The following is a 286,972-nucleotide window of genomic DNA, read 5'->3' as shown; positions in this document are numbered from 1 at the left end:
AGAGAGAGGGGGAAGCAGGCTCCCTTTTGAGCAGAGAGCCCCATGCGGGGCCGATCCCATGACCCTGAGATCATGACCTGAGCCGAAGCAGAGGCTTAACCCATTGAGCCACCCAGGCGCCCCAAGGGTCCTTCTCTCTTAAGTCCTCAGGGACGATTGTAAACGTCGTGTGTTGGCAATTCTCATAGCCTTTCCTGGCCCTAAGACAGACCTACCCAGGGCCGAATCAAGTCTGCCCCACTTGGTGCCAGTCACTTTATTGTTAAACCATAATCCTCCAACTTCTCCCATGAGGTAGGTAACCCTCGGGTCCCATTTTACAGATAACTGGAGAGATTACGATTACAGAGCTACAAAGAAGTGGATTCAGGCCCCAAACCCAGGTGGTTGGACACTAGAACCGGTCTTAATGACAACTCTAATGGACCAGAGAAACACCAGCTTCTCATGAAAAAATTCATTGTAGGATCAGTCTGCCAGACTGGCATGGCTATGGGATATTAGTACCATCATACTGTCTGTCAGAAAGATCATATGACTGTCATTTTATTAATTCCTAAGAATTATTCCATAGTTCCACAGAGCAAGGACAGGCTGGGAGCCACGGTATTTCTAGTTGGTATAAATTTGCTGTCCCTGTATGTGTGTTTTATGATTGCTTTATTTTTTTAAAGATTCTATTTATTTGAGAGAGAGAGAGAGAGAGACGGTAGAAGTAGAAAGGAAAGCAGACTCTCCATTGAACAGGGAGCCCAATGCGGGGCTCCATCCCAGGACCCTGGGATCATAACCTGAGCTGAAGGCTGACACTTAACTGATTGAGCCAGCCAGGTGTCCCTTACAATTGCTTTCATAGAAGAGAAACATTTCATAGCCCAATGCAGGTCCAAGTAGAGCACCTGGTCATAATATGGAAAATATCCCCATTTAAAAAGTAGCAATTCTCGGAGTTAAGGAGAAATGGTACAACTCTTAGAATTTTTTTTTTGAACTGTTAAGTAACTTTTATTTTCTTTCTCAAAAGGCCTCCAAAGTTCTCATCTATGGGAATTTGTGCGAGACCTGCTTCTCTCTCCTGAAGAAAACTGCGGTATTCTGGAATGGGAAGATAGGGAACAAGGTATTTTTCGGGTAGTAAAGTCAGAAGCCCTGGCAAAGATGTGGGGACAAAGGAAGAAAAATGACAGAATGACGTATGAAAAGTTGAGCCGAGCTCTGAGGTGAGTTAATAGCGTGAAACACCACGAGCCTTCGGGCAGAGTTATACAAAACTGCCAGCCATAGAAAATTAAACTGTTTTTGCAGCTTTTTCCTTGATAATCGAAAGGTCATGAGACAACACTCTGGTTCTTAGTTACAGGTGGGATTATAGTTTGTAAACGGACACGCCGTCCTTCTCATTCTTGGCAGTGGCCCTGGGGATCACTCTGAATGCCGGCCGTCCCACACATACACACACAAAATGCGTTTTGATCTGAGTGTGGTGAGGCTTAGCCTCAAGGTGTCTGGGAAAGGTTTAAGTGTAAGCTGATAACAGGGTGTGGAAATACCAGGGTTACCAAAAACCAGCCTGGTCACCCAAGAGGAATGAGGAGAGTGTTTCTGTTCTGTTGTCTTCCCGGGGTGCGGGTCTCCCCACATTTCTCTTCTGCTGACTTTCTCAGGTACTACTACAAAACGGGAATTTTGGAACGGGTCGACCGAAGGCTAGTGTACAAGTTTGGAAAAAATGCACACGGGTGGCAGGAAGACAAGCTATGATCTGCTCCATCATCGAGCTCCTTCTACGGATTTCTTGTCTTCTCAAACAATCGCATCGCAATAGACATTTGAAAGTCTCGTTGTTGTTGTTTGTTGTTGTTGTGTCGTTGTGTTAACCTGCAAATGTGCTAACATTTCTCCACCTCTCAGCTTCCATTCGGATTCAGAGTTATTGTTGTCTGCTCCCACGGTGAAGCCACCCTTTAAGGAATTCTGTGTTTTCTTATCCAAGGGAAGGAAGGAACGTCTTTTGTGGTTCCCTGATCAAACATTCCTTCCCTAATCGAGAGTTGCAGAAACACGATAGCCCGTGCAGTTGGTGCTACTCTGAGAAAAAGGACCCACTTCTGCCATTTGAGACTCAACCAGGGCCTCCCCTTCCAAAGGCTCAAAAGTTTTCTCATATTTAACTGTGGCAGCTCGCAAAGGAAAAACAGGAAAAGTGACTCTCTGGTAGTTAGTTTGGTAGGAGGGAGTGAGATATGGGTAAGACAGACCTACTGTAGATTTTAAATCATTAAAGCCAAATGCCATAGAAAAGTTTCTTAATTAATAAAAGAAAAGGGGACATGCTTTGTTGATTTTGTTTTTGTTTTTTTTTTTTTTTTGGACCCCATTCTGGAGGGCATGATTGGATTTAGCATAGGGAAATAATAAGCTTCTGAACCACGGTATCTTTGGGGGCATTCAGCCAACTCCCATGGCTATCTTTCTAGGGCCACACACTTAAAATTAGGCACATTATTAATTCCTACTGAGTTTGTTTCCCCTCTTCTCCTGGTGGTGGTGGGAAGGGAGGGTAGCTGAGTTAGTCCACAGATCCTCGCACCAATTTCCAAATCACTACTGTTTCTGATCCAAGCCGTCAACACCACAAAACTGTAGCTGGTTCATTCTGTCTGCAGCCCAGACGTTCAACCTTTATAGAATGGGCCAGGTCCTGATAACTCTGTAATGGCTGATTACGTGAAAAGTCTCCTTTGTTTTGTCTTCCTGGCATGTACTCAAGCTCTAAAACTAGTTCCTTGACAAAAGAAGGAACGGTGAATTGCTATCAGTAAATGTTCACGGGTTAAAGTGTGCACTGACATCTCCTCATCGCTCACTGGTAGGGAAGCCACTGGTGACGTGCAATGAGGCTGTCTGCCCTGAGGACTGCTACCCCAGTAGAGCTGGGGGGCTCTGTGCAACCAGGCACTGAACCACGAGACAGGCTGAGGACCTCCGTGCTTAGAGCTTCACTTCGTAGCAATTTGTTTTTAAAAAAATGTGAATTACTGTAAAATAATCTATTTTTGGACTCATGTGTTTTCCAGGTGGATATAGTTTGTAAACAATGTGAATAAAATATTTAACATGTTCAAGTGTCCCCGTGTTGTTAATTTCGGCAAGGCAGGCTCAGGAAAGCGATAGCGACCTATAAAACCTTTGAGGACACTTCTGTTGCTTAGCATTTTGGAGATGGAGATTTTTAAAAAGCCCCAAAAGATGCAAGAAATATATGCAATGATCCTACCCACCACCTCTACATCCTAAGACAGAGGGTCCCCTTGCAAAATGGAATATATGGGCCAGTAGGACCTTAGAGATATATTTTTGTTTGGTACACACATACAAAATTATACACACATGCACTTTTTTTTTTTTTGCTAACTGTTTTGAGGTTTGGTTTTGTTTCTTACTATGAATAGTTACCTTATCTAAAAATCAGGGGATTTACAGAAAAATCCAGATTTCCAGCTTCTTTTAAAAAATCAAATCTGTCAACACTAGTTCCTCAATACATTGTGGCAATAATTTCCTGGAGCTAAGTAGAAACAGCCCCTTGAGGCACAGCATTTGGTCACCAGTCATACCTCTTTCCAGACATTCAGCTTTGTTCTTGCATCATTATGGTTGGTTTTGGTTTTGGTTTTCATACATCCAGAATGCTTGTACATTTTGAATTTGGGACCCCTGTCCTGGCCATCTAAAGAGGTTAAGTACCATGTCAATGGAAATCAAAACCCACAGTCCCACTATAAGAAGAGATTGTCCAGAAAATTGGAAATATTCTAACAGGAAGTAACGAGGAACTTCTGGACAGAGCTTGGAAGGAGCAGAACCAAGAAGCTGAGGCAAGGGGACGGAGGGAAATGAAGTGGGGGCAGAGCAGCTGGGGTGGGGGAGTAACAGGGGCCTCAAGCAATTCACAGAACAAAAGCATTTCTCCCTCAGCCACTCAAGAAGTGTTCCCTTTACAAAACCATGAATCAGCATCCTCTTTCTAATTAGGTTCCTAGTACTGCCCGTGACAAATTAATGGAAGGCTTAAAATTTGGAGGCTTACAACAAGAGGAATTCATTCTCTCCCAGTTCTGGAGGCTGGAAGTCTGAAATCAAGGTGTTGGCATGGCCATGCCCTTCCCTAGGCTCTAGGACAGAATCCTTCCTTCTCTCCTTCAGCTTCTGGTGGCTCCAGGCCTCCTTTGCTTATGGCTACAAGATTCCAATCTCTGCCTCCATCTGCATGTGACCTGCCCCTCCTTCTCCCCTTTGGTCTCTTAGAAGAATACTCATCACCGGATTTAGAAACCATCTGAATAATCCAGGAGGATCCTATCCTGAGACCCTCCACTTAATGACACCTGTAAACTCTTCTCCAAATAAGGTCACCTTCACAGGTTCCAGAGGCTGGGACATGGGCCACCCTACTGGAGGACATCATTCAGCCCACTATACTCTTTAAACTGTGAACTTTACTTAAACATATAGCTTCATGACACAATTCACTGAAGAATGGAAAATACAAAGAGCTGCTTAAAATACCCCACTTTCAGCAAACAATACTGAAGCAAAACAAAAACCTACAACAACAAGGTAAAATTCACTTCTCAAGCAGCCAAATGAGGGACTAAGATCCTTTATAAAAAAGATCACAATATAGCTTTCCACAGAAAACTTTCAGTATATTCCTATGTGTTTTAAATTGTCCAAAATTCAAAAGTATACAGAACTTTTTGAGTTCACCTCTACCAACCTTTCACATCTTTAAAAGTTCTGGTAAGGATTTTAAAGCCTTCAATTTGTCTTATCAGCTCATTTAAAGTGAAATTCGGCCACTTGATTTGCAGTCACATGAACTAAGAGCCTAAGAAATGGCCAAGCAGCTTGGCCATGTTCCTCTCAGAAAAGCACGTGCTAAGTTCTTAAAACTCATTTCCTTAGTAGATCAGTTAAAAGGATACTCCTTTATCAGGGAAACACAAAATTAACATATTTTTTAAAGGTTTTATTTATTTATTTGACAGAGAGAGAGAGTGATCACAAGTAGGCAGAGAGGCAGGCAGAGAGAGAGTGGGAAGCAGGCTCCCTGCTTAGCAGAGAGCCCGATGTAGGGCTCGATCCTAGGACCCCAAGATCATGACCTGAGCCAAAGGCAGAGGCCTAACCCACTGAGCCACCCAGGTGCCCCCAAATTAACATATTTTTAAACCAAAATTCCAACATTGATTTCGAAAAGAACAAGATCCTTCCCAGAGCTTAAAAGCCCAGACCTAGTCCTCTTCTCAGAAGAGCAAGCAATCAATTTTAAAATACCAGGAGTTGAGGGGCACCTGGGGGGCATGGTTAATTGAGAGTCTGACTCATGGTTTCAGCTCAGGTCATGATCTCAGGGTTGTGAGATTGAGCCCTGCATTGGCTCCACACTCAGCACGGAGTCGGCTTGAGTTTCTCTGTTCCTCTTCCTCTGCCTCTCCCACTCGTGCACAGACTCTCTCTCAAATAAATAAATCTTAAAAATAAGTAATATAACATAATGTAACGTAACATAACGTAACATAACATAATGCCAGGAGCTGATCTTTAGACAGTGGTGTGCCAGAGGTTAAGTGAAAATGCCTTTAAAAGGATATGAGAGATGAAAACATGTGTCCCCACAAAAGCACGCATGTGAACATTTTCAGCTGCATTATTCATATCATAGTGGCCAACAGGTGGAGACACCCACAAGTCTATCGACTGACGAACGGGCAAATAAGACACAGCATATCTATACAATGCAACATTATTTGGCAATAAAAGGAAATGAAGTACTAACACATGCTACAACATGTAAGAACCTTGGAAACATTACAGTAAGTGAAAGAAGCCAGTCGAAAAGACCATACACTGTAGGACTCCATGTAAGTGAAATGTGCAGAGGAGGCCAATCTCACACAGCAGCTGGATGGGTGATGGCCAAGGGCTGGGGCAGGATTCAGGTGGGGGGAACGGTGAGTGATTGCTAATTGTATAAGGTTTCTAGGGGGCAGGGGGAGTGCCAAAAATGTCCTAAAATCAATTGTGATGACTACACAACTCTCTGTATACACTAAAAACCCCTGAATTATATACTTTGTTTGGATTTTATGGTATGTAAATTATATCTCAAAAAAGTTCTTATGCAAAAAAAAAAAAAAGAGAGAGAGAGAGAGACAGAGAGAGAGTGAGTTTCCAGTGACCCACTGGTCAAACACTGCTAAGAGACCACATGAGTGAAGAATGAGAATGGACCATTGGATTGTTTTTGTTGTGCTAAAATATATATATACAAAATTTAATATCTTAACCTTTTTAAAAATATGTATTTATTTGAGAGTGAGAACAGAGGGGAGAGCAGAAACAGAGGGAGAGTCTTAAGCAGACTTCATGCTAAGTGTGGAACCAGACATGGGGTTCAATCTCATGACCCTGAGACCATGACCTGAGCTGAAACCAAGAGTCACTTTCTTAACCAACTATGCCACCCAAGCACCCCTATTTTAACCATTGTTAAGTATACAATTCAGTGGCATTAAATACATTCACATTGTTGTGCAATCATTACCACACTATCCATCTCCAGAACTTTTTCCTGTTGCCAAACTAAAACACTGTAACTATTAAACACTAAAGGTGTTTCCTCCTCCCCACCATAGAAACCTCATGTAAGTGGAATGATACTATATTAGCCCATCTGCATCTGGCTTATTTCCCTTGTGTCATGTCTTCAAGGGTCATCCATATTCTATTCTGTGTTAGAACTTCCTTCCTTTTTAAGCCTGAATATTTCATCGTCTGGATATACCAAATTTTGTTTATTCATTCATCCATCAATGGACACTTATGTTTTTTTCCACCTTTTGGACATTGTGAGTAATGTAGCTATGAACACTGGGTGCAAATCTCTTCAAGTCACTGCTTTCACTCCTTTGGGGTATATATACCCAGAAATGGCACTACTGCATGAGAGTATTGGATTTTAGTGGCATGGAAGCCACTGGTGACCTTGGCGAGGGCAGCATGATTGTAGTAGTTTCAAGGGAGGACAGAAGACAGGAAGTATAGCAAGTAAGTAAAGGAAATTCTTTTAAAGTATTTTTCAACAAAGGAGGCAATAACAGGAGAGCCCTATGAGGACAAGAGAGGATTTGATGAGATTTGGAAGAGCAGGTTTGCAAGCTAACAGGGATGAGGTAGGAGAGGAAGGGGGATCCAAGAGCAGGAGGGAAGGCATGGGGTCAGTGCACACATGAGGTCTGGCCTTCAGCAGGAACAGAGTTCATCTCTGTCAACAGGAAGGAAAGGAGAGCATGGTGATGTCGATGCTGGCAAGTTGGAAGACTCTGGTGGAGGAAAAGATAAGGAAGCTATTCTATCCTTGGCAAAATAAGGAGCTGAAGGGAGAGGGGGAGCCAAGAAGAAGGGTTTACCAAAGAGAGAAAAACAGATTTCCAGGCAGCACTGGGGGCCCACTTGAGGTTTGTGGTCAAATGTTTAAAAGCCCAGTCAAAAGGGCTGTGGTTTGCTTCAGTCATGGTCATTTCCAGTGCAGAAATTGAGTCATTGAGAGGCATCCTTGACCAAGGCTGGGTTCTGGAGTAGTTATTATTTAGAACTAGATCAAATGTAAACAAAGTAAGAAGGGAAATAAGGACACAAAGAGGGTGATGACCATTGAGAATTGATTAGAAATCCCAATAGGATGGAAGACCTAATGGGAGGGGAAGTCTATGGTAGATTAATGTTCAGATAGAGTCACACACACACACACACACACACACACACACACACAGGGGAAGTCTATGGTAGATTAATGTTCAGATAGACACACACACACACACACACACACACACACACACACAGAGTCACCTCCATGGATGGAGTACAATTTCTCACACTTGGATTTTGGGTTTAGCCACATGACCTGCTTTGGCCCGTGAAGTATTAGTGGCTATAACACAAACAAAGAAAACACTTGTGCAACTGGGATTTCACTCGTGCAATCTCAATTTCCCAAGAAAGAAAAAAGAGTAGGTTTCCCTTTCTTGCATTCTTGCACTTCTGCCATCACTAGGAACTAGCCATCACTATGCGTCTCAGAAGGATGAGAGATGTGTGACACAGAGCCACATCAACAAGCTGCCACAGCTGAGCCCAGCCTAGATCAGCCAACCCCTAGCTGACTTGGAGACATGAGTGATATATGATTATTGTTTCAAGTCACTGAGTTGTGAAGTGCTTTGTTACAAGGCAGAAGCTGACCAAGATGAGGCCCTGGGGTATTGAGCTGGAAAGAAGGGGTGTTCAAAGTCAGTATTTTGAAAAATGACCATACAATCCTATGGAGATAGAACAATTAATGGTCCCACTTAGCGATGAGGGAACTAATACTGAGAGGTGAGGCAACTTGCTCAAATACCACAGGTGGAAAACAGCAGAGCGCTAATCTGAATCTTGGTCTCTTGTGGTTCTAAAGCCTTTGTAACATACTACCTCTTACTAATTTTATTCTCCTTATGAATTTGGTTCAGAAACTCTCAGGATATATTTTAATGTCACCTAAAAGGAATATAATTAGGTACTGCTGCCCAGAAGCAAAACCTGAGGAAGTTAACCTCATCAATATTTATCTTTGAAAATTACTAAAAGAGGTCTCCAGGGGACAAAAGTGGAGACACTTATAGGTGTCAGATTGTCACATACCAGAAACATGTTAGATATATGTGATTTTTAACTACTAACTTATTTCTAGAGGACAGAATAGACCAAAGCAGAAAATTATCTCAAAAACCCATTTTTGTGTTTATAACCAATTTTCAAATAAACTCCTTCCCCCATGTCAAATTACATTAATTTTTATGAGTTTATCTTATATATTTAATCATATAAAAAGCCAGAACTACAGTAAAGTCACTAAATTGAAAGTATTCACCAGTAGGCACAAATGGACAATTTTCCTCTCTATGTTGGCAAACAGAACAGTTTCCAATCACACTCAAATATAGGAAGGATTTAGGCAGGAGAATTTGGCGGGGGGGTAAAAAAAAGTTTGAGCTGAAGGACTGCAAATTTGTATCTATTAGGGGTCCAACAGTTACCTGTAGCCCAAGATCTCCGGCAATTTCTGAGAGTGAGTAAAACTGGTTTTGAAGAGCTGAGGTGACGGGAATAAGGATTTTCAAAGAAAAAGGTTTCATTCAGTACTCAAGAGCTCAAGTCTAGAGTATTCCATTTAAGCATGATAGGCAAAGATGATAGGCAAGAAAAAAAGAAAAGAACCAGAGGTTCTTATTTTAAAAATTCATAGACAGATAAGGAAGTGAACCAATGGACAAGAGATCTAAGTAACTTTCAAAGTTGGAAAATTTGCTATTTTCCCAGTAGGATGAAAAGTTCTGGTCCAGAGTGTCTTAGAAAACTGTGTGTAAAGGTTACTGGTTTAAACAAATAATATGGTATCCCTGTAATATTGGTATTCTCAGTTTTAAGGGTAAGCATCTGAAAATACATGATATTCAGACTAAGAGTCCAAGTTATATATGGAGCCCAAAGAAATCAAATGCCATTCTTCTTATGTGCAGATTATTTTATTGTAAAAATGTAGCAATTACAAATCAGTCTGTTGCAAAATCAATGCTATATGAGCATAGATGTAATTCCAAGTTCAGTTCCAGGTAGGAGTAAGCATTAAGCTATTATGTCAGTGAAATTATTTTCAAAAGACATCAATGCATTAAACGTGTTTTTCCTATACAGAACTGAGAGAAATGAAAATTACTGAGTAGGTGATCTTTTCTTCTTATACAATTACAGCCATATTTTTATACAATAAGGCCATGAGATGATATGTAAACATACTAATTTCACCAAGATTTTCTTCTCATCAAATAAAATCATATTTCTGCCAGAAACTGTCATTCTAGTCATTTTAAGTGAATAATCCAATCAACTGTCAAAAGCAAGTACGTTTTCTTTTTTACCACTATTAAGCCCTACCCTTATTCCCCCCCAGGGAAATAGCGCTAAACGCCATTACTACGTTATTTGCGATAGAAACCTGGATTATTATTTGAAAGACATGGCTTGCGATTGTGCAACTAGCCCAGGAGAATCTTCTATCTGGCAAAGAGTGGGTAGGTGTGTGAACACCATGGTTTGCTTCTCAGATGGAGAGCAACTTGGGGCAGGCCCGGGGCCCCGACTCACAGGTTGGCTTTCTCCCTTGCCGCCAGGTGGGACCCATGCTGCATAAAGGTGTGAATCGCATTCTGTTTTAAAAGAACAAGACCAGCAGGTTAATTAACTCGCTCAGCAGCAGCAGCCTGGTGTTCTTCTTGGCTTTAATTTGTGCTCACATCAAGATAATAACCATTGGGAACTGCATTTACCTACATGACCTTATGTGGTCTGGAGCTAAAGCAAAGAGGGTGTGCTGTGCAGGTGAGTTCTTTACATGGCAAGGGAGTGTCTGAACACCTTGGAAAATCTAACAGTTGTCCCTGGGAAGAATCATCACTAAGGAAACCAAACTTTCTAACCCAGTCTGATCCAGGACACCCTTCCTTTACCCCCGCCGGGCTGCTCTGGGCTCACCTTGGGTTTCTGAGCATTGTATTCGTCCAAAAGAGCCTGGATGCGTGCTCCATAGTCAGGATGGACATCACTGAAGTTCTTGACCTAAAACCAAACGACAAAAATGTAAACTACCCCTAGCCCCCTCTTAGGCTGGCCTCCAGCACGTGTGGCACAGTGTTTACCCTGTAGGGGAGGAAGGAAGACACAGCAACGCAGCGTATGACACCACAGAGTAAGACTGAGAGGATTCGGGGAAACCCTGGCACAGACCGGCTGAGCAACCTTGGAGAAGTCATTCCTGAGGGTCAGTGTCCACTCCCCACAAAACGAGTGACATAATGAAACCTACCTCAGAGAACGAGGTGAGTGGCACTTGCTGCCTATAAGGAGCTGGCCTCAGGGTGACTCAACAAGTCACAGTGATTTGTAGAACGAGATGGGCCCAGACACCGCCTGACTTTAAAGTGAGGTGTACAAAGATGGTGGCCCGTGCTGGGCAACTCCACATACTTCGAGCAGGAGTTCCCAACCACGGGCTGATCCTGAGCGGACAGCAGGAGGGCGGCACTGTGAACCCCCAGGAAGCCTTACAGTTTCAGCACAGGCAAGAGAAGAAGACCAAGGGTTCAAGGCCAGTTCTGCTACTTACACACTGTCCCACTCGTTCTCAACAGTGAGATAAAACCCACCCCCGCCTACCTCAGAGAACAAGCGTCCAGCTCTTGGCTGCAGAGGGAAACACGTAAATAGTATCTCCGCAGTTTAAAAGGTTATTTTTAGACACGCACTTGTGAGAGACAGTTAAAGACACAGAACGTTGCCTACAGAGAAAGTGCCCAGCCTGCTGGTACTTGTCTCCAGGCCTTTGAACACATCCCAGAGAGATGCCGGTCCAGCTGTCCCTTTGAACAGAGAAGCAGCGACCAAGACAGAAGGCAACTGCAGGGTTGTCTCAACTTCCAAGAAGCTTACTCCTGTGGCAGGCCCCAAAAACTGTGAGCAGGAAGGCTCCATGCAGCACAGTGAGCTGCCATCAGAAATACCCTGGCCCCTCTGCTCAGGAGTTCAGCCTGATGTGGCAGCGGCTCAGTGCTCCCCAGAGACAGTCCAAGTTTCTAGCTGCTTCTGAAGGAAGGTCAGGTGTCATGATATCAAGTGGTTAGATAGGCTTCGCAACACACACACAAAAAAGCAATCTGTATTTCTTATCATCTAAAGTTGAAGCAAAATTGGGGCAGGACCCACATTTTTATATTGCACCTGACTCTGGCACAGAACTTGGTGGCAGTCGATGAAGAGCGTAGGACAGAATTCACCCTGAATTCAACTCAATTATTACACACTGGACAAAAAACTGAAGGATCAGAGGCTATGCCACATTCCCTGAAGAAAAAAACATGCAGAGCAAAAAATCGGAGGTGGGCTGGAGATTAGTGCTAATTTTTTTTTAAGTCCAATTAGCTCAAGCAGAACAGAAGCAACATTCACTTAAGGGTTCTCTCACACAGCTGCACTCTCTCCGCTGGCCAGCAGATGTCACCCGCCGGCTGAAGTATCACTCACCGCTTTCTTCTGGATGAAAAGCTGTGCATCCTTCAGGTGGCCCGCAATGTTCTTGCACAGGCGTTTCCTCTCCTCCTCATTCAGCACCTTCGTGTAGAACGTCCGCACCTGTGCAGGGAAAATGCACGATGCAGAGACTCAAATAACCAGTCTGTTGTGAACAAAACTCACCCAATGTGCCACCTTTGAAATGAAAAAATAACTTCTCATTGGTGTAATAAGAAAGTGTTTAGAATTGAAGGATAAGTTATAATTCTAGCGAAAACTGTCATTTGTATGGAGTTCCTCACTTTTTGTTTTGTGGAACGGGGAGAATTCAGTTGACAACAGCTCTCATAACTGTTTCTTGGAGTAATGTCCTTTGCAGTCAGTGTTTAGATGTCTCTTACAAGCTAAAGACACAGTAGAGCCTACAATTAAGAATCCCACCACGTCTCGCTACAGACATGTCCAGAGCCGGCAAGCCGTCATCAATGGAAACTTAGCATGATACAACCTTTGTTCAATTTATCCAGAACCATAGAGGAAGAAACCCGAATTCATTAATATATACCTTAGTTTTTCAGAAGCCAAACTTTCTTGGAGAAGGCACATGTGAATAGTGAAACTCTGTACAATTAAGCTTGACTCTAACGTGAATATCAATCGATTAAAATTAGAAATAGCAAATTAGAAGTAAGGTAGATGAGTCCTAAGGGCTTTGCTCACTTCTGAAATCAACCATTTCTAAGTAACAGCTATGAGTTTTATTCTAACATGTCATTCATTCATTCATTCATTCAACCACTATTTTTTTTTAAAGATTTTATTTATTTATTTGACAGACAGAGATCAAAAGTAGGCAGAGAGGCAGGCAGAGAGAGAGAGAGGAGGAAGCAGGCTTTCTGCGGAGCAGACAGCCCGATGCGGGGCTCGATCCCAGGACACTGGGATTCTGACCTGAGCCGAAGGCAGAGGCCTTACCCCACCGAGCCACACAGGCGCCCCTCATTCAACCACTATTTATTTATAAAGTCCCTATAATATACCAGGCACCATCCTATATCCTGTTCTACTAATGTTTATAAAGTCCAAAAATACCCAGTTATCCAAAGTATCAAATTCATACAATGTCAAAATGTTCATAGCTTTTCTAAGTGTGTTATCAAATACAAAGCCATAAAAACATTTTTTAAAAATGTGAACAAAGTTTACACTTGAAACCAAGGTTTAAAAAATCAAACTTTGGGGGTGCCTGGGTGGCTGAGTGGGTTGGGCCTCTGCCTTCAGCTAGGGTCATGATCTCAGGGTCCTGGGATCAAGCCCTGCATTGGGCTGGCTCTCTGCTCAGTGGGGAGCCTGCTTCCCCCTCTCTCTGTCTGCTGCTCTGCCTACTTGTGATCTCTCTCTGTGTCAAATAAGTAAAATCTTAAAAAAATAAAAATAAAAAAATAAAAAAATCAAACTTCGGACATGACCACAATCCAATCACAGTACTGCATTATGGGGATTTTCTCAGCTCTATCCCCCAATTCACTAATTCTCTCTTCAGCTGTATCTAATACACTGCTTAACCATCCACTGAGATACTTTAGTCCATTAAATTTTTATTCAAAAGATTGTACTTTTTGTTTCTAAAAACATCTATTTGGTTCTTTCTTAAATCTATTCATTTTTGTTTTTCCATATCTTATTTTTATCTTGTGGATCATATCCCAGTCTCTATCTCCTTGAATACAGTATACATGCTTATTTTAAAGCCCTTTTATATTATTCTATCATGTACATGATTCTTCCACCTATGGTACGTGCAATCTCTCAGGGCACTGGATTTCCCCACTTGTATTATAATTCTTCCCTGGGACTCATCTCCAACAGGAGTTATCTTCTACAAAACCATCACCTGCGTCCAAATTGTTAAGGGGTCTTGTGATTTTTTTCACCATTTCTGCAAAGGGGCCTAAAGGGTTCGCTGACTCATTGCTTTTCAGGTCAGGACTTCTAGGTGGTTCTAAGTGGAACAACACTGCAGAGACCTCACCTAAGAGGAGGAGAGTAGAGGAAGGGATGCCCAGTTTCTCAGGAAGTCTAGAGCCCACAGGCTGGCAAGCTGTAGCCTCAGTCTTGTGGGTAGTTTTTCCCATGGAGTGCCGGTTCCTGACTCTCATCATTATGTCACAGGTCAAGAGGCCAGTTCTAGCTTTCTGCCACACAGGGAGTCTGCAGCCTAAACTCCAAGCTCCTTGGAGTCATAAAATCTTGATAAAGATGTAAATCAAATCGGTTACCCACCATGATATATATACCTTTGATGTTCATGCACTATTATGATTCCTTTTTCATTTCTAGAACCCAGAGATTTAATTTTGTTTGTTAGCTCAACTACTTTTCTTTTTATTTTTTAATCTAGCATGTCCATGTATGACAAACAGAAGTGTGGCCTCCTATGTTCCATCAATCTATCATCAAACTAAAAGGAAATTGGTCCTGCAGTTTCAGTGGTGTGCTGGAGCCCACCTGCTTATGAGAGCAGATTGTTATCTTTTTAAGAATTTTGTGAGTTGTTAAAACACAGTTGTTATTAAAAACTCAATTATATGTATATGTATAATTTACATACTTACAGTTAAACTACATTATAAACAAAAATAATAAACCTTCAAAATGTATGCTCTCCCAACTAATACACTATTACCTATGTTCCTGAGATTATTTGTGTCTACTGTATTACTACGGTAGAAATAGAACAAAATAGTGTGATACTGAACCACATGTCCCAATGCCACAGATATAGTGATGCCATGTTCCTAGCTTGGAATCAGCTCTAGGGAATATTGTCACCAAGAAGACTGACAAACACTGTAGGGTATCTGGGTGGCTCAGTTCGTTAAGCCGCTGCCTTTAGCTCAGGTTATGATCTCAAGGGTTCTGGGACAGAGGCTTTGCCAGGCTCCTTGCTCAGCAAGGAGTCTGCTTCTGCCTCTCCCTCTGCCCCTCTCCCTGCTTGTGCACGCTCTCTCTCTCTCTCTCTCAGATAAATTAAATCTTAAAAAAAAAAAAAGGAAAACTGACAAACACTATAAACCAGGGCTTTGCCCCCTGTACACAACTGTTAATATTTATCAACACACCACTCAATAAAACTCACATAAAATACTTGCTCTCCCAGAGATCTGGTTAATCTAGCTCCAAGAGAGTAATAAAAAAGCACATGTACACACACAGAGAGAAAGAGGGCCCCTCCCTCAGCAGGTGGACAGCTCAGCCGGTGGCTGCAACAGAAGTAGTACGTTCTCCTTACCCATCTGAGCCTGGCTTCCGCAGTCACGCTGCTCGGGCAAAAGGCAGGCGGGACTTGGAAGTCGAACTGGGGAAGTCTCCAGGGAGCTCTGATCTGCACAGCCTTACACCTGGCTAGCAACCACCATCTGTACACACAGCTCAGCAGCTCAATGCAGAGGAGCATGGACTCCACACACAGGACAGCTGTTCAATTTCATTGACCCGATAAAGATTCTAAACGGTTTTATCAGCTCCAACACCTAACCATAGAACTTTGATCGCAGGACCAAATTCTTTTCAAAGGAAACATGATATTTTTACTAGCATACGCAAATTGAGAGAATGATTTTTCTTCTTCTGTAAGCTTTTTAATTTAAGTGTTACAGCCCTACAGTAAAGGGCACCAACCCTAAGTGCAGGTTCAATGATTTCCCAGTGAACATACTACGCAACCACCACCCAGATAAAGAAGGAACATCACTTACACCTCAGAAATCTCCCCACCAGACCCTCCTCCCGATCATTATCCCCCTTTCTCCAACTGCATCCCCAAATGCAATTCTTTTGACTTCTCATATTTTCAATGTGTTCTGGCAAATGTGCTTATCTAAGCTCTCGCTGAACATCTGCGTAACAGGAACAGTCTTGCACATGTGTTCCGGTGCTCACATGTCTACATCTCTATTGGGTTCCTACATAACAGTGTACTTTACCAGGGTCAAAAGACACACACGTGTTTAGCTTGATTGGATACTGAGACACAGCTTCCCAAAACAACTAAACTAATTTGCACTCACAGGAAAGAGAGCGTTGTTTCTCATTCTCTCAACACTTGGCGTGGCCAGTCCTAATTCTAGCCACTCTGGTGCCTAGGTAGTGCTATCTCTTTGTGGTTTCATTTTGTACATCCCTGCTAACTATAGAGATAAACCACTTTCTTGTATGTTTTTCAGTCATTTGGATATTGTCTTCTGTGAAGTGCCTATTCAAGTCTCTGCCTATCTTCTATTCCTTGGTCTTTTTCTCATTGCTCTGTAGGAGTTCATTACATATTCTGGACATGGGTCGTTAGTTAGATAAACTGCATATATTTTCTCTCACTCTTTAAGCCATATATTATCTAAATTAATTTTTTCACAGGTAGTATTAGCTAGTTTAACACCAGAGCAGGCCTCATGCAGGCAAAAGGTAGGGACTGTAGTACAATATATTGGTATCATCAGCATCACTAAAAATAATGCAGTAACTACAAAAGGCTTTTAGAAGATGCTTCATTTCATCTAAATCTGGTTTATATCCTACTATGCAAGCATCCCTTTCAAATAAAGACGTCTTCAAGGTGAATTAATTCATGTATTTAAATATCTTTTACTTAGAACCCACATTTATAAATTGAAAAAGTAGATACAGTTCCTATTCTAATTTAAATAATAAGTTTAACACCAACCACCCAAACCGAGCTCTAGGACAACAGGACTTTTAAATCTCCTTTTTCTCTTGTGTGGGGTCTAAGTTGTACTGGACACATTAATGAGGAGGCTCCTCTTTAAAGTGACAGGGTCTCTTTCAGTGCACCCACGGAGAGAACCTCACTGGGACAGCTATTGGTGATCAGAAAGAGGGTGGGCACTTGACCTGGGCGGGAAGCCACAGGCTGGTCAAAGGTCAATGATGCAGCCTAGAGTGAAAACATCAGTGAAATCAATTCGACTCCCTCTCTCTAGAATCTAACAAGGAAGTACTGAGAGAGAGAGAGACAGTGAAAAAAGGTCCCCCGAAAAAGTAATATATGGAAAAAGAAGCCATAGAGAAGAGTTAGGCCAAGGTCCCAGCAAAGCAACAGCAATGTTAAAACAGACGCTATGAGGAAGCGAGGAGGAAGTCAGGAGGACACAGTAAGAATAAGCAACTGGTACTGAAAAATAGAAGCCGACAGGTGGAGAGTGGTTCCGTCCCCAGAACAGTGCTGGTGACCAGTGCGCCCTCCAGTGGACACAGCCACACTCTTGCTATGGAGGCTCCTAGTGCTACTGTGAATCCTGTTCTAGTCCCTTAAATCTGGGCTGTCCTGCCTGGCTTCTCAGAAGCGGTTTTACTTAAGCTTTATTTACACATTTCTTACATTTCCATGCATCATCACTGCTTTCCCAGTGGCCCCACCTATAATACCTTCAACAAAATTTGGGGGAACCGAAAGAAGTCTCCATACCTTATACTGAAAGAGCACAGAAACACAACACTTCAACTCCATCTAATAAAGGCACTGACTTATGATTAGAGATGTCTTCTGTGAATTCAATTTAAGACATATTAGACACCTTAAGAGGGGAAAATTGGGGCAGCCTGGGTGGCTCAATCAGTTAAACGTCTGCCTCTGGATTTCGGCTCAGGTCATGATCTCAGGGTTGTGAGATCAAGCCCCACATCGGGCTCTGTGCTCAGTGTGGAGTCTGCTTGCGATTCTCTCTTACCTGAGTGACGTTATCTTCGTTGGCACTGTTGAAGCGCTGCACGTCTGGAGAGCACTGGCTGCTATGTTCCAGGGCAGAAGGCTGCTGTTCTGGAGCACTAAAACTATTGGGGTAGTAATTTGGAGCACCACCTTCAAAAGAAAAGCATACAGATTCACTTGGGGAGGTGAAGAATGAATTAAGTCTACAAGCAGTCAATGTAGTAAGATATAATTCAAGTGGCGATCACATCTACATGTATATCATATCCCGACATACATGCATGCGTTTACACATACAATCCATATGCACGCACATGCCATTTTTAACATCTCCTATTTAGCTATAGGCAGGACTCAGATTCCTAGAGAATAATGCCACCTTCCAAATGCTCTCATGGGCAGTCTCACTCTGAGTTTTAATGAAGAGATCTTAAGTTTTCTTGAATACTTCAAGTGATCTGATCTTGAAAATCTTTCGCTGCTTACTGGTACAAATACATTTATACAGGTTTGATTTGGCCCCCACAGAAGATGAGACCCAAAGATACATTTCAAATCTGAGCATTTCATTTGGGATTGGGCTCAATTCAAACACTGAATCACAGAATCTTGGGGAGCAACTGAAAGTTCTAGCTCTGCTCCTTCAATATACAGACACGGATAAACCGAGCCCTGAGATGCTAACTGCCTGGGCATGGTCATGTGGTGGTTAGTGCTAGAGCTGGGATCTGGGATCTGTCTGCTCTCTTCCATTCCAGCACAGACTATACTCCTATTACAGAACTCTATTTCACTATTTCTTCAAGGTTATTAAGATTCTCAGAATATCTTTCCTTTATTGACTACGACTTTATTCAATTCTAGCTTCACTTTCACGTCCTTCCACAAGTAAATAAAAAAGGACTTTAGTCCTTTAATTTGATATTTCTAGTATGGCTGCACTCATTTATCTGGACTTACAGAAGAAGTTACGACAAATGCAATCAAAACATATTTTCTGACTTCTGGAATAAATTAAAAGGCCTTTTTTTTTTTTTTAATTCTGGCATATTTATTTTCCTAACTGCTTCAGCTGATGTTGGCTGAAGGTTGAATTGCCTGAGCACATGCTGCCTAAGCAGGAGTGGCCTAGAAACCTCTTGAGTGTTTTGAACAAACCAGTCTGAGGTTGGAATTTTAACCAGCTCACTGCCAGGACAGATTATGCAGAGTGGATAATCAAGGTGCCTACAGATCACACCCATCAAGGCATCAAGGGCATGTAGGAAGAAGGAAGGCCCCATACTATTATGGGGCCTGATCATTAGCCCTGGAGATTCATTCCAGGTCAGCGTTACCTATCTGGAAGGCAAAGTGCTCCAACAACCAGCCACCACAATGGTCTTCCACACTAAGAATTAACTTTTTGAAATGTGCCAATTTGAGTAATTTTAAAATTCTACCTCCAAATGAGTTCTGACCTTTCCTCAAAGTGGGAGTTGTCTTCAAGTCACTGACTACTGGGAACAATTAAGCTCTGTCATTAAACTTCAAGAGCACAACCCAAATGGTTGGCTTTTAAAAGTAGGCAAAGGGTGTGTCACAATGTATCTCTGAATAGTTTTTTTCACACATATGCCACCATAATGGTGAACAAGAAGGATAAACGTGAAGCAAGTACTTATTAATGAAGTTCCAGAATATACATGAACCTCTCCAATACAGCCAATCTCGGGAATGAAAGGACTGCAGAATATGAAAGGAAGAAATCACTTTAGAGTAAAACTGTGGAAGACCGACACAGGAAATATCAGTTACTTTGGGCAACAGCACATCCCCTGAGCTCTGCAAACCTCAGGGAGAAGTACTGCAAATTCCTGATGTAATCAGTTAGTGAACAAGTAAACTCATTAAATACATAAAAAGGCTTAGTCAAAATGGTAACAAAAGCAAAGCACAAAATCATATAAACAAAATAATCTTAAGTCTCTGAAAAATAGTCCCAGAGAAAACTGGCAGGAAATAAAGCAAAAGGCAACAGTTATGGCCTCTGAGTGTTGGGGCTGTAAGTGGGTTTATTCTCCCCTTCTCTTCTCCAAATTTTCTCTAGGGCACAATGTATTATTTGTATCAGAGAAAAGCAAACATTGTTTGAATACAGACATCTATGGCTATAAATATAAATCATTAGTACATTTTCTGAAGGGATCACTGTAAGCAGGCTATTACTAAAACAAATGTGCCCTAAATGGGGGGGGGGAGAAAATTAAGATCGATATTAAACTAGAGAGCATTAAAAGGAAAAAACATTAATCAAACATTCTCTAATTAGAACAAGTAATAAAAAATAGAGGCTGTTTGTACATGGGCACCAAAGAGAGTAGTTAACAGAAAAAAATCATAAATTTTATGAATGGGCTCCAAAGAACAAAATGCAGTAACATCTCATCTCACCATTTGATTTACATGAATTCAACTATATCCACTTTGAAAAAAAGAAAAAAGTGAGGGAGAATTCCTTGATTTACTCTGTCTCCTTTATTCTAACCTGCCCCATGCCCTCAAAACCCCACCTACGTTTCTTCCTCTTTGGCCCCAGCCAATTACAACGGAAAACAAGAAACAGGATCTCTTGCCTTTGCACTTCCAAAAGTCTTAAGTCCTAGTGATCCAAGAGTGATAAGGAACTGTCCACTTTGTGAAAAGTCTTTGAAACCTAACCCCTAAAGCTGAATGCTACTCTTCAACAGCCATGAAAGACCTTTCTCCCACCATCCATGATCTGATGGACGGCAAGGAAAATCTGAGATGGGAACTCTTGATTAAACATATCAAACAGGTAAAAAATAGTCTTCGGGCAGTTTAAACCATCCTTGCTTCAGGGAGTAGAAGGTTCCCTTGGTCGTCTTTGCAGAGGAGGAGCCCGAAGACCATGGGCCTGGCAGGGCCTCCCCCACCCTCTGCTCAGCGGCACCTTCAGGCTCCCCACCCCGTCTCCCAGACATCTGAGGCCTACCCTGATTGTCCAGCATGCACATGGGGCCGTCACGCTGGTAGTTGGCCACTCGAGCACGGAAAGGACAGTTCACAGGTATCTGAAGATAGTTGGGTCCCAGGCGGTGGCGGTGAGTATCAGGATAGGCAAAAAGGCGGCCCTACAGTTAAAAATGAAACAGGCGCTGTGTGCGGTAACATACACAACAGAATGGTCTTCACACTTGCTTCTCAAACATCAAGCACGAAGCACTCTCTAGAGTGTTACCACCAAACCCTGCGGAGCCCCGCAAAAGAGCAAAGTTTCAATCTCCTGAGTTCTCCCGAACTGAACAGTCCTTAATCTTCCCCATCACACATCCAAACAGCCACGAATCTTCACACCTGTTCCAGAAGAGAACTCTTTTTTTTCTCCTCAAATAACAAATTGGTGCCCTGCCTTATATTATTTCCCATTCTTAAGGATATATTCATATTGTAAAATATATTTGCTAGCACTCCACTGATTGGAATCCATGTCCTTTCCACTGCGATCTGGCTTACCACTTTGGGTAACACTTTAAAGTTTAATAACATGATCTTGTTGAAAGGTAATGGAGACCATTGTTCATGACCATACAGCCACTGTCACCCTCAGATGCTCTTTAGTTCCCATCAGAGTGATTTCAAAGTCCCCCACCTGGCTTCCCACTTTCAGCTCAGTAAGACCAGCAGTCCTTCCGCGCTGTACGTATGGCTTCTCACATCCTCCCTGGCGTCGGAACTCACAGCTAAATGACGTATGTTCTAAAACAACTGAGCCAGGGACTGATATCTTGACCACACCTACTAAATAAAGCCCTTTCACTTTTTAAACACACTTAAAAAAAAAAAAACCAACAAGAAGACAGCACATAAATTTAAAATATGTTTGCCACAGCCAAGTTAATACTGACAGAAATTATAGGATTCATTCATACAATTCAATTCACTAATAGAATTGCATGATTTCAGTTTATCATCTTTTCTCAGGACCCTCTTCCCAACAGTTTCAAATGAAATGTCTCAGACGCTTGGTTTTTGTTGTTGCAGAGAACATGGATATGATCTGTGGTCCTTTGCCCTGGGCCAAGGCCTCCACCCAATGCTTCTCAGGTCTTCTAACTGTATGACTCAGTGTTGTTAACTGTCTCCATGTCTCACTGTGGCCCCAGAGAGCCATGGTGACCTGGATCATGAAGAGAATTTGGATAATATTTGTTCTTCAACCTATTCCCTCAATACCAGGGTTATATAGGCTTAGCTTTACCCTGACAAGTTCTACCCTGACAAGCTCTACCATGACAAGTTCATGCCTTGGCAAATCCCAGTAACCTCCTTCAGGTTCAGCTCCCTTCCAACCCCAAGGCAGGGCAAGTTGGATGCCCAGGGTCCCAGGGCTTGGCCTCCTTTACTCCTTTCATACCAGCGCTCCTTCCTGTGCTCTGTGAGCTGCTTGGCTCTCCTTCTCTATGCCCTGACCTCCCGTTCACCAACTGGACTGATTCTACTTGATATGCACACATCACATTTCTCAAAACCGAAAGGGACAATTGTACAAACTTCTACTCAAGCACTGAAGTCCCCTCTGACTGATGCTCAATGCACCCAATCTTACTTCTTCCACTCTAGGAAAAAGTGACTGTTTACAGTTGAAACACACTCAACATGGTCCACCTGTACTCAGGCCTCTCTCCTGCCCCATTTTATCTCTGCTGAAAACTGAAATCCTACTCATTCTTTAAAAGCCATCTCAAATGCTACCTCATTCTTGAAACTTTGTCATCCTCCTCCTAACAGACAAGATTTCTCCTAACTCACATGACATTCTGCTTTATATTATAGTTATCTTATGTTTTTATATGTTATCGCAGCCACAGCAGTCTATCATATGCAGACAGGTATTCAATTTCTTTTAGTTAAGGGGCACCTGCGTGGCTCAGTTAAGCATCCAACTCTTGATTCTGGCTCACGTCATGATCTCGAGGTTGTGAGATCGAGCCCCACATCAGGCTCCACTCTGGGAAATGGAGCCTGCTGAAGATTCTCGCTCCCTCACCCTCTGCTCCTTCCCCTCACATGTGAGTTATCTCTCTCTCCTTCTCTAAAACAAATAAATAAATAGATAAATAAATAAATAAAAATGTGTGTGTGTGTGTATGTGTATATATATGTGTGTGTGATACAGATCTATACGTTAGTTAAACTGAACTAAAAGCTAATGAGAAGCTTATTTTCTTTAAAAGCCTTAGATGTTCCTAATGTCAAAGCAGAAAAGTTACTATTAAAAAAAAATAATACTGTAAAGTTTGTAAGCCTGACGATTCACAGGCCTGTACCCCTGAGGCTAATCCTATATTATATGTTAATAAAAATTTAAAAAATAATAATAATAAAAACGGAGGGGCACCTGGGTGGCTCGGGTTGGTTAGGCAACAGTCTTCGGCTCAGGTCATGATCCCAGGGTCCTGGGATCCAGCCCCCCATATCCAGCTCCCTGCTTAGCAGGAAGCCTGTTTCTCCCTCTGCCTGCCACTCCCCCTGCTTGTGATCTCTCTCTGTCAAATAAATAAAAACAAAATCTTAAAAAAATAATGGAATATTAGCTTGTCTCCATGGAGAGTGACACCTGAACCAGAGTCAGATGCTTACATAAGAAGTAGCCATCAGCCACTGTGGCCTGATCTTGGGTAATAATCCTTCACCTCTGCTTCATGGTCAGAGTCCAAAAACACAAGAGATTGATTTACTCAATAATTATTAAGCCAATTATTTTCCTACTGATTTCTGGTCCAAAAAAAGTATTTTTCACTCTTTCTACTCTTGAAGAGCCTAATGGAGAATGATGGAAAAAAGAGTGAATGCGTAGAAACATGACTGAGACAAACAGCTAAATTAACCCACTGCCTTCAATCACTGGTGACATACGTTCAGTTCATAAAAACCATCTCCAGTCTCTTTTTACAGATGGAAAAATTCAAGCATCACCATAGGAGAGGAAATAAATCGAGTTATACTAACCCGTTAATGATATTTCCTCCCATCAATGACAGACTGAATGAAGAGTGCTTTACTCTACAAATATCTGAGGCATTTCTCTTCTTTTAAATTAAAAGACTAAATATCAAAGTCTTAGCATACTATGAAATTTGCTTTATTCTGTAATACTGTAACATCAGGATGCTTCCATCAGACTCACAGGAACTAAGGACCCAGACTGAATAACATTTAAGTGATGTTCTAGTTAATTCTTTATATATAGGTCATGCCAAATTAGAGCGTATGTATGTGCGTGTGCACACGCATCCGCACAATCACCCATGCACACACCTGCACGCCTGTCTCAGAAGATCTCACTCCACCAAGCTTACCTGAAGCATTTTGTCAGGACTGGGCTCAATGCCAGGTGGCATGTTGCTTGGGTCAAATGCCAACTGTTCAACCTCAGCAAAGTAATTAACTGGATTCCGGTTTAAGACCAGTTTACCAACTGGGATAAGAGGATAGTCCTGGTGAGGCCAAATCTAAAAATAAATGTCATATTCACAATTACCAAACAACCAACTAAATGAAATTAACATACTTATTAAAAAATACCAGTTTTTGAGGTGCCTGGGTGGCTCAAGTTGGTTAAGCATCTGCCTTTGGCTCAGGTCATGATCCCGGGATCCTGGGATTGAGCCCCACCCACATCAAGCTCCCTACTCAGCAGGGAGTCAACTTCTCCCTCTCTCTATGTCCTTACCCTCACCCGTCTTATGCGCACTTGCTTACTCACTCTCAAATAAATAAATAAAATCTTAACAACAACAAAAAACAACTTTCTAATATAATGAAGCCAACAATAATAAGTGAAAATAATTTTTAATCTAGTAAAGTGAAAAGAACTTCAGGTGAGTGCACTGGTTACATCTTTCACAACCGTAAACAGTAAACATGGACATCTTCCCAGGCAAAAGGACATCAGCTTTTCCAGCTCTATTCCCTGCTGATAATGAGAGATCAATCCACTTCAAGGAACTCAATGAACTCAGCAAAAAGGAATTAGAAGTGAGATGCACAGGCCAGGAAACTGCAAAGCGGCTGCACTGTATTTCGTACATAACTTCTCTATTGTTACAAATACTTGACTGGGATTTGTAAAATTAGGTACAAAGAGAGTTAAAAAAGAAAACAATTGAGGGGCGTCTGGGTGGCTCAGTGTATAAGCCTCTGCCTTCACCTCAGGTCATGACCTCAGGGTCCTGGGATCTAGCCCTGCATCCGGCTCTCTGCTCAGCAGGGAGCTTGCTTCCCCCTCTCTCTCTGCCTGCCTTTCTGCCTACTTGTGATCTCTCTTTCTCTGTCAAATAAATAAATAAAATATTTTTTAAAAAAAGAAAGAAAGAAAACAATTTAGTTGTTAACATACTCACCTTGGTAAGATCAAATGGATTAAATGGAAAGGTTTCTGCCTGATTAAAAGTCATGACCTGGATGTAAAATGTCCAGGAGGGGTAGTTGCCCGTGGCAATGGCATTGAAAAGATCCCGCAGGCTGTAGTCAGGATCTTCCTGAGAAAGTCTTGCAGCGTCTTCCACAGAAAGGTTTTTGATGCCCTGGTCAGTCTACAGAATGAAAGAAAGCAGCTCAAACTGAAATGTCCTGGCAAACTTATAGAACTTTCATCAGTTATGCACTGAAGGATGACGAGGAACACAACTCAGAATGGATTTTCCTTGTTCAAATCTGATACAAATGGGAATTCACCAATAAGAAATTCCATTTGGTTATCCTGACTCTTTTAAATGCCCAGGGAATCTGTATATACATTTCACATTTAAAATTAGTCCTATCTTTCCCTTTCTGTATCCTGTATCATTTGAATTTTTTTAACTATTAACATTTAATTTATTTTCAATTTCTCACCCATATAAGGAATGTTATACTACTGTCTTCAGAAAAGCCAAGAAATTTTTGGCATAAAATATACACAACATAAAATGTACCACTTTAACCATTTTAAAGTGTCCAGTTCAGTGGATTTTTTTAGTATTTATCTCAAAATACAGTGGCCGGGTCACATGGTAATTCTACATTTAATTTCTTGAGAAATTTCAAAACTGTTTTCCAGAGTGGTTATTTGAATTTTTACACTCATGTTACTTTTCAAATCAGAAAAAAATAAAATAAAAAAATATTTTTAAAATAAGCAAATATTTTGCAGGAAGTAATTTTTTAATTCCTGTTTTGTAATAGCTCAGATCAATTATTGAGATTGTGCTAGCCAGCAACCCTCCATCCCTACTCTCTTCCTTTTATTTTTTTCAGAAATCATAGGATCATAGTTCACAGAGCTGAAAAGAACTTCAATAGAGCCACTCTGAACCAGTTCTCTACCTACGAGCAGACAAAATTAGTATTCTGACTTCCCAAGCAAGCCATGAAGAGCCAACTAACTTAGTCACTTTCACTAACGCTCCTACTATCACACCATACTGCCTTTTCAACAGATTCTCTCCTGTATCTTATTCTGAGAGATCCCCACAAGCCAAGCATGGAAAGATTTCCTCAGCAAAGTCAACTCTGAATCTCTACCACAGAAATCTTGAGTCTCTCTAGCTGGTGGTAAGATTGGAACCCTTCTTTCTACAGGAGGACCAGAAGTACAGTCACCTTCCAGATTTAAAAATGGAGGTCACCATCTGCAGATCATCCAGAGAGCTAATACATTAAATTGAGCAATAATATTGCAATACCTTTCTGATTTTAACTGAATCCCTTGGGCTTAGAAAAGACTAGTCATAGGTCAGAATAATCCAGATTGAACTATCCAAGTAGGTCTTGGGCTACCCCAGGGCCCTCTGCTCAACAGGCCCATAAGCAATCCAATCCTTCCAGGGTCATGGATAGGTACTATTATTATCCCAATTTCCCAGTGATAAAGCTGGAGCACAGAGACCTTTTAATAATATGACCAGGTCAGCATTACCTAGAAAAGGGAAGATCTGAATTCACAACTGGTCTGCCTGCAAAGCTACCACCACATAGGTGCCCCAGACATAGTCATTTAGCCCTTGCTCTCAGTGACACAACACTGCTCCTTTTGGCAGCTACAAGCCAAGGGGACAACTGTTGCTTAAAACTGTCACCTGCCAAAGCTTATATATCCAAGTTATAAGTATAAAGAAGGGAGACAGTTTTCCTGTTTCATATACCTATATAAGTTGTTCAGATAAAGATTAAGACAAGACAGAAGGAAACAGGTCTTGGGATAGATACCATTAAGGAGACTATATTTGTCCCAAGTCCATGACTGCTCTGTGCTTATTTTAGCAGTAGTATTTGGAAACATGTTCTTAGGCAACCAGATACTTTTTAAAATACCTTCTAGAGTTCTCTGAGACTATTACTTATTGTAACAAATGCCAAGATCATTATGAGAGAGCTCTTTAAAATACTTCAATTAATTAAAATGTTCTCAAAACTTCCCCCAAAGGTAACTTATTTGATATGATTATATGAAAGGAAATGAAAAAAACAATTTTTATTATTTTACATTTGTAACTGATTTTACTTTTTTTTTGCCCTGTTCATAATACACCCTCAATAAATGCTAAATAAATGGATGGATAAGTTAAAAAAAAGTTAGGAGAAATGTTTCTGGAAAGAGAGCATCAGACTGAAAGTGATGGTGAGGTTGATACTAGAGAAAGGAAGGCCCCATTTCTGCCATAGTCCCCTCCGGGACCACAGAAGATGTCTATGTTCAGCACAATGACTCAGGGCTAGGAAACACAAAGCACAGAAATCTCGAGTCTCTCTAGCTAGCAGCAAGATTTGCTTTACTCTGCTAAGGCTTGATTCTAAATGCCCACAAAGAAGTCTAGAAAGCTAGGCTAAACCTGGTAGAAATCTTTCACATAGCCTGGAGGCCTATACTATTTCCTCTCATTTGAGGAGCCAAAACCTTAGGTCTTTCCTCTTCAGGGAGAGTGGATATTCACCTGCCAGCACCAGAACATTAAGCCAGAGAACCAGCATTAAAGGAGCATTTTCCCAAATATTTACGCATTGCTCCTGGGGTCCTGAAGGAGAAGAAAGCTTAACCATTGGTAGTAGCTGAGTACTCCTACCCTCCGGCCACATGGAAAAAGGAGACCAAAGAGAGCCCACATGGTTCCCTTAACTGGGCAGCGGGCATCTGTTCACTTGGGCAGAGCCAACATTGGAGTCCTGGTCCAAGTCACCTAGACCAGTACCTCTCGGTCTTCAGAGTGGAGGTAAGGGAAAGGCGAGAAGGGGCCTTGTTCTTCGCCCAATCCTCAGGAGTAAAGAAACATGGGTGGCAGAAGCCTTGTACCGTCTCCCCCAAAGGCAACATGTACCTTATAATGGAATTTGCAATAAACTGCCTCTCCCTTCGCATTGATCAGCTTAAAAGTATGCGATCCGTATCCGTTCATGTGCCTGTGTCCATCTGGAATCCCTCGATCACTGAACAGGAAGGAAACCTAAAGGAACAGGAAAATAAAGCCTAACATTTCTCAGTTTCAATCAAAACATCCTAGATTTTTTTAAAGATATTCCTAAGTTTTCCAAGAATCTCTAGATGCCATGGAACTCATTAAGCAAGTTCCCATAGGAAAGGTTATCATTAGTATCATTTACACAAAATAACAAGAATTTTAAAGCAGAATGACATGTCAATCATTAACCTCATGGCTCAGAATTCAGTGAAGACAAGGAAAAACAAATCTGGAAAAGTAGCCTAACTTATTATTCAAAATCTGTTTTCACAGTAAATACGTTTGGTAACACTCTTCCCTTCTTTCACTACTATAAGAGCTTTACTTCGTACTAGAGACTTTAATCCTTAATATTGCTAAATATCAACTGATAATGTTTCTAGCATAACTTAAGGTCTATGAACGGGGGAAGATTAACAAAATCAGTCATCATAAAACTCTTCGGGGCCAAGAAATCCGAGAAAGCCTCCCAAAGAGAAAGTCAGAAATCAAGTCCAATGAGAGAGCCAACACTGGAGAACCACATGTTCAGGTGAAACATTACAGCAGAGTGAAAAAGAAGAGTTCCCACCTGATGGAGAGACTCGGGGCGCAGGCTCCAGAAGTCCCAGACCATGTCGGGATCCTTCAGGTGTGTTTGAGGGTTTCTCTTTTGACTATGGACAAAGGATGGAAACTAAACAGAAAAAGAGAAAAAAGTCCCAAAACTAAGTTTATAGGAATTACGGTATCTTACATTACACATTGCCTATGACTAGGTCCGCAGATTGTAACTCAGAACAAGATAATCCTAGAACTTTACACTGCCAAACCCTAAAATGAAATTTACCCTCTACATGTTTCCATGGCAAAGTGCCTCTTTTTCTTAATCTTCCAGGCTCTACAAAGAAAACTGGACTATTCCCATGAAGTCAGTGAATCTTGAAATGCCAAACTGAAGACCAAAGGTAACCATTATTAGATTTTATAAAAAGTTATTAAATACAGAAAAATGTGCTTAAAAAGGCAATCCAGCCAACCCAAATTCTCCTCCTGCTTTTCCTAGGGCTTCTCTTTAAATGCCAGTCAATACAGAGTGTTTGAAATCAATTTAAATCAAACATTTGTGGAGTACAATATAGTTTATCACCTACCAATATGGCATCCCTGATGAAGAAAATGGGGGTGTTATTTCCAACAAGATCCCAATTACCATCCTCTGTGTAAAATTTCACAGCAAACCCACGAGGGTCCCGAACTGTGTCCGCTGAGCCTGACTCTCCAGCTAGAAAATTCAAATGGGAAAAATGAAGGATAAGCCAGAGTACTTGCCATCCAAGAAACCTAAAGTAATGAAGAAACACTGGGATCTATCCTCTCCAATCTACTTCTAAAAAGGGAAATCAGGGGCACCTGGGTGGCTCAGTGGGTTAAGCCTCTGCCCTCAGCTCAGGTCATGATCTCAGGGTCCTGGGATCGAGCCCCACATCAGGCTCTCTGCTCGGCGGGGAGCCTGCTTCCCCCACCCCCCTCTGCCTGCCTCTCTGCCTACTTATGATCTCTCTCTCTCTTTCTCTGTCAAATAAATAAATAAAATCTTTTAATAAATAAATAAATAAAAATTAAAAAATATTAAAAGGGAAATCATGTAGTTAAGTGCCTAGGTTATTATTTCTACCACTTACTAGCTAATCCAAGTCTACCAATTAAACAAAAGAATTCATTGAGAGTAATAAAAGAGTACATAACTGTAAAAGCTAAAAGGATTATCCATTTAACATTAGATAGGTTTGTTTAAAAGGTAATTAAATTTTAGATGAAAATAAAGAAAATACTTATAAAGATTAAGTTAGCAAACAAGGAGAATCAGTGAGTAGTGGAAATTGTGAGGTTAAGGTTAAGAAAATGAGTGAAAATATAGATTCTTATTCTTAATGTCATTTACTTTTGAATCCATAGCATTTTAAAAATGCACAGACGGAAGAGAAACAGCATTAACTGTGCATTGTCAGGTGTTGAGAGGTGGCATGATAGATCTAACTCATACTAGCACTACTGAAAAAATCACTGCACTTCTGAAATAGAATAAACCCCACCTTGCAAAGTAGATCCACAGATGAGATTACAGCTAATGTCTATAAAGCACTTAATCACAGATGGCACAGAGTTAATTCCTGATAAAGGGCAGCTATTGCGGTTGCTGAGTAAGTGCCCCACTCCACGTTTCCATCTGAGGCAACCACTTGTAGGAAAATTCTTTCCAAATGTCACAGAACTGCAGTGCTGGCCTGTGCCTGGTGTGATTTCCTAAGACCTCAAACAAACAGAATTTAAAGGAACTTTCGGCATGTCTCAGATTTTATTTTTCTACTGTAAAACCTGGCTATCATTTGGAGAAGTGTTTTTTTTCTATCTTCTAATATGCCTTCCATGCAATGTAGTTCTAAATGCCCTGAAGAGGGTACACGGTTGAGTGATCACAATGCCAGTCACACAGACAGACAGACTTACCGACAGTGGAGAATCGAACAGCAATGGGAGTCCTCTTTCCAATATGCTCAAACACCTTCGCTTTGGAGTATCTGGTAATGTCATGAGTGACCTCGAAGTAGCCAAAAGCCCCTAATGAGAAAGACACAGAAATCCTCATCATGAGACCATTGCAGACCACTCGATAGGCCCTCATTGGGCATCTGGGAGATGAGAAATGGATGGTGCAGCACTGGCCTTCTGGGAGCTTCCAAGATGACCGGAGAAAGGAGAGATAGATGTCCAAACACAAAATGATGGAGGCAAAATGCAAAGCCCTCAGTGCTACACTGAGTGCTATGCAGCTGGAACCAAGAAGGAGAGATGAGTGGGGCTAGAAGTAGTGGGTCAAGGCTGGCCAAAGACACAGGGCCTGAGGTGGTCTGGAATCACAGAGAGGAGCCAGGAGGGAAAGAGAAGAACAGGGGGAAGAAGAGAAAACACAGGGAATGAAAAGAACAATAAAAGACTCAGGAAGACACCACAGGCCAAACTACAAACTGAACAGCATACCAAAGCCTTGATAGAAAAGCCACACAGAAAAAGCTGGAGAAGATGGAAGGAAAAAATAAAGAAACTAGAAAGTTCTAACTGGGAGTCAGAGCAAGGAGCTAGGAGACAAACGTGTTCTTTCTTTCTATCAAGCTTTCTTGTCCAACTGAGTTTTCAGCTTTCTTTTAAACATTACTCTATGTTGCGTTTCTGCAATAAAAGCAAGATAAAAAGTTTTACACAACTTTTGGACAAAAAAGGAAAAATCACCACAAACCCACCCCCTAACACAATTATCCTCAACTTTGCACTGTTCACTCCAGTATGTATCCCGCCAGTGCACCATCTAAATCTAGCTATGATTTCAGCATGCCGTGTTCTGCATTTTCATATTTTTATTTCTTCACAAAAGTGCACATGGAAAAAAAAAAGCGCAGGAGGGAAGGAAAGGAAGATCACTGTCATTTTTACTAAAATATTTAATATCTCATGTTCAATCCAGAGAAATAATCATCATTTAATTACGAGCTCCTCTCCCGATGGACATTTTTTTTTTCCCTTTCTTCCAGGAATGGAGATTTGCCACTTCTATTAAAGGAGCTCCAAGCCTGTGAGAAGGAATTTTTAACCCAGGTGTTGTGCAACAATCCTTTCACGACAAACAAACATGGCTCTCACCTGCTCCTTTGGCGTGCACGACTCTCTCAGGGATTCTTTCCCGGTCAAAGTGAGCCATTTCATCGGTGAACACCACATCCTGAACGAGAAGGGGACCCCGGGGCCCTGATGTCATAACATTGAGTTTGTCTCCGACTGGATTACCGGCACCAGTGGTTAGGACATCGGGTTTCTAAGTGAGTAAACAGAAAAGGACAAAGAGAGCAGGAGAGTTGGTACAATAAACCCATTATTCATGCTGTCAGAGAACACACTGTTTCCCAATTTTTAGACCTTCTGCTCAAAGTCTTTTTAAATTTCCTGGGTCCGAAATGCTGAAATGCTGCAAGATATGCCACTGCCTGAAGTGCAGAGTCGGGTCTCGGAAATGCTTGAAAAATCTCATCAACACCAATCTGGCGGTATGCTCTGCAGAGCAGAAAGAGGGCTAAGGAAGCTGCCAGCCCTCTTGGCCCCTGCTCTTGACATAGCCCTCGAGCCCCACACAGGAAAGCCCCGGAAAGGAAGCTCCCCACACGGAATGTCTGAGCTGATCGTGAGAAGACGGTCTCCGGAGGAGCCATGCTGGTCATCGGTCAACTTTCAGCTGCTTTCTGAGCGCTACCACTGTTCACGTGGGTCATCCCAGAGAGCACTCCCATCTCTTGAGCAGCAGATGCCAGCTTCCTGTAATATCGCTTTTCAATTCCAAAACAAAAAAGCCAAAAAAAGTCACAGCTTTTATTGTCACTGAAAATAAACTGTTGCTGCTAAGATAGGTCGTAGTATTAATTGTCTAAAGATGTCAAATGTCCCCGAAATGGGACAGGTTATTTTACCATAACAAAGAATTCTTTTTTTAATCCACCCAATTCTCCAATATCAGTAAATACATCGGAAGCTCCTGGCTGTCCCTTCTCTAGGATGGAAGCCCCAGCATTTTTTAATAAATGATCCTAAGCAGCTCTTGGAATCATCTTGACCCCTACCCTGTACTCCTGACCAGGGACAATTGCCTCTCCAATGTCCTCCCGGGCCACTGGGAAACCAGAGGAGATGTGTGGGGGAAGCAAAGCCCAGCCATGTCCATCGAGAACAACTCAAAAAAGTCTAGTGATGGAAGTCCATGGTACCAACTTCATGCGCCTAGAATTTTCACAAACCTGGAATGGAGTGTATAACTTTTCCTCTGCAGGTACACCTGCTCTGAATATTAAAAGAAGGTCAATACCTGTCTTTTCCCTAGAAGGGGATATTGGGGGGGGGGTCTCTTTAAAAGCCTATAAAAAATACCATGAGCTCTTTGGGAAAATGCACTACACAAGAGAGATCTTGGAATCTCCAGAATTAATAAAGAAGACTCCAAATAATAAAGAAAACTCCCACTAGAGTTCTCCTCGCATTGAAAGGCGAAGAAGCCAACATGGAACCTTAGAAAAACCGTAAGTGTTGGCGTCAGAGTCTGGGTCCAACCTCCAGCTCTGCCAGTCATCAGATGTCTATGTGCTGGCATGTTACTTACCATTTCTGAGTCCCAACTTTGCATGTGCAAAATGGGCAAGAAACAATGATCTCCCAGAGTTAATATGGGGATTGAAAGCACTAAATTCATGCAAAATGAGGGCGCCACACTAGGCACACACATACTACCGTTTTACTGGTCATGTGGAGTGATCTGATAGTAGAAGCAAAGCATTTTAGGTTTTCTTTTCTAACCACCATGACATGTGTGTGGCATCCATTCAGACTCTGTCTGAGCAAAAATCTGCCCACACCATACCATGCTCTTCTCCTTCTCAACACATAAACACAGCACTAAAGGAAATCTAAAAAAAAATAATAATAATCAGTCAAGGGGATATGGCATAAAGGAGAGAAGTATGACAGAGGATACCAAGAGGCTCAGGAAAGGGAAAGGTAAACAGGTCCGAGTTGTCATTTATATCACTCATGAAACCAGTAAAAGCACATCACACACCCCCTCTGGACCACTAGGTAGGAGCGATATGGTCAAGAATAAAAACCAGGACCAGAGAAGGCATATGCATAGCAAGGCGGATAAATGGACGGCTGAATGAAGAACTAAAAACTGAGATGGTCTCACCTGATGGCCCAGACTCATGCAAATGAGGAGTGATAATGCAGGAATTTTGCACCAAGGGGCTTCCCTCTCACCCAATGCAGGAATGTCCTCTGCAATACCAATCCACTAAGAAGTGAACCTGGGTTTCTCCACCACAAATGTAGCATCCAGACTCTCTTCCTTGCTCTAATAGATCATCAGTCCTAATTTTTAACAGCTTTCCTCACACATGCTCGTGTGTACGTAATCTGCCTTCCAAAAAAGTGTGCCAGAAAAAGCTTCAACCGGGTCGCAATGCAGAAGGGAGTCCAAAGGGAGGGCAAAGACTAGAAGAAAAAGATCCCTGACTTCAGGGGCTGTTTAGGGCAACACTCGATGAGAGAAACTGACCTGAACTAAAGAGAAGAGAGTGTATCTTAGAAGGTGAGAAGGATGCCATATATTTGCTGAGAAGAAAAGACCTAAGGAAATGAAGCTGTATTAAATAAAATGAGAGTGGGGCAGGGGAATGGACCATGGAAAACGAGTTTTTAAACATGATTTATGAAAATAATAAGTGCAAGGCTTTAGAGAGATTTCTAGAAGATAACAGTAGCTTGGTGTGAGCAGCAGTCTTGCCTCAAAATACCCTCTTTTCTCATCTCTATGTTATGAGGAAGCGACAATGGACACTCCGAGGTTAAAGGTTCCTCCTTACAGAACCCAAGACAAAAAAGAATGAAAAGCAGTTACTAAATGCATCTGCTTGCATTGAGGGACACTATATTCCAAATACATCTCCCAAAATACTACAAAATAAGCAATTAAATCATCTCCCTAGCTTCCCTTTTCTACTCCCTAGGTATATTCAGAGTCAGGAAGAATGTGTGCAATAAGATTTATAGTAAATTTACCCAACAGCATTCCAAAAGTGTGTAGGGGGTGCCTATGGTATGTTAGTGTTTGGGACCACAGCAGCAAACATCAACATTCCTGCTCTCATGGAACTTACAGTCTACAGGAGTTGTTCAGTGTCATATTACCTACAGCAGCAAAAGCTGACATGTAACTTAAATATCCAAAAATAGAGGCACAGTTAATGAAATACTATGCCACCATTAAGAATCTCATCCACAGGGGCGCCAGGGTGGCTCAGTGGGTTAAAGCCTCTGCCTTCGGCTCAGGTCATGGTCTCAGAGTCCTGGGATCGACCCCACATCAGGCTCTCTGCTCAGCAGGGAGCCTGCTTCCTTCTCTCTCTCTCTCTCTCTCTCTCTCTACCTGCCTCTCTGACTACTTGTAATCTCTATCAAATAAATAAATAAAATCTTTAAAAAAAAAAAAAGAATCCCATCCACAAAAATTTTAAGTAACAATAAAACTATCATAACATTTAGGTGATATCATTATAGGTCATTTTAATTTTCTTTAGACTTCTATTTTTTTTCCTAAAATAATTTTTAAGTCAGAAAGTCTACCTACATCTAATCAAATATCAGAAGTTTTTCCAAATTATCTGTATTTTGTATTGACTTAATGAAGGCAATGTATATATCCTCATGTCATACAGTTCCTAAAAACATGTTTTAAGATCCTATTTTATTTATTTCAGAGAGAGAGAGAGTGCAGATGACTGGGAGGGACAGAGGAAGAAGGGAGAAACAGACTTCCCACTGAGCAGGGACTCTGACTCAGGGCTCCATCCCAGGATCTTGGGATCATGACCTGAGCGGGACATAGACGCCTAACCAACAGAGTCACACGGGTGCTCCCTTAAAAACATTTTTTGTTTTTTTTTTTTTAATTATTATTAACATATAATGTAGTATTTGCTTCAGGGGTACAGGTCTGTGAATCCTTAAAAACATTTTTAATGAAGACACCACAAGTGTCCACTTCTAATCACCTAATTACTTTCTAAAATAACTCCCTAAATTATGCTTTATTTTCACTTGCCCATGTAAATCTAAAAACCTGAAATCTCCATTTGGAGTTACATCTTCAGCTTAAAATGACTGCAAAGAGAACAAAGAAGCATACGATAGATATGTAATCATTTTTATGAGGAAAGACCCTAAATAAGTTCTTTCTTTCTTCAGAGAAATAATTACAACGTAGAGAGAAAATTCTTCAGAGAAGGGGCCGCTGCTGAGCACAGGCTCTTAAACAAATGTTACCTATCATAGTTCATTGATGGTAACATACACAATTTTTTAATAGTTTAAGATCTTTAAAGCTGGGTAAGTCCTACCATCTGTGGCATCTTAGCAATGTGTCCTGGTTTGGCCAGGCAGGGTTTTCTCCTGAGTAGTGTATAGGGCGCTAGTACATTTCACAGTACCCATCTGAGACTCAATGAAATAGGACGTTCGCTCGAGGCTGGGAAAGCACAGTCTTAAAATCCGACTCAAAAGCAGCTATATTTAGTGTGTAAATTCCTTTGTCAATATTGATATACCGAAACTATAGCCACTAAATGCTGACAGAAGAGAGGCAGCGGCAAAAGAATCTGTGTGTGCCCGTGACCATGAGGGAGCCAGACATGGAAGAGGGGGCAGGGTGAGACAGAAGAGAACAGGACAGAGCACTGAGGGACAGCACCATCCCCTCACAAGGAAGGGAAGAGGCAGCAAAGGAGAAAGAATGCATGGAAGCTTGTCACAGACTCCAAACTCCGGGACAGAGAATTTCAGGACAGAAGCCAACAGAGGCACTTGCTGCACAAAGACCAATGGAATTGAGGACTGAAAAGGGGATTCTGGTCTTGGAAACCTGGGGCCTCTGGTGACCAGTCCCATGACAGTTTCAAGGGTAAATAAAATAAAACGAGAGAGAGCCAGCCACTGACTACTATTGATGGTGTGACTTGAGCCAAGGAAAAATGACTCTGACGGGGTGCATCTGAAGTCCTGTAATAAAGGATTGTGACCATTGTCTTTGACTTTAAATCAGTGACCCTGGAGGTGTAAGTTTCAGCGGGCCGGCCCAGGAATGCAGAGGAGGGAAGGAAGCAGAGACGATGAATGCAGTGTCTAGAACGGCAGTGACAAAAGGAAGAGGGGAGAGGTGGTGGCTCAGAAGGCAGTGAGCGCCCCGTGTCCAATTCCAGGGTCAGCACCATGCACGGAGCACTGCAATCAACCCCAGTCTAAATACAATTTGTTTTTGTTCTGGTTTAGGGCAAACTTGCAGCAATCTCCAGCATTTCAAATATTTCTGAACAAGTAAGCGGAGAGCAATGAAAACCAGCCCTTCAGGGCTAAAAACAACCACAAAAATAGCCAGGAACGGGACACTTAGAAGAGGTTGCCTGGTTAGGGAGCCCAGTCAGGTGAAGCCAAGCCACTCTCTGCACCAGCTGAGAAGGGCAGAGTCGGGTCAGGAGTGGATGAAAGGAGAGAAGGGGGAACAAAAAGCCTACAAATGGCAGAGCCAGCAGCCTCAGGACGAGGCTAAGGGCAACAAAGGGGTGGCAGGCTTTATACAGATGCTAGGGCAGAAACGGCTGGAGGAGAAAACAAGTCTGAGCCTGTCTGCAGGTCAAGGTCATAAAAAGCAGCCATAGGGCACCTGGGTCACATGAGAAGCTCAACCATCCCAACATGGACTCATGGTACCATCCAGAGGGTGCGGCATTGAGAACAAGGGCCTCTCAGGCACACCCAGTTCAACCCTCACTCATTCATTCCACTGGCCTTGCCCCTGTCCCTTCCCTTCCCCACCCCCCCCATCCCCACAGACCACAGAGGTTGCGAGGCAAGAGGAATCTCTATGTTCTGCACAAACAACAGGACAGGCTGCAGTCTTGGAGGAGGGAGGGCAGGGGGCCCCTGCAGGACAGTGTGTTTGATAAACCAGACCACAGACATGCCCCACAGCCTGTGCCCCCTGGTTCTTGCCAGCTACAGACCAAAGAAACAACACCCCAGAATGCCAGCTCTGGGCCTTCTCTGGTAAGAGGATGGAGGACAGCCATTTCTGGTCCAACGCTAACCAGGAAGGACAGAGGATCAATGCAACTGACAGAACTGTACAGAATTTCTCTTCCTAACAACCATTTCTGAGCCACCTGCCATATGCGAGACTTTATCGAACCTACCCTTACATAAATCATCTCCCTTAAGCCACCAATAATCTAGTGAGAGACGGGTTATTTCCGTTTAATGAGTAATACTGTATGATTGGAGAATTTCAGTGATTTTACACAGATTTCAATGTTGGGGCACAGGTCTACCTGTTCTATATAACAAGTATGATGGGCAAAGGAGATTTCTTCCAACTTGCTGACTAGTATGTTGCTGTTGTTATTGTTGTTTTAAACTCAGATCACTGAGTTTAAAAACTCTTTAAAGTTTTTAGGATTATAATTTTAGGATTCTCTTTAGGATTAGAATTTTTTAATGAGAGAAAAGCTTTTCATTGGTGGGGAATTCTAGGAGCTCGCTCTCTCTCAGGGAAAGCAGCATTTGTATTTGTTAAGGTATTTATGTCTTTCTGGCTGACAACTGTCCATGACATTCATCTATGCTTCTCCTGAACCGGCCCTTCCTGCCCCCACCCCATGCCATCCCTCAAGGTAGGCCAAGGGCATCTGCTTGTTCCCCACAGAACAAAATATTTATAATTCCCTATTTGCTTCACTGTTTTTCCTCTCTAGACAATATACTCATTTTACATCTATATCCCTGACCCCTGACACGATGCCGTTATCAAGTATACAAAGAAAGGCTTGTGTGGGACTCCTGCGTGGCTTCATCAGTTAAGCATCTGACTTTTGATTTTGGCTCAGGTCATGGTCTCGGGGTCATGGGATTGAGCCCTGCTTCAGCCTCCATGCTCAGCGCAGAGTCTGCTTATCCTTCTCCCTCTGCTCCTCTCCTTGCTCTCTCTCTCTCTCTCAAATAAATAAATAAAATTTTTTTAGGGGCGCCTGGGTGGCTCAGTGGGTTAAAGCCTCTGCCTTTGGCTCAGGTCATGATCCCAGGGCCGTAGGATCGAGCCCCGCATCGGGCTCTCTGCTTGGCGGGGAGCCTGCCTCCCCCCCACACACTCCCCTCCCACTCCCACCCCCACCCCCCCGTCTGCCTCTCTGCATACTTGTGATCTCTGTCTGTCGAATAAACAAAAATCTTTAAAAAAAAAATCTTTTTAAAAAGGCTTGTGGAGTGGTTGGCCAGTTAGCTCAGTTGGTTAGAGCGTGGTGCTGATAAAAAGGCTTGTGGATTCAACATGTGAATAAATTAAGCTATGGACCAACACAAAATGGCCAAGAAAGATTATTTCTAAGTAGAAGAAAGAAGCAACAAAAGTCTCTCTCTCTCTCCCCCTGCATCTCCCCTCTCAAAAATAAATGGGAAATGTTTGAATTTATAACTTCAAATTCAATCAAACACCTTTAGACAAAAGTTATGAAAACTGCTGCAGAAATTGGCAAAGAAGGACTTTGACTTTTCTAAAAACTGACACCATGATCAAAAGTAAGGACTCAAAGTAAAATTCCATTTTGGCTTTGCTCTTTCTTATTTTTGGCTGGAGTTAAGACACGAATGAAGAAATTTTCCTGGGAGGAGTAAGGTTGGCTTTCTCTGATAAAATATTCTATCAACAGTTTCCATTTATTAGTGCCCTCTGCTTACAGAAGTTCCAAGAACTTACTAAACATCATTCTTCCATGTTTTAATTGACAAAGAATGGTAATACAGCCCATCCCTAACTTTCAGTCTCAAAGGAGTCATAAGGACATCTTGTCATTCTCAGAGATCAACACAGAATATATGGTATTTTTTAGTAAATTATAATATTCTACATTTATTCAACAAAGATTCATCAAATATGCACAATGTACACACCCATGTACAGAAACCCAAAGACTGTCTTGGCCCTCAAATTTCGTTGGGGGGAAGGGGAGAGACCAGAGTGCTCCAAGCCTCCCGACCCATTCCAAGGGACTAGGCAATTTGGGAAAAGAACTCAGGCCTCACAAGGTCCCCACCCTTCTCCCCTTTGGAAGCCAGTGACCACAGGCAGCACACATCCTGCTCTCCCAGGGGCTGCTCTGGTAATCTCCACTGCCTAAATGCAAGGGGTAAATTCAACACAGGGGTTATTTCAGCAAGTCCTCTTGGCCAAAACGCCTAAGCCACATTCTCCAACGAAGCCTCTACCAGTAATGAAAATAACACTTGGAACTCACTCATCCTGCTGATTATTGCTTCAGCTTGGGTATGGAATTTGTGTGAGAGGTCTCACCTACAGGACTTTCTCAAACCTCATAATAACAAAAACAGCTTAGTATATAGGCATTATTCTAAACTCTACTTGGGTTATCACATTTAATCCAGCTGTGTGAAGTATGAGTATACCTTCGTTATAAAGAAGAGGAAACCGAGGCACAGAGAAGTTATGCAATTTACTCCAGGTCACCCACACAGAAAAGGTCAGAATCAGAATCTGAACCCAAGCAAACTGGCTCAAGAATGCAAACTCTTGGGGCACCTGGGTGGCTCAGTGGGTTAAGCCTCTGCCTTCAGCTCAGGTCATGATCCCAGAGTCCTGGGATCGAGCCCCACATTAGGCTCAGCAGGAAGCTTGCTTCCCTCTCTCTCTGCCTGCCTCTCTGCCTACTTGTGATCTCTGTCTGTCATATAAGTAAATAAAAAATAAAATAAAATCTTTAAAAAAAAAAAAAAGAATGCAAACTCTTAACCACAATACTATAGCATTTCTTAAAACAACAGAGCTACCATGTCCTGTATGCATTCTATGTGCTGGGTAATTGACATATATTAATTTACACGCATGTATTACATAAATGAGTCCTCAATAATCCTTTAAGGTAAGGAGGATTATTAGCCCAAATTTAATATGGAGAAACCATGGGGGAGGGAGGTGAAGCAACCTGCCCAGGAGTCAAGTGACAATCTGACTCCTATCTGACTGTAAAGCCTGACTCTTCACTGCTTCACAAAACCACTAAGAACTGTGTTTATAACTACCAGAAGAAGGGCTTAAAAGACATATCAACCGATGCAACATGTGAACCTTATTCAGACTGCATTTAAACAAAGCATTAAAAAGCAGACAGAGAGACAGACAGACGTGCCAAGAGTCCCCAAGACCATCTACCTCCAGGTGATTCCCTAGGAGGAGTCATGGGACCCAGCACTGAGTCATACTCAGGCTGTAATTTATTATAGCATTTTAATACAAAGCAAAACCCCAGCAAGGAGAAAGCCATGTGGAGTGAAGTCTGGAAGAAAAGAGCACAAGCTTTCAGAGTCCTCTCCCGGGATGGGGGGGGGGGGGTGGTCACACAGGACACACTCAACCCTCCAGCAAGATGTGGCAACACCTGTGAAATGTTGTCTAGCAGGGAAGCTCATTAGAGACTCAGCACACGAAGTTTATATAAGGAGCTAATGGTGGAGGTGCCCTCTGGCTCCCAGCAGGAAAGCAGGGACTCAGTAAACACTACATTGTTTGCACAGCTCTGGGAGTCAGTCGCTCTTACCAGCCCAGGTAGGGGAGCCTTCCTGAAATCCAACTTCCAGACACCAGCCAGGGGCCACTCTTGCAAGTAGGCCTTTCTACAGTCAACTTTGGTCTGTAGGTGAATGCTTTTCTGCACAATCAGGGAAAGTGAACACACTGACTGGCTGAGAAAGGTAAGCGATTACTGCTCAGGTTCTAGATGTCACAGTGGTATTCTTACAGAGTTATTATCTTTTGAGATAAAGGCACTTATGAGGTTCATTATATGATCCTCTCTACTTCAGTTCTGGTTTCAAATTTTCCACAATATAAAGTCTCAGGGTGTTTTTTTGTTTTTTCGGGCTTTTTTTTTTTTTTTACATCAAGAATCAAGGAGAAATGTCTAATAAAAGAAACGGGGAAGGTGAAGGGAGAGAAAGGGCAGGCTGCATCAGTAACTCTAACAAGTGAGTGCTCATTGTGACCCCACTCCATACTGAATTCTTTCCCTACAGACACCTAGAGTCACGACAAAGAGCTGAATTCAGCTCTGCACACAAAATACACACTAGGCAATCGACCAGATGGTTAATGCCAGCTCCTGCCCAGAGAGCACTTACCATCACGAGAAAATGTGAAAACCCTAACTTCCAAGGCCATTTAATACTAAATCCCAAATGTAGTTGGTTGGGCTTTATTATTATTTTTATTATTGTTATTGTTATTATTAACCTTAGACATTCTAAGCATCAGAAGGTGCCCGACCTTAATTAAGGGCCCATCACACCAGGGCGATTCACAAGATCAAAATACATGAAGTGGTAACACTGGGAAAAGTTTCTGATTGCCTTCATGACCAAAAAGGATGCCTCCTGGGCTACACGCAGAGACTTCTCACTGGAATGCACTTTGTCCTGTAAGCAAACTTCATCATGGTTAAGCCACCAGGTGCCTTGTATAGGTCAATGCCAACAGGTCATTCTAAGCTTGAGAAGCAAGACTGATTTTCATTCTACTTTACTCATTGTCTAAGTTATCCTGTTCCCTCCACCTAGGGTATGGTCACTCAAAAAAAAAAAAAAAAAAAACTAAATAACATATCATGGAAAATGTCAAATCTTTTCAAAAAGGGTAAAAAAAAAATCAAGTCTTTTTAAAAAATTTTAATTAACATACTCATACAACATACTGATTTCACAATTCTATATTCAGTGTTCATCATAATAAGTGTAGTCACCATCTGTCACCATACTATTTTCCTATAATATTCAAACTGTGTTCTTAATAAAGAACACAAATGGGGGCACCTGAGTGGCTCAGTCATTCACTAAGTGTCTGTCTTCAGCTCAGGTCATGATCCCAGGGTCCTGGGATTGAGTCCTGCAGCGGGCTCCTTGCTTAGCGAGAAGCCTGCTTCTCCCTCTCCCACTTCCCCTGCTTGTGTTCCCTTTCTTACTGTGTCTCTCTCTGTCAAATAAATAAAATCTTTAAAAAAAAAAAAAAAGATCCTATTGGTACTAAATAGGGTATATTGAAAGCTTCTAAACAGGCCTTTTCAGCATAGTAACTGCTACCAGAACTGCAACGTTTATGGCCTTAGACCAACAACAGTGCCCTAAGCAAGAACAAGAAGTGCTATCAGGCACGGAGAGAATTGCCTGTCCATGCTGTTGCACTGAGTGGGGGAAGGGAGAAGGAGCAAATGACACAAGAAAGTAAGAAAGATGCCAGAAACAGAACTAGTGGGTGTTTTAATCCAGAAAAAAATAAAATAAAAGTTTCATTTTACAAGGAAAATAAATGTCAGACTTAAAGGTCATATCACTGTATCTCTGAGCACACACAGACTGAAAACACCCCCTCCTTCACCCAAATAGGAAAAGTTTGTTTTTCAAGCCAGGCTGTTTTATATTAGTACCTGTAATAATCAAAGTGTCACAACAGTTGTTAATGGTTTTTTTTTTTTTTCCTCTTCTTGATGAGTTATCAAGGCTTCCAGCAAAAAATGGTCAAAACATTGCTATGGGTTTTTAATCATTAGCAAATATTTAAAATAATCTTATCAAGAATGAAACCTTAAAATAAAAATAAAAATAAAAACTGAAAGGGCACCTGGTGGCTCAGTTGGTTGAGTATCTAACTCCTGATCTCAGGGTCGTGATTTCGGGCCCTCTGTTGGGCTCTACGCTGGGTGTGGAGCCTACTCACAAAAAAAAAAAAAAAAAAAGAGAGAGAGAGAGAGAGAGAAAGAATAGAAAAAGAAAAAAAACAGAGAGTGGGAGGGAGGATGTTGATAAAAAGCTGCCCACTTACACAGAAAAATGACATAACATTTTAAAAAAAAAAAGGGTTACACCTGCCTATCACTATATCACAGGAAATGACTACATAGATTTTCACATGGAATGTATGGTTTGGATAACACAGTAAGTCGGTTACCTGGATTGGGATAGACTACATTTCCCAGCTGCCCTCTCTATTAGGTGTGGTCATGTAACAGGCCATTGGAGCCAATGTAGCCAATGGAAAATGAGTAGAAATGACCTATACCACTTTTATCCTGGTCCCTAAACCCCCCACATACCCTTCTCCATGTTCTTAACCTTCTACAGATGGGCAGTGATGCCCAGGGCAACCTTGAAAGCTAAGCCTGGAACCCTCCCTCCATAACTATAGGCCATAGGGTACTCATCCCAAACCACTTTGGCCCATCATGTAAGAAATAAATTTCTATTATGTTTATGCCATAATACATTTCGGAATTACTACAGCCCTTAGCCCACGTATCACTTCAAAGATGAGCTATGGATCAATAATAAAAAGACAATCTAGTTTTCTAAAGGACATAGTTGAACAGCTATGTCAGAAGAACATAAACCAATGGTTAATAAGCACATGGAAAGATTCTTCATTCACACTGATCATGAGAATAGTGCAAATTACAACCACAGTGAGACACCACTTTGTACCCACAAGAATGGCTAAAATTAAAAGACTGACAACACCAAAGCTGACAGAATATGGAGCAACTGGCACTCTCATACACAGCTGACAGAAGTGTTAAATGGTATAAATGCTTTGGAAAAAGTCTTAGCATTTCTTATAAAATACTCACTTACCCTATGACCCAACAATTCTACTGCAGGCATTTCCTAAGAGAAATGAAAGCATATGTGCACAAAACATCTGTTTAAGACTTTTCATTGCAGCTCTATTCTAACAGCCAAACAGTGGAAATAGCCCACATGCCCAGCAACAGTGTATACAAATGGTGCTGTATTCATGCAATGGAATACTAGTCCACAATAAAAATAACAAAGTGCTGGGGCACCTGGGCGGCTCAGAGGGTTAAGCCTCTGCCTTCGGCTCAGGTAAGGATCTCAGGGTCCTGGGATCGAGCCCGGTATCGGGCTCTCTGCTCAGCAGGGAGCATGCTTCGCCTCCTCTCTCTGCCTGCCTCTCTGCCTGCTTGTGATCTCTGTCAAATAAATAATTAAAATAAATAAATAAATAAATAAATAATAACAAAGTGCTGATACAAACACCATCATGAATGAATCTTAAAACACTTTTTTCTTGTTTTAATCTCAAAAAATTTTTGCTGAATTAAGGAAGTGTTAACACAAAAAAAGCACATAAGCCAAAGGCTAAAAAGAAATCAAAAAGGAAGCCTGCCTGGGGCAAGACTGCAAAGGTTGCAGTAAATCACTGGGAAACAGCATGAGAGAACTTTCCAGGGTGACAATAATTGTCTCTGTACCTTGAGGACGGAATAGGATTCACTGGTATATATGTATCAAAATATCACTGAGGGATGCCTGGGTGGCTCAGCCACTAAGCATCTGCCTTCAGCCCTGGTAATGAGCCCAGGGTCAAGGGTCCTGGGAATCCCCGCTTCCTGCTCAGCGGGAAGCCTGCTTCTCCCTCTCACACTCCCTTTGCTGTGTTCCCTCTCTCTGTCAAATAAATAAATAAAATCTTTTTTAAAAAATCATGGAATGGTACACTGAATATTTGTATATTTCACTGTACATATTAACTTAAACACACAAACAAATACTGAATTCTGTTTTGCATGTTTAGTGTTTAGGGGTGAAGTCTACTGATGGCTATAACCTACTCTGGGATATACAAAGGAATGGACAGTTACAATAACATGTAATTAAAAAAACATGTAATAAAGGATACATAGCAAAATGTGGTGAATATATGTAAGTATACACAGCAGGATTCCTTCAACTTTTCGGAATGTATGAAATTTTCCAAAAAAGCACTGGAGAATAAGAAAGGCTATGGGACATATGCAAAATTCCCTTTGGAGGATCCGGAGGAGGAGGTCATCTCAAAGAAATAAGGGATTTTCACCAAGAGCAGCTAAAAATGAAGAACAAGACATTAAAGTGACTGCCAATCAGGACCGTCCACACAGCGCACAGACATGCCATTGGCAGAGAAGACAACAGTATTTCAACTATAAGCCCCCCATTATAGATGTGTTCTTGTAAGCCCAATGTTTCACACATGGGCAACCACATAGGGTAAATCGCCATTAGTGCTGTAATGATTTAACAACAGTTAATGATTCTCAAAATATAGAGGTAAGCTAATTTCAGAACAAAATTTAAAGGGGTCCTTTAAAAATGAATAAATTGTGCTTTATGAAACACTCACTACATTGTCCATATTGCTCTCAATATGGACAATCTCAATATGGACAATCCTGTGAATCAGGATTTAGCGACCACTAGATACAGAAAGAATCCTGGCCCCCAGCAGGTAAGTTCTAATCCTGACTCTGCCCCTAATTGGCTGCCCATCCTTGATTAAGACTCCAAGTCTCTCTGGTTCTCTTTAGGAACTCATGAAAAACTGAATTACCCTCCTGGCATATAATAAAGGACAATACAAGGAGAGAGAAGTGCTAGGCCCTAAGAGGGGCACGAAAACCTTCTCAAGAGCAGGGAATTATAAAGCGATCCACAGGACAGTTAGCATTAACACTCCAGTTCATGAATAACTAACTCAATTTTGAGAAAGAGCATTAAGATGAGAAGAAGCATGGCTCTGGCCCTCTCTCTGCCATGGGAACTGGGCAAGTCCCTCAAGACTCTCTGGTCCAATAGGACAAGAGAAGACTGAGATCAGAAGCACTCCCAACTAACCCAACCTGCTCAAAGATGCTCTTTGAGACTCTGCGCCCCTGGATACAGGCCAGGAACGCCTCACCCACCACCACGGAGCTGAACTCCTTTCTCATCTTTAAAGTTCTTGTTCAGATGTCACGTGCTTTGGGAAGCTTTCCAGCCAAGTCCAGTCACTCCCTTCACACTCACAGATAACCTATAATAGAGCCCTCACCACGCTGTATGGTAATCACCTGTTTATCTGTGCAGTCTCCCTGACTAGACTTTGAGCTCCCCTACGCTCTAGTTCTTGCCTCACTGGCATCTGTACACCCCGTCTCGGCACGGTGACTAGCACAGACCGGCACTCCAAGAATACGTGTGAATAAACGCATTAACCAAGCCCTGATGTCGCTTCTAGCTCCAAAATGCTAGGCATGGAGTTTTTAAAATGCAAATGGAATGACGGCCCTAAAATTCTTTATTTCGTCGTTGACTGCCATGCATACGGAGTACTTGTGACTGCTGTTGGGGCTACCGAGATGATAAAAACGGGATCCCTGCCCACATGGCACCCCGCAAATATGGAACCTTGGAGTAAGTGCTTGAGCAAGGTCAAGGCTGGAGCCCCGTTCCCATTTCCTCCCTCACTTCCTTTCTTGCAGCTGTAGCTCTCTGCCTCTTTCCCCCGTGAGGCTTCATTCCTCCCTCAAGCTGCGACCTCTGTCCCAGCTGGCAAAACTGCAAAACTTGGAGCCAATCACCCACGCTCTGCGGCCCACGACAAAACCAGCAGCAGCCTTTCCCCCTAACCCAGAACCCTCTCCCCCTCCTCCCGAGAATGGACCAGTCCACCGGGGCTGAAAAGCGGCGCCCACCCCGGCCCGCGATCAGTGGTGCAGCCCCCCGCACGGCCGCTACGTAGGAGAAGCCTGGGCCGTTACTCGCCGACGCCCAGCTTCCTGCGCAAACCTTCTGGCCCGCTCGGGGGACGCGGGCTGTACCTGCGCGGCCCGCTGCTCCTTCCAGAACTTCATCTGGTCGCTGGCTGGATCCCGGCTGTCCGCCATCGTGTGTGACTGGCTTTGCAGAACGTTGCAGGTGGCCTCGGCTCTCACGTCTCCACCCTCAGCGGACGACGCCGACTACCGCCGCGCGACATAAAGTAGGCTACTTCTGCCTCCGCCTGTCACTCCGCCCCTCAGCTCCGCCCCTTGTCCCGCCCCTGCAAGGAGACTGTCTCCTGATTGGTCGCTCCAGCGCCAAGCAGGATGGGATTGGAAGCCAAATACGGGCGGGAGGAGATGGACACGGCGCTGTGTCCCCTCTGCGGGGGAGACGAAACCTCGGGACTGAGAGAGGCCAGAAAGGTGGGTGAAAAGGTTGGGAAGCCCGGCCCCTCCGACCCCGCCAGGCTGGGGTTTATGAACCCAGAGCTGGGCCCTACCTCTGAGGCTCTGACTCTCGCCTCGGGTTACCAGCATCCCTCACGCTGCCCCGCGACGCGCCGGCGGCTGGCCGGCTGGTTTTGAGGAGGGAACGTTGAGGCGCTGCAGGGTAGGGCTTTGCACTTTAAACGCGATCTCAGCTCCTAGTAAGTCAGAAATCCTGGGTTGAATTCCTCTGTGCAAAACGAATTTTTGACTTAACCTAGTGTTCGAATCGTCTGCCACTGAGGGACGGATGGGAATTTGGAATAAATGCAAACGCTGCTTCCGCAGTTAAGTTTGAACCACTTATCTTACTCTCAAATGTCGCGTCAGTTTTCCTGGACCCAGACTCTATCCATAATAGTCAAACCGGAAAAATGAAACTCTGACAGGTTCTTAATACTCTTAATACTCAAGCCGGAAAAATGAGACACTGACAGGTTCTTAATACTCCTAATAGTCAAACTGGAAAAATGAAACACGGGCAGGTTCTTAATACTCGTCATAGTCTCAAATGCATTAAGAAGGAAGTTCATTCAGCCTTTTAGGTTCCCTTTTGGCTGAGCAGGCTGCCCTTTTTGGAGTGTCTACCATGTGCTAGATGCAGCTCGATGTTTGCCAGACTGTGTCATTTAATCCTTACAACAACCTCGTGATGAAAATCTCGTTACCCTCCCCCCCTTTAAATATGAAGGCTCCGAGGCTGAAGAGAGGTGGTGGAACTTGGCCAAAGCTTAAATACTCACAGAATGTCAGAGCCTAGATCCTGAGTCTTCCGCTTTCAAAGCCTGTGCCCTGAACCCCTGGGCTATCCCGCCTTCCTAAGAATAAGAATTTTGAAAAATTCCAGGAACTTTGGCTCTGTGTTTTTAAAGAGCCGTGTTGGAAAATTAAATGCTTAGTAAGTTATTGACTCGTCTGTCATTGTAATCAAATGGACTGAATTATTCTCCCCTTCAGGTGCTAGGATTTCTCTTTAAACACCTTAATACATATAAACCTGCCATAATCTTCAGATCAAGAGTGCTCAACTTTTTTTTTTTTTTTAAAGATTTTATTTACTTATTTGACACAGAGAGAGAGATCCCAAGTAGGCAGAAAGGCAGGCAGAGAGAAAGGGGGAAGCAGGCTCCCTGATGAGCAGAGAGCCCGATGCGGGGCTCGATCCCAGGACCCTGGGATCATGACCTGAGCCGAAGGCAGAGGCTTTAACCCACTAAGCCACCCAGGTGCCCCAAGAGTGCTCAACTTTTAAGTTTGACTTTTTTCAATAAAGCTACAAATAATGGGTGGGCATGTGACTATGGAAATTTCAGAAGATCATGATTTTACAAAAGCGTGGTATCAAGAATCTGTCATAAAAGTTTAACTTTTGCAGTTCTTTGAAAAGCAGCCCCCAGGGACGCCTGGGTGGCTCAGTTGGTTGGACGACTGCCTTCAGCTCAGGTCATGATCCTGGAGTCCTGGGATCGAGTCCCGCATCCGTCTCCCAGCTCCATGGGGAGTCTGCTTCTCCCTCTGACCTTCTCCTCACTCATGCTCTCTCTCACTGTCTCTCTCTCAAATAAATAAATAAAATTAAAAAAAAAAAAAAAGAGCAGCCCCCAAATCAATCTTCAGTTCCCTGTATTTTTCCTTCATTACACTTAACTGTGAAGATGCTCTTCACTGTGTGATTTGTGTGATGTCTTTCGCTACCCACAACTCAGGAATCTGAGGCATAGAGAGGTTAAAATAAGTAACTTGTCCAAGATTACACTGTTACTAAGACAGAGAGTCAGGATTCTAGCCCTGATCATCTCCTGAGCTAATGGCTTATTGAGTAAATAAATGTTGAAAAAATAAATTAATCATTTTCTTCAGTGACCAAATTTCAACAAAGTAAATAAAAAGAGACCTCATGTGTTAACCTTTGTTCTTTACGTGAACATTGCTCTGTTTATTTTATTTTTTTTCCCTCTGTTTCCTTTAGTGTTGGTTTGGATTCCTAAGGAATTTCTAGAGAAAAAGAAATGGAGAAACAAGACACTTTCAGATCATGTCATATCTTGTACATTAAAATAAGGTACGTGCTTTCAAGTAATGACAATGAATTTATTTTGGTTACATGCCTAGTATTATATTTATTGACCTCACAACTATAATCTTAATACAGTTTAAGTGAAAATACTTCTAAAAATCAGCCCTAGTTAAAAAATACATTACATCTATGTGATTCCTAAAGGTAATTCCAAGTGATTGGCTCTGTAAACAAACCAGATTTGTATATTTTATTAACATAAACATAGGAGTATTTTCGTGGGTATTAAATACAATTGTTATTTAGAAAATGCTGTTCTCTGATTATTCAGAACCCAATGAAAAAAAATGTCCTGGCACAAAACAGAATGTTGTGAATCCTTAGATAATCAAATCTAAAACCAAGCTTACAAAGTAGGCCATACAATAAACGCTGAAATGAAATGGCTGACCATGCAGCTAGGCACCTTTATTAATCAATTTTCTTTCATCACTTACTTGAAAGGAGAGAATGGAGAGGATGAATTCTGTTTTCTTGGCTGACAGACAGGTACACAGGGCAGCATGAACAGTAACACACACCAAGGTTGTTATTTCTGTTCTGATTCCAGCTTCCCTCCTAGGAGCTGAGAATGTTCCACATATTTTTATTTCATTCTTTTCACAATGGTCTTATGGAGTAACTTGGGGATAGAGGAGGAGGCAGAAGGAACAGAGTGTAAAAGAAAAGAGGTGTTTTGCAATCCAGAGTGCCCTGGGAGGGAAGGATGGTGAACTCTACCACAGCTGCGTGTTTCTAGCCCACTGTGGGCTAGGCCTGAGCAAACAGGACGGGCAAGCCGAATCTGCAAAAAGTGCCAGTGGTTTTATATGTGGCAGTGACATGCACCCTCTACTCTGCCTATTTTGCTTTACCACACCTGACTCCTGCTTTAATAAGAATAATTATTTTGGAGGACGTAGCCCCTCTGTCCTTTGGCGTCTGGTAGTGGCCATAGTTGGAACTATCCTGAGGGAAAAAAATCCATGTGCTCTTTCTCCCCCAGGCCACGTGTTCCATGTATTGATCTGGGTGTTTGAGCAAAAGGAAACACAGAAATAAGAATTTGGAATTTATTATTACCCTAACTTCTTTTTTTTCTGATTTTAAAAGTAACAACTGCCTACTAATGGGGGCTTGGAAATATAATGTGTAAAATAAACACTTTTCTACGGGTGGTAATAAATAGATATCTTTTTTACTTATATTTTCTCTCGTGTATGTAATGTGTGTGTGTAAGAGAGAGAGTGAGAAAGAGAGAAAGACTAATAATGGATCATACAAAGAGAGAAAGACTAATAATGGATCATACTAATAATAGAGCATTTGTGTGCTTTTTTTTTCAACCATTAAAATCTGTTTGGTAAGGACAATTTCATTCATACCAAACAACAACAGCTTACAACAGTCTGAGTGCTGGATACACCATCAGAGACAGGGAGGCCCTACGGGCACTTGGAGCCCTTCCCCCACATCCAAAGACCCTGGGTCCTCCTCCACCCCCTTGCCCCTCAGGGAGATGAGAGCTGAAGTATTACTGCCACCCTCTGCCCAAAAAGACTGTAGCACAGAGCACTTCTCATGTTGCTCATTAGTACTGGGGAAGGGCCCTCCCCTCAACTGGCTGAGACACAAGAAGCTGAATTATTGGGGGAGGGGGGGTCATTAAAGTGGCAAATGGACAAGAAGCAGAGTGGAGACATGTTTGGTGTGAAGACCCCCACCTACCCACCCACCTAGGCCACAGTGGAAATTTGCAGGACCACAAAAGTGGCACTGCCTTTGCCCACAAGCTGCCCTTTTTCAAAACTTTCAAAACGTTTCATTTCCCCTGAATTTCACATGATACAAAAGTATTACAGGCTTAAACCTATCATCGAAATAGAAGGCTCTTTCTGTTCTTCAAGCCAGCTTTCTTCAGAGGCAAATAAATAAGAAACAAATTGTGTTCTATAGATCATATGTGGAAGATTTTCGTTTACAAGAAGAAAAATATCTAAGCACATGATATTTAGTATAGCTTAGCATCCCAGTGTATATTGATAAATTTAATTAATTGTTAGGCAGTACATTAAATACATAAAAAAAACTCAATAGACAGCAGAAAGCTTAATTCTTGATTAAGGACAAAGCATCTGACAGTTTTTTTATAGTTTTTTTCTTAAAAGATAATGCCATTTGTAAATTCGGGTTTGGCCCTTTTTAGTCTTTTTGCTCAGTCTTTTGAACACTTGCATTGTTTTCATTTTGTAGAGCTTTTGAACTTTGTCTCTCTCATTTTCTCCTCTCATATTCTTGTTTCTTAGCAGCACACTTAGCTTGTACTTGTTCACGTTTTCCTTGTGCCTTTTCTTTTTTTTTTTTTTAAAGATTTTATTTATTTATTTGACAGAGAGAAATCACAAGTAGATGGAGAGGCAGGCAGAGAGAGAGAGAGAGAGGGAAGTGGGCTCCCCGCTGAGCAGAGAGCCCGATGCGGGACTCAATCCCAGGACCCTGAGATTATGACCTGAGCCGAAGGCAGCAGCTTAACCCACTGAGCCACCCAGGCGCCCCTCCTTGTGCCTTTTCATTTGATGATTTTTTTTTGTTTGTTTGGAATGGTAATGAAGTCTACGCTTTTGCTACACTCTCATGGCTGAGGCTGGTCAACCCTGCGTTGTTCTTCATACAAAATCTGGTCCGTGCACCCGGCAGTGGACAAACACCTTGTTCTGCTGATAGAGGCTGCTTAACTTTTCTAAATCACTTCCTGAGCCTACCTTCTTCAGCTAATTAGAGATGTTCCAGGTTGTCAGGGCATCTCTCCTGCGACCAGGAATTCTTATGAGCTTTGAACCTTCTTCCATAGCAACCTCTTGTAATTTTGCTGAATCTTCCTTTTTTCTTCAAATGCAAAGCCTGTCCGTCGGGAACGCTCCTCCTGGAATTGTTAGGTCACCACAACTGTGGTTTAAATTTCTCATTCCTGAATCTGATGAGAAACCCCCTTGCCATGTATCCCCAAACTCTCTGTCCACCACGTTCCTGCCAGCCTCTCCAGCACCATGACAGAGCAACCATGTCCTATGTCCTGCTTTTTTTTTGCTTAACCTTATGTGATTAAATTCTCCCTGAATTAAATATTCATTAAAAATTAATTATTCTCTGAAAGTGTGTGTATTTGTTTTTTTTAGTTGCACAATGTGCAATCAAAACACTGATCCCTTATTTACACATTCCTTTACTGGAAACATTTAATTTTTTTCTGGTATAAATAATAGTACAGTGAACATCCTTCTTCTGTATTTGTATTTACTTCCTGAGGACGTGTTTCTAGAAGTAACTTTGGTTCAAATCATATGAACATTTGAAGTCCCCTGACATATGGTCTATTGTGTTCTGCAAAACTGAGCCGGTTGACACTCATCAACACTGAGAGTAAGGACTGGAAATTAAATTTTAGGATAGGTAAGTAGTTAGATTGCAGATGCCTATACAGTGCATATCTTCTTAGATTGTTGAGAAAGAACACCTCTTGTATTCTGTTCAGCCATTACCACCACCCCCATGGGATTTAGTCTAGGGAACGTCTGCAGTGTCCTTTGTGCTCTGCATGCTTGACTTTGAGAACGTAGCACTAAAGGAGATAGGCATGGGCAAAGAAAGAAACAAACAAACAAACAATAAAACCATGAGGAGGGGCGCCTGGGTGGCTCTGGGATTGAGCCCTGCGTCGGGCTCCTGGCTCAACAGAAAGCCTGCTTCTCTCTCCCTCTCCTGCTCCCCCTACTTGTGTGCTCACTCTCGCTCTCTCTCTGTCAAATAAATAAATAATCTTTTTCAAAAAACTGCCAGGAAATAACACTATGCGAAGAGTGTTCTGAGAAAGGAAATAGAGCTGCTGCGTTGGTACCAAAGAAGGTCACCTAACCTGAACTTGAGAGATCATGGGAGGCTTCCTTGAGGAAATAATGGCCAAATGAATCTTGAAGGATCAACGGGCATTAGGAATAGTGCCAAGAATAAGCATTCTGTTAGCCCCGCTGTGGCCACAGAAATCTAAAGAGATCTCTTCTGTTCTTTCTTAAAAGCTTGACTTCATCAGTGATGGTGTTGTGACACCTTGTCTAATATGAGAAGAGCAAGCAAACATTTGCACCTGCGGTTCAGCCTTTCTCAAGTTTGCCCAAGCACGCCAGCTGCTGTATCTGACTCAGACTGGCTTTGGCTCCTGCTGTTTATCCACTCTGCTTCCTCATCTTTCCCTCCCTTGCAAGGGCTGTGCAAGTCCATCATGTTAACTACTGGGATTATTTTGTCTGGCTTGAGTTATTTTCCAGGGCTGCTGTTCCTGAGGTATTTTAATGGTCTCCTTGGTGTAAACTATGAAGTGTTGCATTTGTGCGTTACTCTGATCTTAAATCTGTATGCAGAAACCAGACTTGGTTAAGCTTTGACAATTTGAAAAATGACAAAAACCTCATAGATAAATCAGCACAATCAGTATGGTTGAGACCACACAATTATGTATCTGTGAAGAAAAAAATAGTTATAAATTGTACACGTTGCGTGTACCTATGGGATGTAGACCAGGAGGACTGGGACTGGTGTCTCTCTCCCCCTATTTCTCCCATGAGCCCAGATCATAGACCAGTAGGGCTCCAAGGGGCAAAACAACATGGTATAGTTAAAAGTCTCAGCTCTAACATCAGAGCACTTGGGTTTGAATCCCACTACAGCTTCTTACAAACTGGGTCACTTAATCTTTCTAAGCTTCCACTTCTCACTTTTGAGATGGAGGTAGTCACACCTTCTGTATTAGGTTTAACCTAGGCTGCTAAATGAAAAGAAACCCCCCAAAATACCATGGTTTGTTTGTTTGTTTTCAAAATACCATGGTTTAAACAATGTAAAAATGTATTTCTCTCACACAAAACATCTCAGACCTAGATGGCATGGCTGGTTAGGCAGTTCAGCCATCCTCAATGTGCAGCTTTTTTCTCTGAGTCCCCCTCTTTCAGCCATAGCTGTATGCCAACCAATGAGAAGGGAACAGAGGAACAAAAGGAGTATATGCCTGTTCCTTTTGAAGGCACGACCTAGAAATGGCACACTTGATTTCCGCTCACAGTCCCTTGGCTGGAATTTGGTCACATGGCCATGCTTAGCCATTCAGGAAGCTGGGGAATATAGACACCAGCTGTGCAACAATGTGCTTGGCAAAACTCAGGCCTTCTGTGATAATAGAAGAAAGGGAAGATTGAGATTGGTGGTCAACCGACAGGATCTGCCTCACTGATGTCATTGGATTGTTGCGAGGATCAAGAGAGATAGAGCACACAGTGGGCCTTAGTGCCTCGCATTTCCCAGTATTGCTCTTGAGCCACACATGGTTCTTTCATGGATGGCTACAGCTGTTGAGGAAATACAGCAAACTTGGCATTAAGGTATTATATCACAGCCCACCCCTATAGAGTGTGGTGGAGTGAAGAGACTGCCTCTGGCCACTGCAAGTGTAGCTCCTGGTCCACATGGTGATGGACAAGAACCAGCCACTGCCCTAAACCAAACCTTCCTGTTCCAACAACCGTCATTTCAAACCTGTTTTATGTATTTATTTAATAGGCAGGTATATGATTCCTACAATGTCCTATGTTCTACTCTAAAAGCATCTCCCGATATTAACCCACAGAATCTTTACAACAACCCCATAAAGTATGAACTCTTATTATCTTCACTCTACATATGAGGACACTGAGATACAGAAAGGTAAAGTAACCTCCCAAAGTCACATAGCTAGTTAGTGGCAGGGCCAGGATTCAAACCAGGCCGGAGGCCATATCCCAACTCTGACATGATCCTGCCTGCCACAAAACAAGTAGGAATACAGAAAGATCTGGGGTGAGTGTCCCACATTCTTAGAACACAACTGAAGCAACATACCACCTCCCACCTACCTGCAGACCTGGCTTTTTGGGAAGGACATATCAAACCACTTGTGAAGCCCACATAATTGAGAAAGACCACAAGAAAATGACATTCCATTCGAGAGCATCTTTGAAAGGAAGAATGGGAAATAGTTCAAATACATTATACCCTCTCATTTCCTTTTTAAATATATTTTCCTTCAGGATATGAAAGCTTTCTCATGTTCAAGAGTGCTCTTTTAAAAAAGAAATGTGTTCTACCCATCCTGAGCCTTCTGATATGCTGTACCAAAAGGAACACATCACTTGTGTGATACTTCTACCAAACACGCGTAACCTGAATCTAATCAGGAGGAAACATCCAACAAACTCAGATTGAAGGACATTCTACAAAATCACTGGTCTAGACTTCTTTAAAATATCAAGAAAATGAAAGAGAAAGACTCTAAGGCTATCCCAATTTAAAGAAGACTAAAGCGACTTCTTTATGCCAATTAAGTAGGAAGTGTGTTCTTGGATTGCATCTGGAATGAGTGGAAAGGCTTAAAGAATATTATTGGGATAATTTATGAGACCTAATATAAACTATAAATTTAGTATGAATGATAACATTGTATCGGTGTTAAATTTCCTGGTTTTGATCATTGCACTGTGGTTACGGAAGAGGATGTTTTGTTCTTGGAAAATAACATATTGAAGCCCTTAGTGGTAAAGAGGCTTGATGTCTGCAAATCACTATCAGATGGCTCAGGAAAAAATACATACATACATAAATACAAATAAAGGAAGCAAGCAAATGATAAAACAAATAGAGGAAAATGTACACAATTATTGACTCTGGGTAAATGGTAAACTGGGGTTATTTGTAGTATTTTTGTAACTTTCTGCAATTTTAATATATCAAAGTAAATATTTACCAAAGAAATGTAAATACATTCCTCAGAGAGGTCATATATAAATATTTCCTTAGGTAATACCTTAATTATAAGTAATGTAGTAGCTGACCAAGGCCCAAAATGGGGCCCAGTTTAGGCCTTATGTGGGGGTGAAGACATATCAAGAACAAAAAAAAAAAAGGAAAATGAGGAGGAAGCAGAAGCCACTGAATTCAAACTTTACCTAGGTCACAGTTTTGCCTTGGACCTAGTGATTTTTTTGTAGGAACAATTTAAGACACAAAGACATAAGTTAAAAAGTAAGAAAATATAAACACAGACAATCAAGCTACACAGAGAAATGGCCATACGATTTTCTCAATGCTTATATATATCATAAAATATAATATATTTGTACTTATAAAACCCTGAGATCATCCAACCTTAAGTACTGTAAGCTAAGCTTACATGATTATCCTGAGGTAAGGAATTACTTGCCAGTGAACATTTGTTTTTGACTTCTCATTATTGTGTACTTAGTTGATTATTTTAGTGAATATCAGCTATTTTCAAAACAGGCCCTGATTTTATGGCCACCTTTGTTGGTGTTTGGAACATGACCTATATTGCTATATGATCACACTTGAAGTTTAGAGATTATTCTGTATATTGTTCTGTTAACAGGAACCCTAGCAATACAAGTCCTTGTGAAGTTAATTGTGTGGGAGTTTCACCCTACTTCTAGCAACATGCACTCCTTAAACAGTCTCACTTCTGATATCCAAGTGTCTATAGTAAAAATCAATCATAAAGTAAATCTTGAGCAGAGCAAAGTATCATGATATTGGAAAGGGGTTCAGTCAGCTGAAGTCCACAATAAGCAAAGGGTGCCAAAGTGTCAGTCACCAAGACTCCTCTTCACAGCACAGTGAACCCCACAGGGAAACTCACAGATGAAAGAAGGATCTAACAGTAGCTAATCACAGGCTGCATGGACAGGGAATTTAACATAAAATATGGACAGAAGCAGGGTTTTGGGCTGGGGACACAGGAGGTATATGGCCTGTACCAGGAAAAGTATATGCCCTCCTTATATCGTATTCTGCCATGTTATTACTCTTTGTCCCTTCCAAACATACCCACACAAAGCCCTATGCCCTGAAATAAAAAAAAAAAAAATTATTTGTAACTCTCAGAAATGCTCTATGACATGGAACACAATAGTTTATGGAATTAGCCACATAGGGACATAGGGACGCCTGGGTGGCTCAGTGGGTTAAAGCCTCTGCCTTCGACTCAGGTCATGATCCCAGGGTCCTGGGATTGAGCCCCGCATCGGGCTGTCTGCTCAGCAGGGAGCCTGCTTCCCCCTCTCTCTCTGCCTGCCTTTCTGCCTACTTGTATCTTTCTCTGTCAAATAAATAAATAATCTTAAATAAAAAAAAGAAAGAAAGAAAGAAAGAAATTAGCCACATAAATTGTGAAACCAAAGTCAAAGTTCTAGTTCTGTACCAGTGTATAAAAGAAAGGCAGGGGTGGGGGTGGAGATGCGGAGTATATCTGTAAAGAAAGAAACTGAATAACAAAAAGTATTGTGTGAAACAGATAATTATGCCAAAAAATGGACAGAAGACATGAACAGACACTTCTCCAAAGAAGACATAGGAATGGCTAACAGACACATGAAAAAATGTTCATCATCATTAGCCATCAGGGAAATTCAAATCAAAACGACATTGAGATACCACCTTACACCAGTTAGAATGGCCAAGATTAATAAGACAGGAAGCAAAAAACGTTGGAGAGGATGTGGAGAAAGGGGAAGCCTCTTACACTGTTGGTGGGAATGCAAGTTGGTGCAGCCACTTTGGAAAACAGTGTGGAAATTCCTCAAAAAATTAAAAATAGAGCTACCTGATGACCCTGCAATAGCACTACTGGGTATTTACCCCAGAGATACAGATGTGGTGAAATGAAGGGTCATATGTACCCCAATGTTCATAGCAGCAGGGTCCACAATAACCAAACTGTGGAAAGGACCAAGATGCCCTTCAACAGGCGAATGGATAAAGATATGGTCCATATATACAATGGAGTTTTATGCCTCCATTAGAAAGGATGAATACCCAATTTTGTATCAACATGGATGGGACTGGGAGAGATTATGTTGAATGGAAAAAAGTCAAGCAGAGAGAGTCAATTATCATATGGTTTCACTTACTTGTGGAGCTTAAGGAATAACACGGAGGACATTGGGAGATGGAGAAGAGAAGTGAGTTGGGGGAAATCAGAGGGGAAGATGAACCATGAGAGACTGTGGACTCTGAGAAACAAACTGAGGGTTTTGGAGGAGAGTGAAGCGTAGGGGTTGGGTGAGCCTGGTGGTGGGTATTAAGGAAGGCACATATTGCATGGATTGCTGGGTGTGGTGCATAAACAATGAATCTCGGAACACTGAAAAAATAAGATCAAATTAAAAAAAAAAAAATGTATTGTGTATGCAGCCCTGAAGAGCCCCGTCTAAACCATGTCAGGGGCACCAGGGTGGCTCAGTTGTTAAGTGTCTGCCTTTGGCTCAGGTCATGATCCCAGAGCCCTGGGATGGAGCCCCGCATCAGGCTCCTTGTTCAGCGGGAAGCCTGCTTCTCCCCCTCCCACTCCTCCTGCTCGTGTTCCCTCTCTTGCTGTCTCTCTCTCTGTCAAATAAATAAATAAAATCTTTTAAAAATTAAAATTAAAAAAATAAATCGTGTCAGATCCTCCAAAAACTCCACTTCCAACCATTTTAGCCACCCTCTAGTTTATGACTACATCTAGGAAATGAAAAGCAGATCAAAACATTGTCACTGCAGCCATTATTTGTAGCAGACTCTCCTTCCCTCCAGGGCATTACAGATTTGTGGTTGTGGGGCCAGGAAGGCTGAATCATAATTCAATGCAGATGTGTCATTATTTAACACTCTTGTGGATCTAAAAGCAGCGATGACCTGGGGGTCAAAGCTAGTGCCTTCCTGAGAGTCCAAGCCACACAGGTGGACAACAAGTGTAGCTATGGGAAGCTCGCTGCAAAGGAAGTTTAGGAGGAACTAAAGAGATAAGGGTGAGTTGATGGAGATTAAATAGGCTGTCCTCATCAGAGAAAAAAAGGAAGGACAGAAGGAAGGAGGGTGGGGGAAAGACAGAAAGGAAGGAAGGAGGGAAGAAAGAAAATTTGGGAACATAAACAGCAATCAAGACTCAACTTGGAAAGTACTATTTGTCCAGAATAAAAAGATAAAAATTTGTTCCAGCAAGGTCCTGGGAATGGTGGGAATAAAAAGATAAAAATGTGTTCCAGCAAGGTCCTGGGAATGGTGGCTAAAGCAGGAATTAAAATGGAGAGGTGGAGGAAGCAAAGTCTGGCTCCAAGAGACGTTTTCGCTTAGAAAACGTCCTATTTAAAGCACCACTTGCCTAGGAGAGCAGAGAGGAACATTGTGTGTTTCATCATAACTGGTTCTCAGCAGCTACAACTGGTTAGGACTGTAAACTTGACCTCAGGGCATCAGACTGCAAAGTATTTCTTGACCCATGAACCACAGTTCCTGTTCAACCAGCATATAGGTCTGTGGACTTACTCTTTCCTATCCATGTGCTAGTTTTCAATCCTTGATTTGGAGCAGGTAACAACTCCTGACTTTTTCCCTTGGCAAAACCACTCAGTGAATTTCTTCTGTAATATATGTTCCAGTGCCTGGTGAATCAAGAAATACTTGACTTTTTTTTTTTTAACAGAACGTGAACAAGAAAGATAAGTGATGATGTGTAAATGAGCAAAAGGTGACTCTAGGCCCCAAAACTAGATGAAGTCTGGGAAGAACCCGCTTGTGTTTCCTAGTCCCAAGTGTTGGGGCAGGGCAACTGAAGAGCTTTGGAGAGATAAGAATGGTAAGGTAAGTGTGATCTTTGTCAATGTAGTTCTTGGGTCCTCGCCACCACACCTGGTCCTCCTCTTCCATCCCAACAAATCATGCTGTAATGATTTCCTCATTACAACAACAAATTGTTGTTGTAACAACAATTTCCTTCTGGAGCTGTCCGCACAGCTCTTCTCTTGCAGCTCAGATCACTGCTGCTGCCAATGGCACCACCATATCTTGGCATCACTTCTAACAGACCCCTTCACAGTCACTACGGCAATTGCCACCTTCTCTTTTCTGATTGTCATGACCTCTGAAAACCTTTTGTGGCTCTGCCAAGTACATCTCCTGAACCCTGCTGATGTTCCCACCATACAGGGAGACCAACATCCCCGTTTTGTCTGGGACCAAGGGGTTTCCAGGGATGTAGGACTCTCACTGCTGAAACAGGAAAGTCCCAGGCAAAGCAGACTCGATTGGAATCCCACACCACTAGTGGTCACAACTGCCACGGCCGCTGGCTTGTGTCTGAGAATTCAAGGTGGGAAGAATGGAATCAGAAGCATACTTCTGCCCTAAGCAAAACAACTGGGGGAGATTTTTCCTCCACCCTGAGGGCACTCTGCTGGGTCTTCTGGAGAAGCTCACACACCTCCATTTCCCTAGATGGAACTCTGCAACCCTAGGAAGCTGCCCTTCCTCTGTGTAGTCCACTCTCTCTCCATCCTGCTCTCCCCCCAGTGCCCTTATCTTTGGGAAGGACCTACCCTCACAACCAGAGTGATGTGGCCTGTACCTATAACTTACTGTCATTTTTAGTATGTGTACAGTGAGATACCATGTGGATTTCTCACTCTTTTTTTTTTCCACTTTAAGATGCTAATATGTTATGCTAAATAGTACAGAGTAGGGATACTTCCAGATAGGTATACTTGCAGATTTAAAACAAACAAACAGACAAACAAACCTGAAATCTTTTGAAGAGAAATTTCTTAATCTCACCAAAACCTTTTTTTTAAATCAAAATGGGAATTAATTGGCCAGTTTTTATAAAAGCCACATAGGCTCATTTCAGGTGCTTTAGAAAACAGAGAAAATCATATAAACTTAACCAAAAATATAATCCCAAATCCCACCACTCTAAAGATAAGCATTATTAATATTTTTATCAATTAGATACATTAATGTTGTTTATGTCCTTCTATCTATGCTTATATATGCACTTAGATACAGAAGGCTTTAAATAAAAATGAAATTATATATAGGTTATGTATAAATATTGTGCATGCTATATTTCTTTTCATTAATATGTCATGAACATCTTTCCTTGTCAATAAATAATAATATACATGATCATTTTTAATGGCTACAGAGATGCTCACTCTAGGTGTTCTTTAGCTGGAGTAGGGACTAAACAAATTTCCCAAGGAGAAACTGTTAAGAAAGGATTTTTCTTAGGGGCTATCTCCATTTCATTGTACTGTTGGCACCTCTTAAAAATCTGCCATAACTCCAATTCCCAAAAAAGTTTACAGAGTAGTCCATAAAAGTCCATAAAATATCTAAAAGTGTATCTTTATCAAACATCAGCAAAAAAAAAAGGGGTGGGGGGGATAGAAAACCCAGAATTCTGTTCTAACAGACAATGACTCATGTAATGTAGACAGAAAACTGTTCCAGAAAACAAAAACTGAGAGGAGTAAGTAATTCACCTGCTCACCACTGGCAGTATAGCCCCAAGAGGTGGAAAACAAATTGATAAAATCTAAATGAAGAAGCCAGTAGTCATGATGGGAGCAGAGGTAAAAATCATAGCAGAAAATAGAAGGTCAGTCCTTAAGATAAGAAAAAGACGGCAAAAATGAAAGAACATTCCAGAACTTGAAGATTACTGTAGACAACAAAGAGGAGGAGTACTAAAAAGCAAAGCAAAGGGATAAGAAAGCAGTGCAAAGTACAAATCAATACTTAGATGTTTTCTTAAATCGGAACAAACTTTTAATTATGACACAATTCATATTTAAAATTTTGGATGTGATATAATTCATATATATGTAATGGATATACATTATTATAAATAATAACAAAATCAAACAGCATGGACCCACCACTCAGCCTAAAGAATCAAACATTACTAATATGGGTAATGTCTTTTATACATCCATCCCTGACACTTCCCTCCTCCCCTTTGCTTGTCTTTAAGTTCAACCAAACACCTATGTTCTATAAGTATTTGGGGAACAGGTCCCACATATTTTTTAACTTTATGTAAATGATACCACAGTGTATGTGGTTTTTTTTTGTAAACATGAAAACTGCCCAAGCTGAGTCCATCTGTAGGACTTGGGATGTAGGTATGTCTGCCAGAGTAATGGGGCAGGCAAAAAGGAAGTCTCCTGCTTGGAGGCTAAAATGTCTCCTATTCAGAACCACAGTTGAGTGCACAGTCATGAGCCAGAGTTTCTGGGCACATCCAGTAAACTGGTAGCAAGGTCCAGCCCAAATCTCTTTGCAGAGGTCCTGAGAGACCTCTTACAGAACCACTCCTCCTACGAGGAGATCCAGGCATGAACTGCAGGATCCAGGAACAAAAAAACCTGAATTATCAAAGAGAAGTAGGAATTCTAAATATCGCCTGGGGGCCGTCAGGCAGACTTTGGGTGCAAGTTGAATTCCAACAGTACTGCAAAATAAAAGATTATTCTTCCTCTATATTCTGTAATATACTAGAACCCAGACAACAGTTTTAACATACCGCCAACAGACTGTGACAAAAGAGAGAGAGAGCCATTCTTTCTGCCATTCCTTCTCACTCTGCCAAGGTGAACCGTGGCCTCAGGACGGCTCAAGATGCCCAGCAGAAGGACATGGGGAAGACAGTGGCACCGACAGAAACACAGAGAGCTTCCCTGGCACCCAGCAAAGTGAAGCAGCAGCATGCCTGGCTGTCAGCTCAATTCTCCTTTCAATATATGGGACTTCCTGTATCTGAGAAGCTACTGAGACCAGGGCATTGATGCTAATGTGCTTCCATATTCGTCTTCAGGCTGGTGAAGTCTGAGGAAATGTCCAGTTATAACTGTATTAGCCCATAATCCAGGGTAGAAGTAAGGTACTGCATGGGGAATGCAGGGAGAATTCAGTTTACCTGGAACTTAGGATCTCTGGAAGTTATTGGAGGGTGTCTGGAAAACAAGGCTTCTTTCAAGTTCTGTGGGACCCATGTTTTTACAAACATGCCCAGCCACTGTGTTGTAGGAAGATTAATTTGTCAGTATATAAAAAGAGGTCATAAAATGGGGAGAGTAGAGATCGGAAGAGCAGTCGTAAGATCACTAGAAGAGTCCAGTTAAAATGAAGGAAGAGTAGTGGCAGTGGGACAGATTCTAGAGCGACCATTAAGCAGAATCGATGAGGACCGGGCATTACATCTAACACATCATTTAATGATGTTTGCAAAACATGATAAACAATACAACTCAAATATATATGAAACTTGCTGAAGTTAAATGCCTTTGAAAGTGAAACCACAATGGCACCTAGAAAATACGTCACTGTGGAATGTCAGTGTTGTTGTAACTCTAGTACAAAACCCCTAACAGATAAATGCATTCTTCACATACATCCCATATCTTTCCCTTTTTATTTACGTAAAGGAAAAAATGTCCTAGAAGGAGAGACAGGAACATGTCAGTTTTCCAGAGCTTCAGATTGCTAGCCTGGTTGTGTGAAGAGAAATCTGAAAATTATGCTGTACTTTATTCTAGAGAATCTGAGAAGCCAGACTTCAAGTGTCATGGCTCCATCCAGACTGTGCATGTTGGCGATTTGAGTGAGATTTCTGGGGGGTCCCTGATTACATGCCTACCGGACACTGACTTCCGCAGTCAGAAGTGCTGTCCCACAGCACTGCAGGGAAGGGGACTGCTTTCTGTGCTGGCTGGGCACCTATGGCCCTGTGAGTGGGCTGTGAGTGGAGGTCATGCCTAGCACCTTCCTGACAAGAGAGCCATGAGCTCTATTTTGAGATGGTGGTGTGCCCCGTTCACAGAAAACAGATTTATACATTGATTAAATGGTTCATTCTAAGCGATTCCAAAAGAAATGAAGGAGAAAGTGACCTCTCCAGGAACGACCCCATTCCAGCAACTCCTCTCCTGTTGGAAAACAACCACCAAATCTTAACCGAATGATGGGCGCCCGCTTGCTGATCCAGCACCCCTCTATCCTGTGTCCCCAGATTGTCGTGTGTGAGTATAAAGAACATGTGGCAAGGTACAGGGTGGGGACAACTCTTTTAACTTACTCCTTTATCTTGTTTGAACTTTAATACATTTATACATCAGCCAAGAGGGGTTTTTTGTTTACTTTAGAAGAATAACCTGTGCTTCTTATCAAACAAGATGCAACAAAATAAAAATGTACAAAAAGTGAGAGTCCTTCCCCTTCGTGACCCACTCTTTTGCCAAGCTCATCTTCTCTCTCTCTCCCACCCACCCCCCCCCCATCATATGGTGCACACTAATCTGAAAATTGCTTATGTTACTCAAAAATACCTTGGGACTGTGCTTTTGTGTCAATATGGACAACTACACCTTGTTCTTCTAGGTCCCCACGTAACGTTCTATAGGATACACACACCATCATATACTTAACCATTCCCTGAGTAACAGGCATTAGGTAGTCTCCAATGTTCATTTTTATAAACAATACTGTCGTAAGTCTATCTCGTAACGGTACACTTTTGTATACTTTCATAAGTCTTCCTGTAGGAGAAATTCTTAGAAGTTGAATGGCAAAACTCCTCCCTCCTACACACAGAACTCCCACACTGGCCAAGTATCCGTCACACCAGTCTTCAAAGTCAGACCTCCATGGTCCTTCTCCCCCATTCACATCCACTTCCATTTTTCATCTACATGCTGCCCCTCGCTGGTTTCACTGGAAGCAGGCCACTTTGTTTTGTGCTCAGGGGATCTGCCCAGGCAAAAAGAAGCAAGAATTCATGTCGTTAATATAAAACACACTTTCAAAATGATGGTCTGAGAAAGAGCCTACTGAGAAGTAGTGGATAAAGAAGTGGGTACTCTGAGGTCATAAACTAGACTGAATGTCTTCTTGGAGTCCCCAATAGTCCTTATTTTTGACTCCCCATCTCAGTGCTGGGTAGGAAGCATTTCTGAGTATTTTAGTAGATTCTCTTCCCTAACCAATATCTCCTTCATTAGGCAGCTTGTGCCAGGAGAGGCAGACGGGCTGGTGCCAACAGTTGGTGATGCATGTTGCAAGGTTCCTTTGTAAGCCATATGTCATTTAGTTCCTGCAACCATCCTGGGAAGGGTAAGGGCAATGAGAGGGGCCCAGCAATGAGGAGGTGACTTGCCCGGCCAGTGAGTGAAGCTCAGGGTTCTGAGACAGGTCACCCTGACACCAAAGCCCAGGTTTCTTTCGCTATTTGAGAAATTTGTTGTAGTCTTACTCCAGACCATTTCTTCTAGATAAGTGGTTAAACGATCTCCTTGTACAAATTCACCTCCTCCCTAGGATCAGAAAGAGAAAATCAGTTTCTGCTGAGTTGGACTCATGGTCTGTTGTTTGCATTTATTTCTTGAATTATTTTTGTCTTCCATCCTTAGATAAAATTTCAGTAAGCAACAGAAAACCTTCAGTTGAAATTGGCCCATGGGAAAGTAGAGACTGAGTAAGATACAGCTTTGTCTCTAAAAGTCCTTTACTCCTACAGCATGTGATAGAACATGAAGGCAGAACCCAAGTTCAACTGAGGACTGAGGGATGGGCAAAGCACCACCTATTCTTAGGAAAAAGAAATTCTCACAGATCATAGAGTTGAAGACTGACTGACTAATCTTTGGTTACTTGACCTTGGAATAAAGCAAATGGAAAGAGGTTGAAATTTATTTTTTTTTTTAAAGATGTGTATTTCTAGAGAAATTCATGCCTTGCAAGCAATAAAAGCCTGTAATTATACTTGGCCATTAAGGCAATCCACAAACTCTTAAATCCATAAGGTATAAAATGATCTTGTAATTCATACACATCCCTCCACCAAAAGCTTTTTCTCCAAAGCTTTTTTATTTTTATTATTTTTAATTCCAATATAATTAATGTACACTATTATATTAGTTTCAGGTATACAATATACTGATTCACCAATTCTGTACATTACTCAGTTGTTCATCATGGTAAGTGTACTGTTAATCCCCCTGATCTATTTCACCTAACCCCCCCACCCAGGTGCCTCCCCTCTGGCAACGCTGGTTTGTTCTCTATGTTTGAGAGTCTGTTTTTTTGTCTCTTTTTGCTTTGTTTGTTTTGTTTCCACATATGAGTGAAATTGTATGGTGTTCATCTTCTTCTGGCTTGACTTATTTCCTGTAGCATTTACCCTCTACATCCATCCATGTTACTGGAAATGGCAAGATTTTGTTCTTTTTTATGACTGAATAATATTCAGATATTATTTATATATATATACATGTATACACACACACTATATATATATATGTATATATACATATATATATATATAAACACTCCACATTTTCTGTACCCATTCATCTATCAGTGGACATTTGGATTCCTTCTATATTTTGGTTAATGTAAATAATGCTGCAATAAACATAGAGTGCATATACTTTTTCAAAATAGTGTTTTATATTCTTTGAGTAAATAGCCAGTAGCAGAATTACTGGATTATGTGATATTTCTATTTTTACTTTTTAAAAATTTATTATTAATTTATTTATTTTCAGCATAACAGTATTCATTATTTTTTCACCACACCCAGTGCTCCATGCAATCTGTGCCCTCTATAATACCCACCACCTGGTACCCCAACCTCCCACCCCCCCACCACTTCAAACCCCTCAGATTGTTTTTCAGAGTCCATAGTCTTTAAGGAAACTCCAGACTGTTTTCTACAGTGGTTGCACCAGTTTGCATTCCCACTAACAGTGCACAAAGGTTATTTTTTCTCCACACCTTCACCAACACTTACCGTTTCTTGTGTTTTTGATTTGGTTGTTCTGACAGGTGTGAGGTGATATTATGCTTTTGATTTGCATTTCTCTGATGATTAGTGATGTTGAGCATCTTTCCATGTGTCTGTTGGCCATCTGGATGTCTTCTTCAAAGTAATGTCTGTTCATGGTTCCTGCCTATTTTTTAATTGGTTTATTTGGCTTTTTGCTGTTAGGTTGTATAAGTTCTTTATATATTTTGGATAGTAACCACTTTGCAGATATATCATTTGCAAATATATTCTCCCATTCAGTAGATTATCTTTTTGTTTTGTTGATTATTTCCTTTGCTGTGCAGAAGCTTTTATTTTCAGGTAGTCCCAATAATTTATTTTTGCTTTTGTTTCCCTTGCCTCAGGAGACATATCTAGAAAAATGTTGCTATAGCTGATGTTAGAGACATTACTGCCTATGGTCTTCTCAAGGATTTTTATGGTTTCAGGTCTCACATGTAGGTCTTCAATCCATTTTGACTTTATTTTTTGTATGGTGTAAGAAAGTAGCTCAGTTTTATTCTTTTGCATATAAGCTGTCCAGTTTTCCCAGTACCATTTGTTGAAGAGACTGTCTTTTTCCCATTGCATATTTTTGCCTCCTTTGTCAAAGATTGATTGACAATCAAATCATAGGTATATTTCTGGGCTCTATTCTGTTCTGTTGATCTGCTTGTCTGTTTTTGTGCCAGTACCATATTGTTTTGATTACTACAGCTTTGTAGTATATCTTGAAATCTGTGATACCTCAGTTTTGTTCTTTTTCAAGATTTGTTTGGCTATTTGGGGTCTTCCATATAAACTTCAGGATTATTTGTTCTAGTTCTGTGAAAAATGCTGTTTGTATTATGGTAGGAATTGCATTAAGTCTGTAGATGGCTTTGGGTAGTATGGACATTTTAATATTATCTGTTCTTCCAAGCCACAAGCAAGGAATATCTTTCCATTTGCTTGTGTCATCTTTAATTTCTTTCATCAATATTTTATTGTTTTCAGAGTACAAACCTTTCATCTTCTTGGTTAAGTTTATTTTTTGGTGCAATTGTAACTGGGATTGTTTTCTTAATTTCTTTTTCTGCTACTTCATTATTAGTGTATGGAAATGCAACATATATCTGTATATTGATTTTGTGTCCTATGACTTTACTGAATTCAGTTTTACCAGTTCTAGTCAGTTTTGGTGGAGTTGTTAGGGTTTTCTATATATAGTATCCTGTCGTCTGTAAATAGTGAAAGTTTTATGTCTTCCTTACCAATGTGGAAGCCTTTCTTTTTCTTGTCTGGTTGCTATGGCTAGAACTTCCAGTACTACGCTGAATGAAAGTGGTGAGAGAGAACATCCTTATCTTGTTCAGATCTTAGGGGGAAAGCTTCCAGTTTTTCATCATTGAGGATGATGTTAGCCATGGGCTTTTCATATATGGTTTTATTTTGTTAAGGTATGTTCCTTCTAAACCTACTTTGTTGAGGATTTTTATCATGAATGGATGTTGTACTTTGTCAAATGCTTTGTTTGCATCTATCAAAATGATCACATGGTTTTTATCCTTTCTCCTGTTGGTGTGATTTCTCAGAATGATTGATTTTCAAATACTGAGCCACACTTACATCCCAGGAATAAGTACTACTTGATCATGGTAAATGATTTTTTTAATGTACTTTTAGATTTGGTTTGCTAATTGTTGAGAATTTTTGCATCTATGTTCATCAGAAATATTGACCTGTAGTACTCCTTTTTTTGTACTGTTTTAATCTGGTTTGGTATTAGACTAATGGTGGCTTCATAGAATGAATTTGTAAGATTTCCTTCCTCTTCTATTTCTGAGAAGAATAGGTATTAACTCTTCTTTAAGTGTTTGGTAGAATTCAGGGCACCTGAATGGCTGAGTCGGTTAGGCATTTGCCTTTAGCTCAGGTCATCATCTCAGGGTTCTGGGATTGAGTCCTACATCAGGCTCCCTGCTCAGCAGGGAGTCTGCTTCTTCCTCTCCCTATGCCCCTCCCCCCACTTTCACATGCTTCTCTCTCAAATAAATAAAGTTAATCTTTAATAAATAAATATATATATAAATATAAAAATAAATGTGCAGTGGAATTCACCTGTGAAGCCATCTGGTCTTGGACTTTTGTTTGTAGGGAGTTTTTTAAAGATTTTATTTATTTATTTGACAGAGATCACAAGTAGGTAGAGAGGCAGGCAGAGAGAGAGGAGGAAGCAGGCTCCCTGCTGAGCAGAGGGCCCGATGCGGGGCTTGATCCCAGGACCCTGGAATCATGACCTGAGCCTAAGCCAGAGGCTTTAACCCACCAAGCCACCCAGGTGCCCCTGTAGGGAGTTTTTTGATTACTGATTCAATATCATTGTCAGTAATTGGTCGGCTCAATTATTCTGTTTTTTCCTGATTCAATTTTAAGAGGTTATATGTTTCTAGGAATTTATCCATTTTTCTTCTCTATTGTCCAATTTTTTGGCATATAATTTTTCATAATATTCTCTGTATATTTCTGAGGTATATTTCTGAGGTGTCAGTTGTATTTCTCCTCCTTCATTTCTGATTTTGTTTGCATCCTCTCTCTTTTTCCATTTTTTAAAAAATATTTTATTTATTTATTTTATTTGAGAGAAAGAGAGAGAGAGCAGGGGGAGGAGAAGAGGGAAAGAGAAAGAGAGAATCCCAAGCAGACTCTGCACTGAGCATAGAGCCCAACTCAGGGCTCAATCTTATGATTCTGAGATCATGATCTGAGCCAAAATCAAGAGTTAGACACTTAACTGACTAAGCCACCCAGGTGCACTCTTTCTTTTTCTGAGTCTAGCTAAAAGCATATCAATTTTATTGCTGTTTTCAAAGAACCAGCTACTGGTTTCATTGATCTGTTCTTTGTTTTTTTAGTTTCTGATTTGTTTATTTCTGCTCTAATCTTTATTATTTCATTCCTTATACTGATTTGGGTTTTGTTTGTTCTTTTTCTACCACCTTTAGGTGTAAAGTTAAGTTGTTATACACCAACAATGAATCATGGAACACTACTACATCAAAAACAATGACGTACTGTATGGTGACTAATGTAACAGAATAATAATAATAATAAAAGGTTGTTTATTTGAGATTTTTCTTGTTTCTTGAGGTAAGCCTGTATGTTATAAATTTCCCTCTTAAAACAGCTTTTGCTGCATCCCAAAATTGGACAGTTGTGTTTTCAGTTTTATTTGTCTCCATGTATTTTTTTAAATTTCCCCTTTGATTTCTTGCTTGGCCCACTCACTGTTTAGTACCATATTATTTAACTTCCATGTATTTGGGTTCTTTTCTGATTCTTTTCTTGTGGTTGATTTCTAGTTTCATAGTGCTCTAGTCAGAAAAGAGGCATGGTATGTTTTTGGTCTTTTTGAATTTTTTGAGACTTGTTTTGTGGTCTAACATGTGATGTAATCTGGAGAATGTTCCATTTGCACTTGAAAAGAATGCATTCTCTGCTGTTTCAGGATGGAATGTTCTGAATGGAATGTTCTGATCTGTTAGATCCATCTATTCCAATGTGTCATTCAAAGCCACTCTTTCTTTATTGATATTCTGTTTGGAGGATCCATCCTTTGATGTAAGTAGGGTGTTAACGTCCCCTACTATTATTGTCATACTATCATTTACTTCCTTTATGTTTGTTAGTAGGTGTTTTATGTATCTGGATGCTCCCATGTTGGGTATAGAATTTTTTACAGTTGTTATATCTTCTTATTGGATTGTTCCCTTTGGATTATGTAGTATCCTTCTTTGTTTCTTGTTATAGTCTTTGTTTTAAAGTCTATTTTATCGGGGTGCCTGGGTGGCTCAGTGGATTAAGCCGCTGCCTTCGGCTCAGGTCATGATCTCAGGGTCCTGGGATCAAGTCCCGCATCGGGCTCTCTGCTCGGCAGGGAGCTTGCTTCCCTCTCTCTCTCTCTCTGGCTGCCTCTCTGTCTACTTGTGATTTCTCTCTGTCAAATGAATAAATCTTTAAAAAAAAAATAAAGTCTATTTTATCGAATATAAATATTTCTACCCTTCACTTTCAATCTTCATGTGTCTTCAGTTCTGAAATAAGTATCTTAGGCAGGAAATAGATGGGCCTTGCTTTTTTATCCATTCCATTAACCTGTGGCTTTTGATCAGAGTGTTTAGTTCATTTACATACAAAATAATTATTGATAGGTACATACTTATTGCTATTTTGTTACTTGTTTTACTGCTGATTTTATTTTTCTCCGTTCCTTTCTTCTCTTGCTGTTTTTTCCCATGGTTTGCTGGATTTCTTTAGTGATATACTTAGATTCCTTTACTTTATTTTTTGCTAAATCTATTACCACTTTTTATTTTATTTTATTTTATTTTTATTTTTTTTTTAAAGATTTTATTTATTTATTTGACAGAGAGAAATCACAAGTAGACAGACAGGCAGGCAGAGAGAGAGAGAGAGAGGGAGGGAAGCAGGCTCCCTGCTGAGCAGAGAGCCCGATGCGGGACTCGATCCCAGGACCCTGAGATCATGACCCGAGCCGAAGGCAGTGGCTTAACCCACTGAGCCACTCAGGCGCCCCTCTATTACCACTTTTTAAATTTGTGGTTACCATTAGGTTTACATATAACATCTTAAGCAAAAACAATCTATATTAATTTGATGGTCTATTAAGTTTGAATTGATACTTTTTTTTAAAAGATTTAATTTTTAAGTAATCTCTACATCCAACATGGGGCTTGAACTCACAACCCTGAGACTGAGTCATATGCTCTACCAACTGAGCCAGGCAGGCACCTGTGAATCCATTCTAAAAACACTAAATTTTTACTCTTCTCCTCCCACATTTTAGGTATATTGTGTCATACTTTATATCCTTATATTTTGTGACTCCCTTGACTTTTATAGATATACTTAATTTAATTTAATTTTTTTAAAATAAGTAAATTGGCTGTGGAAACCAACATGGGGCTTGAACTCATGACCCTGGGATCAAGACCTGAGCTGAGATTAAGAGTCAGAAGCTTAACTGACTAGGCCACCCAGGTGTCCCTGGATATACTTTTTACCACTTTTGTGGTTCCTAGTTTTCTTACTCCTGCTTATGGTCTTTCCATTCAAAGAGTCGCCTTTAACATTTCCTGTAAGGCAGATTTAGTTGTGATGAATTCCTTTAAATTTGATTGTCTAGAAAACTCTATCTCTCCTTCTATTTTGAACAATAGCCTTGCTCGATAGGATATTCTTGATTGCAGGGTTTTTTTGTTTTGTTTTGTATTTTTTTTTTTTTTTCCTTTCAGCACTTTGAATATATCATGCCACTTTCTTCTGGCCTGCAAAGTTTCTGCTGAAAAATCAGCTGATAGCCTTATGAGGTTTCCCTTGTATATAACTATTTTCTTTTCTCTTGCTCCTTATCACTGCATTTCAGGTACTATGTGTCTTGGTGTGGACCTCTTTGGGTTAGTTTGTTGGGGTCTCTCTACATCTCCTTGATCTGGATTTCTGTTTTATTTCCCAGAGTAGGGAAGTTTTCAGCTATTATTTTCTTAAATAAATTTTCTGTTCCCTTTTCTCTCTTCTCCTTCTGGGATTCCTATAATATGAATGTTGTTATGTGTGATGGTGTCACTGTGTTCCTTTAACCTATTCTCATTTTTTATTAATTGTTTTTCTTTCTCAGGTTCAGCTTGGTTGCTTTCCATTACTTTGTCCTCTGAGGCACTGATCCATTCTTCTGTTTCCTCTAGTCTACTATTTATTCCATCTGATGCATCTTTAATGTCAGTTATTGAGTTCTTCGTCTTTGGTTGGTTCTTTTTTATGTTTTCTATCTCTTTATAGAGGTTCTCATTGAGATCCTTCACTCTTTTCTCATGTTCAGTGACTTTTTAAAAAAGATTTAATTTATTAGAGACCTTAAGAATGAATAATGGCCAGGGAGAGTGGAGAGAGGGAGGGAGAAAGGTGAAACAGACTCCCTGTTGAGCAGGAAGCCCAGTGCAGGGCTCAATGCCAGGACTCAGAGATCATGACCTGAGCTGAAGGCAGACACTTGACTAACTGAGCACCCAGGCATCCCTCCAATGAGTATTTTTATGACCATTACTTTAAATTCTCTATCAGGCATATTACTTATCTTTGCTCCATTTGGCTCTCTTGTTGAGATTTTGTTCTGCTCTTTTATTTGAGATATATTCCTCAGTTGCCTCATTTTGTCTGTCTGTCTCTGTTTCTCTGTGTTAGGAAAGTCAGCTGTCTCCTGCTCTTGCAAGTAGTGGCCTTATGAAGAAGAGGTCCTGTGGTGCCCCACAATGCAATGTCCCTTGTTCACCAGAACCTGGTGCTTCAGAGGTGTCTCCTATGTATGTGGCATGCACCTTGCTGCTGTGGCTGAGCTACTTTTTCCTTCCAGTCATCTTCAGTGACTCTCTTCACCTGTTGTGGGCAGGATTTGGTCCTTGTTTTGTTAATGGGCCAGTCCAGGGCCATCTTAGCTTGACTTGGGTGAGACCAGGCATTTGCCAGAGCTATGGTTACATTGAACTGTAGGGTGCTCTGCCTGTGTTATCCCCTTGGGGGGCTTTCATTGGTGGGTGTGGCCCACAACTAGACCTTCTGTCTGCCCCCAGCCCACTTCTGGGGCTACAATCAAACTGGTGCGTGTGGTTATCTTCCCCTTTCTCTGGGGCAGGAGTCACTTTGGGGTGGCACTGGCCCCTATCAAGACTGCTCACACTTGTGGCACCCCTCCAAAGTCCTTTTTAGATATGGCCACATTTGTCAATGGACAAGGGGTGCCCTTCAGAAAAGACACCATTGGTAACCAGATGAGCTTGCTCAAGAAAATGAAATCTTGTAATTCCTGTCCATTAAGATATGCATGCTATGGAACAGAGGCCATTGTGTAATGTTTCCTATGCTGCCTTATTCTAAATGAGTTTAAATTGTTTTTATTATAGTTATTCTTTCCTTCTCTACCATTCTGTGTTGGGGTATTGGGATGATCAAACATCTATTAGCAGCAATTCATCTAACCACACAGAGCTATACCCAGATCTGAGAGAACTGAACATCATGAGGGGTCCTTGTGTCAAAATTAGATCAAGCAACTTGATAATGCTTTGGATGATCTCCTTTAAGTAGAGAGGCAGAGCTGGATAACAGGAACCAAAAGCACCCCATGCACAGAAGAAATTCATATCCAGCTTCATGGTATAAAATGGGAGCTGAAGCAGGGCTTACCCACAGGGAAAGGAGTTGTTGTAAACTACATGTGTTTGTTGGAGGAGGGAGAAAATGCTATGTGGAAAAGAGCTGACAAATTCTGCATTGGCTGAATGACTGAATCCTATCACTATATAGGACAGGAGCCCTGAACTTACTATTGCACTCCTAGTTCTTGATTTCAGGTCCTGAAACTAGTGGAAGGCAGCTTCAGAAATTCATGAACAGGATAGACTTAGGACAGAGCAAAGGAGAGAAGAAACTTCTACTCAAGATAAATGTTCAAATAAAATTTTTAGAGCATGTAATGAGAATGCGTGGAAATAATCAGCCAATGAATTCTGTATATTGGAGAAATTAATTCACTGCTTATAAAATGCAACTGGTATTCTGCTATCAAAATTACTTTAAAATAAGTGCATATCATAAATTCAAGAAAATATGTGAAGCAATAATATACTTTTAAAAAAATAAGAAAATGTAAGAAAGGGGCAGCTTAAATTCAAAACTAATGGGCATGGAAAAGAACCAATTAGAAATAGTCCGGGAAAGAGAAACATGGTGAAATGGATATACAGGCAGTCCTCACTTTGCACAGTGTAGTGTTAACCCAACATATGCACATCAGAACTGTGTCCTCACTTGCATTCTTCTGTGATCATTGAGGACACAGGTAGATATGCACAAATTTCTTAACATGATACCATGCAAGGCAAGGATGGCTTGGATCCTAGGCTGAACAAAGTCAAAGAAAGAGTTCATAAATATTGGAAGCTAGTGCAAAAATTTACTGATAGTATAACACAGACAAATAAAGTTACTAAAACATGAATGGAAAACTAAGAGACATAGGGGCTAGTTTAGGGCACTCTAAATATTTTTTTTTAGGCTCTAGAGGAATAGAACGGAATAGAAAGTGTTAAAGGGTCAATAATTGAAGAAAAATGTTCGTTTTCAGATATTTTTTAAAGTGCATATTAAGGGACACTTGGGTGGCACAGTTGATTGAGCAACTGACTTTTGGTTTCTGCTCAGGTCGTGATCTCAGTCTCATCAGATCAATCCCCGAGTCAGGCTCTGGGTTCAGTGTGGGTTGGCTTCAGAGTCTCTCTCCCGCTGCCCTTACTGCTTGTGCTCGTTCTCTCTGTCTAAAAGAAATAAATCAATGGTTTTTTAAAAAGTGCATATTAATTGGGGCACCTGGGTGGCTCAGTTGGTTGAGGATTCGACTCTTGATGTCTGCGTAGGTCATGATCTTGGGCTGTGAGATAGAGTCCCGAGTCTAGCTCTATGCTTAGCAGGGAGTCTGTTTGGAATTCTCTCTGTCCCTGTCCTTCTGCCCCTACTCCCTGTGTGCTCTCTTGCTCTCTCTCTCTCTCTCAAATAAGTAGATCTTTTTTTTTTTTTTAAGTGCATACTAAGTGATGAGAGAGAAGGGCTGGGGAGCATCTCAATAAACAAGTAAAGTCTGTGAGAGAGACTCCAGGGGGCCTTAGCAGAGAACTTCATATGTGTTCCATCAAGTTCAGGGACACAAGACACAGATATGTGACTCACATATGAGAAAGCAACCTGTGGCAGTGGAGTAAAGGCTGTGTCTAGGAAGTAATGGACCCACCACCAACCGTAAAACTGACTGCATGAATGCTAGGGGCTGGGTGGGAATCTGGAAGAGCTATGTCAATGGAGCAACATTCAAAGGGATCTTGAAAGGAAGCAAGAAGAACCTATAAAAGTGCCCATGAGAGAAAAATCTGTGTTTAAACGTCTGCCAGGTTCAGAATGCCCAAAGCATTCTTACAATAGTACTGGCCAAGAAAGACCTTTCTGATCCCCATGACCTGTCCTCCCTCCCCTTGCTTCCACACAAATGGGGTTAGTGGAACAGCTAGAGGATAAGGAGGAAGAAAGAGAGAAGAAACTTCCATCTCTCCTAGATGGTATGTTCTTATCTGCAGTAGGCCCTAGCTGGGAGAAGAGAAAAAACATAAATACCACACTGAGGCTGAATTTACAACTTAAAGTGACCATAACATTTTATTATCTATAACTATTGATTGTCCAAGTTTTCATTCAGGAGTGGGGAAGGACTACACCTAGGTTTAGAGAAACAAAAATAAAGTTGCCTTTCCTATTATACCCTGGTTCATAAACTGGTGACAGTAATTTCAAGTACTGCTCCAAGTTGGAGCCCCAGATCGAAAATAAACCTACTAGTCCTGCCTAGGACCCACAAGCCCTCCATGTAGCAAGGAGCCCACTCAAACTACATGAAAAGATCTCTTTTCTTCTTGATGTCCTGGCTTCCCAAAAAGGGGAGAAAAATCCTTCCCTCCCATGATCCAAGTCTCCTTTTCTACTCCAGGATGATCAATGGTGGGGGAATAAAAATATTTCCTTAAGGGGAAAATTGTTTCCTCCTCCCCACAAGGAGTATAAGCTAACTTACAACTCAGACAAGAAATGATAATAAGATATAGTGATTTTCCCAAAGTTGGTAGTCTTGATATTCCGTGTAGGATCCCCTTTATTCAGTGTAGGGTGAGCTCTCCAGGACAGCCAGGTCTTTACTGTGGTCTTTCCTCCAGTTGAGGCAAAGAGACAATCGGGCTGCGTGCCTTGTCCTCATATGGTCTGGTTTCGGTCCTAATCAGGTTTAAGCTCCTATCAGTTTAGACAAGAAGAAATACACATCTTCTAAGAGGTCATTTTCAGGCATAGAGCATTAAAATTCAAGCTTTAAGGGAAAAAACATGTCTGTAGTAGCATTGTTTTAAAGATGGACTCAAATTATACTCCTAAATACAGCATTTGACATCTTAATCTAGAGTATTACCACTTAGGTCATTGTATAAATAAAGGAGTCCATTCAAAAGCCTTCCCAAAACATCTAACACGAAGTAAATGAAAATTTTTACTTCTGAAAACATATAATGGTTGCATCTTTCAAATGACATTTCACTGTCTTACAAAAACTATTGGCCCCACCAGGTACCTCATTATATCCATGTTCTCAGCATCAGTAGCATTAATGGGCACACAAATAGAGGTGGAAAAAATCTATTATCTTATAGCAGGCACCCAAAGGTACTTGATTTACTGCTGTGTGACAGGGTCACATTGGATAGAAATAGATTAAACCACCCACATTTTCTTTTTCAAGTACATTTTGCCTTCTAAGATTTGACACAAACTTTTTTTTTAATACTTATGACTCACTTTTCAGGGGTGGAGATTTTGAATCCATTTCTCAGGATGATTTGTCTCTCGAAGGCAATATTCTGCTCTGCCATCTGACTATAACCACCACAGATGATGGAGGACTGTAACATAACATATGGCTCAAGTGGTTCTCACGTTATAAAATGGTTCTTTACACTTCAGTGTAGGCTGAGTGATATGCCAATGGTTTACCACCACCTGAGTCCAGTGCTATGCGTAGCAACACACTGATATGTCTGATCTATGCACTGACCGCTCCGTAGTGCTGGCTGCTGCTTTGTCTCATTTCTCTACTTCTCTCTCTCCTGTCGTCTGTCATTTCTCCTGGGTTCCTCCCAAACTTTTCAACTTTTGGCCAAAATAATAATAAATAGATGTCATGAGAAAGTATTTCAAGTTCATATAAGTGAAAGTTGCCGTTGAGAGTGACCAGAGACTTTGGCCAAGTCACAGTGATCACCAGACTTGTTCGAGAATCTAAAGAAGAAAGAGAAAAACAGTGCCCACAAAGAACTATCAAGTATCCAATAATGTACATGGTTTCTCCAGTTGTTCCTTATAAATTCCCATTTCCTGGACCCACTGCTGCATACGTCTCCTTGTTTCCCCAGACCTCTGCTGTTCAGCAGTAGGACTTTTGGTTCTTTTTAGTTCCCACTGTAAGTTGGATTAATTGCAATATTTCCCCAGGTCATCAGTTAGCTTCTCTGCTTCACTTGGAAAGTAGACATTCTCTGTTTGCTCCTCCAGATCCACTCTCCACCCTTCTCTATTTATACTCAGGAATCTTGACCTCATCATCCACTTGGCCCCATGATACCCTGGCTTCTTGCTGAGTTCAGCCATTGGTGGGGGAGGGGGCTGGCATGAGTTGAAAGGTTAGTAGGAGGGAGAGTCCAAGACATTCATACCTCAGCTGCAGAGCTAAAGGTGATGATTCTTAAACTTCTTCATGTGTGCATGTTCCTGCCAAACTTCTGGAAGGAGTCTTCATGATGTGTTTACATGTAATGTATTTTCATCAAATTAGAAAGAGCAAGATACTTTAGTCACAATTGAATGTAACCATTGTCTCTTTCCGTCCTGAATTCCCTTCCATCATGCTATCCTTTTATCAGGTGTCATTGGAGGGGCTCTGGTTATTTTTAGCATCCAGGTAAGGAGACACTGAGATGGAGACTCGTTTTATTGGGTTTAGTGGAATTTAATTATGGTGGTTCATAGTCTCTTCCCTGTATAGTTAGGTTATTGTTCATAAGGCTGATTCTAATACTAGGGATCTGTATTGCCTTTCCCATGTCTGGTGATCATTAATGAGCCTTTGATTCCTCAGCCTCTTGCCAACATTTGACACTCTTTTCCCACCTCCCTTCAGACTCCAGCATGCTTTTGTGGTCTTGTTACTGGGTTTTATCTCCCACTACTGTCTACCTGTACTCTTCACTCTACCAAGCTAGAATTCTTGTTTTTGCTGAAGCTTGCTCGCATTGCCCATGCCTTCCCTTGGCTTGAAATAATTTTCCTCAATCACAATCACTTAGGTTCTTATTAACTTCTTGCTAGCTTAAAGATGGCATAAAATTCAAAATGCAATATCACAGCAAGAACGGTTATTACACATCATCAATCCAAGGAGTACTTGGAATTAGCCATGATACAAAAAAATTTAAAATGTCCTGAAATCTTACAAATCCTACATAAAATAAAGTTGCTTTCCTCAATTTGACAGTTCATAAATTTTAAATGTCGTTATCAAAAATATGTTTTATATTATCATGTAAAATATGTGATTTTCCAGGATTTTGTGATGTTTATGGTACTTACCAGATTATCAAAGTTTGTAATTGGTGATTTCTTTTAAAGAAACAAAGGCTGTTTTGTTTTCTTTTCCCTAATAAGGTACTGCAAATTATGTAAGTGTTAGATCCCTAGAAGTCTGTACACACCATTCCAGGCTCACAGCTCCTCAGGGCAGTCATTTCCTACAGCTACAAGTGTAATTATTTCCAGGAACCACTTTTTGTCTTTGCCTCTTCTAACCCAGGGTGGTAAAGCCTACCTGATAATCACAGGTGGTTTAATCTCCCCCCCTTGCTTTCCCTTAACTCTAATCACACTTTTTGTATAGGTCCTTCATGAAAATTCCCTTAGTGATCCCATCAGAATGTGCTATCTCCTGCTGTGATCCTGACTGATACAACTTGTAAAAAAGCAAAATAATGTGATGCATTTTAAGGAAAATTTTCTGGAGCTATTATAGGCCTATCTTGATCCATATTTATCTCCAACCAACATGGTATATAGGGCAGGAGTTCTCAAACTTTTGGACTTAGACCCCATTTACACCCTGAAAAATTATTGAGAACTCCAAAGAGTTGGCTTTTATTAATATTGGAATTACATATATACACACATACATACATACACATACATACACATATATACACACACACAGATAAAATTTTTAGAAATTTATTTTATTTTAAAATAAAACCAATAAACCTAATATATGTTAATATAAATGATATATTGTTATGAAAAAGAACTATTTTCAAGATAATTAGTGAGAATAATGATATCATTTTACATTTTAGCAAATCCTTTTATGCCTAACATAACAAAGGGCAATGGGATTCTCATACCGATCTTGGAATTCCATCTCTTGCAATATCATGTCATGTAACTCTTGGGAGACTCCACCATATACCTTTGAAAGAACGAAAGCAAAAAAGGCAAATAATATCTTAGTATTACTAAGATAATCTTTACCTCGTAGGCCCCCTGAAAAGGACTTGGGAACAACACTTTGAGAATCAATCACTGGTATAGAGAAGAGACTGATTTGAGAGTCAAGATCCTTACATTTTGGTCCTAATTCTGCCATCTCCCAGCAATGTGGTCTGCAATAAATTATTTAACTTTTTTAAAACATAGTTTCCACATATACTAAGTGAAGCATGCAAGCAGAACTTAAAATATTAGTAATACTAAAATTCTTTAATTCTTTAACATAATTAAATGTTTACTTAAAGAAGTATTAATTGTCTTTGAGTCACTTTGGAAGTTACCTAATGAGATGTCAGTATGGTTCATCCAAATGTTAATGGGAGTCAAATACCATAATGTTGAGCTTTATTTCTGAAGGCAGCATCAGAAAAATAAAGAAAGAAAACATATCTAATTATGATTTATTTTGTTGAGAAATGCATATTGGAACTCTCAATCTCAACATTGCCAATCAATCATTAGATACAATGTGGTTATGATGAAACATAAAACTGCCTTAGAAAATTACAATAATGATTCCCATGAGTTAGGAACTTAAAGAATTAAGTGGCAAATATGTGGCCAACCTCAAAGATACTTGGCATAAATCTTGTGACTCCCCGCCATATTGTTTAATAATTGTTTGTGGGCTAAACAATATTATTAAATTCTGAGGGTAGAAGTGCTCCTATTTTAAGAACTGAAATTTAGGAAAAACAGTATCCTCTGCTGCTGACTGGCTGGGTTGGACAAAGGGCAGAGATGGCTTTTGTAACTCTCCCCACCCTTCCTGGGATGTGTCCAGCCCACTGAGCAGCCTTGTTATGGAACATCCAGTTAAACTGGATCTCGGGGTGGAGCTGAAGTTGTACTGCATCAGTGTGAGAGCAATGTGCACCAATAACACAATCCCTGCTTCTCCTTAATTTTTCCTGGGGTTTGATCTCACATCTGGACCCACAGAAAATGGCATATGGGAAGAGTGATGATGGTAGAGACCACGGGTAAGGGGGAAAGAAAAAATGGATCCATTGAGGAAGTCAGTTATGGTTAGGTAGTTAGGGCAACATCAATATAATAGACATCTGTTCCATTGAGAAAAGACTTGTTTAACATATGGAGTTTTCGGTGTAAGTCATGCTCTTTGGGTATGTCATAAAGTGATCTAACCTGTTGATAGTAGGATGGAGTATTGGAATCCTCGCCCTTAACACCAGTGGAAACTGGTAATTGAATTTGTTTTTCTTTGTGGTTTCTCCAAATGCACACTGATCATGAACATTTTGAGTCATAGCTTAAGTGCTGTAAGTTGAGCTAGCTCTGAACTGAAAATTGAATTTTGTGGCTAGCCTGACATCAGTTGTTCAGCATTCAAAAAACTTATTGAGCATCTGCATATGCAGACAATGCAGGTTCAACAGTTAGTAAATAGTCATGGTCTTTGCCCAACAGACCTTAACACCTACTCTTTCTCCAGTTAGCAATATCATCATTCCAGAAATTAGGAGATTATCCATTCCCAAAGGGCAATTGACTAAGCTGGAAGGAACAATCCACCCCAACCCCTCAAGTTATCAATTTTAAAATAGGGGTTCAGGGCGCCTGGGTGGCTCAGTGGGTTAAGCCCCTGCCTTCGGCTCAGGTCATGATCTCAGGGTCCTGGGATCGAGGCCCGCATCGGGCTCTCTGCTCAGCAGGGAGCCTGCTTCCCTCCCTCTCTCTCTGCCTGCCTCTCTGTCTACTTGTGATCTCTCTCTGTCAAATAAATAAATAAAAAAAAAATCTTAAAAAAAAAAAAATAAAATAGGGGTTCAACTGTATTATTCTCTCTCTCTCTCTCCCTCCCTCCCTCTCTCTCTCTCTCGCACACACACACACACACACATTTTATGATTTTGATGTCACATTTTATCTTTTTATCTTGTGTATCCTTAACTAATTATTGTAATTATAGTTATTTTGACTACTTTTGTCTTTTATCCTTTATACTAGTTTTACAAGTGATCAATCCGCTAACTTTACTATATATTTACCTTCCCAGTGATATTTATCTTTCCATATTTGTTTATATTACTATTTAGCACCCTTTATTTTCAAATTAGAAAAGTCCCTTTACATTTTTTGTAAGGCCACTTTAGTGGTGATGAATTCCTTTAGCCCTTTCCTGCTTGGAAAATTCTTTATCTATCCTTTACTTCTGAATGATAACTTTGCTACCATTCTTGGTTGGAAGTTTTTTTTCTTTCAATATTTTGAAAATAACATGCCACTCTCTTCTGGTATGTAAAGTTTCTGTTGAAAAAATCTGTTGATGGTCTTATCAGGTTCCCTTTCATGTAACAGGTTGTTTTTCTTTTGCTGCTTTTAATATTCTCTGCTTGTTTTTGACTTTGGCATTTTAATTATAATGTATCTTGGTATAGGTTTCCTTGGGTTTCTCTATTTACAACTCTCTGGGCTCCTGTATGTGGATATCTTTTTCCTTCCCCAAGTTAAGAAAACTTTCATTCATTATTTATTCAAATAAGATTTCTGCTACTTTCTGTCGTTCTTTTTCCTTATCTTTTTTTTCTTTTTCCTTATCTGAATGATAGTCTGTTTGATATGTCCCATAGGTCCCTTAAGCTATCCTAACTTTTTTCATTCTTTTTTCTTTTTATTGCTCTGATCGGGTGAGTTTCACTGCTATATCTATGAGTTGACTGATCCTTTCTTCTGCTTCATCTAGTCTGCTATTGAACTTCTCTAGTATATTTTTCAGTTTAGTTTAAAATTCTTTAGCTCTGTGACTTCTATTTGATACTTTCTCTTTTTTTCTTCTTTTTTAAAGTTATTTATTTATTTATTTATTTGAGAGGGAGAGGGAGCACAAGCAGGGGGAGGGGTAAAGATAGAGGGAGAAGCAGACTGCCTACTGAGCAGGAAGCCTAATGCAGGACTTGATCCCAGGACCCTGGGATCATGACCTGAGCCAAAGGCAGATGCTTAACTGACTGAGTCATCCAGGCACCCTATTTGATACTTCTTATGTTTCCCATCTCTTTGTTATAGTTTGTACTGCATTCTTCCAGTGGTGAACATCTTTATGACCATAACTTTGAACTCTTTATCGAGTAAATTACTCACCTCCATTTCATTAAGTTTTTTTCCTGAAGTTTTCTCTTCATTTAGAATATATTCCTGTTTCCTCATTTTGCTTGACTTTGTGTGTTGACTTTACGTGTTTCTATACAGGAAATGAAACAACTATGTCTCCTAGTCTTAGAAGGAGTGCACTCATTTAAGAGATGAACCCTGTGTTTCAACCCTGCTCTAGCTCTTTGTTGTCTCTCAAAACTTTGTGCTTGTCCAAGCAGCCTATTATACTTCTAATAGATCCCATAGCTGTGGGTGTGCTAAGACCTGTCACTGTCCCAAAGGACCTCTGTGCCTAGATCAGGCTGACCAGAAGCCAGACCCTCAGACATCAAATTTTAAAATATACAAATAGATACAGTCCTGTGGAACTGCAAGCAAAGCACTCCTGGCCACCAGAACCAAGCAATCAGAAGGGGCCCCTAGATGGCAACCACAAAATTCAGAGAACCAGAAATGTGTCAAAGCTCCCATCTGGGAGGTGCTGGTACTCTAGACCATGGCAAAGAGAGCACAAAGATGATGCTCACCAATCTCCATCCCCATGTTTTCCAGCAGGCTCCTAGATGTGTGTGTGTGAAATTAGATACCTGCACTCAGGTTGGTGTTTTAATATAAGCAGGTGAGCCTCTTTCACTTTAACCCTGGGTGTAGTCAGCTCCCTCTGAGCTTCACCCTAAGGCAGATGAGATCAGGAACAAGGTAAAGATGCCTATTCTCAGCACTTTCATCCAGCATAGTATTGGAAGTCCTAGCCACAGCAATTAAGCCAGAAAAAGAAATAGAAGGCATCATTACTGGAAAGTAAGAAGTAAAACTGCCACTATTTGCAGATGACATGGTATTATACATAGTAAACTCTAAAAAAGTGTTAGAAAAAGATGAATTCAGGAAAGTTATAGGACACAAAGTCAATACACAAATATCTGTTGTTTCTATACACTAATAAAGAACTATCATAAAGAGAAATTAAGAAAGCAATCCCATTTACAATTGCATCAAAAAGAATAAAATACCTACAAATCAATTTAACCAAGGAAGTGAAGACCAATATATTGAAAAATATAAGACATTAATGAAAGAAATTGAAGACTACACAAATAAGTAAAAATATATTCCATGCTCATGGATTGGAAGAATTAATATTATTGAAATGTCCGTACTACCCAAAGCTATCTACAGATTGAGTGCAATCCCTATCAAAATTCCAAATTTCTATTTCACAGAAATAGAAAAAACAATCTTAAAATTTTTATGGAACCATAAAAGATCCTGAATAGCCCAAGAAGTCTGGAGAAAGAACAAAGCTGGAGGCATTGCACTCCCCGATTTCAAACTTTATTACAAAGATTTAGTAATTAAAACAGTATGGTATTGGCATAAAAATAGACATGCAGCTCAATGAAACAGAGACTTAGATTAATGTAACAGAATAGAAAGCTCAGAAATAAACCCATGCATCTATAGCTTATTTATGACATGCAAAGGAATGAAACAATATAAGGACCTATATAAGTGGTCCTATATAAGGACCACTATCTTATACCATTCACAAAAATTAACTCAAAATAGATTAAAGACTTGAACATAAGACATGAAGCCATAAAGCTTCTTAGAAGAAAAGATAGGCAGTAAGCTCTTTGGCATAGGACTCGGTGGGTGATGATCTTTTTAATTCGACACCAAATGAAAAGGCAACAAAAGCAAAAATAAACAAGTGGAACTACATCAAACTAAAAAGCTTTTGCACAATGAAGTAAAACATCAACAAAATGAAAAGGCAAACTACTGAATGAAAGAAGATATTTGTAAAGTATATATATCTGATAAAGGATTAGTATTCATATATATAAAGAATGCCTACAACTCAGTTGCAAAAAAAAAAAAAAAAAAATCCCTGATTAAAAGTGGGCAGATCTGGGTGCCTGGGTGGCTCAGTGGGTTAAGCCGCTGCCTTCGGCTCAGGTCATGATCTCAGGGTCCTGGAATCAAGTCCTGCATCGGGCTCTCTGCTCAGCAGGGAGCCTGCTTCCCTCTCTCTCTCTCTCTGCCTGCCTCTCTGTCTACTGTGATCTCTCTCTGTCAAATAAATAAATAAAATCTTTAAAAAAAAAAAGTGGGCAGATCTGAACAGACATTTTTTCAGAAAAGACATACAGACAGTGAGCTCGTACATGAAAAGTTGCTCTACATCATTAATCGTCAGGGAAATGCAAATCAAACCACAAGGAGATATCATCTCACACCTATTAGAATGGCTATTATCAAAAACACTAGAAATAACAATTGTTGATGAGACTGTGGAGAAAAGGAGCTCTTATGTACTCTTGGTGAGAATATAAATTGGTACAGCCACTATGGAAAATAGTGTGGAGCTTCCTCAAAAAATTAAAACAGAACTACCATCTGATCTAGTAATTCCACCTCTGGGTCCTCATCCAAATAAAATGAAAACACTAAATCAAAAAGATATAGACGCCCCCCCTCATTTTTACTGCAACATTATTTATAATAGCCAAGATATGGAAACAACCTGAGTATCCATTGACGGATGAATGGATAAAGAAAGTGTGGTGTATAAATAGGGGCGCCTGACTGGTTCAGTCAAAAGAGCATCCAACACTTGATCTCAGGGTCATGAATTTGAGCCCCATGCTGGGTATAGAGAGTAATAAATAAATAAATAAACAAATAAGTACTGTGTGAGATATATATATATATATATATATATATATATATATATATATTTCAATGTGTTGCAAATGGCAAGATTTCATTCTTTTTGTGGTTGAATAACATTCTAATATATATATTAGATATACATATATCTAATATATATAAAAAATATATATATCAAAGATACCTATATATATACATCAAAGAGATATATATATCAAAGATATCTATGTGTGTATATATCTATATATATACACATAGATAATCTATGTATCAAAGAGATATATATTTCTTTGATATATATTAGATATATATATATAGGAATGTTATTCAACCACAAATATATATCTATATCTTTGTATATATATATTAAAATGTTATTCAACCACAAATAGGGACTGAAATCTTGCCATTTGTAATGCATTGATGGACCTGAGATTCTGCAAATCCAACAAGCTTCCAGGTAGAGTTGATGCTTCTGGTCTGAGGACCATACTCTCTCCCTTTCTAGACCATACACTGGGCATCATGCTCAAAGGGTTGCATAGCACAAGCTTTGTCCCTAGGTCCATCTTCCTGACTAATCTACCACATTACTGGTATGCATACCACCAAGCCTGAGGTCCACTCCAAGGAGTGGCTATTTGAGGGTGAGGTGACAGAGCTTAGACACGCAGGGATGTCCATGATTGCATATGAAAATTCCCATGGTGTGAGATGATGAAAGAAGGGCTATAGGAAGAAAAGAAGGAGGTGTACTAGGAGTGGGTGGGAGATTGGTGGGCAGGGTCTGGCTCTCCCCACGCTGCTAAATTCCAGTAGGGAACTAGAAGAAGTCCAAGAATTCTGTTTCAACCTGGCCTTATAGTTTGTTATGAAGGCAACTTCGTCAAGGTAGGAGGACAGTATAAATTTTATTTTATAGTTTAATATATAATAGTTTAATAGTTTGTTAAATATTTAGGCAAATAGTATGTGAGCCTTCCTTCTTATTGCCTGCCCTGACTTGGGCCATGCAGTTTAGGGGCAGGTCCCTACAAAGATTTGCTTCAAGTCAGACCAAGAATCCTGTGGGAGGTGGAACTGGCCAGAACAAAATTTCACTAGGAATGTGCAGAAATTCTGGCAAAGATGTGCAGTGGGAGCCTTAACCTAACATCTGGATGATATTTAAATATTTGGAAAATATCAAAATATGATAAGGCAAAATATGATAAGACTGTATGTACTTGATAAAAAGATGGCCTCATCCTCAGAAAGTTTACAATCACATTAGAGAGGATTTAATCAAAGATAAGTAATACCTTAGCAACAATTTTTCTGATACATTGAATACACACACACACACACACACACACACACACATACACACACACTGTGAGGACCTATTGAACACTCAAGCAAGTTAAATAACGCCTAAACTGTTGAGGGCATTACATTAGTTTTCTACCTAATAGAGAAATGGCAAAAACTAGAAAGAATTACCAAGTATTATTTGAGTGGATCTGTACTCGAGCTTTCAACGTGAAGGTTTGCAACAAGATTCCAAAACCTCAGTCACACCTCTGTGTACACAGAAAACCAGAGTGCAAAATGTTCTTTTCTTCGCAAAATCATTGAAAGTCCTGACAAATCAAATTTGGAACATACTTGCTGTTAATACCCACCAGAGTTTCTTTCTTATTGGCTAAATGCAGTGGCTATTAGAGACCAAGACTGGCCAGGTCAATTAGGAGCAGTATCAGGTGTGAGGAGCCTTGGCACAGAAGTCAGAGACCACTGGATTTTTTTTTTTTTAAGATTTTATCATTTATTTGACAGAGATCACAAGTAGGCAGAGAGGCAGGCAGAGAGAGAGGGGGAAGCAGGCTCCCCGCTGAGCAGAGAGCCCAATGCGGGGCTTGATCCCAGGGGCCCCAAGATCATGACCTGAGCCGAAGGCAGAGGCTTTAACCCACTGAGCCACCCAGGCACCCCAGACCACTGGATTTTAATCTCAACTCCGAATCTAATGAACTATGCAACACAGGGAAGCTGTTAAACCTCTCTGTGACTCCTCTTAAAACTAACATGACTATGAGGGCTTTGGCATTCTGTGGTGTCTATGAAAATATTATTGTTTTCACTCTTCAGGTATTGCTGCTGATGGTATGATTTTCTGCTGCCAAAAGAACTGACATACATGACAGAGTCAAAGAGGAAACAAGTTGAGTCTCATTTTTTTTTTTTAAAGATTTTATTTATTTATTTGACAGACAGAGATCACAGGTAGGCAGAGAGGCAGCCAGAGAGAGAGGAAGGGAAGCAGGCTCCCTGCTGAGCAGAGAGCCTGATACGGGGCTGGATCCCAGGACCCTGGGATCATGACCTGAGCCAAAGGCAGAGGCTTTAACCCACTGAGCCACCCAGGCGCCCCGAGTCTCATTTTTGCTGCTGAGAATATCAAGGCTCAAGTTCAGAAAGAATCTGTGCCAGTTAGGGCTCACATATACAAGGGAAATTTATTGATTTGAAGTTAAAAGTCCCATGAATAGGCAAGGTTTTCAGGTGTTCATTCTCCTAGGTTCAAGTTCAATGAAAAGTCACTCACCCTGCAGGCTAGGCTCATGTTTGAATTTCCCTACAGTTCCACAAGGCAGGTATCATGATTCCCCTTTATTAAATACAAGTACCTACTTCATGGATTTGTGTTGAATCTAAAATAAAGCCATGCATTTAAAAAAGCATCCAGCACAATCCCTGGCACAAAGTTAGAGCAATAAATATCAGCTATTTAGATATATATATTATTATATATAATATATTATACATATTTTATTGTCTATGCTAATGGACTTTGAATTGTGCTCCAAGGAAAATAAAAGTTTCCATGGATTCCAGAAACTATGAAATATCTGCCATCAGTAATGAGAATTACTGAGTTAAGGAGTCCATTTTTTGATTTTTTGAAATTTAGTTTACGTATTTGTATGTTCTGTGTAAAACTTTGCTTGAAATAAATGGGCTTGATGGCTAAAAATATTTAAAAGCCACTGATGTGTTCCAATCTATTAATTTACAAATTATAAAACTGAATCACAAAGAGCCGAAGTTCTTAAATTCTCTGCTTTGAACATCTTAATAATATCTGTTAGGACATACTTGGTTGCAAGTAACAGAAAATCCAAATTAACTGGCTTAAATAATAAAGGCAAATAATCAGTCACATAGCTAACAGAAAGGCCTATAAGTAGGGCCTATGTCCCGGCTGGACTGATTCAACAGCAGCTCAGTGATGTCATCACGTCCTGTCTCTCCTATTTGCCTCCGCATCAGTTTTTTCTTGTCCCTGGCTTCCCTATGATGCAGAATGGCTGCAACTATTCCAGACTTGAAGACCATCCCAGGCTATCCAGAAAGAAAGAGTGCTGACATGTCAGCGTGCCACGTGAGAATGCTAACACTCACCTTGATTGGACTGGCTTGGGTCATGTGTTTACTTCTAAGCCTTTCTATGTCCAGGGGGATTAAATATGCCATTCAGGGCACAACCTTGAAGTTGAGCTGGATGTTATTCACCTTCCTCCAAAGCACACAGGCTGTGAGTGAGGTATATGCTCCAATAAAATCCTGGATACCATTCAGAAGAGAGGAAGAGGGAACAAGGGCTAATACAGCCTAAAATGTGTGGTTTGGGGTAAGTTAATTCCCTTCCCGTATCAAATAAGATATTGGACTTCCCTTCCCTTATCAAATAAGATATTGGATATCAAATAAGATATCGGACCAGGGATCTCAGATGTTTATATGCATAAAAATTTCCCAGGTTACTCATAAAAACTGCCAATTCGAAGCCCCCGTGCTAGGCAGCTTATGTTTTTTCTGAAGGTCACACATAGAGAAACACTGGATAAGATCGGGGCTACTAAAATTGAGGGCCAAGGACATGTGCCCATTTATGAACTGTTTGTTACTGCTCTGTAATCAGGTAAAGAGCTCATTCCAGAATCCAGATCAATTGTGACACTCAGTACAGTATTTGAGCTAATTTTTTTTTCAGTACCTATTATGTGCCAGGAACAGTTCTTCACACCTGTGCATCAGTAAAATGAGTAAAAACAAAACCCCAAAACCTATGCCCTTGCAAAGTTTGTCCTAGAAAACCTAAATTAACCCAGTTTCCCATCATTCTAGGTACAGAGAATAAAGGAAACATTGAGTTAGATAGGAAATACAGCAGAACGATATGTGGTCCACTTTAGTTAGGATATAAGCTTTTTTTTTAATATAAGACTTTCTTGATGAAAAGAGCAGTACAGTAGTACAGCAGTACAGCAGTAGAGTTTCATTCTCTAATTATGCTGATTATCAGAGGGCAGCTTCTCTGCAGCAGACACTGATAACCAGGGCAAAGAGAAGGTGGGTCATGGTGAGACATAAAGAGCTCCAGCGCATGGGGGACCACAAGTCACTAGACGCCACAAAATCTCACCCTTCAGGCAGCAACATGGAGAAAGTGAGGGCAGGAACAGTTTATATGGCCCTAAGGACTTTTTCCCTTGTTATGCCATTGTTGTCAACCAGATAATACTTCCTTAAGATGATGTTCTGGAAATAGGCGGCTGATTCATAGGAAACCTAAATTCAGAAATGGCCCCATGCCACCGATGAAGGCTGGGCAAGAGGGCAAGCTGGTACTGATCCTTGTTTTCTTTAGTTTTCTGGTTGAAGCACATCCTTTGTGACAAATCATATATCCTTCCATTTGTATGTTCCTCTGGGGTATGTTATATTACAAAACATTTTTCAGGGATAATATTTCAAAATTCTGTTGGAATCAGATAAAGGGGCTTAAATTTAGAAAATTCGGTTTACCAATTTCAGCATCCTTGTATTTTAGAGTTAGATGATTTGAAAAGCAGTTTTGGGTGATGTAAAAAGCCCAGACCCTGAAGATAAATAGATTTGAGTTTTAATCCCAGTTCTGTCCATTCAATTCTGTCACTTGGGCCTTATTTCATAAATGTTGGTGATATTTGTACTTACTTCTTAAGGTTATTGTGAGAATAATAGGAACAACTCATCTAAAGCATTTAGTACAATGCCCAAGCACTTAATAACCCAAATTACACATAAACCAAAAATCTAATCAGCAAGTTAAGATTATAATAAATGTAGCAGGTATACTGGTAGTAGTAAAGATCTAGGTTAGTGTAAGAAATCTTTTTATTCTCTTTCTGATAACCACACTCCAGTTTTTCTCTCAGAAGTCACCTACAGCCTGCCCCTCCCCCAATCCATATGCTTACGGATGAGTTGATGCCACCCCCAGATTCATGACTAAAGCCTGATGGGTCAGGTCATTGCATGACACCGCCATTGTAATGGCTTTAGGCATGAGAACATGACCCAGTTGCAACCAATGACAATTTTGCTGGGAAATCTGAGAGAAACCTAACTTTATTCTCTTGAACTTGAAGCTTGAAGATGCCCATGGCTTTTGGCAGTTGTTTGCCCCAGATGGGGGAAGAGGAGATGCAAGGAAGCCAACACAGAGAAGAGCAGAGCTCAGTGATGAAGAGAAAGAGTCCTGATGACATAATTTGATGCTTAAATTCACCTGTGCCAAAGTTTTGGTTAAATGAGACAGTAAGCTCCCTTTTTGGCCTGCATTATTTTTGCAATCTAAAGAGCCTAAACTGGGGCACCTGGGTGGTTCAATCATTAATCGTCTGCCTTTGGCTTGGGTCATGGTCCAAGGGTCCTGGGGTCAAGCCCGCATCAGGCTCTCTACTCAGCAAGAAGCCTGCTTTTCCCTCTCCCACTCTGCCTGCTTATGTTCCCTTTCTCACTGTCTCTCTGTCAAATAAATAAATAAAATCTTAAAAAAAAGAGAGAGAGCCTAAACTGATATGCCCACAGATGCACGTTGTAACATACTTTTATTAGAAAGTAGACCTAGAAAGTCTCCAGCTAATTTTCTGAGGCTGGTACATAAGTAATGGTGGGGGTGGGGGAAATGTACGATCATCTCAATGAATACAAAAAAGAGATTTGATAAAATTCAGTATCCATTGATGATTTAAATAAAAAAAGAACTCAAAAAATCAGGAATAAAAGGGACCTTCCTTAATCTTAATCGAATAAATGGTATCTGGAAAAAACCCCAGCAAATAATCAGCTGAGTGTATCATTAAATACTTCCCCTTAGAGACTGGAAATAAGAAAAAGACAGTTTTTTTTTTTTAAAGATTTTATTTATTTATTTGACAGAGTGAGATCACAAGTAGGCAGAGAGGCAGGCAGAGAGAGAGAGGAGGAAGCAGGCTCCCTGCCGAGCAGAGAGCCCGATGCGGGACTCGATCCCAGGACCCTGAGATCATGACCTGAGCCGAAGGCAGCGGCTTAACCCACTGAGCCACCCAGGCGCCCCGAAAAAGACAGTTTTAATCATAACCTCTACTTAATGTTGTTGGGTATACTAGAGGCCCTAGATAGTGTGATAAAGCAAGAGAAATAAAGAAAAGACACAGCAATTAGGAAAGAAGAAAGAAAAAGTCATTTACAGATTATATAATAATGGCATTAAAAAATCCAAAAGAATCTATTTTATATTACAAGGGAGGGCAGAGATTTTAGCAAGGTTGCTAGGATACAAAGTCAATAAAGAAAAATAAACAACATTTCTGTACCAAAAACAAATAGAAAATAAAATCTGAAAAGGTGATACTATAACCAATTACATTGTTACTACTAAGTACCTAGAAACAAATGGTTTTAAAATTATACAAGATTTCTACAGAGAAAATTATAAAATTATATTGAGGTATATTACAGAAGACCTGGTTAAATGGGAAGATATACCATATTCATTGGCCAAAACACTCAACAGAATTTGGGGGTTTTGTTCTGTATTGTTTTGTTTTAGAATTTGACAAGCTGAATTTAAAATGTACGTATATGGTAATACAAAGGGCAAAATATATCAAAGGTGATCTTTTTTTAAAAGATTATTTATTTTTAGAGAAAGAGAGCAAAGCAAGTGAGAAAAACATGAATAGAGGGGGGAAGAGGGAGAGGGAGAAGCAGACTCTCCACTGAGCCAGGGCCCAACGTGGGGCTCAATCTGAGGATCCTGGGATCACGACTTGAATTGAAGACAGACACTTAACCAACCAAGCCATCCTTATCCAAGGCACCCTTATCCAAGACAGTCTTAAATAAGAAACACAAACACACACACACACACACACACACACACACACACACACGTAAGCACAATGGCAGAGGATTTTCTCCAACAGATACCAAGGTATGTTGATATCAAAGCTACAGTAATTAAATCTGTGTGAAACTGATACAGCAATAAAGAAACCAACAGATAAGAAAAGCATATCCTAAAAAAGGACCCATGCCTTTATGGACTTTGATTTAGACACAAGTAGCACAGGGCATGGGGAAAGGACAGGTTTTTGTTTGTTTGTTTGTTTTGTTTTTTTAATAATGCCAAGATACTTAACTATATATGTGGGAAAAAATGAAACTGGACCTAAAAGGTACTGACCTCATCGATAAACAGGCGCATGCAATTTAAAAATCATAGGGAGATATCACTGCGCACATCAGGACACCTGAAATACCAAGTGGTTTGAGGGTGTGAGGCAATAGGCATTTTCACACACAGCTGATGGGAGTGTAAATTGGCTCGATTGCTCTGGAAGACAGGTTGACATGATTTATTAAAGGGGAAGAAATGCACACTCTATGCCCCAGAAATCCAGTTCTGCTCCAGGAATACGCCTACGCGCAAATTCAGAACAAAGCATATACGTGGTTTGTCATGACCGGAAGCTGGGCTCCAGCAGCCGTAGAAGGGTTTCTTCCTGTGCTGGGATTATATCCATGTGAGGGAACACTAGATAGCAATGATGGTGACCACGCATTAGTTAAATATGAGTGGGTGTGCGAAACAGCCTAGAACCAAGATAGCAGAAACACACACTGCAAAGTTACATCTTAAAGTTCAATATAGGCAGAACTTAAAACATACTGTTTTGTGTGCTTACCAAGGTGGTAAAATGATTAAAAAAAAAAAAAAAAGCAAGAAGCAGCCCGATGGAGAAAGGGATGTCCAGGGATGGTCAATATTCTATCAGTGCTATCCAGTAGAATTTTCTGGGGTGATGGAAATTTTCCATATCTGACCCAGCCAACACTGGGACCCCTGTAGTCATATGTTGCTACTCAGCACCTGAAATGTAGCTGGTGTGACCAAGGAGCTGTGTGCTGGATTTTAATTTTATTTCCTTTCTTTTTTTTCCACTGAAGTGAAGATTTAAATAGCCACATGAAGCAGTTAGCTACTATTTTGGACAATATACTGGTGTCTATTTTGGATCAGTCAAGGTCCTTTTTTTCTTTTTTAAGATTTTATTTACTTATTTGAGAGAGAGAGTATGAGAAGGGAGGGTCAGAGGGAGAAGCAGATTCCTTGCTCAGTAAGAAGCCTAATGCAGGACTTGATCCTGGGACTCCAGGATCATAACCTGAGCTAAAGGCAGTCACTTAACCAATGGAGCCACCCAGGTGCCCCCCACTTTTAAAAGAGTTTATTTATTTGAGAGAGAGGGTGAGAACACAAGCAGGGAGAGCAGCAGGCAGAGGGAGAGGGAAAGGGGCTAGATCCCAGAACCCTGGGATCATGATCTGAGCCAAGGGCAAACGTTTAACCAAACTGAGCCACCCAGGGGCCCCCGATCAGTCAAGGTTCTAATGGGAAACAGCAGGTTTACTTAAAATAGAATAATCTGAAGGGTATTAACTTATAAGACAATAATTACAAAGGTATAGATGTAGGGGAAACAACTTGGGGCTAGCAGCAGCTAAGTTGTTACCATGAGTAGGCCTGCAGAGACAAGGGGAATCATTGGTTCCTGGAATCAGAAGGGTGGAAAATTAAGTAGGTTCTACCATGTCAAGAGGAGTGGAAAGACACAACCAGCCTGAAATGGCCTCACACTGGGAGCCAAGGGAATAGATGCCCTACCCCTACTCTCTCTCCTTCCTCAGATCTCCAGCAGAGACTCCCCATCAGTCAGAACCAAGAGAGAGTCATACGGCAAAGTTGCTCATTGGTCCACACTGGTCAGCGTCCAGGATCAGCAGCAGGTAGGCCATGAATACAGGGGGAGAAACAGAAGGTATCTGTTTTATTCCATCATGCTTAGACATATTATTCTTTTTTCCCTATGGGATTGTGGTTTACAAAAAAAAATGGCGGAGAGGGGAGAAGGGAGGGGGGGTGGGTTTCCTAAAGAGGAAAAGATAAAATGGGAGATGAGTAAGAAAGAAAACAGACCTGATCAGTGAGCTCCTGTAATATATAACACTAAGAACCTAATGAATGAACCTAATGAGTTTATTAAAACTGAAAAACAGTAACCAAGAGTCTGAATAAATGAACATTATCAAATGTTTTTGTCAAGTCAATAAAACAGTAGAATTTTTCATGCTATCTATTGCATTTTGTTACCCATGATGAATCTCAGATAGTACCCTCTATTTTTGAATCTTACAATCTTTCTTTTTAAAGGAACCAGGAATTACATAAAATGTATAATGCGCTCAGGAATGCTGTGAACCAACTTTGGTTTTGTTTGCCTTGGTATGTGTTGGAACTGCACCCCAACATTCTGGATGAAACTAGAGCCAGCCATGAACTTGAACTGCAGTTTGTTTTTAAAGATGGGTGGATTAGTCAGGAATGCTTTGGCTGACAGTGAAAGACAACCGGCTAAGAGTGGCTTCACGGAGACTATTTTTCACACATTAAAAAAAAAAAAAAAAAAAGATCTGGATATGGGCAGCTGCTGGTGCTGGTTCAGTGGTTCAGTAATTTCTGGGCCAACATCTTCAAGATTCTTCTGAACTTGTCCTGCCAGCCACCAATAACTAAAATGGCTCTAGGCATGAAGTTGAAGGCACCTAGTATGGGGCAGGAGGAGGCTCTAGAGGGTATGCAAGCATCAGAAAATAAGTTTTCTTCCCTAGCCCTCTACAAACTCCATCTCGTTGACTAGAACTGTGCCACATGGCTACCCTCAGAGGCAAGGAGGCTGGGGAGTATTTAGCTCTTGCAGCCTTGTTAGGGAAGTTGGCAGGAGCTAAGAGGGTTAAACAACAGTTGTTCAGCCAGTTCAGCTATGAATGCCTGAAATATCTCACCTGCAATGTCCAAAACATCTACTATAAGAATGATGAATTCTTTGGCTTGAGGAGTAATTTCTAGAAGACCTCCATTTATAGGTATAGGTTGCCTTGAAGTGTGACACATCGCCAACACACTTGGGCCCTTTATCGTGTTAGCATTGATTGGTTTCTGAAGATGGGCTAGCAGTTGCCAAGTATAAAGCCACCTGCTTAAATGAATAAGATAATTAGGCTTTAACATAGTAGAAATCTATCTCCAGACATTTATTTATTTTTTTAAAAGATTTTATGTATTTATTTATTTGACAGACAGAGATCACAAGTAGGCAGAGAGGCAGGCAGAGAGAGAGAGAGAGAAGCAGGCTTCCTGCGGAGCAGAGAGCCCGATGCGGGGCTCGATCCCAGGACCCTGAGATCATGACCCGAGCCGAAGGCAGCAGCCCAAACCACTATGCCACTCAGGTGCCCCTCTCCAGACATTTAGAGTAAACCTTTAGTATCAATCATCAGGGGAAGTCACTAAATTTAGCAAGCCAGCCAAGTAGGGTAGAAGACACTGAGAGATAAATTTCACCCACTGTTCTTAATCCCAGGTAACTCTCAAAGCCAATTTCCACAGGGCAAGGCAGATTCTCTCTGGTATATAATAACTTGATAGCAAATGCAGTTTATAGTAAATGGTACGTAAGAGCTGGCTTCCAAAATTAGAGCCTTTTCTCCTCTGATCTTACTGATTTTAGGCTTTAATATGTGTGTTTTTGTCAAAGTCTTCATTTTCTTTTTTTTTTTTTCCTTACTATAAAAGCAATAGAGGTTTACTATGAAGAACTCAGAAAAGACAAAGAAACCAAAGAAACTTCTAGCAATCCCTAATCTCCCTCCTTCAGATGCAATAACTCTATGGATTTGATCCATCTATATATTTTTGTTTACCAAAATTAGGTCTACTTTGCATACTGCTTTGTTTTATGTCCTTTTAAAAATTTTAACATTAAATTAGGAACATCTTTTCATATTTATTTATTTAAAGATTTTGTCAGAGAGAGAGGAGGAGCATAGGTGGGGGGATGGGCAGAGGGAGAAGCAGGCTCCCCACTGAGCAAGGAGCCTGTTGTGGGACTTGATCCTAGGACCCAAGGATCATGACCCTACAGTATCTTTTTAGTTGTCACAAAGTATTCTGTTAGAGGGTGTTCCATAATTACCCTTGTCAATTCTCTGGCATTGGGCATTAATATTGTTTGTTTTGGTTTAGTTCTTTTGTTCTGTTAACCTTAGAAACAGACACTGCCAGTTATTTTACCAGCAAAAGACGGGCTTGTTTGGGAAATAGAAGAGAATTGCAATCTGCGACAAATATGCTGCAGTAATACCATAGGCAAGTTGGGAGGACAAAGAGAGGCTTTTTTTTTTTTTTTTTTAAGGAAAAAAGGGAGAATTTTGGAAAGGCTGTTATGAATTAAGTCCACTGGGTGGGTGGGGTCCTCAGTCTGTTAAGACCCCAGCTCTTGATATCTGCTGAGGTCATTTGCTCAGGGTTCTGTGATACAGTCCCAAGTTGGGCTCCCATTCAGTGTGGAGTCTGCTTGAGGATTCTCTCCCCCTCTCTCTTCCCCTCCCCTCTCTCTTTATCTCAAATAAATAACCTTTCTAAAACAAAACAAAGAAAGGTCCACTGGAGGAAACTGGAAGTTCAAGATGTGGTGGCTTTTCCTTGGCTGCACTGTTAATGGGGAGGTAAGAAAAGCTTGTCCTCCTCCAGCTGGAGCAATAGAGCAGTGCCCATGTGCAAGGTTAAATCCAAGTAGGGTCAAGTCTATCTCTTCCTGTTGGGTCTACACTTGACTACTAAGTGATAAGGTATGAGAGCCACCCCCCACCCCCAACGCTGAAACCTCCCCACTCCAATTCAGAGAGATTTCCCATTACTAATTTTCACAGTTCTTTCATTTGTTTTGGGTATTATACATGGAACTTTGATCAAGATCCTTAGAGTGACTTTCTTAGGCACATCCACGATAGCTTCCTTAGGATAAATTTGCAGAAGTGAAATTACTAAGTCAAAAGTTATGCTATTTTTATTTATTTTTTTAAAAGATTTTATTTATTTATTTGACAGAGAGATCACAGTAGGCAGAGAGAGAGGGAAGCAGGCTCCCTACCGAGCAGAGAGCCCAATGTGGGGCTCGATCCCAGGATGCTGAGATCATGACCTGAGCCAAAGGCAGAGGCTTAACCCACTGAGCCACCCAGGTGCCCCAAAAGTTATGCTATTTTTAAAAGCTTTTGAGGAATATACTTCACTTGATCTCCAGAAAATATGCATGAAAGTATGCATTTATCCCTTCATCCTTCTTGAAAGGATTAAGTATTATCATTTGCTATGTTTGCAGTTTTCCTGAATACTTTGATATCCCAAACTTGATGGTGTCTTTGAGGTAGAACCCACAACACAAACAGGTGATTTCTATAAATTATTTGTCTTCAGCCCTTGGCCCCTGACCTTTTTTCTTAACTTTGCCTTGAGGACCTCCTGTGGTGGATTGGATTTTTGCCCTGTTTACAACTGGAGATTCTTTATTCTTTATTGTCAGTTTCTGATTTGGTTTGAGAGTAGAGTTCCCGGATATTGCTGATCATCATATAGGTTTGAGAGCCACTGTTTGTTTGTTTGTTTTTTTCAAATCAAAGTTTATTTTAACAAAAATACATTCACTACATGCTTAAGTTAGAGCAAGACAGATGGTGTGATTGTGAACATCCTGCTTTGAAACTAAAGCTGAAATCTTTCAGCATTCTTCGGTGAGCTATATACTCAGTTATTCAACATCTACTCATCACACTCTACATTCCCAACCTACATACTAGGGATCTAAAGATGAATAATAATAACCCTAGCCCTGGAAAAGCTTGGGCTGAAAGGGAGGCAGATATGTAAACAGAAAAATCACAATGCAGTGTGAAATATGCTATTAAAACATTTTTCTCACATGTCACATTAGCACAAATTGCTCTGTGGGGACAACTGGACATTAAGTAACGTTTGGTTCATTCATTTATTTTCGTAATACTTAATAGAGTCAGGCCCTATAACTTTATTTTCAAAATGTATTGTTTTGGTATAACAAAGCAATATATACTCAATTCAGAAAGATTGTTAAACGCAGACAAGCAAAAGACAAAAACAAAAACAAAAAACTCCTACTTAAAAACCGTAACCCCGGGGTGCCTGGGTGGCTCAGTGGGTTAAAGCCTCTGCCTTCGGCTCAGGTCATGTTCCCAGGGTCCTGGGATCCAGCCCCACATCGGGCTTTCTGCTCAGCAGGGAGCCTGCTTCCCTTCCTCTCTCTCTGCCTGCCTCTCTGCCTGCTTGTGATCTTTGTCTGTCAAATAAATAAATAAATAAAATTTAAAAAAAAAAAAAAGCCGTAACCCCTTCTACTTTATCTACCTTGAGCCATTATTAGAACTTCAGGATTTTAAGCTTTTTTTTCTTTTAAACAAAAATGGGATCCAAATATACATGTTTTATAGATTTTATTTATTTGTCTGAGAGAGAGAGCAGAAGCAGGGGGAGTGGCAGGCAGAGGGAGAAGCAGGCTCCCCACTGAGCAAGAAGCCTAATCTGGGGCTCTATCCCAGGACCCTGGGATCATGAACTGAGCCAAAGGCAGATTCTTAACCAACTGAGCCACCCAGGCATCCAACATACACGTTTTATAATCTGCTTTTCTCATTTAATATATCATGAACATATTTCAAAATAAAAGCTATATTTCTATGTCATTTTAAATGGTTATATATTATTCTACTATGTTGATGTTCTATTATTTATTTTACCCATCTGGTATTATTATTTATACCACAATGGATTGTTGTTGTTGCTAAATATTTGAGCTCATTCTAATTTCCTTACCACAAATTCCAAGAAGTAAACCCTGTGACATTTGAAGCACTTCACCTGTAGTTTCAAATTTAGCAACAATGACCACAATATAAGCCTCCCAGCTCAGCTGTGTTTTGTGGTCTTGGGTTTTAGTACTATCTGCCGTTGATTAAATTGAATCACAGGTGCACGTTCAGGTAGGGGTAAAAGTTCAATGACTTCTACCCCTGTGGCTGGCTGGAGGGTATCACCATGCTATAAAACACAAGATTATGGTTAGTTCTGAAATGTAATGTCTTCTCGAAGCTGAAATGGCAGACTGTCTGGGATAATTTGTAGACTACCTCCCCACCTTTTATTTTTCTTAATGTCAGTATTTGTAACTCACACTATCTAAGTGTTTCCTTGGCAAGATCCTCATTGGGCCACATTTAGCTGCAGCTTGTCAAAACCAGGAGTATATTTCCTGCTTTGCAAACTTTTACGTGACCTTGATCCACTCCCAGTGGACTGTCAGCATGTTAATTGTGCTCAAATAAAGAGCAGTTTGCTCTCTGGGGTGGGGGGGTGGGGTTACATTCTTATTAAAAAAAAAAAAAAATGAAAAGCAGAACAAGGAGGAAGGAGATTCCCTGGTCCATGAACCAGGGCGTCCGAGGCAGGTCCAATGTGGGCATAATCATACAGTGATTCCAACACAGCTTGCCTAGTTCTTCTGGCTTCAGCGTATCCCAGTTTATCAAACATTAGAAACGACCCAGGAGTCACATCATAAAGCATGAAAACACATAGTTCCCGAGAATATACCCTGAGTTCCACCAGCCCCTCTCAAGTCACCAGTTTCCGGACTAAGTCGGGCAAAGTTCTTATTCCTCTCTTTAACACTTTGAAAAGTGAATTCCAACTATATGACATTCTGGGAAAGACAAAACTATGAAGACAGTAGAAAGAGCAGTGGTTGCCATGGGGGAGGGAGAGATGAATACGTGGAACACAGGGCATTTTTAGGGCAGTGAAGCTATCCTGTAGAATGTTATAGTGATGGACTCACATCACGATACATTTGTCCAAACCCACAGAATGTCTAACACCAAGAGTGAACCCCAATGAAGACTATGGACTCAGGGTGATGATACTCAGTGCAAGTTCATGAGCTGAAACCAATATACCCCTGCAGTGAGGGATGTTGGAAATGCGGAGACCATGTATATTTGGGAGCAGGGAGTCTATGGGAAATCTCTGTACCTATCTCTTATTTTTGGTATGAGTCTAAAGATGCTCTAAGAAAATAAAGTCCAAAGAAAAAAAGAAGAAGCAGGAGCAGATACCAGCAAAGCAGGCTTGCCTCATCAGCAGTGTTACATCAATTACTCCTGAAGAATTTCAGAAGGCAGTTTGTAATTTCAGAATCATGGATGAGTGGGCGCGGCAAATGGCATTTATTCTTGTCATTAAGATGCCAGAATATGGACATGAAGGCAGCCACAGTCCGAGTCATCACTTTGTATAATTGTCATATTAACTAAAAGCAAGAAGAAAGTTGACTCTATGCTCCTGCTCCCCGAAAATAGAATTTTTATAGTGAGGTTGGTAGGTAATTGGGAGACCTACTTTATTAAGTAATTTTTAACTATGGACTAAGTGTTTGGGGTGACTTTTTCTGTTTGCTGTCATAAATGATGTATCTTGTTATAATACTGGTTTCTTCCCAGCTAATCTACCTGACCTTGAATCTTCTTCCCTTTGGAGAAAGAGTGCTCTAAATTGTAGTGCTTAGTGTATATTTACAAATCCTTTGCTGTAAAAGCTTCACAAGCAAACTGTGGATAGCCCCACAAGGAGATAGAGTTTTCAGTTTCTGAGCAATGAATGTTGCATAATTCAGTGTAAGTCAACTGACTTTAATACAACAAATATTTATTGAGTGCCTCTTCTGGGTTTAAACAGTGCTACTCTCTGGAAGAGAAACGGGCATAGAACAAGAAACATAAAACGGGCTTCTTCCAAAACTACGTAATGTTGTTGGAAAGAAAAGACATATACCCAAGAAACAATACAGTCATACTTTGGGCATACATGATAAATTTCATTCGTTCATCTATTCAACAAGATGGAATGCTTTCCCTGGGCCTGCGCTAAGTAGGAAACAGGAATAGACAGTTAAATGAAATAAAATTGCTGCCTTCAAGGAGCTTACAGTAAAATGGAAAAAATTGGACCAGTAAACAGGAATCTCATCAAACTATGACGAGAGATGATTACAGCTGAAGTGGGGTTGGGTGTGGGGTATGGTGTGGGACGATTATATATAGAAAGCTTCACAGGGAAGATAATTCCAGGGGGCCTGACTAAAAGGAACTGGGACTTTCTGGAGAATTAACAGATCCAGGTCTGAAGCAGGGAAATGTAAACCTTGTTAGATATTTACATTGTTTCTTTTTTAGAATCACAATACAGCAATGGATTTTGTTGTTGTTGTTGCTAAACTAATTTCCTAACCACAAATTCCAAGAAGTGAAACCCTGTAACATTTGAAATAGGCATATCATTTGCTCATAAATCTCTCTAGCAAAGTGTATTGTTTTCAGAAGAACAGTCATGTATGAAACAGACAAGGGCAATGAGTGATAGGTAAATTACAAATTAATATGAGCTAGACTACTAGGCAAAGTTTAACTTAGAAGCTGAGTAGGAACTCCACTGCGTGGAAGATATGTAGGCTTTGAGAAGGCAGCATATAAATTGGTATAACATTTGGGGGAAAATTTGGTGACATATTTAAAAAAAAAAATAAAGAGCATACCCAGTGACCCATAATCCCACCTCTAGGAATCTATCGTATAGAAATAATTGAAAAGAGAGAAAGAGTCATGTACAAGAAAGTTTATTAGTTTTATTTGTACAGCAGAGGAGGAAAGGAAGAAATGGAAGGAAGGAAGGAAGGAAGGAAGGAGAAAAGGGAGGAAGGAAAGAGAAAGGGTGAGGAGATGGAGGGAAGGAGGAAGAAGGAAAAAGGAAGAAAGAAGAAGAGAAGCCCCTCAATAAAGGACTAGCTGAAGAAATTCTGATATACCATGCAATAGAATATTGTTCTGTCATTGAAAGACTGCAGTAAAATACATTACTAACTCAGAAAGATGTCCACATTATCTTGTCACACGATGTCTTGCAGAACATGTGCATAATATAAACTCATCCCTAAGAAAAGAAAAAAAAGTGTGCATATGTGTGTGTGTTTATGTGTGCAGAAGAAGACCTGTCTGTGAAGCTCAAGGGAAAATTCTGGAAAGCCCAGTTGTTAAGGAGCATGAGCTTGAAGGAATAAGCAAAGAACTTCTACTTCCTACTCTGTACAGTTTGTTAATTAGTGGGTTTATAGTTAGTACTTATCTTCATTGTATTTTTCCAAATGCAAATTTTACATATAGAAAGACATGTAAATATTACAAATAAAGTTGCTATCCTAGATTCCTCATATAAATTGTAAAAACATTTTTTTTCTAACTTAGGGGAGGGTAATGATTTAAAAACCAAAAACCACACTCTGGAAAAATAATTATTAGAGAATTACTCCCTTCAGAATCCTATAGACAGCCCCTTGATAAGGAGGGGGGGAGTGTATTGGCTTCAATTCAGAAATTAAGAAAACAGATTAATAGTGGCTGTTCATCCTGAAAACAGTTATTTTCACATAGGAAGGGAAAGTAGTACCTCACCAAGTGTACCCTAAACCCCACAATCTAAAGCAGCACTCACATTTCCAGGTGTCTTCTTGGCATCGGGGGGGCAGTAATTCGTAACCCTGGGGCATGTTTTGTTAATGTGACACTAGCAGGTCTCACATTAAGTTTGGTCCTGTTGGGGCGCCTGGGTGAGTCAGTGGGTTAAAGCCTCTGCCTTTGGCTCCGGTCATGATCCCAGAGTCCTAGGATCGAGCCCCGAAAACGGGCTCTCTGCTCAGTGGGGAGCCTGCTTCCCTTCCTCTCTCTCTGCCTACTTGTAATCTCTGTCAAAAAATAAATAAAATCTTTAAAAAATAAAAAAATGGTCCTAATATGGAGGCATCTGGGTGGAGCACTTGGTTGAGTAGCTCCCTCTTGATTTCAGCTCAGATCATGACCCCAGCTTTGTGCAACTGAGCCCCGTTTCTGGCTCCGCACTCAGCATGGAGTCTGCTTGAGATCCTCTCTCCCTCTCCCTCTGCTCCTCCTGCTCATGCCATCTCTTTCTCTCTCAAATAAATAAACAAAATCTTAACAACAACAATAACAAAGGGTCTTATTAAGCCTGCTTCAAACCACTGAATAAGCCTGGCACACAGACTTACATGGACATTACCCAATGTTACGAACTTTGAGATTTGCTTTTAAAGATACTGGGAGATGGGGAAGCAGGTGACAGTGTAAACAAGGCTGCCATAAACGGATAATCCTGAAAGCTGGGTTATAGGTCCATGAGGGTTCATTCTCAAATTCTATCTTTCTATGTTTGGAATTTTCAGTAAAATAAAAAGTTTTTAACTAAGATCGTCCAAGTGGAAGTCAACAAATCTTGGTTATTAATCATGTGTCTGATTCTGGTTTGCTGACCAAATTGAGTCAAGAAAAGTTTCTGTGTTCTGGTGTTCATCTGTAATGGAGTCATCCCTAATGCCCACTAAGCTCTTCAATTCCAAGTTGATTATTTTGGACTGCTTTTTAAAAAGACTAAAATGGGGTTCAATTTTAAAGCTTTGGTGCTAAATTAGTGAATATCCCCACCATAGCCTTGTATTCAAATCAATTCAGCCTTCAAACAGCTGAAGAGACCACTCCCTGAACTCTGAAGGTCATTCTCTCCAGTCTATCCCTGCGCTGGGAGCTATGTGCAGTCTCCCCTGTAATATTGAGCATCCTTGCTTCAGGGAAGACAGAAATATCTTCAGATTATGCAGTGAATTCATAAATAGGAATAGCTCTTTGGTCCCAAATCTATCCACTTGGGAAATTTAAAACTTGTTTAAAGATCCAGTTTGTAAGTCAAGAATCTCATTTAACAAACACATTTTTCGCAAAACGCGCAAGAGCGCCACCTGCTGGAAACATCTGAACATCCTGACGTCGAGACTCTGCATTCCAATTACCAGAGACCCATAGGTTAAAAAAAAAAGTTTCGTCAGCCCCAGACCTACTGAATTAGAAACTCTGCAGGTATGGCTCAAGAATAAGCATTTTTGTACCAGTCCTCGGGCACTCTGAGGTTTAAGAGACAAATGCCTTAGCATTCTGGGAATGCTTGTCGAAAATACTTTTATCTGGGTCATGCTCCAGGCTTCCTGAATCAGGACCTTCAAGAAAGGGAGCTGGGACTTCATGTTTGCAATTAGAATGCCAGATGAGTCTTACAAGATGAATGTTGAGTAAATATTGCAGAGTTGAATATCATATTTCACCGAAGATATTCTCTATATTGGGACGGAAGAACACAATGGCAGTGCATTTTGAAAAACATACAGAATATTCACCTGTGCGGATGTGGCATTATTACCGCCATGAGGCTGTTCCTTGGTTTTCTGTCCTCTTGTTTCTGTCCTCTCTGTAGTTCTGAGTTCCAGGCCATCCACTAAAATTCTTGCCCTTAATCCCCACGTGTTGATGGTTTCATCTCTAATAGCATCTAATAAATCTGATACCAGTTGCCTAATAAGGAGAATTCCCCACTTGGAGAGACAGTCTCTACCTCTACCCCACCCCACCGCACTCCACCGCACCCCCATCTGGTTTACTCTGTAAACCTTTTGACCTGCGCCAGTGCCCAACCCTACACCACCTCCTTTTCCCCTGTGGACCAGTGCTCTAGGTTTTGACCTACCTTTGGAATCACATTTGTGTCTAACAGGTCACTAAACTCCAGCTTTAGACATTGGTTAGTGGGAAACGTTGCTCTGTTCTGGGATTTACCTGGATTGCTTCCAAGGGTCTTGCCTTACCGTCTCTGCATGAACAATATAAACATGGTCACTGTCTTCTCTGCTTTGAGCTAAATAAAAAGTTCCAGTTACTTTTGCAGCAGCCCTGGGACAGGAGAAATTCTCTGCCGAGTTAAGCCTGGTATATACTAGGTTCAAGGAAATATGAAAAAGCCCAAAAGGAAATACTGTCCCTCATGACTATACTAGAGGGAGAAACAGAATGCAGAATTTCCCAAACATGACTACTGATCTTTGTTTCACAGACCAACCCCTAACACCATTCTGTAGAATGTGCTTTGGAGAAGTGGATTTTTTTTTTCCCTGGGTCATCTTGGGGGCTCTTTGTTCCAAATGATCTGTGTATCTCTTTAGTCATGAGGCCCAGAAAAGGGGGAGAGAGAAACAACAACTCTGTGTCAGGACTGGGCTAACATGGGTTGCATGGAATGGAAGTATTATCTCACAGTTTCCACAACATTGGTTCCTTTTTCATGAATGAGGGTTCTGCTGGATTTTCTGCCACAAAACTTCTCCACTAACCATGGCACACTCTTACAATGCCGAGCACCATTTCCAGCTCTCCTTGCGTTGCATGGAGTATTTTCTTCCTTGTGTTGGTGTCATGTCTCTTCTACATGCACCCAGCTGTGTGGTGAGTCAAAAAACTGACAGTGACCCTTAATAAAAATATGCAAAGCATATTTTGCAGAATAGTTAGTCTCGTATGCCTGTCTCTCTGCATATTGAATATTTTTTTTCAATGGCAGGAACCTTGTCTAACGCACCTCTGTAGTGTCTAGCACAGTCTAGACCCAGTAAGTATTCAATGAATATTATTGAGAGTTTACCAAAAACGATCCACAAACTAAATTGAAACTTGGTCACTCCCTAAAGTCAAGAACATAAGCGACCTTTCTCATATGAGAGTTCTGCCTGTACTTAGTTTAGTTAGTTTTAACCCCTTTGCTTTCTCTCTCTCTCTTTTTTTTAAAGATTTTATTTATTTATTTGACAGAGGGAGATCACAAGTAGGCAGAGAGGCAGACCCAGAGAGAGAGGGGGAAGCATACGCTGCTTGATCCCAGGACCCCAAGATCATGACCTGAGCCGAAGGCAGAGCCTCAACTGCCACCCAGGCACCCCACCCCTTTGCTTTCAAGATAAATTCTACAGTATTTCAGCCCTTAATCTCCAGATAGATTTTGATTTCGTAAGAAACTATATAACAAAATATGAGACATCAGCCAAGGTAAAGTTTCTAAACTGTATCTCAAGCTTCCCCCCTTATATATTTTTGCATGGGCAATCTCAGATTTTTAATTACTCACTCCACTGGGAATTCTCCCAATATTTGCCATGGTTTCATCATGTTCTTTTTAATGTGTCCAGATACATGACAGTTGTTTTTCTCCAAAAATGATATTTGGGCCAGGCCTGGGTTGGGAGGATACTTCCCCTTCTTCTAATATAATTTGCATTCCTAACATTAATCACATTGCCACCAGATTGCCTTAATTAAGCACACACGTGTATGTATAAGAAGCCATGTCTTTTCTTTCTTGATCCAAAGTTTTTCACCCTGCTTGCCAACTTCCCAAATGACTAACTGAAATCAATCAGCTGGTTAATTTCTAACATGGCTCAATGTATTTTGTCCTCTATCTCTATCTTTCTATGTTTCTTTCTCTCTATCTCGATCTCTTCTATGTCTCTTTACCTTCTATGTTTCTTTCTCCCCCCATCATATGTAACACAAAGAGACACACTCTGGGTTTACTTTGTATGTCCAGTCCTCAAGTTGGCCATAGAAGACTTTGGTGAACATGTGAAAGACAAGAGATCTACAATCTTGACAACTTTCATAACTCTCTAGTCCCTTTACCAGATTTTCCCATAAGAATTTTCTTCCTTTATCTTATGAAAAAGTTACAACACACATTGCACTATGTATCTCTAAAAGTAAAGAGTATTTAATAAACATACCACACTACCATTACCACATCAAAAAAGTAATAGAGATTTCATAATAGCAAAGATCTGGGCGATGTTCCTGATTTCCAGTTGTTTCATAATGTCAAAAGTTTATTGATTCTAAAAAATCAAATTCCAAACATTCCACACATTATGACTAACTAGTTGGTATGTCTTCAGTCTTTTAGTGTATAGGGTTCCTAACCATCTCTTTCTCTCTTTGTAATTTATTTATTCATGAAACTCAATTGTTTTTCCAGTAGTAATTTCCATGGCTGAATTTTGTAGAACAAATATTTGCGAGTGGCTTAACCTCTACAAGATTCTGAAATTTGTCTGTAGGCATGTTTGTCTTTACACTTTTATGTCATCAAGTCATTTATAAGATAAATGGCATCGACTCTTTCCTAGATAACTTTTCCACTCAGTAAGTTCCTGTTTTAAATTTCCAGTTAAGAAATTTTCTCTGCTTCTTAAGGGTGTGCACAACAAAAAAGGAAAGAAGGAAAGAGAGAGAAGGAAAGGGAAGGGAAGAGGAGAGAAGGAAGAAGGAAGAAGGGAGGGAGGGAGGCAGGGAGGAAAAATAAAAACTACCTTTGGGCAATTTCTTTGCTCTAAATGTCCATTAGAGGGCGACATTTGCTTTAAAATTATATTTCTGCTAATAAGTTTTAAAATTGCATCACATTTCGTTTTTGGCATGTTGAACCTCAATACCCACTTTTGACTTATCTCAGTTCCATCCGCTGTAGTCACACCTTGTGTCCTCTGTTAACTTGAGCTCGCGAACTTGTGTCTTTCGTGTTGCTTCCACCCTTGACTCCTTCTCTCTCCTGACCATGAGGCGGCGATATTGCATAAATAAAAACCCGCAGACAGGAAAAATTAAGCCAAACTGCCACCAAAAAAAAAAAAAAAAGGAATTTCACAGGGAAAGGGCCATTAATTTCAGAAGCAAAGAGACAAACCAGACATTTCTAGTTCGTATCCAACTCACGGCCCGAAGTTGGAACTGTGTAAGATACAGCACAAAGGAGCCCTTCAGCAGCGGGGGAGGCTGACTTGGGGGCACCGGGTGCACAATCTCCTCCTTCACTTTGCGGTTGCACCGGAGGGGGCATGTGCACGTTCGAGCACGTGTGTGTGCATAGCTGCGGGACAGCAGGCGGACGGAGAGGGCTGGGCGTGGATCTGCTGGAACCACAGCGTTCTGGCTGACCGCTTCTGGACGCAGGGCCCGAGACAGGTTTACAAGGGCGCTGCTTGGAGGTCAGCACTCGCTTCACCCCGGAGGAAACCGAGTCCCTGCGGGGCGCAGGGCTCCTCCATGCGCACACCGTCAGGAGGTGGTGCATGCCGCCAGGTGCCGGAGCGCAGGCCAGTGCTAGGTACCCTTCTCACCTTCACACACACACATACTCAGACACACCCCGGACAGAAAGTCTCCACCTGACAGCCAGTCGTCCTGTCCAAATGTAACGCGGAAGGCACGGGCCCTTTTCAGACTCTGATAAAAGTTAGGACCGTGTCCCCAGAGTTAATGCTCAGAAAACTGCGTAATTTCCCGTGGTGGGGAGGCAGGGGGACCACAGACCTCCTGGAGCCCGTCTATTCGTCAGATCTGGTCTGATTGGAACCTGGAGAGCATCGTAAAGAAAACCAGACGGATTCCGGAGAAGCAAGGAAGGACGTCCCTCCTCCCATTAAACACAAATGAGTTTCATCTCAGGAAACGGGAGGGGCCTGTCAGAAAGTCCGGGAGAGAGGTGCGGTGCCTGGCTGGTGCCTCCTCCCCTAGGCGGCTGTTCCACACCCCTCTTCCCAACCCTGGGACCACAGTCCACAAGTCAGCATCGGTGCTGGGCTGCAAGGGGCTTGAAAGGGGGCTGCGAACGCCCAGTGCCTGGAAGGGGGGCAGGGGGCAGCGCACCGTGGCTTTTCCTTTAAATTTTTCGTTAAATCGTCAGCTCCGGACCCTAACGCTTCGACCCCTCCTTTCCCGGTCTCTGCTCGCACCTCCCCGCGCTGCCGGGGGCTCGCGGGCTCTTCCCCCTCCTCCACCTTCATCCCCGCCGCTGCACCCGACCCTCGGCCTCCAGCCCCGCCTCCCTCGCCGCGGGGTTTCACCCGCAGCCCCGTGAAATCTGCATAGTGACCGCCCCTCGAGGAGATCATTGGTGCAGCCCCTGCCCGTCGCGGCCGATGATTGGTGAGCCTCCCCGGGTTATTTGCATGCCGGCGGCGGCTGGGTACCCAGCTGTGCGGGCCGCCCGCGCGGCGCAGAAGTTTGCTGAGCGCTTTCTCGCCGGCTGGTCCCGGACTCGCGCGGCGCCGCGAGCCGCCTCCTCCTTCTGCCACCGCCCTGTTCTCCCGGGATTCCTTCTCTGCGGAGGACAGACGCTCTGCTGGCGGGAGGCTGAGGAGGACCAGGGGGCTGCCGCGGAGGAGCGGCGGGGGCCATTCCAGTGACAGCTTCGAGTCGGACGCTGGACGCGCGGGGCCCCGGCCGCCGAGAATCTCGCCCACCTTCCCGCGGCCTCCGGGCGGGCGATGCGGCCGCCGAGCGGAAGGAGGGCGCCCCGGAGAGCCTAGAGCCTGTTCCTGCCCACTTGGGGAAGGGAGCATGGAGTTGTGAGCGCCCCTCGCTCGGCGAGGCCACCGCCGGCAGGCTCCCCATGGCCGGGACGTACAGCTCCACTCTCAAGACGCTGGAGGACTTGACCTTGGACTCCGGGTATGGGGCCGGGGACTCGTGCCGCTCACTCAGCCTCTCGTCCTCCAAGTCCAACTCGCAGGCGCTCAACTCTTCGGCGCAGCAGCACCGCGGGGCGGCCTGGTGGTGCTACTCCGGCTCCATGAACAGCCGCCACAACAGCTGGGACACGGTGAACACGGTGCTGCCCGAGGACCCCGAAGTGGCCGACCTTTTCTCGCGCTGCCCGCGCCTCCCCGAGCTGGAGGAGTTCCCCTGGACCGAGGGAGACGTGGCCCGGGTGCTTCGCAAAGGCGCGGGCGGCCGGCGGCTGCCCCTATTCTCCGCCGAGGCGGTGCGGCGCCTGGCGGGGCTGCTCCGCAGGGCGCTCATTCGCGTGGCCCGCGAGGCGCAGCGCCTGAGCGTGTTGCACGCCAAGTGCACCCGCTTCGAGGTGCAGAGCGCCGTGCGCCTGGTGCACAGCTGGGCGCTGGCCGAGAGCTGCGCGGTGGCCGCGGTCAAAGCACTGTCTCTGTACAGCATGAGCGCCGGCGACGGGCTGCGCCGGGGCAAGTCTGCGCGCTGTGGCCTCACCTTCTCGGTGGGCCGTTTCTTCCGTTGGATGGTGGACACCCGCATCTCCGTGCGCATCCACGAGTACGCGGCCATTTCGCTCACCGCCTGCATGGAGAACCTGGTGGAGGAGATCCGGGCCAGGGTGCTGGCCAGCCAGAGCCCCGATGGCGGAGGGGCCGGGGCCGGGGAGGTGTCCCCCGAGGCCCTGGAGATGGTCATCAACAACGACGCTGAGCTCTGGGGCGTCCTGCAGCCCTATGAACATCTCATCTGCGGCAAGAACGCCAATGGTAAGTGTGCGGGCCTCAGGCCTTGGACAGATGGGAGAGAATTCCCGCCCTGAATTTCCTAGGGCGAAGCTGGTGAGTGTGCCAGGACCTGGGAGAAAACGTTTGTTTTGAGGATGGAATTCATTAGATGGTTCTTGCAGGTGGCTGGCTTTTGGAGGTTGATGTACTACATCCTGTTATTCCGTGGCATCATCACTATGTGGATGCTGTTTAGTGATTGAGGCTCTTGATCAAGCCATTCCTGAACCTGTTTTCCCACGAAGCTGATTGCCCTGCTGCTCTTTACCTTTGCTTGACTGGATCTCTAGTGGTCTTTCCCCAGCAGCAGAGCAAATGGAATGTGGCTCTGACCCTAGTCTCTCCAGCCCAATAGCAGCAGCCAGAGGCTCCAAACTCTTAAGACCTGAGCCTCGTATAAGTGGGATGGAAGGAAGGGAGCAGGAAGCCCAGGATCAGGTGCAGCTGCCTTGAGCTTTGCAGGCTTCAAGGATGCACTTCAGGCCTCCTCCTAGAAGCAGGAAAGTAGTGGTGGGTTCTTAACTGTCTGTGCTCAGTGTTACAGTAAATGCACAACCTTATGGGCTTTCCCAAAAGAAATGATGACCCAGTAAACTTGGTGATGGGGGATGGGCAACTGCATGATGGGGAGTTTGAGAAAGGAACCACACTGGGTAGTTGCACTTCTCTGAAGGATGACAAGGCTTCAGTGCAAAGGGTGGAAGGGAAGCACTTGACCTTCACCCTGGTAAGGCGAGGGTGTGACATACATTTAACAGCAAACTGCCTACCAGACTCCAGTTTCAGAAGTCAGCAAACCATAAATTTAGAATGGTACTATGGCTAGACATCCTTGCAATCTGATTGGAAGGCCATTTGGGGGACAGCCTTCGGTGGCAAACAAGTAGTCCGTGGAAGAGGCCAGGCGGGTGATGGTTGAACATCAAAATAGCTAAAATTTAAAGTGAGCACTTAACAGTATGTCAGTCCCTATTCTTAGCACTTCATACATTAATTCAAGAAATCCTAGCAATTCTGTTGAGTAGGTACTCTCTAGTATGATCCTCATTATACTGATAGGGAAAGGAAGGCTCACAATTGTTAAGCAATTTACCCAAGATTACACAGACATTAAGCGACAAAGCTAAAATCTGAGCCTGGGCAGGTTCCAGAGTTGAAGCTATTGGCCATCAGAGGAGAGGAAACAGCGTCATTCTTACCAGTCCAGTTTCCAAGGAGGGCAGCTAACGTCTAAGCCTCATTTTGAAGATAGTTTGTGTGTAGCGGCATGACTTTGCTTAGCCCTTCCTTGGTTTGGGTTTTAATTCTGGCACCACGAAAGGAGAAGCCTGGAATGAAAGAGCACTTGCCTTTTAATTTTCCTCCTCAGAGGTCAGAGTTGAGGTCAGCCCAGAATCTGTGCTGATGATGTCACAGCTGATAATGGTGCTTTGCCTTCTGAGTTTGTGGTATCAACACCGGGAACATGAGCTCCAGGAGAGGAAGTGGAGGGCAGGGGAATTTCCACCCACCATCATAGCCCAGGGGAGAATCCTGTACTTTTAGGCTGCGGGGGAGGCCCAGACTGAGCTCAAAGAAGGAAAGCTCCCTAGGAGAAAAGACGGAGGCCCCGAGCCTGTAGACCAGACTAGGAAAAAATGGAAAAAGAAGTGCCAAACAGAACTAAAAACGCCCTTCGTGCTCAGCTGGTACCCAGCAGGTAGAGGAACTTCTCAGTTTTTCCAACTGCAAATTGAAGCTAGGAAGAACAGCTGCCTCTCCAGGGTCCCCTGAAAAGGCAGAGTAGCCAGGAATTGCTAGAACATAGCTGTCTTCCACTAAAGGGCTTACCCCCAAATGCCATTTCTTATCTAGGATCATCACTCCTTGGGATTTCTTTACAGGCTGAGTTTTTGACCCCATCATTGAGCCTCCTCCCTTACTCCAAACAGTCCTTCTCAAGCAGTGCTAGTCAAGACGGCAGGATGCCACGTGACAGACAGCAGGGCTCCCTGGACATCCCGAGCAAGCGTCTCCTTCTGTGCCTTCCCTGGTCTCCTGGGAAGTCTCTTGCAGGCAAGGCGACCCTCCGCTTCCACTTAGGAGCACGGATGCTCATTTTTTATACATGAGATCCTGCCGGTGGCCTCCATAAACAGTAACTAGGTTGATTTATGAAGTCTGTTTAGATAAAGTGAAAGGAATGTTTAGTAGAGGAGCGGTGAATTACTTATGCCTGAAAGCTGACTTCAGAGGGAAGCAGAAATTGCTCAGGGAAGAAATGGGAGATCCAAACCTGTGTCATGCGGAAGCCCAAGGCCGGCAGGGTTACCGTTTACGCAGGTGAAGACCAAGGGAGAAGTGGCTACACTGGGGAGGAGGGTGCCGGTTCGTGTTCTTGTCCTGCTGGTCTTCCCTTTCAATTATAGCTTTATTGTTGTTGTGCCTGCTAATTATACAGCATGGGCACATGCATTTGACTCAGCTATATGGGGCTCTTAAACTTTTAATGTCTTGCAACCAAGAATTTAAGGGCCCTAATCCATCTACTTTGGCCATTACTCAGAGTGCTGGGCGAATATGGTTTTGCTCAGCCCAGGATGGATGATAAAAGTTCTGTAGCGTTTATACAACATGATCTCAGCTTCGCAGAGCAGCAGGAGCTCTCTATCACTTGCTCATTCGGTATTGATGTCCGTGTTCCCGGTGTCATTAAGGGATAGTATCTCCGTGGCTTCCTTATGGGACGTAGTATTTATAAGCACGGAGCCGGCAGAAAATAGAAACTTCTCCGGTTCGCTCCCCGCACCCCACCCCACCCCACCCCCTGCCGGCGCCTGCTCTTTCCTATCCCTGCGTGTAAGTCTGATACTGAGACTCAGTCCTGGGTTTCTTCTGGGCTGTTTGTCTTACGAAGCTTTCATGAGTGCTCAAAGCATTTGAGAAAATCCTCTTCAGTTCCAAGCCTGTATATGAAATGAGGTTTTTGCTGAGAATGTCCTTGCTCCAAAGCAGTAACCAGGAAGTCCCCAAGAGTAGCCCCTTCACAGAGGTAAGGAAGGCGATCTCTGTCACTTCTGCTCTTTATAAGAGTGACCCGGGGCACATTTCTTAAGCATTATCATCTGTAAAATGAGGGGTCATAACTGCACCTGTCTCATGAGGTTGGTATGAGGATTGGGTGAGATCATAGATTTAAAGATCTTAGCACACAGTAAATGCTTAGTAAAGGCTAGAAGTTCATTCAACAAGTATTTACTGAGCACTGACCCTGTGCCCACTGCTGGGCGTTAGAAGTGCTGTGGATTAAGGGGAGAAGGAGGGTCCACCTCTCATGAAGCTTATAAACCAGTGACAAATAGGGCTTTTACCCTTAGTAGTAAATGTTATTTAAAAAAAAAAAAAAAGGCAAGGTAATGGGATAATGTGACTAGAGCTAATCTAAATGACAGCCAAGGAGGGCCTCTTTGGCATGTCACTGGTAATAGGAAGTGTATCAGTACCACAGCTATTGAAGAATCTCTAGGCAAAATCTAGTGACTCGGGACTTGTCTGAATTATTTGGTTATTTATCATCAGAAGCAAGGCCCAACCATGTCATTTACAACCAAGAAGTACAGGGCTGCATCTACAGCGGGTGTGCCGTTCTCCTGGAGGACTCTGTTAGCAAGAAGATGATAAGGAGATTTCCCTGAAGATCGTCAACGAAGGGGGCAAGAGTTAATTGAGGCGCTAGTTGGTATTTAATCAGTTTTCACACCTGGGTAGTCTGAGGGAGGAGGGCAGCTTCTCTTGGACAGTTTTATGGAAGCCAAGGGAGCTGGTAAAACTGGAACAAAGCAAGCTTTGGAAATGAAAACTTATTTCTTTTTCCCCTTGACTGCCGGAGAAATGCAACCCAGCCTCGAGTAGTTAGAGGAACAAGGTGGAGTTGTTCTGCTTTTTCCAGAAGGCTTTACCTGACTCCTCCACCCCCGACTGAGAGAGCCGCCTCTCCTCCATGTTTCTGCAGCCCCCAGAGCATATGCTCATATCATTTCCTGCTTGGGTCTGTCTCACCCACCCCACTGTGAGCTCGTCGTCTCCCCGGGACCCCACAGGGCGTCTGGTGCATAGTAGGTGCACTGTACGAACTTGGGCAAATAAATGATTCTGCCGCCAGATGTTTAATTCCGGAAAGTTGCTTGAAATCCTTGGACACCGGGGAAGAGTCTTCCCCCTTTTAATATCGTGGCAGAGAATTTCAAGTTCTTGATGAACAGAGGCAGCGTTTGGGGGGGTTCCCAAGCATCAGGAACCTCATTCAACCTTTGATACCCTGATTTCTCACAGGGTTCCCGAGGCCAGCTGTGCAGTAGATGTAAATGGAGGGGTGTCATTTGTATTTCAAAGGTAAACAGGGGAGCTCTTCAGGGTGCAGTGCCCAAAGTGGGGGTGTCACAGCAGAAGTCTAATAGGCAGCAGGAGGACTGAGTTGCGAGATGGAGGTAGCCAGTTCCCCTTAGAACAGGACCCCCACCCACCTCTCCCTTGCCCCCAGAGCTGCCCCAGAGGGTGAGTCACTTGATGACTCTTGCTCAGATCACTTGATGTCACTCGATGACCCCCTGCCTCCCGTCTGAGAAGGAAGTAAGGCTGGCACTGCTGAGACACTCCCGGGATGGACGAGCGACACCTAAGTTCCAAGGCAAGCCGGAGACATGGGGTTGGTGCCAATCCTTGGGCTGGTGCTTATCTGTCCCACTGTCTGTACTTGGCCTTTGCCTGACAGGATGGGGGTGGACACTTGGCCCCATCTCCACACTTCCATGCTCTGTGCGGCACCTGAAACATTTCTCATCCATGACCTTACTGGGTCCCCATAAAAATCCATGGAACAGGACGGCCCTTTCCCAAAATTCACAGCGAGGTTATAGATGTGGCAGGACCGGGCCCCGGATTGCCCAAGCCTTAGGCCCGTGCTTTTCCTGGGAATAAAGGTGTGAGGAACTATATGCGACCCTCCCCACCGAACTCTTAGTGACAGCAGTATTTATGACAGATTTTATCGGTCGGCAGCCTGCTGGGTCCGGGTGCCCTAAATGGGTTCGGCCAGTGAGTCTTCCTAACCAATGGTGAAAACCAGGCTTCAGGATCTGGGCACAGATGGGCCCCCAGAGGGGTCTGCCTTACTCTGCGTCAGTGTTTCTGGCTGTCCCAGAGTGAATGCCACAGGTGCCATGGGCCTTAAGGACCCCTGGTTGCTGCCCCTGAGGGGCAGGGAGGGCCTGGCAAGGGTCAGCTGCTTGGTGAGCAGTCATCCCAGTGCAATGGAAAAGCTGTGGCCTCCGCTGCCAGACTCGTACGGAGGGTGAGTCAGTTCAGGACAGGAAGAAACCCAGTAGAAAAGGCACCCCAAGGGAGCCTGCGTTTCAGCCACTGGTCTCTGGGAGCTCAGCTCATGGGATCTGGAGTTGGCAGAAGAGCCTTTATGATTTCCTGATGCAGCCTTCACGGGGCAAAATATCAGTGCTGGGAGCCCGGGGAGAGAAGCAGCCTGCATAGCAGGCCCCGGAATGCTTTGGCTCTGAAGTCTGAGTTGGGGCCCATGCCTCCAGCCAGTGGCTCCACATCTCCGTTGATCTATGGGAAAACGAGGGGCTGGTTCTTCTGTGTGGGGCGCTGCCCTCGGTGCCAAGCGGGGGCTCCCGGGGTGGCCTAGCGGCTGGGGTCAGTGTGAAGAACAGAGCACAGGGTTGGCCTCCCTGGGGGTCCTTCCTGGCACCTTACCTGAGAGGCTGTGAGACTCTGGGCAGGTTCACTTCTATGCCCTAGTTTTCTTCTAACAGGATTTCTCAAAGCTTATCCCTGCTGACCTGTGGGACTGGATGGTTTTTGTTGTGGAGGAAGTCCTGTGGATTGTGGGGCACTTCGTGGTATCCGGGCCTCTACTAGGATGCCCGCAGCATTCCCTCCCCTCCCTGCTGCCAGCGTGACCATCAAAAGCATCCACAGACATTGCCAAATGTCCCCTGGGGGGCAAAATCGCTGGGGATTGAGAAACAGTACCTGCCTCTCAGGATGACTCTGAGGATTTAATAAAAGCCCCTGTAAGGAACTCTGTACTCTGGTGCATAAAATATTAATTCTAATTATTGCTGTGTTTTTGCAGACTCATGTTGAATGTACTAGTTTTATTTGCTTTTGCTGTAGTGGGAATCTCTATTGCAGGGGGAGATCGTGACCCAAATCCCAGGGTGACAAGTAGTAGCCACAAGGATTTCCTTGGTGACTAATAGGTAGAGGGAAGTTAGGGAATCTGGAAAAAGCACCCTCGCACCCTGCTCCATTATGATTGTCCCCAAGATGAAGCCGGCTGGCACAGGGCAGTGAGATCAGACCCCCTTCCCCACCCTGAGCTCCTGCCTGGCCCATGGCACTGAGGACTGTGGCAGTGCACATGCCAGGCTCCTGGCCCCAGGGAGCAATTCCACTATGGATATTGGTCCCCGCTTGTTGCAGTTGCCAAGTCCTGAGCCACGGGACAGCAGGTGTTTTGTGTTTTGCTTGCCTGTCATGTAAACATACTTTGTGGTCTTCTTGCTTGTTTAAAAAAAAAAAAAAAAGGCCTAAATGGTTTTGCAGCTCTGGCAGCATGTTCAGAACCCCATGCCGAACTGGGAGGAGAAGGCGAGGGAGCACAGCCCAAGTAAGCCGAGATGTGCACGCCGGCCTCATTACTCGGCTTCTTCCTGAGAGCAGGCTGTGGACGGGGCAATGGAGACAAGTTGGAGGAGGGCAAGAATTGATCTTGACTATCGGGGAGCGTGGGGTCTGGTAGGGAAAGCAAAGCGTATGCCCAGATCTTTGCAAGGAAGTCCAGCGTGGCTGGCTTTGGTTGGCAAGGATGGTGCTGATTGCTTTCCATCCACTGTTCCCCTTCTGCTCCCGAGCCCTTCTAAGAGGTGGATGTCCTATCTGCCCTATAGATGGGGACCTGGAAGCTTTTGGTGACAAGAGAGCTCAAAGCAGGGAAGAGGAGGCCTGGCTGGGAGGGAGGGCTGCTTTGTGAGGATGTGGTATGGGAACTAGTGGGACTGGGGCAGGCAGGTCTGGGGCAGGGAAGGGGAGGCAGTGTGAAGAGCACACAGGCTTCCAGACGGAGGGAACGTGGGACGCAGAGACCTGGAAGCTGAAGTGTGTGTGTTGGAGAACAGCAGGCAACCCCGCTTGGCCAGAAGCTTCAGATGCTGGATGGGGAGAACAAGGCAGATAACGCAGCAAAAAGGGACAGCTTTCCCACATCTTTTATCCAGATGTTAAGACGCCTGCCAGAGTGCAGGAAGAGAGCTTTCCAATACTCATTTTTATAATTCAGAAATCGAGTGCGTCTGCTCCCCCAGCACATCTTAACCACAGCCCCAGACCTCCCGTTACCCCTTTTGTTGATTGGAAGCTTGGCCTCAGCAAAGCACACACCCTTCTCCGCGCTTCCCATCCCCCGCCCCCGCCACTGTCCCTTGTCCTAGCAGTACAAGGAACGAGGGAAGACTGAGCAAGCCGGCCTGGGCTGAGAGGGCATGAAGAACCAGGCCTCCATTCACCTTGCTTCTCCCATTCAACTTGGCTTCAGACTCAGCCTTTCGTCCCAGGGCCCTAAACAGAGCAGTTCGGGCCAAAGCAATGCCAGTACCAAGTGAAGGTCAGGGCTGACAGTCCTGTTAAATGAGGCCATTGGATTGACTCTTGCCAAGGCAGGGTTTCCAAATCCTGGAGATTGGAGAGGGACATAAAGCAGGATCAGATACTTTCTTCGGTCAGGAGTATGATTGGATAGGTTCAATTTCCGGTTTAGCGTTGATCATTCTAGAAAGTAGTGGGTCAGTTCTCCGGTTTAGTCACCTTCCAATGTTGGTGAAGGCCTTTCCAGAGCATTGATAATAAAGATTTCAGTCTTATTAAATGCTTGATCTGGTGGAACCACGTTATCCCTCCACGCCATCTGGACTGGACTCCCTAGGGCCTGGTGGAATTCCACTGACAGTAATACAATGTGGTAGGTCATCAATGGCCTAGCTAATAACTCTGCTGTTAGTGCTTTTCCTGACCCCAGTGAAGGAATTCTCCTGTAAGAAAAAGAGCTTTTGAATGAAATATATATGTATATACATATACACAGTCGTTTATAGTTAATGATTTTGGGGTCCATTTTTTTCCAGCAGTGAGTTGAGGAGAAAGGGTGGATTCAGGTCCATAATGGGAAAATTAAACAGGGAAACTGAACTTGGAAGTACCAGATAGACAAGATTTGGGTGGGGAGAGATTAAATTGGAACTCAGAGAGGGCAAAACAAGCCTTTCAGTGCATGAAAATCATCCCTGAAACCAAGGCCAAGCATTTGTTAAAAATTAAAAAAAAATTTTTTTTTTATTTTTAGTCTGTATCTTTTAAAATATGAAAATCAGCATTTTCTGTGAGGAGAACTGTTAATAAACACAAGCTAAAGCTCGCACACCAAGCAGCCCTCTGTACACAAGCATCTAGGACAGTCCAGTCCAGCGAGCTGAGGGTTTGGATCTAGAAAGCTCTGTGTTGGAGCGTGGCCCCTCTGTGACCTGGAGTGAATCACTCTGTCTTCTTGGCTCTCCGTTGCTTTATCTGTGGTGTGAAGAGGTCAGGCTAGATTCTCCAAGGGCCCTTCTGTCTCTGATAATGTTTCTAGACCCCACAAGGACGCTGTGAAATCTTTTTCCTAAGGTCAAGCCCTGTGCTTAGCATCCTGGGGAAAGAAACAGCCCGGGATGGAGCTGGACGTGCTCTCTGAAGCCCTGTCTGGGTGGTAGGATGAGACAACAGCCTTTTCCATATTGGGATGAACTGCAATTATGTATTAGAAATCTTAATAACCACCCCCCCGCCCACCCCCATCGAAGGGATAAGTTCTATCTCCTCCTGGCTAACCTAGCACTTCGGTGCACAACAGCTGCACCCAGACCCTGGCGGGCCGGCACTGTGGTGGGACTGGCTCCCTCGAGGTGACTTCATGCAGTCGGTGTTGGAGGCCCGCCTACCCAGACTTGGGTATTTATAGCAGGGGAGCAGCTAAGGGGGAAAAAAAATTAAATACGCTACACCCGTGTTTCTCCTATGTGGGACAGAGACAGGCATTGTGAGGAATTTAGAAAGCAGGGCTGTATAATCCAGCAAGATATTTTTAAATGCTGTTTGTTGCAGTTGGCAGGGCCGGTTTTTCAAAGAGGAGGGAAAGAGTAAGGGGGATGATGACAGGCTGCAACCCCAGGCACTGGGATGTGGAGCTCAGCAGTCCAAGGTGCCTGGGTTCTGAACCCCGGTTTACCCCGCAACCACAAAGTTTGAGCGGCTCTGTGAATGGGGCAGCTTACCGTCCTTGTTCCCTGCCAGCCCATCCCCCGGACGAATCCCCAGGCTGAAGTTGAACAAAATGTTCTGAAGGAGGCAGAACAGACAGCCTCAAAAGTTGCTCCTGTACATGAGCACACACTTTGCGGGCAGCTTGCTTGCAGCTGTCCATCTGGATATAACCCTCCTGGGTAGAGCCAGGCAGGCCAGAATGATGCTGGGACCCAGCTCAGTAGCAGGGGAGCACACTGCGTGGTGGAGCTGGCCCTGGACAGCCATCCCAGGGAGCCCCACCTGGCTTGTGGGTGCTCGTCAAGTATTCTAGGAGAGACCTGTGTGCCTTCTACCATGTTGGTCTTTAGGAGACAGACCGTGGGTCACAGGGCAAGAGTTGAGTTTGGGAAGCATCTACTTGTTCATCCAACAAATATTTGCTGAGGGCTTACTTTGCGCTGAGAACCCTCCCAGGTCTGGGGACAGAGGCCCAGGGGTAAGGAGGAAGAGGGAGGCATGCTGTAAGAATTACGGTGAGGCCAGCCCAGCTGGAGCAGAATGATCTGGGCAGGGGAAACAGCAGGTGGCTGGTGGGCTCCGGGAAACGAGCGTGGCTGGCCTGGGGTGAAGGTAGGGGAGCAGGGAGATTTGGTTGGAGAGCCAGTGGAGGGGTGGTGAGCCAGGTCGGGCCTTGTAGGCCATTGGGGGGCTCTTCGACTGTTAATCAGAGTCTGCTGGGAGCCACTGGAGGGACTTAATGCACAGAAATGACACAATCTGATTTGTACTTTAACGAAGTCAGCCCCTCTGCTAGGTTGGAAGGAGAGCGTAGCATCGAGGATGGGGTAGAGACAGCATGACCGCTGGGAGGCTTTTGCAGTAATCCAAGTGAGGCAGGATGGTGGCTTGGGTTGGGAGTCAGCAGGGAGGTTGTGAGTTCGTGGGTGTATTTTGAAGTTACAGCCTTGGGCTCTGTCAACAGTTTGGGAGAGGAATCAGTATGACAGTAAGATGTGTAGTCTGAGCCCCTGAAAGGAGGGAGTAGTCATTTCTTAGAATGGAACAGCTGTGTGCGGAAGAAGCCGGATTGAGCCGCAGGTTAGCCTGTGAGTTTGGTTGCTTGTCCCACACTCCTGCGTAGAGATGCCAAGCAGGAGGTCGGCCTCCAGATCTCCTTACACTCTCTTAATCATATGATGTGTGGAAACATTGCTTGCCCTTTTTCTGACCTGCTAGTGGGCACCGTCCAGGAGGGTCAGATAGGGCCTCCGGCAGGAGAGATTTATTTTGTCTTCTAATTCCGTGGTTGAGGGCCTTAGGAGCCCCTCAGGGTTTGCTCTCTAGCTTCTTCAAGGGCAGCCAGCAGCTTTAATGAAGATTGTAGACCCTATCATTTCCTGTCATTAACAAAAGATCTGTTTAATTCGGACCAGGTGTTCGGTGGATCCATCTGACCCTGGGCCTGTACCCCTTGGTCTTTCGAAAGTGAGGCTCCATTTCAGGTGCTTTGGGTTCGTGAAGGTCAAATCTGAGTCAGGAATTTAGCCCCAGAGAGAACCTTCTTGGGTGCTTTGAGAAGGCAGAGGGGGCTCTGGAGAAGTCAGAGAAAGGCTCTGTGGGAGGGTCCGAGTGCCTCTTGGATGGGCTGGTCTCCTGTTCCTCCTGAGGAGCATGACGGCGCAGAGTGGCCGAGAAGTGGAACATGAGAGAGTCGCCACTGCCTGACTGCCAGTTAGTTATCTGGTCACTGAGCCTCAGTTTTCTTCTCCTGTTTAATGGGTATTTATCATGGTTCTTATCTCATTGGGTTGTTTCCGTGGATCTTGACCCTGGGTTCACATTAGAATCACCTGGAGAGCTTTAAACCCACGTGCATGAGTGCACACACACACACACACACACACACAGACATGCACACCTGTGTATGTGTGTGTGTCTTAAGGCCCCACCTCCAGGAATTCTGATGTCTTATGTAAATGACCTGGAGTGGGGCCCAGACCATGTGGGAAGTGTTCCTGGGAAGTCTGGTGCTCTGTGAGCACTCAGACGTTAGCGAGTATTGGTGGTAAAAGAATCATTGTTCTGGAGTACTCATTTCTGCCCCACCCCGGATGGTGACTTTCCTTCACTCCGCTGCTATGCTGCTTTGGCTCACTCATCTGGAAGGATCACCAGAGAACACCCAAGAGAAGCTTGAATTGTTAAGGTTGTGTGGAAGGGGCCGAGTGATATAACAGAGTTATTTATCCCTTCAGTAAATGAGGTGGATACTATTTTATTCCATCTTTGAGTGGAGAAAACAGAGTTCCAGGTTAAGTCACTTTCCCAAGGTCGTGCCACTGAGAAGTAGACTGTAGTCGAACCCAGGCAGCCTTCCCCCCACTTCTCTACTCTGTAGCCATGCTGTGTTCCCTTCCCAGCCAGAGAAGCCAATGGACTGAACTCTCAACTCAGGCCTCCAGCACATCCCTGCCTCATAGGAGCTTCTCCAAGGTACCAGCCCCAAGGCCAGGCCCCTCACCTCTATCCTCTCATGTCATTCTTAAAATCACCGGAGTGGTATGTCTTCTTCTTACCCCCCTTGCACAGGGGAAGACCGTGAGGTTCAGAGAAGTCTAAGTGGCATAGCTGGTAAATGACCCAGCAGGATTCAAACCCAGGTCCGTCTGGCTCCAGAGTCCCCGGGTGGGGAGGGAGTATATACAGTGATTCCCCGAGCGGATAAAGGAACAGGTTGGTCCAGGAGGGTGAGAGGAACAGAAGCAAGGCCAGAGCATCCCTCGCTGCTTCTGAACAACAGAGTCCTGTAAGTGCCTTAAAATAGGGACCTTGCTTGGCCGGGTGGCCGAGCCGACAGGCCTGAGAGCTGTGGTTGGAGGTGTTTGGTTCTCTGCATGTTTAAAGAGATCTCCTGCCAAGCTCATTGCTTCTCATCTGTTGCTGTGAATGAAATAACCTCTGAGAGACTGTATGTGTGGGTTGCTTAAAATAGTTCAAGAGGAAGAATGTTTGGAAGCTTCTAGCTCCCTGAGTCTATTTCCTCTTGATTTATGACACCTTAGAGAGTGCCGGGCCTCCTCTTGTTTATTCTTCTGGCTTTTCTTTTCTACCATATTTTAGCCTTTATGTCACTGTAAACCAAAGAAATTTGTCCCCAGAAAAAGTGACAACCTTTCCTAAGTAATTTAACGGTAGGGGGCTGCACATTTGATTTTTTTCTTTTAAAAGAAGAAAAAATGAGGTGAGGCCGTTTGTTTTGGAAACAGTCATGTCTCTCTTCCAGCTGCAAAAGTTCCCAGATCATAGTGATGGTGTTTGCTCTGGGGTGAGAAGAATTTATTTTATTTTATTCATTTGCACTAAGACCTGCCCTGGAAGCGTGAGTTTTCTTACAGCCTTCACTGTGTGGTACCCTGGAGGCCTGGGCTGTGGGGGAGAGAAGTTCTGTTCTGTTTGAGGCCACTAACTGGGTGAGGCCATTTAAATGGAAATTTAGTAAAAATTCAATGAGATTAAAAAAAAAATCATTTCCTTAGTCACACAAGGCACATTTCCAGTGCCCACTCATCGCAAGAGGCTGGTGGCCACCATATTGGACAAGGCAGATGAGAGGCCTCTCCATCATCGGAGACAGTTCTAGGGGACGTGTGGCCAGTAGAGTGGGTCATTGGTTGGTCACTTGGGCTCAGCTTTCTGGGTTTTCACAAGCCTCAAAATTTTAACTATTCTCTAGCCTCTCCAAAGCTCTCTGTTTGCAGAAACAAGAAGATTCATGGAAGTGGAGATGAAGGCCATTGATTCTTGTGGCTCTAACCTCTGGACCCTTGACATGAGGTCAAGTTTTATGGTTTCCAAGCTGCGTGGCCTAGGGCAAGTCACTTAGCCTCTCTGAAGTGGTTTCCTTGTCAGTGAAAGTGTGGTTTTCAGATACCTTGGGCTTTTGTAAGGATTAAACAAAATGAAGAAATAGGAAAGAAACACTTAGAATGCCTGACACAACACACACATGCTACAAAGTTTTGTACATTTTCTCCCTGCAGCAACATTGTATCCTTCAGAAGTAGATACTGTTTTCTTTCCCGGGTGGTGAGACAGGAGACAGGCTCCCCAGGTACCACAGCGGTCATCTCTGCTGTGACTCCCAGATGCTGAGTTGGAGGATTTGAACTTGAGTTCCAGAGTTCTCCAAGCTTCTTCTCCCTTCCTGGATCATAGATGGGCCCTTTGTCAGAAGTTGGAGGCTGCTTGTTTGAATTAAAGACCCTTCTGAACACACGTTCTTTCAGGAACTCCTATTCCTTCCACCACTGGAGGTGAGCTCTTTTCAGAGGTGTTTTGCCTAAAGTGGGCCCGTTGGTATCCACTTGGAGGGCTGCTGCTGCCAGAGCCCATGGCTCCTTAGAACTTGACACTTACCCAAGAGGTTAAGATTTTTAGCACTTTGCAGGACCTGGGGTCCTTTTGCATCTTTGCTAAGAGGCCTGAGCCCGAGAACCCTTAGTGGGCTCTGGGAGGAAGGTGGCTTTGAAAGGAGTGTCCTTTGAGAAGAGTAGGACCAAGAGAGGCCTCTCTGATGGGTAGAGGCCTCTAAGAAGATATGTGCTCACTCTGGGGACCTGGGTTCAAATTCCGACTCCATTACTCACTTGCCCAGATCATACAGCTCATTATGGAACCTTTCTGTGCCTCAATTTTACCATCTGTAGAATGGGGACAATCCTAGAACCTACCAGGGCTTTTCTGAGGACTAAATGGAATGACGCCAAACCAAGCCCCCAGCCCAGTGCCTGGCACCTAGCAGCCACCGGCATGTGCTCCCGGCCATCCTCACGGTCACTGCCTCTGGGCAATGGAATTTGGTGTGCTTTCACTTCCCATGGGGCTCTGTCTGGTCAGAAGAAGCGACCCAGAGGGTGTCAGCTCTCCCAGTGAATGGCTAGGTCAAGTTCGTATATCTTGAGCCTCCATGTGGTCTTTTCTCTTGCTCCTCTCTCTCTCCTTTCTGGAGGACAGCGGGGGTAAAAAGTGCGACTCTGCAATGGTCATGTCAGGTCCTCACAGGGTAACCAGCAGCCTGCCTCCCTCCTGCTGAGATGGGTGACCAGCACTGCCACATCCAGCAGTGGACTCAGAGCTGGATTTGTTCTGGAAGATGAATTTGTGGTGGGAAATGCCCATATCGTCGTGCAGTTGCCACTCGTTTGCCCACAGCCAGAATGTGCTAAATCTGCCACTTGTAACAAAATCCAAATAACTTGGAACCGTATGCAGGGAATCGAATAACTGTCACCACAGTTGTTATGAGAGATGGATTTCAGTGCGGGGAATCCAAGTGCCGCCAAAGGGGGTGGTTGCCCTACCTTCCTTCCGAAGATGGTTCTACCGAGGGAGGCACCCCTTTCAAGCAGATGCTTCTAAGAGAAGAAGGGAGGGACGTGGGGCCAGGATATTGCATAGCGTGATGTCATTTGTGTAACTTGGGCCCCGCATGGGCCGTCCCAGGCTGACCAAACCCTTGTCCTTTGTGCGGCTTCCCTGGCATTGACCCATCACTCACAGTTAATTGGTAACTAGGACCCTTCTTGGCAAATAGTTGCTTTGCTAGTTATCTGTGCCAGGGTCTTCTCTGTTATTCCAGGGGGCCCCTGGAATGCCAAAAGACCCCAGTTGGGGTAGGGGGTGTCTGTCCAGATACCTGTAGCATGAGCCCAAACGTCTCTTGTGCCCTAAAATGGCGGCAGTTCTTGCATCAGTCATTTCCGCCTGGCTGGGGGCTGGAAACATCTTGGGGCACTTTCAGAAGTATTCCAGGCCCCACCTTGGACATAGTAAGTAAAAACCTAGAACAGTGGGGCCAGAACACTGTTTCCTAAAGGCCCCTCAGGTAATTCAGATTTGTGAATCCATCCTCACCTGGATCTAGGCACCTTTCAGAGCATGCATTTGGCAAAGGCCCCTTCAAGAGAGAGCAGGCCCGTGTGGCCGGTGCGTCAGCATCTCCCCCGCGCAGCGGGGTGAACACTGTGGTGTGGCTGAGCGGGAGGGGGCGGGGCGGGGCGTTGCCGACATATACTGGGTGCTCTGTCGTTCCGTCCTCTCGACCATGCTCTGAGGTAATGAGAAGCCAGGTTGATGTTCACCGAGTACCTGCTCTGAGATGGGGCAGGATTCCAAGCGGTTTGCACGGGTTATATCATGGAACCCCAAGCCCACCTATAAAGTAGAGGCACATTCATCTTAGCTTTCCAGATGAGGAGGCTGAGGCTGAGAGACAATTACAGTGACTTGGCCAAGTGTCTCTCTCTCTCTCTCACACACACACACACACACACACACACACAGCAGGCGGCAGGGGTGGGATTTGACATCAGAATGACCAGACTTCAAAGCCCACGGCTTCCCTTGCTGGAAGCTCACTAGGATTTTAATCCCAATCCTTAGGCTCTTGAGAGTAGGTCAAATAAGAATTCTGTATTCTAAATAGAGTGCGAGATTTTCCAGAAGGGTTTGCCATGCCGTCTTTCCTCACAGCATTGCCCCTGGCCCTCCAGCCCCGATTTTTGGAGCCTGGTTCTTTCCATCTACGGACCCAGTCCCTGACTGAGACCGGCCACTAGTAAACTTATGCCAGTCGCCGCTGAGCCTTTTTGTGCAAAGCCCCTGCTTGCAGCTCTTCCGGGACCGAGGCGTAGAGTCGGCACCTTCCTCAATAAATCAATCAATTGGGATCTGGGAGTGGAACAGTCACTGCCCAGGGTGCAAACTCCACAAAGGTCTCCCAGCCACTATCCCTCTTCATTGCTGCTACTTAGATAGATCGTTGTCCCTCTCTGCAGCCTGAGAGGCAGACAGCCCTGTGACTGAGGGTGCTGCCTGGGTTGGAAGCCTGGATCCGCCGCTTCCTTGATGAATCCCTTCCTTGATGAATTTGTATCTTCGAGCCTTTAGTTTGCCTGTGAAATGGGGTTAATACTACCTACCCCTTATGGTAGTTGCAGGGTAAGGCAGTTGTAAGGCAATTACACTTCCTAAGACATTTAAGATAGTAGCTGGCATATAAATGTCTGGTATGTTAACCATTACGATGATCATGAGGGCAACAGTGACTATTGGGGGTACAGGTGAGGGCCGTTGGGGACCCTTCCCACAGTCTGATGAGGGTACCCACTCCTATGTGAGCACATCCTGAGTGTTTCGGTGGAAAAGATCAAAGGTTTTAGAGACAAATCTGGGTTTAATCCCAGCTAAGGTGATTCTTTTTTTTTTTTTTTTTTAAATGTGAGGTTGGGAAAACCCCAGAGGCGATTTGATTTGTTTTGTTTTCTAATCTATAAAATGAGGACAAGAGCAGCACCTGCCTCATGGTGGTGTAAAGGTGAAAGGCAAAAACGTGAGCAAATCACGGGCTTAGCTGGTAACAAATGAATTGGGAAGAAAAATAGGGGTCGAATGAACAGTAGCAGTGTAATAGATGAAAGTAAAACCCAACCTCAAACGATGACATATGGCATGATACAGCATTCGTCAAGTTAAAAACAAAGTTTTTAAGTGAAACAGTTTCGGAGGGGCACCTCTGGGCACAAGAAACGTGCATAAACGCTCTCCTGAGCGTGGCTGGTGAACCCGGCTGGCGTGTATGACTGGTGCGGGGAGGGAGGACCTGGTGTCTTCCTTGTGGAGGGTTGTCAAGGCTCTGGCTTTGTTTTGGAGGTGAGTTCCCATTATCACAACAAAATAAACATGGGCCTGCACCAGGGATTACCACACGTCCAATCTGTGCATCTGCAGTTAAGAACATAGTGGGTTCTCAGTAGTTGGTAACTCTCATTATACCATGGACCACTCGGACCATTCCCTAGGCCACCATGATTACCCTCTGAGATGGCCTGTTGTCTGCACAAAATGCCCAGGAACCACGCCTTTCCACCTCCACCCCAGCGGCCTCTGCATGGGGAATGTGGAGCAGTAGGGTCATCTCCGTGGCCTCGCTCTTTAGGTTTGCCGCGGGTCTTGGGCATCAGCTCCCGTGTGGGTCTAACACAGTTGAACAAAGACGGGGCTGTTTTTTGTCCGAGCTGTGCCAGATATGAGGGCTTTCATTTGAGTCACTTTAGGAGCGTTTGTGTTCTCCAGGAGATTTTCTTTCCAAGGGAAGGCAGTGTTTGGGTTGGAGCCGATGGTGTTTGTCTTGGTGTGATCTTAGACCTCTCTGCTTTCATTGCCCCCATCCAGCGTCACAGCTCTTGCCTATGGCTTTTCTCTACCCGTGGTTCCTTCCCTTGACAGAGGAGATGCATGGAGGGTGCTGGAGACACCCTAATCCTGTGCCTCTGGGTCTGTGGCATCTGGGTCTCAATGACCCTCACATCTTGCCACCCTCTGAATTTGATGAAGGAGAGGAGAGTGTGGGTTTTGGAATTAAGGACACCAAGGTTCAATTTTGAGATCTTCACCATGTCATTGGGAGGCATGGGCATTATTTATTTTTCCTTATTTTAAATTGAGGGACACAAAGTACAGATTCCTAAATTCCATGAAGCTTGATGAAATTTTACGCAGCTGCGTAATCAACCCAAGGGAAGCTCAAGATCTAAAATACACCCACCCTAGGAAGTCCTCTCATGGTCCTTCCCTGTTGGTACTCCCCCTCCCGCCCTGGCCATCTGCCCCCAAGTAGCCATTATCCTGACTTTTGTCCCTATCCATTCATGTTGCCTGTTGCAGAACTTCTAGGGGTGGGAACATTATCAAACCTTTCTGACCCCCCCCTTTTTTTGCAAGTGAAATTGTAGTACTTGTGTTGTAGGGTTAAGAGAATCAAATGAGATACCATGTGTATCTCATCTTTGTAAAACAGTTAACACTTGGGGCGCCTGGGTGGCTCAGTGGGTTAAAGCCTCTGCCTTCATCTCGGGTCATGATCTCAGGGTCCTGGGATCGAGCCCTGCATGGGGCTCTCTGTCTGCAAGGAGCCTTCCTCCCTCTCCCTCTCTGCCTGCCTCTCTGCCTAATCTTAAAAAAATAAATAAATAAATAATAAAAAAATTTTAAAAAACATAGTTTTAAAAACAAACAAACAAAAAACAGTTAACACCTCATCAGGTAAAGCTGTTTATTGTTGACTGTTGACATGGTGGACTTCCGAGTCCTCGCCTGTGTCTTCCCCTCCGTGCTAGCTGCAAGGCCTGTTTCCTGTGCCCTGCACGCCCTTCCCTGCCCTGTGGCCCCTTGAACACCCTTCTGAGATGGTTCCATCTGTGGTTTTCAGGGTTTCTTACTGAAAGAGTTCTTCTTAATAAGGCAAAGGAAATGGACAGGAAAGCCGAGTTCTCCTATTTTGCTTCTCTCTCTTTTTCCCAAAGAGGGTCTGTTTGTTCTATTAGCAAAATCAACAGAGGCATTGCTGGACTGGCTCCCCTGGGTGGGGGCTCCTTGGGTGCTGCTCTTGCTGACATGCCAGGGGTTGTGGTCACTGAGGGTTCAGAAGCTGTGGGAGGAGCCATCGTTCAGTTCCTCAAAAACAAAAAGCCAAGTGATCTGGGTTTGCCTAAAATTCTAGGGTTCTCATTCAATTCCTGAGGCCAAGAGGAGACACTAATTAATACTCTGAGTTTGGGCAAGGGGGGGTGCATTCTGTTTTCAGGATGTGTGATTCCACGTGACCTTAACCCCAGTGATTTTTATCCTGTCCTTACCCGAGGAGAGGTCTTCACGGGGGAGGAGGTAGAACCATGTGCCTGGCGGGCGGCCTGAGCAAACAGAGGGCAAAGTGGGGGCCATGAAGGCAGAGTCCGTGAATTTGTGGTGAGGCCCAAGGCGAGGTCTGCCCACAGGACACTGTACACACCTTTACAGAATGTCAGGTCTTGGGTCAAAATACAGGTGAAACATTCTGGGCCCCACGCTTCAGGGAGAAGCTTCTAGTCAGGAAGCAGGAATTAAACAGGCATTTGTACCACGGTTTGCTAGATGCTGTGCTTGGAAGACCCCGGCTGTCGATCCAAATTGGGGGTACAGGGTCATCGCATCCCTGGAGCCGGTGTTGTTTGCATGGGATTGGAAATATAAACAGAGGTTAACCCTTGGATGTCTGAAACATGCGGCCCCCATCAGCGTATCCTTGGGACTCTCACGAAACACATTTCCAAGGATAACATCCGTCCACCCCATAAAGGAGATCTTGGGTTTACTGAACTGCTTGATGCCTTTGCTGCAAGACCATTGATAATTGTTCCCCCCACAGCAACCTTGTAGCCTCTGTGCCCTGGGCAGTGGATGGAATGTTGAATACACAGGCTCTCTGATTCTGCAGGAGAGTTTCCTTTCCCTGCAAGGTGGCTGAGACGGGCTGGGTGGGGAGATCCATTTATGAACCAAAGACTTTATTAGTAAGAGTTTATGAGCAAGAGACTAGCCCTGCCACAGAACCCGAAGAGGGATGTGTTTGTTGTGGAAGAAGATACCCGCTTGGCATCCCTCACGTGGCCAGTCATCGCATGTGGGGCCAGGATGCCAGATTTCTGCAGTTACCATGGGACCCAGACTTAGACAGGAAATCATGGTAGGATGGGAAGGAGTCCAAAACACACACGGCTGGTATACAGGCTGCAGTTAGGAAAGAGAGTAGGAGAACAATCTATCTATTTTCCTGCATGAGGAGTGCAAAATCAAATGGGGTTGTTTTTCCACGACTCCTTACGTTTTATGGACCTGATTTTCAAGCTTTAAGTTTTTCCATATTAAGCAATCCTTGGGTTATTTGAAGTGACTTTTTTGTATGTTTGTGGAGAGCACTCCTGAGGCGGGTTATGTGTTTTTAAAAGCTCCCAAACTTAAAAAGAACCAGTGTCCCTTGCAGCCTGGGGAGGGCGGGGGGGGGGGGGGGGCGCTTTCTTTCTCCAGACCTGGAAGGAATCTCTTTTTGGTTCTGTCACCGTGGTCTCTTTCCTGCGCGCCACCCCCATGAAACCCCACCCTCCCCCATTTTCCGGGACGTGCCAGTGGAAGGTAAGAGGGGTCCTGCTGTAGGCAGACTCCTCACGGCTGGGTTTCCTGGAAATCTCTGCCGCCAGGTTCAGCAGCTGACGTCTCTCATTCATAAAGAAGCACCTTTTCATCCCCCCTGTGCAGTTGTTAAAAGAAATAGAAAAAATCAGGAAGGGAATCTAGCCTTCTGCAGATGTAGCTCTGGAAAAGTCCAGTCCAGGCCAGACTGTTCACAGCTTGGGAACAGTTCCAGGCCTCCAGAGGAACATTTCCCAGGTCGCTACTGAGAGAGCTCTGCATGGACTGCCCTGATCTCGTTCTTGGGGCGCTGAACCGTCAACGAAATGACAGTTACAACACGGGGCTCGCAGCCCTGTGCCCCATTGGCTGCTGTCTGTCTCTCTGCTGGGTGAGGTATGATCTATTGAAGTGACTTTCCTGGGTTGATTGCCCCCACACCCCCCGTGACATTCTAACTTAACCGCCAGCGTGGGAGTGAGGGGAAGGCGATACTAATATGGGGACAGCGCCCTAGGGTTTTTACAACGTTGTTTTGCGTTCTGCCTCATTCAGTCACCATGATAGCTAGCATTCATGGAGCCTTTACTATAGACCAGCTACATTGCTGAACACTTTACAAACTTCACCAGGTCTAATCCTTAAAACAACCCTATGTGGTAACACTCCATTTCTATTTTACAGACGTGGAAACCAGCCCAGAGAGATTAAGCCTGTGACCTAAGATCCTTGGGTTATTTGAAGTGACCCTTTTGTATGTTTGTGGAGAGCACTCCTGAGGCGGGTTATGTGTTTTTAAAAGCTCCCAAACTTAAAAAGAACCAGTGTCCCTTGCAGCCTGGGGAGGGCGGGGGGGGGGGCGCTTTCTTTCTCCAGACCTGGAAGGAATCTCTTTTTGGTTCTGTCACCGTGGTCTCTTTCCTGCGCGCCACCCCCATGAAACCCCACCCTCCCCCATTTTCCGGGACGTGCCAGTGGAAGGTAAGAGGGGTCCTGCTGTAGGCAGACTCCTCACGGCTGGGTTTCCTGGAAATCTCTGCCGCCAGGTTCAGCAGCTGACGTCTCTCATTCATAAAGAAGCACCTTTTCATCCCCCCTGTGCAGTTGTTAAAAGAAATAGAAAAAATCAGGAAGGGAATCTAGCCTTCTGCAGATGTAGCTCTGGAAAAGTCCAGTCCAGGCCAGACTGTTCACAGCTTGGGAACAGTTCCAGGCCTCCAGAGGAACATTTCCCAGGTCGCTACTGAGAGAGCTCTGCATGGACTGCCCTGATCTCGTTCTTGGGGCGCTGAACCGTCAACGAAATGACAGTTACAACACGGGGCTCGCAGCCCTGTGCCCCATTGGCTGCTGTCTGTCTCTCTGCTGGGTGAGGTATGATCTATTGAAGTGACTTTCCTGGGTTGATTGCCCCCACACCCCCCGTGACATTCTAACTTAACCGCCAGCGTGGGAGTGAGGGGAAGGCGATACTAATATGGGGACAGCGCCCTAGGGTTTTTACAACGTTGTTTTGCGTTCTGCCTCATTCAGTCACCATGATAGCTAGCATTCATGGAGCCTTTACTATAGACCAGCTACATTGCTGAACACTTTACAAACTTCACCAGGTCTAATCCTTAAAACAACCCTATGTGGTAACACTCCATTTCTATTTTACAGACGTGGAAACCAGCCCAGAGAGATTAAGCCTGTGACCTAAGATCCTTGGGTTATTTGAAGTGACCCTTTTGTATGTTTGTGGAGAGCACTCCTGAGGCGGGTTATGTGTTTTTAAAAGCTCCCAAACTTAAAAAGAACCAGTGTCCCTTGCAGCCTGGGGAGGGCGGGGGGGGGGGCGCTTTCTTTCTCCTCCCCCGGCTAGTTGAGGGCGGACCAGGGATTGGAACCCAAATCTGCCCACCTCAAAGCCCTTGTTGTTCAATGCCACGGGGCAGGGCCCCTCATTCCCTGTGCTCCAGCGGATGGCTTCATTCTCTTATCAGGAGGAACCAAGGGTGTGTTTGAGGTGCCAGGGCCAATGAGGGACCCGCCTGGGGCCAGATCTCGGGTCTCCTGAGAGACCTGTACTTCGTCATTACCTGAGACCTGTTAACTTGAGCAGCATTATCTAAGTGAGGTCACCAGCACTTTTTTCTTTTTTTTTAAGATTTTATTCATTCATTTGTTTATTTGAGAGAGAGAGAGTGAGCGGCAGGGACAGGGAGAGAGAATCCGAAGTGGACTCCACACTGAGTGCATAGCCTCATGTGGGGCTCGATCTCACGACTCCAAGAGCGTGGCCGGAACTGTAACCAAGAGTCAAGGGTTTAACCAACTGAGCCCCCCGGCATCCCAGGTCACCCGCATTTCAAGCCAGCAGCCACTTGCTCGGAAGTGGCCAGCCCTGTACCCATTCTTCAGGATGGCCAGACGGGAGGGATTCTGGGAATCCCTGCTCATTCTACTTCTTGAAGCTGGGAAGCTTTCACGTTACCACTTAAAAGTATGCTTCTGTCTTAAACTCCTGGGTCATGATTCTGTAGGTCGCAGGCATGTTTCAAACTAATTAAGAAGGATGTACACTGGCTTATTTAAAAGTCCTGAAGAAAGGTTGGCTTCAGGGATGCTTTGAATCTGGGGTTCAGTAGGGTCTTTGAGGTCCTGTTCTCTCTTACTTGCTCCCTCCTCTTGATTCTGCTCCTGGCTTGGCTCTGTTGTCCATCAGCTTTTTCCTCGTGATTATGAAGTGCCTGCAGCAGCCTCAGCTTAAAGCCTAATAGCAAAGGGGACGAGTCCCCTGGCCTGGCAGCTCAAACGAAAGTCCTGGGTTTGAGTCTCAGTGGCCTGGCTGAGGTCATAAGGCCCACCGTCGAACCAGTCGCACTGCAGTCCATCACCCACATGCGGTTCCCAGTCTGGAAGGGCGGGCTGGGAGCCCTGCTGGTCACAGAACCATAAGGGGGCTTTGTGTAGCAGAGAACAGAACGGGTGCTGTGGAGACAAGGCACTGGGGGACCTGGGAGGGGGAGAGGTAGGCCGGGCAATCTGGGAAGAAAAGTCAGATGGAAAAGCCAGTTTTATGGAGAAACACATCTGCCACATTAGGCTGGGCAAGGATAACTTTTATTTGAAGAGAGCTTCAACAGGCCATTCATGTGGACATGAAGCTTACGATGTCTTTCTGTTGCAGCTATTAGCTATTAGCGTACGTTTGTTCTCATGTCACCTTTCCTCTCTGGAAGAAAAACACTTCGGAGTGCGTCTTCAAGAATCAGATTATAGGTTTGAGGGAAAGAGCCATTAGGTCCCAAATAGCTGGTGACCAGACTGATTTCTGTCCCAGTGGCACCTAAATGATGCCGGATGGACTGAAAGGTCACCTGTCTTTCCCTCCGGTCGGTCTCCAGCTCAGGGCCACCTGCAAGGCTTACTGAGACCGTTTGGTCTAAGCTGTGTGTTGTCAAGTGTCCCAGATAAGTTCATCTTGCTGATCTCTGCTTATAATCAGCTGCAGGTGCCAGTGGAAGGTGTGATCATCTCGAGACCACAGGTTTTCGGAATCCTGGATGGCTTGGTGGCAAATTTGCTTTCCATTTGTGAACTAAACCAGACAAGGAGGGGTGTTATTAAATGTTCCTTTTGAAGTGCCTGTAGCTAACTAGATCCAGATAGTGTGAACGTGTGGCCAGCAAGGGCTCCTTGAATGCCTGCCCTGGGCCGGCATCTTGTAGGCGTCACGGAGGCCATAAAAGGAGTGGTTTTTCTGCTGGAGGAAGGAATGATCCCGCGATGGTACCAAAAGGAACTGTTCATTCCACAGTGACTCCATGCGGGCCCCTGAGCAAAGCACTTGGCATATGTTGTTTCATTTAATCCTCCCAACAGGCAGAGGAAGGCGGAGACTCTGTCCTGGGCTTGAAGAAGAGGCAGTGGAGGCTCGGAGAGGTTAGGGACCCTGCCTTAAGTCACACAGCGAGTGAGCCTCAAAGCCAGGCTCACGGTGGGCTCTCCCCAGCTGCACAGCCCGAGTCCCTCACCCCAGTGCCGTGGACGGACCCTGTCACTGCAGGATTTCTCACCATTCAAAAAATGAGCTCTCCCCTGATAACAGATTTCATCACTCGTGAAACCACAGGCCTGGGAAGAAAGAAGATTGCCCGACTGCTAAGGCCAATGCCTTTCCAGAAGGAGGATCCTGGGTGGGCCTCCTGCCAGCCTCTCTAACCCACGTGATGCCTCCATCTGTCTGACTTCTGACTCTGAGCTGCCGGTCCAGCCTGTCTGCAACCTGGACAGCGGGACCAGTCTGAGCACACAAACCAAGGCTTCAGGAATTGGGTGGGACCAGAGATTGTCCAGAGCTATGGAGGGCACCGCAGTCTCCATATTTTCACACACTGTGTAGATGACACACGTTGGGGGGCACAGACAGCATGGGGGCTGGAGGTGCTCCACTGCGAGAAGCCAGGTCTGGGAGGCCAGACGGCAGACAGAGCACGTCCCAACCATACACTCGCACACCACCGGGGGCTTGTTTAAACCAGATCCTGCCAAGGTCGTAGAAGAAAACATAATCCAGAACCCTTTCTTCTGGGCAGGATCATTTTCTTCTTAAAGGCTTCTCCCCCCCCCCCCATATTGTTTCTCTTGGTAAAAATGTGAGAATAGAAGTGAGGGAGTTTTTGCCCCAAATCCTTGATAACATGGACCTTGAGCACCATGAACATAGCAGGATGCTCTCAGGTTGAAAATGGACCCCAGAGAACGAGGGTGTAATCCTGGACTGGGGATGGTTTTTTCAACAAGGTCATTAATGCATTGGGGTGGTTTTTCCTCAGAAGCTCATTGAGATCAGAAGGGAACTGGGAGTGAGTACAGAGAACTAGATGAGCCTGAGGCCTGGGAGGGGAAAGCCAGGTCGTGTCCCTGGGCTCTGGAGCAGCTGAGGTGGGAGAGAGAGAGGGAGAAGAAGGTCTTTCTGAACGGTTTCCGCCTCATCCTGCTAGAAACTTCCATCTTTTTTGATGCTTTATGTGAAAGCCAGTGTTATAATGACCCTCTTTGTCCCGAAGAATTATCTTCACTCTGAAGTCTCCTTGATCTGATGTTAATGATGGCCACTCCAGTTTTCTTTTGATACATGTTTACATAGTATATTTCTCTACATTTCATTTTAACTGGTTCCTATCATATGCCAAGTGAGTTTCTGGTAAACAGCATAGAGTTGGATTCTGTTTTTTCTCTCTTCTCACCATCTCTGTCTCCACTGGCGTGCTTAGTGTGTTTCCAGGTAATATAGTTGTTGTTATATTTGGATCTAGGTTCTACCATCTTATTTTTTGTTTGTCCCCTCTGTTTTTGTTCCTCTTTCTTTTTTCCTACCTTTAGATTATTTGAACAATTTTTAGTATTGTATCTTATCTATTTTATTTTTTCTTTTTTACCATCGCTTTGTGTAGTTTTGTTTTAAAAAGTGGTTGCTCTAAGGTATAAGAAAATACCTTTCACATCAACTGAGAAATCATATCTTGATACTTAAGTGCAACGTAGACCTCTCACCATCATATAGGTCTCTTTCTTTACCCTCCGTGTAAAATCTAGCTTTAGGGGAAGTCACTGTAACCCATCAATCAGAGAGTGTAGAGAAGGGAGGAATGAGTGGAAAGAATGAAATCTGGTTTATCTCATTTATTCATTCACTCAGTAAGCTTTATCGAACATTTAACTAATTAATTAGCTAACAATAGCTAACTTGGTCTACTTACTCTGTGTCGTGCACTGTTCAAGTTCTTTAACGGCATTAGGTTATTATTCCAACAACCCTATACTGTAGGTACTGTAATTATCTGCATCTTATAAATGAGGAAACTAGGGCACAGAGTGTTTAACTTGCCCAAGGTCACCTAGTCAGTAAAAAGCAGACTTTTGACCCATTGATTTTTCTCCCTCTATCGGAGAGTCTCGATGGAGGAAGAACATACTGGAAGGTATGCAGACTCTTAGTCTGTCCTAGGGATCTTGCCTTCTCCACTATGTTGAGATCACCCCCTGCTAGAGCTTGCTGGTGGTCCATGAAGTGACTCCTTTTCCTCCTCGTAGAAACACTGATGGGAGACCTTCTATTTGGCAGGGGTTACGCACATAATTTCAAAGCTCTGAAAATGGACCTTGAATCAGAGGTCAGAACTGGAAGGGACTTCTCTTCAGGTGTGAAATCGGAGGTGGGAGGAGTGAAGCCGCCTGCCATGGAGGTGGCAGGGCTGGATGTAGGTCTCCTGACTCCTACTTTTGGTCTTTGTGCTTCCATGTGCCTTCTTGGCAGAAAGGTGTGGGAAGCGACAGAGTAGCAGAGCTGGAAACTGATCTGTAAGTGACGGGGACAGCCAGCAGGCCCCACGGGGGAGCCCTTCCTTGCATGCCAGGCCTCAGAAGGCTTTGGCAGCTGGGCTGCGCTATTTAATAACCTCCTGGAGGCTGATCCAGTGGTCTGGCAGTATCACTCGCCAAGGCCAAGTTTGTTTGGAGCCTTTGGTTTCGTATTTCCTGAAGAGGCAGAATGAACCCCAGAAAGAACTGTTGGAAGGAGAACTCTATCACACTGACACCTGCTTTTTAATAGCAAGACCTAGTATGGGAATAGCAAGTAGACCCCACCTTGTGGGCCAGACCGAATCGAATGACTCCAACAGCCTCCAGCGCGGTGTTGAATCCGAGCTCCATGGAAAGAGTTTGGCGATCTCTTAGGGATGCCTATCCTGGGCCCAGGAATGGGCTGGAAGCCTGTGTGTCAGGTGTGTGTCGCCTTTAGTGTGCAGAGACTAACTAAGTCTTGGATCTTAATCGTAACACAAGACCTGCTGTCCCAGGATTATTGTGAGGAGTAAATGAATATACGTAAATTGTTCATTAAATGGTAATCATTCCAGTTAGTGTTAATGAAGGCTTTAAGAAGAGAGAGAATTCGATTTCTTCATTCACATATTTGAGTGCCTTCTATATGCATGGTGCTGGCTTGGCACCAGAGAAAGATTGTGTAGGGTATGCTGGTCCCTCTTCTCACAGAGATTGTTCTAGATGGAAGAAATAGTGACTAGTAAACAAATAGGGTAACTCCAGGTAGCAGTGAATACCGAATGGCAGCAAAATCAGGCCAATAAGATAGAGAAGGATCATGGGGGGAGTAACACCAATGTGAGGAGGTGACAGCTGGACAGAAGTCTGAGTGTGAGAAGGAGCCAGAAATGCAAGGATCTTGAGAAACATCCCAGGAAGATGGCAGAAAAGGTCCAAAGGGCCTCGAGGAAGAACAGCCTGAAGGCATGGCGAGCTTTCCGAAGGCAAGTTCAGATCATAGCATACCTTACTCACTAGATCTTTGCTACAAAGTATTTTTAAATATTAGAATAGAGAATTGTGTAATGTGCAACTTTATGTCCATCACCTAGATTGAACGGTTGTGCCTCTACTTGGCTGAAATAAATAAAATCCCAGACATCATGACATTTTATCCTTAAATTCCTTAGTTTGCATCCTCTGAAGAAATAAGAGTTTGCATACGTGTTGCATAGCTTCTCACATTTAATTGTCCCAAAGATATCATCAGAATTTCTTGATGTAATCCAGGACCTACTCCATATTCAGATTTACCTGCTGGCCTCAAAAATATCTTCTCTAAGTTGGTTTAGTGTGAATCAGATTCCGAACAAGATCCCACATTACTTGCCTAAGTAACGAAATCTGGTTTATTTCATTTATTCATTCATTCAGCAAACTTTAACATTTAACCAAGCAGCTGAATCCCCTCCCTTCTAGGTTGGATAATCCAATGACGAGTATTGGTAGTAAGAGTAGTAATAATAGCTAACTTGGGCCACTTACTCTTTGTCACACACCGTTCAGTTCTTTAACAGCATTGTTGTTCACCCAAACATGTTTTTATGATGGGTTGAATTCTGAGAAAGGCATTTGACACCAGACCTGCATTTTGAGATGGCTTTTGTATCCCTCTGTGGCCTGATATATATTTCAATCCTTAGGACCCCAGGAAGACTGTGAGCTATGATAGATATTGTTGGAGTGTCTCCCAGACTGGCACCAGAGCCTGCTGTCTCCCCTCCCCCCACCGCCCCATCCTTTGTTCTTGCAAACAGAACTGTGGCTCTGTTCAGGAATCAGAAGCATGGTACATGATGTGTCTGGGCGTCTGGGCTTTCCCTCCTGGCCCAGAGGTGAGTCCTGATTGTCCTGCCAGTTGTGGTTCTTGTCCCCTGAACAGTGATTGATTTAGGAATGGACCTGGGATCTCATTCAGACCATTGAGAGAAGTCTGCTTGGTAAGGCTTCTGGAAGGGTTTTCCTCTCAAAGGGATGACCCAAGTTTGGGGTCATCTTCTTTTCAGATTTTTGGATGTCATATGAGTTCCAACATCATTGGATATTGGAACTAAGGCAGGAGCTATCCAGTGGCTGTGCAGGGAAATAGGATAGAACCAACCATCCTGATGCAGACTTGGGGTGGGGGGGGGGGGAAATAACTTGGATCCTTCATGATAATGTTGAGCCACAGAACCAACAAACCCTGAAACTCCCCTACCCAAGATGACTTAAGAGCTAATATTTCCCCTTACTGTTTAAACTACTTTTTGTTGTTTTATGGGGCGCCTGGGTGGCTCAGTGGGTTAAGCCGCTGCCTTCGGCTCAGGTCATGATCTCAGGGTCCTGGGATCGAGTCCCACATCGGGCTCTCTGCTCAGCAGGGAGCCTGCTTCCCTCTCTCTCTCTGCCTGCCTCTCCATCTACTTGTGATTTCTCTCTGTCAAATAAATAAATAAAATCTTAAAAAAAAAAAAAAGTTACCCATAAACTACTTTTTGTTGTTTTATACCCAGCAGCATCCCAATGAAACATACAGTTCACAGGTATCTTTCTGGAAAAAGAAATGTCATCCCTGATCAGTTTTAATTTTCTTTGAATCATAAAAGGGGAACTGACCTTCAAACTCTCCTTGCCCTCCTGATTAAACCTCTGTGTGTGTGTGTGTGTGTGTGTGTTTGAATTGGTTGGTTAATGTTTCTCCTTTTCCTTTGAGCTCTTGGCATACCGCTGTCTGTGATTTGTCTAGAAACGTTTTATGAATGTCTGACTTCTGTGGATTGGGGAAATCTGCACGTCCCTTCTCTCCTTGCAAGACTTAACCCAAGCTGAAACATATTTGAATGGTGTAAAGCCAAACTTCGTGGGAGATCTTAGTATATCTGGCTGAAAGAAAGATAAAAACTGTGTGGGTAACAGAAGTAAGCTGTTGTCCTCAGGAGAGGAAAGGTAGCAAGCAGGCCTTGCCCTGGGGGAAATCAATTTAGCCCGGTATATATGTGTTGGGAGAATTTGGCGACCCTCTGGTGTGGACACAAGGCGCTCATGGAGGAAGTACTTAGTGACCGTTAGGTGGGTGAATGGAAAAGGAACTCCATGCCACCCACCCAAAACTTGGGCTTCCAGTTTCTACTCTGCTTTGGAGAAAAGATTCTGTGGTGGTGAGACATGTCCATTCAGGTGACCTATTGTCCTAAGTCTCCACTGGTGGGGAGTTGAAATGGCCATGGTCTTCAACTTGGAGATTCAACTTGGAGATCACCCAGTGACGATTTCTCCCTACCAACTGGACTGCTTCTGCCACTGAGTACATTTCTCCAGCCCTGTCTTCACACATGGGGACTCACACCCAGGAGATGCAAAATATTTCAGTGTTTGCCCAAGTTTAACATCCTTAAAGTTTCCTCCTTCCTCCTATAAAAACATCAGTGCCTTCAAAGCTGGATTAGTTCCTGTTTGGGTCACCCATGCACGTACGTGGGATAGATAGACATCAAATCGTATTCAGCCCTGTGAGTCAAGATCCTGGGGGATGAGCTGTGTGTTAAGAATAAAAATAACATTAGAAAACCTGTATTAAGGGATTAATATATTCTAGGTCCTAAGCTCTCTATGCTTCATACCTAGGAACTCACTATCCACCTGCTCTCAAAGAAGGCATGGTGTCTCATTTTCCAGATAACAAAACTAGGGCTGGGAGAGGTGGAGTAACTTCCCAGGAGGTGACCAGTCATGGAAAGGGGACTCACACCCAGGTCGAGCTCATTCTGAACTGCTTTCCAAAGTCGGCAGCATAGGCCACTGCACAATGTGTGGTGGCCATTCCCTTCTTGCCCACACCCCATCCGTGGCTTGGAGCCATCCTGAACCTAGGTCCCCCTGCCCTGCCTGTTAGACACTGGCCAGCCCAGGCATCCCTTTGTCCTGATGGGAAATGTACCTCTGTGACAGGGTTGGAAGAAAGCCCAAAGGAACCTTGCTGGTGACTCTGTGACCTTCTCTGCCTGACCTCAGATAGACCACCTGAAGTCGGTGGGATTGTGTGAAAGGATTGAACCAAGGCTTCCTGTCCACCAAATCCAGGCCGCAGAGCTTCAATGCACGGCCTTGCCTGTCTTTTTTCCTGGAGTTCGGGGTGATCTTTGCTCCTGTGCCATTCTTGTTACTCTTGGGGGGGGGGGGTGACAAAATGTGGTCCCCAGGTGCAGGAGCCTTTGCTGTCATTCCTGCTAAGGCAATGCTAGTTTCTGGCTCCAGAATTTTCGTCTGGGGAAGAGGTGTCTTTGGCAGTGTAGCTGACTCAGGCTAGTAACTGGCGCAGTCCCTGGAACGGCATGCCAGTTTCCTTCCTTAGCCCTGAGATGATGCCTCTTGGTATTTCTTCTTCAAGACATCTTGTTTCTCTGAACATCGGGTTTTAGGGATTACTTGGGCCAGTGCTTAAGCTGCTCAAGGAAAACCTGAGAGCAGCGTATTGGATCCTTATCACACGACGGGTCACCTCCCAACCTGGAACATGGAGTCCCAACTCCCCAGCTGTCGCTAACTAGAAAATAATGCCCTGGGCTTTTGGACTCTGTACTTACTAGGTGATTCACAGTCGTAAAAGAAGTAAAACTGCCTTCTTTCTGATTGCTCTGAAACCCGAGTTGGAATTCTGATGACTGCTCCATTGTGTAGTTTGAAGCGGAGACTCGAGTCACGTCCTGGCTCTGCCACCAGATGGCCAAGTGACCTTTGGCCAGTCATCTGAACCCTCAGAGCCTGTGCTTCCTTCTCCGGGAATGGCGGGGCATGACTCGGTTGCCCTACAGATCAGCCATCAGTGATCTTGCTGACCAGTCCCTCCCCTTACTGTTGCTTGTTACGCTTGTTCTCTCTGGCAACACCTGTGGTCGGGTGCTCTGCAGGCCAGGTGCTGCCTTTGGAAGTCCCCATACAGCACCAGGAGAGGGGACGTGTCCCAGCGCCTTTGCCGGCAGGAAGATTATAGTCTCCGGGGTAAACAGGCCTGTCACAACATGCTAATGACCGTGATAATGATCTGAACATAGGGCAGTGGAATCTGAGGGCAAGGACTGCCTGAGCCAGGCCTTGTCCAGTGATTCTGGAGTAGAAACTAATCTCCCAGGAGACATGCGTCACCTGCCCAAGATAGGTTGTGCTTTTATGGAACACCTACCAGCGCACCTTGTGAGATGTCAGGAGGCCTTCCGTGCGTCTCTGTTGGCATTCGGAGTCACTCTATCTCTGTTGATCCAGTAGTGGCCTGCTGGCGGCAGAGAATGAAACACCCTTGAGGTCTCTCCTGTCCCAAGCCCCTTCTGCATAGTCATTCTGGAGCTGATACGGATGGGGCCTGAGTGTTCTGCCCAGATCTTTTTTCCCGAGTGGCTTTCTGGGCTTCCCACGATGAGGTCATGGGCGTGTGGAGTGGGGCGCTGTCTCGCAGACGGCTCACGTCTTCAGCCTCACTGCCACCTTAAGCATACAGGGATCCTTACTGTGCCCTTCGTGCTGTCCATTAGGATAGACCCAGCTGAGTTTGAATCATTCTGGGAAGCCCTTTATTTTTTTTTTTAAGATTTTATTTATTTATTTGAGAGAGAGAGTGCACAAGTGGGAGGAGGAACAGTGGAAGAAAAAGAAGCAGACCCCTGGCTGAGCAGGGAGCCCCACATGGGACTCAATCCCAGGACCCTGAGATCATGACCTGAGCTGAAGGCAGATGTTAACCAGATTGAGCCCCCCAGGCGCCCCTTGGAAGCTTCATATACAGTCTTACTGTGGTAGAGTTATCACATTTAAGTATGCGGTGTATTTGAAATGCGAATGTGCAGGTATGTGTTTACAGATATTTGTGTGTGTGCTGAAGCTCACAGATGAGCAGCAGCACCGATGGAAACAGGAATTTGGCCTTGGCATTTTTACCACACAGCCGGGTGCCTTTGTACTTAATGATGTACTTGTGGCAAACACATGTTTACACTTGGTCACTGACTTAAGCCTGTCGGTTTTAGGGAAGCAAATGAGCAGAATGTAGGAGATGATCCAAAGGATATCTTTGGCTCCCAAAGGGATCAGGAGGTCCAGACCACTGGCTGGGCTGGAGCTGAGCTGAACATGAAATCATTTCTAGAAAGTCAGTACGTACCTACTGAGGAGTTCTTGTCTCTCCAGAGGGTCCCAATTACTGATGATGGATAAAGGAAAAAAAGGAATAGTTTGCAACTTGTCTAATATGCATGTGACAAGTGCTACTGTGTGGCCAGAGCCTGGGACTGACCACAGAACACGGACTCATGTTGCATGCCCTCGGTAAGAGTCTTCTCCACCCTGCGCCCCACAGAACACCATCAGAAGGCCGGAACCCTAGTTTCCGTCCCGCTAGGTGGTTAAAGCAGAGTGCTGTTAGCATTTTTGGCTCTTTTTGAACAAATCTGGCCACTGGGTCATGAAGCTGGTTCTGGTCATGTCAGGTGTTAGGACAGTGCAAAATGTTTCTTTCTTACCTTACAACCCTAACTGTGAACATTTAATTAGCAGCTTGACACTTATTGGTTAAAAGTCGCTGTGTAAGCTGACCTGGACAAATTATCCTATGCCATCTCAGGTCCCTTCTTTGTAAAGGGACTGACTGGCACAGGTGTTTGGGGAGTCTGTCCATGGGTCGGAAGCATGGACTTCCTGCCACGGAAGCTAGTCTAACAGGTGAAGGCTGGTTGCTTCAGCTAGCTACTATGAAAAGGGAAATTGTTTTGGAGACCTCTATGCCTGAGGACCAGACTCCTGGTGGGAAAAAAAAAAAAGGCGCGTCAGGTCTCTGGCCTGCCAGAAGTCTCCCTTTCCTCTCTGCTGCATCTGCTGAGGCTTGTGGGTGAGCTGGGGTTTGGGCAAGGGGAGGAGACATGGAGGAGAAGGGAGCCGGCTGGGGGGAGAGAGGAGAATGGGAACCCAGAACTCATCCCTGGAATCAGTCTAATTGTTTCCATTCCTCCTCATGAATATTTGGAGCTCTGTTCCCCAAAGCTTTTCTGGCTGCCCCCAAACAGCTTTCCATTGTTTCAGAGTTTCCCAGAGATGGGTTTTGGAGCCTCAGAGAGTCAAATCCCAGACCCCTCCAAGCCTGGGGTCAGGAAGGCCCTGGACACAGGTAATTTCAGACGCACTCACTTCTCTCCATCAGCAGAAATCAAGTCGGCCCGAACTGGGTGTGTTTATTCAGTGAAATCCAGGAACCTCAAGCCACTGGTTTTAATCAGGACAGCTCGCTCTGTGGTAATTGGGGCTCCTCAACCAAGGATCTGGTCCCACTTAGGCTTCCAAATGCCGGCAAGCTTGTTTCCACAGAGTGTCTGCCACTCACGTGGCCTCCTGCAAACGTAGACGGTCCAGAAGACAGACTCACTAAAGCACAGGCCTCCCTTTAATGTGGAATTCTGAACAGTTCTGGCAGAGATTTTTCCAGTCTTTGCTTTTTTTTTTTTTTTAAAAGGAGGGTAAGATAATACTTGATGGCCTTTCTGGAGAAGTCATTTGGAGAGATGAGCTGGAACGTGGCAAAGTGGAAATGATCAGGAGCAATGCGGGGTTGATTATGTCTTGTACAGCCTGTGTCTCCCTCAGCTTTTCAGAGCCAACCCCTAGTGGCAGAGCAGGCCCCATGGGGGTGTATCCTATGGGGTCTCATAGAGTCTCTACTCGGAAGGGCCCCCCACTTGACTTATTGACTTATTGTCACTACCTTGAAACCCTTAGTGTTTGAATGAGGGGCTCCATACTCTCATTTTACCCTGATCCCCACAAGTAATGTGGCCCATCCTGCCAAGAGGGTTCGGGCACCAGGGGTGGACCCCTGGGCTGAAGGCTGGGCTTTGCCGCTCACCCTCCATGAGCCCTGGGGCTCAGGAATGCTGACCTCTTAGCCTCCGTGTCCTCCTTTCAGATGAGAACTGGCCCCTGTGGCTGCCACCGAGAGAAGGATAAACCGGTTATGCCCTGCATTAGGTAGCCCAGGGTGTAGCATGTGGTAAGCCCTTGAAAACACACACATCTGGGTTGCCTTTCTAGTCCTTTCCTTGTGTAACAAGCACTGTTGAACACATAGGCTAGGCACTGAATTGTGTCTCCCTTAAATTTGTATGTTGAGGGGCGCCTGGGTGACTCAATGGGTTAAAGCCTCTGCCTTCAGCTCAGGTCATGATCTCAGGGTCCTGGGATCGAGCCCCGCATCGGGCTCTCTGCTCAGCAGGATCCTGCTTCCCTCTCTCTCTGCCTGCCTCTCTGCCTACTTGTGATCTCTCTCTGTGTCGAATAAATAAAATCTTAAAAAAAAAAAATCATATGTTGAAGCCCTAACACCCCCGCCCCCACTCCAGTGTGGCTGTATCTGGAGATAGGTTCTTCAGGAGGTAGTTAAGGATAAATGAGGTCATAAAGGTGGAGGCCTGATCTGATAGGATTGGTGGCATAGTTATAAGAGAGAGAATGGAGGGGTGTGGGGGATAAATCTACCATGTGAGAACACAGGGAGACAGCAGTGGGTCCTCTATAAACTCTCAACAGAAACCAAACTTTGATGAGCTGTGATCTTGAGTTTCCCACCTGCAGAGCTGAGAAGAAATAAGTTTCTGTTGTTTCAGCCCCTCAGTCTGTGGTACTTTGTTCTACCGGCCCCCTCCTGACTAATAGGACATACTAGGTGCTGGATCAGACTTGGGGTGTAGACACTTCATCAAGGAAACCATACCTGGGCTCTTTCTTCAGCAAAGTGGAAGTATAAGCTCAGACCCATTCCTCCCTCCCTGAGTGGCTTCCAGAAGTCTCCGCTCTGCCTCAGTTTATCCAGGAAGAGCAGCAGCCTCAATAGTCTGGGACCCCCAGGACGTGTGCTCATCCAGCTTTGGCCTTGCCGGGTTTGGGGTGCTGGATATACAAGAATCAAAGCCACCCTCATGGAAACGGCCCGGGGAGTATTTTCTGCAGTCACGGCCTCAGTCTCCTCCTCCTGCTGCTGCTGTTCTAAGTCAGGACTTGTTTCTCAGGTGTTGATTCGTTTGGCACCACCGGCAGTCCCCTCGCCCCAGTGCTGTGTGTCAGCCAGGTCACGCCCCTGTGACCCCCGCCCCCACAACAGCTTGGAGAAGAACTTGGCCTGCACTTCCCCTTGGGCGGGTGCTGGGGAAGTCCCTCTCTGAGGACGGGGGCAGGGGTGGTGGTGGTGGTTGAGGCTTTATGCAGGGAGACTGTGGACTCTGGCTACTCATTGCCATGGTCGGAGCAGTAATGATGATAACCAGCGACACTTGAATGTTAAGCACCCAGCACCACTCGGAGTGCTTTATGCATATTAACTCATTCTGCCAGACTAGCAAAGTCCTACTTTTAAGCCTATTTCACAGACAGAGAAACTGAGGCAGGTGAGTCCTCACAGTGGCATCTCTCCCACTTACAAGGTATAGCTGATAGCATCGTCTGTGTGTGTGTGTGTGTACACATGCACATGTGTGATACCAACACCTGCTATCTCTCTGGGTGTTTGAGATGATTCTCCAGATGTCCACCATCAGATGGCCCTTGGCTGCTCATGAGGGACAGGAGGGCCTTGACTTAACCAGGGACGTGGCTGCCTCCACTGGGGCAGGAGGCGGGGCTTCTCTGGTGAGTGTGGTCGTGACGCAGCCCGCCGCTCAGGTGCTGGCTCGTCTTCCGAGCCAGATGGCCTGCAAGGAGCTACCAGACACTTGAAAGAATGTGGTCAGACCACATCCTACCTGGGAGACAGCTGGGGTGCTCAGCAGCCGGCCAATAGTAGGCTCTGTCTGTGAGCCAGCCCTCAGGAGTGCCTCTTTGGGGTGTCTGGTCATCCTCTTACTCCTCTTCCCACTGACCGCCACTCTCCAGCTGCAGACCTCATTTCACAGAAGGCTCCAGAACCCTTGAGCAAAAAAAAAAAAAAAAAAAGAAAGAAAGAAAGAAAAGAAATACACATGGGCTCATGTATAAGTTGCCCCATTGACAGTGAGCTCTTATTAACCCTTTTAGTCCCTGGGTGATTTCCAAATCAAGAACACAAATGTAACTTTAGTGTGCATATCTCACTTGCAAAGGAAGGTGTTTTGTTTTGTTTATAGAACGTGGTTTTTAGACTCACTTAGGCTTGGTGGAGGCCCAGCTGCACCACTTGCCAGCTCTGTAACCTATCCTAAGTTACTTCCCTTCTCTGAGCTTGTTTCTTCCTGTAAAGTGAGAATAAAAGAAGCCATTACCCAGGGTTGTTGAGAGAATTGAGTGTGATAATGCACAAAACACATTTACGTAGTTCCTAGCATATAGTAAGTGCTCAGTAAACATTAGTTTCTGCTGTTACGCAGTGTGAGGTTAAGGAATATCCTTGGGGAGGCTCATTTTTCTTAAATTAACTGAGAGGAAAGAAGAGGAACTCAGGATTGCAAACCAGTCTGATGCAGGGAACATCTTAGAGTGATCTTTCTGATCTAGAAATAGTGACGTACTGAACACTCTACAGGTGCAAAAGCCAGAGACCAAGTTCTGAAGCAGACAGTATCTGTCCAGCCCCACCGCTGTGTACAGTTCATTCCTTGTCATCCTGGAGTCCACCTCCGGAGGTAGCTACCACCACCGGCCCACAGTTGAGAAAGCTTTCTTGATTCTGCAGAGTTGAGCCAGAAGCTCCTGACCCCCCGATCCAGTGTTTCTTACCCCTCAGAGACCCTCTGAAAGTGAGCAGAGAATGTGGGTTTTCCTGGGATGAATCAGACTGGGAACTCTCTTGGGTACGTCTGGATGTGCTCAGTCCCTTAGAAGACGCCCTTCCAGGCTTCTAGAACCAGCTGATGTTCCAGAGGATTATTTTGAGTCACTTTCTCTGAGCGAACTGACAATTAAAAGTCCTGCCTCAGGGGCACCTGGCTGGCTCTGCCGGTAGAGCACGCAACTCTTGATCTCAGGGTTGTTGAGTTCCAGTCCCATGTGGGGTGTAGACATTACTTTAAAAAAAAAAAAAAAAAAAAAAGAAGAAGAAGAAGAAGAAGTAGAAGAAGAAGAAGATGAAGAACTCCTGCCCCAGCAGAGAGGAATAGTCAATTGCTCCCTCTTTTACTGTAGGCTTCCACGCAAGAGAAATGTCATAATTACCCTAAGTCAGGGTGCTAGGAACCAGGGCTGTGTGTAAATAGTTGGCCCACATTGAAAATTGAAAATGCATACCTTATTTTTTTTTTAATTATTTTTTTATTTTTTTATTTTAATCTCAGCCCTTGAGAGCAGCCTCAGCTACCAGCCTGGAAGGAAATAATCTCCCTCTCGCTCAAAATACCAGTGGCAACTGCAGAATCTCTAGGGGAGCTAAGGCGCTGCCTTCCTCTGGTTTCAGGGGGCGGTTGAGGGGCAGGTTTGAAGCTCCCTGAGCAGAAGGTTGTCTTTTACAACAAACTGATTTGGGTTGGTTCGGAGCGAAGGCCAAGCCACAACCGCTTTAGTACTTGGACGGTGAGACATCGCCTCGGATATTTTTAAGCCTCTGGGCGGCAGATAAATCTAGAAGCGCAGCAGTGTGCCTTCCTGGCGCTGGAGCAGCAGCATGCGAGTGTCGTGATCCTGTCCAGCTTTGCCTCACAGCTTGTGGTTCTCCGAGGGGTGAGGCCGCCCTTCTGGGAGCGCACGAGGCCTGCCAGGATCCACTGGCCTGAGGCCCGAGGTCCCAGAGCAAGTTCGGAGGCAGAGAGCAGAGAAGCAGCTCCTTCTCACAGGCCAAAAAGGTCGGGCGCAGAGGGCAGTGGAGGAGAGGCCTGTGCGTGGAGCCCTTGGCGGGTAAAGCGATGTCCTCTCCATGGGGTTTCCATCAAAACTGTGCCATCCTAAGTCCGACTGGTATCCTGCCTTGGGCCCTGGTCTTAGAGAGGGACCACCACTGAGGAGCTGCCTCCTTTCAGAAAATATCACACCTGTGCATGCCTGTGTTCTAAAAGCTGGTTTTGAGTGTTTCTTGTGGATTTTGAACTACGCTGGGGACCGAGGACAGGGAGGGGCAGGGGGACAGTGAGGGTCATCAGGGTCTGTGCATTCAACAGGGTGTAGCCACAAGGCAGCCCACCCCCTGCAAGAGAACCGTGCGCCCCCCGGAACCACGGACACCTGACCTCACTGGGTCAAGGAAGTCTCCCAAAGCCAGACTCTGAGGGGGAGGACTTGAGTGTGCGTACTTGAGGGGAGGGACTGTACAGGGAAAGGGAACGGCCTGCATGAGGGCACTGAATCAGAAATCAGCCAGGACTTGAAGGCTGGAGTGGCTCTGCTGGGGAGGTAAGCTAGACTAAGGATTGTGGTATCTGTCCTGAGGCAGGGGTTGTCATGGTCAGAACTATGCTTACAAAGGAAGGATCACTCTCTGTGGAGAGTGGATGGGTGCTTGGGGCAGGGTGCTGAGTGGGAGGCCTGTGTGGTGGCGCTCAGTGCCCCAGGAGAGAGGGAGAAAACTCAGACCAGGTAGCATTGGCGATCAAGGCAAGTAGGTAGTTTGAAGGACACCCCAAGTGACAGACTTGGAAGCTGATTAGATATTGGCAGCTTGGAGAGGGACGTGACAATCGGGACTCAGGTGTCTGGCATTCACGGCAGGGGAGATACTGGAGGCTTTCACTGAGGGGCCCATGGGGAGAAGACCAGGTTTGGGACATGCTGAGATGGGGGTATCTGTGAGATAGCCAAACAAAGTTGTAAGAAACAAGTTGGATAATGGGTCTGAGGAGGACTTGAAAATCATCCCCATAGGTGAGCAGGATCTAGAGGTCCTGGAGTCCTCCCAGCAGCTCAGCCCTCCTAGGCCTTATCTTGTTTGACCAGCATGAGACACACACATGTAGTGCTTACCCCCCTTTTAGAAATGAGAGCGGAGGCCTAGTGGGTAGAGGGAGATGCCTCCCAAACCACATGGGTGATCCGTCTCGGGGTCAGGCTTAACGTGATCTGAAGCTCACACTCTGCCAACCGTCAGGGGCCATGTAGGTTTAGGGAAGCCTCAAGTTCATGCAGTTCAGAAGAAGAATCTGGGGGAAAAAAAATCCAAAATCACAAATGCAACATGAGCATAAAAGCAGGTATTTACTTAGATTGAAAACGATACCACAACAGTTTGATGAGAGCTGATACGTCACAAAATCCAGACCAGTCATTTGATTAACTGCCTGATACACCTCGACAGGACTTTTTCCCCACAGTTTTGGGCTTTGATCCCCTCTTCCTATGACAGAGCCTTTAATCTCCTTTCTGTAGGGATAAATCAGTCTTCCCTTTAGAGCAGTTCATCAAAAGTTTGTTTTTCTTGCATCACTGATAGTTAAGAAAATTTTATTTTGGCTTTATGACTCAGTGTTGGTGACATCAAATACTTACAGTATTGTTAAATTTGGGGAAACAGTGATCATATTTACTTAAAAGTGGTGAGATTTAGAAGAATTTCCTACAAACTAGCTCCTGACCCCATGCATTTGAGCTTCCTTTCTTCTTTGATCCTGTCCCCTTCTGGTGCTGAGCACGGTAGTACCCAGTCCTACATTCACACGACCTGAGCCCTGTGTCAGGACACATTTGACAACAGGGAGGTGTCTGGTTGTCCTTGGTACGCTGGGAAGGCTACTAATTTAACTGTGTGGAAATGTAGCCACCAAGCCTAGTGGACTGTGTCCCCAACTTGACTCCCCGTCACCCAGCTCCCGGCAGTGCCCACCTACTGCCCACGGACCCTGACGGACAACCAGTTGGGGCGGGAAGGGACAGCGGTCTTAACCGGTATCGGTAATCTTGCTTTGGCCAAAATTTGTAAAAACACATGTCCCTCTGAACACAGTGCTGGACCCCACTGAGGGTTCTGGAAGGTACCTGGGCACGTAGGGTCTGCCTGAGATTCAAGCTTCCTTGGCTTCAGTGCAAATCTGCCTCAGCTGAAACCCCAGGCTGTGGACCAGGGGGCACAGGTCGGGTGGGAAAACAGCACATCCATGTGCTGTAAGAGCCCAAACCTTATCATGGCAATAAAACTTCTCAGCTGTTTCAACCAGAGTCTTTTAAAAGTGTTTCACACGGTTTCCTGTTTTCTGAAACAGAGTGAGCTGAGCAGACATGAGTGTTCTTGATGACTCAGACTCTTCGTATGAGTCTCCGCACAGCACCGTGCTTGCTCTGAGGGAGTGATTCACCCAGGGACCCCAAGATGTGACCGGGTTTTGACCCCAATACCGAAAGGCCCCTCACTTGGTCCTGAGTCATGTCTGCTTTCTCTTCTTATATATATTTTTTTAAGTTGGGGGAGGGAAGGAGAGAAAGAGACAGGGAGAGAGAATCTCAAGGAGACTCCTCACTGACCAAAGAGCCCGACGTGGGGCTCGATCCCAGGACCCTGAGATCATGACCCAAGCCAGAACCAAGAGTCGGACACTTAACCAACTAAGCCACCCAGGTGCCCCTCTTCTTTTGTATATTCTTAAGCCCTTCTACAGCCATTAGCGGTCATGTTTTCTTCAAACAAGCTATGGTCTGAGGGGAATAACCCCAGCCAGCTTCCGTGGAGTCAGTACGCTCTTCTGAGTATTGGTGATGTGTGTGTCAGGTGGTGACAAGCTGGGCACTGTATGTGTAGTTATAATGATGATGATAGTGAGCCTCCCGGAGTGCTTGCTCTGCATTGGGTGTTTGAAGCCCATTGTCCTTATCCACTCAGTAGTCCCCATAGTATGGGTCCTCACCATCTCTGACATAAGTGCTGCTACCGTGACTTCCCTCCTGCTGGTGAGGAGGCTGAGGCTCAGAGAAGTGAAATGACTTGTCCAAGGTCATGGAGCCAGAGGTGCAGGGCTGGGATTCCATCCCACACGGTCTGGCTCCAGAGCCACATTCTTAACCACTGTGCCCCGTGGTTTCTCAGCGTATACTCTCTCGAAGGAAATGTTTTACACTGTGTTTTCAGAATAAGGAAATCAGAGCTCAGAGAAATTCAGGAACTTACCCAAGAACCCCGAGTCTAAAACACCCACCTTTTTTGTTCCGCCATGTTGTAACTCGGAGAATCACCTACTATGGGGCTGGATTTCTAACCACCGGGAATGTAGACAGCGTTACCTGTCTCCCTGAGGAGAACACTCTCCCAAATGTACACAGAAGGAAAGAATTGTGGTGTGAGTCTGGAGAGGCCTCCTGCTGGAGCCGGGAATGGGGCGCAGGGCATTGAAGCTCTTGGCCTTCATTTCCTGATCGTTGCTGAGTTCTGCTTGGTGGGGATTGCTGAAGAGCTAGGGTTTGGGTATGTGAGATGTTGAGTTATCCAAGAGCTTTGGGACGTGTCGTGATGCAGGACATGCATACAAGGGGATCGGGGAAGACCTAGGGGCAAATGTGGTTCAGCTGAACATAGTTGCTCATTTCTCGGTTCCAATTTCACAAGTATTTGAGAGAAGTGCCGTGGTTGTTCTGGACCTCGTGTGTGACCCAGTGACAGTTACCCCTTTGGGGCACCTCAGGCACTGGTTACTGTTGACTAATCAGGCAGTATCAAAAAGGAGTCTGGATGGTTCGGGACATTGTTTTATGGGCTCTTAGGATACCAAGCTCTGAGTGAGTGAGTGAGTGAGTGATTCATTCAGGGAGGCATGCAAGAAAGTCAGTCTCACACTCATAAGCCCCTCACTGAGTTGCTGAGTCTTTTTGCTTGAAGATTTATTCTACCTTTTTTTTTCTTCTTTTTTTGTAAGTCCCTTATTACACTATTAGCTGTCATTTCTTGCTGTGGTTGGAAAACCAAGGGGACAGGCTTTGGTTGAGTCTCTAGACACTTTGAACACCCATTACATGTTGGGGGTCATCGGAGCTCTCATGTAGCAGAAGTTTCTAAGTATTATAAGGTAGTGTTTGTTTATAAAAAGGAAAAACAACTAAGGAAAAAATGGCTCACTTTCCAGTCTTTCTTTTCCTAAAGAGAAATAGTTTTACTGACTGACAAAAAGCAAGAACACAAGTGAAAATCTTTTTTTTTTTTCTCTCCTTTTTCTTTTGTGAGAGAGAGAGGTGGGGGGGGGGCGGGGAACAGGAGCATGCAGGGGGAAGGGGTAGGGGGAGTGGGAGAGAGAGAATCAAGCAGATTTCATGGCTGGTGCAGAGCCCAACTTGGAGCTTGATCTCACAGCCCTGGAGTCACAACCTGGGTCAAAATCACGAGTCAGATGCTGAACCAACCGAGCGACTCAGCAGCCCCAAGCGAATACCTTTTTTCGAAACAACTTAGATGTGCAATGGGCTCCATTCACTTTGAACTTTATCTCCCTCGCTGGGTCTACAATGTTGCTTAATGAGAAAACTGGCTTAGACCTCACAAACACCTAATCATCACATGAAAGTTGTTTTAGTTGCCAAACTGTAGGTAAAGAATGGACTTTTTTTTTTTAAAGATTTTTAAAATGTATTCATTTGAGACAGCATGAGGAGGGGAGAGAGGTGGAGAGAGAGGGAGAAGCAGACTCCCCACTGAACAGGGAGCCTGAAGTGGGGCTTGATCCCAGGACCCCGAAATCATGACTTGAGCCGAAGGCAGATGCTTACCCACCTGAGCCACCCAGGCGCCCTGAGAGTGGACTCTTATACACTTTAGAATTATTTTCTCCTCTAAGCAATGGAGTCCAAAGTCCACAAATCCTATCATATTATTTTACGTAATTGAGGCTTTGCTGACTCTTCATGTTTTTAGGAGTAAATGTAAGGCTGTGGATTGACACCCGGTAGCCTTCTCTGTCAGTAACCAGCTTTCTTGAGAATGGCAGCATGAGGTCCAAGAGCGTCAGGTGCGCCCCGTGTACCGACACAGGAAGCCACGAGTCTGCAGCCTGCAGGCAGCTCAGCGGAAAGGAGAACAGACGTGTGGCCAAATGGTAACACCCGGTGAATGGAGGTGAAGGGCGTATGGGTACTCATTGTATTTGCCTTCCTGTTGCTCTGTAAGTTTAGACATTTGCGGCACGAAAAGCTGGTGGGGGAGCCTCGCGGGACATCTTTTGTCCCCTAACTCAGCTGAGGGCAGGTGAGTGAAATAGATGGAGACAGCAGATCTTTATCTGCTGCTTTTCCCTTATTCCGCTCGTTTCCAGTAACCCAGCCTCGAGGCCACCCGTGGACATGAGGTGCATCATTCTTTTCTGCCAGGATTTCTGCCAAATTTCCCCAACTGCTTCCTTGACTTGACTGTTCCGTTTTTCTGGGGAAAGAGGTCCGCAAGGCGTGACCGACCCCTGGTGATGCCTTTGGGAGAAGCAGCTGCTTCCGTCTGCAGGGTTTACTCCTTCAAGGGGTGGGTGTGAAAGTGGGCACGTGCATGGGGGAGCAAGCTTGTCCCCTAGAGGCCTCTCTGCACGAGCTGTAGGAGAACGCTGCCATGAGTTCACGTGTGAGCCCGGGCCTTGTCTCTGGGGTGTGTGTTGCTGAGTTTTGGCGTGGACGCCCAGCTTAGCGCCTTAATCCTCGGGCCTCTTCTAGATCAAGCACAGCCACGCGGGGTCTTCATATGGAGCCTGTGTTTCCCTGAGCCTGCGACGTGCGCTCTGAGGGGGGAGCCGGTGACCCGCACTGGTGCGCCGTTCCAGACGCTCCTCCGAGGTTCTTGACCTTACACAGCTGCGAGGCTCTGCTGTCTGTGAAGCCCGCGGAGATGACACGTGGCCAGCGTTTCTCCCCACAATCCCTTAAATGGCCTGTAAAGTACACGGGGAACGACACCCGGAGACCGAGGCCGACAGAGGGAGGACGTGTCCATGCTTCTGCCCTGGCCGTATGCCCACTCCAGGGCCTGTGCCCTGGGAGGGGAACGGCAGCCTAAATGCAGGTCTGCAGGGCTGCCCCAGCCGTCAGTTGGCTTAGAACCCTCTTGCCTGGACCACCTGGGTTCAAATCCTGGCCCCGCCGCTTCCCAGCTGTGTGTCCACGGATGGTCACTTGACCTCTGTGTCTGTCTCCTCATCTGTGAAATGGGAATACCGTGCACATGAGAAGCTGTTAGGAAGATGAAGTGAATTCACCCATCGCAAATGCCGCCGACTATGCTGGCTCATGATTAGTTTCCTATAAGCCTTTAGCCACTACAGGATTTTTTCCTTCAAGGGTTTATATTTGCATTCATGTCAGTTTAAATGCATTTCAAGAGCAACCACTGGAAAGGGTGAGGAGTACATTTGAGCTGGCTGTTTAAAAAGAAAACATCCGACCCCTTCTTCCGCTAGACAGGAAGCTTCTACACGGTGCCACTCATGAATTCCTTGAAAACGATTGAGATCACCTCGGATGTGGGGAGGCGGCTTCTGACCTTCTCAATGCGTAAAGCGACCCGTGCTTGGTTGGTTAATACAAATGGGAGGTAGAATTGGAAAGGAAGGCTTTGTAAGCTGTCGGATGGTGGTTGATGATAGGCTGGCTGGCGTTGGGGTCCTGCTCCCTGCAAGAAGTCACTTTTACACCTCTTCCTCTGCCTCTCCCTGGCTCTTCCTCTTGACCAATGAAGTAAGCTGACCACTGCGATCTCCCTATGTACCATAAAGCCAGCAGGACTGTGAGCAGTGGGAGATGCTCATTGTGTGGTCTCTCTCCTCGGTTCCCAATTGAGAAAGTGTCCCATGGCCTTTGTCTCAAAGACCTGAATGACAGGAATGTTGGGATGGAACTCATCAGGAATAAATCTGCCAGAGCCAGGAAATGGAGTTGGAGGTGTCTTATCAGGTGCTGATCTGAACCCTGCCCTCCGGAGAAGCGCCAACAACCCAAGATCCAGATATACAGATAGGGTTCCGTTTACAACTGGAGGCTTGACAGCCCGGGACCCCTGGCTAGCCCAGTATACCCTCACCCCCATGACTCTGGGCTGCCTTCTGGGTAGTAAACCAAACTGCCAGCAATGGCCCAGCTTCCCTTCTGACCAGGGCTTCGTATATAAGTGTTCAAGGGAGGCTCCTTAGCTATTAGCTAACCACAGGGAACAGCTTGCTTTGCTGCAGAAGATATTTTCAAGGCCACAAAGACAGACTTGTCGGAGGGCCACAGCCCCACTGACCAGCGCATACTGATAATAGAAATGGTGGGCCCAGACAAACACTTGATTTCGGGCCTTGGTAACCTTTCTGGCTGCTGGTTGAGCCCTCTGTGGCTGGAGAGCTGGTGGACCTTCTCCTACTGGAGATCTTCATGCAAGAATTCCTGCTCTCGAGTTTCCCTCAATTGAATATCCCTTGATGGATTTGAATCTGTCTAATCGTGACTTTCAGTTAGGAAGATAAGGGTTTAATTTTAGTAAAGAAGCCAGGGAGATATTAAAACCCTGTCTATATATCATCTGAGAACAGTGAAATTAATCACAGCACTTGGGTATGGTGAAACGTACACATCTATTAAGGAGTACATATTTGAGGGAAATGTGGTGGCCTAGGGAAATGCTTAGCAAATATCCAGCCATGGTGGGCAGGAGGGCAGAACAGGAAACTCTATCTGCCATGGTGCAGGTCTGTAAAAACATATGTCAGCTGTGTGTGGAAATGTACCAAAGTGTCACTAGTGATTATCTCAGGGAGTTGGAAACACACAGGATTTTTAATTTCTTTATTCTTTCTAACATTTGGCAAATTTTGTGCCCCAAATGTGTATGACGTTGAAATATTTTCTAACATTACATATCCCGCAATGAGAAGAAGCCAAAGAGTTCTGATTGTTCCAAGGTGATTCTTCTCTGGATTGCAGACAGAGGGTGATGCTCAAATGATTAGGTTTCAACAAAATTGCAAAGCTCACCGGCATGTCCCTCTTCCCTCCCTTTTAGCTTTGAGGTGAGGCCTTGCATGCTTTGCTAGTGACCACACCAGTTTACTTACCCATTGTTTATACTCACCTTTCGATGGACAGGAAGAGTACACATTTGTTGATTTCGATTTTTGAAACTCAGTGGAGTCAGGATGATCATTGACAGATCCATTTCGAGTCCACAGGCCCTTCTGTGCAGCTGCATTGTCTGAAACACTCTGAAGACACAATTTTTGTCTTCAACTCATTTGCTGGCCTGACCGAGGTGGGTGGGTGTCCTCTGAACAGCGACAGTCAGAGAAAAGGGGTGTGTTTAGGAGCAGGTGAGGAGCACCCTCTTCTCTGGTGTCCTTTATGACCACAGTGCCCCAGATTAGCCAAGACACCAGCAAAGGCCTTCAAAGCTGTGAGCTGCTTTTCTGTAACAGCCTTAGAAGCTAGGAAACTAACCTGCTACAGAAATATCCTGTGATTGGACAGAAAGACATGAGACCACAGAGACGGTAGACAAAGCTGCTTCATCTTCTCTCCTTCCCGCTTGCCTCCTTGTTAGTGGCAAAGATCGAAGACAGCCCTATCTACCCGCTGGGATAGAATGGATCCTCCCCTCCCCCACTCATAATGAAGGAGATGGATGGGTAGAAGGATGGATGAATGGATGGTTGGAAGGAAGGATGAGTAAAGTTAACCCAATCGGAAAAGAGTTTATGATTCCCTTTCTTTTAATGAGAAACAAACAAAGAGCAGAGGAAGGAAAACAAAAGTGTAGAAGCATTTACAGTCCTTATGGGGACTGTCACAACTTGAAACCTCTTCTCATTGGTTATGTTTATTGAGTACCAAGACTTTGAGCTCACCCCCTGCCCCATTTTCTTCTTTTAAAAAAAAGGATGGAAAAGCTATGAAGGGATGTATGAGCTCTGATTATGCCCAATTACATTTGGCAAGCCCAAGACAAAAATTAATGGGACCAGATTATTCTTCTGTACGAGGTGCAGTATTGCCCAGCCTAACGATTTTAGCTCTTGCCATGCCGGAGATCGTCAAACAAATTAATAGCATGCTAATGGGTGCCTTTCAGGCTTCTCGTTTATATTAATGAGTTCCACTCCATCTGATAACCAGTGATTTATAGCGCTGGAACTTGGAGCCTGGCTGTAGAGATTGTCTTTTGTCACTCTTCCTGGGGTGGAGCAGACCGCCTAACAAGCTAAATGGTAGGGTTTTGTAATTGAATTCTAAAATGTGAAACGCCTGATACAAGAACATTTCATTCTGATCATGGCTGTGGAAACTGAAAGGCCTTCACTATGTCTCCCACCACCCAAAGCTGAATGCAGTCTGATTTGGGTTTCCGCAACTTGTGAGACGGGAGTGTGACATGATTCTTAATGTCTGGGTACTCCTGCTGAGCTAGCACGGCAGTGAGATTCAGTGGGCTTGTAGAATCGCTGCGCTAAAGGGAAACAATATATTTTTAAGAGCCATGAAAGAAATCTCTTTCTTACCTTGAAGGTCCTTGCATCCCGCCCTTGAGCCCTCCCACACACCAACAAGAGGCACGGAACATTGTGCCAGGCACGGTGCCTGGTTTATTCTAATCTCACTTATCCACCCTCCCCCCTGCAGTGTTATGAAGCAGGTGGTAATAGTTAGTATTCCCGATTTACACAGGTGAAACTGGAGCACAAAGAGGTTCTCGGGGCCAGTAAGTGGTTGTTGCAGGATGTCAGCCTCAGCAACCCTCCGCTGCCTCCTGTCTCTCCGGCTTCTCGCTTACTTCCAGTTTAGGGACAATGCAGAATGGGAGCCCCAGACCAGCAAACTCCAAACACCCTTGGCACGAGGGCCCAAAGTATCACTGATGTCAGCTTGAGCCTGGGAAAGGAAAAGCCAGTTGCGAATGAAAAGGCCCAGCCCCCGGAAGGCTTCAGGCAGGGCTCGCTCCCAGCCTATGTTGTCCCCTGGGGATTGGGGGGGCGGCAGGCCCCCGATGAAGCAGGATCTGCAGAGCGGCAGCCTCCTCGGGCTTGGCAGACAACCGCCTTCATTGTTTTCCACGAGGACTACACTGTCACGACTTCCCAAACACACAGTCCTTCCAAGCGAGGCAACCCGATACCCTTGGAGATCCTGGCTTAAACATCACAGGAACGTCCTGCTTAAATGATTATTATTATTTTTTTTTTACATCAATTTGGATTCATTTTCCTTGGTCCATGACCACCATGTGTAGCAGGGTCCTAGAAACGATCTGAAGACAGCTTATTTTTCATAGGCAGGAGTCTGGAAATTTAATTGATAGGCCGTTCCTGCCTCCTGGCCCAAACCCCTGCCTAGTCCATCGTCCTTACCTACTTTGACTTTGTTTCGTTCGGTGCTTCCTACTTTACAATCACCAGCCATTCCAGAAAAACATCTGCTAAAAAGATCCTTCCCCTGTAGTGGGAATTAAGTACATATTTTAACTTCAGACAATTTTACTTAATGTTTTCTACATTGCATGGAACAGAGGATTAATGCAGACGTCCCTGAAAATCTCCCATGAAACCTTAAGCTGCATCTTCAATCACTCAAACCGTTCAAGGGCCGGAATTTGAAAGAGGGTGAGAAGCACCAGGAATGAAATTAGAACAGGGATCTTCATTAATTTAAACATTTATGCAGGCCCAGCTGCACGTAGGAAAGACTCAACTCTTTTGCTCTGGTGAATCCAAGCCGAGCATGGTTTTCTATGGGAAGACTGGAGAATAAAATGGCTTTTTAACGTAATTGATTTAAAAGAAAAAAGAGAGAGAGAGAGAGATTTCCGCCTCCCCCACCCCAACCCAAGTTTCTTTCTGTAACCTTCAGTGTTCTCAAGGTAGAAATTAAGACCTGAGTTTTATGCCAAGGGTATGCCACAAGTGATGGAGGCCGGTCAGTCCTAGTGCCCTGACATATGGGCATATGTTATGTGGCGTATATTGGAGTGGCTGGTAGCCAGGGTTCCTGGGTTCCAGTTCTGTGTCTCACGCACCTCGTGTGATCGTGGACAAGTCATTTGGCCTCTCTGAATCCAAGTAAGATGACAAAAGTTGGACAGACTGTCTATATACACTCAGCTTAAACATATGGTTATGTTTTCCTTTTAGGATATTCTACTCCAAAGCACATTAGAAAAAGTTAACCAGAATTTGGCGGACGTTCTTCACGTTAACCACTTAAAAAATACGTAGTGGAGGAGACGGGAGAAAGAACCAGCCCGAGGTACAAAGGCTTCAGAGAGACAAGGGACTTTTAAGGAAAAGCAGATCCATTCCTGAGTTCCCGCAGAGCATCTGCGCTGGGACAGGCACAAGGCAAACAGCAGGGATGGAAGACAGATAGGTACATAAAGCAAGACTAAACTATCTTCCTTAGGGAAATCCTGTTATAAAAGGTGTTTCCTTTCATGGTGAGCCATCTATAGACGGCTAAATTGTCCACATGCCCTAACACGAGGCTTTTATTTGTATGGACGTTAGGCTTTTATTTGTACATACGAACTCACGAACAGTGGTAAATTTTACTATATCTTTGAGCATTGTCAGAATTGTTCAGAAGTCCAGGGTTTTTTTTTTTGCCCCCCCCCTTTTTTTTTTTAAACATTTCCTTTGCCATCTTGTTGTCATCGAAACCTCCCCGTGGGCTGGAGGAAAATACTGACCTACAGCTTCTCGGGGAGAGGCTATTTGTTTCTCCCACACACTGCGTACCCAGGGCCTGGATACAGGTCAGAACTCTCCCTCGCTCCTTATTGTCATTTCCAGACCTTTCCCCCCCTATATTCCCCTTAAAAAGAAAAACAAACAAACTCCCAGCTCCTTCAAAGCCTCAGGCATTGTGGATGGTGCCTCCTGCTGCTACTACTCATTGTCTCACTGGTCTGCACTTCTTCGGGTCCTCCCCCTTCCTCAAAGATGGGCGCCCCTGGTCACTGCTCTTCTCACCACGGCCACCGCCCCCCCCATTCCGGGCAGCATCAGCACCCACAGAGAACACTGTCCTCTTGGTTCCTGGACCTCCTCACTCCCCATGGTTTTGTCCTTTACTGACTTCAGTCACCTGCTCTTGGACTCCTGCCCTGGGCCCCGTCCTGCCCACTAATGACAGCATCTCTAAAGTCCTCTCTCTCTCTTTCTCCCTCCCTACCACAACCTCCTGTCTTTCTGGCTTAATTCTTGGGCCCTGACACTCACGTGGTGCCTCTGTTCCAGTGGGACTCCAGCCCATTTGATCCCACAGTCCGCGAACACCCTTCCTTCCTTTCCTTCCCTCCCCACCCGCATTAGATTTCAGGACCCAGTGCTCTCAGCACTGCCTTGTCCATCACTCCATCTCACACCCTCTGGAAAATCTTAACCTTGGTTAAACTGCCCTCTGCCCTCTGCCCCCTGGCACCCAAGCTGCCGAACGTTCTGGAAAAGAACATGCATACAGTCATCCTGATTAGATTCACTTTAAATTCATGACCACCTACCTCAGTTGAGCTTTCTGCTTTGCTTGGCAGGCCACTCCCTCTTTCATTTTCTCACACCTCCTCTCCTTTCTGAAACCTTAAACACGGTCCCCTTCTCTGGTCAGTTGCTAACTTTGCTTTATAGATCACTGAGTAAACAGAAACAATCAGAAGGGACTCTCCTTCTCTTGCCTTTGCCAATGGCATGGCCTCCTTGCATCTGTCTCCACATACTTCTGTGCCTCCAGTTGACGGCTTGTTCCTCCACCTGTCTGTGGCCAACCCTCCACTTCTCTCTGAGCACCCCACCCGCTCTGGCCTCTGGAAGAGCTCTGCTCCTATAGTTCTCCCACCTCTGCTGGACTGTACTCCTCAGCAAAGACACCGTCTTACATAGATATCCTCCTAAAATTTTTTTTTTACTTGACCCCATGCCCATGGCCCCCTCCCATCTCTGTGTTCCAATCTACGGGAAAACCCCCTGAAAAATGTGGTCTCTAGATATCATTTTCTTTCCTCTCCTTCTCTCTTGGACCCACCAACATTCAGAGTTTTTTCTGTTCCGTTTCACTGGGGTTGTCCTTGTGGAGGGAGCCGCAGCTCCTGGATGACCCGACTCTGGCCCAGTCTATGTGTCTCATCTGACCAGATCTCTCAGAAATACCATTTTCCTTTTGACTTTGACTTTGACAAAATTTCAGAAGTAGAGGTGAGGCGTAGAACAAAGAATTCCCCTCTCCCTTTTACCCAGATCCCCAGTGTGAACATTTTCCCAGATTTGCTCTGTGCTTCCCCCCATCTCTTTCTTCCACTGTGTGTGCACAACATTGGACCCAGAGGGTCACTCTTCCTTTCTGGAACAGGCTGTTTACTGGCGTCTAGAGCACCCTTACCCTCCTCCACAGTCCCTCTCATGGGTTCTTCCTCCTTCCCAGGGGGCCTAGAGAGCCAGCACGCTCTCCAGTGCTCGGCCTTGGGACATGGTACCTCTCGCCTGGACTGCCTCCCTTGACTCCAGCTCTTCTCCTGCTGCCTTCTGTCTCCCATCAGATGTTGCAGATTTGATGCCCCAAAACTGAGATCCTGAATTCACCTTCCCAGATGCACTTCTCACCTAGAGCTCCTTACATCTGCAAGCGGCGTATTTTAGTCCCTCTGCCAAAAACCTAGCAGTCATCCCCGATTCTTCTTTCTCCTATCCCACCTCCAGGCCCTCCAGCCAGGCTGCTGCCTCTGCCTTCAAAGAATCCTCTATTTCCAAGCCGTTGCTTGTTGCTCTAATCTAGTCTGCTGTCTTCTCTCCCTTCCATGACATCAGCATCCTTCTAAGCAACCCCCCTAGGAACCAGAGCTTACCTGGCCACTCCCCTGACCAAAGGCCTCTCATCACACTTAAAATCAAATCCAAACTCCTTCAGTGGCCTCCAAGCCCTCTGCGATCTGGCCCCTGTATTCTTGGGTGACTCCTCTGTTACTGCTCCCAGGGCTGTGCACCTGCCATTCCCTTCGCCCAGGTGGCCCATTGTCACAGGCGCGCTCTCCCTTGGTGCAGGTCTCGGCTTCATTCCCACCTCTTCCAGCTCCCTGGGCAGCAGGGGGGGGGGGAGCTTCACTCCCCTGTCCCTCCCCATTTCCTTGTCTGGCTTAATGTTTCTTCATATCGACCACTGCTATCTCCTATGTATATTTGCTTATCGTCCCTGACCCCCTCGACCCCAACTGGAAGGGAAGACCCTAAGGGAGGACTTTGTCCATTTGCTCTCAAATGCCCTGGCACTCGTTAGTGTAGGAAATGTTCTGCGGAGCATCCCATATTCCACTGGTGCAAAGGCAAAATGACAGGCTGGTCTCTGAGACAGGAGACCAGTGGCCCAGGTCTGGCCACCGCCTTCACCATGAGTGAAAGGATCCTCCCGCCCACTGCCTGGTCTCAGGTTAATGCCAGCATTTTACCAATTTGCAAAGTAGGAAAGATCATCTTGGTGCGACCAAGCGTGTAACTTTCTTGCAGCCCTTTTTAAAGTTTCCAAGCGTGTCTTTGCTAAATCATTCCCAGCCCTGCTGCAGACCGCTGTGGCTTTTCCTTCGTTACTGGGGAGGGAGCGGGTTTACTGTATGAAGAAAAGGAACGCAGCTCTGGTCCTGATCTGGTGGATTGCAGACCAGGGCTGCAAGCAGAATGAAATATCTGTTTGATTTAAGGTCTATTTAGACTTGCCTGCCGTCCACCCCAGGTCCGTAGACCTGCAAAGTGTGTAGGCTGGGTCTGGGAGCCAGTGAATCAGTGTACATGGCCCGTGTCTGAGACACAGGAATCTGCTGAGCTCAGGTTTAAATGGTACCTTTGTTTGGTTTGTGTGAGCCATGGGAGGAACCTTTTTTAAAAAACCTGAACTCTAATTTAGCCCCAAGTAGGGAGGTTTCTTTCCAGATCATTTTCGCCCAAATGAAAGCCCATTCGTGTTAAATAATAACATTAAAAACAATGTAAAAAATGAATCTGATCAAGATCCATTGGAGGTCTTAAAAAAAAAAAAAAAAAAAAAAAAAGGGGCGCCTGGGTGGCTCAGTGGGTTAAGCCGCTGCCTTCAGCTCAGGTCATGATCTCAGGGTCCTGGGATCGAGTCCCGCATCGGGCTCTCTGCTCAGCAGGGAGCCTGCTTCCTCCTCTCTCTCTCTGCCTACTTGTGATCTCTCTCTCTGTCAAATAAATAAATAAAATCTTAAAAAAAAAAAAAAAAAAAAAAAAAAAGATCCATTGGAGGGTCAGTTTTCTTCCGTCCCTTGTCGCACCCCCAGAGAACACACAGCTGTGTCTGTCCGTCTGTCCGAGCCTGTGAATTTCCACAGTCAGATGGCCAGGTTGACAAAGGAGTCTCCAGGCTGGTAATGTTGTTTACAGACCCCTTACTCCAACGTGAGAGGCTGGCTGGGAAGCAGAAGCTGGTCCACTTGGGATGAAGACATCAAAGTGGATTCTGATCCAATTAGAAAAAGAGACTATTGTCTTCTGAATTCCCAAAATTTAGCAGGCTGTTAGGAACACTTAGCCAGTTTCCTTGGGGGTCACTGTGGACTTAGAGCTGAAGCTCATCGATATGCGCACATTAAGGACAGGCTTCCGTCCCCCTGTGTGCGGGGAGCCAGAGAAGCCTGGAATCACTTGCTCCCTTCTCTACCCCGCAGTTGAAGGTTTTCGGGGTTTTGCACAGTGGCTGTAAAATTCTGTTTTTTTCTTCAGTTGGTCTTAAATGAGCATCAGTCTCTTATGTCTTAGAAAGAAGAATATGAACACTTTATTGGGGAAAAAAATTTATAACTGTTTCCATTTATAGCCCTTCGGAGAATGAACATGGGAAATAGTTTAAGCTGGTAATTTTAGCTATTAGTCCTGGCTGTGGAATTCCCGGAGACACTTCTCCGTCTGTGTTCAAGTCACAATTATTCTGTCCTCTCTGGCACACACTTTTCTTTTGTTCCACTTTTTTTTTTTTTCTTCCCTTCTGAAGCTTTTTTGAAGGCCACCTGTCTTTGATGATCTATAGATGATTTTCATATCTGCCCTATGTAGCTAATGAGCTGCCTAAAATATCTGCTCTCTTTAACTACGACCGTCTATTATAGAGAAAAACCACACTTTTAAAGTCTAGAAATTATTTTCCTGGGGTTACTTGACTGGCATAGACTGCTGAGTCAGGGACAAATTAGAACTTTAACAAGAGAAAGTCATGCCTTCTCTGCTCCCTTGGCCACAGTGTAACCCTTAACTCAGGCTGCCATCTTGAAAATGTAGATGATTGATATCAAATGGTACTGAACCCAAATCCAGTCCCACTCTGCAAAGACACTTGCCCTCATCCAGTTGTTTGTAGGCTTTAATCGTTTCATGATTTTGTCCATGCCTAAATACGCAGGCTGTAAACAGATTACATTTCACCCAGTATCTCTCTTTAAATCCATATTTAAAAATTCAGCCCTATTCTGAGTCATACTGTCCACACCATTGAGTTTGATGGGCATGTTTTATTTTTTGTAACACATTATACATGTTACTATTAATTTTTTAAAGTGTTATTCCAGATATCACTAAATTTCCTGGTACTGTAGTAAGAGTAATAGTTCTTTCGCGTAAGTGCTATTTTTCTGCACTAATGATTTGGAATCTTCACTAATGATTTGGAATCTTCACTAATGATTTAGAGAATCAGAAGTTCTGTATTTAGAGTCTACGTAGATTTTAAACCCCATTCTGATTTTAGATATGCACAACTCAAGACGTGCATAAACCCGTTATGCTACTATGCAAAAGTGAGGAATTTTCAGGGTCTTCTCTGAATATAAAAATAGAGCATTTAGGAACATTGTTTGAGATAGAAACAAAATAAAGATTAGAATCACTAGGGTCCGAACAGTGTTTAAGACTATAACAAAAAAAAAAAAAAAAAAAAAAGAAGGGGAAAAGGGAAGAAAATGCTTCATTCAGTCTGTCATGTGCCCTTACTTATAATGCAAACTATGGGTGTGTTTGGATCTCTCCTGCTCTTTGTCTTTCAAATGAACATTAACTTTAATGGCCAGCACTCTGGCCCAGATATTTCGGGTGGAGTCTCTTTTGCCAGCTACCCTAAGCAAAGTGTTGTAGTCCCTATTCATGTATATAATCCCTTATCCTAGCCTTCGAACCCTGTTAAACCTGACATTCTTTTTCGCAAAGGGGATGATTCTACTGATTTTTGTCTGATAATATTCAGTCACATTGTAAAAAAAAAAAAAAAAAAAAAGAAAGCAAAACAGAACACACCCGTATCCCATGATCCTACCCCCAGAGCCACACACAAACTTCAGTGGTAAAATTTAAAAAAACGGCCTCTTTTTTTTTTTTTTGAAGATTTTATTTATTTATTTGACAAAGACAGCGAAGGAACACAAACCAGGGGAATGGGAGAGGGAGAAGCTGGCTTCCCGCCAAGCAGGGAGCCCGATGTGGGGCTCAATCCCAGGACTCTGGGATCATGACCTGAGCTGAAGGCAGATGCTTAGCAACTGAGCCACCCCCCAAAATATTTTCTATTATCATTTGGCTATCAGTTTTTACAAGCCAGAAATGACTGAGCCACCCAGGTGCCCCTAAATTTGACCTCCTTAACCATGTTTAGGTAGTTTAGTAGTATGAAATATATTCACGACATTGTGAAACGTTCTCTAGAACTTTCTCAATCTTGCAAATCTGGAACTCAGTATCTGTTTAACAGCTCCCCTTTTCCCCCTCCTGCCAGCTTCTGGCAACCATTCTACTTTTTGTTTTTATGAATTAGATGACTTTAGCTACCTCATATACATGGAATCATAACGGTATTTGCCTCTGTGACTGGTTTGTTTCACTCGATGTAATAACTCACTCAGGGTTCACCTTTGTTGTAGCCTGTTTCAGATCCCCTTCCTTCTTAAGGCTGAATAATAGTCTGTTATATGTATACGCTGTGTTTTATTTATCCATTCATCTACTGGTGGATGTTTGGGTAGCTCCAACCTCTTGGCTATTGTGAACAATGTTGCCGTGAACACAGATACAAAGATAACCTTTTCCAGACCCTGCTTTCAATTCATTTGGATACAGACCCAGAAGTAGATATTGCTGGATCCCATGGTAGGTCTATTTTTAATATTTTGAGGAACCTCCATACTGTTTTCCATAGTGGTTGTACCATTTTCCAGTCCTCCCAACAGTGCACAAAGGGTTCTGTTTCTTTCCATCCTTGCCAGCAATTATTATTTCCTGCTTTGGGGATAGTCACTGTCCTGACAGGTATGAGGCAGTGTCTCCTCGGGCGTCCTTTCTGTCTTCATGTCTACATAGCACACATCTTTAAAACAAAAGTGGGATCGTATTACATGTGCTTCCGTTGCAGAAAACAAATTTTCTCTATTGCTGTATTTTTGTAAAAGGCTATTCACTTACATAAATATTTGAACTCTTAGTGCCAAGGAAAAACACAAGCTAAAGCAGAAGATCACATTAGTTTGGTTTTGTTATGTTTAGACCAGGTGTTTTTAACCACTGTTCTCATGAATCCATTTGGAATCATTTTTTCTTCTAGTTCTGTATATGAAAATTTTGGTAATGACTTTGTAATACCCCCATGTTTTTATTAACTCACTCTTTTTCTTCTGACCTCAGGAGGAAAGTGGATTGAGCTAATAACATTCATCTACTTGTTTGCCAACTCTTATTGTATGCTTGGAGAAGTGTTAGCTTATGAGCAAACATGGAAATGGTCATTCCAAGAAAGTCTGGGGTGAGGGGTTTGGGGGCTTATAAAATTCAAAGCAGGAAGAGAAGCGTTTGGAGGCCAGTATCAAAAATTTCTTTGTAGGAGTCAATACAACTGGTTCACTGTGGTTTAGGAGTCCCGCTCAAATGTTTTTAGGGTCTAGGCCATTCATCTTTGTTCATTTTGTTAATGAAGGTAGTGGAGGCAGGACAATTGGGAATAGTGAAGACTATGTAGTCAGCTGCAGGCCCAGACCAAAAGCTATTCAAATTTAAACTTAAAAATAATAATAATAATAATAATAGTGGCTAAGTTGTGTGGGCCAAACAACACACATCTGGCCTGAATTGGGCCCATGGGGACAGTTTGACATCTGCTATGGAGCTGATTCTTTATGGGATAGTCTTTGCCTTGCGGGTTGATTCACCATCTCTTAGGTTTTAGTGACCTGCTCCTAGGCCTCCCTTGTTTAGGGTGCAGAGCTTCATGCTCCTGGCTCATGCCCAGCGCCCATTCAGGCTGGCCTGCAGGATAGACTATCTCATCCGTTGACTTTAATAAGCCATTTGCATGGGAAGGAAGACTTGGGGTCAGGGTAGCTTCAAGTTATGGCCTGAGCGTGGTTGGTCTGAGGGATCTCAAGAAGCCCGTGAGCTTCTCGGTGGTCCTGGAGTCAGGTCTGGGTAGATTCCAAGCCTGTTGCCTACCAGTTGTGTAGCTCTGGAAGGTAAATTGCTTTGGCATTTTACGCTTCTTGGTCTGCCCCTGAGAATGGGGTAATGATGACGATGAAGGGGTTGTCATGAGATTGTATAAGACAGTGTAGGTAAAGTGCCTGGCATAGAGCCCAGCACATGGTTAGCCTGTGTTGGCATTAACCCCAGCTGCTCAAACTCAGAAGCCTTGTGGGTACGCTCTGGCGAACCCCTAAAAGTAATAGCAGAGTCCTTTGTTGACATGCTCTTTATTTTTCCTGTGAGTGGGGGAAGATCCGTTAACTTCCCTAAGACTCTGAACATCCACCGAGATGGAACAGTGAAGCTGTTTGGGGAAGCTGAAGCCGTCATTACCGAAGTGACCAGCAGTTCGTCCTGGGCCTAGAAGTCCAAGGTCGTGTTGGGTTAGCTCCATCCTCATCAGAGCTTGACTGATCATAGATTTGCACCAGAGGGACTGTGAAGGTCACTGATGAGGCCAGGATCAGATGCTGGAGCTCCCAGAGGAAAGCTGGGCTTCATGTCTGGACGATAAAGGAAAGCATTTCCGAGGATACTCGGCTGCACCCTTCCTTGCGCATCTGGGAGCGATTTCCGCAGCAACAACACAGAAGCCTGCTTCCAGAGCAGTGACCTTGGAAACGTGGTTGAGGGTTGTCCTTCATTGTCATCCCCCTGTAAACCCTCGAGTCCTTAACCACCTCCTCCTGCCTCCCCCACAACCCCCGGGGCCAAGCACATGACGAAGGAGACTAACGAAGCCGTGGAAAAAGAACACACTTCATGTTCTGTGCTGCTTGATGGCTCCAGAGCTCAGGGAGCTTGCTCAGAAGACTTGGAAGGGAGGCTCGGCGGCCAGGGGTCCCAGCTACTGGAAAAACATGGTTATTCTTGCACTTGCGGCAGCTCCGAGGAGTGTTCTCATCTCCGGCCTGTTTTCTTTGTTTATGCCATGGGGACCTTTTTAGATGTTGGGATAGTAATCAGTGGAGAAAAAGTCAGATGGGTTAAAGGACAGATAGAGGACCAGGCTGAAGGACAGGTCTGTGATAACACATGTGTAGCGAAATATAAGTGACAGCCGTAGTCTGTGCAGCAGCTACACAGAAGTTCACCACAAAATGTTCTAAACTTTGCTGTATTTTTGAAAAAATTTCAATAACGAAATGTGGGGGGGGGGGGGTGAAACATGTGGGTATAAAACTTTGGGGAAAGGGCAAAAGAGAATTCATAAATTTGTGATTTCACTGCTCCTTCTCACCCCCTCCCCAACCCCCAACCCCGCAATCCTTTCTCTATTTTGTTCAAGCTCTGTCGTCTTCATGGTCTAGCCGCTGTGTTTGGGCCTGTCCTAGGTGATGTGGTGTGGTTATGAGGGTGAGCAAGGTGGTCCTCTGCCTGCCGGACATACATCCTTCCCTCTTTTGTGGGGAGGAAAGACAAACAAGAGTGAAAAGTTCCAGAACCAAAAAAAAAAAAAAAAAACCCGAAACCGGGCTGCATGCAAAGGGCTCAGGAAAGGCCTCTCCAGGGAGGAGACGTTGGAGCTGGGGCCTGAGGGAAGAGAAGGCCCTGGCTATGCCTGGTAAAGGGGGGAGCATTACAGGTGGGGCACAGTTGGGGCAGAGGCCTAGAGATGGGGACCAGCTCAGTGCATCTGAGGAAAGTAAAGAAGGCTAGTGATGGGGGGAGGGGAGGAAGAGTGGCTGAGAGATCAGGGGCAAAGCTAGAGGTCCACAAGATAGGCCTGGAATGTTCCTCTGATTGCAGGAGGCAGCCATGGATGGGGTGGGGTGGGGAGGGCATTCCATTAAATAGATCTCTAAGTACCACTCACATTGCATATGATGAATGCGGTCCCCCAAGCTGAGTACTGAAGGTTGAGGCCCTGGCATGGGCAGAGAAGCTGTGTGTGTTGTGTAAAGGCCGACACTGGAAGGATTTGGAAGAAGCAGCTCTATTAGGTGACTAGGATCAGTCCATCATTCATAATTGCAGAATTTCTCCACCCTCATCCCAGGAGGGGACCAGTTCTGTTGGTACATGTTTTTTTTTAATTATCTTCATATGGTAAAGTTGGCTTTTGCGGAAGTGTACAGTTCTGTGAGTTTCAACGCATGTGTACATTTCACCACAGTCAAGATACTAGAACAGCTCCATCACTCCCCAAAGCTCCCATTTGTTCTCCTTTGTGGTCACCCTGTCCCCCTGCCCAACTCCCAACAACCACTGCTCCATTCTGTATCATGATGGTCTGTCTTATGAGAGTATCTTGTACATGGAATCCTATAATATGTACCATTTTGAGACTGGCTGTTTCCACACAGCATCATACCCATGAATATGTTTTTCAGCCTCCTGGGAACACCTTGAGAATAATAGTTCAATGGCTTTTGTTTGGCTGTGAGTGAGGGCGGGGGGAAGGAACAACCCGGAAATGGTGGTGGGTGGTGGGGACCTCAGTGGGCACTGGGAAAGGAAGGCTGGAGGAAGTACAGGCACGGAAAGGAGGCCCGGGGAAGTTTTCTCCTGTCCGTGTGTAGTGTGAACTTCCTTTGATTTTCCCCAAGAAACCTTTAGCACTGTCGGGGTATGGAGTTGAATTTATTTGGAGGATGGGCCAAAAGTCAGCCTTCTGCTTTTCAAGGTGCACACGGGCCGAGGACAGAGGCTGCCTGTCGGGTTCCCATCTGTTCCAGATGCAAGCTGCCAGGGGACAACTTTTGGCTAATCAAACAGAAAACATGGAATGAAAGGTTTAGGAGAGCATTGGCCTCACTGTGTCCTGGGTCCCTGCTCCTAAAAAGCAGGGAGGGACCCGCCAGCCCAATGCTACGTCCTCAGGCTGGGACAGGGGCTGCGGAGCTCTGCCCAGCTCTTGAAATGGCGAGGATCCCGGATTAAATCCAGCCGTTTATGCACGTGTGTGGCGGGGTGAGTGTAACAGGACCAAAGGGTGGGGCGGTGCCCCCCCCCCCCCCCGCCGCCTTCCCAGCCAGGTTCCCGCAAGCCCCAGCACCCCCTCCGACCCTCCTGAGATGACATGGATAGAATGACTTTGTAAACAGCAAACTTGCCGTGCTCTTTTAATAGTAAAAGAGCCCATTGCTGCCCATTGCTGCACCTTCCCAGATTAAAGAGCTGCAAGATAATTAAAAAAGAGGAGCTGGTGGGGAGACCAACCTGTTTTCCCACCAGCAAGGATGCGTCGCCATGTTCCTCTGGTTACAGCCAGAGTGGAGCACACGCCAGGTCCTGCTGCATAATGACGGGTCCCGGGAGACCCCCGATAGTGATCGATAGCCCCTGCCTAGCTCTGGGGCTCGCATAATGAGCTCCAAGGCCCCCGCCAGAGTCCCCAGCCAGCCTCAGGGAAGCCGCCCCTCCCCCACCACCCACTGGTACAACGAACACCTCCCCTCCCCACCCGCCACCTCAGTTGGGTTTCCCTTTGATTGGCAGAGGCCTGTTATTTCCGCCTGGGTTGTCTGACAGCCTCTCTGCCTGGTCTAATTATGCCGGTCTGTTCGGGCCACCACGACCCCAGGAAAGCATTATCAGATTGTCCAACTGACCGTGACCAGATCTCCAGCACCTGCCGCCCTTGCTGATGGAGGAGGGAAGGTGTTTATACACAGCCGAGCTGGGGGCTCATTGACCAGACAGGGTCCTGGGCTGAGGACTGCCCGTCTGAGTGTCAGGGATGAAAAATGGTGTCGCCTCACCACCCAGCCTCATTAAGGCCCCTCCAGGTCTAGACGTTGTCGGGTGGGGGCTGTGCACGCTCAGCGCTGGCTGCCATTGTTCGGGGCCCTCAGGGACACGCTTACGGGTGCAGCGGGCTACTTGGGGCCATCTCTTACCATTTTTATGTCCTCTGCTTTCCCTACCTTGTCTGTTAACAGTAGTCCTTTCCCTGCTTCCTATTCATCCTTCTCTAATTACCCTTAAGTGTGGCCTCTTACCCTCCTTCTAGAAGCAGCCAATCAGAATGACTATTTGGGGTTGATTTGTTTTTGCTGTCATGAGAGCCCTGCTTCTGAATGGACTCTCTGGTACCGCCCACCTGGTTCAGGCACCCAAGGGTGCTTCTGGTTCTACGTTTCTGTAGGGCAGCTCAGGCATAGGGGCTTCTCCCTCAGGAAACTGTGGCAAACGGCTCATTTTGATAGGAGCATTAAGTCGTCAAGGTCCTTCAGAGTGCCATCTAGATCACTCGCTAACTGGTCACTAGTGACCCAAGGAGGTAAGAGTTTTCCAAAAGCCAAGCTGTTTCTGCCCTCCTGTATGGTGGGATTTGGGCTGAGCCAAGCCCCCCATCTGAGAATCATGATTGGGGCTTTGCTTCTCAAACTGTGGGCCCTGGACCAGCCTTGGCATCACCTGGGAATGCAGGTGAGCAGTGCAGAGCATCTGGCCCCTCCCCAGACCTGCTGAATTCAAGTGCACACTTGGACAAACTCTCAGGGATCACGTATATGGTGCAGTTTGAGAAGCTCCGTACAAGGACCTTATTAACCAGGGTAGGGGGTAAGAGAACCCTGCAACTTACTCCCAGAACACTGGCTGGTGAAGAGTCCATTCTCCCTTCCTTCTGGCATCAGAGGGGACTTCATTAGGAAACAAGAAAACCAGTTTGAAGCATCTTTACTGACAGTAAGGAACCAAATGTGGGTCTTGACCCCGGGGACTAAACTTCCAGTTTTTCCTCGTTCCTCGGAAAAATGTTTTGGTGTTGAAAGACCACCTACAAAAAATAGTGTCCTCTGGGGCCACCTGGTGATGATACTCTCTAGGCTGCCTGGCATTTAGTGACAATTTCCCATCTTGATCTGTGCCCTAAATTACTACTATTTGCCTTTGCACTGATTGGAAACTTTGAAGCTTGGATTTACGGGAGGGTGGTTTTGTTTTGTTGGTTTTCCATATATATTTTCACACTTGCTAAATGAACACATGCTTCTTCTTCAATCAAAAAAAAATGTTTTATGGTTTTTATACCACTAATATGATCAGTGTAGATAAACTTTAAAAATAATGTGCTTCTTTCTGATGATCTATAAAGTCATGTATAATCTGGCCATTTGGAGAGTATCTTCAGCAGGTCAATGCACAGAGTGCCTGGGTGTCTTGGTCAGTTCAGTGTCTACCTTCGGCTCAGGTCATGGCTTCAGGGTTCTGGGATCCAGCCCCCCCATTGGCTCCTTGCTCAGCATGGAGTCTGCTTCTCCCTCTCCCACTGCCCCTCCCCTGCTTGTGTTCTCTCACACTCTCTGCCTCACTCTCTCAAATAAATAAATAAAATCTTAAAAAAAAAAAAAAAAAAACCATTAGGGGCGCCTGGGTGGCTCAGTGGGTTAAGCCTCTGCCTTCAGCTCAGGTCATGATCTCAGAGTCCTGGGATCGAGCCCCACATCAGGCTTCCTGCTCAGCGGGGAGCCTGCTTCCTCCTCTCTCTCTGTCTGCCTCTCTGCCTACCTGTGATCTCTGTCTGTCAAATAAATAAATAAAATCTTTAAAAAAAAAAAGTTAATGCACATACAGAGGTTTTATTTTCTATAAAAATGGGATCTCACTTGCATACTATTTTATAATCCATTTGTTCAATACGCTATAAACACCATTCCAAGTCAGTAAGTCTAAGTCTCTGATGTATTGGTTCTTAGGGTGCTCTGTGTAATGGAGTTACATAATTCTTCACCTGTGACTGGGCATTTTGGTTTACAGTTTCTTTCTGTGTTCTATCAACACTGTCATGAGCTTCTTCTGTGACAAAATATTTGCACATGGTCTAAATGATTACTTTAGGATAACTTTCTGAATACATATAAAAAGCATAAGATTTGAAAAGAGGCCCTGAAGTTCCAAGAACCAGAAGGTGGACTTTGAGACCTTACTCCCTCCTGGGATGTGGCCTCTACCCATTCATCTGGAGCTCAGGGGAGAAAGCTGTTGGTCTGCTGGAAGCGGTTGGGGGAGGGGGGTAGGGTGATAGGGGGCAAATGGTTCTTAGGCATTATCTGGGTTTGGTTTTTTTTGTTTTTGTTTTTTTTAAAGGTTTTATTTATTTATTTGACAGAGAGAGAGAGAGAGAGAACACAAGTAGGCAGAGAAGCAGGTAGAGAGAGAAGGGAAAGCAGGCTCCCTGTAGAGCAGAGAGCCTGATGTGGGGCTCCATCCCAGGACCCTGAGATCATGACCTGAGCTGAAGGCAGAGGCTTAACCCACTGAGCCACCCAGGCACCCCTCATATGGGTTTTCTGAAGGAAACAAATTATTTGGCCTCCCGGGGCCGGTGGCCTGCCTAGCAAGGAGCCACAAAGGGCTGTGCGAGGATCTCCAAGCACGGTTGGCCCCGCGCTGGTTGAGAGTTCCAGGACTGTCTCGACAGAAGGGCTCAGGGAAGGGGCAGAGGCTCCTGTAAGCGGTGCAAAGCCTGATGCTGTACTGGGACCACACCCTGGACTTTGGTAGAAGCCAGAACAGTTCCAAAGCTTGGGTGTGGGCAGCTGTCCTGGGGAACTTGAGGTGGTTTCAAGCTGTCGCAGAGCTGGCAGCCCAGCTCGCAGAGCGGAGTGACCTCCACACCACAGGGCAGACGCGGATCTGAGAGCCAGCGTGCATGGAGCCAGGGTTGGCAGTATCGGTAGGAAGGTCCTAGAGAACTCTGGCTGTGTCCTTGCTGTGTACTGAAGAGCTCTGGCTACACAGGGAAGGGGTGTCTGAACCTGCCTGCGGGAGCGCGTACTGCACTCCAGGTCCAGAAGGGACTGTGTGGGGTGTCAGGCTGCGCCGAGACTGTGGTTTGGGGCGGAGGTTCTCGTTTCTGGAAGGCTGTTAGCTGTTCGTCCCATTCTGCCCCCTGCTCTCCCATACAAGGCAGCTATGGCTCCTCCTGGCTTGAAACAAGCTCTTCTCTTTTGCTCTATCTGTATCACAATTAGGGCATTTCCCATTGTCTTTGTTATGCTCTCTTCAGTTACATGCATGTCTTAGGAAAAGCAGGGTGGTGTGGTGGAAAGCACCCAAGGATTTCCAGTTCACCCCTGTTCACCGAGTATTCTGCCTCCAACAACTACTGCATCACCCTTGGGTAAGTCACTTGACTTGTATAGAAAACAGGGTGGTTGCAAGGATTAGAAGTGACAACGTTGTCACTTATATGTTGTCACTGTATAAACCAACCCCCTTAGTATCTGACTGAACAAGAGATGCTTACATTGTCCATTGGTCTTCAGGGCTTAATATGGTCTACTCTGTAGGGTTCAAGGACCATTATCTGGAGGCACAGCCCACTAGACATGCCTGTTAGGTTAGTAATAGGGGCTCTGAGGTCAAAAGGCTTAGGACAGCTATTGTGCTTCCCAGACTTGGGCCGGAAAAACAGTCATTGTCAATGGATTGTCAATGAATCCATAGAGCTACACCTTTCTAAAATGATAAGGAGAAGAAGAGGGGGTCCCTGGGGCAGCTGCTGGAGCTAGGAAGGGGCCAGGTGGCTGAAAGTTTCTGCAGGGAGCATTCTGCACAGGCTACAGCGAGAACTGTGTGATGCTCTCCTCTCTGACCAAGCAGCCCAGCAGGCAAGGGCAGGAGACACAGCCCTGTAACTCAGCCTGACTTAACTTGCCGTCTTAGCTCCAGACTCACCGTCCTCTGCCATGATGCCTGGGATGGTGCTCAAACCTGCATGTGCCAGGGTCCCATCCCAGCTCCGTCCTTTCTGCTTATGTGACCCATGGCAAGTTTCTAACCATTTCTTGACTCAGTGTTCTCATCTGTACAATGGGCATAATAGTACCTACCACATTGGACCCTCAAGGGGATCAAATGGGTTTATCTATAGAAGGCATTTTCTCTCTGAAAGGCTTGCTAATGCCTTCTGGAGTTGGAATCTCCAAACCTCAGGCCTTTCCTCTTAATATCTTCTTTCTCCTCAAGAGCAGAATCCCTGTCTGATCCCTTTAGACCCCATAGTAGATAGTACAGATTAAGGACTCCTAAATATTTGTTGGGTGCATAGGTGGGGGCCGCTCAGGCTATGATACCAGGTAGACCTGGGTTCAAATCCTGACTTTGCCTCTGTCTCTGGACCTTTGACTGCTCTGGCCTCATTGCTTCATCTGTAAAATGGGCTCAATCATAGACTCCTAACAGAGTTCAGGCAGTGAAGTTTAACATATGGAACCCACACATAGCACATGGTAGGAGTGAGCTTTCAGGACGTGGCGGTGCTCATGCTGAGAAGTGAGACGGTACCTCCGTTGTGCTCGCTGTCCCGCGTTAAATAGGTGGTTTGTGCCCTTTTTTCAGGTTTCATTTTGAAGTAAAAGGAAGCTTTCTGGTTTCTCATTCATTTTCCCTGGTGACTGTCCGAACACTGGGAAGAGAGCAGGACCTCCCAGCACACATCCATTCTCTCCCATAGAGCTGCATTTCTGCATCTTTCACAAGTCATTCTTGAACATGAGGCCCCTGAGAGGTCCGCTGTGGCCTTTGGAGTCCACACTGCAATCGCATAGTGGCCAGGATCATGGGGTGTCTCCAGAGCCTGAGTGTAGCGGTAACCTGACTCGGAGCCCATCGCCTAAGTGTTGCCAAGTTGGTCTTGAGTCTCATGCTTGGAAAGACCAAACACACAGCTTTGCGCGTGCACAGATTTCATGCTCACGAATGCGCCTGTGTGATGTCCTTTCCCACCAGCCTGCCATCCATTTGGGTGACCTGGCTGGCCATAAGGCTGTGTTTCCGACAGGCTCCGACCCTACAAGTCACTGTGGGAAGCCAGAGGGAAGCCATGGTGCTGTGATTCTGTCCACTGTGTGTCCACAGGGACTGGTGACGCTCAGCCATTCCCTCATTATGGAAGCCGGCCCATTGACCGACCTCGGTAATTCACCATGAACACGTTATTTTTTTTTTTTTTCATGTAACATCTATAAGCATTGCTAGGGGCTAGGCAAAAAACACTGAAAAGATAGATTTATAATAAGTGATAGAATCACTTTGTAAGAAGTAATATGAGAATCTTAAGGGAGAATCTGTAGTTTTTTTAGTAAGACACTTAGAAAATGGTGGGATTTTAATTCAAGTAGTTCTAAGTACTTGGCAAACGAACAAACAAAAGTATGGGGTACTTTTCTTGTGGCCATTTTAGATTTGATCATAAAATACTCAATGTCTGACCGGCCCAGACACACATGACCCACCAGAAGATGCTCCACTGGGGGTTGGAGGGGTCAGACTTGAACCGGAGAAGTAAAGGTAAAATTTGAAATTTCAGAGATGCTCTTCATGAGACCCTGGATGAACTAGGGCTGTGCATTCAAGTCGTTCTCTTTGAGCTAAAGGCACTCAGCTCTCAGCCAGCTGGGCATCTCCTGGGCCAGCCCCTGATCTAGCTGTTACAGTTAGATCAAGTAGTATTAGATTAAAGCAGTATGAAAGATGGAGAGTGATAGATTTGTCCTGAAAAATATTTTCCATATACTTTGTGTCTCTGGGGATAGCACTAATCCACAAAACTGCTTTGCAGAGGAATTGCCTTGACACGAATCATTTGAAAATGTGAGTGTCCTCGTAGTGCTGCACCATGGAAATCGGGATGAATTACCAGACCCCCACGAGCCTCATTGCTCACTTCCTTAGACTGTCTTGTAAGAGATGGAAACGGGGATCTGAAGGTCACAAGTATCCTAGATCTGAGAGTTCATCAGGTCACTCCCGAAACCCCTGTGCCAACAAAGCAAGAAACAATGGAGCGACTGCAAGCTTTTGTTTGTTATCCGAGCCTTCCAACTGTACATCCCGCTCACCCCTTTGCTCCTGCGGCTGGTCAAGCTAATTTGATTTGACATCCTGGCATTCGAGATTTGTCGAGTATTGTAACCCTAAGCGGTACTAATATTGAAAACCATACTTGAAATTTATATAATCCAGATGTGCATGCCAATAAAGCAGATGAAATGGCAGGCTTGGGCCAGGGAGTGTGTGTGCGTGTGTGTGCGTGTGTGTGTGTGAGAATCCTGTTGCCCTATATTTTTTCCACATGGTTTATATATAGCCAAGAAGGATTTTATGTATTAATATTTTCCCTTAAGAATAGTAACCAGATTATGAAATACAGCTCTAAGTAAGTCCCAGCATCGGTTTTATTTGCAGCCAAGAATAACTGATTAAGTTTGGGGGAGCAGGAAGGTCTATTTTAAATGCTTTTTAAAACTTTTAAATTGGTCCGGACCCTTCAGCAGCATGGTCTGGGGAGTTATTAGTCACACAGAATCAGGACTTTGGACATGGCTCTCTTTAACGTCAATTTTCTTTCCCCGCTTGGATATGTCATTCTTCTCGTTGGAGGGCCTTCGGTGTGATTCTGAAGAGCCCTGAGTTGTTATTTGTGAGCCCTTCCACGCTGGTAAGGCCCAAAGGCCATTTCTCTTTTCTGTAATCTCAACAAGCCACTGCTGTGAAAAGTGAAGAGGTGTCTGTCCAAGTGTGTGACAGCGACATTGCTTGGAGTGCTTGAGTGAACGTCTCCTCTCTCCACTGGCTGGCAGTAGCCCCCTGTGACACTCCTAGTGGGACAGTCACCTGCTCCGGCCCTCGCTTTGCTCCCCCGTGAAGACCACAGCTGACCTGATGGGAGAAAGATTGTGTGCAGCTCACCCAACAGGCTTGGAAGTTTTGGTGCCCTTGACATGAAAGGGTGGCAGAATGTATTATCATTCCTCAGCCTGCCCTGTGTAATTAACAGCTGTCCTTAACTAGATCGGCAGACCAGGTAAGACTGGCCATACCAGCTTAGGAAAAGCAGATGAGAAATGATACAAAAAGGAGACACAGAGCTGGGACCCACCGATGCGGGGGTGACTTCTGGACTCAGGAGCTACCGTTGGGTCCCGGTGTCATCCACGGCTGTTTCTAAGCAGGAAATCAAGGTTGCATTGCTGTTTTAGCCCCCTCTTAGTGCAGAATCAAAGGAAAATGATACCTGATATTCAGGGGAGGCTTGTGGCAAGCCATTGTCCCTGCAATTTCCCCTCAGCCAAATGGTTCTGGAGACAATGTAGCGTGTGCTGTTTCCACAGCAGGCAGGGTGACGGGTTTTTCATGGGGGGGGGGGTGGTTGTCCACCACATTTTTTGGTCCTGGTTTACAGTCCAGGCTCCAAGGAGGTGAGGAGGACCATGGCTATGATTCTGACTCTCCTCAGCAGAGCCTTAACCTATGGGCTCCAGCCCTGTTCCCACTCAGGTCTTGAGTAAGGAATGCTGTCATGGATCCAAGCTAAATAGATTCCAAATGATGGAATCTGCTTTTCCTGCTGGTTTTGAAGTGAGGGCGTCAGTGTGCGGTGTGTTCGGCCCCCATGGTTTGTTTGGCTCACAGACACGGCCCAGGATGCGGAATGAGAGCGCTCCCTTGAGCTGACCCGGCCAGCACGGAGCGCAGGTGACTCACCAGCACCTGGAGATGTCCTTCCCCTCAGCGGCCCCAGGGCTGGGGCCCCCGGCAGGAGTGAGACGGTCAAGGCCGCTGGTCCAGTTCTCCCTGCTGATGTCATCCCCCCACATAGTCTGAGGATGAGAGCCGGCTGGAAGTGGGAAAGCAGGAGAGGTTTCCAGGGCATGAACACATCGTGGGTTTTCAAGGCACCTTTGCCCAATATTGTGCGAAGCCAAGCCAGCCTGGGTTGCGGATCCCAAGACTGAAACGGGGTTCTATGCATCCGCTGGTCTGACCATTCATCTCCCAGATGAAACACAGACCTGCTTGGCCAAAAAAAAAAAAAAAAAACAACCCGAAAAGAAAGCAAGCAAAAGACCTGTCTTTTATTTTTAATGGTGTCCAGCCGACATGTGCCGGTTTTTGTTTGTTCGTATAGAGCAACCATTCCAATCCACTACCTCATGCAGGGATGCGTCAGATCATACTAGAAGGCTGTAAGCAGAACGGAGCCAGGCATGCATCACAGCGTTAATACAGGGCAAAATGAGAGCCAGCCCAGAAGAGCTGTGGCCGCCGAGTGGGAGTGCAGCCCAGTGGCTCTGAGCGCTCCTGCGTGGGATTTCTGAAGCCTGGGTTTGAGCCCCGGCTCTGTGGCTTATGGGGTCAGAGCCTCTCCAATCTTCTCTTCTTTTGCTGTGAAACGGGGTGATGGTCCCACATCTTATGTTGGTCTGACAGCTCGGCGCGTCTAACACGAAGTGATAATAAATGGCAGCTCTGAGCGCGATGGTTGCCCCTCTTCCCGTAGCAACAGCCTGTTTGGGGGTGCTGCTCTCTGTGCAGCTGTACGTGTCTGATCTCCTTCCTCTTTTACATCGTTGCTCCGATACTAGTGCATAAGGGCATGTAAGTCCTTAGGAGCTTTGACCTTGAAGCCAGACCGTGAGGCCATCATCAGGTCTCCTCCTACAGGCTCGTTGTTCCATCCGCCCCCTCTGAGGTCTGCTAATGTTGCTCTGCCAGGAAGCCCATCCAGGGGCCGCCAGTTGGATGGAGGGAGGAGTCTTTCAGAGAAAGCCTGGGCGTTCTGGGATACTGTGAGCTGCGGTCAAGTGCAGTCCTTCGTGAGGTAGAAAGGCCAGTCGGGCCAGCCAGCGCTAGTTCCCATGTTCCCTGCCAGCTGACTTTCCAAAACAGTGAGCCTGGAGTCCGTCGGGGTTCCACAACAAAGACCCTGGGCCTTCCAAAAAGCAGGTTCAGGCCCAGACTGCCTGAGTTTCCTCCAGAGAGCAACACGGTTTATTCCAAAACAAAACAGCAACAAAAGCAGACACCTGGCCTTTCCTTGGCTAACTTCTGTAAAGCATCCTGACAAGCAACCAATGGGGAAGAAAGGTCTGAGCTCCATGGCAGAGACAGGCCAGAATGATTCCCCCACCTCCCTTCCCGGGTCCCAGAAATAGGGGACATTGCGAACACAATAATAGCTAAAATTCATGGAGTGTTTTCTGAAGTGCCTTCCTGGCATGATTTAAGAACTTAACATATATTACGTTATTTAATCCTAATGATCCTGCCAGAGAAGTTCTATTCTTGTTGTTCCCCTTTGACAGATAAGGGGACTAGGGCACAGAGCAGTTACATAATTTGCAGGAGGTCACACAGCCAGCAATGGCCAGACTCAGTTCTAGAACCCAGATGGCCTACAAGTAGAGGCTGCACACTTAGCCACAGTCCTATGCTGCCTCTCATGACGGTTATAAATTCTAAAATGATTTTGATCATAAAAATAAACCACAAAAATATACTAAAATGACATAGAACTACACATACACAGTATTACAATGTCCATTTCCTAGTTTTGCTGTTGTACTGTAATTCTGTAAAATGTGTCCAGCTAGGGGAATTAGGGGAAGGATACATAGGACCTTTCTGTAAATTTTTTGCCACTTCCTGTGAATCTATAATTATTTCAAAATTAAAGGTCCCAACAAGCAAACAAACAGGCCACTGGCAACATTATATTGTGTTCTGATTGTATGCTAGGCACTGTGCTAAGCACTCTACAGACATTATTTTATCTCATCCTCCTAACAACCCACAGAGGTGTGTGTGCTCTCCCGCCTTCAGTTACAGATGCAGAAACTGAGGCCCGGCGAACTTAAACAGGGATGGACAGTCACCAGCAAGTCATGAGGCCCTGAGGCCATCCTGCCTCCAGAGTGTGAAGGCAGAATGCACCTTTGAAAGTAGCAAGGTTTAGAGGGCATGTGGCGTGGCTGCCCTGTGTCACATGCTACTGTGTCAGGCTGAACTGTCAAGATCCCTGGGGGAATAGCCCCGGAACTTGTTCAGTCTGTGGCAGACCCAAGGAGGGGTCCAATCAGTCAAGTGCCATCATCTTCTTTCCTTCCCCTCTGCTCCTCCCAGCAGTCTCCGTCCTTCCCATGAAGGACGTGCTGGTCACTCGGGCTCAACAGCCCTTGGAGGGATGTCCTCGGGGCTGCATAGCAGGGGTTTCTGCTCTGACATTAGTGCATAAGGGCATGTAAGTTGCACATCCCAGTGCAAGAGTGGACTTTGGGTACTCAGACCTAGGTTCCGATCCCCACTTGACCTCTCATTGGGTTTTTTTTTTTTTTTTTTTACTTTAAGAAAGTCACTTAAACTCCTAGCACTGGTTATTTTTTTTACCTCAAGAAAGTCACTTAAACTCCTAGCGCTGGTTTTTTAAATTTTTATTTAATCTGCATAGTAGGAATAATGATAGTCCGTCCTTGCTTTATTACAAATATCAAATAAAATAATGCACCTGGTGCATGAATGTTCCATGAGTGTTGATTTCCGCGTGCTGGCTCAGCAAACATGGGCCCTGCTGGGGGCTGCACACAGCATTGCATTATCCAGTTGAAACCTCTGCGGAGGTTTGGCACCAAGGATGCCAGGGTTTCAAGGACGACCACAACATGGTTCTACCATCAAAGAGCCCGCCATGGGTCATGGTGCAAAAGGCAAGTTATCAGTATTTAGAGAGTGTAAACTGGGAGCAGGGTGCCTACTGAGCCCTGAGCTCCTTCCTCCGGATCCAGAGTCTGATGCTGGACCCAGTCCAGGACCCTTGGTGGGATTCAAGGACACTGTTGCGATTTGGAAGAGGGAACATTATCAATCACCATGCTGGAGGGCATCAGTGATTATCATCTTCATTTCCATCAAAGGTGTCTTGTGACAGGATACCGTCAGGTTCAATTTGGTTTGAATAGGGACATGGCAAGGACTTATTTTCTATTTCTGCCCTGGGCTGAACCTGCCTTGAATAATTCAGTGTTCATCTACTTCCAAACACTAAGCTTTTTTCTTTTATTTCCTTGTACTGCTATATTCAGGGTCATGTGGCTGCTTGTTTCTCCTTGTTTCCACTCCAAAAACCCACCCACCCACACCTTTGGCTGCTACTAATGGGTGTTTGGGGGAAAAGAGAGTCAACTTTAAGCACTACAAGGTGGTATCACCTGCCTGGAGTTTAGAGACAGGCTTCAGGGCAGAGGCTGCACACAGAAGCCTATGGGTATCTTTTGACCTAATACTCCTTTAAAAAAAAAAAAATCTTACGCTATCATTTAAAATTTGGAGATTTCCTGATCTGGCAGCAGTTGGCTAACGCTGAGTAGCACCAGCCCCCTCTGATGGAGCAGATGTTTTCCAGTTTGCTGTGTACCTCTATCCCCCCAAACATCACCTATTTACCTCATGTGCCTGACCCCGTACACATCTTGTTGTCAACTCCTGACACAGAAGAGGAAGGAAAACTGCCTTGAATGGTGTAGCCGATTAAAAGCATCAGGAGCTAATCAGGCCCCGCCCAGTCCTGAGACTCACCTCCTTACTGTGTGTGGGTGTAGCAAGAAACAGCGGGATCTGCTCCAAGTGCAACCTCCTCCAAGGTCAGCATTACACCTGGCCATCCTCATTAGGAAACTAGGATTCTAGAGGAGAATTCTCTGCTCTGCACCAACACCCCAGTCATGGCAGAATTCCTAGAAAAGTGACGGGAAGATGACAAGTGCTGACTCAGGGTGCTGCTGTCACATGTGTGCATCTGTGGGGGCATAGGCTGGCTTGGTGGACATTTGGGTGACATGGTACCATAAAAGGAGTCAGAAGACCTGTATGTTTCAGTCTGACTTTACCGCTTGCTAACTGGGCATTTGACTTATTGGAACCTCTTGTTTTTTCATCTATAAAGCGGGGATAATGTCTAGTGTGCCCAGCGACAGGGTGGATAAGAGGATCACGTCACCGGATCCTATGAAAATATGCTGTGAAGTGCAAAGTTGTGTTGAAAAATGAGGTCATATGACAGCAGGGATGTACTGTGGGAAAACATACCACCTCATCTCTCTGGCAGCGTGACGATCAGGGGTCCGCAAGCTGGGGTGCTGGGACATACCCTGCCCTCCAAGAATGGCTTTTACATTTGAAATGGCTGAAAAACAGTAAAAGATAAATAATGCTTACTGGTACATAGAATTTCTATGAAGGTCAAATGTCAGTGACTGTGAATAAAGTTTCATTGGAACTCAGCCATGCCCCTTTGTTTATGTATTATCTGTGGCTGCTTTCCCCGTAGAGTGACCAAGTTGGGTAGTAGTGACAGAGACCAGATGGCCCCCCAAAGCATAAAATGTTTACTATCGGACCTTTTACAGGAAAAACTTAGCAACTGCTAGGGAAGAACATGGAAGGATAGTGCCTCCATCCCCTACTTCTTTTTCTCCATGTCTTCCCCCTGCCAGACTGAGGTCGTGTTGCAAACAGGTGGCCCCAGAAATATTTTCAGATCTAAAACCACACAGATGCGTTCTCCACGGCCCACAGCAGATCTGCCCTTCACGACAAAGCCAAGGATGTCTCTTAATTCAACTGCTGTAGTGTGACGCTCCCATTCTCCGGGCTCCAGCTAGGGGCACTTCCTGATGAAAACCACAACATTTTTTTGTAAAACCGATCCCCTTTTTACCAAAAACCGCAAAAGGAGAAGAGGCTGTTCTTGTCACAATGGGCATTTCTCCAGAATATTAACCGCTGAACGTGCCTGGTGGGCAGTTTCCTCCCCTCAGGCACAGACTGACAGGAAACACAGTTACCCCTCAGATAAGCCTGCTAGAGAGTGTTTGGGCTGGGGCGCCCGGGGGGGCTCAGGCCGTTGAGCTTCTGCCTTCCGTTGAGGTCATGATCCCAGGGTCCTGGGCTCGAGCCTCGCTTCAGGCTCCCTACTCAGGGAGGAGTCTGCTTCTCCCTCTCACTCTGCTGCTCCTTCTGCTTCTGCTCTCTTACTCATGCTCTCTCTCAAATCTTTAAAAAAAAAAAAAAAAAAAAAAAGTGTTAGGACTGAACTGTGTCCCCCAAAAGATAAGTTGAAATTCTAGCCCCCAGTACCTCGGAGTGTGACGGTGGGATGTTGCTTAGAAGTCGGGTTATTGCTGATGTAATTAAGTGAGATGGAGCTTTAATAGAGTAGGGTGGGTGGCTGATCTAACAGGAGCAGCGTCCTTATCAGCAAAAGGAACTTGCAACACAGACACACAGGGAGAGGGGCACCGTGTGTGGGTGGAGGCCGAGATTGGAGCGGTGCGTCCATAAGCCGAGGAATGCCAAGGACTGGCAGCCGCCTCCAGCAGCTAGCAAGAAGCGGGGAAGGACTCTGCCCCGAGAGAGCACGGCCCCGCGGACACCTTGATCTCAAGACTTGTAGTCTCCAGACGTGTAAGAGAATACACTTCTGTTGCTTGAAGCCACCCCGTCCGTGGTATTTGGTTACAGCAACCCTAGGAAACTCAGCGGGCAGCCTGCCCACCCTCCGTGCAGCCTTCTGATGCCTTTCAAGGCACTTGGCGTTAACCCCATTCTACAAATGCAGCAACAGAGGCGCCGCCAGCTTCAGGGAGCTGCCTGAGGTTTGAGCCAGCGGCAGAGCAGGACGCAGACCCAGGTCTTCAGGTTCCCAGCTGCTGCGAGGCATGGTCTGGGGGCCCGGAGCCTCCTCCTGGAGGGAAGGGTGTGCTCTCCAAGGGACGGATCTTCTCCCTGGTGTTCCTCCTTCCAGGAGCTGCACGGAGCACTTCACTTCTCTCCTGGCGTCGGCGGAACTTGCTTGCATGAGCTATCAAATGTGCAAGAGGAAAATTCAGTCGGTAACTTTGAACAAAAAACGGCGGAACTTGCTTGCATGAGCTATCAAATGTGCAAGAGGAAAATTCAGTTGGTAACTTTGAACAAAAAAATAAGAAACAAACAAAAAAAACAGAGTTGAGGGGTGTGTTTTGTATACACCTGTGTATTATTTACAATTGGGAAATAATGGAAGAGGAGGGAAATTTCTGTTCTCTTAGCCATCTTCCAGCGCATTTGAATCATGTGCCAAAGAGATCCTTGGGGAGAGGTCCCAAATAAGACCCAGCATGGGGAGTGATTTAACAAGGCCTCCTGGAAAGCATAAGAACATTGCTACCCTTCCTTCTTAGGCAGCACCCACTTGCCCAAGCTCTTGCGTAACAAATAAGTGAAATGCACACCAAAAGCTTTCTGAAATACCGCGCTCCCCCACACTAGGAAGATTGCTTTGACGTTCTGAGGTCACAGACTTGTGAAGAAACCCGGCTTGCAAATGAGATTCTTACCACTGAAAGGCTGGCGTTTTGTTCAAGACCTGTTCTTTACTGCGAATATTTTTGACCGTGCAGACACATGTAAAGAGTTGTATGCAGAACTCCAACCACGTACCCATTACCCGGACTCCACATTTACTGATCTCGCCCCACTTCCCCTGTATCTCTGTCCCCACTGTTGCTGGAGAGTCTGGAAGCGTAATCCCATGCGCACGTCAGTGCATCTCTTCCTCCTGCCGTACCAGTCTCCAAAAACAAAATGTGTTGCTTCTCTTGTGACCACTATATCATTGCCGCGCCTCTGCCCACTTGCAGGGACGGGGGGCATCATGGTCCCCCGTTTGTGTTCTGAGCTCGGGGCTAGGATTTTTAACTGCCTGGTGGAAATGGAGGCTGTTGGGGAGGGGATAAGGGCATTGGGGATGGGCAAGACGCTGGGGTTGGGATCCAGGAAAAAAACTTTGAGGAAGTCCACTGGGACTGTGAAGGGCTTTCAGAAAGTCAGCAAGGCTGAGCCACCTGGATTGTTCTTGACCAGCTGATTCTTTCCCCGGGGGATGTGGAGATCCACGTTTCTTCATGGAGTTCTGCCAGCATTGGCTGGCTCTCCTGAGGGCTGCTACCTCCTGGACACCCGAGAGTTAGATGCCCAGCCTCATCTCTGGAAGGCTCGGCACTCACGACATATGGCTGGCAGCGCCCCGAAGCGCGTTTCCTGGTTGCTGCCAATAAACAGAATTGTTTCCCTCCCTGAGCCGTGTTCCCTTCCATCAAGAGAACCCCCCTCTCCTACTGCCACCACTGCCACCGCCGCCACCCCCCCCCACACACACACGAAAAGGAGGGGAAGCTTTTTTGGAATTTGTTTTTAGTGGGCTCACTCAAAAGCAGCTTTATGTTTATTTTTTGAGTGGCTCTCTGGCCTGTTGTGTCCATTTATCATGCCTCACTAGCAGCCCTCCCCCGTCTCTCCTTTACTCAGCAAGCCGAAACTTCATCAAACTGCTCCTAACGACTACCACATGGCCACGGAGGGCGCAGGGGGCAGGGGCAGTGGGAGCTGGGAAATGAAGGAATCCTCCCGGGAGCACAGTAGCATATTAAAATTCAATGGTTTAGTCATCAGAGTCTCCGGCCCAAGCACTGCAGAAAAAGAATGGAATATTCTCTAAGCGTCTTGCGGATCTCAGAGGAAGGGGGCGGCCGGGGGAGGGAGGCCGTTGTGGTTTTTAGATAGAGGAGTTCATGCTGTAGAGAACAATTAGAGCCTTTGCTCAGAAATAACAAGACCCACTACTGTTTGCCCGCTCGATAGGAGGAGTGCACGGCGTCGGCCCGCAGGGACCGCTCCAGTAGGCTAGCTCAGCTCCAAGTTGAGGAGACAGGGCACAGGCAGGGGGTGGGACTTTTTCCAGAGTCACAAGAGTAAGTGCTAGAGGTGGGACCCGATCCCAGGACTCAGCACTCCTCAATCCGTGGTCTCTCCTCCTTGCTCGAAGAGGGCATTTTCCTTTGGCTGGTAGGTCCTCTTGGGGCTGGTAGCAGAAGGGACCCCTCTTGTCAGAGAACTCGTTCAGAGACATCGGGGACTGTGGAAAAGCTGGTGCAGCCTTGCCCTGCTCCTCTGCTCCCCTCTGTTAGAGAACAGAAAGGGGGCATGGGGGCCGTTGGCGCAACTCAGGTTGTAAAGACTACAAAAAACCGGCTTCTCAAACTGGTTGCATCCACTTCTATTCCTTCCTTTATTCGTGCTTCTCCCACAGGAAGGACAGGCCTGTTGCCCTTCCCTTTATCCTTAGATAAAGCAACTGAGTCATAAGAGAGGAGGACTTGAAGTCCTCAGTTATCAGGGTGAGAGCAGGCTCTGCAAAGCCTATCTCCTCATTCCTGGCCCTTTGTGCTGGATGATGATCCCCGGCTTCTGGTGACTGAGGACATTGAAGGGTGCAGGGGTTATGAAATCTTAGGCTAGAAAAACATTTACAGGAAAATGAAGCTAAGCCCTTTATTCTAAGGATGAAGGAACCAGGCCAGGAAGGGGAGGCTGGTGCCCTGCAGAGCCAGACCCAAAGATGTGTTGATTCCGCCCAAGGCAATGGCCCTGGGACACACTTCTGAGCGGTTCAGCATCCCAGGGAGCATTGAAGAGTGTTTGGCCCATGACACCCGCCACTGGTCCTATTCAGGGAGAGCATCAGAGCTGACTCGTGGCTTTGAGTTCTCTGTTTGGGTTTCTTGGATCAGTGTCAGTGGGGGGCTGAAAGAGATAGAGAAATTGACCAACTCAACTAAATGTTGGGAGCAGAATGTCAAACAAGACAATTTTCTGAACAAGTTTGAAAGATCTCCCCTAGAGGAGCTGGGCAAATTCCCATGGATTAGGACCACTGAATGTGATTTCCAGGGCCATCCATCCACTCTAGCTTCCTCAGCATATTGTACAGATGCCAGCAGTATCCAGACCTCTGATCGTGCCTCTTCCTGTCCATGGTCCCAGGGAAGGAGTCACAGTCCACGTATGCTCTGGATGTGCGGCTGTTTAATTGTAGGTGTAGCGTGCATGGAAGCTCATTTCACAGAGGAAGAAATCAGGGCTAAGGGGAGAGTCCCAGGCTGTGGCTCCCTGCGCCCAGTGCTCCCCATCCAGTGCTCCTCTCCAAGCTGCTGCTCAGAGATCAGGAGGACTTGGAGCCCTTTCGTTGGTCCTGCTGGAGAAGCCTGGTAAGGCCTGGGACTCTTCCCGCAGAGGAGAAGGTGGGAAACTTTCTCTGTTATAAACCATCAGCCCATCAGAAGACAATCCATGAAGAGATCCATATGGGAAGGGGAGCTACTTGGGCCCACAGCACCTGCTACAACCCCCCTGTTAGCAGGTGGTTTCCTATTCTCCCTCCTAAGCCCCCAGATCACAGCTACCCAGCAGTTGTCAGCAGGAGGGCTGGGGGCGGGGGGTGGGGGGTGGGTATCATGCTCGTGCCTCTAGTTTCTTTTCTTTTCTTTTTTTTTTTTTTTTAAGATTTTATTTATTCATTTGACAGAGAGAGATCACAGGTAGGCAGAGAGAGAGAGAGAAAGAGAGAGAGGGAAGCAGGCTCCCTGCCGAGCAGAGAGCCCGATGTGGGACTCGATCCCAGGACCCTGAGATCATGACCTGAGCCGAAGGCAGCGGCTTAACCCACTGAGCCACCCAAGCGCCCCATGCCTCTAGTTTCTGAGCATGATCTTGCTCTTGGGCTTGGAGGAGGGGGCTCCTGGGAGCAAGTCTAGGCTCGGGGTCTGTTTCCCCACCGGGCCTAGATCTGAGCTCTCTCCATGGAGGACACTCGTGGTCTACTGATACATGACAGGGACATGCCACACCTGTCCCAGCACCTGCTTGCCTCTCCAGCCTCCAGGAACAGGTCAGCCATATGGATGAAAGGCTCAAGGAAGAGCCCAGCTCCTTTGGTGACCTGGGCCCGTCACGGGTGACAGTAAAAGTAAAGCAAGAACAGACCTGCTGTTTATAGGCGTGGGGGTAGAGGTGAGGGCTTCGTCCCCAGAGCTGTGCTAATTAAAAGCTTTGAACCTGCAAAAGAACTTCTGTTTAAACCCCACCTCCCTTCTGCACCCACCCTGCTTCCTCCTGATGGTGGCTCTTGCTGCAATAAAACCTTGCAATTTTCCCCCACGACCTTTATTAATGAGTTCCTAGCTGAAGCCCAAAGCTCCGGAATGTGAAGGATGAGCCTACCTCTCCTGCACACCGTGGCGCATGTGGACCCCCACCCGCGAGCCCAAACACACGAGGGCTCCCCTCCACGTTCCCTCCTTCATCACAGGCAGCGTCTCTCAAGAGAGAAACCCTGAGCCCCGCAGAGCTTCCACAGGCCCAAAGTGCCTAATGAAAACCAGAGCTACAAAACACTCCCGACTCTGAACCGGTCCCCAGGGCTGTTTCACTCTGTGCCCTGAGCTGCCAGTGAGCTCCGTTCAAAACCAAGCTGGGGCGTATTATCTCCTTGGCCTGGATTGGTCCCCTGCGGCTGCCTTGTCTGTCCTCTGCCAGCACTCTGATGCGCTAGATTGGACACCCCCCCCCCGCCCCCGTCTGATAGTCAGGGACCTTAAGGAGCTAAAGGGACAGAGTTGAAGCAGCTCAAGTGTGGAGGACACCGCTGGGTACCGCCCTCCGCCCCCAGGCAGCCAAGGGTGCCCAGGTGAAAGCCACCAGTGAAAGCTGGCAGGAAGTAGCATGGCGTGGGTCTGGCCAACCTTTGTGGAGGCCCTTGAGAAAACAATATTGCATTATTGCCACCATTAATAATAGCCCTTTATTTGAGCCTTGCTAGGACAATGCTCCAAACAAAGCTAAAAGGAAGAAACAGTCCCTGCCGTGGGGGCTTATAATGTATCAGGGTTGATGGAGGAAGAGACATGACTGAGGGGTGGGGGGTGGGGGGTTGGGGAATGTTGTGGGGGATGGGCCAGGGATAGCTTGCAAGGTTCCTGGAGGTACATCTCAAAGAGACCCCCACAGCCTTGCTGCATGTTCCTATGTGCTCTGTTGCATGAACACACACACACACACACAAACACACAGGTGTCTCCAGCCCCACCTTTGTCTTACCTCTTATGCCATGTCTGGGGCCCTTGAAGGCTCCGAAAAGAGCGAGAATAAAACCGGGCTGAACAAACTCTAAATCTCGGCTCCCACACAGCAGTGTGACCTTGGGCACTTCCCTTTATTTCGGAGCCTCAGGTCCCTCCTCTGCAGAGGAGCCCTGGGCTCACTGATCACGGGAGCACAAGCCCCTCGCATCACTCAGGACACAAGCTGATGGCAAAAGCCAGCTAGAAGTGATTTTGAGCCCCATCGACGCTATGCTTGGCCCCAACCCACGCTGCCATTTACTGCGAACCTACTGTGTGCCGAGCACAGAACCTGTTGCGTTCCCGGACCTGTTGCATCACTTCTCCGTGCAAGAATGGTCATGAGCATGAGATGCCCCCGGCCGCTTCTGATGAGGACGGAGTCCGCCTCGTTCTCTTGCTGGGGGCCCGGCTCGCCGTACCAGGGGTGCGGTGGTATTTGGGGCTGGATGGGTCTGTGGATGGGTCTGTGAAAACCATAGCCCACCCTGCCAAGTCGGAAGTTGTGCAGGCCTCCAGAAGGGCTGGCAGCCCGGAGCTGCAGCTGTGTTGCAACAAGCCTGATTTAATTTGGGGGGTGGTACAGACAGCACTGTGTGGTGTTTGTTAAAAGCCAGAAGAATGCAGCTTATTCACCAGTCTGTGAAAATGACTGTGCCTCGGGTGGGGGACGCCAGAGGAGAATGTGTGAGAGCATTTTAAAAGAGTGAAAATGCTGATAATTATAAATTTATCATCATGCCCATTATGCATGAGATCTAAGTGGCTTAACTCATTACAGCGAAGGAAGCATCAGGTTTCTCGAGGCCTCTTTTCTCCCAGGGTTTACAATGCTCTTCTGACCTCTCTGTGAATCTGTAGAATGGGACTCTCATCGTTGCCAGTAGCCATTGTCCTTCGTAGTCCTTTTTGTTTTTTTTTTTTTAAAGATTTTATTTATTTATTTGACAGACAGAGATCACAAGTAGGCAGAGAAGCAGGCAGAGAGAGAGGAAGGGAAGCAGGCTCCCTGCCGAGCAGAGAGCCCGATGCAGGACTCGATCCCAGGACCCTGGGATCATGACCTGAGCCGAAGGCAGAGACTTTAACCCATTGAGCCACCCAGGCACCCCCTTCATGGTCCTTTTATCACCACCCTGGTTTCTCAGAAATAAAGAGCTGGCAGTATGTTTTTTGTTTTGTTTTTTTAAAAAAAGGTACTTTTTTCCCATAATGCAGATGGTATAAACCCAAAAATGTTGGCGGGGGGAGGATTTTTTTAAGTTAAATCTTCTTTCAAATGCATGAGAAAAACAGGTCACTTACGGGAAGCCCATGGTAAATAGTTTTGTAGAGCAAAGAGGCACCTGTGTATTTATCTTTTAGGTCAGTCTGGATTTTTCATACCCACAACTATTGCACTGGCCGCACTCGTTTTCACATTCACTGCTGTCTTTCCTTGAGAGAATCCCTCAGATTCTTGAACCTTGCGAGAGCGATGGAGACGGGAGCTGTGAGCGTTCCCTGTGGAGTCTCTCACGGAAACGTGAGGGTCCCCCGAACCCACACAGGGCAGATGAAGCATTTGGCGGAGATGGGGCCGTGGGAGCCTCTGCGTCCCCTCAGCTCTGCCCTCAACATTTGTGGGCCCTCGGTGGGGACACTTGATCTCCGTGGGGATCAGTTTTCATATCTGTAAACGGAGGGATTCGAAGAGTTGAGAAACCCCCACGAAATGGATAGCTATTATAGAATTCTTCCAAAGAGGCAGTGCTGGGCCAGGTGTCCATGTGGAAACACTGTTACCCTGTTGTTATCAGCATGGATTTATCCCTAGAAAGGGACAGGAGTGTTTCTGGATGGCGCTCGGTGGGGAGAAGCCCGATCTGGGAATTCTGCCACGTACTTGAGGCCCCGGCGCAGTGGTGTGTGCCGCCGACGTGTCCTCTTGGGAGCCTGCTCCTTGGATTACCCCGTGATCGGCGGTTGAGACCTTGAGTATGTATTATTCAGGAGGCAACACACCCCCTTGCCAGCAGGTACTTCATCAGCTGGGATCAGGTGGGCTATGGAGCTCAGAAAATCCTCATTTTGTATTCGGCTTGTTTCTGCCTGTGCCACTAGACCACAGTCCTCATCAGCCCCCAGGCCTCCGGGCATGTCCCAGGGATGCCTCAAGGTGCTTGGACTATGGCTATGATTCTGTCTGCTCTGCACCTGGGCAGAGCACCATCAACAACAATCTCCTCAAAGCCTTACATCTAGCAGAGATCTTTTTCCTTGTTGTTGTTTTGTTTTTTGAAGTTTGTTTTGGGGAAGCTCCCTGGGGAGTCATTGACTAAACAGCTAGTTCTGTAGGGGGGCTGAACATTCAAGTTTAGCCGTGCTCCTGACCCTGTGACTCACCCAGCCCGTTCTGAAAAGCCATTGATCGGTGACACTCAACTGCTCAGGAGTATAACCAGTCAGCCTTTTGTAAGACTTTCAGCCAGAGCCCACCTGCTGAAAGAGGAGGGAAGGAGGCAGATACCTCGCAGATCCCTAAATGTGAAAAGGCTGAATTTGCACCTGCCCAGACAAAAGAGGGCTACTTGTTTCTGGGAAGGAATGGAGCTAAACTGGAGAGGATTCTACAACCTGCCCTCCCTGCTATCAGAAATCTGTTCATGGGGTGAGCCTGGATGGCTCAGTGGGTTAAAGCCTCTGCCTTGTCTCAGGTCATGATCCCAGGGTCCTGGGATGGAGCCTTGCGTCAGGCTCTCTGCTCCTCAGAGAGCCTGCTTCCTCCCCTCTCTCTGCCTGCCTCTCTGCCTACTTGTGATCTCTGTCTGTCAAATAAATAAATAAAATCTTAAAAAAAAAAAGAAAGAAAGAAAGAAATCTGTTCACCTTCTAGAAGTTTCTGTGGTAGTTCTTGTCCGTTCCCCAGACTAGTTATAGAAGTTTTGGGGTTGCAGGTGCTTTTTAAATTCCCATTTGACACGTGATACTGAAGCCCTGAGAGGCTAAGTAACTTGCCAGAGCGACACGAGATTATCCTCCATCTTCGGCTGGGTCATTAACTCCACCTCTGTAAACCCCTGGCAGCTGTATTTTTCTCATCTGTGAAGCAGGCATGATAGTTCTTCCCTGTGCCTCTCCCTCACTGTGAGGATTAAATGGAAAAAATCAATGATAAAGGGGGTCAGACATTGGTGTTATTCCTTATTCAAATGAGCTGTAGAGAAGGCGTGTGAGGGATCATCTAATAATGATCGATCCCAGCCGAAATGGGTGATCTAGACTGAACGGCCGATGTAGCGATCCGTAGGTATGCCATAAGACTTCGTCTTAAACCTTGAGACTTTTATAACTCAGAGAACTCACTCATTTGGAATTTAAGAAACAAAACAGGATCATAGGGGAAGGGAGGGAAAAATAAAATAAGACGAAATTAGAGAGAGAAAGAGACAAACCCTAAGAGACTCTCAACTATAAGGGAACATAAGGGGCTCCTGGTGGGGGCCATGGTGGGGAGACGGGGTAACGGGTGTTGGGCATTAAGGAGGGCACGTGATGTAATGAGCACTGGGTGTTCTATACAAGGGATGAATCACCAAATTACCCCTGAAACTAATAATACACTCTATGTTAATTAATTGAATTAGAATAAAATTTTTAAAAAGAACAACAACAACAAAAACCCCTTGAGATTTCTACTGGGCAAAACGGGTTGGGGCTTCTGAGGGGAGCTCTGAGACAGTGGGGTTTTGGGGTCGTTAGAGCAGTCTGCCTGTAGGCCTTGAAGGATACCGGGGTGCTGCCTCTGTGCACGTCTCACCCCATGAGGGAGTCTGGGCCAGCCAGGGAAGGTGAGGCAGCATGGCCCACGTTTGGCGGGATATGCTATGGAGGGATTTGGTGGCTTCACAGGACTGGTAACCCTCAGGCAGAGAACGTCTCCTCTGAGGGCCATGCATCAGGGCCCGTCTAGGCTGGAAGATGGGTTGGCCTCCTAGGTTTTGTGGCTGGGTGTCCTGGCGTTAGAAGGTGTGAGCTTGGCTAAGTGTTTCTCTTTTTTGAAAAGAAAGAAAAAGAATAACTGTCAGAGCACTTTGCTGAAGGCAGTTCGGGGGCTTTCTCATGAACAGTGATCGGAGGTTGGATCTGATGATGGTGTCCAGTATTTTCGCCACTTGCCTCGTGGGACGAAGTTTACATTTCAGTTAATGTTCAGTTAAGACAGGCACATGCACCACATAGCAAGTGCCCATAGCCAGAATGGGACCAGTGACCCTATATGGATATAACATCTTCATCATTAACAGAAAATTCTCGCCATTAGCCGACCTTCTGGGTCTATGAGGGCAAGCCTGCTCCTTCCAAGGCTGGCTTCTGTGTTCACTTCTCATCCAAAAACACTTCTTCATCTTTTGGAGTCCCAGAGGGGCTCCTGGGGACTTAGCTCCTCTGAGTTGCTTTTCGGTAAGAACCAATTCTCAAAGCCTCATTCACGCTTCTTCTCATGCTACAGAACCAGGTCTCCCGGAGACACACGCGGCTGTCGGGTTCATTTTTCTTTTCATTTCTCCCTCCAGTGGGAGGAACTACGGGGTGTCCGTTCATTCTGGAGCAGTTGCCCTCATTGTGTGTTCATGACAGCCTCAGCTGATTCAAGTCAGGATTCAGAGGTCAGTCCTAAGACCCGCCTTCTAGAAAACCACCCCATGGGGCCAGCTGCGCTTCACGCTAACCATTGAGGCTCCTGAATAGCAGAACTATCTGTGAGGAATAACAGAACTATCTTGTGTATTTAGAATTTTTAAATGTCTTAAATGGGTTTGTGTTTAAGCTACTCAGCTACTGAGAAGAGAGTAACCTCCTGTGAGTGGCTCTGTGTCTGCGTGAGCTGTGCTGTGGTCCACATTCAGAGCCGTCCCAGAAACCTTGGGCTGCACGTGGGGCACATTCGGGCTCATTCTTGCTGCTGCACAGCCCCAGCATTCCCCAAAACAGAGAGCTCGCCAGCCTGAGGCTTCAGGATTCATTTTCTTTTTGGATAGCCTGTGGCTCCTCCCCACTGGAGTGAGTGAGTGTGTGTGTGTGTGTGTGTGAGAGAGAGTGAGTGAGTTGTGGTAAGACACTGAGAAAATAGACTTCATGAAACATTTTTCACTTGGGAAAGTAAAAGAAAAAAGAATTATTGGCCATTTTGCCTCGAGTGTTTGGAACCTGATACCAGCCCGGTTTTCCAGCGTTGAACCTCCAAATGTCACCCAGTACAGGTTGCCGACACCGTGTCTCATTACCGTCTTGATTCTCCCCCCACTCAGCCTCCTTTTCCCAAACAAACCCCTTACATCTCGAAGGTCAGAACCCCGGACAGCTTTTTACGCAGCCACCATATGGTGTTTGCTTTAGCATAGATCCACAAATGATGTGTTATTACAGTGGAGGTGCAGAAAATTATATGACAAAACCGGGTTTGTTTCCCTGCTAAAAACCCAAGGCTGAAATACTGCAGTCTTCCTTCAAGCCTGACTCAGAAGACGAAAGGGAGCCTTTCCCAGAATTAGGGGCATTCACCAGGGACCAGGGGGAAAAACATAACATTGTGCTGGTCACTCGTGGCTGGGCTAGTAGTTTATTTTCTGTCTGTATTTTATGAAACTCCTGTGTTCTATTTGTCTCTCATGTGATTTATTTCCACCTCTCGATGCCCCCTGCCCCCCAGGAGACTGTAACCTGGCTATAGCATAGGTGGGTATAAGATTATAAGCTGACGGTGGCATGGGCATCATTGCTGCGACTTGTGGGTTGGATTTCACAAAGGACCAGGAGTGGGAATGAGTGTTGGGTTGGTGCCAGGGTGTTTGGCAAGGCCTTAGTGCCCACCCAGTGGATTATACCATTTTAGGCTGAATGCCGATGTCCTGAGGATTGGATTGATCCTAAAGGAAATGGTCAGGAGTTGGGTTTCATTTACCAAGGCACTGGAATGTCCTTGAGGCCAGAATGTGGGATCACAGTATTTTCCCCCCTCGTTTTGTATTCTGAGACAAGACTGGTGGACAAGCAAAAGAATTGATCTAATTTCTGCCTCATTCTCCTCACCTTTATAAAGGTGACTTGCAACCACACAGGAGCTTAGAAGGACCCTGAATCCTGACTACCTGTCCCTTTGGTCTGAGGACACCATACCCTAGGCTTTCCGGAACGTTCTGCCATGTGCATCTGCCCCTCTTATTTCTCAGCATGAAGGAGGGGAAGGTGAGAAAGTGACATGTCTGTTTAATGGTGGGCCAAAGTGGGGCCCAGTCAAGACCATTTCTCCTGGCCCTCAGGTCAGAGGTCAAGTTTGAATAAAGGACACATGATGGAAGTCGTTTGAGAGCTTAGAGTGAGGTGTTGGATTCAACTTGCGCAAATCCCTGGCTCTCATCTGTAAAAGGGTTAATTTTACTTGCCCCATTTACCTGAAAATGGATGATACAATACCTGTGGAAGTACTTTGCCCAAAATATGTTTTTATATCTGCGCTGTCCGGAATGGTAGCCACTAACCACATGGGGTGATTTAAATTAATTGAAACTAAATGAAAGTAAAAAATCAGTTCCGGATATTCGCTGGCCTTACTTTAAGTGCCCAGTAGCCCCACACATGGCTGGTGGCCACCATATTCCCCAGCGCCCTTGTATACCAGCATGAGCAAGCAAGCCTCCCGTCCTTCTGAGGTCAGAAGAAATGCGGACTGGGCACTTACAGTCCTGAGGGAAGTTTAGCATGGGGAAGGAGGATTCAATCCAGGCTGTCTCAGTCACCAGCTGTAGGACTAGGGAGGTGGCCTGCGTTTTCTGAGTAAGCATTTTCTCGTCTGTAACGCAGAAAACATAACAGAACCCTCCCTACACGGTGGCCATGATGGTTTCATGAAATTGTGTCTGCCAAGCAGTCAGCTTGGTACCTGGCACTTCCTAAGTTCTCATTTGACTTCTTGTTAGTTAAGTCCTGACGTGTTAAGCTGTGGGTCCTATCACTCCACCACTACGCCATATGGGAAAATACGTATCTACACGGTCTGCGCCCTCACGACCTACGTAAGGACAGACAGGTGAACTTCACCAAGGGGGTGTTGAAGGAGGGAATGTGGTCATCTTAAGCCCAAGGAGGTGATGGCCAGACTGGGCAGCTTTGTTCCTAGTGCCCCAAATGCCAAAGAGGTAGCCCGTCTTGGGGAGAGTAAAGCAAGCGGTGAGCTTCCACCGGGTGAGGGAGGGAGGAGGGAGGAGGGGTACCGTGCCAGGCTAGAAGAAGCAGAGATAACCGCAGGCGTTTTGCTTCCTCTGGGGCTCCCCTGGAATCAGCCTGGCTATTTTAGTAAGCCGGGCTGGCTTCTCTGAGCTGGGCTGCCTCTGTGTACTAGGGCCTGGGCTGGGGCAGTGGCCGAATGGGCGGTGCTCCCTGTCCTGCTGAAGGATGAGAGTGATGAACCCCAGGCCTCCACTGTCCCCTGGCCCAGGTGCCAGTGACGAGATGAGAGTGATGCTCCCAGCCTAGAAGGGGCCACCGTGCTTGGTTTCGCAGCAGGCAAGCCTGCTGTCATCCGGGAAGAATGCTGAGGAGATAACGGGCCAGTCTCCGCCAGTGTGGGGATGGGCATGAGCTGGGACGTGGGGGCAGGAGCTCAGGGGCAGGGCTAACAGGAGGCTTTTCCACTGAGGGCAGCTGTGGAAGCCCCTTTCCTCCCAGGGATGGAGGGATGGAGTCAGCCCTGAGCTGTGCATGGGTCAGGTGATGGCCACCTGGAACGAGGCAGCACAGGTCCCTGATGGCTCCCTGGAGGCCACCTGGGCTCTTCTGGCCCAGCTGGGAGTTTCACTGGCCCCGGCACTACCTAAGGGAGGACTCTTATAGTCATAAGTTATACCAGCCATATTTGAGTATAAGGTGGAAATACAAAATGAAAAGTATAATTGGAAGCAGGCAGAGCCCAGGGGCAGGAGAGCTGAGACTTGGGTTGTGCTGGGCCCAGGGTCCAGCAGGATGTACCATGTCCCCTTTTCTCCTTCCTGCTTTCCTCTCTCCTGTGAGCTTCTTTGTAAACAAGGGCACAGTTGAGGGTTGGGGCTGGGGTGTGTGCCCTAAACGCACAGCTTGGGAACCTTTCTAGATTCCCTTTCCACTTCCCCGGGAAAGGGTCAGTGGTCCCATGGGGGCGGGTCATGCTATCCAAACAGCCCCTCCTGCTGCAACTAAGGAACAGAGTCCAGCAGTGTCACTATGAGCTGCCTAGACAGACCAAAAGGAGGTGGGCAAATGGAAGGCACCTGGCATCTGGCCCCCTGAGTGGCTCCAGTTATCCGTCCCCCAGGTGTGGAGTGTGGCTCCGGCTTGGGGACGGTGCTGTATCAGGTGGCCTTCCTTTCAGTTCACCTCCGCCAGTGTCTGCAGCCAGGCTCGTCTCCCCCCGCTAGACCCCCGGAGCCTGAACTCGGAACCACCATGTAGGACCGTCAGTGTTGCTTCTCTCATGAGAGGCTCCCCTCCAGATGTGTGGTGAGCCTGGGGTGGGGAGGGGGGCTCCTGGGGGAAGACGGGGCTCAGATCCCCCGTGCCCCACATGCTACACCCTGGGAGCACCGAGAATAGGAAGGAGTGAGGGGAAGTTTTCCTCCGCTGCCTTCTGAGTTCCTGAGAGCACAGGCAGAACTGTAGAAATCAGGAGCCATTTCAGTGTGTTTGTATCTTCCGGACCACCGGGGTTTCAGTCTGCTGTAGATCCCCCTCCTCACACTGCAGATACCCTCGCCGCTTCCTTCCGTTGCTTCAAGGACGGCTGTGTCCTCAACTCCGCTGTTCCTTCTGAGGCAGACACCGACTGTGCTCTGCTTCGTTCAGACGAACTTGGTCCCTTACTTGCATTGTGCTTGGTCCCAGGGGTGGGGGGAAGTCAAGGAATCTTATAAGAATGCATCTAATGGGAGATACACCGAGTGAAGAATTCTTTGTTTACCCTTTCAGTAAGACTGTGTCTCTCTTGTGGCCCAGAGCACCCGACCCCTACTAGGCACGGGAGTGGAAGCCTGGTTAACCGTGACCGAGGGGAAGGGGGCAGACAGGGTCCCCTCAACAGAGCCAGTCCCCCTCATGTCCCCCGGGGGCTTGGGGGGCGGCGTGGGGCATCCGTGCCAGCTTCCGGCCGTGCTTCGTGCATCTCCCTTTCACCAAGGGCTCTGCTTGGCACCCTTCCGCTCTCACACAGACAGAAACAGTGTGGGGCTGTCTGAGCAGGCACCTCGCCCTTCACCGAGGCATGAATCACTTGGGGCTGATGCGCTCCCACGCCCACTGGCAGCCTCACCCCCTCTATTTTGGTTTGGTTGTCATAGGGGAAGGGAGGAGCCAGTCTCCTTGCATCTAAGAGGCCCCTCCCCGCTTCCCTCTGCCACGGCCAGGCCAGGCCGAGCCAGCCCTTGCTCCTCAGCCTGGGTGGAATGTTCATCTCCTAGCCCACCGGCTTCTACTTGTCCGATCTGCAGGCACCTGCCCTCCTTCCCTTCCTCTTTGGGGTAACGTCAGGGATAAAGATGGAGGGTAAGTGGAGAGATTAAGCACATGTACGTGGCTGTCAGACCAGTGTGGATCCAGCTCTACCCCTAAGAAGCCTGGTGACCTTCCAAGTCACTTAGCCTCTCTGGACTCGACTTTCTCATCTCTAAAATGGGGCTGATGGTAGCCACCGCTCCCGAGGATGGAGTGAGCAGAGGGAGGTCTGTATGGAGCCCGACACGTGGCAGGATCCCAGCAAGGGCGGCCGCAGCGCTGGTAGGGAGGCCCCTGAGGTGCGGGTTGCAGAAGGAAGCTTGGGGCTGCCCTTGTCCCTCTCTGAAGGTGACTCTCAGTCATGGCTTCAGGGTTTGGGAGGAATCGATACGGGGACTGGAGGGAGGACGTGTTCTGCCGTGACTGTCCCTTTCTATGTCCATGCCTCCTCTCCCAGGACTAAAGTTCATCCCCATGAGAGCAGGAAGGGGACCTTAAGGGTCATTCGAAGACTTGTTACAGTTGCCTAAAATCCTGCCATTTGATGTCTATGAAGCTGCAGGAAACCCATACTTCCTTGGACCGGGAAGGAAGGGATTCTGGGCACCCATCTGTCATGGCTTTCTTCAAGTATTTACCGATGTGGGGGGGGCATTTCCATGGGTGCTGGGAGTGGACCCCTGCCCCTACGGAACTCACTGTCCGGGAGCACTAAGACACTTGCAAGGCCTTTCAGGAGACCTGGAGAGACTTCTCTTGCACAGACACTTTCCTTGTCCCCTTATGGCCAGGAGATGACAGTTAGGCTCCCTGCCCCCATGTACCTCGGCGGCATTCCTGGCCGCACTTTCTCATGAACGCCTGCCCTCATGCCCCCTCTTCTTTCTGTTCCGGGGCAGCTCGCACTCATCTGCCTTTACTCATCACCCTTACAACTGCCTCTCTCTGTCTGAGCTTCCCTGCTCTTCCAGGGTCAGCTTGAGTTGTCCCTGAGTCCCCGGGAAGCCATCCTGGCCCCTGGGTGCCATCAGCGGCCACGGATACCCCTGGACATGGGTGAGGCCTTGTGTTAGTGGCCACGCTGCCGGCTCTGTGAGGGCAGGGCTGGGACCCAGGCTGCTTCTGCTCTGCCCCCGGTATGCGGTGACAGGGCTTGTGAAAGAATTACCCAAGAGGGACAAAGCTCCAAGTTTGGTGCTCAGGTGGGCTCAGACCCAAAAGGCCTTCCCTTCCTTAGGAGGTGGTGGCATGACCCACCCCGGTGGCCTGCCCTCTTGCCGATGTTCTGGACCTTAGCCTTAGCCCTGTGGCCTTGAAGGAGACTCCCAACACGCTTCTGACTCCTTGAGAAGCTGCAGGGGGTTATTTGGGGCAATGACATTGTAACCTGGTTGCTTTTGTAGCATCTTATTTAAATTTTTACCTAACCATGGGTGGTTTGGCCATAAAACCAGTAGTTCACCACTTTTGTGCAACTTTTTCAGTTGCTCGTTGGTGCCTGTGTGATGCCCGCCTTGACCATGGCTGACCTCAGGGCCAGACTGAGACCTGTCCCTCGCTGCCTCGGGGTGTCGCTGAGCCTCCGTGTGGGCCCCCCCTCCAGTCCACGGCCAAAGCTAGCACCATACAGGTCATCCCCAGCTGGGCACTGAGTCCGTGTTGCCAGCGTCTTCTACTTCTGTGACATCTCATGGTTTTTACAGTTTTAAGGAGTCATCATATCATGTCGACTTCAATGGATTTTGCTGATGTCTCCCCATGAACTAAATCACTTGTTTCACTTTCCTAAATAACCTTTCTTGAACACCCTGAGGGGAGGTGTTGTGTGCATTCGGGTTCCCTCTGAAGGAAGGGAGGTGATCCTCCTTTGAGTAAGGGCCGACCTGGAATGGAAATGAAGCCATAATTAAAGGACGTGAAGGTGTTTCTTTTTTTTTTACAGGAGGGTTTCCGAGTCAGGGTGTTGGGGAGGAGGGAGCAAGAAGTCTGGGGCCCCAGCCAGCCCCTCTGCCCTTCTGCTGCCATTTGTGTGGAAGGGCTGCTGGTGGTCACACGCTGCCAGGAACTGATGGCAAAGACCAATATGTACGTGACAGACACTTGTCGCTGCAGCAGAAGGGAGGCCTTTCTCCTCTGCTGGGGGCCATGTGTTTCTGTAGCTGCAGCATCGGAGGCTGGGATTCTTTCCCAGTTCACAGTGCGGTCCAGAAGAACGCAGTGGCTCCAGATACCCGGGGAGAAGGGGGTGGGTCGCCTTCGAGGGGAGCAGGTATGTCCTGGGATTTTTAGCCGTAGCTGGCTGCCAGATCTTTTAGCCAACGTCCAACAAATAAGGCCAAGAACAATTTGATTTTCAGAGAGAAATCTGCTTTGAGGAGCCTCTCTACCCCCTTAGAAGAAGTGCTCCATGAGGAGCCTGATTTCTGAGAATGATACAACACAGGGTAAAGAACATCAACTCTGAAACCAGACAGAAGGCTTGTGTGTGATTGCCGGCTTGACCTATGAGCTGTGGAAGCTAGGCCAGGTTATGTCACCTTTCTGTGGTCCAGTCTTCTCCTCTGTTGAGGACAGTGACATAGTAGAAAAGACTTGGAGGGACAGATTCTGTTCTAAGTACTTCGTACTTGTAATTCCCGTGCTCCTCAGAACCACACCGTGAGGTGGGTTCTGTTATTATCTGGCTGTCACCACACTGGAGGTGCCCAATTCATCAGGAATGAAGACGCTTAACAATTTATAATAGTGCCTGGGTCATAAAGTGCTTTCAATAAATATCATTTCTTTTTAACTCTCTGTTGGATGCTTCCATTCTGCACCTCAACCTAATAGGCAGGGTTGAACTTGGTATAGTTGACTTCAGAATCTTCATGGGCGATTTGGCTGACAAAAGGTTTTAAAGGTCAGGCTTCAGGAGGAGCTCTCTTCGATGAAATCTTCATTCTCTGAGGTGGAGATGCCTGTCCAGGTAGCTGGAAGTACCTAGGATGGCCAGGAGCAGGCCTGGGTGTCACCCTCTATAGGTGGAATTGTCCCTCTCAGGGAGGGGACAGGGACAACACCTTCATGCTCCCTAGAGCAGAGACTGGCTGTCAGGAGATGATTCTCTACCCACCCTTACTTCCCTCTCTTCAGTTCCCCTCAGGCTTTGGGGTGGGGAGGGCTTCCCCTGACCCCTAGATCAAATTAGCTTTTCTTCTCTGAGTGCTCAATACCCTGTCATAGTATTCATCCATTCATCCATCCATCCATTCATTCATTCACTCACTCATTCACTCATTCATTCGACAAATGTTTACCAAGTGCCTGGAATGTGCCAGACATGGTCTTGGGTGGTTGAGGTATGTCAGAGAATAAAACCCACATCTCTGCCTTCATGCTCCTGTGGGGTTGGGACAGGACGATGACCAGCGTGAGGACAGTGAGTGTATATAGTATGGGAGAGGATGGGAAGGGGGAAGGAGAGGCAGGAGGGCGGGCGGTGGAATTGAAATTTGAAATAGGATAGCTGGGTGGATTTTAATGACTGGAACACAGACTGGAAGGAGGTGAGAGAACTTGCCATGTGGAAATCTGGGAGAAGACTATTCTGGGCAAAAGGGACAGCCTGCCCAGAGGCCTGAGGAGTTCCAGTGAGACACAGGGCACTAGGATCTGGGGTTCCCTGGGACCAGCCCCACAGGGCCCTATAGGCCATTCTCAGGACTCCACTCTGAGTGAGAGGGGGAGCCCTTGGAGGGCTTCGAAAAGAGGGGCAAGGTGGTCTGAGGTATGTGCTGAAGAGGTGACTCCGACTGCTTTGTTGAGTCTGGGCTTGGGATGACCTTGTTAGAACTTTTTGGTCACTGTCTCTTTCCTCTGGGATTGTAAGTCTCATGTGGGGAGGGCTGTGGCCTTGTTTGCAGTTTTAACACCCGCAGCTGCCGGACGGTCATTCGTTCTTGGTGACTGCCTACCAGAAAGCCTTCTGTCCCAGGTGTGATAGTAGCAGCGAGGCCTGGGCAGCACCCCGTGATCCACCTCAGGGACCAGCCTTTCCCTCACTGTCCGTGGGTTGGCTCTGGATTCTGCCAGTGGCGGCCCAGATGTGGCTCAGCACTCAGGGGAGAAGAAGCCATCTGCCAGAAGGCTTCTGTTTGTCTTCAGGGAAGGCTCTGCACTGGGTCAAGGAGCCCAGGGCATGTGGAAGCATGTGAGGCTCCCCAGGGAGGAGCCAGGGCTGAAGTCTGAAGACAGCCCTCCTGTACCTAACCCCCAGGTCGGCTCCTGCTCACCCCTTTGGGTCAGAGGAGGAGAACAAACAAACCAGAGGCGGGCAGTGTGGCTACAGACAACTCGGGGTCTCAGGCACGGCCAGTCCCAGCTAGTGCCTCCCGTGTCTCAACACCTCGGAAGAGCCTTCTGGGTCTGCTGCTCACAGTGGAGCCCAGGGTAACTGAGGGTCAGGCCTCGGGTCTGCCCAACCGAGCATTGCCAGTGGCAGCTTTGCGGTCTGCTTTCCTGGACAGACCCCCCAGACAGATTCCCGCTCCTGGGTGGTTTCTTCAGGCAGTGATTTCCGAATGGGGGAGGAAAAAAAGACTCAGCAGCCCCCCTGCCTACTGGTATGGTTTCGTCGGGGAGGTGGCTGCTGGGAGGCAGGGCTGTGAACAGTTCCCTTCTGGAGAGGAAACTGGACCCGGCATGAGTAGCTTCCGACCGTGAGAGTTTCAGCCTAGTGGTGTGTGTGCTCGAGATGACACGTGTGTCAGTCACAGGGCTGTTCACAGTCATGGTAATTGATCAATAGCTCATGTTCACTGAACACTTGTGTCCCTGATCTGCCCAGAGCCTTATGTGTGTCGCTTCATTTAGCACTGATGGCAGTCTTACAGGTGGGGGCTAGTACACCCATTTTACAGATGAGGAAATCGAGGTCCAATGCATTTAAACAGTGTGCCCAAGTTCCCCCAGCCAACGAGGCCAGGTGGGTGTGGAGGCAGGTATGAGTGACTCTTTACAACCACCTGGCCGGACTGACTCTCAGCCCTGCTGCCGCCCTCTGTGCGGAGGGCAGCTGAGATGGGGTGATCTCCGTGGATGGCTTAGGCGGGTGCAGAGCAAGTGCTCACTCGGTTATAACGAAGGCCCCTGGATACCCCCGTCTCCTGTGTGCTTTATTCGCCAGCATTTTGTGCTGGGGGCCCAGCTGTGGATTATTCTAGTCCCATGCCAAAAATGTGCAGGGTTTTCAGTCCCTTTGTGTTGCAGGCGAAACTGCTGTTTATCTGCTTTTCCCACAGCCAGCCCAGGCCTGCTTCCCTTTTTTCACTTTGAGCTTTCAAAGGTCAGGGGAGTCCTGATAGATTGTTTTCTTATCTCCTAAGTATTTTAGAGTTGTTTATCCATTTAACAACTGGAAGTGATTTAAAGAGGGGGGAGAACCCCGCAATACTCCTTTTGGTCAGCAGTGAATCTCCTTAGGTCAGCATCCCAGTTCCCCAGACACGCCTGGTCTGCCAGTACCCAGGCTGGTACCAGGAAAGAAGCTGATCACATTTCTCTGTAGGTCCAGAGCTAGTGCAGGGCCTGGCATGGGGCTGGTGCAGAAACAGAAGTGGCTTGAGAATTACATGCGTTGTTAGGCTCAGGAGCCGATGTTTCAAAATTCATCCTTTCTGAAGACACATCCACTCATGTCCTAGGGTACAGAAGGATCAGAAGGGGGTTTCCAGGATGATTTTTTTTTTTTTTAATAAGGCAGTGCCATGCCCTCTGCTGAGTCACCGGTTGATACCTGGGACTGGGGTGTGTCCGTGTAGAGCGACCAGCTCTGGATGTCTCAGGGCTCCATTCTGGTCTGACTCTCTGCTTGACCTTATGGCTGTCCATGGAGGGACTTTGAATATTCACCTTCCCAACATTGAGTCTGTGCCCTGTGCATTTCATAAATGATCTTACTGTGTCCTCCTAGAAGCCTCATAAGAGAACCAGTATTGTTCCCATTTTCACAGATAGATCGTAACAATCTGGGAAATGGAGATAAGAAGAGTGTCTGTCTCCCAGCACTATTTTTGAGGATTAAATGAGATACCAAACAGGAAGCACTTAGCAAGAGTGCTGGACGCAGTGAGCGCCTGTAGATGTTAGTGGTTACTTTCTGGGGGGGGGGGGGGCGGGGAGGATTGTGGGTGAGGAAAGTGGAGTTAAGATGGCGAGGTGACTTACCCCAGAGCAGGAGGCTAGTCCTGGCAGAAGCAGACCTCTCTTACCACAGGCTCCCCGTCTGCAGCTCCTGGCTCTTCTTGTCCTGTGTATGATGATCGACTCCTCCAAAGGGACCCCTGTGCCGGTGCCCCACCTCCAGTCTACTTCCCCATCAGGCTCTGTGACAGGTTAACTGTGAGCTGGGCAGGCAGGGGAGAGAGGAGAGATGCCCTCATCCGGGAGAACCCTTGGTTCTGCTGGGGTCAGGCCCTTGTGGAGGCCCTGTAAGTGACCCACCGGCCTCCACTTAGCAGCAGTGACCTCTTTCTGGGCTGTAGTTCCCCCTTCTGGAAAATGAAGGCTGTGGTTGTGCCCATCCTGTAGGGACTTTGGTGGAGATTAAGTTAGGTGCTGCACGGGGAACCACTAGCTCGGGGCAGAAGAAGTAGGGTTCCACGGCCTGCAGTGACTAGCTAGATCTCACAAAGTCCTGTGACTGAGACAACCGTGCTGGTCCCTCTTCCCACAAGTCCATAGCCTCTCCCCTCAGGATGCTGTGCTGGTCCTTCCCGGGGCTGGTGTATGTGGGGGGGTGTGAACGCAGTCACAACCGCAAAGAGCTCTTTTACAGGATTCCTTCCCTCCCCCCGGCCCCCAAAATAGGACCCACAGCTGGCTCCGCAGGAGCTTTCACACTCCCCTGTGGCGTGGTACAGCAGCGGCACCTGTCCCATCTCGACTGCCCACGTGACCCATGCTGTGCCCGAGCCCCTGAGGGACCATAGGGCGTGGCGAGGTCTGACTCACGGGTGACGACAGAGGCACTTTACAGACCTGCGCCTGAACGAATCTCGGTTTCATTTATAAAAGGCAAAGCCCACTCTTTCCACTGTCATAAGGCAGCCTCAGAGGTGGGGGTTTCCAGGAGCACAGTTAAGGTCAAGAGTGACGCTGCCCAGAGACTCCCGATGTGGGGCCCCAAGCAGTATTCTCTGCTTTTTGATTCACTTGGTTTGTTAAGGCAGATGAGAGGCTAGGAGGCAAGATCGCCCTTGTGGAGACTTCACAAGACTCCTCGAAGGGCTTAGCTTCTCCCAGCAGCCTGTTGGGGGCTGTGACCTGTTTCTGATGGAAACTCAGCCGGGATCCTAACAGCTTGGTGCCTTTCACAGATGAGGAAGGGGGACGAGTGTTTACGTATTAGAAGCAAATGCAGCCTCAGTTCATCTAGAGAATACAAGATGGACAGGGTCTCTTAAAAATAATAATACATGCGCAGTGTTGGAATTCTGGGTGTAGGAGCTACAGGACAGTCCTGCCGGGCCCTTTTCCTGGCTCCAACCTGGACTCCCAGAGAGGTGCCCGTGTGTGTGGTTCATGGTGTCCTTCCAGTAGCTTCCACTCTGTCACTTCCTCACTTCCTCTGTGACACGTGGACAGTCGGGATGTCATCCAGCTGGAAATTCAGAACATGAAGGAGGAACCCTTGGTCTATCGCCGGGGCAAACGCCTCCTCCTCTCCCGACCCCCTTCCCCAGAAGCGCAGGCAAGAATGTTTGATTACATTTTCCATTTTGCCTCTGTAAGGCCATAGAAGAGAGGTATGAGGGGCGCCTGGGTGGCTCAGTGGGTTAGAGCCTCTGCCTTCAGCTCAGGTCATGATCCCAAGGTTCTGGGATCAAACCCCACATCAGGCTCTCTGCTCAGCAGGGAGCCTGCTTCCCCCTCTCTCTGTCTCTGCCTGCCTCTCTGCCCACTGGTGATCTGTCTGTCAAATAAATACATAAAAATCTTAAAAAAAAAAAAAAGAGAGAGGTATGAGCCCACTGAACCCTCACAACGCCCCACGAAGGACATTACTAACTGTTATTTCCACTGTACAGATGAGGAGACGGAGCGGTTAGTTTGCCCAAAGTCCCACAGTAACTGGGAGAGCTGAGACTAGAACTCAGACCACCTGGGTCTCAAACGCTTTGACCCATTGTGCCATAAGGCTGTTCTTCCAGAAAAAAAGGCAACTGCCTCTTCCCTCTCTCTGTCTCTGTCTCTCTCGCCACTCATACCCTGTGAACTTGGTCTTTGTGAAGATTTCAGCCCAGGCGCTCAAGGGCAGGATGTTTCAGTGGATTGGGCACAGGGACAGAGTGACCTGAACATCTATGGCGTATTAGTTTATTATTAGTATTAGTGCTGACTGTGGGAGTGCTGGGGGACCCTTCTTCAGGGGCATGGGTGCCAGTGGACGGAGTGAAACCCAGTGCTTGGGAGCCCACGTGCTTCCGCCAGGGGGATCCTTAGAGATTCCCTGGAATCCTGGCTTCCCCCCTTGGAGCTCTTCCTGTCAGCCGCTTAGCTTCCCCGCTGGCAAATGGCGTGGTGGTGCTTCAAATGGAAGTTTCCGGCACCGGGAAGGTGGGCATTCTTTGAGAGCTCTCTTGCCTCCAGCTTTCCGTGGGCAGGGTTGTGGAGTGGGTGTGGCAGGCGCGCGGGCGCGTGTGCGCGCACGTGCGCGCGCGCGCGCACACACACACACACACACACACACATGCAACCTTTTCTTCTCCCCTGTTCTCAGAAGCCCAGGAAAAAATAGACTGTGATGAGTAGCCATTGAGGTTATGATGATTTTCATATGAATTGTCAAATCTTCTATGTCCATTAAACTATTTTGTGGTGAGGAAATTATGTAACTGAAATAAGAAACTCCACCTAACTATTAAGTGATAATTCAGTCCCCAGGCTCTTGGATCTTTATCCAATATTTCCAAAAAAAAAAAAAAAGCCTACTTGCTTCTCTGGGAAAATGGTCCATTCAGACTAGAACATCTTCCCGCCCTTTTTCTGGCGGTGGGTCTCTGGTGGATCTTTGCCAAGAGAGAGGGGAGATGGTGGGGGAGGGGGCCTAGGGCAGGGAGAGAGTGGCAACTGCCGTTAGCCCCCAAATATCCGTTCTTTCCATGGACTCTTGTCAGACTTAGCTCGAACGACAGTATAGGTCTGAGTTACAGGAAAAAGCCTGTCTTGCAATTTGCTTGGGGAGTTGTTCTTTGCTGGCAAAAAGCCCAGAGTGGGGGTGGGCGGGATAGGAAAGATGGAGGAGCCTGAGCGGGATTCTCTTGGTTGGCTCAGCCTCAGGGTAAACTGCTTTCCCTGCTTCTGAACAGCTCTGTAGGTGGGAACCAAATCCAGGAGCTAGATAAAAGGCAAGGCAGTGACTCCCCCTACCCCAACCCTTTATCTGATTGTACTCATTTCACGGAAATTTACTGAGCACCCGGGGACAGGGGATGAAGAGGCCAGACGTGGCCCTGGCCCTCGTGGAGCTTCCAGTCAGCTGAGAAAACAGATGCCACTGATCAGCAACAGCGTACGATGAGTCACGAGGGTATGATAAGCCAAGTCGCTTAGCTTAGCTTCCAGGCTGGGCTTTGTCGTTTATAAAGTAGAGCTCACCCCGAACCCACACAGGCTGTTACAAAGGCTTAATGGGATTGTGTATGTTAAGTAATCACCATATGGTAGGTCCTGGATTAATATTTATGCAAATCATGGATTCATATAAATTTGGCCATAGGGTTGCTATTCATCCAAGAAATATTTATTGAGCACCTACTATATCCTGGGCATTATGCTTGATGTTAAGAATATAGCAATGACGTAAACAAACAAAAGCCCTGCCTCACGGGGATTGGATTATATTCATGAAGAAAGTAATTGAGCAGAAGGCATAATCTATTTGATGGTGTGCCACATAGTAGAGAAAAATATCGCAGGGAATGTGAATAAGGAGAGCTGGAGGTGGGCGGATACAGGTCAGGGGAAACCTCACTGAAAGAGTTATATTTGTGAAAAGCCCTAAAAGAGGTGAGGGAGGGAGCCAGCCATGCAGATACTTGGGGAAAGGAGGATTTCAGGAAAAGGAGCAGCATGTTCAAAGGCCCGGTGGCTGCATCATGTCTGTCTTGTTAGAACAGCAAAGGGGCCAGTGTGGTGTGGCCAGAGAGGTAGGTGTATGGGGAGACAATCTAGGGCTCTGAAACCAATTTAAAGATCTACTTAGAGTACACAGGGAGGGAGTACACAGGAAGGAAGGCACACAGGGGTGAGCCTTAGGAGGGCTTCAATAGATAAGTGGCATGAACGGACTTGGCTTCTTGGTCTTAACAGGGTCCTTCTATGTATATTCCATGGAAATGGAATATAAAAAGAGAGGCAGGGAGATCATCTAGGCCACTGCAGAAAGCCACATGAGCAACAACAGTCTCATGGACCAGGTAGTGCCAGGGAAGACTGGAAGATGGAAACTGATGTCCTCAGGGAAGACAGCACATTTCTGGGTAGAGGTGATCTGCTCTGTCCCACCTTGACCTTCCTTCTCAGATGCCGGAGGAAATTGATGGCACCTGACCCTGGGGTGCCCTGGCTCTCTGCAAATCCCCCCTTGAGGAAACGAGAGTATCTGAAAAAGTCAAGGCCAGACTTTTTCTCTCCAAATGAGATGAGAGCTACAGAAATACAAGTGGGCTGGACTTGGCCTATGTTTGGGAGGGAGCGTTTCCAGGATTTCTTTCCCTTGGTGGACACTTTGTTTTCACTGGGGCTTCTTGGTGCCTTCACAGCTATTTATACCTCTGTGGCCCTTTTCCTATAAGTAGTTGTGATTTAGGGAAGGAGCTGGAGATCCCAATTACCTTTCAGAGGGTGTCCTCGCTTCTCAGCTGTGCAGCCTGGGGCTCTTCTTGAGTGAGTCCCCCATTTACACCAGCCCGACTTGGGCAAGTTCAGATTTATACAAATAATAATTCAGAAAGGGAGAGTATCCTTTACAAAGACCCAAAGACCATCTTGTGGTGATCCTAAGAACCATAAATAATCCGGCAAAGGAACTTACAGAGATAACAGGAAAACAATGTAAAATCAGCACATCCAGCAATGGCATGGGGTCCAGTCATGGTGATAGTTATAAAAACTACCAATATTGTTTATTCTGTATCTATCGGCACACTTAATCTCCCTAACAACCCACCGAGGTGTTGCCGCGGACTTCTACAGATGGGAGCACATGGGCACAATGATTCAGATGTAGGTGATCTGTCCCCAAAGCCCTGCCCTTGGCCATGACTCTAAATAGCATGCTTCCCTTGTACAATTTAAATATTAAGTCTTTATGTTTACACTCAACTTGCTCATAAACTTGAGGATCACAGATAATAGCTGCCAAAACATTTCCATGGAACCGAGAGTCCAAATCCCTGAGGGTTCCCAGATGGCGCTGGCTGGCCCAAGCCACTGAGGCTGTCTAGAATGATTAGGGCAGAGGAAGGTGCTAATCCATCAAGGGGAGGCGCTTTGCAGCTGATGTGAATTCGTTTATCTCCCCCCTCCTCGCTCTTTGTCTGTTTATCCCCCCCTCCTCCCTCCTGGGCCCTGCCGACAAGCCTGATGTATGGGCATCTCAATCACTTCTGCTTCCCCTGGAGATCAAGGCCGGGCCTTGGGCCCTGAGGCCTCCCTGAGTAAATCAGTAAATGGGGGCAGGGGTACCGGGTTGGGATCAAAAGAGAATGGGGTCCCCTCTGCTTCTAACTACCTAGAATCTGCTGCATATCCTGAAGTGGGCGACGGGATCACCTCCCCCTCCCCCTGCCCCTCTCCCAACACACACACCCTGACCTTGCAAGAAGCTGCCTTCTGGGAAATCTGGAGAGGCAGGGTCCTTCTCCAGCCCTGCTCATCAGCTTCTCTGAAAGCCCTCAGATGAACCAGGCCAAATCAGGAAGCATTTTTTTTTCTTGAAAAGTACATGAAACTGTATCCTATATGTTCCCCCCTTCACGCGAGGCCAGAGGTGGAAGACAAGTGTGAACTCTCTAAACTTCCGTAAGAGAAAAGGAAGAACGCTTCCATACCTTCTCAGCCATTTCAAAACACTTTTTTTTTAAAGATTTTATTTATTTGACAGACAGAGATCACAAGTAGGCAGAGAGGCAGGCAGAGAGAGAGGAGGAAGCAGGCTCCCTGCTGAGCAGAGAGCCCGCCGTGGGACTCGATCCCAGGACCCTGAGATCATGACCTGAGCCGAAGGCAGCGGTTTAACCCACTGAGCCACCCAGGCGCCCTCAAAACACATTTTTAAAGATTTTTCATGAAGAGATGTTTCCAGATGACCTCTTCTTTCAGGGAAGGCACTCCCTCTATTTCAATTCTTTATTTTTTTTTTCTTACCCCTTTTTTCCCCCCAGCCTCTATCTATACCCCATCCCCCACCCCCAACCCCCAACCCAGAACAAGAATCATCAGGGACTTCCCACCAGGACCTCTTTCCTCCTCTTAATTGCAGAGCTGTCCCCAGCAGGCCTTGCCTGACAGCACTTCCATTCCCTTCCGGAGACCGACCAGCCCCTGGGCAGGTGCTGTGCTCACCCCGAGCATGTAGCTCTCTGTTCAGGGCTTTGCTGCCTGGAATGTTTGCATCGTTTGCCAGGGATGGGGTGGGGGAGATGTGCTGTGAGGGGGACAGGTTCCTCTCTGGCTTTCCTGGCTCTGCCCGTTACCTGGGGCACAAAGATGTTCAGTTAGCTGGACTGAGCAGCTGGATCAGGAAGAGGTTTGCAAACTGGCAATCAGTGATGGGTTGGTTGTTTGCTGCTGCTTCCTAGGACCCATGGCTTATGGTTTATGAACCAAATGGCAAGATCCCTACTCAGGCACGGTCCCATCCAGGACTCTGATAGGCAAATCCTCTTAGGAAGGTAGGATCACAGGCACCGACTGGTTCCTTTTGCCTTCCCCTCTGCCAGCCCCTTCCTGTGGGGCTGGTTGAACAAAGGCGAATTCGTTAAGTACTGGGGATGTGGCCGGTTACTGAGGTGTCCAGGATCCTTCTCCCCTCTGATGTTGGTAACAGAAAGAGCCCACGTATTGGTTTCTTAAACTCTTTCAATGTCAGGTGAAACCACTGGGTTTAGGGCTTATGTGCATTTGCCGTCTTAATTCTCCCCGTACCCTCTGGAGAGGAGGTACCATATCCATTTTACAGATGAAGAAACTGGGGTCCAGCAGCCATCAGATACTAGTTACCCAGATTCCAGTAGAACAGCTAGTTGATGACATCCATATTTTTCCCTCCAAAGATATTTACTGAGCACCTATCACGTGCCTACCATCCTACAGGCAACTCCTGCCAGAAGGAGTTTGCCCTTGGAGGGGAGCACCAGACACTGAACATGTAAACAAATAACCTTAATAAGCACAGCAGTCGGTGTCTCAGTGCTTCAGGGGAGCCGCAAGGGTGCCCTTTCCTGCCTGAGCCAGGATGCCCAGAGGCCTCTGGAGCTGGCAGGGGCTGAGCCTGGGTGCCTCAGTGAGCGGAAGTAGCCCCCTGGATGTCGCACGTCGCACCCTCCCCACACCCCCCGCCATCCTCAGCATTGCCCAGTGACTTTGTGTTTGCAAGGAAGCAATGATGTGCAAAGCCCTTTGGTCTTATTTTACAAGAAGCCAAGCCAGAGCCGACCCTCAGGCTCGTCCTGCAGTGCTGGCACTCTGAAGGACCACAGGGACTTGTGTCTTTCCTCCACGGGCCAAAGCAGCCCGGGTGGCCCCCTGACTCAGCCTCAGCCTCACCCAGGTGCAAGCAGCTACCTTGTTATTAGGGAGAATAACTCAGGAATCTCCCTGCTGGGGAAGTCCTGGGTCCTTCACCGTGGTTCTCTGTTCTGAGTACACCCTCCGGTCAGGGTGTTCTCATAAGCTGTTACCAGTTCCACTTACAATGGGAGCCCCCTCCCTTCCCTCCTGGCTCACTGAGTCAGTGCTCAGGGCCTCGCCAGGGCAGCCACAGATACCTCGGCACTGGGGGTTCACTCCGGAAGCTCCAGTGCGTGACTCAGGGCCTGTTGGGGCCCCTCCTCCCAGGAGCTGCTCAGCATGCGGTTGGAGGATACCCCAGGAGGGGAGGAGGCCAGAGGAGGGGAAAGGAGGGGAAGTCCCCGTGGGCCTGTAGAAGGCTCGGGCCTGGGGGAGGGCGTGTCCGCTGGGGACGCAGCCCAAATGTGGGGAGGTGGATGTAGCAGAAAACTGTGCAGATCTTAGAAGAACGGACACACACACACACACACACACGTATGTATTGCTGAGTCTAATCGGCTGAAACAAGGTCCACAAAATACAGGGTTTAGTGTTAGGCTTGTAATGACATTATTTTTTACCTATCTGTGGAAGAAATATTGATATGTTAATATGCACAAAAAACTATTTGAAGAAAAAGTTTATACTCTATTAACAAGTTAGCTCTGGAAGGTAAGATTATAGGAAACTTGCTTTTTTAAAAAAATTTAAGTTGTCAGGGTGCCTGGGTGGCTCAGTTGTTAAGCATCTGTCTTCAGCTCAGGTCATGATCCCAGGGTTCAAGCTCCACATTATCGAGCTCCATGGTCAGCAGGGAGTCTGCTTCTTCCTCTCCCATTCCCCCTGCTTATATTCCCTCTCTCACTGCCTCTCTCGCTGTCAAATAAATAAAAATCTTTTTTAAAAATTTTTAAAAATAAAGTAAAATTTATATTGTCTTTCTGATTTCTAAAGAATAACCATATTTACCTTTATAATCTGAAATATATATATATATATATGGAAAAAAATGAATAAAGCAATCCAAAGTGTCCGAAAGGACACCAGCCTCTTAAATGCCCAGTTATCCAAAGGTGCCTACTAGGTGCACAAAGTCCCTGGGAGGGGCTGAACATTCGCCCATTAAACAGCTGCCCTCCCCATCACAGAAGGACCAAGCCAGTTAATCCCACAGGGCACCTGCCGTCCCGGCCCCTGGCCCAGAGAAAAGGGGAAAATACCAAATTCTCCACCACTACATCTAGGCCTAACACCATGCCTGGCCCCCAGTAAGGGCTGAATAAAAATGTTTGTGAATGGATGGCTTTACAGATCAATAGATATAATGCAATCAAGTATTGCAAGTGTTGTATGAGGTAAGTGTCTGCAGATTTTAGACAGATTTGGGGGATTCCAGGACAGGTCACCTTACTAGGAATTTGGGAAGTACACATGATGTTTCTGGCACATTTTTTTTTTAAAGAATTTACTTATTTACTAACATTTAATAAACCTTTAAGTTTAGAAGTTTAGATTTACAGAAAAGTTGCAAGAATAGTACAGCAAGTTCCCAAATTCTCTGCATCTCATTTCCTCTATTATCATCTCAGAGAGTCACATCGTACATTTGTCACAACAAATGAATGAATATTGATACGTTGTTGTTGGCTCGAGTCCATACTCCAGGAGGACTTCCTTCATTTTCACCTAATGGTCCTTTTCTGTCGCAGCATCCTGTGTTATATTTAAAGTCCTGTGTTTCCTGAGAGTCCCCTCGGCTCTGACAGTTTCTTAGACTCTCCTCATTCTTGGTGAGCTTAACATTTAGAGGAGCCCTGGTTGTGTATTTTGTGGAATATCCTTCAATTTGGGTTTGAGGTTTTTCTCCTGATTAAGCGGGAATTGCAGGTTTGGGGGGCAGAAGGTCACAGAGGTCAGGGACCCTGCTTCTCATGTCCTGCCAAGGGTCTATGATGTCAAGGAGACTCATCACTGATGACGTCAACCCCGACCACCTGGCTGAGATACTGTTTTCCAGGTGTCTGTGCTGTGAAAGTACGCTTCCTCCCCCAGCCCTTTCCATGCCGTATCCTTAGGAGGAAGTCACTGTGCCCATCCCACACTTCGGGGGAATGAATTTATGCCCCACCTTCTGGAGGGAGATGCATTTATATAAGTTAGCTGGAATTATTTTGTATTTTCCCTTTCAATCATTCCATCATTCTTAATCATATGGACACATGGATATGCATTTTCTACTTTGGATTATCCAATGCTATGTTATTTTTTATTGTTTGCAGTGTTCCAGCGAGGGCCACTCTTTGGGTGGGATCCTGCGTCCTTGGACATGCCCTGTCATATTCTTTTTTGGCCCCCTCATACTCCCTAGAGCTATGTGTTCCAGTTACAGGAATGTGCCCCATTCTTAGAATCTGCCATTTCTCCAGTGGGACCCTGGGTCCTTTTATGGGAGTCTGGCATTAGAACCCAGGGTCAGGGGTGGCAGGTGCTCGTTGCTCCTGGGCTGCCTGGGACATGCTATGGGGAAGCTTTTCTGAAACTGGGAAAAGAGGAACCACATCTGTACTAAAATTTTGTGATGAAATGAGGGGGAAGGGGCTAGAAGAGGCGGTCTAAGTCTCTTGCCAAATCAGTGACTTTAGGTTGACAGCACTCAGAGTCCTGTGGCCTCTGCTCTGTGGAGTGAGTGGGGCTGGAAACTGGCAAATAAATGACCACAGATGCTTTAGGGAGGGGCTGCTCATTCAGGAGCCCCTGGGGGGCAGGCTTCCCCATTGCTAACTTACTAGGACTTTTTCTGCTCACTGCCTGGCCCCAGGGACTGTTTCTAGCCCATTCTGTGTCCCAGGCACTGCCGTAGGCTCTGGACCCTCCCAGCGCCCTTCAAGGTGCTTTTGGTGTCGTTGGCCCCATTTTACTGCTGACAGGCTGAAGATGTGCCCAACATCCCTGGGTCAGGGACTAACCTGGCATTTGAACCTCCGTGTGGCCCACTCAAATTCTCCGTTCTCGAGCTTGCTGCCCCTCAGTGTGCTTTGTGAACTCACTGGCCTTCAGTGTTTGGGGACTGTGGTGTCCCCAAGTCCACAGGTCCACCCTCCTTGCTTTCTCTCATCAGAATGGTCATCCCAGGAAGGTGTGAGGACTGCATGTGTGCGTGCACGTGTGTGTGTGTGTGTGTGTGTACACACATATCCACACGCCCGTCTGTCCATCCTACAGGCTCTCCAGGGGCTTCTGCACAGACATCCACCCCCACCCTGGAAGGAATTTCTTTCCAACCAGAGGTCCTGATGCTGTGAGCTAAATGATGGTTAGTTCCAGAAGACAGGAAAGTGAACCCCTGGAGGAAACCCGGAACAAAGCAGGCTAGCGGAGCCTGCAACAGATGGCAGGGGCTGTGTAGACGTTTAGAGGCTTGTCTCGAAGACCTTTAATGGCCTGGAGAAAATGCTTCGCTGTGGAATAAGTGAAATGCTACAACCCTGCATGTTTAAAAAATAGACCGATACTTCTTAAAGTCACGGCATTATGGGCGACTTTTATTTTTTTACCTTGCACTGGACTGTATTTTCTATATTTTTCTGAAGTAAACGTGCATTATTATTATAATGGAAGTAATCTGACATGAATCTTGGTGAGGAAACTCCATTCTTCCGATCACCCTAACCACCTAGGACAAATTTCTTATTAAACATGCTTGCCGTATTTTTCTCCTTGCTTCCTCTGTATCTTTGGTGATGGCCCGCCTCCTAAGGAAGCCCATTCAAGCACCGAATCCTTGCCAAAGGGTAAATATATTTTTAAAAAACTGTCACAGAATGAGATACAGCTTCATACCCACTGGGATGGTTTTAACTAGAAAGACAGGCCGTCCCAAGCCCTGGTGAGGAGGCAAGTGAAAGGGGAAGCTTCCTAGACCACTGCTGGGAACATAGAATGATGGCATCACTGTGGAAAACGGTTTGGCCGTTCCTTAAAAAGTGGAACATGGGAGCACCCTCTGACCCAGCCGTCTCATTCCTAGAGATATACTTGGGAGAACCGAAAACCTCGAAAACGAGCATGTGCTCGTTCCCAGCTGCATTCTCCCCAGCAGCCCCCCAGCAGAAACAAACCAAGTGTTTAGGAGCAACGAAGAGGGCCACGACCCGTGGTTTACCGTTACAACCTAAGACCAGTCGGGCACAAAAGGAGTGATGGACTGACACGTGCTGTGGCACACACGGACCTTGAAAACATTAAACTCTGTAAGAGAAACCAGACACTGAAGCCTGCTTCTTGGGCTACTCCGTGTCCAAGAACCATCCAAGACAGGCGCTTGGCAAGATAGGAAGTGGGTTCCCGGTTGCCAGGGCAGGAGGGGGTGGGGGGGCAGTGGGGATGGACAATGGGGTGTGGCTCCTGAGGGGTACGGGGTGCCTCTTGGGATGATGAACATGTTCTGGAATTAAATAGTGGTATGGGTTCACAACACTGCGACTATACTGAAAACCACTGAACTGTACCTTTCTAAAGGATAAGCTGTTTTCAGTTTTGTGGGTTTGTTTTTTTTTAAGATTTTATTTATTTATTTGACAGACCGAGATCACAGTAGCCAGAGAGAGAGGAGGAAGCAGGCTCCCCGCTGAGCAGAGAGCCCGATGTGGGGCTCGATCCCAGGACCCCGAGATCATGACCTGAGCTGAAGGCAGAGGCTTTAACCCACTAAGCCACTCAGGTGCCCCTTTGTGGAGGTTTTTGAGGGGGGAAAGGTGGAGGGAGAGGGAGAGAGAGACTCTTAAGCAGACTCCACACCCAGCACAGAGACTCACACAGGGCTTGATCTTACAACCCTGAGATCATGATGTGAGCTGAAATCAGCAGTCAGACACATGGTTAACTGACTGAGCCACCCAGGGACCCCTAAGGGATGAGTTTTATGGTATATGACGTGTATCTCAAGTTAACAAAAACAACCAACTGTGACTTGTAAACGTTAGGCCCAGATTTCCTGTAATGGAGCGGCGAGGCCTGCGGGCTCTTGCTTCCTAGCCGGGTGGTGTCAGGCAAGTGGCTTAACATCTTACCCCGTGGCCTGCTTCATGATAAAATGGGGACACTGTTCCGTCTCAGGTTCCTTGGGACATTTCGTTCTGACCCCGCGCTCCAGCCTCTGTGCGTCTGCCTCCGGTCTGCAGCTGTTAACCGCTCCCCGAGGACGCAGGGCTGTCATTCCTGTGAGGGGAGTGTCGCGGAGAGCCCCTCCATTAAAGCCGCCCCTTCTGAGAGACCGGGCTCCTGGGGGTGGGGCAGCTGGAGGGCTCAGCCTGCCAAGCCGTTCCCAGTGTTTATTTGAAGACTAAGAGTCAAACAGGCAGTGGCTTTTTCTAGAACTTTAGTTAATGGAAATGTCACAAGGGTTCTAAGTTCAAAGCAGTCATGTAGTCCTCGTGTTTATTTTTCAGATAAACACTTTCTTCTCTTTCCCTTTCTCTCTCTCTCCTTTCTTCCCTCCTTCTCACTCTCTCTCCCCTTCTGTTTCTTTTTAAGGTGAAGGCGTAGGAGAGCTAGAGGCAAAGAGGGTGGGCTCTGTAGTCTGCGGAGCCGCTGTTTACAGCCAGTGGACCTCACTGGAACCATGGCGGCCGGGCCTTGCAGATGCTTCTAGTGTCCACCTCCTGCATCGTGTCCAGGATTGGGGCTGGGGAGGGCTGAGGCAGGCGGTCACGCCCTCTCTTCTTCCATTCCGCCCTACTGTCTGTGGCAGAGTGGTCAGCCCACAGCCAGCCCCTGTGCTCTGATGCCTGCCCCCCCAGACCTGCTGTTGGAGGGGACAGATGTCACAGAGACAGTGGCTTTCTTTAATCTTCCACATCCCCCGAAGCCATCTCTCGGTTTGCTTTAATATTGCAAGTGTCTGATTCGTGCTCTCCAATCCCGGGTTTTTCATACTTACTTACATACTTACTTACTTGGCACTGCAGAGGTGGCAGAGAGGAGGAAGGAAAGAGATAAAAAATATCGCGTCTGCACTTCATAAGCTACCCACCTTGGACCACAGAGATCTCCTGTGTTGAGCCTGAGGACTTGGGAGAAGAGCAGAGAGCAGTGGCGGTCGCAATGAGCCGATGTGGCACCAACAGGGACAGCCTCCGTCCACCAGGTGCCCGCCCTGTGCCTGGCACCCTATAAGCTTGTATGCGTGTGGTGTTAGCCGATCCTCCTTGCTTTCTGCCAGTGGGTCTTATCCCCAATTCACAGGCAAGGAAACAGGCTTAGAAGGTGCCACTTGTCTTAAGCCACATGGCAAGTAAGCAGTGGAGCCAGGAGTTGAGGCTGGGCCTGCCTGCCTCACAGGGCCTGGGGTCCCAACCACTACACTGTTGTCGGGGAGCGCTCTGGGAAGTGGGGGGGGGCAGTCGCTAGGGAGAAAGAGGCTGGCTACTGACAGGGAGGCTACAAATGTTGAGGCTGCATTTGGGAGCATTTCAGAGTCTGAAGCAGTCAGGTAGACACACACACATCCCACACTCCAGAGTTGTGCAGGAGTCCTGGGCTCCTGGATTTAGAAGGGGTAGAGTCGTGGCCCATGGGGAGCTTGTGATGGAGGGAGGAGCCTCCCCGTCATGGGCATGGGGTAGGTTTCCTGGTGTGGACACAGGACCGGGAGTATAGAAGCTGCAACAAGACAGAATTGGATTGAATAAGAACTTTCTAGCAGTTGGAGCTACACACAAGCTCTCTTAGGAAGGAGTGACTCTGTGGTCCCTGGAACCATGCCCTCTAGCAGCCACTTGGCTCATTGGCTGGGCAAGTCACACGTCAGAGCCCCGATCAGCTGGAGCTACTGGTACTGGGTGCTGGACATACTATAGATAACAGGTACTGGGTCCTGGAGGTACTATAGATAGCAGCTACTGGGTGCTGGGGGGTACTATAGAAGCAGGTACTGGGTGCTGGAGGTACTATAGATAACAGGTACTGGGTGTTGGAGGTACTATAGATAACAGGTACTGGGTGCTGGAGGTACTATAGATAACAGGTACTGGGTGTTGGAGATACTATAGATAGCAGGTACTGGGTGCTGGAGGTACTATAGATAGCAGGTACTGGGTGCTGGAGGTACTATAGATAGCAGGTACCGGGTGCTGGGGGCTGATGTAGATCACATGATGGCCACGCGTTAAGTCTGGACCGCAGGTGAGCATGAGGAGGGCTGGAGGCCGTGTGTTTTCTTCCAGCCTCAACTACATAAACATGGGATGTGTTCTGGTTTATGTGCAGCGTGGAGGGTGAAGATAGGAGAAATGTTGTTTCTGTGTGTTTTAGAAAAGCCCTGGGATGGAGAAAGTATCTCTTGAAACATCATCAAGGAGGTTAAAAGACACTGATTCTTTCTTACCTTGGCCACCTAGGGTGGCTTGGGGGTTGGAGAGTAAGATCTCCGAGGCGACACATTGTTTCATTCAGCCTCAGTGGAGCTCGGGGCATGCTGACAGGTGGCTGCTGCGAGAATGAGCCCGACGCTGGGGGGCAGGAGATACTTTCTCTCCTTCCACTCACCTAGACCTGCTGCCCCCAGGTGTGACCCCAGCCAGGGGCAGAAGCTGCGAAGCAGAGATGACAGAACTGGGATGGGGACAGGAGAAACAGCCCTGGGAGGAGAAGGCTCATCGGTCCAAGCCCGAGTGAGAGCTGGTGGGCTGTGATGGCAGTGGCCTCTGCTTGCTGTGGTGATTGTCGGGGGACGGCGTAAACAGAGTGGGGCACCACAGGCAAAGATGTGAGGAAAGGCTGCGTTAGCAGAGGGGTTGGGGGCGCCAGCGGACCCCTCTGTCAATGCCACTCAAATCCAAGAAAGCCAGCCCAGCTCTCTCGAAAGGACTTCCTCGAGCTGCCTCTTCTCTGGCCCGTTGCCACCACAGCTTTGGTCCGGGAGGGCCTGGGAAAGGGGTCTTGCCCAAAAAGGCTGATTCACTATTTCCACTGGGTCCACGGCGCTCTTGGTGGGCAGATCGCACGCCAGCCTTGTAAACTCACTCTCCACTTGTCCGCGTGACGTTTATAGCCCCATGGGGAGCTGGCTTTTTAATGAGCCTAATTTGAGACTCTAAGTAGGAGTTTGTAAAACAAACAGCGAGGGACTCCGGCCAAAGCCCAAAGTTGTAGTTTAAGTGCACAGGGTCACATACAGCTCTGCAGACAGGCAGAGGCGCTGCTGTACCCAAGGCAGCCAGACAAAGGAGCTCCCAAAGGAAAGGCCTCCCTCCCAGAGAAGCTTGCTGGAGGCTGTCTTCCCCCACCCTCAGACCTGTGACCTTGCTAGCAAGAGATCTTCTCATGTGGGTTCTGTGTGGAGAGCCCTGGGAGTCCTGGGCTTCCCAGGGGAGAAAAGGATCCCTTTGGGCTGGACCTGTGTGCAAGTCCAGAGCTAGGTGTCAGGGGGCCAGACCCCGAGTGCTTCTCCATGGAACACAGCCCCACAGCCAGCCCTCCGAGGCCTCTGCTAGGGAGTCTGTCATCCAAAGACTCACGTGTGAAGAAACCCCACAACCATCTGGGGGCTTTAATTCCCTGTTGGAGAGACCTGGTTTTCAAATGAAGAAAGAGGTGGAGGATGTTCACTGATGTCTGTGAGGCGGCCCTGATAAGGTCACCTGGCAGGTTCCCCGTGGGAGAGGCGGTTCCTCACCTCCCAGGTGGAGCTGGCACGTAGTGGGCTCTTCTCATGAAGGCTCTGGAGCACCGGGTGCGAAGAGACTTGGGGGACACAGCTCACTGTGAAGTCCTATTCGAAGGGTCCCTCCTGATTCACCCCAAATAATGGCAGTAAATGCTGTGAGCCTCCAGAATGGCGTGGGCTGTCACCATTGAAAACAATAATTAGAAACATTCTTTGGGGCCATAGACAATGTCCATGAAATAGTAAGTGAAAAAGGAGGTTATTAAACTATACAGTAGGGTTCATTTAAAAAAAATTAAAAGAAAAAAAAAATTAAAAGTATGGTGGCGCAGTTGGTTAAGCGTCTGACTCTTGGTTTCAGCTCAGCTTATGATCTTGGGGTTGTAGGATTGAGCCCTGAGTCGGGCTCCATGGTCAGTGGGGAGTCTGCTTGCAATTCTCTCTCCCTCTGCCCCTCCCTGCTGCATGCGTGTGGGTTCTCTCTCTCTCTCAAAAATTAATTTTTAAAGGTTTATTTAAAGTAAAGATGTACACTCAAAGCATAGGTGCTCGTTCAAAAGCCTGAAGAATAGAAAACCGTAATGTCAGTGGTGATTATCTCCAGGTGGTAAAGTTACCACGATTTTTATTTTGTCTTTTTGCTTATCTGCCTTCTTGAACTTCAACAGTGAGTGACGTTGCACAGATACTCACCTTGTAGTGGCCGAATGGTCTGCTGGGAAGTTCGGCCACAAAGCTTCCAATCGGGTCTAAGCGAGGGCTGGAGTTGCTGTTGCCCCCCTAAGCCCTTAGGGAGCTCGGCGTTGTGGACCAGAACCACACTGTTCTTGATGGGGTCTGAGGAGCATTTCCAGAGCCAGCCAGAATGGACGGTGGGCTCTGAGCAGAAATCCGCCCTTCATGGAGACGTGGGGGCCCTGGGAATGGGGAGAGAGCTTTATTGTAGGACTCTCCACATGATTTCATTTGGACAGGGGTTCTATGGCATAAAAATAGTTTTGGAAACGTGATTTGTATTAGAAAGATCACTTCATAGGCACGTCACAGGAAACCCAACTTTTAGAGTCTGAATTGTGTCCCTCCCAAAATTCGTATGTTGAAGTCCTAACCCCCAGTACCTCAGCATGTCACTGTACTTGGAAATAAAGCCTTTGTGGGCAGGTAATGAAGGTAAAATGAGGCCATATGACTGGGTCTTCATCCAGTGTGATTGGCATCCAGAAGAGATTAGGACACAGACATAGAGCACAGGAAGAGCACGGTCGCATATGAGCCGAGAAGGAAGCCTCAGGAGAAAACAGCCCTGCCAGCACCTGGTCTTGCACTTCTGGCCTCCCTGATTGTGAGAAAACAGCTTTCTGTAAGCCACCCAGCCTGAGCAACTTTGTTACTGCAGCGGGTAAAATATTCAAAGACTGGCTGTTCCTGCTGGTAGTTAGCTGCTTGGTGAGGCTGTCACAGACCTAGGCTCTTGGAACCTTCTGCTCTGCCATCCTGAGTGCATTGGTTCTCAGCTTGCTCCTGTCCCTTCCTGCAGCCCCACCCCCACCACTGCAGGACCGTGGGCCCTGGACGGTGCTCCACAGGCGGCCAGCCTCCTGACTGCACAGTGGCTGCCGCTGCACCTTCTTTGGATTGTGTGTCACATTGGAGGTCGGCAGAAAAGCAGAAGTTCTGCCAGCTGGGTGGCCTGTCCCCTTAGGTCGGGAAAAGTAACTTTTTCCAAAACCCCTGAAGTCTTGAGATTATGTTCCATAAAACCGTGTTGCACGGCTATAGGAAGGCCAAGGAAGCATCTCCTGGGGCTCAGAGTAGGTGACTGTTCCGGACAGAATAGTTCTGGCATTCTGCTAGAAAGAAGGAACAGCATCAAGTAGGTCCCTGAGAGCGTTGGCACGGTTTCCAGCATCCGGTGGCTGTTTTCATACATCTTAGTAGGGAGAGATCATGGTGTCCTTCAAGAATCTGGGAGAGGCCAAGGGAGGTTTGGACGTTCTCAGCCCAGAAATGAGCAACTCTGTAGAGACCTTCTTTCTAGAAATGAGCCTCCTTCCCTGTACCTTCTCCAGGCTCTTCAGCCCACTCTGGTATTGCATGAGGCTGCTCAGCCATGGGTCGACCAGGGGCTCTTTGCTTCTCATAAAGTCTGTAACATCCCTTTGGGGTCTTGGAGTAAGTGGGGGCTTTCTGAAACATCCTGTTATTTTTCCTCCTTAGCTCATAACAGCACATAGCAAAAGCCCTCTCTTCAGACTTGGTCCAAACTTCTGCATGGACTCCAGACCTCCCCTCCCCGCCCCCCACGTAGCCTACTGCCTTTTAATTATTTGTCTACATATTTTTCCTCTCCTCTAGAGCAAGATCCTGAGTCTATTCACCTCTGTATTCCTAGTGCCAAGTTCAGGGTAATTAATGGGCACACAAGGGATATTTGCATAAGTGAATGAATCATGGGAATAGCACCATGCTAAAATTTCCATAGCCTGCTCAGATATTTATTTCAAATTTGAAGCCATCAGTTAACCTTGACACAGAGGGTCCCAGGGCCTTAGAGAATGTGTTCTCTGTTCCAGGATTTAACTGCTTGCAAGCAGCTGTTTCTCCACGTGTGTGGGGTGTGTGCGTGTGCGTGCGTGCGTGTGTGTGTGTGCTCTGTATGACTAACGAAGGGGGCACCACGGCCTCTGGGCCCTGGTGTCCCCATCACACTCAGCATTGGGGTAGCTTTGTTCGGACCCAGATTTCAAGGCACGTCTTGTAAAAACTCTCCCATTCTTTGTGAGTTACCTTTTTGTGCCTGATAGATTGAAACGTGCTGACTGCTTCAGGTTGACCTAGGAATATCACCAATTTTAAAGGTCGTTAAATACAGTTTTCACTTATTTGGCCTTAAAAATGGTACCTTGCTGGATTCTAGTTGCAAAAAGTACCATCTGCTACCTCTGTCTTTGACGTCGAAGCGCTTAACACAGAAGCTGAAAGAGATGCGGGACTTTGTCACAGTGAGAGCCTGGGCAGCGATCAGGCTGGGTCTGGGACTGAGAAGTCCCGCGGCCGAGAAGGTGGTGCTGGCAGCCTGCTGAGAGTTCTGGTCCAGGGCTCCCTCCACAGCACTGCTTGATTTCTCTGTCAAAATGGGCGGATGACCGCCTCACTCAACAGCCTGAACCTCTTCAGTGGGTCCACATTGCCCTCAGGACAGAGCTGCAGCCCTTTGGACTCTAGCGAGTAGTGCCCTCTTACTCCCGAGGCCCCTCCCCCAAGGCCAGTCACTTTCTGCCCATGGCTCTACCCTCCCCCTTTAGGTCCCTCCAGGCATCTCTCTACAGGCATCCCCAGGCCTGGGCTCAGAGCCACATTCCACCTGACCCCTGTTTCCATAGGGCCCATAAACTCAGAATGAGTTTTACTTTTTTTTTTTTTTTTTTTTAAAGATTTTATTTATTTTTTGACAGACAGAGATCACAAGCAGGCAGAGAGGCAGGCAGAGAGAGAGGAGGAAGCAGGCTCCCTGCTGAGCAGAGAGCCCGATGCGGGGCTCGATCCCAGGACCCTGAGATCATGACCCGAGCCGAAGGCAGTGGCTCAACCCACTGAGCCACCCAGGCACCCCGAGTTTTACATTTTTAAATGGTTGGAAAAAGTTCATTAAAAGAAGACTATGTTGTGACACATGAAGATGAGATGATATGCAAATCCGTGTTTATTGTTTCATACATGGAACGCGGCCATGCACATTTGTTTGCGCAGAGTGTGTGCTCAGTACACAGGCCATGTCGAGCAGTTGCGACTGCGAAGCCCAAAATATTTACTCTCTGACTGTTTAGTTTGCAAACCTTTGGATTAATACTGGCTCCAGGGGTGGGTGGAGAGAGGGCAACATCTCTGTTAGCCAGCCCCCAGGCTCCTGCAAATAAACACAAACTCTAGTGCAGACAATGTCCTTGCTCTGCAAACACAACTTCATGACCAGTCCCATCAGCGTCTCCCCAACCTACCCCGGCCCCAGACCCTAAATAGGCTTTTCTTCTCCTTGGAAGACCCTCCCAACCCTTTCATCAGACTGGCATGTACTCGTCGTCAGCTGAGATATCCCTTCCTCCAGGAAGCCTTCCTTGACCACTAGCCCTGGATGGTCTGGCTTGGACACCCTTCCTCTGGGCTTATTGTGCTGACTGTAGCCCTCTCCACACAATATTGACCTGGTTGGTAGGTATACCATCTGCCCTCCTTCCCTCGACTGCAAACATCAAGGATAGGGACCTTCTCTGTTCCCCTTTCTTTCCCCAGAGCATAGCTACTTCTGGTGCATGATTAGGTCATCAATACATAATGTTATATATATATAGATAATATATACAATATAATATTGTATAATACCAATAATAATATACAATAATGTTGTATAATTGAGTAAGTGAACGAAGGCAGAATAAATAACCCATCTTTCATGAGTAAAGCATGATTTTTTATCCGCATAGACCACAGTGGTCTTTGGAAAAATAATGGGATAGATTGGCTTCAGGTCCATCCCTTCCTCCTAATGGTGGTTCTTTACTATGGTATCTGATGGTTTTATTCCAAAGCCATTGGCCTGGGAACTTACTACGCACTTTTGCCAAATGCTCGCTTAACCTCTTTTAATCCTCAATCCTGTGAGCTAGGAGCTATCCAGCCTTTTACACAGATGAGCACATTGAGGCTCAGAGATGTTAAGTAACTAGTCCAAGGTCCCACAGGTAATAAGATTCAGAGCTGGATTTTAAACGCTCTTCTCTCTGACTCATGCTATTAAATCATCTAGAGAATCTAACAGTCAAAAGCCTTTGGAATGGGACCCAAAGCCGACTGAAGCAGGTTATATTCGTTAGAACTCTAGTGCAGTAAATTTCTGACTAATGGACTCATGATCTGTTAATAAATGCTTTGGCCATCTGCCCTGGACCTTGTGATAGTTGCCTCTTTTTTAACTCCCCCAAGGGGTGACTCGTGTGTGTGTTTTAGGTGCTTGGCTTATTTATTCCTCTCCTCCGCTCCCGGCTGACCCTTGAAGACTTGCCTGCCCCCCTCTCTTTCCTCCTGGCAGCACTGCTCCCTAGCAGGAGATGTGGCTCAGGAACCGACCTGGGCCGAGTTTTGCCTCTTCTCCCACCCCTGGTTGCCCACTGGGACCCCCACACTGATGCTGGTAGCGCCAGGCTACTTTTCTCAGTTGGTGATTCTGGTCACATGGTGTGAAGATTGTCCTGGCTGTCCCTGTCCTTGGTTACCAGCACACTGCAGCCTGCACCCGTCATGGTGGAGCAGGAGGTCTGGGCCACCGGAAGGGCTGCGTCATGATCACATAGGCTCGGTGCAGTGGGTACACAGCTGGGACAGGTTATCAGGATGCCCCATGAGTCTGGATGGTGACACAGCCCCTGAGCCACCCAGAGTCACCACTGCCTGGCCAGGCGAAGGCGCTGGCTCTCAGAGGGCAGATTCTTAGAATGAGGCATGCAGTCAAAATCGTAACTTCCTCATTAACAATGTAGAACGGTTTCTGCCTGGATTTCTTCCAAAAGGAATATCCTTCCTTCTTACTTTTTTTTTTTTTTTTGGTAGTAATAATTCTATAAAACAACCAGGTTTTCCTTTTATTTACTTTTTTTTTTTAGCTCCATGAGTTCACAGTGGTTATAATAATATAATAATAGTTTTATCTTTACTAAATTAAAATTTATTATTAAATTATTAAAATACATGTGGTCATTATTTATTTAATCCATAGGAAAAAAAGTATGAAGATTAATAGAAAAAAGAATTCATCTTAAATTCTCCCATGCAGAAATAACTATCTAGGGAAGCCTGGGTGGCTCTATCAGTTAAGTGTCTGTCTTCGGCTCAGGTCCAATCCCAGGGTCCTCAGATCAAGCCTGCATTGGGCTCCCTGCTCAGCGGGAAGCCTGCTTCTCCCTCTCCCTCTCCCTCTGCCCCACCCCAGCTCGTGTGCACTACCTCTCTCTCTCAAATAAATAAATAAAGTCTTTAAAAAAATCAGCAACTATCTTTTATGATTGATGACCTCCATTCTGTGCTCCTTACAGGTAACTAGATTATAGTATTTTTCTTTTTAACGTTTGCTTGTTTTCTTATATAAATATTTAATTTCTGATAACTAATTTTCTACCATATTTGAAGTTATGGCTATTCCTTTGCTCAGAAGAAGCACTGGTCACCTTCCTCATTCTCTAAGGCTCTCTCTCTCTCCCCGCTCCCCATTTCCCTTATAATAATCACATTTTACTATGCTAATAGATCTTATGCATTGTAAAAAAAAAAAATTAGACAGCATGGTGATTCAAAACATTTTTAAAGAGACTATAGAGAGAACCACTCTTACCTGGGTGAACATGTGCTCTGATGGGGGGAAAAAGCTGATATTTTCGGGTGATGACTGTGTGTACCCACAGACATACTGAATGTGTTGCCTTTATACAAAAGTAGCTCTCTGTTGGCCTTGGCTCACAGGAATTCATGTGCTCACCCGGTGTGGGTCAAGGACAGCATTTGACAAAGGACCACGATCATGTGACAGCTTCTTTTTTTAAGAAGCAGCAGTTCCAAGATTCATGCTTCCTGGTCACTCAAGTTCTTGATGTGTTACATCAATGCTTTGCAGAGAGGCCACCCAGAATCTCTTTAAAAGTACTCTAAACACCATGGAGATGTTTTTCCAGGGGAAAAAGCTCACTGTGAGTTTTCTGCCCCATACTGCCTGATGTTGTGACTATTGCTGGTTTTTCCAAAGTTCACCTTTAGGTTTAATTTCCTGAAATTGATCTGCTTGGTTACTCTGGCTTTAATTTCACTCTCTTGCAAAGAGGAGAAATGGCAATGAAAAGACTGTGTTTTATGAGGTTTTTTACTCCCCCCAAATTAATCAGCAATCTGTGATCTCTACTAGTTTGTTCTTTTACGAGGCTCCCAGCACTCATCCTCCAGGTCTAGGACAGAACTGATCAGTAACTTAATGAAACAAGCAGCCAGGATGCCAGGGAGCCAGCATTCCTCAGGGAGATTCCGGGGTTACCCCCCACCTTACTTTGTCGGGCTGTCATTGTTTTATGGTGGCCCCCTTTGGAGTCCCCTGAGAATTGGGTGCGTCAGCCCTGAAGTCAGAGGTGCTGCTGCCAGCTGGAGGGGAAGGAGGCAGTCCCGAGGCCAGCGCCCCAAGCAGGTCCTCTGCCAGCAGGCCCACGACGGTCACGGGTTCCAGAGGGAGCTGAATTCCAGCCCAGAATTCATGGTGAGCTTTGCCTTTACTCATTTTCTTTTTAATCATCTTTTTAAAGAGAATTGGGGATGCTGGCAATGAACACGTTGTACTTGAGCCGCCTTTGATCTTGCCCTGGCTTCTCTGGCCCCTGGCTCCTGGGCAGTCATAAATGTGCATTATTGTTTCACTGTTCCACAGTGAGCTCCTCGTCCCCTGGGCCTGACCGAACCGGATGACCGTCTTTGGCCATTGGTGTTCTGATAACTTAGTCAGAGTCAAGTGTGAACCAGAGCAACACTGTTGGCTTTTAATTTCCAGACCCTGAAAAAGGGAAAGCACACTGCTAACAGGAGCGGTGTGCACAGAAGCAAGTGTCTGTCCCTGGGCTTGAATGGGGAGAGCCCCACGTGGGAGGGGGTGCCGTGGCGGTGACCCGTGTGGATTCCAGTGTCGGACGGGCTGGCTCTGAATCCCACTATTGCCATTTTCTAGCTTTGTGACCTTAGCCTAGTGACCCGGCCATCTAATCATCCATGTCCCTCAGTGGTACTGGTAATAGGATTAGCTACCTACTACTAGTAATAAGACCCCTGCTGGGGCCTTTGTGTGGGTTCAGATGCTGGGGTTCATCCCATTCCTGGCTTAGAGTACTACTCACTCTGGGGTAGCCCATTTCTATTCATTATTTTTTTTTTTTTTTTGGAGTGGGGAGGGGGGTAGAGAGAATCAAGCAGGCTCCGTGCCCAGCGCAGAGCCTGATATGGGGCTCAGTCTCATAAGCCTATGATCGTGACCCGAGCCAAAATCAAGAGTCAGATGCTTAATCGACTGAGCCACCAGGCGCCCCTCCACTCATTATTAACCCATGGTTAAAACCTGCTTCCCAAACTCAGACCACACTCCAGTCTCCCCCCGGGCTCTCCTCTTCTCCTGCTTGAACTCTTGAGCCCCATGGCATTATGGTCACATCTTCAGATGGCTTCTGGCCAAGAGTTAAATGAGCTTTCCATTATTCTTGATGAATCAGTTTTACATGAATGATGGACAGTTTGCCAGGTTTTTCCTTCCTATTTCCTTCCCACCTTCCCCACCCCCCCAACCCTGCCTCAACACCCACCCCCAACCTTTTCTTGGACTCAGAATGTCAGAAGTACCACTCAGTGATGTTTTTCTAGAACTGACTGTCCTTGTGCTCCATTTGGGTCTCTCCGAAAACTAGTCATACTTTAACTTTTCAGCACTTTGTTTCAGTATGACTAATATCCAACACTGGGCATTAAACGTGCTCTATATAAAATTCCAGATCAGAGAATGGAAACACTTTTTTAAAAAGTAAAAAGTGTTGGATTATACAGGCTCTTTGGAAACCATTCAGTGGGGCAATATAATTTTTATTTTCAGAAGCTTATGGACTGAACCCCACCCAAGCTTCCAGCTCCTAAGAAAACCAGCAGAATATACCCTGCCAAGTTTCCTCACACGGGTAATAAAAGAGTAATCCTCAGCATCCCGGTTTTCATTTTAAAGAAACAGGAGACGGGCAGTGGCCTTTGCTGCCTTCACAAAGGAGCCTCCCTGAGCCAGTTGCTGGAGGGTCCCATCCAGTGGGGAGCGTCTCGGGCAGGGGTGGGAGACGCAGGATTGCCGGGGATCTGGGCCCACAGTAGTCACGTGTCCTGGAAAGGCCATTTACAAGTCTGGGGAGAGGGCTGATAATCACTTCTTGAGTTGGGGTGGGGTATGGTTATATTACAGTCTTGATGGTTTTTTGATGACTGGTCAGAAAAGCTGAACCATAAATCTATCCAGTTTTCTCACAAAAAAAGACATCTTCTTTACATTTAAAGTTGTGCGTGTGTGTACTGGGGAGGGGGTAAGATGGCAGTAGGGGAAATCAAACCATGGGAAGTGGTAATCACAGGGTCTATTTGTTCCCGCTGTGGACACTTGGCAAGTTAGGTCGTGGAACAGAGGCAGGGAGAAGGTTTTGAGCGCTATGCATCAGTGCTGGAGCACACAGGCCAGCCGGAGCGCAGGGTCCGTGCCAGAGAAGGCTCGAGAAGCCAGGACTACCCCAGTGTTTCATAGAGAAGAGAATGACATCCCCATGGATTTGGCCTTTGGCCTGAGCCCTGCTTCTGAAAAGCTTTAGCACTGAAAGTCTGGTTTGTCAGCCCCGTGTGCTGTCCATCTGCTTCGGGCTGGCCGCTTGCTTGCAGGAGCTGGCACCCCAGGGAACTGAAACGCAGGCTGATTCCTGGTTGGCAACCGCCAGCAAGGAGGCAGGTTCCCAGCCTAGGCTCAGTGGCTTTCCCACCTGACTCAGTGGCGCCCTCTCTAGGCACCGGCGGAGAATCTCTTGGGTAGAAAGTGTTGCTTTTCTGAGCCCAGGGCTGGTGCAGAGCCAAGAGACCAAACTCAGAAAACTCTTGGAGACACAGGGATCAGATACGCGTAGGCTTCTTGACTCCCGTGAATTCCTGGGCGGTGCTGGGGATTTCCCCCATTCACCGGTGGAACAGAGCTGTTCCCTAAATTTCAGAGAAAGAAAATGCTCCATTGTTAGCTGTGGAAGGGTATTTGCCCCTGTTGGGGGGCGGTGGGGAGTCACTGAAGAGTACCGAGTGGAAGTGAGGAGGAGTACTGAGCTGAGTAAGGGACAGCAGGGATGGACAAGACTGGAAGGAGGAGACAGGTGAGTGTCTGCTGAGGGAAGGGAGTGGCCTGGGCTGGGGTCCTGGCAGCGGTGGGGTTCTGAGACACCCAGGTGGTCAAAGCAGTGAGGCTTGCCCTTGATCCATGGATCAGGTGGGTGGAGGAGGAGAGCGAGGCTTGATAGGGGTGACTCACGGGCTGTCCTTGTGCAACTGGGCGGATGTGGCACTGTGCTCAGGAGGGAACAAGGGAGGAGGCGGCCACGGCTTTGGGGAATGAGATAATGAGCTCGGAGATTCGGGAGTTGGGCAACCAGACTGAGCAAAATTGAGTGAGGGCAGGTGACGGTTCTGTGTATAGATTGAGGAATGCAGAGCTTCACATGCAGCCAGAGCACATTCGAGGGGAACAGTGTCTGAAGAGAGATGCTCCTTGTACCGGCGAGGGGGTAAAGGGTGACTGCTTCCGACTGACTCCGTAGGGCCCATCGCAGGAATAAGGGAGTGATGCGTGAGGGTTTTCTCCGTCACTTTCACAGAGTACGACAGGGAATGATCAGGGATGTCCTTATTAACTCATCAAGGGAAACAGTTCAACTTGCTTGCTTTTTAATCCGGATGGAAACAAACAATTTTTCCCAAGGATTTTACAAAAATGGAAAAAAAAAAAAGGAGAGAGGCGCTCTTTCTTTTCTTTTGGGGTGTATGTGTGCGTGCGTGCGTGCGTGTGTGTGTGTGTGTGTGGTGACATCTTTTTCCAGAATGGCCTTGTGCTGGACAGGCTTTGTCATAAGGCTGGGAGTGCGTGTGGGACAAAGAAGGAGGTGTTGAGAGGACGTAAAGATTTCCCATCTCCAGTGAGAGCTGCTGAGGAACAGCTTCTGTGAATTTCAGATTGACATAAAAAAAGGCTTTCGTAGGGGCAAATGTGGAACCCAAGTTGTAGAGCTACATTCTGGAAAGATCAAGGGAATAAGGGGACAGCTTCTGTCTGCAGACTTCCACGGGAGGCCTCCAGGGATCCTTGGCAAGAAGTGCCTGGGGACCCATTAAAAGGAAAGTCCCATTTCTATGTCGTAGTTTCTCTTTCCTCCTGTCAAACCCCAGGCTCACATAGAACGGAACTCCTCTTCTTGCAAATCTCCTGGAGCCATTTAAAGGATGAGGTGGCCGCAGTCAGGGCATCATTTCCTTTCAGCATTTTGGGAGCCAAGAGATTGAAATTCTAGACCCAGTAGTGTCTGCCCATCAGTAACCTTGGACGAGTCTTCTGGCGGCCTTGATTTTCCCATCTGCGAGATGGGCGCAGAGTGCATCCTGCAGTTTGGGGGATTATTACAGAGGCCAGCACACGAGAAGCCCTCAGTGATAGCCGGCCGTGGCCATTACTGACAGTGAGTGCCCTGCCTCTCACGCTGGGAGAACATGTTGCTCAATGCTGAATGTCTCTTAAAAACAAGAGGCTCTATGCAAAAGCTATGATGCCATCCATTATTATTATTAATAATAGGTTCATAATTACTTTTGCCACAATATTAAGTGAAAGCCCCTATGGTGGGCGATGACTAGGAAAATGGGAACTATTATTAATGGACCTGCCGGCTCCTGTTACTGGATCCATTGACATAATATTTCTCTCTGGGAATCCTTTGACAAATCAGCTGAATTTCCTATTCCCTTGCCCTAAGCACTGTAAATTTGATCCACATGTCCCCAGTGTTGTTTCTGCAGATTAATAATGAAGAAGGGAGGGGGAGCAGAGCCTGCACAGGACCCATGGATGTGTGGAAACTCTCCCAAATGTTCGTGTTATGGGTTGGAACGTGTGTGCGTGCGTGCATGTGTGTGTGTGTGTGTGTGTGTGTGTGTTGGGGGGACCGAATTCTCTTTTGTTTTACTTGTTTTAATGCTCAGAGTCAGCTCTTCCTAATGTGTTTGGGTACTCAGCCATCAGGGAGAGTTTCTGCCTCGGGGCACAGGGCTGGGGGGCAGGAGGATCCCCACCGTGCTTTCCTCCTTCTCCCACTGGAAACAGTGCTTTGATGCCCTGCCTCACCATGTCAGCACCAGATGCGATAGGAGGGGCCACCGCCACACAGGAGGGGTGATGGGATTCGGTGGGAGGGGGGCAGTGAGGCAGCACGGAGGAGGCGGGGTCAGGGGGAGGCCGGGCAAGGACAGCAGGGCGGACTGTCAGCAGAGCGGTCAGAGAACACTGCCAGGGTCTGGGAAAGAGGACGACGGTTGTGTGTGTTTGCCTCGTGGGATGCAGTGGGGGACTCCTTGGGTGCACTGCACAGCGGTAATGCGCAGTATCAGCCCGCGCACTGGGATAGCCTCAGCGGGGTGCTCCTCGGATGTGTGCTTGCAAGTTGGGGGAGACGCGTACCCATTTGCGAGCCCATCACATCCAGATTCAGCTCCTGGCTCTGTCACTAAGTTGAACAAGTGACTCAAACTCTCTGAACGTCAGTCCCCCAGTATCTAAATTGGAGACAGCAGTGCCAACCTTGTAGAAAGAGTAAGCTCGTGATGGAGATGAAGGCTCCTGACAGAGCCCTTCCTTGTTAACGCGGCTGATGCAGGCACGGACGCCCACAGCCCAGTTAGTCCTCACAGCTACACCATGAGCCAGGTGCTTGCTTTCTCCTTAGCTAGTGCACAAGGAACTCAAGGCATAGAGAAGGGAAGTCACTGGCCCAAGATCGCACGGCTGGTTAAGTGACAGAGCCAGGATCAGGAACCCGAACGTCCCACCTCCAAGGCTCTGTCCCTGGCGGTCGCCTTCCTCATTACAGTTCTGTGCGCAGGTTAGGCGATTCTACCCTGCATCTGGCCACATCCCAGGGGCTCTCCAGCTATCTCAAGGAATTTTAAGAGGTCTTCCCAAAAGTGACCGATTAAATTCCTGTGGGTGTTTTTCTTTAAATAAATAAATAAATAAATAAATAAATAATAAGTTCATGGGGGTGTCAGACAAAGACGCATTGACCGAAGAAACAGCAGTTGCCGAAGGCTGGGAATCTCTGTGGCCACGGGCTCTTAAGAACCAACATGTAATTTTAAGCCAGTCCGATTTTGCTTTTCTGGTGCTTTCTAAGAAGCCACATTGAGCTGGAGAAATTTACAGGCTGTCACCCTCTGGGATTGATTCTGACAGCTCTGTCCCTCTAGCACTGAAGTGCTAATGAAAAACATTAATTGGACTTGGCCAGTGCCTGGGACGCATCCCCTTCTTGGAGCAGAGAAGACCGTGTCCCTTTCTCTGTGGTTTGTCCTCATCCCTTTCTTGGCAGAAGTGGGAACGGAAGCAGCATGAGGCAGTGAGAGGATTCGGGGTGTAGGGGGGCCCCACCCTTTGGATGGGCACGGTGGACATTCACAGCTTCTGAGGTCCATGAAGGCAAAGCCAGGTCTCTTTGTCCCCTAGTGTCCTGAATGTTGCGCAAGGCCTGGGCCGAGGAGACACTCAGTATTCAGTGAATGAGGAAGTGAATGAGTGAATGCATTCTTTTATAGCCTAGGAGCTCGGGCAGCCCAGTTCCTCATGCAGCTCCCAGAAACCACCTCTCCAAGGGGACTGCTCCCCCTTCTGGCTTCTGTAGGACTCAGATGCCCTCAAGTGCAGCTTTGACATTTGCCTCACCCCCCCCCCCCCCCCCCACCGATCCCCGCTCTACCAGAAGCTGCAGGGCTGGGCCTGTGGGCCCTTGCTTCCCTCCTGAACTTACCTGTCTACCCATTTCCACACAGGTGTCCTCTCCCTCCCCGCGTACTTCAGTCCTTACAACGGTGGGTCCCTGGGCCACGACGAGCGAGCCGATGCCTACGCGCAGCTGGAGCTCCGGACGCTGGAGCAGTCCCTCCTGGCCACCTGCGTGGGGAGCATCTCAGAGCTGAGTAAGTGCGGTGCATCCTGGTCTAGCTGGCTCTAAGGGGGAAGTCAGGGAAGAGCTCCCCTTCTGGATTCCGGCCTCCTCCTCCTCCTTCATGCTGCCTCTGAAAGCCAGGTCCTTCTAGGCCAGAGGTTGCAAATGGGTGGCCCATAAGCATGGACATAAGTCTGGCCCTCAGACGCCCCAGTGCGTCTGCGCCCCCTTCCTGCAGGGCAACGGTCAGGGGGAGCTTGCATCGTCATGCAGGTCAGCATGCTATAGCCAACCCGAGTCATTCATTCATTTCCCCCACCCGGCCCGCCGCGCTCTGCACTCTGCAGTTACACCTGCTACTTGTTCTTAAAGCACCCCTGGAAATCTCAGTGTAGAAAACGAGAGATCAAAGCAGAGCTCTTCTGGCTGACGTTAGTTGTGCTGCGGTGCTACAGCCATGGCAGGGCCACCTGGGCCTCCCCTGGGACCTCAGGCCCTGCGGAACACAGCTGGAAACCCCTCAGACTGGGTCATTCCTGTTTGGCAGCTGCTTCTCTTAAAGGAAAGTGCTAGGCAGGGAATTGCGTGCATGCATCTCCCGATCTCTTGCTCATTGTCCCAGTTGTTTAAGAAATCAGACCGCATACTCCTCCTCCTTAGTTCTGCCTGGCAGCCCGGTGAGACTGGCCAGTGGTGGGCGGGGACACTACACAGGGGTCGGAACTCGTGGTATGGAAACAGGTGCAGTGTCACTCTGCTCAAGCCCTTCCGCATGTCTGTGATGTCCTGGAGCTTTCTGCATGGCGAATGGCAGCCACTTTGCTTCTTCAGGACACAGCACCTTCCCTCCATCCTTCTTCCCCTCCCCCTTCCTCCCCCTTCCCAGAGCAGGAAAGAAAGTGCCTGGTTCAAGATCACAGAGCAGCTTCATCCTAGGGCTGGATGAGAAGGCAGGACTTCCAGCCCGGTCTCCTGGGGGCATCACAGAAGTCAGGGCTAGTGCACGGCTGCCCCAGCACCCTGTAGGAAGTGGGCTTAGGTATGTCTGGCTCAAGTGGCCACTCTTCTACTAGCCTGGGGCTGTGAACTTCCTAGATATGGCCAGCAGCCCAGACACCAGCATCTCTAATAGCTGACATCAGGATTGGAGCCTGGTCCTTTGCCTTTTACCATGGCGGCCTCTGTGCCCAGGATAGTGTACAACCAGGCAAAGGGAGAGCCATTCAGAAACTTTCCTCAAGGGAAGGGCTGGTCATCGTTCAGCCCCTATTGGTTCTACCTTCTAAAAACATCCCAAGTTTTAGTTTGCCCCTTTGGCCACCTCCACTTCTATCAACTCAGCCCAATCTAGGGCCATGTCAACACAAATTACATTGAGTCACTCATCTGCTCAGTGTCCCCTCCACCCTCCCATGGCTTCCCAGCTCACTCATTGAAATCCCCAATTCTCACCATGTCCCCCCCAAATCCAGTATATGATTTGGCTTCATCGCCTACTCCGCCTCTCTTATGGACTGTGCTCCCACCACCCTGGCGTCCTGGCCAGGATCCTCCCCCCCAGGGCCTTTGCACTGGCTTTCCCCTCGGCCTGTGACCATTTCCTCCACATACCCAACTATGTTGGTCCTTCATCTCATGTTCTTCAAGCCTCTGCCCAAATGATACCTTATTAGGCCTTCCCTGAGCATCCCCTGTGTAGATGAGTCCCCCATTCTCATTCCTCAGTCTCCCTCCTTACAACTTTAGTTCATTCAAAGGACAGTCACCATTTAAAATGTATCATGGATTCACTTGTAAATGGTCTTTCATCTCTCTCCCTTGACTAGAATGTCAGCTTCATGAGACTAGACTTTCTGTTTTATTCCTGCTGTATTATATTCCCATGATTAGAATGTACCTGATGCTGTGTGTGTGTAAAGAAATGAGTTCTGTATTGTCCAGTGTTTGCCTCCTAAAACCCACCGAGGGTGAGTCCACATCCCGGCCCAGTGGATCCTTGGGGCAAAGGGAAGAAGCATTCCTCTCTCGCATCTTTTCACAGGCAACCAAAGAGGCTGGTCACAAGCCACGTTGCCCCACCTCCCCACCCTGAAACCAGGGTTTTTGCTAACCCACAGTGAGAGAGGGAGGAGACAGAGGTGGAGGCAGGTAGTGGAGATTTTCTCTCTGAGACTAAAGACCTTAATGAGGCCACTGATACTTGGCACTGAGCTCCTCGTACCGAAAAGTTTACTGTGGGTTTAACATGCATTAACTCCCTGCACCCAGCCAGGACCGGCCTGCCTGGAAGTTTCTCTCTTGTCTCGGGCCCAGCTGCACAGAGAATGTAGGCACTTGTATTTTTCCCTCTTCCTTTCTCCCCGTGCAAAGGTAAATGGGAGGGAATATGAGATAAACAAGACTAAGCATTTCTTTGTAAAGGGAGCCAGACGGCAGAGGCCTCATCTTAAAGGCAGAGTCACCTTGCAGACTCTTGCCTGCTGTTTTTATTTGATGGCTCATAATGAGGGTTGGACAGATGAGAAGCCCACGGTGCCTCTCCCCGGGGCTCTCCTGATCAGCCAGCAGCGCCAGCTTACTTTCCCGTGCCTTGTGGGCGTTTCTGGGCTTCAGGCTTAGATTTCATCCCGCTTAGGATCAGCGGATTCTCAAGTACGAGGACATTTCTGGAGCGGCTCTAGGCGCCCACGTGCACGAAAGCAAGAGTGCAGACCAGTCCGGGCCACGGCATCGCCAGGCAGCTGGGGTGACGGGCCCGGATTCTGTGCTATGACCCTGTTGCAGACTGAAACCTTTGTAAAAATAGAACAGAAAACATATGTCAGGAAACATGAAACCAAAGACACAACACACAAGCCAGTTTTTTAAAAATGATGAGACAAAAGATCACTCTGTCAAATCGCCATAAGACTCTTCTAAAGGTCGCTCTCAGTTTCTAAAATTAGCTTGCTGTGACCCCGCGACAAACAGTAACAAACAGTTTGCAGCCCTGTCCCAGGGCCCAGACCACACACTCACGGAGCCATGACCCAGAGTGTACGTTTGGGATTCAGGGTCCCCGGGCTGAGTCCCGACTGGTTAACTTACTAGTACAGCCGGGACAAGTCCTTTAACTTCTCCGAGCCTGTTTCCTTGTTTGTAAAATGGAAATATTTCCCCCACGGGGAGGCTGTGGAGATTAGATGAGATCTAGTCTATTTTTCCCATCTCTCGAGCCTAGAAGATATGAGGAAGCAGGGAGGAAGGTCTCCCCTGGGGAGAACACCTAGGGCGAGGGGTTGGCTTTGGCCGTAAGGGGGGCTGCCGAGCAGTGTGAGTTTTCGGTGCCTCCTCATAGTTGTCTGCGGGCATCTGCTTCTTGATCTGAGAGACCAACGGCACGCAGTTGGACCCAGAGCTCGGAGCCGAGAGGCTGGGGACTTGCCTCTCCAGCGGCCATTCTGCCTCCTTTGTGGTACCCACCCCCCCTTCCCTGGCCCAAATCTTTGGAAGGCCTCTCTCTGTACCCGGCTTCCTTTCAGGGAATGCTTCAGGGTCCCTTCCATTTATTCCTTGATTCTGGCTGAAATGTGCTGCCAAAAGGGTTCTACACCAAGAACAATAAAACGATCATAAACATAATTAACGATAATGGCTTCTACCTTGTCAAGCCTTTGAAGTGTTGCCACAAGGTCTCTCTTTGATGATGCTATCGGGGACTCTCTCACTTCTCCTCCTTGTGGTCCTGTGATGCTGCCAAAAGTTATGCCATTTTGACCTGGAGAAATGGAAGCCAGGTTTCAGCTGGTGGCAGCCAACTTAGCCGCACAACTAGCTGCTAGGGGGCGGGTCGGCCTGGCGATTGTCCACAGCAGTTTCTGCCACCCGGGAGCCCGAGGGCGGGGTGGGACCTGGCATCTCCGGGCTCAGACTCCTCCCGTCCTGCCTGTGGTGGGAAATGTGGGGTAAGGCTTGACTGCGTGGAAAAGAACCCTGGAAGGGAGAGCCCTGCGGCAGGCGGCCTGGAGGATAGAGGAGTAATAGTCCTAGGACAGCAATGATAATGTGTAATTCATCGGTACAAGTACTCTGTGCCAAGCATGATGTTAAGTGCCTCACATTTATTATTTATTTGAATCCTCACGATTCTGAGGTTAGATAGGTAGATCTCATTGTACAGATGAGGAAAGGGAGGCACTGATGAGAAACTTCTGTAAGGCCCCTCACTGGAAATAGCAGAGCCCTGACTGGAAGCCAGGCGTGTCTGACTCTGGAATCTGGGCTCTCGTCCCTTAACCTGGCGAGTCGATAACCTCACTGGACACGAGATTCACCGCAGGAACATCTATAAAAGAGGATGCCCGGGTCCTCCCCAGACCAATTAAATCAGTCTTGGGGATGGGAGCCAGGTGTCCGTAAGTCATGAGGTACCCCCCAGCTGGGCTACAATCTCAGGGACGAGCAGAGTCAGGTGTGGAGAGAGGAAGGGGAGGGAGGTGTGGAGGTCTCTTTCCCAGTGGAGATCTCCAGTTCCAGGGGTGTCATTTTCCCTGCTTGGAAGCCAGACACTGTCGCTGAGGCTCTCCTAGGAGAACCTGGCCGCTAATGAACTCAAGTTGAGCCCCACCAGAAGCTGTATTTTATTTTATTTTAAGATTTTATTTATTTATTTGACAGACAGAGATCACAAGTAGGCAGAGAGGCAGGTTCTCTGCTGAGCAGAGAGCCCGATGTGGGGCTCAATCCCAGGACCCTGGGATCATGACCTGAGCTGAAGGCAGAGGCTTAACCCACTGAATCACCCAGGTGCCCCCAGAAGCTGTATTTTAAAGTGAAATGATTGTGTGAGGAGATTTCTTGATTTTGTAAATGTCTGAGGGGCGCCCGTCAGGCAGCAGACCCCGTGCAGGGTGCTGGGGACTCTGTGGAGCAGAGAACCAGACTCACGGAGGCCAAATCACAAAGGTTAATTGAATAAATGAGCTGGTTCTGCCACTCCCCGAATGATCTTCATCAGAGGAAAACCTGCCTGTTTCTCTCGACTTAGGGCCAGCCTTGTCCAGAAGCTTTCTCTGGAAGGGGCCATCTCTAAGGAACTGCCACACGTTGGGGGGGAGCTGGTCCCCCGGTCAAGGCCCCCGTCAGTTCTCAGGCCCAAGGAGAATGGAAGGGGGCAGGGGCGCGCAGGTGCAGGGGGCTGTGCGGCCCATCCTGTCTCAGCATTGTGGCCTCACACAATGACGGGACGTTTCCTGTCCCAGGCCACTAGGATATTCAAAAGACTTGACTTGGGCACTAACCCCGTGCAGGATATGGGGACCCGAGGACCCCACAGACGTTAGTGGGTCAGGCCTGGGTCACAGTTCAGTTCATGGACTTTGGAGTCAAAGAGGCCTGCTACAGATCTAGACCCTACCATTTACTAGGCACAGGACTTTGGCTGGTTAAGCTCTTTGCACCGTGGCCTCCCTGTGACTGGGGAAATGCAGGGAGTCAGTTAAGGATTTGTTTTCCAGATAAGCCTCCATTTCTTCACCTGTAAAATGGGGATAATACTGGGCCCCAGTGTTACTATTATAAAAGGATCGAATGGAAGCCCATTTCTGGGAAACCGCACACTCGGCACACAGTGAGCCCTCAGGGCCAGTGGCCGCTGTCACCTAACCTGATGTATTGGAGATGGAGGGCCCTGTCCAGCAGAAGCACCTGGCCTTGGTGCAGGATGGCACGAGGGAGGGCCACCGCACCCGGGGGCGCTGCGTGTCAGAGGCCAGGACTCCCTCTGTCAAAGAGCTGGGGAAAGGCCCACTGGGTGGTGGAGAGAGGAGGATGTCGAAAGAGAAACCACATTAGCATAAGTTCTGAAGCAGACCGGCCCTGCCAAGTCTGGGGCTCGGCAGTTCGGGCGAGACTGGCAGGGAAAGGAAACCGAAATGGCTGTTGCGTGTCTAGGTGACGGTTCCCACCTCCGCTTGCCGGCTCTGGGGTAAACAGTAATTAGGCACCACTGCAGGGGAGCCGCTTCTCTGCAGCCACGAGGAGACTTGGAAGCATAGGGGTGGTGACCTCAGACTTCTTTTTTCCCCCCAACCCCCGCCACCCTCCCCGCAGGTGACCTGGTATCCCGCGCCATGCACCACATGCAGGGCCGCCGGCCGCTCTGCCCCGGCTCCAGCCCCGCCCGCCAGGCCCGCCAGCCACCCCAGCCCATCACCTGGTCCCCCGACGCCCTCCACACGCTCTACTACTTCCTGCGCTGTCCACAGATGGAGTCCATGGAGAACCCCAACCTGGACCCCCCGAGGATGGCCCTGAACAACGAACGGTAAGGGTCCTGCCGGGGCTGCTCCGTGGGTGGACTGTGGCCCACACGGGCCTGGCCCTGGCCTACAGTCATGCCCTTCCCCCCAGGTGGGGGCAGCCTGGGGTCGTCGAGGCTCAGAATGGATTGTGGCTTGTGTCTCGGATGTTCCTGCTCTAACACTCTCTTCCTGGACTTGCTGGCATTCAGGCACCCCTTTATAAACACAGGTATTCACAGCTGCCTGGAAAGGTGCTAGTGGGTGAGTGAGAGCTTTGAGGAGAAGCACTAAGGACAGTGTCTGGCTGGGAACAGACCCCCCGTCAAGGGCAGCCCTGTGATCAGGGTGAGGCCAACGTTCCCACTGTTGGAAGGGACCTAAGGCTTGCCCTGCCCCAGCCATTCAAGTCACAGATGAGAGCATCATGCCTCTGGTAAGTTTGTGGTTGAAGGACCCAGGCCTGCTGCTCTCTCTTCCTGGCTGGCAACAGGGCTGTGAAGCACAGATGTAAAGGTTTTACACTGCACAAGGGGACCCAGTGAGGGGCACGAGTGGGAGACAAACACGGAGTCATGTCCGCCTGAAGACCAGGTTGCCTTGTCTCGTTGCCTTGTCTAGTCTTACTCACAGGGCTGGCTTGTAAAATTTGTCTTCCTGGAGAGGATGCTTTTTTCTGATTCACCCAGAACATCATATGTGCTGGCATAATCCTCACCTGGTGGGCCAGATGGCTACCTGGCAGGGTCTGTCCAGGGGCTCAAGTGTTGGGTGCGTAAAGGTCCCGGGAAAGACTTGCCCTTGAACGTGAAAGCACAGTCGGCACGCATTCCCCTGCTCAGCAGTCCCTAGAGAGGGAGACTGCCCAGGCAGGGGAGTGCTCTGTGCCACATGGAGGAGGAAGGAGCCCCACCCCATTGGGCTGCTGCCTTGGAGAGGCGTCGGATCTCATCAACTTTGTGGTCCTCACTCCTGCTCCGCAGCCAGGCCCACTTCTCTGGTGCCCCCACAGTCACAAAAAAACAAAGGTGTGATGCGTCCCAGCTCGTTCAAAACCACCATCGTGGAAATAGGGGATATCCTGTGGACCTATCGCCAACATTGCAGGTTGAGAATGCAGTGGCCCAGGCTGGGCACGAACAGCGCTAATGGACCCTGAGAACTTTGTGCAAGGTTTCAGGCCTCCCTGAGCTTCAGCCTCCTCTGCTGTAAACAGTGGCACTGAAGCCATTGTAAGGGTTGAATCGTGACAATCAACACTTCCCGAGCACTTAGGAGGTGCTGGGCACCGTGCTGAGTGCTTGCCAGCTGTGTGCTCTTGAGTATGCCCTCAGGAAACACATGTGCTTCACGGCCCCAGTGGACAGATGAAGAAGTGGAGGCAGAGAGAGGTTTGGTGACTTGCCAAGACCACAGAGGCTCTGCTCACAACCTCTATACACGAACGACTGTGTGTGTGACAAGAGGCATGAAGCAGCGGTGGCCCAGGGACACACACATAGTAGGCTCCCAGTAAAGGATACCACTGCTGTGATTATGACCAGCGTCATTATTAGATCGTCACTGTCTTGGGGATGGAGGGTGAATGCAGGGCCCAGGTAAGTCACTCCGGGCCTGACCCCGAGCAAGAAGGCAGCGGGTGGAGGCTTCCTGAAGGAAGCACCCGGCAGGAAGGGGGAACAGGAGCAGAGGCCCTAAGTCGCAGCTGTTTCTGCTTTGTGCAGAAATTGTTGTGGTTTCCAGAGTGGGCTGGGAAGAAGAAAGGGCAAGGAAAACATGTGAGGGGTGGGGAGGACTCGCTGGTTGTTTGGTGAGGTCCCCAGGGGGCTAGAGGACACCCTGTCACCTAAGCACAGGTGGCTGGGAGAAGATGACAAACCTTCTTTGGGTCCACTGCTGTGGCCTAGGCCTCTTGGCCCTCTGGTGGTGACCATGGCCATTGGCCATGGGGCCATGGGGCAGGCCAGGGAGGGGCTCCTCTGCAGCCGTGACGCCCAGAGCCCCTTGGCTGTCTCTGTGGCTGCCCTCTGGCTTTCCTCCTGGGAGAACTCCCCACCCCCAGTGCTCTAACGCACAGCCGCAGAGTTTCTGCATGACTTGGGTTGTTGTCTGGACGCAATTGTAGTAGCTCAGCTACTATACGTGTGTGTGTGTGTGTGTGTGTGTGTGTGTGCGCGCGCAGATATCTCATTATTTAAAATCCACACTGTCTGTGGCACAAAAGAATTGGTAGCTAAGGCATTTTTCCATGAATCATTCAAATGAGTATTAGATACATGGGGAATTGGAACCACCATTAGGAAAAAAGTATCCAGACATTTCAGATTTGGGCACGAAAAGGAGGACACCCTAAAAATACCCAGGCTGGCAGACAGCCTCACAGCTGTGTGGTGGCCCGGCTCCTGGCTGCTTGGATCCTGCCATGCTTGGACTCCGTTGGATGGGGCAGGCCCCAGCGAGCCTGGCTGCCCCTTCCTGGGGCCACCAAGCTCTCGTTCCATGGCAGGCAATGCCACACATCTCCTCATGGCACCGCCATGCTGGCATCCTCGCCGGAGCTCTGGGGAAACCTCCTCTCCGTGCACACTAATGGCCAGAATTGGCTCTAGGGCAACAGGGCTTTGCTTTTGTGAGTCTGGGGAGGGCTGTCTGTCTCTTTCCGTCCCCTGTACCCCCACTTTATTGACTCTCGAAGTTCCTGCCTCTGTCCCACATGAGGAGTGAGGGGACCAAGTCCACCCAGCCAGAATCCAGAACCTCTGCTTTCCAGTATGATGGCCGAATGGGGCCCCAGAGGCCTCTGGTTCAGGGATTGGGTGGCTCGGGGCCTGTGGTCTTCAAGGTCTGCGGGGATATAGGGGTCTTCCACTGCATTGCTCACAGGGGCTGAGGAGCCCAGTGTGGTGGCTTGGGTTTGGCCACACGGTAACATTGATGGTGCCATTCACGTCTCTGCTCAGAGATTTCTGCTTGGAGGAAATGGCCCTTCCTCCTCCCCACGGGGCACTCTGTGACCCCTTTCCTGCTGCTAAAGGCTGGGACAGGCGTTCCTCCCTCTGTGTGAAGTTCCTCATGGCCTCCCTACTGAGTCACGTGCTGCCTTGGCCCCGCTCGGTCCGGGCTTTAGTATCTCCCGGGAGGGGCCGTCTCCCCGGAGCCTCCTGCTCGGGGTGCGGGAGGTGCTGGGAGGAGGGAGCGGCAGAAACAGGAGGAGCCGCGGTGGGTAGGGGGGCGGCTTTGCGAGGGACAGTTGGGCACTGGAGCCCAGGCTTTGGGGTGAGGCCTTGACTCTGGTCCAACCTCCCACACAGGCCCCTCCACATTCCAGATGCCTCACCTGGAAAGCGGGGAGGATGAGGTGAGATAACACACAGAAGGTAGCCAGCTCTTCCTTCGAAAAGGCCTTTCCACCTACTTGTGTTTCTTCTGTGCCCCACGAATAAGCAGGGTAGGTGCTGGAATGACCTCCGTTTTACCAACGAGGGCTCGAGGCTGGAGGGGGCAGCTGCTAAGTGGCCGGGCAGGGATTTGAACCAGGTCTCTCCAACCTCACAGCCCTCGCCCTCTGCCGTGCCCACATGCTTAGCCCTGGTCCTCAAACTCTCAAGGCACCTGAGTGGGTCTCCCGGGGCCATCCTGGCCCCCTACCTGCCTGTCTGTTCCCAGCACCCGTCCCTTGCCACCCAGCAGAGCCTCACAGGCGGGGACTCCCTGCACCCTTGCGGGGACTCCCCGCACCCTTCCGGGGCCCCTCTCCTGCTAGCAGCTCCGCCTCGCAGCGCTGGTGAGACACGAGGCAGGGTCTGACACACAGGAGCGGTCACAGCTGCCGCCCTGCAGGGCATGTCATCGCCTGAGCCCACACTTGAGAAGTGAAAGAACTTGCTGTCAGAGATCCAGGGTTGCCCATGGAGATGGGGGAGCCTCCTTCCCCCGAGGTCTGGAGGAAAATGGACAGCCATCTGGCTAAGTGCGGTCCTTGCTAGTCGTGCCTGGAGGCAGAGGGACGAGCTCGCTGCAAGAGCGTCCTGGGTGGAGATGCCTCCGTGGCCATCATCCTCGTGGGGACGAGGCGTCTGGGAAGCAGGCAGGAAGGTGGCGCGGACATACAGGAGTGGCGGGAGGTCTGCCAGCTTGCCAGCAGATTGCTGGAAAGGAGACAGATAGTTCGAGGGGCAGAGGGGGCTGAGATAACACGGAAGGTAAACCAATTTTCTGCTTCAAAACCTCGGGTGCTGGAGGGCCCGGTCTCAGCAGGTGGCATTTCCCGGTGTATGTGATCTGACGGCGGCCGCAGCAGGGATGCCAGGCCTTTGAGGACTCGCTGGGAATCTAAGAACGACAGCAGGCCCCTTGTCCATGGACCGGCGTGTTTGCTGGAGCCTGGCCTCTTCCCTCTCCCCGGCCCTGCCTGGCGCCCCTTGGGGGAGGGAAGCACACTCCGAAGGCTTGGGGGCTGCTGCTGCCCAGGATGCTTAGCCAGGAGGAACATGGGAGCCGAGCCAGAGTCTGATGGGAGACCGAGCCTGAAGTATCTGGTGTCATGATGTCCAGCCTGCCAGAGCCCTGTCTGAGGAGGGCCCTGCTCTTCAAACACATGCCTTTCTGATCGGACTTCCCGCTTAGTGACTGTAGAGCCCTTGCGGGCAGGTTCCTCCAAAGCTCGGTTCTGCAGACCACCAACACGCAGTCCTCACAGTCCCTTGTAAGGTGCAAGGTCTAAATGAGTTCACATTCCTAACATTCTAGAACAGTACCTGGAACACAGTAAATGCCAGATAGGAGCAACTATGATCATTAACGTGATCACTTGTGCTGGGCAGAGGGCGCAGCATGCGGAGACTGCAAGGCAGGGGAGAGTGTGGTCCCTAGTGGAGACAGACAGGAGCGGCGTGGTAGACAACAAGGAATCTGGTGGCGGGACGAAGCCGCGGAGGAGCCCGGACTGTGATAAGGAGAGGGCTCAGTTGTGTCCTGGTAGGTCCTGGCCCTGTCCTCTGGCATGGGGCTTCCCGGGATTGGCTGGCTCTTCTTTGCCCTCAGCCCAGCCTTCCGCACTCAGCACCCGGACCCCTCTGAGAGCAAGGGGAGCAGAAGGCACAGGGCAGTCCTGCCGACTCTGCTTGCCTTGATGCTAGGAAGAGTGGCCTTCCTACCAAGATGTACGCCAACGCCCCGGCCTAGAGCAGTCTGGTCTGTGGTTCTGCCCCCCAAGACAGCACCAGGGGCCCCAAAGTGCTGGTTTGATAGTCATCTGAGGACACAGTTCCCAGAATGCTAGGTCTACTGAGGCTCTAGGGTCTGCTTCAAGGACGAAACCCTCGTTCCGGTAGGATCCTGGTGGAAGATGGCATGTGTCTGGCCCAGCTCTTGGCTGCTCCGTTCCATGTGTCAAGCTAGTCAAGGAAGTTTCCAGCAAATATGTGCGCAGAATTTGGAAGCGATGGAGCCAGCCAAGGCACCACCCACCAAAGGTGCCCTTAGTCCCCTAAAAGTCCACCCCTGGGGTTTCAGACCCCACCCAAGAGGAGATAGATTCCAGGAGCCTCTCGGGTCCCCTGGGAGGTGTTCTCTCTGCTGCCTTCCAGCAGTACAGCCGGCCAGCTTATCGTGCTGGGCCTCGGTTTCCTCGCTGGGGAGATGGCAAAGGTACGATGGCCACGAGCAGTAAACAAGATAATTTGTTGAAACACTAAGCTTAGTGGCTGGCTCATTAAAAATACGTATTAAAAAAAATATGTATTAAATGGCAGCTGCCGCCTTCCTCATTATTGTAACAGTCAGAAACGTGTTGAGAAGACACGTGTTTGACACCCAGAGTCTTCATTGACCTCGAATGGCATTTCTTAAAATGCGGTTCTCAAGTGGTCTCTATTAGTCACACTACTAATACATTACTGCTATTGCTAGTACTGGTATTACTAACCTAACTACTCCTGCTACTAATGCAACTAGTGACAGGACTCCTCGCAAACTCCTCAGATCCCGGAGCCGAGAGCCAGCATTCAGAGAGCGCACACGAAGTGGCAGACACCGTCTTCGGCACTTTGCTTATTAACCCGCTGTTCTCCCTGTACTTCTGTCCATCAGCAGGGAAGGGATATGAGAGAATCTGGAAGGGTGCCTTCCGTGACCGAATCTCCAGCGTCACGTGGGAGGCTGGCACAAGACAGGAGACAAAGAATGAGCAAAGCCCAGCAGACAGTGGAAGAGGCAGCCCGTTGCCCGACCCCGTGTAGGACGGCCCTCAGGCTGCGCGGCCTGCCTGGGTTGGGACCCAGCTCTGCCGCTGATGAACGGGGGGCTTCGGGCATGTCACTTAGCTTCTGTGCCATGGTCTCTTCTCAACAGGGTTATCACAGGCTTCGAGTTAATATACCGAGAGTGCTTAGAGCCGCTCCTGGCCCCCGGAAGCCTCTGTCATCCTCACTGTATATTCAGGGGGACCTCAAGGAGCCTGGCAGGGTCAGGGAACGCAGAGCAGCCCCGGGGTTTTAACTGGGTGTCCAAGGACAGCTGTAGGAAGATGGGGACAGGCCAAGGGGCAAGGGGCAGCAAAAGTCACAGAAGGACTTTGTTGTTTCAAAGTGTGCATTTCATGACACAGCTGGATCTATGTTTTAAAATTACAAGAATTTGGTGGAGAGAATTTGGTGTTTGCTTTCTTAAGTTCTCAGTGACGGCAGATCTAGGCAATTCCATCGAGGTGGGGCTGGAGCAGCTCTCCCAGGGAGAGGCACGTCCTCAGAGGCGTCTGCGGGTCAAGTCCAGCTCCTGCCCCACTGCCCTCTGGCTCTGGGATCTGAGAAAGTCCAGCTTCCTGTCTGAGCCTCAGTTTACCCATGTGTAAAGTAGAGCCCCTCTGCTTCCGGATTCTGCCTCCGAGGGGCACACCCCAAGTCCTGGGGGAATACTGCCAGTACAGGAGAGGTATAAAGCGAGGAGAGGCTCCTCTTTGTTCCATTCCAGATGCAGAAGGGGGAACGTCTCCCCTCTGCCGAGCAGTTTACATAAATAGGAAGCACCACGGATAGGCTGTGCGCTCAGTGTGAAGAAGCAGGCTCGTTAATCTTTTGCTCAGCTTGCGAAAGTGTTTTCTTATCAAATAATAGAGATGATGGCAGTGGGGGCTTGATGCTACTGACTTAGGGTTCCCTTAAATACCATTTCAAGAAGATTTGCAACATCAAGCTCTTTTCTCTCTTTTCCTCTCCCCCTTTCTGTGCATTAAATTCCCATCTGCTTACCCGAAGTGGAAGTCCAAGAAATCAGGAGAGTGATTGGGTGAATTAGTACTTGTTTCCCCACGTCCCCAAGACTGGAGCCTCCCGTAACCTCTGAAGGGGCTTGTTTACAGCCCGCCGTGCCTGGTCCTTCCCCATCATTTTATCCGCTGCTGCTTTCCTCCAGAGCACCTTCCCGGGCCTGGGGACGCCTGGCTGCTGCGTATCTGTCTGCTTACTCGTCCACCCCCTGCTCCCCGCCCTCCAGAATGTGAGCTCCATAGACTGTGGATGGGCTTTGTTCTGACTGCATGCCCAGCACAGACAACAGTCCCTGGCGCACAGTAGGCCATTAACGAGTCTGTTCAGTTAACGAAGCAGGATGTAGAGCCTGCAGGTTGGACTCGTGTCAGAAAGACTGTGGCATGGGGTCTCTGCTCTGCCGGTTTTGAGCCGGGCGACTTGGGACAGCTTGTTTCATTGCTCTGGCTTTCACTGGAAAACGGCTGGATCTCCTTCCAGAGGCTCTTGTGGCAGTCACGGGAGGTCACACATTTAAAGGCACAGAGTCAGCTCTTCAGACGCGCTAGCCCGTTATCTGTGTAATTACTGTTTCCGTCAACCTTAGGGAAGGCTTAAACAACCAAACCACGTTGAATGCATAAATAACCCAGAAACAATGGGGAATTTTAAAAAATCACTCAGAAGGCATATTCTCTCAGGGTCCCTGGGTGGCTCACTCAGTTAGGCAGCCGACTCTTAGTTTCGGCTCAGGCCATGATCTCGGGGTCATGAGATCGAGTCCTCCTGCATCGGGCTCCACACCCAGTGGGGCTTCTGCTGGACATTCTCCCTCTTCCCCTCCCCCTCTCTCTAAACTAGATAAATCTTTTTAAAAAAAGCATGTTTCCTCTCTCATATGCACACCCTCAGTCCCTGCCCTTAATTCCTTCAAGTCAACCAGGCAGAATCCAGGGAGCCAGGCGACTCAGAGAGAAGATGAGGTAGACCAGATGTCACAAAGGCTAAGTGAGGACAGCTTTGCACAGAGATGTGTACAAACTTTAGATTTACCAAAACCTACCACCCAAGGATTGAAAATAACTTTAAAAGAGCACCTGGGTGGCTCAGTGGGTTAAGCCTCTGCCTGCAGCTCAGGTCACAGTCTCAGGGTCCTGGGATTGAGCCCCACGTCCGGCTCTCTATTCAGCGGGGATCCTGCTTCCCCCACTCTCTCTGCCTGCCTCTCTGACTACTTGTGGTCTTTCCCTCTCCCTCTGTCAAATAAATAAAATCTTTAAAAAAAAATCAAAACTAGATTTTATCCACCCATTGGTTCAAAGACCAAGCAGGCTCAGCGTCAGACCCTCTCCAGCGTTACTGGGGTACCCTGGCCCCTTGCTTGCTGGTTGGGTCCAGTGCCCCCACGAGATGAGCTGCGGTTACCAGGTCTCAGCTGGGGAGTGAGATGATCTGATGTATCTCACTCGGGCTAGGAACATGTAGTCGAAGCTTCACAGTCTGTAAAGCACTTAACATGTAGCACCCTCTGATAGATTTTCAGGAGAGCTCCCAGAGAAGGCTGTTACTGTTCCCATTTACAGAGGAGCAGACCGAGGCCTGGAGAGGGTCAGAGAGCCAGCCAAGGTCACAGCTAGGAAGAGGCAGATCGGGGTCAGGCAGGGAGGCCTGATTACAATAGCAGCAGCATCGGGGCTGCCGTGCCCCTCCCGCCTCCCAGGAGAGAAGAGGCAGGATCCCGAGAGCCAGGTCTCTAGGGGACACTGCCTCTATGCAGTGTGACGTAGGTGGCCCGCTCTCTGCCACTTGGGGCCTCTTCCTCGGCAGACGGGAGTTCACTGGCTCAGGGTAGCCAGCCTGACTGTGGGCGTCTGTCCAGCATCTGACAAGGAATGAGCCAGGGATTGGGGGCAGACAAAGGAAGTGGTAGTGCCAGATAATGGGGGATGGAGACCGGGCAGGATCCTAGCCCCCAGGGGCTGCCTGTTGCATCTCACTTCCTGCCCCATTGTTGAGGCCACAGGTCCTTGCAGAAAAAAGGCTGGGCACCCAGGCCTGGGGGCTTCCTTCACTGGCAGTGTTTTTGTAACACTGCAGCCACAGTCCCCTTTGTCTACAATATTGCCAGGATCCCAGAGAGCCTTGGTGTGCTGGAAGTCCCTGCTCTGCAGGGAACAGACTTTGTTTTCTTAAATGTGGCTTCCAGGGCTGAGCTGCTGATGTCCCAGGCACTGAGGGGACAGGAGAGCATCTCAGATGATGTCTGCTGGAAGGCCGGGCTGCTCTCTGGCCCACTCCTATGTGCCTGCCACACAGCTCTACAGAGCCCCTCCTCCCACAGGACCAACCACCTGAGACAGGACAGCCACCTGGCACTTGCCCCCACTTGGCTGCTGTTGTATTGGACATTTGGGGAGGGGAGCAGTGTCTTCAGAAGTCTAGAGAATATCCCTGAGGCTCCAGGGCCCAAACCAGCCTCCTGTTCCCTGCTGACTTCAGGGCTGATGAGGCCACAGGTGCAGAAGCTGGAGTTTGGGGGGCCTAGGTGAGCCATGGGGGCCCGCCTTTTGTCTGCCCTGCCTGCTTTTCCTGGGGTCAGCCAGCTGCTGGGCTCAGAACATTTTGTGTGTGGTAATTTGGTGTTGCAAAGGACCCCAGAATCTTTGTTTGTTTGTTTGTTTTACCTTTTAAAGCTTACAGATTGCCTGTGGCTAGCTATGTGACCTTGGATCTGTGTCCCAACCCCTCAAAGCCTCAGTCTCCATCTCCACATTTGTAAAATGCACACTGATCATTGTACCTCCCCTGCCGGGTGGCTATATTAGAAATAGAGTCATGTGGGGCGCCTGGGTGGCTCAGTGGGTTAAGGCTTCTGCCTTCACCTCAGGTCATGATCCCAGGGTCCTGGGATCGAGCCCCGCATTGGGCTCTCTGCTCAACGGGGAGCCTGCTTCCCTTCCTCTCTCTGCCTGCCTCTCTGCCTACTTGTGATCTATCTGTCAAATAAATAAATTTAAAAATCTTAAAAAAAAAAAAAAAAAGAAAAGAAATAGAGTCATGTGAGCAGAGTCTCCTCTGCCTGCTCTGCACATAGTAGGTCCTCAACAAATCATAGCCTTGCGGTTTACTGCCCAGAAGCCAGTGCCAGCGTCTTTTTCCAAGTTGCAGTTGGGATGTGGGTGCAGAAAACAAGGTCAGTCCTGGGAGCCAGCACCCTCTTTTCCTAGTCCTCGGGTGCACCGCTGTTTACTACGTGGGTCAGAGCCCCTCGTTACCACTCGGGAATTAACCCCCTGGCCTCAAGAACCAGCTCCCTACTTCCTCTTAGAAGTTTCTAGAAACTCTACCTGACCATGTGAATGGGTCATCTTTTTTTTTGCCTTAGACTGTGGAGGAGGGGGAGGCAACTTTTGTATGATTATACTCAGCTGAATCCGTCCAGAGACCCTACCTGAAAGCCCTTTCCCCCTCCGTGCCCTGGGTGTCTGAGAGATAAGGACGCAGAAGAGCTAAGCCACAGTGTCCTCCAAAGGCTGGCCCAATGGCAGGTGGCAGGGTCCCCAGCTGTGGGTGTGAACAGGTTGGAGGCCCATGTGGGGTCTGGCTTCCATTCGGTGAAAGAGTCTGTGGTCTCTTATCAGCCGTCCCAGACACAGAGCAGAGGTGGAGAAGGTGGGTCTCTCGCAGGTGAGGTGTGGCGGGCGGGCCAAGTCAGCCACACTCCAGGATCGTGGAGAGAGGCCTGCTTTCACACGCTCCCCGCCAGGGGCCTGGGCAGCAGCCACCGCCCACCAGAGTCCCAGGCCCCAAAGCTCCAGGCTCCCTGAAGCCGGCAGAGACCTCCCTGCGAGGCCACAGAGGGCAGTGAGCTGGTGGCCGTTGTGCAGGCTCGCCCACTGAGATGCCACCCTGGACGCAGAGCCAGTTAGGGAAGACCGATGGCTCTGTCCCCTCCTCCGGGGCACAGCGACACGCTGACACATGCAGAAGCACATCTCCTGCTTCCCTCCCCGAGAAGCCTCCCCCAGTGTCCTCCCTGGGCCCCAGGCCACCCCCCACCCCCCACCCTGAAACCCCCAAAAGGCTCCCTGGCCATGGAGCCCCACCCCAGGACACTGCTCTGGGGTCGAAAACTCTCCTGTGAAATGGTTGTCTTTTTTTTTTTTTTTTTTAAGATTTTATTTATTTATTTTAGAGAGAAAGCAAGCACAGCAGGGAGAGGAGGCAGAGAGAGGGGGAGAAGCAGGCTTCCTGCTGAGCAGGGAGCCCATCGTGGGCCTCAATCTCTGGACCTGGGATCTTGACCTGAGCTGAAGGCAGATGCTTGATGACTGAGCCACCCAGGCACCCCGGTTGTCTTTTTATCTGGGAAGTATTTTCTTCACTGAAGGCAGCCATTTTCCAATACCCAAGCCAACTCAAGCCTCCAAGAATGAAAGATGAAGTTGGTCCCCATTTTCCGAGCTCATTTGCCTGTAGAGTTAGGCCTGATGCCCTTGTTCATAGCACACAGAGCTCCACAGAGAGTTCTGGAAGGAGAGCAGAGCCCTGAAAACACAGTCGCAGCCGGAGGGCTTTGCTGCCAGGAGGGAGAAACATGCCACACAGTTACAGATTTGGAGACTGAGCTACTACACTGGCGGACCTAAGGGAACACCAGTGAGCAAAAGGTGCCGCCTTTGGGGGGATTGTAGTCAGAAGCGAAAGCAGCTAAGCTAACACTCAGGTGAACCGAAGAAAGCAGCTAAGCTAACACTCAGGTGAACCGAAGACGATGACAGACAGGGTGAGCTACGCAGGGCTGGGGGGCAGAGTGGAGAGCTGTTTCAGGTTGGGCAGGAGGTGGTGGCAGGCGGCAGCTCACCCAGGAGCTAGGGTGGCCAGATATTTTGGGTTATCTGAGAGAGTTTGCTCTCCAGTGTGACTGGCAATAGCACGCCGCTTTCCTCTTGGAAGTGGGCCAGTTTGGGTGACAAAAGCTATGGCTTTTGTGCCTAAAACTCCCCATCGCTAAGATGAGGGAGATGGGGAAGGGTCCAGAACATGGACGACCAGAGCCGATTTCCTAAGCTGAGCGACACCGGAATGCTCTGTGTGGGAGCCCAGGGGCTGGTATCTACAGCCCGGGACCTCATCCCAGCTCTGCCACCTACCAAAGGGCGTGTTCTGGGGCAAGGTGGTCCACCTCGCTGGCCTTCAGTTTCCCCATGTGTGAAATGGGGATAATTCTAGTAACTGTTTCGTAACATTTCTATGAGTGTTAAGTGAGTCAATAGGTGTGAGGGGCTTAAAACAGTGCCCGGTGCTTTGCATGCTATAGAAATCTTAGCTGTTAGTGTTTCTCTGTTATTCCCCCCCATGCCTTGGGAGCCAAGCCAGGATGCCGCCGTTGTCACCTGATTGACCTCCCATTCCACTGCCCACTCGTAGGCTCCCGGGCATCCTGACTGGCAGTCCCTGGAAAGAGGCAGAGAAATGGCTGACAGCTAATGATGACTTGATTATAGTCTAAATTTGTATCCAGCTATATATCTGGACAAACAGAGGTTTTTTTTGGGTCTCTAATCTCTAACAGATGAGTCTTAATAAGAAAAGAGTATTTCCCCCACAGCAAGCCCTGAGCTCTGTCTGACGGCAGTCCTCTGACCACACGTGGAGACCCTGCCACGGGTCAGCTCCAGGTGCTGGGGCACCGTGGCTGCTGGAGAAGACAGGCCTGGGGGTCAGCGGAGGTACTTACCCAGCTCCGACTCCAAGCCCTGCCAAACCATTCTGGTTTACCAAGCAATCCTCGAAAATTAATTAGTCCAGGATGTGAACTGGACTAGAACTGCTTCCTTTGTGCTGGGAGCCGCATCTGACTTCAGAGGGACACAGTGGGGTTTTTTCAGCATGGATGGTTCACCTTGGTGTTTTAGGTCACATGACTCTCAGGAATCTTGGACAACCAATGGGAAAGCCCTCAGAGCCGTCATGGTAGAGCTGACCTTGACCTTCCCAGAGGAGTCTTTACCTGCAGAGTCGTCATTCGACTGGGCAAAGCTGGACCTCTTTGCTAGTTCCTGAAGTTGCCACTCTCTGGCCCCTACCCAGACAGCATGGGGGGAGCGGCATGGGAGCAGGGGTTAGGAGAAGGGGGATGCAGCAGGAAGAAATGCAACAACAGAAAACCTTTGTTGTTGTCAGCGGCTCCATCCGAAGACGGGGCAGAGTCAGGGGGAGAATGTAGGGCTGAGGGTGTGAGACCGTCTGGCTGGCCACTGTGAGGTTCCTCTCCTAAACTAAGTATGCTCACAGGTAGGATGGGCTGAGCTTCCCGGGGAATGGGACAATCTCCTTAGGGAGCAAGCCAAAGGAGGCACAGACCTCCCCAAACCCTCCTCGCCCCCAGAGCCAGGCCCACGCCCAGAGCCCTTTGCGCTCCCTGCCAAGGCTGGTGGGGAAGAAAACACAGGCCGGTTTTCCCAGGGCTGAGCTTAGGCCAGGTCTCTAGGCCCTGCCCAGCTGGTAGACACGGCCGGGGCCTGCCTGCAGCTCACACCCGGCTCCTCGTGGGTGGGCACAGAGGGGACAGGCCTGCGGGGGGGAAGACAGGGGCACAGGCCTTCCCATGCCTCAGGCTTGGGGCACAGGCCTTCCCGTGCCTCAGGCTTAGGGCACACAGCCTCCAGTTACAAGCCTGTGCCCCTCTGCCAAGCTGCCTCTCTCCCCGAGGCCGCTGCCCACCTCGAGAAGAACAGAGCCTGCTTTGAGCTGGAAATTAAAGTCGTTTCCTGTTCCATGTTGTTAAGACACTGCTTATAGGGCTGTAATCCCAATAAATCATATGCTTGCTGAGTGGGGCCGGGTTTTTTTTTTCCCCCCCAGGCTGCAGGGACCTCTTAAAAACCAAGGCCTTAAGAAGCTTATTCTCGTTCATTTTTTTTTTTTTTTTTTTAAGGGGGAAAAAGTGGTTTTTGCAGGCCTGTCCTGTCAAAGGGCCTTAGGCTTAATAAGCTCAGGTTCAAGTATATGATTAACTTAGAGACACAAGGAGAAACTGAGTCATGTGGCACGTGGGGCTGGTCTCTGTGGTGCTGCTGAACTGGCTCTGTGACCTTGGGCGAAGCACTTGGCCCCAGGAGGTTGCCATTCCCTCCCCTAGCAAAGAGTCAGGCCATGCCCACTTCTTCACATGGAAGCCTCATCTCCCGGACTGTCCCTCGTGGTGGTGGCCGCTGTCTTTCACACACAGACACGTGCGGCCGGTCGGTGGCCTTTTTAAGTGGCGTGGTTTGTCACAGAGGCAGCTCCCCCTGATGTGCTGGTGTGCATGAGGGTGATGGTTTCAGCAGCATTGGGGCGGGCAGGGGTGTAGGTTCCTAACCAGCATTCCATGCCCACCCACCCTGCCCCTGCCCCATGTCATGTGTCGGTGAGTCTGTACCTTGCTGTGTCCCTTCCCCGAGTGCGATCCTAGACCGCCAAGGCCGGGAGGCTGCACTGCCAGAAATGGCTTCCAGATCCCACCCCTCACAGTGGTTGCATCTGTTTTGTCTGTCTTATGACTTGAGATGGAGTGGGTGATGGGCAGTTCGCTGGCAGGCTTTTGCAATCTTTACGTGTTTATACTTGCTGGAGGACCCAGGAACGGGGAGTCGACCCCACTTGAAGAGCTAGAGTTGAGGCATTTGATAGGATCAGATTCCTGTAGCCTATTTTGCTGCTATGTGTTTTCTCTATCAACAGACACTAACATAGTAATAATAGTTCACTTTTATTGAGAACTTGCCGTGTGCCAAATGCTGGGCTAAGCTCTTCCATACATACTTCTCGTGAGGTCGTCCTGTTATTTATACTGATTTGGCTGATGGGACGACTGAGGCTGAGGAGGCACACGATCACAGTTGAATTTATTGCTAGTGATGCTGGATCCCAACCCAGAAGGCTCCCACCTGAGCCCACAGCCTGGATCACCGCGGAGTACACATATGGCCATTGTCACGTGGAGTCAACGGAATACCAGCAAAAGAGGTTCTCGCCATGGAAATACCTAGAAGTTGCCTCTTTAAGAGAAAAACAGGCCCAAAGAGTTTAATGATCTGTCCCAAGTTGTAGCGCCCTTTCGCCAGCTTTCAGGAACCTGGGCTTCCTTGCAGTGAGGGTGCTGCAGGGAAGTGGGGTAGGAGCCTCAGTTTCCTGGACTGAGAAGGCGCATGCAAGTCATAGAGTATTCTAGAACTGGCCAGGCCGTGTGCCGCCAGAGGCAGAACCCGAGCCACACACTCTGCCCAAGTATAGCCTTGTCTTGAGGTGGTGATTCTCAAAGTGTGTTCTGGGGACCCTTGGGGTCCTGAAGACTTTCAGGAATCTACAGCGTCAACATTATTTTCATAAGAATGAAGAGCTATTTGCCTTCTTCCTCTCCTCTTCTCCATGTGTCCCGGGGAGCTTCTCCAGAGGCTCTGTTACAAGTGATGACGATATCAACGAAAGCTGATACTGGGATATTGCTGGGAGATGCGAACTGGCGCATTCACGTTCGAATATTTTGGTTTTTGTTTTGTTTTTTTTTTTTGTTTTTTTTTTTTAAGATTTTATTTATTTGAGAGAGCACCCAGGGAAGTGGCAGAAGCAGAAGAAGGAGGCTCCCCGATGAGCAGGGTTGAGCCCAACTCAGGTCTCTGTCCAGGACCCAGGGACCATGACCTGAGCTGAAGGCACACGGTTAACCGACTGAGCCACCCAGGCACCCCTAACATTTTCTGTCTGAATTCTGATTCAATAATAGCCATAAAATAACACACTTAAACAAAATCTCTTAGGCAGCCTCAATAATTTGTAAGAGTATGAAGGGGATCCTGAGACCAGAACACTCCAGAACCTCTATTCAGAGATATTGGACCCAGCAAGGGGTGTCTTGGCGACAGAGGGGCCAACCAAAGGGGGTACCTTCAGCTATGCCTCCTCCCCCTCTGGCACAGCGGACACCTGCCCTGGAAGCAAAAGGCTTGTGGCCAACCTCAGCCTAGAGAAATGGCAAGAAGAGAGAAACCGACTTTTTCGTTGGGAGGGGACAAAGCAGGCTACCCTGGGGACAATGCAGATGCCAATATTCCCAGCCTTGCCCCTCTGGGGCCCTCTCACCCTGAGGGTAGGATGTAGCCACAGCCGGTCCAGATGGGAGTTTTTATGGGGATTTTCCAGAATGTCCAGGAATACAGGCCAGCTTCTCAGCATGTCCAGTGGGCAAGATGAAATTACCAGAAAGGAAGTAGTAGCCTGGAACCCACAGGCCAAGGGAAGGATGTTACTGAGAAAGTCTATGAATTGCTTGTCATTTTATCTTCCCATGGACCACAGGGGACTGGGTAGGCCAGGGGGAAAGGTCTTCAGACGTCAGTGTGGGGGCTGGCCCTGACAGGAGGACACCAGCCACTACCCCAGAGGCAGAGGGACCCTTTTAACCCTGGAGGATTTCTGTATGTTGAGAATATCTAGTCAGCATTCAATTCAGGAAACAGAAGCCACTCTAGGTCTTTTAAGCAAGAAGCGATTTAATGCAGGGAATCAGATGCCAACAGAATCATTGGAAGAGCTCAAGGAGCAGGTTCAAGGCCCAGCCTCCCAGGAGGCTACAAGACTCCTCCCGCCAGGGCCGCTCCCTCTGAGATAGTCCCTAAAAATGCAATTCCGGACTAAAGCCGAAAGAAGTCTTTGTCTTTGCTTTCTGAAGCACTCAGCCAGGTGGAAAATGGACACTGGAAGGGTCTGTAAGAAAAGAAGAACTAGACCTCGTGTCTCATGAAACTGGCAAAGGGGGCACAAACATGGGCTCGGCCTCACACCTGTTCACCAGACCTCATGCAGCTGGATCTTAATGGCGAAACCTGATTTGCCTCCAGAACCCCAGCTTCAAAGGAGTCTGGGAAATGTAGTTTTCAATGGTTTATGTCTCCAACAAAGATGGGATTATGGAAACTGAACGAGCCAATCCCCAGTACTTGCCCACCAAGGTTACCAACACCGTATTTTTTCATGTACTGAACTCTCAGAGGCCCAGAGCGTGATGAATCACGACAGCATCTGATTAGACTTGGTGATTCCCCAAGTTCCCTCTTGGATTTCCCCGAGTGCAGCTGGGAGATGCTGCTTAGAGCTTCAGTGTCCATACTTGGCACTTGGTCTTGGCTGTCGGCCACAACAGGGAAGAGTGGCTGGCAAATCCATGAACTAGCTTTTCATTTACACTTCAGTCCCAATGCTGGTGGTTTAGATAAAGCCTTCCCCTTGGATCAGAAGGACTGATATATATATAGAAATATGTGTCTGAGCTTGCCTTCTAGCATTGCAATGTCAGAATTGGAAAATCCAAGACTATTTGGGGAGAATTCAAATGGGTATTTATAATCAAAGTTCTATAAACAGGAGGAGTTCACAAATGGCTCGTGAACTTCCTATATTCTATACGCTCCCCCCATGGATTCCTGGCTTCCCCACTTTAGCAAGTCAGCACTATGCCCTTGGAAATTATATGCCATTCTTTTCTGGGCAGAACCAGGAGCTGGTCCAGAGGTGAAAGCTTAGATACACCATAACAAGTTCCTGACGCTCAGCCTTACTTTTAGTCATTGGGCCAATGTTTATTGGGGACCTATTCTGTTTAGTCCCTGTGCCGGGCATACTTGGGAGTACACAGACATGAGCAGGCCATCGTCCTTGTCCTGAGGCACAGTGGGTCTATTCAGGAAGATGAGACACGTTTATTGCAGGAAGAGCAAGTTCAAAGGGATCTTGGAACGGAAAGAGATTATTTTCTTCAGGGAGAGAGGATCAGGAGGGCTTCTGGAAAGAGAAAGTATTGGAACTGAGCCTTGAAGAATAAACAGGATCTGGATGGGCAGAGATGAGAGTAGGTTCATTCTCTACAGGAGGAATGAAGGGCAGGGGAAGCTTGAGAACCACGGGCGTGTGGTGGTCTGGTATGTCCTGCTGAAGGATCCAGAACTGGAGATGGGTCGGGTGAGGTCCAGGGCACTAGACCTCAGGTCTCTTGAAGGCCAAGAGCAGCTGGGCTTCCCCCACTCGTGACAATTCATCACTCCGAGTGGTACACGCAGACCCGGATAGGTTTTCTGAAATGATGGGCCCAGAACATCAAAATAACTTCCAAATGAACCACCTTCAAGATCACATCTGCTTATTTTGCTTAAAAATAAATAAAAAGCATCTTTTCCCTCAAGGAGAGAAGCCCTTAAAAGTTCTGACGATTTCCTGAGTGTTTGGAAATCTGAGACCAGTGGTCTGAGGGTCTCTTGTGGATTCCTGTTGACTGACTTAGTGGCTGAAGAAAGAGAATAGAGATCCTTTTCCTGGTCACAGCACCTCTCTGTGAGTCTAGGGGCAAGATGGCGGGTGACAGCAGACACCTAGTGCTCCCGGAGCCCAGGTCGTCCCAGGGAGTGGGGTGTGGAGGAGTGGCAGGCATCAGAAGGGCGGGAAGCACACACAGGAATTGGAGGCAGACTCGGGCTGTCCTTGAAGAGAACAGCCACAAGGGGCAGGGTGCCAGGGCTGCCTCATCCTTGTGACCAGGCAAGGAAAGTTCTGGGCAGAGCAGGCTGGTTGTCCATTGAGTCATTTGGCCGTCAGGGCCGCCCACAGGCACTGAGATGGGTTGGACTGTGAGGTGGTCTCCCAAGATGGTCTTCGCCATGGGAGACTTGGCCAGAACGGATAGAGGACAGGAAGAAAGCCCCTCTGGACAGGGAGCGGACCCTGCCTCCCCAGCAATAACCCAGATCCGGCAGGATGGGGACGGGAGGGCTGGGCAGGGAGAGGGCTAGCCCTGAGCAGCTGTGCCCGCTGTATTGCTCAGTGCTAGGGGGCACTAGTCACAGGCCATGTGAATGGCGCCCCCTGGTGACACATGGACAACCTTGTGAGTGGTGCTCCCTAGAGTTGGCAACTCAGAGGCCTTCCCCAGCAGAAATCTCTCCCTGCTTCCACCTCCCCCACCCATGTCACTGTGGCCCTGAGTTTAGTGCTATGCTCTCCTGGGACAGGGAGTGGCATGCTGAGGCACAGGAAGGGACGTAAGGCCCACCTCAGCCCAGGTGCAGGCTGAGGAAGGGGGGGGTGACTGTTAACTATGCCCCATATGTCAGGACACACAGCTTCACGACAGCCCATCTCACAGATGCCGAGAGCAGGCTCAGGCTGTGTTGGTCTGTGGTGATGGGGCACAGCTGCTTGGAGCAAAGCTGGGGTGGGAGCCAGCGTCTGTGAGTCTCTTTCCTCCGCACACCCCCCACTACCCAGGAGGCAGTCTCCCCTGCAGAGGGAGACCCCTGTCTGAATTCAGGAGTCCCCCATTTGACAGGCTGGCAAGCCATTCCTTTCATGGGTCACCTAAGGCCCTTAGGTTCTGCTCGTGGCCCATGATGGGAATTTCTCCTGACCCATGACAGTGTCTATGGAAGGGGACAAATTGGGGTCTCTCTGTGGGCAAGGAGCAAGCCTCCCACACCTCACTGCCTGAAGCTTAGGGGTGAGCAGCCGCTGTAGCTATGCTCAGAGCATGCGTGCTGGAGGGCGCCCCCTACCTGCCTGACCCTCTCTCTCTCTCTCCTGCTTCACAGGCCCTTCATGCTGCTGCCACCCCTGATGGAGTGGATGCGTGTGGCTATCACCTACGCAGAGCACCGCCGCAGCCTCACCGTGGACAGTGGTGACATCCGGCAGGCCGCCCGACTACTGCTGCCCGGACTGGACTGTGAGCCCCGGCAACTCAAGTATGGAACGGGGGAGGAGTGAGGCTGGAGGGCCCGGGCTCCACACCCAGCCCCCTGCATAGTCCCCTGTCTGGAGTTGGGGAGGGAACCCTCCCAAGGCTTGCTCTGTGGGTGCCATGCCTCTTAGACTGATCATTCCAGACCTTGGCTGCTTTCTGGGTGCATCTTCTGCAGCCGTGGGTGACAGAGCAGACACGCATTTGGATATGGGCAGGAGAGCCCGCACGTCTGGCTCTGTGGGATATTTAGGGAGTAATCAGCAAAGGCGGGTCCTCTCCTCTGTTCCTATCTCTGATACTACTTTTTCTGAGCTCCTCCTTGGTGTAGGCACTGGGCTGAGCCCTTCCTTTGTACATGTGTCATCTTGGTCCTTATGACAAATTTACAGAAAGCGGGGCTGTAATGCACGTGTTACAAATGGAGAAACCAAGGATCAGGGAGGAATAATAATTCACAAACAGATACTCAGCTAGAAAATTGTCTGAATTTGAAGCCAGGTCTACATGGCCCCAAGCCTAGACTCTTAACTTTCTTCCCAGCATGACTGTCTTATATTGGACTGGTCTCCAAAAGTTAGTCTGGAGAATGTTCTGCTGGTTATCCTTGTCGTGTGAGAGACATGCTTCTTTCTTTCTTTCTTTCTTTCTTTCTTTCTTTCTTAGCCTTTGCCCCGACCCTAGTTATAGCCTCCTCACTCTCCATGGCAAATTCCCAAATGTTATTCTGGGACATAAACTTTCCACACTTTGGCCCAGCTAAGGCTCCAGGCTGAAGCCCCCCATTGAAGCCCCTCCATGCCATCTCGTAGACACAGTTTTTAATCTGTGACTCTCGTTGGTAGGATGGCTGGATGGTAGTGGGATGGTCATGGGGTTCTGGGCCTTTCTCCAACATCTGTTTGGTAATTCTGGGTCTCCTCGGGAAGCCTTGAGGAGAAGATGTAAGCCAAGGACTGGAACCTACTGTGGGCATCCTATACTCCGAGGGCAGCCTTCGCCCTGCAAAAGGCATACAGGCGAGCACTGTGGCCCAGGCTGGAGCTGCTTCTGGCTCAGGCAGAGTCCCTGGTGGGTTCTTTCTGAGGGGACTTCGTTTCCTGACAGTGGACAGCTCCGAGAAGCTCAGAGCTCTTCTTTAACATGCTTGCAGAAGAGCAGAAGTCTGTGCTCCTCATGTCACTGAGCATGACAAGGCCAGTCGCTGCCGATCAAATGTAATTCCCTGTCATCCCGCCCCTCATCAGCTTCACCTCCTTGAGAGGCGAAGCCCTTGCCCCGGGCATTCACACACAATCCTGATCACGCATCTCGGGGTCCCGTCTGTGCAGACCCGAGTGCTGTTTCAGCTCCTTCCGGAGGCTGGATGCCCGAGCGGCCACGGAGAAGTTCAACCAGGACCTGGGCTTCCGCATGCTCAATTGCGGCAGGACGGACCTCATCAACCAGGCCATCGATGCCCTGGGCCCGGACGGGGTGAACACTATGGACGACCAGGTGTGTGCAGAGAGCTCTGCTAGCCAGGCGCGGGGGACATAGGAGGGGACTCACCGTGGTGAGTGGCGGTGGCACAGTCCTTCTGTTCCAAATCTGAGAGCTGCTCTGCTCGGTGCTCCTGAGAAGTGGGCAGCCTCCCAATTGGCGCCCTGCCCCGGGGCTGGTGGGCCGTCAGCTGGAAGACTTTCCTAGCACTGCCGGGGAAACCTGTCTAGGAGCTTCTGCTTCCCCCGGCTGGAAGGCCAGATGCTGGCCCGGATGGTGCAGGGCTGGGCAGAAGCCCAGAGGACTGGCTGTGAGAACCAGTCACTGGGGCATGTGCCCTGGGCGCCTCGTGGGCTGCTCCGCGCCAGGCCCACAGACCCTGCTGCCTCCATGGAGTTAGCGTTCTAGTCGGGGAAACACGTGCTAAGAAATACAAACGTAACATACCGAGTGTGGTGGTGAGAAGCGTTAGAGAGTAAAATGAAGCCAGAAGAGGAAGCGTTGGAAGTGATTCACAATTTGAGATAGAACTCGGGGGTCTTGTTTGCTGTTTACTGTGTTGGCCATGAGGGGGGCCATTTGTAGGGTGCGGCTATGTTCCAGGCACCGTTCAAAGTGCTTTGCCCAGATGCACTCATTCAGTCTGGATGGTGGCCTGAGGAAGTCGTACTATTATCATCCCCATTTTATAGATGAGGACAACTGAGCTCTGGAGAAGTTGCTTTATGTGAGGTCACACAGCCAGGGCAGAGCAGAGCCGGGGTCAGAAGCAGTCTGACTCCAAGCTCTTTGCCCCTATGGACTGTCCAGCTGGTTTGTCTGATGCCACTTTGTGCATCCTCACTGCAGAGATGATGGCACTGTGGTCTAGAAGGCCACACAGACGCGGGGGGGAAGCTCCGTGACAGCAGAGGACTTGGGTGGAATGCTTGTCCCGTGAGGTGCCAGTGCAGGACGGGGTGTGCTAACATGCCAGCTCAGCCACGAGACCAGGGTGGACCTGGACAGGTGACCATCAGGCAGGACGGCTGGGGCCCAGCGCTTCCGGGAGTGGGAGGGCAGGGCTGAAGCAGAGAGCGGTGGGGCAGCGCTCCAGGGAGAAGGTGACTGGGAGCAGGAGCACAGAGGTGGGATGGTCAGGCCATGTGCTGGGCTGGGGGGCCGAGGCAGGGCAGCAGGGAGGCCACAGGCTGGGCACCTCTGTCAGAGCAGTTTCCCCAGGCCTTGTGGGGGCTGTCATCCTGGGGGATCTGCTCCTTGCTTAGAGCGCCGGGGTGAGGCCCGGGGCCACCATAACCGTGGCATCGTGGACAAGCTGCCCCTCACCTCCATGATGAAGGTCACTTTCCTCGCCTCCACCCACTGGGGACCACAGCCCCAGCCCTGTAAGGTTCAGGGACACCTCTGCATCTGGCACGTAATAAAGACTCAGTGAGCATTTGTTCTGGGTCTTGCATCCATGCGAGGACAGCTATGGTTATCCATGAGCTCTGGCCGTCGGCCCTGCTAGCTTTACCCTCCCCGCAGACCTGGAGGGGGATGGGGCTGCCACAGAAAGGTCGTTTCCCCTCCCGGGACTCGGAGCCGATGCGAATGCTGCACCGCGTGCAGATGCCGCGTCAGGCAAGTGCGGAGGGGGCTGACAGCAAGCCAGAGCCCCCTCCTGTCGCCGGGCTCTTCTCGGAATGCTCGATCCTGTTTGTGCCCTCAGCCTTGGTGTTTATGGGATGATCTGTGGGTAAACAGTCTCTCACCCGTGATTAATGTCAGGCCATTTCTTTATCTCTCGGCACTAGGCAAGGATTTATGAGGTAAGGAGATCTTGTCTACACACAAATAACCTAATAAATAACATCGCAGGCTCCAGACGCGCGCTCGCCAGGATCCAGCTGTGGAATAACACTTTCCACCGCCGCCTGTGCTATGACTGGCCCCGGAGACAGACTCCCAGCCAGGAGGCAGCCCGGCGAGCTGTGCTTCGAAACACAGGGAGGGACTGGGCCTCAGCTTTCGGGAAAGCTCGTCCTGGCTCCGTGGCACAAGAGAGCAGAGTGAGACCCCTGGCCGCACTCCGTGAGCTGCTTCCGAGGGGCGGCTTCAAGGCTCAGGCGGATCCGGGTCCCGTGTGAGGTCCTCCTCCTCCTCGTGTGACCTGGCCTCGGCTCTTTCTGCTCCTCGTCTGTAAAATGGGGATAACAATAGAGCCTCCCTCATAGGGGTGTTATGGTGACTCAAGGAGATGTTGGCCATAAACCACTTGATGGGGTGACCGAGGTGCCCAGGGCCAGGTGTGGGTGAGGAGAGTGCCGGGTGACACCGCGGCAGTGACCAGTTCACTGCGTTCTTGTGATTTCTTAGCTCCTGAGGTTGGCTTCCTCTGGACAAAGCACTTCACACACAGTCACTCATCTTTTTTACAACAAGCCTATGAGCTGGATACTGTTGTTCTCGTTTTCAAGAAGAAACAAGGAGAGACAAGTGACCTGGACACAGTTTACAACTCCCCTTGGCAGAGGGGGCCTCGTCTGGCCAAGTCTGGCTCCAATGCCCCTGCTCTCCACCCCTCTGGGGTCCCGCCACACTTGTGGAAATGGCCCCTGCTCGCACCTCATGGACTGTGTGTCCCTTGGTCCCGGGAGGGGCAGGAGGGCGAGCTCAGGATGGGCAGCTGGGTCCAGCAGGAGCCCGGACTGTGGTTTCTGGGACTGAGGCCCGTGGATGACGTGACACCGTGTCTGTTCCCGGAGGGTTTAGCGTTGATCTTTGATTCCCGTAGGGCCTGACGCCGTTGATGTACGCCTGCGCAGCCGGGGACGAGGCGATGGTCCAGATGCTGATTGACGCGGGCGCCAACCTGGACATCCAGGTGAGCAGCGCCGCGGGGCACCCAGCCCAGCAAGGGAGCAACCCATAGTCTCCAGCAGCTGCGCCGGGGCGGTGTCTGGGAGGAACGGGAACGCAGATGCTCAGGGCACTTCTGCTCTCACCTGGGCTTCCCATCCGAGAGCGGGGAGCAGAGCAGACAGAATGGGCTCGGTTCTGTTTCCGGGACAGCCTCGTCCCTGCTGTGTCCCTACCCAGGAAGGGTGGCGCTCACTGATCATCCTGCCAAGTCTTGTCTGCGGCAGGGCAGGGGTCGGGGGGCTTCATGTAGACATGACTAGGGCAACAGAAGGCACTCAAAGGGGCTCCTAGTCACCCTCCCAGCCGATGCGCCCCCTTGCTCAGGTGCCTGGGTCACCTGCCCGGGAATGGCACTTGCCCACCTGAAAAAAAATGGCTCCTTTGTGGTATTTTCCAGGTTCCAAGCAACTCTCCCAGACACCCCTCCATCCACCCCGACAGCCGGCACTGGACCTCGCTGACGTTCGCTGTGCTTCACGGGCACATCTCTGTGGTGCAGGTGAGTGTCCACCACGTGTGCAGGGAGCCCTCGCCTGCCCCGGGGGCCAGGCCCCGAAAGTAGCCCTGCCTGGAATCCGAGAGAGCAGAGGTGCTGCTTTGGGCCTCTCTCCGAGTCAGCAGGACAGACCCCCCTCCCCCCACGGTTTGGCTCAGGGAGAGGGTTTAGGATAAGGATACGTGTGCAATTTTAGGGGACAAGCCCAGGTCCAGGCAGGCATCTCCGTATCAGTCCGGGAGTCTGCGGGCTTCTGGAATGGCACGTGGGCTCCTTTTTCTCTCTTCCGATCGTCTTCCCCACCTGTAGCCCTTTCTGCTCCCTGGCCCCATCTCCGGGTGTCCTTCTGGTTCTGCCCATCCCCATTCAAGGCTTAGTCTGTGGATTTCCCAGTTCCTGAGAGGACTCAGAGCGGCACAGCTCACCTGGCCAGACAGGCCACGCCCTGTTGTGCCCACGATGGCCCAGATAGCTGTGGCTGGGGTGAGAGTGGGGCTCCAGCCCAGAAGGAGAGCCGAGCAGCGGCTCACCCCACATAGGCCACCAGCCACTCTGCCACTCGACTCCCAGAGTCCTTTGCTCCTCGGGCCACTGGGGTGCACGGGGTTGCACACTCCTTCCTGGGAGTTATGGGGTTGCACACTCCTTCCTGGGAGTTCATGCGTCCGCCTCGCAGACTGTCTGCTAGACGGCAGGTTTTCTGAGGGCAGGGGCCGTGCCCAGGCTGTTGCCTGTCGCAGTGACTTGGTAGTGGGTCTGCACTAAGCCAGCTGCCGTCCTCTGCCTGCTTGCCACTTCCTGCCCTCCTGAGCACTGAGCAGAGCTCCAGCCTAGCCCAGACCAGCCGGCAGGGCTGTGCCCCAGACCTGCCTGGACTGGGGCCCAGTTTCACCCCATCAGGCGGGCCTCCACCTCCCCCACCTTGGCGCACCGGCTCGGGCAGCAGGGCCACAGCTGGTTTCTGACTGATGAGAGCCTCCGGCCGACAGCCATTCCCCACTTCCCACATGCCAGAGCCCAGGCTTGGCGGTCAGCCTGGCCTCCCCATGCCTGGTCTGCAGGTGTGCGGTGGGCGGGGTTTCCCCTGGATTTGGAGAAGGCTGTGGGTTTGGTGTCAGAAACCCAGGAAAGATCTCAGGGCTCCCTCCAGAGCAGCCGGTCAGGGAAGGTGAGGTGCAGCTCAGAGTCACCTGCTAGAGCTTCATGGACGCCACCCCTGCCCCAAGGCAAAGCCAGGCCCGGCTCGGCTGGAACTGCTTGGCGTCTGTTAGCCCTGCACCATCTTGTCCCTGCCAGAAGGGAGAGAAGTGTGCCGGACAGCGAGGTCTTGCCCCAGCCCCGTGCCTCCCCATCTTGCCTGCTGGACTCCTCTGGTGAGACCCCATGAGGCCTTTGGTTACGATCCCTGTTGTGGGCTCAGCACCATTCCATTTCATCCCCAGCATGGCAGCAAGGCAGGCCTCTGGCCATTTTTCAGATGAGGAAGACTGAGGCCTTGGGAGTTGAGCTCATTCCCCCCCTTAGGTCACTCACTGGTTAGCAGCCAGCAATGACACTCAGCTCTTTCTGACTCTAACACCTCTCCCTTTCCCACTACCTCTGCTGCCTCCCAGAACCTCAGTTTCCCCTGGTAGACAGGGGTGATACTTTCTGTTCTCACTTGCATAAGTTCTTAGAAAGGTCACTGCAACCGATTCATAGGAAAGCATTTGAAAAACAGGCTCCAAGGCCCCCACAAGCTCAGGGCCTTGATCCAAAGCCACAAAAGTGGATGTGAAGATTCTAGAAACTTGAAGCCCTGAGGGTAACTTCAAGTTCCAGAGTTTAGGTTCCTCAGCTGCCCAGGTGAGCTGGGTCTTGGCCACATGCCAGGAGGGAACCAGAGGCCCTTCGCCCAAAGCCTCCCCTGCCACATCCCAGCCACTCCCCGCCACGCTGATGTGTCCTGCCCCCGTCCTGCCCTGTGCCCTGCAGCTGCTGCTGGATGCCGGCGCCCACGTGGAGGGCTCTGCAGTGAGTGGCGGTGAGGACAGCTACACAGAGACCCCTCTGCAGCTGGCCTCCGCAGCCGGTAGGTATACGGCAGCTGCCCTGCCCAGCAGCACGCCCCCCCCGCCACACCAAGGGGTCCTCCCAGCCGGGGCAGCAGCCAGACTCGCGGCCACATGCCCAGGTCCCTGAAGCAAGCCCAAATACGCCTCCTTCTGGACCCCTGGGGACTCCCCCTCACCCTGTTCATCCTCCTTTCTATGGAGCTCGGGAACTGGATAGCAGCCCGTAGAGGCGCACGGTGACAGGGGCAGTGGTAGCACCCTCTGTCCGCCTTGCCTTCCAGGGAACTACGAGCTGGTCAGCTTGCTGCTGAGCCGAGGTGCTGACCCCCTACTCAGCATGCTCGAAGCCAATGGCATGGCCTCCTCCCTCCATGAGGACATGAACTGTTTCAGCCACTCGGCCGCCCATGGCCACAGGTATGCACCTGGGGTTCCTGTCCCATGTGATAAAGGAGCATGAAACAGCCTTTCAGGGGCCCAAGTCCCCCATGGGGAGCAGAAGAGCTAGAGATCTTTCTAGATGGGGGGTCTGCATGGAAGCCACCCAGAAAGAAGATACAGGTCCTCAAAGAACAGAGAGGCCTCCGATGTCGGAGAGACACTGGGTGGTGGGGACGGCCCCCACCTCCTGGTGGAGCTGGGACTGCCACTGGGTATCCCACTTCTTGTAGACTCTCCCCTGCACGCTCTGGCCCACCCTGGGGCCAGTCCCCTCCCATGCTTGTCCCCTCCTGTGTTCCCTGGGTAGTTATTTCCTGGGGCTCCAAGGGCCTCGCACAGCATATGCTTGCCCTGAAGAGCCTCCTGGCGGCTGTGTGGGAAATCACATCCCCCTCTGGGAGCAGATGGCAGACCTTGCTTTGTGGGAGCCAGGCCTGCCCAGGGGTGTGGCGGGGCGGGCAGCAGGCTACGACCAGAGCCATCCGGCAGCTCTGGAGCGGAGTAGGGGGCGGACGAAGACAAGAGAGGAGGTTATCAGAAGCCAGAAAGGGGGCCCGGAGGGAAGGGTGGGCTGGACAATGACTTCCTATTCTCTAACTTGCTGTTCTCAAAAGCAGTGCGCCTGCTGTGGCCTCCTCCCTAGAATGCTTTCTTCTCTGGCCTCTACTGATGCAGTCCCTGCTCAGCCACCAAAACTCACCTTCCCCTCCGCCCCCCAGGGCCATACTGCACACCCGTGCTACTAGGCCTTTTCCCCCAGCGGCCCGTGGTTTCCCTATTGTAGCCTCTTCGCCCTGTGCAGACACCCTCTGTCCACACATCTGCTTCCCATTTCTCTCTCTGGAACATGGGATTTGGGGGGCAGGGGTGGTGGCTGGCTCACCTTCCCATACCAGTGCACGGCACAAGTGAGGCGCTCTGTTAGCTCGGTGAGCTAACAAGGCAACAGCAGGATGATCCTGGGTCTCTTGAGAGGGCCTCTGCCTGGTGCGGCGTGACCTCTGTCACAGACGAGGAGCCGGCTGGGCAGGGCTGCTGGGAGGAGGCTCAGCCCCCCCAGGTGACCTGTGGACCTGCCCCCCGCTGCAGCCATCCCAGGCCGCAGGATGTGACAGAATGAGGGGTACGGAGCCAGCCGTCCTGGGTCCACATTCCTGCCCCATGTGACCTTGAGTGCAACGCAGTCATCAGCCATGAGCGGTGGGGTCCCGGGGCTCTCACAGGGTTAATGCAATGCCACGGTGCACGGGAATGTGCTCCGTCAAGTCCAGTATCCTCCACACGGGAGTCCGTGTGACTGGCTTCTTGCCTTCAGCTCGTTGTTGTTTGTGGCAGGCCGGGAAACAAAGCATATGAACATGACCTGGGTTTCAGACCCTTCCCGCAAGTACAGTTGACTGTCACCTCAAGGTTCTGCTACGTGTCAGGCTCTACATCCGATGCTGTCCGTTGGCCTCCCGTTAACCCTGGAAGAGGGTGACATGGACACCCCACTCCACAGATGACAGAGCAGTCAGGGCACAGAGAGGCAGAGAAACCCATCTGAAATCACACAGCCAGGAGGGCAGGGCCGGCTTAGCCCCAAAGCCCATGACTAAGTAGTACCAGGATGGCGGTGACAGGGGCAGAGGTGTGTCTTGCCAGGGCCAGTCCCTCCGAACACCCCCCCTGCCTTGCTCAGGTGGCTACAGATGGAGGGTGCTGGGAGCCCCGGCCCAGCCTGCCTGGGAGGGGAAGGCTGTGAGCCCCTAGTGCCCACAGGTGGCCCACACCAGCCCATCGAGGCCACGGGGCTCAGGAGGGCAACTCTGGTGAGCACCGTCCATGGCGAGGACCTCAGGCACTCCCCCTCCATCATCCCTGGGCCTGCAGGAACGTCCTGAGGAAGCTCCTGACACAGCCCCAGCAGGCCAAAGCTGACGTCCTGTCCCTGGAGGAGATCCTGGCCGAGGGCGTGGAGGAGAGCGACACCTCCAGCCAGGGCAGCAGCAGCGAGGCGCCCGTGCGGCTGAGCCGGACCCGCACGAAAGCCCTGCAGGAGGCCATGTACTATAGCGCTGAGCACGGCTATGTGGACATCACCATGGAGCTGCGGGCACTGGGTGAGGCCCCACACACATGCGCACACAAACACTCGACCACTCTCTAACAGACGGGAGGAGGGCTGGGTCCACAGGGGCAGACAGGCTACAGGGCAGACAGGCATCGGGCGGGACTCCATCTCTGTGGGCCTGACAGCGGCTGGCCGGGGCAGGAGAGGCCGTGAGCCTCAGCTGGTCCTCCATGGGGGTTCTCCTTGGAGTGCGTTGAGAGGGCATCGGCCCAGCCCTCCAGCTTCAGGCCCTTCCTCTTCCCTGGTGGGAGCTTTGCAGCCCCCAACCTGGGATGTGTGGCCCCCGGAACATCTGTGTCACTAGGAGTCAACGTTTCTGGTCAGTTAGAGGCCAGTTTCTGGCCTTGTCCTGTGACATGGCCAGACTCGTTCGCTTCTCGGGTCTGTGAGTCTGTGGATGCTCCTGCCTTCAGGGAGGCCACTCAGACAGGCAGACCTGGGTGCGACCCAGCCGTTCCGCCGTCACTGATGCTGCAGAGTCTCGTCTAAGACCGTGACGTCCTGCAAGGCCCGGAGCCAGCTCTCCATGAGCTCTGCATGTCCTCTGCGGGAGGGCAGCTGGGCTTACTGTCCCAGCAGCCACCACACACACGTGCCCAGCCTGGGCCAGGGGACTGGAGGCCATACCTTCTTGCTGCCAGCCAGGCTCCGTGTTCCTCCCTGTAAGATGGGTGCATCATTCCTAGCTACAGACAGAACGCCAAGGATGCTAACGCTTCCTTCGTCATTGTGTCCCTGGGGAATGCCATCACCCTTTTTTTTTTTTTTACTCCACAGTGAGGCTGGGGGGTAAGAAGCTATCTCTCTAATTACCAAGGAAATTACTAGCTTTTGTCATGACCTCCACAAAATAGTTTTAAGTTACTTTATGGCCCCACTGACACCCTCCAGGGAGCTAATACACAGTAATTACACACCACTGGATGCCAGTGCCCTGAGTGCTGGACAGGCGTGGGCCGGGGTGTCCGTGCTTGATAGGTCACCTGGCCAGCCCCCGTAATTGTTAGGTCTTCCCAGTAAGTAGTGGCGGGGCCCCACAAACAGTGGAGCTGGTGTGGCCCCAGGCTGAGCCGTCTGGGTGCCCTGTGCTCGGGCCGGAGCCATTCCCCTGCCTTATCTGATGGGCACCTGAAGTCCCCTCTGACCTCTCGGCAGGGCCAGTCGGGTCCGTGAAGCTCCCCTGCCCTGGCTCGAGAGCCCCTCGGCCTGAGGGAACCGGACGGGAGCCCAACTGAACAGGGGGTCGCTGTGCAGTGGGCTGGGCTCGGGGGGTCCATGCGCCGCAGAGGTGACGACCGCCCGCCCTCCCGCCAGGCGTCCCCTGGAAGCTGCACGTGTGGATCGAGTCTCTGAGGACCTCCTTCTCCCAGTCGCGCTACTCGGTGGTGCAGAGCCTCCTGCGGGACTTCAGCTCCATCAAGGAGGAGGAGTACAACGAGGAGCTGGTGACCGAGGGCCTGCAGCTCATGTTTGACATCCTCAAGACCAGTAAAGTGAGTGACGTCAGCCGGTCCTCACCCCGAGTGCCAGGCCGGCTGGGTACCCGGGCTGGCTGCGGCCAGACAGACGCAGGCCCCCTCCCACACACCCCGCACCCTGACTGCCGCGGCCCGGCTGCAGAGCCCCGGGGGAGCTGTCGGGGCTGGAGCCTGGCCAGAGAAGCCACCTGGGGTCTCCGCGATGGGGGAACAGGCATCTCCCACCAGGCCAGATCCAGGAGGAACAAAGGCCAGTGGCTGCTCCGAACCTTCAGAAAGGAGCCCACTGTGTCTGCTGCCATGGCCATGGCCGGCGGGCTCACCGCGCCTCTCTCTCCTCTGCCCGGCAGAATGACGCGGTCACCCAGCAGCTGGCCGCCATCTTCATGCACTGCTACGGCAGCAGCCCGGTGCCCAGCATCCCCGAGATCCGGAAGACCCTGCCTGCCAGGCTAGGTGAGGCTCGCCCCGTGGCTACCCGCACCTCGTCCTTTCCAGGGGAAATCTGTTTCTCTCCCACAGATCTTGGTCTCCTGTTCCCCATTCTTGGCACCGAGGACCTGGCCCTAGTGTCTCTGTTCTTCCCCTTTATAGCCCTGGCCTCTCGGAATGCTTACCCAATCCCCCGGGGCGCCCTTGGTCATGTCTCTTATGTCCCTTTGGCCATAGATCCTCACTTTCTGAATAACAAGGAGATGTCCGATGTGACCTTCCTAGTGGAAGGAAAGCTGTTCTATGCACACAAGGTCCTGCTGGTGACAGCTTCTAACAGGTAGGCCACCTCAGGAAACAGGCCCCAGCTTCGGCTCTGGATGGGCGGGGGAGGCTTCCGGTAGACGGGAGGAGACACGGGTTCCTTAGAGGAGCCTCTGCCCTGCGGAGATGGGTCCTGTGGACAGGGGGCCGTAGGGGTGGGACCCAGAGCTCTCCAGGAGACGCGCTGCAGTAGCGTTCTTCCTAGTCGAGGTACTGCTTCTGATTATTAGAAAATGTTCTGGAATGAAGAGTCACTTTTCAGGCCAGAGGCATCACAGTCACTGACGGGGGGCAGTGGGGACAGATCGAGGCCCAGCCTGGCTGTCAGCCTAGGATGATGTAAGCTGCCATTTGTGAGGATTATTTTGGGAGCTGCAGTAATTTTAAAAATGTCCCGCCTCCCGGTGACCAGTCGGGTGATGGATGGTGCCATTACTGCCCCGTGATGAAGTCAAAGTCATGTGCGAGACCCGCCTCGTTTCACCCCCTTTGCTCCAGGTTCAAGACGCTGATGACCAATAAATCAGAACAAGACGGCGACAGCGGCAAAACCATCGAGATCAGCGACATGAAGTACCACATTTTCCAGGTGTGTGAGCCTCCGTGCTGCTGCACACGTCTCAGGGCAGGGGTGGCCTCCCCTAGCGCCCCCTGGCTTTGTCTGTCTCGGCTGGGAGGCAGCTGGGAGTTGGCCGTCTTGTTCTCCAACCCTCCTGCCTTCTGCGTTCACTCACTCCATTGTCGGCAGGAGCATCCAGGTCTGTCCCCGGCCACAGTGGCCGTTCCGGCATGGGCTTACAGTTCAGAGCCTCGCTCACGAGTCCTGAGCTCTGACCGCTGGGTGAGGGGCTTGGGCAGACGGACCGAGACACGTGAGGCCCGGCACCCACCACGCGTGCTTGTAGGAGCCCTTCTTCCTCAGGGTGGGCTCCTCACAGCACAGACTGCACGTCAGCCCCCCCGGCCCCCCGACATTTCAGCGGGCCCCCGGATGGCTGGCCCCCACACTCTGGGGAGCACGGTGTGGGCTGCACCAGTCCTGCCAAGCATCGGACCCCAGCCAGGCAGGCCAGGCAGAAAGAGCCAGCTGGGCCATCCTGGTTGTGGAAGACCAAGGTCAGGCTTTCGGTCCCTCAGCTTTAGAGAACTTCGGAGGTTGCGTGATAGACACTCCACAGGCTGGCCGCCAGTCGCGGCCAGAGAGTCTGGAGGGAGGATGCTGGCTGGGATGTCAGCCGAGCCCCCACTGAGGGCACCTTTCTGAGAAGTGGCGACTCTAGGTCTCCAGCCTGTGCGGTGGGCCCCAGGCTTCAGGGACGACCCCCAGGGGCTGGGACTGAGGCCAGGGAGCAGCCGGTGTGGGGTCCAGGGTCGAGCCCTGCACAGGACGGCTTTGTGGCCTAGTGAGACGGTGAGACGGGTCACTGTCACAGGAGCACAGGGAGGAGCCATCGAAAATGACCTAGTTCCCCCTTCATGCGGTCTTCACCCACTTACTGTTAGCGTTTCATTGTCCCTGGACACCGTGGGTACAGCAGTAAACAGGACAAGGACCGGCCCTCTAGGAGATGGGACTCCGAGAGTGAGAGGTGTGGGGACAGCGCGGGGAGTGCAGGAAAGAGGAATCTAACCCCCAGCTACAGTCTGCTGCCCTGAGAGCCATCGCAGGAACGGTTTGACCTTTAACCCTTTGACCTTTAACACAGGAATCTCCTGAAAAGTGCTGACCACTAGCACTTAGGCAGGCGTGCTTCCAAGCGCTTTGCCGCTGTTAAGCTTCGGAGCCCAGCACCGTCCGAGGAGGGGTGGGTGTTATTCCCTGTGGGTAGATGAGTCAGAGGCACAGAGAAGTTGAGGGACTTGCCTGAGGTCACACAGCGAGAGTGACAGGGTCAGGATTCACACCCAGGCTGTGTGGAATGGCCCAGTTTGCATTTACAAAGCTCACGACCCCAGCCAGGGTGCCATGTAGGAGGCTGCAGAGAAATCCAGTTGCGTGATGAAGGTGAGGAGGGACGGAGGAAGGCCCATGGCAGGAGAGGGGACCGGCCCGGGGACTGACAGGGAAGAGGTGAGGCCCAGGGTCTGGCCCGGCAGCAGAGTGGGGCGTCTCCTCTTCCCCCTTTCCCCTCCCTTGATCTGAACTCCCTGGGCAGGCGGCAGCTCAAGAAACTCGTTTGGCTACGAAGCCCAGTGTCTGGGTGAACTGGAACCTGAGGGGAGGGTCAGTCAGACGCAGGAGGGCAGTGCACGGGCGGCAGCAGGGCGTGTGCGCGCCCCCAGGGAACCACCGCCCCGGCGCTGCCCAGCGAGGCCGCGTTTGCCCAGTGTGGGGGAGGCCCGTGCCAGAGCAGCCTCAGCCCCTTTGACGGCTTCTCGGAGCTGCGGGGAGAGTCCCCGGGAACATTAGATCCACCATCCACAGTGCCCACGGGCCTGGGAAATGTGGGCTCTGTGGCTCGAGAACTGCAGCCCCACAGCAGAGCCCCGTGTCGGGGGCAGCCTCTAGATGCAGACTTCTGCTCTCTGGGCTGCTTGGAGCACTCGTCGGTCCTCCGCCGGAGCTTCCTGACAAAGCCTGCAGGGTTCAGAGCAGCCCCTGAGTAGCTCCCTGGCTTCCACAGCCCTGGGAGAGAGAGGGAGGGAGGGAAGGAAGTCGTCGTGATCTGCGCTTTCCAGTCTAGGAAACAGGCCCAAGGAGCTCTGAGCGCGGCCATCCAGGAGAAGGGTAATGCAAGCCGCCTGTGGAATGCAACATTTTGTAGTGGCCACAGAAACCTCGAAAAGGAAGTAGGCAAAATTAATTTGGATAATATATTATTTAACTCTTTATAGCCCAGATATTACCTGCAGTCAATATAAAAAATAATGACCTATCTTACGTCTTTTTCATACTAAGTTTTTGAAATCCACTGTGTATCTGACACAGCACATCTCTATTCAGACCAGTCTTACTTCAAATGCTTGAAAGTTACACTTGACCAGTGGCTGTGGCATTAGTGCTAGTCTAGACACTTGCCAAGGTCACTGCCAACTAAACCCAGGCCTGTGAGGAACAGCCCTGCTGGTCTTATCTGGCTTGACCCCAGTCCTATCCGTGCAGTGTCTGCAGCCTTCCTGCATTTGGGTTCCTGGGTTCCTATTCAGCCCAGAAGCAAACTGTGCTTTCCCTCTGCAGCTGATCCCGTCCAGGGCTTGCCCAGAGCCAGGGGCAGCCTGCTGGGAGGCCTATGACTCCCGTCATGCCTGGGGGCTGCCGGGCTGGGTAAAACCCATCTATCCAGGCCTGCCGGCCACCCAGTTCCCTCAAAAAGATTCCGAGGGAGCAGTTCTGGTCTGACTTCCGTGGATTAATACTCATTCAGGTGACCTCAGGGAGCTCCAGGGGCCACCGTGGGCTGCACCTTGTCCAAACCAGCTCCTGAAGGTGAAGGCTGGGAAGGGGAGCTGCACCCCTGCTTCCCCTCTTGCTGAGGGGCTGCCCTGAGGCCCTTAGCCTCTGATCCTGGGAGCTCGTGCCCACCCACCCACTCCACTCCCAGCCCCAGGCCAGGGGCTTTTGCCCGGGCTCATCCAAGGCTCCGAGCCCAGCCCAGAAGGTGGTGGAAAAGCCCAGGCCTGGGGCCCCCCGAGGCACACGCCTCCTGGAGGGGCAGACGCGTAACGCAGAGCACCCTGTATATGCTCCAGCAGGGGCTATGGAAGGCCTGTAGCGCCCACCAATCTGTGGTTGGGGGTTGGATGAAGGTCTCAGGCACAGACCCTGAGCCTGGACAGACTGGCCAGGCCATCTCCACACCCCCATGCCCCCGGGATTGGGCTCCTTTCCCTAGACCCTCTGGTGCCTCTTGTAGCCCGGGGGCCATGCTGCTAACAGAGCCCAACTGTGCTGGCTGGAGCTGTGTTTACTTGCACACTTGCCAGCTCCTCGCTGGGGCGGGTTCTGCAGCCAGCCAGTGCGAACCGCTTTTCTTTTTCCAGCGGGGAACTTCCTGGACTCCAGCGTGATGGCAGAGCTCGTAACTTAGACCTCAGCAAAACCGAATGTCGTTCCCCACTCCTGGGCTACCTCTTTTGATATCCTGGGCCCTCTGTTCCCAGAAGCCCCGGGCAGGTCAGGGCCGGGTGGCGAGGTGACCTCTGGAGCAGATCCCAACCCCAGCTCTGGGCCTGCTGTCCAAGGGAACAAATCCGGGGGTGGGGGTAGGGAGAGACAGGGTCTGGCTCTCACCTCCACATTGGAGTCCCAGCGCAGACAGGAAAGTTGGAAGCAGCTTCTGAGCACAGTTCCCCCCTGCCCCAGGCCCATGTTTAAAGTGTAGGTGAGAGAAATGCACAATGTGTGGCCTGGGGGTCTGGTGCCAGAATCAGGAGACTGGAGTGACTCAAGCCATGCTGCCTACCCGCCCCCCGAGCCTCGGTTTCCCCATCTGTGAATAGTACCTTCCCTTCTGGGCTCCCAGGGCTGTCCTGAGTATCAGAATAGAGCCACCGCCTGGAAGGAGGCCTGTCCTACACGCAGGCAACCAGGAGGGAGAATCTCTGGACTGACTTCTCAAAACTGCACAGACACAAACTGTAGCTTCAGGGAGTTGGGGGAGGTGTGTGTGTCCCCCTCTGGAGGGATGGAGGGCACAGCCAGGCCCAAGGCGAAGAGTGGCCCTCTGCTGGGGGCAGATAAGGACATGGGACTCGTGGGTCCATTTGGTGTTCACGTGGGGCCTCTTCCTGCCGCAGATGATGATGCAGTATCTGTACTACGGAGGGACAGAAGCCTTGGACATCCCAGCCGCTGACATCCTGGAGGTGAGGCCTCCGCGCTGGGGAGAGGACTGGGAGCCCGTGTGCCCTGTGCCCTGTGCCCAGCTGCTGGCACTCAGGGACCGGGCATTTGGAGAGCCGAGAGGGGAGGCGGCCTCTTCCAGGACCTTCCCTGCTGGTCCTTTCTCTTCCTGTGACAGGAAGGGCCTTTTGCCCACCCACCTTCTGGGCCAGGCCTGGGGGAGGGGGCAGAGCCAGGGGGAGGAAGGGCTTCGGTGTGGGGCCCAGCGGGATCAAAGGCAGCCCAGCCTCCCACTCACCTCCTCACCGCTTAGAAAACGACCCCATGCCAGTCGCGACACAGAGCGGCTCTGTGTCAGGAATCCCGTCCAGTGTCTGTCCCCCGTCCTGTGCCTTCCAAAGTGTCCCAGCAAGTACCTAAGTGACCTAGAACAGAAAGAATCAGTCCTCGGACTTGACCTGCGGAGGCAGGCAGGGCCCCGAGGATTAGGAGAAACCAGGGCCTGCGGCACGCTGCCCGGAGCAGCTTTCTGTTCCCCCATGCCTGGGCCACAGGCCTGGCTGCCCACATCCAAGGCCACGTCTGCCTCCCCACCAGCTGCTGTCGGCCGCCAGCCTGTTCCAGCTGGACGCCCTGCAGAGACACTGCGAGATCCTGTGCTCTCAGACCCTCAGCGTGGAGAGTGCCGTGAACACCTACAAGTATGCCAAGGTGAGCGCCACGCTGCCTGCTGCCTCCCGGGGGCTCCGCTCCTCTGGGGCCTCAGCTGCAGCTGCCTCGGGAAGGACTGGACGGGGGTGAGCTCACCGCAGCCGGGGAGGCGGGCTTCCCAGGCTGGGGGGCCTGGGCCAAAGGGCTAAGCTTCCCTGTGTTAGATCACTTCCTTAGGTTCCTCCTTGATTTTTTCCCCAACCTGTTCTTGTGACCTTACCCCCTCGGTGCACAGTACAGCCACTGGCTCAGGTGCTCGTGCTCAAAACTTGGGAGCACTGCACCCAAACTGCCCCATCTTGGCTGGCCCCCTCCCTGTGAGCACATCAGCAGTGTGTCTACTCTCTTCCATGTCCGCTGTGCCCACCCTGCCCCAAGCCACCCAGCCTCCCCTCTCCAGACCATGACCTGGGCCTGGCCTCACCCTCTTGGCTGTCACCCTGCAGGCTCCAGGGTCTTTGACAAAGACTGTCACTCCTCTACTTAAAGCCTCCCTCCCATGAAGCTTCCTCTGCGGGCAGGCTAAATATCACACTGGCCGGCCCCTTAGGACCCTTCCCACATCTCTTCACCTGCCCCGTGGCTTTCTTAGCTCCTGCCACAGCCCCTGGCTCACCATGAGGCACCTGCCACTGTCCCCACAGCGCTGCCCACCAGCTGCTGTGACCTTCCCTGCTTCTCTGGCTTCTGTGTCTCCCAAAGTAGAACCATCAGCTCTAAGCATACTGCAGGGACCTCGCCCCAGAACTTGGTGTCCGAGGCCTGGCCCGGAGTGGACACTTGGTATTTGTTGAGTTAGAATCTTAACTGAGCATCCACTGGGTGAACTGCTCGGGTGCCGGGCTCGGGCTGGGCTCCCCCTCCCCGGCAATGCTAAGGGAGCTTCTGCTCCCACAAGGACGGCCACCCTTCAGTAATCGCAGCAGTGGGAAGCAGGCAAAGAAAACAATGGCACCAAGAACGGTGATGTTCCTGATGGTGGAGCTGGGATTTGAGCCCAGATTAGTCTCATCCAGGGGAGAAAATTATGGAAGGAGTCCGGATAAGGGGAAAACCCCCAGCCCCTGGGCGACATGTGGGGACGTGCAAAGGCCGCAGCTCTCACACTCCCTCTCCCCTCCCAGATCCACAACGCCCCTGAACTGGCCCTGTTCTGTGAAGGCTTCTTCCTCAAGCACATGAAGGCCCTGCTGGAGCAGGACTCCTTCCGGCAGCTCATCTACAGCCGCAACAGCAAGGTGCAGGGCCTGGACCCCCTGCAGGACCTGCAGAGCACCCTGGCCGAGCGCCTTCACTCGGTCTACATCACCTCCCGGGTCTGAGGGCGGAGGCAGCACAGCAGGGCTGCACACCCCCTGGCCGAGGCTCTGGCTCTAGGCATTCCTGGGGAGTGGGAGCAGGTGCTAATGGGGCGTTGGAACAAGTACATACCTGGGGCCTGCAGATGGGTCGGGGCCCCGCTGCGGGGGTGGGATGGGGGCACTGGTTGTAGGCCTCTTTGGAGCCAGGCTCATGGGACTCAGTGTCCCCCTTTCTGCAGATCTTCCCTCTGGCATCGATCTGTCCTTGGGCAGGTAGATGTGCTCGGAGCCCTCCTGTCACTGGGCAGCGCCACCTTCAACCCCTCTGCCCCGGGGCGGTTTGCTTGATGAGCGATGGGCAGACAAGGCCAAAAGGCAGCCCCTCCCTCCAACCCCCACACTGTTTGCACCTTGGGGACCACCGTGTACTCACCCTCACGTGCCCCTTCTCCTCTCCTGGAGGTCTTCGGCTGATCCTGATTCACCCCTGCTTGAAACAGTCTGACCATGCCTTCCAGGCTCTGACCACTCACAATCCCAAGGCCTCCCCAAGCCCAGACGGTCCCAGTGAGGGCCCTTGGGGGTGTGGGCATCCCGATGAAGGGAGAGAACACACACTCGGGGCCCCAGGCCACTTCATGCAGAAACTGCTCTTTTTTTCCCTCAAGGTCACATCAGAAAGGTTGCCCAAATCTCTGAACTTCTTCCTCAAGGCTGTGCCTTTGTGATGTGATCCTTCCAGGGTCTGAAGATCCCTGCCCAGAGGGTCACTTAGAGCTGGATTTTCTTTGACGTCTAGGCCTCCAGAGGCCCTCCTTCGGGGGAGCACACCCCTGCTCCATTAGTGTGAAAAGGCAGTTCCCCAGCTGATGCCCACGGACTTCCTGGCTGAGCCAAGGGCGGCGTGAGGTGCACAGGGTGGAATGGGCGAGCCTGCTGGCCTCAGCTTTTGTTGCTGCTGCTTTTAGAGGCCAATCCTGAACCCCCAGCCTAGAGTTAGGCTGCCCCGGGGGCTCAGGAAGCAGGGCACTGGTTGTGGGAACTGCGGGTCCAGGTTAGAAGGGGTGGGGCAGTGGGGCGAGCCGAGGACCTGCTGCAGCTGTCCTGCCTGCCGCAGGCCCGTAGCCCCGGGCTTTCCCAGGTGGAGCCGAGCATCAGGCAGGACGCCTGTCGTATTTATGGACCAGACACTGGGGGAGCATCTGGACGGCTTGCTCTGGGTCGAGCCTTCTCTGGGCTGTCTGGCTGCACCTTCGAAACTATTTATTCACCGAGAGCCCTGGCGCTTCAGAAGGCGTCACTTTGGTTACCTTGAAAAGCCCCCAGAGGCTTACAATCTTGGAAAATATTTTTGACTAGCTGCTTGAGCTGGATGTACAAAGGAATAGGCGTTATTTTATTGCTGTAATATTGTATGATACTGTAACTATACATTAATGTCACTTATTGTAAATGTACCATGGTTTTATTAACAATAAACACTTGTTAACAATGACCTTGGTCTTGTCACTCCTGCTAGAAGGTTGCTCAGACCTGGGCTAACTCCTTGGTTACTCAGGCCTCCAGCCCCTCCAGCTACAACTACCCTGCACCCTGCCCCCGTGCACGTGCCACACACACACACACACTCACACACACATACTCTTCACCCAGAACCTGAGCCTGGAGCTGGCCCTTGTTGGGTCCTACTTTTCCTCTTCTGCCAAACAAGGTAGCTGAGGATCTAAAATCCTTCTCCTGTGTTTAATACTTATGTGCCATTTATGAGGACAGAAAAGGGGTTTGTGTGGAGTGATGGGAGCCCCTGCCAGGAGTCAGATGGTTGTCAGGGGCTTTTCCGGTCTTCTAGGAGCCCAGGCCACCCCCAGAGCCCTCATGTGGGAACTACTACTAGGGCTGTCTTAAGTCTGCAATTCTTGTGTGGTCCAAACCTGTGTGGCTGGTGAGGTGGAGGCCGGGCCTTCTCTCCCTGGTGAGGGGGCACCTGTCCCTCAGTGACTGTTGCCTCTGGGCCCAGCTGAGCCCAAGCTGTTCTGTGCCATCTGGTAATGGAGAGAGGATAGTTAGCTGGTGACTCGGGCCCAAGGGTCTTCTGGGACGGGTTATAGTTTGTTTCGGGTACGAAGTCCAGGCAGAAAGAAAGGCTTTTTAAATGTTTGCTACATGAGGTGGGAAAATGTCTACAGTCGCTAGAAACACTGACCTGGGTGGCTGTGGTTCAGTAACTAATAGGCCGGAACTCAGAAGCTGAGGGACAACATCAAGACCTCAAGTTGGTGTCAGTCCAGGAAAGGCCTGATGCCCAGCTTTGCGGGACAGGGCCCAGCTCAGGCCCCTTGAGGCCCAGCCTCCGCTCCTGGCCTGGGTGGGGAAGGGACCCTGCATGGACCCATGGCGCCCCCTGGGGTCACAGGGAGGAGGCGCACCCCTTAGCACCACCCTGGGCAGAGGCCCCTGGGAGGTTGGTTCAGGGGTCTGTCGCTGCCCAGCAATTGCCATCCACAGTGGCTACCTTTCAGGGGTGAGTGGCTGCCCTTCCCTCCACGGGCCTGTGCCCACCCTCCTCACAGGTCTCACCCCCACTCCTTGCGCCCCCCTATAGGACATGCCTCCGTCAAGTACCTAGAGAGCTCAGCCGCTTTCTTTTGGGGGAGGCAGGCTAATGGGAAGGCAATGTAAGAGAGGGATGGGACCCCGTTGAGCCTGTATGTAGCAGAACACACTAAGAAAGCATTTCGATAATAGGGGAGGCACCTAGGTGGCTCAGTCCTTTAAGCATCCAACTCTTGATCTCAGCTCTGGTCTTGATCTCAGGGTCGTGGGTTCAAGCCCCACGTCGCTGGGTATGGAATCTATTTAAAAAATAATAGATAAAAATCAGATTCTTCCAAGGGGACTAGGAGGACCAGGAGTGGAGGTGTTTGGTCACCTTACCTTAGCCCTGGTGGCTGGGCCTCCTCCTCAGGGCCACTGCTCCAGAGCATGAGGGGGACAGGGGGAGGCATGGGCATTTCTCCTCCAGCTGCCCTCTTCAGGCTATTAGCAGCCAAAGGCAGGCTGGAGGAGAGAAAATAAACTTGTCCTTCACAGGAGTCCCTGGGAAACAAGGGACTGAAAGCACGTTCTATACCAGAGGGAGGTCAGTCTCCTG

At 47.6% G+C, this 286,972-nt stretch overlaps 3 protein-coding genes and 1 long non-coding RNA gene across 8 annotated transcripts in view; 3 read left to right on the top strand and 1 right to left on the bottom strand.

Annotated features, from left to right (window-relative positions):
* ELF5 (E74 like ETS transcription factor 5) overlaps window positions 1–3,121 on the top strand; it is a 31,426-nt gene extending 28,305 nt beyond the window's left edge. For both annotated transcript variants that reach the window (XM_082748944.1, XM_082748945.1), the window contains exons 6-7: window positions 1,025–1,220; window positions 1,665–3,121. In XM_082748944.1, the coding sequence (XP_082605070.1) occupies window positions 1,025–1,220; window positions 1,665–1,761 (293 nt within the window). In that variant the 3' untranslated portion in view covers window positions 1,762–3,121. The remainder of the gene's footprint in view (window positions 1–1,024; window positions 1,221–1,664) is intronic.
* Window positions 3,122–9,616: 6,495 nt separating this feature from the next.
* Window positions 9,617–47,846, bottom strand: CAT (catalase). Of its 2 annotated transcripts, XM_082748943.1 has the most exons (13): window positions 47,712–47,846; window positions 32,074–32,245; window positions 30,886–30,996; window positions 29,529–29,659; window positions 28,967–29,071; window positions 28,255–28,380; window positions 25,303–25,494; window positions 24,259–24,411; window positions 20,892–21,030; window positions 17,916–18,046; window positions 12,184–12,291; window positions 10,639–10,722; window positions 9,617–10,313 (listed from the first exon to the last, which is right to left on the bottom strand). In XM_082748943.1, the coding sequence occupies exons 1-13, from the start codon at window positions 47,775–47,777 to the stop codon at window positions 10,248–10,250; spliced, it is 1,584 nt and encodes a 527-aa protein (XP_082605069.1). In that variant the 5' UTR covers window positions 47,778–47,846; the 3' UTR covers window positions 9,617–10,247. The 2 variants fall into 2 exon arrangements, 1 of the variants encoding a protein (XP_082605069.1); XR_014316341.1 differs by lacking the exons at window positions 9,617–10,313; window positions 10,639–10,722; window positions 12,184–12,291; window positions 17,916–18,046 and adding an exon at window positions 18,921–19,981 and having other exon boundaries at window positions 20,022–21,030.
* Window positions 47,847–47,951: 105 nt separating this feature from the next.
* Window positions 47,952–96,082, top strand: LOC309873401. 2 transcript variants are annotated; one of them, XR_014316343.1, is made up of 6 exons: window positions 47,952–48,077; window positions 50,110–50,202; window positions 60,755–60,912; window positions 64,647–67,082; window positions 70,897–71,512; window positions 89,066–89,126. It is a non-coding gene; the product is annotated as an uncharacterized lncRNA (long non-coding RNA). The 2 variants fall into 2 exon arrangements; XR_014316342.1 differs by lacking the exons at window positions 70,897–71,512; window positions 89,066–89,126 and adding an exon at window positions 95,981–96,082.
* A 14,602-nt stretch (window positions 96,083–110,684) lies between these two features.
* On the top strand, window positions 110,685–285,316 carry ABTB2 (ankyrin repeat and BTB domain containing 2). 2 transcript variants are annotated; one of them, XM_082748908.1, is made up of 17 exons: window positions 110,685–112,485; window positions 238,896–239,042; window positions 245,102–245,315; window positions 265,154–265,306; window positions 266,634–266,799; window positions 269,561–269,650; window positions 270,086–270,187; window positions 272,159–272,255; window positions 272,520–272,655; window positions 274,552–274,781; window positions 276,107–276,285; window positions 276,621–276,726; window positions 276,940–277,042; window positions 277,525–277,615; window positions 281,764–281,832; window positions 282,407–282,520; window positions 283,645–285,316. In XM_082748908.1, the coding sequence occupies exons 1-17, from the start codon at window positions 111,603–111,605 to the stop codon at window positions 283,840–283,842; spliced, it is 3,078 nt and encodes a 1,025-aa protein (XP_082605034.1). In that variant the 5' UTR covers window positions 110,685–111,602; the 3' UTR covers window positions 283,843–285,316. The 2 variants fall into 2 exon arrangements, with proteins under 2 accessions (XP_082605034.1, XP_082605035.1); XM_082748909.1 differs by lacking the exon at window positions 238,896–239,042 and having other exon boundaries at window positions 111,174–112,485.
* Window positions 285,317–286,972: the final 1,656 nt, after the last annotated feature.

This window comes from Mustela nivalis (assembly GCF_964662115.1).
Source record: "Mustela nivalis genome assembly, chromosome: 9".
Lineage (NCBI taxonomy): Eukaryota > Metazoa > Chordata > Mammalia > Carnivora > Mustelidae > Mustela > Mustela nivalis.
Note: the sequence above shows the minus strand (reverse complement) of the source record. Positions and strands in the feature narration are given on the sequence as shown.

What these genes read in the sequence shown, in the direction of transcription:
- CAT (XM_082748943.1), bottom strand. Translation starts at nt 47,777, where the DNA reads ATGGCGGACAGCCGGGATCCAGCCAGCGACCAGATGAAGTTCTGGAAG. An exon ending in ATCCATTTGATCTTACCAAG is followed by an intron (nt 24,412 to 25,302) that starts GTGAGTATGTTA and finishes ATTTATTTTTAG; the next exon opens with ATTTGGCCTCACCAGGACTA. An exon ending in ACAATGCTCAGAAACCCAAG is followed by an intron (nt 10,314 to 10,638) that starts GTGAGCCCAGAG and finishes CTTTTAAAACAG; the next exon opens with AATGCGATTCACACCTTTAT.
- ABTB2 (XM_082748908.1), top strand. Translation starts at nt 111,603, where the DNA reads ATGGCCGGGACGTACAGCTCCACTCTCAAGACGCTGGAGGACTTGACC. An exon ending in ACATCCTCAAGACCAGTAAA is followed by an intron (nt 276,286 to 276,620) that starts GTGAGTGACGTC and finishes TCTGCCCGGCAG; the next exon opens with AATGACGCGGTCACCCAGCA. An exon ending in CTGGTGACAGCTTCTAACAG is followed by an intron (nt 277,043 to 277,524) that starts GTAGGCCACCTC and finishes CCTTTGCTCCAG; the next exon opens with GTTCAAGACGCTGATGACCA.